The sequence below is a fragment of the Pecten maximus genome, chromosome 6 (assembly GCF_902652985.1).
Source record: "Pecten maximus chromosome 6, xPecMax1.1, whole genome shotgun sequence".
In the NCBI taxonomy this organism is placed as follows: Eukaryota; Metazoa; Mollusca; class Bivalvia; order Pectinida; family Pectinidae; genus Pecten; species Pecten maximus.
Window position 1 is genome coordinate 1,988,646 of NC_047020.1, and position 288,358 is coordinate 2,277,003.

A 288,358-nucleotide genomic window follows, 5' to 3' on the forward strand; every position below is an offset into this window, starting at 1 on the left:
ACTTGGTAACAGTATTACACACATCTTATTGTGTCAACATGAGAATTAAATGTTCCATCCTAACCTCAAAAGAGTTCACAGTTTGTTCTTTTTTGTTTTTTGTTTGTTTTGTATTTTGTTTTGTTTTGTTTTCTCTGAATAGACAACAGAAGATCAACGAGTCCTATTGCCATGGATGCTACAACTGCATGGGAGAGACCTCTATTACTCCCCTTATAATAGAGCATCAAATCAATAGTGCTGTCTATCTACTTTTTAACACTGAGAGCGGGACAACTAAATCTGTATTGGGAGTCTAGCTCATTAGCTGGTACCGAGTTGTCCTTGTAGTCGGGATTGTTTAACTAGGATACTTTGGTTATTGTTTGTTTAACGTCCTATTAACAGCCAGGGTCATTTAAGGACGTGCCAGGTTTTGGAGGTGGAGGAAAGCCGGAGTACCCGAAGAAAAACCACCGGCCTACGGTCAGTACCTGGCAACTGCCCCACGTAGGTTTCGAACTCGCAACCCAGTGGTGGAGGGCTAGTAATAAAGTGTCGGTACACCTTAACCACTCGGCCACCGCGGCCCCAACTAGGATACTCTTTGTGAAGTAGGGATTTCTTCTGTGTAATTCCCTAGTTAATTGGGATTCCCGCTCCAGTGGTAGTTCCCTTGTGAAGCCGATTTTCCCTGAGTAATGGGCTTCCCTAGTGTAGCTAGGATTCCTCTGAGTAGTTGGGATTCCCTCTGTGTGGTTGGGATTCCCTCTGTGTGGTTGGGATTCCCCTGAGTTGTTGGGATTTCCTTGTATATTTGGGATTCCCCAGAGTAGTTGGGATTTCCCTGTGTAGCTGGGATTCCTCTAAGTAGCCGGTATTCCCCTCAGTAGTTGGTATTCCCCTAAGAAGCCGGTATTCCCCTGAGTAGTTGGGATTCCCCCGAGTATTTGGGATTCCCCTCAGTTGTTGGGATTCCTTGTGTAGTTGGGATTCCCTCTGTGTAGCCGGTATTCCTCTGAGTAGTTGGGATTCCCGTGAGTAGCCGGTATTTCCCGGAGTAGTTGGGATTCCTCCGTGTATTTGGGATTCCCCTGAGTACTTGGGATTCCCCTAAGTCGCCGGTATTCCCCTTAGTAGTTGGGATTCCCCTTAGTAGTTGGGAATCCCTCCGTGTAGTCGGTATTCCCCTGAGTAGCCGGTATTCCCTTGAGTAGTTGGGATTCCCCTGTGTAGCTGGGATTCCCCTAAGTCGCCGGTATTCCACTGAGTATTTGGGATTCCCGTGAGTGGCCGGTATTTCCCGGAGTAGTTTGGATTCCCTCTGTGTAGCCGGTATATCCTTTGAGTAGTTGGGATTTCCCTGTGTAGTTGGGATTCCCTCTGTGTAGTTGGGATTCCCCCTGTGTAGTTGGGATTCCCCCTGTGTAGTTGGGATTCCCCCTGTGTAGTTGGGATTCCCTCTGTGTAGTTGGGATTCCCCCTGTGTAGTTGGGATTCCCTCTGTGTAGTTGGGATTCCCTCTGTGTATTTGGGATTCCCCCTGTGTAGTTGGGATTCCCCCTGTGTAGTTGGGATTCCCCCTGTGTAGTTGGGATTCCCTCTGTGTAGTTGGGATTCCCCCTGTGTAGTTTGGATTCCCCCTGTGTAGTTGGGATTCCCCCTGTGTAGTTGGGATTCCCTCTGTGTAGTTGGGATTCCCCCTGTGTAGTTGGGATTCCCCCTGTGTAGTTGGGATTCCCTCTGTGTAGTTGGGATTCCCCCTGTGTAGTTGGGATTCCCTCTGTGTAGTTGGGATTCCCTCTGTGTAGTTGGGATTCCCCCTGTGTAGTTGGGATTCCCCCTGTGTAGTTGGGATTCCCCCTGTGTAGTTGGGATTCCCCCTGTGTAGTTGGGATTCCCCCTGTGTAGTTGGGATTCCCTCTGTGTAGTTGGGATTCCCCCTGTGTAGTTGGGATTCCCTCTGTGTAGTTGGGATTCCCTCTGTGTAGTTGAGATTCCCTCTGTGTAGTTGGGATTCCCCCTGTGTAGTTGGGATTCCCCCTGTGTAGTTGGGATTCCCCCTGTGTAGTTGGGATTCCCTCTGTGTAGTTGGGATTCCCCCTGTGTAGTTGGGATTCCCCCTGTGTAGTTGGGATTCCCTCTGTGTAGTTGGGATTCCCTCTGTGTAGTTGGGATTCCCCCTGTGTAGTTGGGTAGTTGGGATTCCCTCTGTGTAGTTGGGATTCCCCCTGTGTAGTTGGGATTCCCCCTGTGTAGTTGGGATTCCCTCTGTGTAGTTGGGATTCCCTCTGTGTAGTTGGGATTCCCTCTGTGTAGCCGGTATTCCCTCTGTGTAGTTGGGATTCCCCCTGTGTAGCCGATATCCTCCCTGTGTAGTTGGGATTCCCTCTGTGTAGTTGGGATTCCCCCTGTGTAGTTGGGTTTCCCCCTGTGTAGTTTGGATTCCCTCTGTGTAGTTTGGATTCCCTCTGTGTAGTTGGGATTCCCCCTGTGTAGTTGGGATTCCCTCTGTGTAGCCGGTATTCCCTCTGTTTAGTTGGGATTCCCCCTGTGTAGCCGGTATCCTCCCTGTGAAGTTGGGATTCCCCCTGTGTAGTTGGGATTCCCTCTGTGTAGTTGGGATTCCCCCTGTGTAGTTTGGATTCCCTCTGTGTAGTTGGGATTCCCTCTGTGTAGTCGGTATTCCCTTGAGTAGTTGGGATTCCCTTTGTGTAGTTGGGATTCCCCCTGTGTAGTTGGGATTCCCTCTGTGTAGTTGGGATTCCCCCTGTGTAGTTTGGATTCCCTCTGTGTAGTTGGGATTCCCTCTGTGTAGTCGGTATTCCCTTGAGTAGTTGGGATTCCCCCTGTGTAGTTGGGATTCCCCCTGTGTAGTTTGGATTCCCTCTGTGTAGTTGGGATTCCCTCTGTGTAGTTGGGATATGTATCATCCGCGTGTAGTTGATATCTCTGGGGCAGATGGACTTTACTGTAAAGTGGTTATATCATGCCAATAAAATCTAATAAGTCTTCACTCCTGGGCCATTGTTATCTTGGATTCACTGCCAACATCTCAAACATGACTGGAATTTTATCCACAAAACTTGATATAAATGTAGCAAGATGTTATTCTTACCACGTACACTTTACTGCATATACAATGAAACCGCATAGAATGCTTGTCTTGGAGGAAATGTCTTGGAGGGAAACTCTTTTTTTTTTATCTGGAAGAGGAAGAAGAACCCGAACTCAAACTAAATCAAAGTAATGAAAGTACTGTAATCCTGAAACTTTCCAAAGTTAAAGAACCTTTTTTTGTGTGATAAAGGTAAGGTTTTGATACAGAAATTGTAACTAAGGATGAGTTAATACTAACTAAGGGTAATTGTTTATAATGGGAATCTTCATATCTGATGATCAAATAGACATCAATATGTTAACTGTAATAAATCACATATGTTCATCAATACTTTTGACATGAGACATTCAGGAATCTTTCCTATGCTGTAGAATTGATACAATTCCTAAAAATAAATAATAATACAAATCGGAAGATACCCTCTTCTTAGCGTACATGTTTTGCTTGTCAATTACTAGAGGTCAAAAGGGGCATATAGTACAACGCTGTTTCCACTGAACCAATTTGCCAAGCAGTCAGTAAGCAAATTTTGAACAGAGTTTATGCCATCAACTAATTACATTATTTCAAATGAGACAACATCAATTATCAAATTTAGATAAAAACAAATTGGTTTTTATTAAACTAGTATTGCGATGGAGTACGAAGTCCAATAAATCGGATTCTGTTAATTTGTGAGGAGTTGGCCGTCTACAACTCCAATACTGATAAAGCTTGTCTGGGTTTCCAGAATCCTTCCCTAATAGCAATTCTTTCATTATCTTGATTTAGCATCTTGGTACTATTGACTGAAATATGTGACTTTGTTATATAACTGTGATTGTTATCGTTCTATGATTGGCCGAGACGTCTCCGACAGGTATAAACAAAAGGCCCCTGTCCCAAAATAAATATTGCAGTCGGTTACTCTGGCTATAGATATAGTAACAGGGAATCTGCTGATACCTCAGTAATTTTTTGACCAGTCACAAAAACTCAGTCTATAACCTTGCAGAGGAAACTACTGCCGAGCTTGATAAGCTGAAACGTTTTGGCTGTAATTCGGGCACGACCTACAAAATATAATGGTAAATATACACATAGGATAAAATCAGAACCACCAGGGAGACTCAGGTTAAGATATTCCCGGATTATTTATATTGCGGAAAAAGGCCACGATTTTAACTTTCAAAATCCATATGTCGTTTCTCTTTCAGTGAAGCTGATGGGTAATGTGAACCATTTCAGTGCCAACAGTCAGCTTAATGTTTTTCAATCTAATGTCAATACATGTTCAACTACAATATTTGCGCTGTTTTTGTTTATTAGGCTTTTTTTTTTTATAAATGATTGTTGATCCAGCAAACGTACCATCGTGGGGTTAGCAAGCCCAATACAGGTACCATCGTGGGGATAGCAAACCCCACAGACGTACCATCGGGGGCCCCGGTTAGCAAGCCCAATACACGTACCATCGTGGGTATAGCGAACCCCACAGACGTGCCATCGTGGGGATAGAAAACCCCACAGACGTACCACCGTGTGGATAGAAAACTCCACAGACGTACCATCGTGGGAATAGCAAACCCCGCAAACGTACCATCGTGGGGATAGCACACCCCAGTGACGTACCATCGTGGTGATAGGAAACCCCACAGACGTACCATCGTGGGGACAGCAAACCCCACAGACGTACCATCGTGGGGATAGCACACCCCAGTGACGTACCATCGTGGTGATAGGAAACCCCACAGACGTACCATCGTGGGGATAGAAAACCCAATACACGTACCATCGTGGGGATAGGAAACCCCATAGACGTACCATCGTGGGGATAGCAAACCTCACAGACGTACCATCGTGGGGATAGCAAACACCACAGACGTACCATCGTGGGGATAGCAAACCCCACAGACGTACCATCGTGGGGATAGCAAACCCCACAGACGTACCATCTTGGTGATAGCAAACCCCACAGACGTACCAACGTGGGGATAGCAAACTCCACAGACGTACCAACGTGGGTGTAGAAACCCCCCACAGACGTACCAACGTGGGGATAGCAAACCCCACAGACGTACCATCGTGGGTGTAGAAAACCCCCACAGACGTACCATCGTGGGGATAGCAAACTCCACAGACGTACCAACGTGGGGATAGCAAACTCCACAGACGTACCAACGTGGGGATTGCAAACCCCATAGACGTGCCATCGTGGGGATAGCAAACCCCACTGACGTACCAACGTGGGGATAGCAAACCCCACAGACGTACCATCGTGGAAATAGCAAACCCCATAGACGTACCAACGTGGGGATAGGAAACCCCACAGACGTACCATCGTGGGGATTGCAAAAACAATAGTCGTACAAATTGTACCGACGTGCCATCGTGGGGATAGCAAACCCCAGGGACGTACTATCGTGGGGTTAGCAAACACCATAGAATATCACTTTGGGGGAAAGCAAACTTGACAGATATACTGAAGTAAGAAATCTCATGTGAAGGGAGGTAACTAGAACACAAAATAAGCCGTGCGTAAAGTATGTGCTGTACATGTACATATACATGCATGCATATATTATATTGATACGGCACGTCCCTGGATAGGCTATATGAAAAGGCTTTTTAAATTAAATTGCAGAATTAAACAAGAGCTGTTGGAGAACAGCATAGCTCGTACCATCATGGGGATAGCACACCCCACAGACGTACCATCGTGGGGATAGCAAACCCCACAGACGTACCAACGTGGGGATAGCAAACCCCACAGACGTACCATCGTGGGGGATAGCAAACCCCACAGACGTACCATCGTGGGGATAGCAAACCCCACAGACGTACAACCGTGGGGATAGCAAACCCCACAGACGTATCATCGTGGGGATAGCAAACCCCACAGACGTACCAACGTGGGGATAGCAAACCCCACAGACGTACAACCGTGGGGATAGCAAACCCCACAGACGTACCATCGTGGGGATAGCAAACCCCACAGACGTACCAACGTGGGGATAGCAAACCCCACAGACGTACCATCGTGGGGATAGCAAACCCATTAAACGTACCATCGTGGGGATAGCAAACCCCACAGACGTACCAACGTGGGGATAGCAAACCCCACAGACATACCAACGTGGGGATAGCAAACCCCACAGACATACCAACGTGGGGATAGCAAACCCCACAGACGTACCATCGTGGGGATAGCAAACCCCACAGACGTACCATCATGGGGTAGAAAACCCCACAGACGTACCATCGTGGGGATAGCAAACCCCACAGACATACCAACGTGGGGATAGCAAACCCCACAGACGTACCATCGTGGGGATAGCAAACCCCACAGACATACCAACGTGGGGATAGCAAACCCCACAGACGTACCATCGTGGGGATAGCAAACCACACAGACGTACCATCGTGGGGATAGCAAACCACACAGACGTACCATCGTGGGGATAGCAAACCCCACAGACGTACCATCGTGGGGATAGCAAACCCCACAGACGTACCATCGTGGGGATAGCAAACCCCACAGACGTACAATCGTGGGGATAGCAAACCCCACAGACGTACCATCGTGGGGATAGCAAACCCCACAGACGTACCAACGTGGGGATAACAAACCCCACAGACGTACCAACGTGGGGATAGCAAACCCCACTGACTTACCATCGTGGGGATAACAAACCCCACAGACGTACCATCCTGGGGATAGCAAACCCCATAGACGTACCTACTCCAGGAAGGGATTGTCTTACTCCATAGGGACTCTATTGCCAAATATCAGCACCCTAGTACAATTATAAAGTGACGTATTAAAACCTTTTAACACTTGCACCAAAAACTTAACGCAGAAATATTAAGTCCAAAAATTTGAAAAATCTGTTTTCCCCCCCAAAAAATATTTTAGTTTAACTCTGGCGGGGATAGTTTAACTCCAGAGGGACTCTATTGCCAATTATCAGCACCCTAAGCCAATTATAAAGTGATGTATTAATACCTTTCAACACTTGCACCAAAAACTTAACGCAGAAATATTCTAAGCCCAAAAATTTAAAAATCTTGTTTTTTCTCAAAGAAATCTTTCAGTCTAACTCCGGCAGGTGATAATTTAACTAAAGAGAGACTCTATTGCCAATGATCAGCACCCTAGTACACTTATCCGGACCGAGTCCGTTTTCTATTTTACCATGTCGTTCAAATAAAGTCACATGACATGAAGATGGCCGCTGCCATGGATGTTTTGCTGTATCTAGTGGTATCCACGCTGTATTTATTTTTTGCGGTGTCTGCGGGTGTACCTATTGTTGTCAACACTTGGCCATTTACCAACGCGACAGTCGGAGGTGAGGCGATATGTATTATTATGTATTATTAAAAGAAGAGCTATATAACGTCACCTTACTAGCTCAGGCTTTGAAAGTTATTGTAGACTAGTATTTTTCTATTTTCTGTTATACCATCTTTGCTTTAGGAATTTTAATAGCCCGTCTATCTGTTGACCTTGGGGGGGGGGGGGGGGGGGGGGGGGGGCAATTGGTAATATGAAGAAGTATATATAGGCTTCACATTTGTTAAGAAAAAATAATTGGTTCCAGATTTTAAATTTTGGAATTTTCCGATTGTGTGTTTACACCGGAAATTTAGTTTTGCCTATAGCAGAAAGCGGTATGTATACCATGTTAAGTAATACAATATCAGGAATTTATTTTTAACATTTGAAAATTCATAATTGATTGAATCATATAATTTAGGATTTTTTGACACTTTGGCTTGACAATCTGATAAAATAGTATTGTATGTTGTTTGAAGCCTGGACTCGTCTGTACAATGAGAAGGGCAGCAGTGTGGATGCTGTTGTAGCTGGTTGTCGTGTGTGTCAGACGCAGCAGTGTGATGGCACAGTTGGCTATGGTGGAGATCCCGATGAAGAAGGGGAGGTCACTCTTGATGCTATGATTATGGATGGGTAAAATTGACAGATTTTATTAGTCAAAATAATTAAGTGTTTAACCATGCATATTTTTGTTAAAAATCAGAAAGAGTTTAAGAAAAAAACTTGTGAAAAGGTGTGTGAAAATTATGTAAAATAATTGTAATAGTTATTATGATATGTGTTGTAAATAGTCAACAGCTAATTTGTAGAACGAATATTCATACCCTGCCTACATTGCTCTGACGACGACCATCTGTCAGAAATTGTCCGTCCGTCGTCCAGAGCTTCGTTATCGCAGCTAGCTAATTTGTACTCCTTACCAACCATGTGTGAATTGTTTTGTTGCATGTTTAGGAAAACAATGGAAGTGGGAGCTGTTGGATGTATACGTCGTATAAAGGATGCTATTGGTGTGGCCAGGGCTGTGATGGACCACACTGGACATTCACTGCTGGTTGGAGAGTTAGGTAATTTTGCCCGAAATTTCATCTATATCATAAACATTGCATTATGGCTAAATGCATGTTTAACTAAACTGCTGTCATGCAAAAATTATATCATGATTGTCTTCCTTCTTGTCCAAGTCAAAATTCATTTGTCTATATATTTGATTACTATGACCGCAGCCGGAGATATTTCCAGGGGAGATTACTGTCATGTTTTTGTTTTGTTTAATAATGTGTTTGCAAATCAAGTTATTGTTGACAGAGTTATCCCCCCTTCAATGTTTGTATTTTCACAGAATGTTAAAATTTAGATTTTTATCTGTTTATCTTTAGCTACAAAGTTTGCTGTGGAAATGGGATTCAAAGAAGAAAACTTGTCTACATCTCGATCAGATAAAATCTACAAGGACTGGAAAAGTTACCATTGTCAACCAAACTTCAGAAAGGTACCAGATGTTGTATATAATATTGGTTTACACACTAGTGTATGGAATCAGTTAGAAAATCATCACTGATTATTGGTTAATGTGAATGTAAAGTCATTGATAATGTATATGTAACTGGTTGGTCAGTGTTGCATAATATTGTCATGATTTTCTCACCTTTTACGTATACCAGGATGTTGCATTGCTTTCGATATATTTTCATTGGCTTTATATCACACTTTTGTCATACTTAGTAGGCTTTTTAGTGAACGTGGCTGTTAATTCTACCGGTCAACTTTATATACTACAAATCACTCGCCTTACAAACACATGAGAAAGAAATTCACTATAAACAATAGTTGAATTTTATTTGGATTTACATTGTGATCTACCGATCAGTGATCTATTATATCGTATATCAACTATACACTATATAATACAAAAAAGTATTAGGTATTTTGTAAAATATGTTTTTATATATAATTTATATATTGAGGTAATGAGTGAAGGATATTTATTACACAAGTGTAGATGTAATGTTTTATCTAATCGATGAGTTTATTGATTTTATGGCGAGTTTCATATGAAACAGGGTTAAAGCATAGAATGCCAACATATGAAATTCAATAAAAAGATAGTTGTTATATGAGATTCATTGTAAGGTTTTTTTTACTTAGTGACCCTTTCACCCGAAATTTCGAAGCTGTTTATTTTTTTACGTGGATGTTAAATTTGACAAAATATCACTTGTACATACCTACATGTGTATACTGTAAAACCTGCTTAGCTTAAGTCTGGTTCAGAAATGTTTTGTAATATTTGAGTTGTAAACATCACATTTTTAAGCGTTTCTAGTAGTATACATACAAATGCACTACATTGTTTATGGTGAATTTGAAAACAAAAAATCAATAAAATCTCTGTAAATTATTTTCCTCAGAGTGTCACACCAGACCCCAAACACAACTGCGGGCCATATTCATCTTTGGGGCTAAAAGAGAGTTACACCAAGGGAGATAATTCACGTAAGAGATACAATGTGCAGAGGAGAAATCACGACACCATAGGAATGGTAGCTATTGATGCTAATGGACATGTTGCCGCGGGAACAACCACAAACGGGCTAGATCATAAAATCCCAGGGTAAGTCATTAGTTATCTACATAATATAAATATTAGTGTTGATCCTTGGGAAATGAGTACATGTATCTATTTTGTAGGTTGTTTCGTGTTATCATCAATAGAAAAAGTTTGTGTATTCAATCTTTCTCCGGGCTCTATCTCCTACACTACTTGTCACTAGACAGTCATACCTGGTATCAGTTCACCTAGGCAAGCTAGTGTATCATTTACCAAAAGTTAGTCCCTTTGATTTTTTATTTTAACAAAAAAAGGACATATTTTATTCCCATGCATGTTAACATTGGAAAGCTGCAAAGGATGGGGCCTTGGGGTGAGTCTTCAATATAATTTATGTCCCCATACAGGGGGAGGGGATGTCTCACTCACGAAACAAATACCATATATCTCAGATATAAACATTCTGCTGTCACGTCCTCAAATATAAAGTCCTCAAATATAAAGCACCGGTAAAGAAATCAAATATTGATTTGACCTATATTTTGACCAAGTTGTTAGGGCTCTACTGTGATCTCTTGGCACATCATTTCACATTTATTAGGGACTGTAGAATTCCTAAATTGTCATGTTATCTATAGATATGTATAATATCTATGTTAACACATTATTCCTGTCTACAGTAAGTAACTGAGCGGTATACAGTTGTTTGAGCTGTCTACGTTAACTGAGCGGTATACAGTTGTCTGTCTCTATTGTTGTAGGAGCTGTCTACCTTAACTGAGGGGTATACAGTTGTTTGTCTCTATTGTTGTTTGAGCTGTCTACAGTAACTGAGCGGTATACAGTTGTCTGTCTCTATTGTTGTAGGAGCTGTCTACATTAACTGAGCGGTATACAGTTGTTTGTCTCTATTGTTGTAGGAGCTGTCTACGTTAACTGAGGGGTATACAGTTGTTTGTCTCTATTGTTGTTTGAGCTGTCTACGTTAACTGAGCGGTATACAGTTGTCTGTCTCTATTGTTGTAGGAGCTGTCTACATTAACTGAGGGGTATACAGTTGTCTGTCTCTATTGTTGTAGGAGCTGTCTACGTTAACTGAGCGGTATACAGTTGTTTGTCTCTACTGTTGTAGGAGCTGTCTACGTTAACTGAGGGGTATACAGTTGTTTGTCTCTATTGTTGTTTGAGCTGTCTACAGTAACTGAGGGGTATACAGTTGTTTGTCTCTATTGTCGTAGGGGCTGTCTACCTTAACTGAGCGGTATACAGTTGTTTGTCTCTATTGTTGTAGGAGCTGTCTACGTTAACTGAGGGGTATACAGTTGTTTGTCTCTATTGTTGTTTGAGCTGTCTACGTTAACTGAGCGGTATACAGTTGTCTGTCTCTATTGTTGTAGGAGCTGTCTACGTTAACTGAGGGGTATACAGTTGTTTGTCTCTATTGTTGTTTGAGCTGTCTACGTTAACTGAGCGGTATACAGTTGTCTGTCTCTATTGTTGTAGGAGCTGTCTACAGTAACTGAGCGGTATACAGTTGTTTGTCTCTATTGTTGTAGGGGCTGTCTACGTTAACTGAGCGGTATACAGTTGTTTGTCTCTATTGTTGTAGGGGCTGTCTACGTTAACTGAGCGGTATACAGTTGTTTGTCTCTATTGTTGTAGGAGCTGTCTACATTAACTGAGCGGTATACAGTTGTCTGTCTCTATTGTTGTAGGAGCTGTCTACGTTAACTGAGCGGTATACAGTTGTTTGTCTCTATTGTTGTAGGGGGCTGTCTACAGTAACTGAGCGGTATACAGTTGTCTGTCTCTATTGTTGTAGGAGCTGTCTACATTAACTGAGCGGTATACAGTTGTTTGTCTCTATTGTTGTAGGAGCTGTCTACGTTAACTGAAGGGTATACCGTTGTTTGTCTCTATTGTTGTAGGGGCTGTCTACATTAACTGAGCGGTATACAGTTGTCTGTCTCTATTGTTGTAGGGGCTGTCTACATTAACTGAGCGGTATACAGTTGTTTGTCTCTATTGTTGTAGGAGCTGTCTACGTTAACTGAGCGGTATACAGTTGTTTGTCTCTATTGTTGTAGGAGCTGTCTACGTTAACTGAGCGGTATACAGTTGTCTGTTTCTATTGTTGTAGGGGCTGTCTACATTAACTGAGCGGTATACAGTTGTTTGTCTCTACTGTTGTAGGGGCTGTCTACGTTAACTGAGGGGTATACAGTTGTCTGTCTCTATTGTTGTAGGAGCTGTCTACCTTAACTGAGGGGTATACAGTTGTTTGTCTCTATTGTTGTAGGAGCTGTCTACGTTAACTGAGGGGTATACAGTTGTTTGTTTCTATTGTTGTAGGAGCTGTCTACAGTAACTGAGCGGTATACCGTTGTCTGTCTCTATTGTTCTAGGAGCTGTCTACGTTAACTGAGGGGTATACAGTTGTCTGTCTCTATTGTTGTAGGAGCTGTCTACATTAACTGAGCGGTATACAGTTGTTTGTCTCTATTGTTGTAGGAGCTGTCTACGTTAACTGAGGGGTATACAGTTGTTTGTCTCTATTGTTGTAGGAGCTGTCTACGTTAACTGAGGGGTATACAGTTGTTTGTCTCTATTGTTGTAGGGGCTGTCTACATTAACTGAGCGGTATACAGTTGTCTGTCTCTATTGTTGTAGGAGCTGTCTACGTTAACTGAGGGGTATACAGTTGTTTGTCTCTACTGTTGTAGGGGCTGTCTACGTTAACTGAGGGGTATACAGTTGTCTGTCTCTATTGTTCTAGGAGCTGTCTACGTTAACTGAGGGGTATACAGTTGTTTGTCTCTATTGTTGTAGGAGCTGTCTACGTTAACTGAGGGGTATACAGTTGTTTGTCTCTATTGTTGTAGGGGCTGTCTACATTAACTGAGCGGTATACAGTTGTCTGTCTCTATTGTTGTAGGAGCTGTCTACGTTAACTGAGGGGTATACAGTTGTTTGTCTCTACTGTTGTAGGGGCTGTCTACGTTAACTGAGGGGTATACAGTTGTCTGTCTCTATTGTTGTAGGAGCTGTCTACATTAACTGAGCGGTATACAGTTGTTTGTCTCTATTGTTGTAGGAGCTGTCTACAGTAACTGAGCGGTATACAGTTGTCTGTCTCTATTGTTGTTTGAGCTGTCTACGTTAACTGAGGGGTATACAGTTGTTTGTCTCTATTGTTGTAGGAGCTGTCTACGTTAACTGAGGGGTATACAGTTGTCTGTCTCTATTGTTGTTTGAGCTGTCTACGTTAACTGAGCGGTATACAGTTGTTTGTCTCTATTGTTGTAGGGGCTGTCTACGTTAACTGAGGGGTATACAGTTGTCTGTCTCTATTGTTGTAGGAGCTGTCTACCTTAACTGAGGGGTATACAGTTGTCTGTCTCTATTGTTGTAGGAGCTGTCTACGTTAACTGAGCGGTATACAGTTTTTTGTCTCTATTGTTGTAGGAGCTGTCTACGTTAACTGAGCGGTATACAGTTGTCTGTCTCTATTGTTCTAGGAGCTGTCTAAGTTAACTGAGCGGTATACAGTTGTCTGTCTCTATTGTTGTAGGAGCTGTCTACATTAACTGAGCGGTATACAGTTGTTTGTCTCTACTGTTGTAGGAGCTGTCTACGTTAACTGAGCGGTATACAGTTGTTTGTCTCTATTGTTGTAGGGGCTGTCTACGTTAACTGAGGGGTATACAGTTGTTTGTCTCTATTGTTGTAGGGGCTGTCTACGTTAACTGAGCGGTATACAGTTGTTTGTCTCTACTGTTGTAGGGGCTGTCTACATTAACTGAGCGGTATACAGTTGTCTGTCTCTATTGTTGTAGGGGCTGTCTACAGTAACTGAGGGGTATACAGTTGTTTGTCTCTACTGTTGTAGGGGCTGTCTACATTAACTGAGCGGTATACAGTTGTTTGTCTCTATTGTTGTAGGAGCTGTCTACAGTAACTGAGGGGTATACAGTTGTTTGTCTCTATTGTTGTAGGGGCTGTCTACAGTAACTGAGGGGTATACAGTTGTTTGTCTCTATTGTCGTAGGGGCTGTCTACAGTAACTGAGCGGTATACAGTTGTTTGTCTCTATTGTTGTAGGGGCTGTCTACAGTAACTGAGGGGTATACAGTTGTTTGTCTCTATTGTTGTAGGGGCTGTCTACGTTAACTGAGCGGTATACAGTTGTTTGTCTCTATTGTCGTAGGGGCTGTCTACAGTAACTGAGGGGTATACAGTTGTTTGTCTCTATTGTTGTAGGAGCTGTCTACGTTAACTGAGGGGTATACAGTTGTTTGTCTCTATTGTTGTAGGGGCTGTCTACATTAACTGAGCGGTATACAGTTGTTTGTCTCTATTGTTGTAGGAGCTGTCTACATTAACTGAGCGGTATACAGTTGTTTGTCTCTATTGTTGTAGGAGCTGTCTACGTTAACTGAGCGGTATACAGTTGTCTGTCTCTATTGTTGTAGGAGCTGTCTACGTTAACTGAGCGGTATACAGTTGTTTGTCTATTGTCGTAGGGGCTGTCTACATTAACTGAGGGGTATACAGTTGTCTGTCTCTATTGTTGTAGGAGCTGTCTACATTAACTGAGGGGTATACAGTTGTTTGTCTCTATTGTTGTAGGAGCTGTCTACATTAACTGAGCGGTATACAGTTGTCTGTCTCTATTGTTGTTTGAGCTGTCTACGTTAACTGAGGGGTATACAGTTGTCTGTCTCTATTGTTGTTTGAGCTGTCTACGTTAACTGAGGGGTATACAGTTGTCTGTCTCTATTGTTCTAGGAGCTGTCTAAGTTAACTGAGCGGTATACAGTTGTCTGTCTCTATTGTTGTAGGGGCTGTCTACGTTAACTGAGGGGTATACAGTTGTCTGTCTCTATTGTTCTAGGAGCTGTCTAAGTTAACTGAGGGGTATACAGTTGTTTGTCTCTATTGTTGTAGGGGCTGTCTACGTTAACTGAGGGGTATACAGTTGTTTGTCTCTATTGTTGTTTGAGCTGTCTACGTTAACTGAGCGGTATACAGTTGTCTGTCTCTATTGTTGTTTGAGCTGTCTACATTAACTGAGCGGTATACAGTTGTCTGTCTCTATTGTTGTAGGAGCTGTCTACCTTAACTGAGGGGTATACAGTTGTTTGTCTCTATTGTTGTAGGAGCTGTCTACGTTAACTGAGGGGTATACAGTTGTCTGTCTCTATTGTTGTAGGAGCTGTCTACGTTAACTGAGGGGTATACAGTTGTTTGTTTCTATTGTTGTAGGAGCTGTCTACATTAACTGAGGGGTATACAGTTGTTTGTTTCTATTGTTGTAGGAGCTGTCTACATTAACTGAGGGGTATACAGTTGTCTGTCTCTATTGTTGTTTGAGCTGTCTTCGTTAACTGAGGGGTATACAGTTGTTTGTCTCTATTGTTGTAGGAGCTGTCTACGTTAACTGAGGGATATACAGTTGTTTGTCTCTATTGTTATAGGAGCTGTCTACGTTAACTGAGCGGTATACAGTTGTTTGTCTATTGTCGTAGGGGCTGTCTACGTTAACTGAGGGGTATACAGTTGTTTGTCTCTATTGTTGTAGGAGCTGTCTACGTTAACTGAGGGGTATACAGTTGTTTGTCTCTATTGTTGTAGGAGCTGTCTACGTTAACTGAGGGGTATACAGTTGTTTGTTTCTATTGTTGTAGGAGAGTGGGAGACTCACCAATCATGGGAGCAGGAGCATACGCTCGGAATGGAGTGGGAGGATCAGCGTCGACGGGAGATGGGGATGTCATGATGAGATTTCTACCGTCGTAAGTACAGAGAGGAGGGCAGAGAGGGAGATGTCATGATGAGATTTCTACCGTCGTAAGTACAGAGAGGAGAGGTGAGAGGGGTATGTCATGATGAGATTTCTACTGTCGTCAGTACAGAGAGGAGGGGTGAGAGGGGGATGTCATGATGAGATTTCTACTGTTGTAAGTACAGAGAGGAGGGGTGAGAGGGGTATGTCATGATGAGATTTCTACCGTCGTAAGTACAGAGAGGAGGGGTGAGAGGGGTGTATGTCATGATGAGATTTCTACCGTCGTAAGTACAGAGAGGAGGGGTGAGAGGGGTATGTCATGATGAGATTTCTACCGTCGTAAGTACAGAGAGGAGGGGTGAGAGGGGTATGTCATGATGAGATTTCTACCGTCGTAAGTACAGAGAGGAGGGGTGAGAGGGAGATGTCATGATAAGATTTCTACCATCGTAAGTACAGAGAGGAGGGGTGAGAGGGGTATGTCATGATGAGGTTACTACCGTCGTAAGTACAGAGAGGAGGGGAGAGAGGGGTATGTCATGATGAGATTTCTACCGTCGTAAGTACAGAGAGGAGGGGTGAGAGGGGTATGTCATGATGAGATTTCTACCGTCGTAAGTACAGAGAGGAGGGGAGAGAGGGGTATGTCATGATGAGATTTCTACTGTCGTAAGTACAGAGAGGAGGGGAGAGAGGGGTATGTCATGATGAGATTTCTACTGTCGTAAGTACAGAGAGGAGGGGTGAGAGGGGGATGTCATGATGAGATTTCTACTGTTGTAAGTACAGAGAGGAGGGGAGAGAGAGAGGTATGTCATGATGAGATTTCTACCGTCGTTAATACAGAGAGGAGGGGTGAGAGGGGTATGTCATGATGAGATTTCTACCGTCGTCAGTACAGAGAGGAGGGGGGAGAGGGGTATGTCATGATGAGATTTCTACCGTCGTAAGTAGAGAGAGGAGGGGTGAGGGGGGTATGTCATGATGAGATTTCTACTGTTGTAAGTACAGAGAGGAGGGGTGAGAGGGGTGTGTCATGATGAGATTTCTACCGTCGTAAGTACAGAGAGGAGGGGTGAGAGGGAGATGTCATGATGAGATTTCTACCGTCGTAAGTACAGAGAGGAGAGGTGAGAGGGGTATGTCATGATGAGATTTCTACTGTCGTCAGTACAGAGAGGAGGGGTGAGAGGGGGATGTCATGATGAGATTTCTACTGTTGTAAGTACAGAGAGGAGGGGTGAGAGGGGTATGTCATGATGAGATTTCTACCGTCGTAAGTACAGAGAGGAGGGGTGAGAGGGGTGTATGTCATGATGAGATTTCTACCGTCGTAAGTACAGAGAGGAGGGGTGAGAGGGGTATGTCATGATGAGATTTCTACCGTCGTAAGTACAGAGAGGAGGGGTGAGAGGGGTATGTCATGATGAGATTTCTACCGTCGTAAGTACAGAGAGGAGGGGTGAGAGGGAGATGTCATGATAAGATTTCTACCATCGTAAGTACAGAGAGGAGGGGTGAGAGGGGTATGTCATGATGAGGTTACTACCGTCGTAAGTACAGAGAGGGAGGGGAGAGAGGGGTATGTCATGATGAGATTTCTACCGTCGTAAGTACAGAGAGGAGGGGTGAGAGGGGTATGTCATGATGAGATTTCTACCGTCGTAAGTACAGAGAGGAGGGGAGAGAGGGGTATGTCATGATGAGATTTCTACTGTCGTAAGTACAGAGAGGAGGGGAGAGAGGGGTATGTCATGATGAGATTTCTACTGTCGTAAGTACAGAGAGGAGGGGTGAGAGGGGGATGTCATGATGAGATTTCTACTGTTGTAAGTACAGAGAGGAGGGGAGAGAGAGAGGTATGTCATGATGAGATTTCTACCGTCGTTAATACAGAGAGGAGGGGTGAGAGGGGTATGTCATGATGAGATTTCTACCGTTGAAGTACAGAGAGGAGGGTGTGAGAGGGGGGTATGTCATGATGAGATTTCTACCGTCGTAAGTACAGAGGAGGAGGGGTGAGAAGGGTATGTCATGATAGAATTTCTACCGTCGTAAGTACAGAGAGGACGGGTGAGAGGGGTATGTCATGATGAGATTTCTACCGTCGTAAGTACAGAGAGGAGGGGTGAGAGGGGGATGTCATGATGAGATTTCTACCGTCGTTAGTACAGAGAGGAGGGGAGAAGGGTATGTCATGATGAGATTTCTACCGTCGTAAGTACAGAGAGGAGGGGTGAGAGGGGGATGTCATGATGAGATTTCTACCGTCGTAAGTACAGAGAGGAGGGGTGAGAGGGGTATGTCATGATGAGGTTTCTACCGTCGTTAGTACAGAGAGGAGGGGAGAGGGGTATGTCATGATGAGATTTCTACCGTCGTAAGTACAGAGAGGAGGGGATAGGGGTATGTCATGATGAGATTTCTACCGTCGTAAGTACAGAGAGGAGGGGTGAGAGGGGTGTGTCATGATGAGATTTCTACCGTCGTAAGTACAGAGAGGAGGGGTGAGAGGGGGATGTCATGATGAGATTTCTACCGTCGTAAGTACAGAGAGGAGGGGTGAGAGGGGTGTGTCATGATGAGATTTCTACCGTCGTAAGTACAGAGAGGAGGGGTGAGAGGGGTATGTCATGATGAGATTTCTACCGTCGTAAGTACAGAGAGGAGGGGTGAGATGGGGATGTCATGATGAGATTTCTACCATCGTAAGTACAGAGAGGAGGGGTGAGAGGGGTATGTCATGATGAGATTTCTACTGTCTTCAGTACAGAGAGGAGGGGTGAGAGGGGAGATGTCATGATGAGATTTCTACTGTTGTAAGTACAGAGAGGAGGGTTGAGAGGGGTATGTCATGATGAGATTTCTACCTGCTGTAAGTACAGAGAGGAGGGTGAGAGGGGTATGTCATGATGAGATTTCTACCGTCGTAAGTACAGAGGAGGAGAGGTGAGGGGTATGTCATGATGAGATTTCTACCGTCGTAAGTACAGAGAGGAGGGGGTGAGGGGTATGTCATGATGAGATTTCTACCGTCGTAAGTACAGAGAGGAGGGAGAGGGGTATGTCATGATGAGGTTACTACCGTCGTAAGTACAGAGAGGAGGGGAGAGAGGGGTATGTCATGATGAGATTTCTACCGTCGTAAGTACAGAGAGGAGGGGTGAGAGGGGTATGTCATGATGAGATTTCTACCGTCGTAAGTACAGAGAGGAGGAGGTTAGAGGGGTATGTCATGATGAGATTTCTACCGTCGTAAGTACAGAGAGGAGGGGTGAGAGGGGTATGTCATGATGAGATTTCTACCGTCGTAAGTACATAGAGGAGGGGTGAGAGGGGTATGTCATGATGAGATTTCTACCATCGTAAGTACAGAGAGGAGGGGTGAGAGGGGTATGTCATGATGAGATTTCTACCGTCGTAAGTACAGAGAGGAGGGGTGAGAGGGAGATGTCATGATGCGATTTCTACCGTCGTAAGTACAGAGAGGAGGGCAGAGAGGGAGATGTCATGATGAGATTTCTACCGTCGTCAGTACAGAGAGGAGAGGTGAGAGGGGTATGTCATGATGAGATTTCTACTGTCGTCAGTACAGAGAGGAGGGGTGAGAGGGGGATGTCATGATGAGATTTCTACTGTTGTAAGTACAGAGAGGAGGGGTGAGAGGGGTATGTCATGATGAGATTTCTACCGTCGTAAGTACAGAGAGGAGGGGTGAGAGGGGTGTATGTCATGATGAGATTTCTACCGTCGTAAGTACAGAGAGGAGGGGTGAGAGGGGTATGTCATGATGAGATTTCTACCGTCGTAAGTACAGAGAGGAGGGGTGAGAGGGGTATGTCATGATGAGATTTCGTACCGTCGTAAGTACAGAGAGGGAGGGTGAGAGGGAGATGTCATGATAAGATTTCTACCATCGTAAGTACAGAGAGGAGGGGTGAGAGGGGTAGGTCATGATGAGATTTCCACCGTCGTAAGTACAGAGAGGAGGGAGAGGGGTATGTCATGAAGTACAGAGAGGAGGGGAGAGAGGGGGATGTCATGATGAGATTTCTAATGTCTTAAGTACAGAGAGGAGGGGTGAGAGGGGTATGTCATGATGAGATTTCTACCGTCGTAAGTACAGAGAGGAGGGGAGAGAGGGGTATGTCATGATGAGATTTCTACTGTCGTAAGTACAGAGAGGAGGGAGAGGGGTATGTCATGATGAGATTTCTAATGTCATAAGTACAGAGAGGACGGGTGAGAGGGGGATGTCATGATGAGATTTCTACTGTTGTAAGTACAGAGAGGAGGGGAGAGAGAGAGGTATGTCATGATGAGATTTCTACCGTCGTTAATACAGAGAGGAGGGGTGAGAGGGGTATGTCATGATGAGATTTCTACCGTCGTCAGTACAGAGAGGAGGGGGGAGAGGGGTATGTCATGATGAGATTTCTACCGTCGTAAGTAGAGAGAGGAGGGGTGAGGGGGGTATGTCATGATGAGATTTCTACTGTTGTAAGTACAGAGAGGAGGGGTGAGAGGGGTGTGTCATGATGAGATTTCTACCGTCGTAAGTACAGAGAGGAGGGGTGAGAGGGAGATGTCATGATGAGATTTCTACCGTCGTAAGTACAGAGAGGAGGGGATATGGGTATGTCATGATGAGATTTCTACCGTCGTAAGTACAGAGAGGAGGGGTGAGAGGGGTGTGTCATGATGAGATTTCTACCGTCGTAAGTACAGAGAGGAGGGGTGAGAGGGGGGATGTCATGATGAGATTTCTACCGTCGTAAGTACAGAGAGGAGGGGTGAGAGGGGTGTGTCATGATGAGATTTCTACCGTCGTAAGTACAGAGAGGAGGGGTGAGAGGGGTATGTCATGATGAGATTTCTACCGTCGTAAGTACAGAGAGGAGGGGTGAGATGGGGATGTCATGATGAGATTTCTACCATCGTAAGTACAGAGAGGAGGGGTGAGAGGGGTATGTCATGATGAGATTTCTACTGTCTTCAGTACAGAGAGGAGGGGTGAGAGGGAGATGTCATGATGAGATTTCTACTGTTGTAAGTACAGAGAGGAGGGTTGAGAGGGGTATGTCATGATGAGATTTCTACCGTCGTAAGTACAGAGAGGAGAGGTGAGGGGTATGTCGTGATGAGATTTCTACCGTCGTAAGTACAGAGAGGAGGGGTGTGAGGGGTATGTCATGATGAGATTTCTACCGTCGTAAGTACAGAGAGGAGGGGAGAGGGGTATGTCATGATGAGGTTACTACCGTCGTAAGTACAGAGAGGAGGGGAGAGAGGGGTATGTCATGATGAGATTTCTACCGTCGTAAGTACAGAGAGGAGGGGTGAGAGGGGTATGTCATGATGAGATTTCTACTGTCGTAAGTACAGAGAGGAGAGGTTAGAGGGGTATGTCATGATGAGATTTCTACTGTTGTAAGTACAGAGAGGAGGGGTGAGAGGGGTATGTCATGATGAGATTTCTACCGTCGTAAGTACATAGAGGAGGGGAGAGAGGGGTATGTCATGATGAGATTTCTACCATCGTAAGTACAGAGAGGAGGGGTGAGAGGGGTATGTCATGATGAGATTTCTACCGTCGTAAGTACAGAGAGGAGGGGTGAGAGGGAGATGTCATGATGAGATTTCTACTGTTGTAAGTACAGAGAGGAGGGGAGAGAGGGGGATGTCATGATGAGATTTCTACCGTCGTAAGTACAGAGAGGAGGGGTGAGAGGGGTATGTCATGATGAGATTTCTACCATCGTAAGTACAGAGAGGAGGGGGGGGGGGGGGGGGGAGAGGGAGATGTCATGATGAGATTTCGACCGTCGTAAGTACTGAGAGGAGGGGTGAGAGGGGTATGTCATGATGAGATTTCTACTGTCGTAAGTACAGAGAGGAGGGGTGGGGGGGGGGATGTCATGATGAGATTTCACGTCGTAGTGAGAGGAGGGGAGAGGGTCAATGTCATGATGAGATTTCGTCACCGTCGTAAGTACAGAGAGGAGGGGTGAGAGGGGTATGTCATGATGAGATTTCTACGGTCGTAAGTACAGAGAGGAGGGGGGGGGGGGGGGAGAGGGTAATGTCATGATGAGATTTCTAACCGTCGTAAGTACAGAGAGGGGGGTGAGGAGGGGTATGTCATGATGAGATTCGACCGTCGTAATACAGAGAGATGAGGGGGTATGTCATGATGAGATTTCTACCGTCGTAAGTACAGAGAGGAGGGGGAGGGGTATGTCATGATGAGATTTTACCGTCGTAAGTACAGATAGGAGGGTGAGAGGGTATGTCATGATGAGATTTCTACCGTCGTAAGTACAGAGAGGAGGGGTGAGAGGGGTATGTCATGATGAGATTTCTACCGTCGTAAGTACAGAGAGGAGGGGTGAGAGGGGTATGTCATGATGAGATTTCTACCGTCGTAAGTACAGAGAGGAGGGGTGAGAGGGGGATGTCATGATGAGATTTCTACCGTCGTAAGTACAGAGAGGAGGGGTGAGAGGGGTATGTCATGATGAGATTTCTACTGTCGTAAGTACAGAGAGGAGGGGTGAGAGGGGTATGTCATGATGAGATTTCTACCGTCGTAAGTACAGAGAGGAGGGGAGAGGGGTATGTCATGATGAGATTTCTACCGTCGTAAGTACAGAGAGGAGGGGGGAGGGGGGGTATGTCATGATGAAGATTTCTACCGTCGTAAGTACAGAGAGGAGGGGTGAGAGGGGTATGTCATGATGAGATTTCTACCGTCGTAAGTACAGAGAGGAGGGGTGAGAGGGAGATGTCATGATGAGATTTCTACCGTCGTAAGTACATGTAGGGACTCTTGAATTTGAGGACGAATTCTATACTTGAGGGGGATTATGTTACCCTGGTAAATACATTTTATATATGTACTAAAATGTAGTGGAAATATACTGCTCGGCTAGAGGGATCTTCTGTTTAGCTCAATCGGTTGAGCGTAAGACTAGTAGGTCCAGGGTTCCGTTGTGGAGGCAGTGATTTAAATTTAATTAATCATGCAGTGTTACATGTGTGAAAGGTTTGATTGCATGAATAAGAATGTTGCATGCTTTTCATTCCATACCAAGCACGTATCGTTCAATTACCTGCTCCATATTTATTCTAGTAATGCAATCATACAGACCACACAGAAATATAATGTAGTATGATGTATATAATACTCATGACAGGCCTGGAAAGTCAAGTATTTGTATAATTATGTTAAATATATTCACACCACACAAATGTAACATACGTTGCATGTGACTATTACGTTAAGGTACCAAACATCCCGTCAATGTGTTGTGTATTATATGTTGTTTCTACAATCTCAGTGTTGTGTTAAATCATATCCTAAGAAGCTATATCAAAATGAAAGAAACAGATGTTATTTTGGAAGAATGATAAAAATAATGATAAAATATTCTTTCCCCCATCCATCAATCACTCCCAATCATGTGTATGTTGGTTCAACTGTAATTTTTGTGTACGTGACAGATTCTCTGTTTGTATGTTTAAACTCTAGATTTTCTTTACATGACAGATTCAATGCCGTCAACCTGATGTCGATGGGCGTAGATCCAAACACAGCTGCGGAGAAAGCTCTGATTCCTATTAAAGAGTTCTACCCAACGTTTAGTGGGGCTGTAATAACTGTTAACAATGCAGGCATTGTTGGTGAGTTCTGAAGCACGAGTGAAATATATCAATATTCAATCGTACAAGTGAAATACATATGTACATGTAATATTCAACCATCCAATTTTCTTTTTATTGCATTTTAATGCTAAAAAACAAAATTAAAAACATAGAAAAATTAATAGTGTCAAAAAGTGTCGGAATCAGTAACAAGATTTATGACGCCATCTCTTTGTGACATAACTCCACGTCAACTTGACGGCGCCATTTGGAAAGGACTGATCAGCACAATTTAAGCGTTTTCTGCTGTAATAAGAACACATGAGAATGAAAAGCTAACGTCAATTGAGTATTTTATGAAAAATATATTCTGAATATTTCAGAAATGCAGCAAAATAACTTATTTATCTATCTTTACTTTGATTGGAAACAAAGGTTCGCTCTGATTGTCAAAAACAAAAAAACATATTTTCACTGCAAATCTTATATTTTCACTGCAAAATCTTATATTTTCACTGCTTGTTGCTGCAGTGAAAATATAAGCTTTATCAGTTGATAAGTTTCTTTATTTCCCTTGCAAAAATGCAATAAAATAAATTCTTTAATATGAGTTGGTATACTGATTTATAGGGGAAGCATGGCTGTTCAAGTTTAGCACCCGAGTTACACAAACGAGGGTGTTATAAATGGGTTTGTTTGTCGTTAAACACTATCATGGATATATACATCTTCACTATAGCCAAGGCTTCTGATTATGTTACACTCCATGAACCCTTGACAGATATAGTCGTCAGTTCTGGCTCTCTAGCAGTGAATGTTTCCCCAAAGATTGTACGTCTCTGTATTTAGGTAAAATGCCATGACATAGTCGACAAGGTAGCTCTGTACTGGGCGCCGCAATTTTTGTTTACTGCGAAACTAAGCCTGAATGTAAAATGTGATTTGACTGGGTGTCCTGGGATTCCAAGGCGTGACGTTTAAACATAACTATATCTGCCAAGGGTTCGTGGAGTGTAACGTAATCAGAAACCTTGACTAGCGAAGATGGGAGGTATAAGGCTAGCAGTAGAACAATTTCTGTAAGGTTTCTAAGTGATGAAGTATACATACACTGCTGTGGAGCTTATTATGACAAATAAGTATCATTATATAACTATTGTGATCATTGATTCTCTATTGATATGACCTTTGATATTCTCTTTTTTTCTCCCCTTTAGGAACTGCGTGTCACGGATTTGATATTACTTTTTTTTCTCCCCTTAAGGAGCTGCATGTCACGGATTTGATATTCCCCTTTTTTTTCTCCCCTTTAGGAGCTGCATGTCACGGATTTGATATTACTTTTTTTCTCCCCTTTAGGAGCTGCATGTCACGGATTTGATATCCCCTTTTTTTCTCCCCTTTAGGAGCTGCATGTCACGGATTTGATATTACTTTTTTTCTCCCCTTTAGGAGCTGCGTGTCACGGATTTGATATTACTTTTTTTCTCGCCTTTAGGAGCTGCGTGTCACAGATTTGATATTACTTTTTTTTCTCGCCTTTAGGAGCTGCGTGTCACGGATTTAATATTCCCCATTTTTTCTCGCCTTTAGGAGCTGCGTGTCACAGATTTAATATTCCCCTTTTTTTCTCGCCTTTAGGAGCTGCGTGCCACAGATTTAATATTCCCCTTTTTTTCTCCCCTTTAGGAGCTGCGTGTCACGGATTTGATATCCCCTTTTTTTCTCCCCTTTAGGAGCTGCGTGTCACGGATTTGCTGTTTTCCAGTTTTCTGTAGTGGACATAGCATCACAAGGAGTCCATATCCATTACAAGAACTGTTCCAACTGAATGGCTTTCTGATTAACTTCCATTAAAGTTCTGAACTGTTGAACTATAATGAAATATTTGAACGAAGCTATAACTGGAATTGTATATGATGTAAACATGATACATTTTCTGTGAGTTTTAGCTTGTGAACAACATGTTATTGTCACGTACAACACTCAAAGATTCTGTGATATAGTTATGGTGATTGTCTTTATTCAGTGGGCAGGGTAAGGGGAGCTCAGCATAATAGGAGGTACATGCATAATAAACACAACATTCCCTTATACAAATGTAGTAGGAGTGGGAAAATGCACGGCCAGATCATACAACTTACAAAACATTCCATAGGCCTATGCACACATGCACACACATGTAAAATACCCAACTTCCACACAACAAACACAACACAACATTCCCTTGTACAACATTCACATCATAACATTCCCACATACAACATCTCATCTAATGACTTTCCGTATATATTAATATATTGTAAAACTCTAATAACATAACACAACCTTCTCTCATACAACATTCACAACACAACATTCCCTCATACAACATTCGCTTCTAATCCTTCAACCAGACAAATATCTTTAAGTGCATTATAGTCTGGGAGGTAGCATTATGTATTTATTTTGTATATTTACTTTTAAATATTTTCTTTGTCAAACATTTTTGGGGTGTGTTGAAAAACCGCAAGGGTGCAGATGATGTACAAATTCCAATTAATCATTTTAATGGTCTGTGAAAGAAGTAAACTCATAAAATGTTCATTTATAGAAAATTTGTTACCTCTGTATGCGTCTTCTGTCAAATGATGTTTGACTATGAAGAAGAATATGGATATTTCTATGTCCACTTTTGAATGTTATCTATTTTTTTTTATAAAACACACATGTTACGGTGTATGTTTTTTTATCTTCACTGACCTATACGTAGGTGCCTTCGTCAGTTATGGGGTTTAACCATGCTTACAAACTCTCTAGATCTATTTACACAGTAAACGTTCCTAATTGTTGTGATGTTTAGGGTCCATAGGATATATAGGTAAATATTACAGGAGACTGGAGTCAGTAATATGACATATGTAAACAACAACCGTCCAGTGTGTTTTGTACAGATCTGTTAGTTTACATTAATTACTTTGTAAATAATTCCAGTGTGATTTCGTGTGTGGTTACAGCTGTTATGAGGTGTGATAGTTTACCTTTGGTTATTGGAATGGTCGATTTTTAAGTTGATTTTGAAAGTTATATCTAATCCCTGTGGTGAGTATGTCTGCCGATGTTTGATAAATCAATGATGATCGACGGGCGGTTGTCCGTAGACGTACCTTTGTTTATAGATCGTATCGATGGCATGATATATAGCAACGTTAAAGATTCATCTGAGACAAAGATGATGTGATAGGACAACTGTTAATAAACATGTCCAGAAATGTTTAAATGACTTTTAAAATATTTTCTATTTCATATATATTGATATATTGTAAAACTCTAATAAAATCTAATGTCTTTCTTGTTCTAAAGAAATAGTCTAATACTGTATTAAAAATTAACTATGCTGGATGTCCATGGATATTTTTCATTGAATTTTTAATTTAGTTAATATGCTATAGTGACATTAGATTAATTGACTATCATGTATGAACATTATTATAATGTCATTCTAGGTTACTAATCTCTTTAAGATTCTTTGTTTGGGTCTGATGTCATTGTCTTTTGTTTGGATGAGATGTCATTGTCTTTTGTTTGGATGAGATGACATTGTCTTTTGTTTGGATGAGATGTCATTGTCTTTTGTTTGGAGGAGATGACATTGTCTTTTGTTTGGATGAGATGACATTGTCTTTTGTTTGGAGGAGATGGCATTGTCTTTTATTTGGATCTGATGACATTGTCTTTTGTTAAGATCTGATGACATAGTCTTTCGTTTGGATGTGATGACATTGTCTTTTGTTTGGATCTGATGACATTGTCTTTTGTTTGGGTCTGATGACATTGTCTTTTGTTTGGATGAGATGACATTGTTTTTTGTTTGGATGAGATGACATTGTCTTTTGTTTGGATGTGATGACATTGTCTTTTGTTTGGATGTGATGACATTGTCTTTTGTTTGGGTCTGATGTCATTGTCTTTTGTTTGGATGAGATGTCATTGTCTTTTATTTGGATCTGATGACATTGTCTTTTGTTTGGATGAGATGACATTACATTGTCTTTTGTTTGGATGAGATGACATTGTCTTTTGTTTGGATGTGATGTCATTGTCTTTTGTTTGGATGAGATGACACTGTCTTTTGTTTGGATGAGACGTCATTGTCTTTTGTTTGGATGAGATGTCATTGTCTTTTGTTTGGATGAGATGACATTGTCTTTTGTTTGGATGAGATGTCATTGTGTTTTGTTTGGATGAGATGACATTGTCTTTTGTTTGGATCTCATGACATTGTCTTTTGTTTAGATCTGATAACATTGTCTTTTGTTTGGATGTGATGTCATTGTCTTTTTTTTGATGTGCAGACCAAACCTTCTTGTACATACATGTATATAATGTTGATGTGTGACTTTTCTCTAGGTTAGATGTGTAGACAATATCAATCATGATGGAAATGTTGAATCATTATTTTTTTACAATAAATTATTTTTTTCTAGTGTTTGTCTTTTCTCTTACTGAAATAGCTTCATTATGTAGGTGTCACTACTGGCGTTTAAGTGGAAATAAAACTTAATGTAAATTGGTAAGAAAGACTTTTTAGTGAGAAATGTAGGAGATATGGGTATAACACACAGTGGTGTAATGGATCTGAATACTAAACCATTGTAAGCTTTGATGACCAGAACATCCATGACAGAACTAAAGATACACAGGTTCGTTTTACATGATTTCTGAACAAACAAAACCAGAATGATTGATGTTTAACGGACATGTGGCTAAGGCCTCTATGTACATTTCAAATTGTATGTTGTTGAAGACTCGCACAAAAAGAAATACAGGTAAATTCAAATGAAGCTGAAACAAGGTTTAATGGTGATATTAAATCTTGGAAAAAAAAGAAAATACTCATTTCACACACATTTCAAACACACTGGTTATAAACAGGCTAAATATCTGGTGGCAAAGGTAAATAACATGTTAATGAAAAAACCTTTATCCAGCAAACTTGTCATTGATGTAAGCTCATGCATTCACATATCTACAACATGAGAGGACAACTCCCTCTCAGTCCACCTATCTCTACTGGAGGCTCATGTTACTACAACATGAGAGGACAACTCCCTCTCGTCCGCTATCTCTACTGGAGACTCATGTTACTACAACATGAGAGGACAACTCCCTCTCGTCGTCCTTCTCTACTGGAGACTCATGTTACTACAACATGAGAGGACAACTCCCTCTCGTCCGCTATCTCTACTGGAGACTCGTGTGACTACAACATGAGAGGACAACTCCCTCTCGTCCGCCATCTCTACTGGAGACTCATGTTACTACAACATGAGAGGACAACTCCCTCTCGTCCGCCATCTCTACTGGAGACTCATGTTACTACAACATGAGAGGACAACTCCCTCTCGTCCGCTATCTCTACTGGAGACTCATGTTACTACAACATGAGAGGACAACTCCCTCTCGTCCACTATCTTTACTGGAGACTCGTGTCACTACAACATGAGAGGACAACTCCCTCTCATCCGCATTCTCTACTGGAGACTGATGTTACTACAACATGAGAGGACAACTCCCTCTCGTCCGCCATCTCTACTGGAGGCTCATGTCACTACAACATGAGAGGACAACTCCCTCTCGTCCGCTATCTCTACTGGAGACTCATGTTACTACAACATGAGAGGACAACTCCCTCTCGTCCGCCATCTGTACTGGAGACTCGTGTTACTACAACATGAGAGGACAACTCCCTCTCGTCCGCCATCTCTACTGGAGACTCGTGTGACTACAACATGAGAGGACAACTCCCTCTCGTCCGCCATCTCTACTTGAGACTCGTGTTACTACAACATGAGAGGACATCTCCCTCTCGTCCGCTATCTCTACTGGAGACTGATGTTACTACAACATGAGAGGACAACTCCCTCTCGTCCTTCTCTACTGGAGACTCATGTTACTACAACATGAGGACAACTCCCTCTCGTCCGCTATCTCTACTGGCGACTCGTGTGACTACAACATGAGAGGACAACTCCCTCTCGTCCGCCATCTCTACTGGAGACTCATGTTACTACAACATGAGAGGACAACTCCCTCTCGTCCGCTATCTCTACTGGCGACTGATGTTACTACAACATGAGAGGACAACTCCCTCTCGTCCGCCATCTCTACTGGAGGCTCGTGTTACTACAACATGAGAAGACAACTCCCTCTCGTCCTTCTCTACTGGAGACTCATGTTATTACAACATGAAAGGGTAACTCCCTCTCGTCCGCTATCTCTACTGGAGACTCATGTTACTACAACATGAGAGGACAACTCCCTCTCGTCCGCCATCTCTACTGGAGACTCATGTTACTACAACATGAGAGGACAACTCCCTCTCGTCCGCTATCTCTACTGGAGACTCATGTTACTACAACATGAGAGGACAACTCCCTCTCGTCCGCTATCTCTACTGGAGACTCATGTTACTACAACATGAGAGGACAACTCCCTCTCGTCCGCCATCTCTACTGGAGACTCATGTTACTACAACATGAGAGGACAACTCCCTCTCGTCTACCTTCTCTACTGGAGACTCGTGTTACTACAACATTTGAGGACAACTCCCTCTCGTCCGCTATCTCTACTGGAGGCTCATGTTACTACAACATGAGAGGACAACTCCCTCTCGTCCGCTATCTCTACTGGAGACTCATGTTACTACAACATGAGAGGACAACTCCCTCTCGTCCACTATCTTTACTGGAGGCTCATGTTACTACAACATTTGAGGACAACTCCCTCTCGTCCGCTATCTCTACTGGAGACTCGTGTTACTACAACATTTGAGGACAACTCCCTCTCGTCCGCCATCTCTACTGGAGACTCATGTTGCTACAACATGAGAGGACAACTCCCTCTCGTCCGCTATCTCTACTGGAGACTCATGTTACTACAACATTTGAGGACAACTCCCTCTCGTCCGCTATCTCTACTGGAGACTCATGTTACTACAACATGAGAGGACAACTCCCTCTCGTCCGCCATCTCTACTAGAGACTCGTGTCACTACAACATGAGAGGACAACTCCCTCTCGTCCGCTATCTCTACTGGAGACTCATGTTACTACAACATTTGAGGACAACTCCCTCTCGTCCGCCATCTCTACTGGAGGCTCATGTTACTACAACATTTGAGGACAACTCCCTCTCGTCCGCTATCTCTACTGGAGACTCGTGTTACTACAACATTTGAGGACAACTCCCTCTCGTCCGCCATCTCTACTGGAGACTCATGTTGCTACAACATGAGAGGACAACTCCCTCTCGTCCGCTATCTCTACTGGAGACTCATGTTACTACAACATTTGAGGACAACTCCCTCTCGTCCGCTATCTCTACTGGAGACTCATGTTACTACAACATGAGAGGACAACTCCCTCTCGTCCGCCATCTCTACTAGAGACTCGTGTCACTACAACATGAGAGGACAACTCCCTCTCGTCCGCTATCTCTACTGGAGACTCATGTTACTACAACATGAGAGGACAACTCCCTCTCGTCCGCTATCTCTACTGGAGACTCATGTTACTACAACATTTGAGGACAACTCCCTCTCGTCCGCTATCTCTACTGGAGACTCATGTTACTACAACATGAGAGGACAACTCCCTCTCGTCCGCTATCTCTACTGGAGACTCATGTTACTACAACATTTGAGGACAACTCCCTCTCGTCCGCTATCTCTACTGGAGACTCATGTTACTACAACATGAGAGGACAACTCCCTCTCGTCCGCTATCTCTACTGGAGACTCATGTTACTACAACATTTGAGGACAACTCCCTCTCGTCCGCCATCTCTACTTGAGACTCGTGTTACTACAACATGAGGACAACTCCCTCTCGTCCGCCATCTCTACTGGAGGCTCATGTTACTACAACATTTGAGGACAACTCCCTCTCGTCCGCTATCTCTACTGGAGACTCATGTTACTACAACATTTGAGGACAACTCCCTCTCGTCCGCTATCTCTACTGGAGACTCATGTTACTACAACATGAGAGGACAACTCCCTCTCGTCCGCTATCTCTACTGGAGGCTCGTGTTACTACAACATGAGAGGACATCTCCCTCTCGTCCGCCATCTCTACTGGAGACTCATGTTACTACAACATGAGAGGACAACTCCCTCTCGTCCGCCATCTCTACTGGCGACTGATGTTACTACAACATGAGAGGACATCTCCCTCTCGTCCGCTATCTCTACTGGAGATTCATGTTACTACAACATGAGAGGACAACTCCCTCTCGTCCGCCATTCTACTGGCGACTGATGTTACTACAACATGAGAGGACATCTCCCTCTCGTCCGCTATCTCTACTGGAGGCTTATGTCACTACAACATGAGAGGACAACTCCCTCTGGTCCGCCAACTCTACTGGAGACTTATGCTACTACGACATGAGAGGACAACTCCCTCTCGTCTGTGTACTTGGTGATCATGTTCCCACATACACTGTGTCGAACTGCCAATGCTTTATTGCTTGTTTCTCGAAACGATTTATTTGTTGTTTTAATTCGTTTACAGAATTTTAAATTGATAGGTTTAAAATCAGAGTCAAGCAGTCGGAACTGTTTCTGCTGTGGCGTCAGTGCAGCAGTATTGACGTTCTAGTTTCCACTCAAACGAGTAGTATTGCATGATAACAGTACCAGTAACGTATTCATTAACAACACTGATCTACTTGTATAGACTCCACACTGATCTACTTGTAAAGACTCCACACTGATCTACTTGTATAGACTCCACACTGATCTACTTGTATAGACTCCACACTGATCTACTTGTAAAGACTCCACACTGATCTACTTGTATAGACTCCACACTGATCTACTTGTATAGACTCCACACTGATCTACTTGTAAAGACTCCACACTGATCTACTTGTAAAGACTCCACACTGATCTACTTGTAAAGACTCCACACTGATCTACTTGTATATACTCCACACTGATCTACTTGTATATACTCCACACTGATCTACTTGTAAAGACTCCACACTGATCTACTTGTAAAGACTCCACACTGAACTACTTAAAGAAATAACAATTTTACTCTGTTTCATAATCATAACAAAGGAGATATTGATTGTTTTACGCCATTTCATAATTATTGTACCGATGACAATTACCTACCGATTTACAACATTATTATTGTTATTATACTAATGACCCATCTACACTCAACAGGTCATTAGTGTCAATAAATGGTGAGCAAGAAAGTATCAAACGAAACAACAAAATATGTGAAAATACGTAAATACGATAAAAAGACCAATGTAACTTTGGTTGGTCATATCTAATGGTGAAACCCACCAGCTTTTAGGTAATAAAAGTTCCTAATTTTGTATATATTAATAGCTTCAAATAGAAGTACATAGGTTAAAACAATTAATAGTGTATCCCACCTAATCACCATGTCCTATCCCACCTAATCATCCTGTCCTATCCCAACTAATCACCATGTCCTATCCCACCTAATCACCGTGTGCTGTCCCACCTAATCACCGTGTCCTATCCCATCTAATCACCGTGTCCTATCCCACCTAATCACCATGTCCTATCCCATCTAATCACCATGTCCTATCCCATCTAATCACCGTGTCCTATATCACCTAATCACCGTGTCCTATCCCACCTAATCACCGTGTCCTATCCCATCTTATCATCGTGTCATATCCCACCTAATCACTGTGTCCTATCCCATCTAATCACCGTGTCCTATCCCACCTAATCACCATGTCCTATCCCATCTAATCACCATGTCCTATCCCATCTAATCACCGTGTCCTATCCCACCTAATCACTGTGTCATATCCCACCTAACCACCGTGTCCTATCCCATCTAATCACCATGTCCTATCCCACCTAATCACCGCGTCCTATCCCATCTAATCATCGTGTCCTATCCCATCTGCAGGTAGGGCGTAAGAATTGTACCTGCTGCCCCCATTGCATGATCGTAAGAGGCGACTAAATTTGGGATTTTATCTTTTCTCTTCTTTCTGAACAACTTTCTTCTTCCTTGATAATGCCTCACTTTTGGTCTTCAGTTGAGCGTTCGACCCTGTGAGGAAGGCTTTGGGTTCTGTCCCCTGGCCGAGAGATACCAGAGTCTTTAAAAATGGTAGTTGCTGCTCCTGCTTAGCGCTCAGCATACAAGGAGTGGGACGACTGGTTCGCCCGTTGCCAGTATAATGTGACCGGGTGGGGTGTCCTGCTGGGTGTCTTCGGCAGTATGCTTCAGTGAGGTAGCACTATCAATCGGCAAAAGTTCCGGCCTATCACAAGGAGACTTAACACGAACATACCGCAGCCTCCCAAAACACACATACGCACTCGCCACACGCATGCATGTCGCACGCACGGGAGGCCGTCCTTAAATGACCTTATCTGTTAATAGGACGTTAAACAAAATAAACCAAACCAAACCTATCCCATCTAACCACCGTGTCCTATCCCACTTATGACCGTGTCCTATCCCATCTAATCACCGTGTTCTATCCCACCTAATCACCATGTCCTATCCCACCTAATCACCCTGTCCTATCCCATCTGATAACCATGTCATATCCCACCTAATCACCGTGTCCTATCCCATCTAACCATCGTGTCCTGTCCCACCTAATCACCGTGTCCTATCCCACCTAATCACCGTGTCCTATCCCACCTAATCACCGTGTCCTATCCCATCTAATCACCGTGTCCTATCCCACCTAATCACCGTGTCCTCTCCCATCTAATCACCGTGTCCTGTCCCACCTAATCACCGTGTCCTATCCCACCTAATCACCGTGTCCTATCCCACCTAATCACCGTGTCCTATCCCACCTAATCACCGTGTCCTATCCCATCTAATCACCGTGTCCTATCCCACCTAATCACCGTGTCCTCTCCCATCTAATCACCGTGTCCTATCCCACCTAATCACCGTGTCCTATCCCACCTAACCACCATGTCCTATCCCACCTAATCACCGTGTCCTATCCCATCTAATCACCGTGTCCTATCCAATCTAATCACCGTGTCCTATCCCACCTAATCACCGTGTCCTATCCCACCTAATCACTGTGTCATATCCCTCCTAATCACCGTGTCCTATCCCACCTAATCACTGTGTCGTGCCCCACCTAATCACCGCGTCCTATCCCATCTAATCATCGTGTCCTGTCCCACCTAATCACCGTGTCCTATCCCACCTAATCACTGTGTCATATCCCTCCTAATCACCGTGTCCTATCCCACCTAATCACTGTGTCCTGCCCCACCTAATCACCGTGTCCTATCCCATCTAATCATCGTGTCCTGTCCCACCTAATCACCGTGTCCTATCCCACCTAATCACCATGTCCTATCCCACCTAATCACCGTGTCCTATCCCACCTAATCACTGTGTCATATCCCTCCTAATCACCGTGTCCTATCCCACCTAATCACTGTGTCATATCCCATCTAATCACCGTGTCCTATCTCACCTAATCACCGTGTCCTATCCTACCTAATCACCGTGTCCTATCCCACCTAATCACCGTGTCCTATCCCACCTAACCACAATGTCCTGTCCCACCTAACCACCGTGTCCTGTCCCACCTAATCATCGTGTCCTAACCCACCTAATCACCGTATCCTATTCCACCTAATCACCGTGTCCTATCACACCTAACCACCGTGTCCTATCCTCCATAATCCCCGTGTCCTATCCCATCTAATCACCGTGTGCTGTCCCACCTAATCACCGTGTCCTATCCCACCTAATCACCGTGTCCTATCCAATCTAATCACCGTGTCCTATCCCACCTAATAACCGTGTCCTATCCCACCTAATCACCGTGTCCTATCCCACCTAATCACTGTGTCATATCCCTCCTAATCACCGTGTCCTATCCCACCTAATCACTGTGTCATATCCCACCTAATCACCGTGTCCTATCTCACCTAATCACCGTGTCCTATCCTACCTAATCACCGTGTCCTATCCCATCTAATCACCGTGTCCTATCCCATCTTATCATCGTGTCATATCCCATCTAATCACCGTGTCCTATCCCACCTAATCACCCTGTCCTATCCCACCTAACCACCGTGTCCTGTCCAATCTAATCACCGTATCCTATCCCACCTAACTACCGTGTCCTGTCCAATCTAATCACCGTGTCCTATCCCACCTAATCACCCTGTCCTATCCCACCTAACCACCGTGTCCTGTCCAATCTAATCACCGTGTCCTATCCCACCTAATCACCCTGTCCTATCCCACCTAATCACCGTGTCCTATCCCACCTAATCACCGTGTTCTATCCCACCTAATCACCGTGTCCTATCCCACCTAATCACCGTGTCCTATCCCACCTACTCACCGTGTCCTATCCTACCTAATCACCGTGTCCTATCACACCTAACCACCGTGTCCTATCCTCTATAATCCCCGTGTCCTATCCCATCTAATCACCGTGTGCTGTCCCACCTAATCACCGTGTCCTATCCCACCTAATCACCGTGTCCTATCCCACCTAATCAACGTATCCTATCCCACCTAATCACCGTGTCCTATCCCACCTAACCACTGTGTCCTATCCCACCTAATCACCGTGTCCTATCCCATCTTATCATCGTGTCATATCCCATCTAATCACCGTGTCCTATCCCACCTAATCACCGTGTCCTATCCCACCTAATCACCGTGTCCTATCCCACCTAATCACCGTGTCCTATCCCATCTTATCATCGTGTCCTATCCAATCTAATCACCGTGTCCTATCCCACCTAATCACCGTGTCATATCCCACCTAATCACCGTGTCCTATCCCACCTAATCACTGTGTCATATCCCACCTAATCACCGTGTCCTATCTCACCTAATCACCGTGTCCTCTCCCACCTAATCACCGTGTCCTATCCTACCTAATCACCGTGTCCTATCCCATCTAATCACCATGTCCTATCCCATCTAATCACCATGTCCTACCCCATCTAATCACCGCGTCCTATCCCATCTAATCATCGTGTCCAATCCCATCTGCAGGTAGGGCGTAAGAATTGTACCTGCTGCCCCCATTGCATGATCGTAAAAGGCGACTAAATTTGGGATCTTATCTTTTCTCTTCTTTCTGAACAACTTTCTTCTTCCTAATGTCTCCCTTGATAATGCCTCACTTTTGGTCTTCAGTTGAGCGTTCGCCCCTGTGAGGAAGGCTTTGGGTTCTGTCCCCTGGCCGAGACATACCAGAGTCTTTAAAAATGGTAGTTGCTGCTCCTGCTTAGCGCTCAGCATACAAGGAGTGGGACGACTGGTTCGCCCGTTGCCAGTATAATGTGACCGGGTGGGGTTTCCTGCTGGGTGTCTTCGGCAGTATGCTTCAGTGAGGTAGCACTATAAATCGGCAAAAGTTCCGGCCTATCACAAGGAGACTTAACACGAACATACCGCAGCCTCCCAAAACACACATACGCACTCGCCACACGCATGCATGTTGCACGCACGGGAAGCCGTCCTTAAATGACCTTAGCTGTTAATAGGACGTTAAACAAAATAAACCAAACCAAACCTATCCCACCTAATCACCGTGTCCTATCCCACCTTATCACCGTGTCCTATCCCATCTAATCACTGTGTCCTGTGTCCTATATCACCTAATCACTGTGTCCTATCCCACCTAATCACCGTGTCCTATCCCACCTAATCACCGTGTCCTATCCAATCTAATCACCGTGTCCTATCCAATCTAATCACCGTGTCCTATCCAATCTAATCACCGTGTCCTATCCCACCTAACCACCGTGTGTTACAAACTGCTCGATATCGATGTTCCGGTTTACACGATATTATCTTCAGTATACCTTTTCTTCAGGTTTCGTTTAATGTCATTCCTTTGTGTTTTTAATGTGACAAAGGTAAACATACAAAAACATGATGGTGTTACACGGTCCATTAGTGTTTACAAAACATTAGTGACTGGCGGGGTGTGCAGGACTAATGCATTTTATGCGTCCTACCAATGTTCTCGACACAATGTATAAGTTATATATACAATGACAATGGCGTTGTACCTGGAGACAAACAACGTTCATACCGTGACGTTCTGTAAAGCGGATGTTTGTTACATATGAGTTAATGGTAGTTATCAGACTAGTCCATTTCTGTGTGACCGCTTCACCCAGACGATCATCACAATAAATTTACCTACGATTAGAGAACCCATCAATCCAATGTTAACAAATCAGACGGCCATACGTCACTAATTGTATGCTATTCAGGTGTTATTGATTCAACATTTATTTCGCAATAGAACCAAGTCGGAAGAAAAAATCCTTTGAACAGTGTAATACATACATTTCTATACAATTTAGCTAATTGTATGGGATTTAAGCTACACAACAAACAGTTAATGACATGTTATAACTTTTTTTTAGTATTTTCCATGGCTTGCCTCATGGTCATATATATACATACACCAATAACCAAGCCTGTCGATATGTCGGAAATCACTTCACCGACAATCCTATGTTTACGTACATCGTTTGTGCTGTCTCTTAATGGGACATGCAATGCGTATAAATTGTTATGTACATACACATAAACATTTAATGAAAACAGTCCTGTATTGATTGCATTTAATTCCACTTTAAACGGTTCCTTCGGGATTAAAATTGATCTTTCTCTTTAAAACTGACAGATATACAAAGTTGTTTTCATTCAATATATTGATCAATCGAATGGTCACATTTGTAAACAGGATTTCTGTGTAACTTTCTCCGTCCTTCCTGTTTACTTGTTTTTTTTTTGTGCTGCCTCCACGTCGTACCTTTGGACGTGGTTATAGATCAGTTAATACGGTTTGTGTTTGGTGCTGCCTCCACGTCGTACCTTAGGAGGTGGTTATAGATCGGTTAACACGGTTTGTGTTTGGTGCTGCCTTCACGTCGTACCTTTGGAGGTGGTTATATCTCGGTTAACACGGTTTGTGTTTGGTGCTGCCTCCACGGCTTACCTTTGGCGGTGGTTATAGATCAGTTAATACGGTTCGTGTTTTGGTGCTGCCTTCACGCCTTACCTTTGGAGGTGGTCATAGATCGGTTAATACGGGTTGTGTGTTGGTGCTGCCTTCACGTACCTTTGGAGGTGGTTATATATCGGTTAATACGGTTTGTGTTTTGGTGCTGCCCCCACGCCTTACCTTTGGAGGTGGTTATATATCGGTTAACACGGTTTGTATTTTGGTGCTGCCTCCACGGCTTACCTTTGGAGGTGGTTATAGATCGGTTAATACGGTTTGTGTTTTTGTGCTGCCTCCACGTCTGACCTTTGGAGGTGGTTATATATCGGTTAATACGGTGTGTGTTTTGGTGCTGCCTCCACGTCGTACCTTTGGAGGTGGTTATAGATCGGTTAATACGGTTTGTGTTTTGGTGCTGCCTTCACGTCTGTCTGACCTTTGGAGGTTGTTAAAGATCGGTTAATACGGTTTGTGTGTTTGTGCTGCCTTCACGTCTTACCTTTGGAGGTGGTTATATATCGGTTAATACGGTGTGTGTGTTTGGTGCTGCCTTCACGTCTGACCTTTGGAGGTGGTTATAGATCGGTTAATACGGTTTGTGTGTTTGTGCTGCCTTCACGTCTGACCTTTGGAGGTGGTTATAGATGGGTTAATACGGTTTGTGTTTTGGTGCTGCCTTCACGTCTGTCTGACCTTTGGAGGTTATTATAGATCGGTTAATACGGTTTGTGTGTTGGTGCTGCCTTCACGTCTTACCTTTGGAGGTGGTTATAGATCGGTTAATACGGTTTGTGTTTTGGTGCTGCCTCCACGTCTTACCTTTGGAGGTGGTTATATATCGGTTAATACGGTGTGTGTTGTGGTGCTGCCTTCACGTCTTACCTTTGGAGGTGGTTATAGATCGGTTAATACGGTTTGTGTTTTGGTGCTGCCTCCACGTCTTACCTTTGGAGGTGGTTATAGATCGGTTAATACGGTTTGTGTGTTGGTGCTGCCTTCACGTCTGTCTGACCTTTGGAGGTTGTTATAGATCGGTTAATACGGTTTGTGCTGCCTTCACGTCTTACCTTTGGAGGTGGTTATATATCGGTTAATACGGTTTGTGTTTGGGGCTGCCTTCACGTCTTACCTTTGGAGGTTGTTATAGATCGGTTAATACGGTTTGTGTGTTGGTGCTGCCTCCACGTCTGACCTTTGGAGGTGGTTATAGATGGGTTAATACGGTTTGTGTTTTGGTGCTGCCTTCACGTCTGTCTGACCTTTGGAGGTTGTTATAGATCGGTTAATACGGTTTGTGTTTTGGTGCTGCCTTCACGTCTTACCTTTGGAGGTTGTTATAGATCGGTTAATACGGTTTGTGCTGCCTTCACGTCTTACCTTTGGAGGTGGTTATATATCGGTTAATACGGTTTGTGTTTGGGGCTGCCTTCACGTCTTACCTTTGGAGGTTGTTATAGATCGGTTAATACGGTTTGTGTGTTGGTGCTGCCTCCACGTCTTACCTTTAGAGGTGGTTATAGATGGGTTAATACGGTTTGTGTTTTGGTGCTGCCTTCACGTCTTACCTTTGGAGGTGGTTATATATCGGTTAATACGGTTTGTGTGTTGGTGCTGCCTCCACGTCGTACCTTAGGAGGTGGTTATATATCGGTTAATACGGTTTGTGTTTTGGTGCTGCCTCCACGTCGTACCTTTGGAGGTGGTTATATATCGGTTAATACGGTTTGTGTTTTGGTGCTGCCTTCACGTCGTACCTTTGGAGGTAGTTATATATCGGTTAATACGGTGTGTGTGTTGGTGCTGCCTTCACGTCGTACCTTTGGGGGTGGTTATATATTGTATATCGGTTAATACGGTTTGTGTTTTGGTGCTGCCTTCACGTCTTACCTTTGGACGTGGTTATACATCGGTTAATACGGTTTGATTAAATTATCTAATACATATTTAAAATAATAGATGAATGTGTTACCAACAACCGACAGAAGTGAGTACAAATATTTGACCCAAGGTTTATGAACACGCAAAATCTCGACGAACCAAAATTAAAACAACACATCTTTCCAAAACGATCAATTCTGTACCGACATCAAAATCTGGGGTATTAGAATGAAACAATTGGAGACTACTGACGTCCAAACGAAACCATAACACGAACACCATTTTCGTTTTTGTTTTGTTTTAATCTTTAGTTTCTTATATGACGAGTCGCTAATATTTCTGTACCTTCTAAGATCTGGGAAGATCTTTCGGGAACTACTCTTCAAATTATTTTACCTTCATAAGACTTCTGTTAGAATATAGTGATGTTATATGGGCAATCTAACGATCAGCCAAATGGAAATGATAGAAAATATTCCAACTAGAAACAGTCACTGGAACCACTAAATTAATTAGTAATGCGATATCATAATTAGTAACCGGCTGGGACCCTGTTATTGAAAGAACATATAGTCAGTAGAGTTGGCATTTTACAGGAAAGAGTACACTCCATTCTGACCGAGGATCTTACAATGAGACAGCTTTCGGCCCGATGGGTACCAAGACCCCTTACAGTTGATCAGAAGCACACCAGGCGCACATTATCGCGTGCTAATCTTAACCTTTTTGAGGAAGATCCTGCCAACTTTCTTCAGAGATTTGTCACAATGGATGAAACATGGGTCCAACATTTTACCCCAGAGGCCAAAAAACAATCAAAAGAATGGAAGCACCCTGGATCTCCCCCGCCAAAGAAGGCAAAGACTGTTCCATCAGCTAGGATGGTTATGGCCTCGGTTTTCTGGGATGCAGATGGTATTCTGCTGATAGATTATCTCCAAAAGGGACAAACAATCAATGGCACATAATATGCTTCACTTCTGAGGCAGTTACGGGGAAATATTAAATTCAAGCGCAGCGGAAAGCTCACTAAAGGTGTGTTATTCCATCAGGACAATGCTCCTGTTTACAAGTCTGTCATTGTCATGGCTGCCATTAACGATTGTGATTTTAAACTGATTGAGCATCCGCCTTATTTACCTGATCTCGCTCCATCAGACTTTCATCTATTTCCAAAACCATTCATGCAGTTGATGACTTTCTGAACAGCCAAGAAAGGCGGCATTGAGGCCCTTAAATACCGCTGGCAAAAGTGTATAGATACTGAAGGGGATTATGTTGAAAAATAATACAATATGTCCGTCAAAATTGAAATCTTTCAATATGAGGCTCACAACATATCAATCAGCCCTCGTATGTGACAGGTGAGAAATCATGTTGATATTGTTCCCATAAGATATCATTCGTAGCAATTACAATTACCATGGAACCCAGGAATGTCTAAGGTATTTCTAAAGGTAATCAGATTAAATGTATGTTGCGCCGTTTTCTCGGGGACTTCCACAATATTTGCTAGATCGACAAAATTACCAAAGAGCATGGTGAAAATGGCATTTCCCGGATAACTGCATTGCTTTTAAACAGACATAATGCTTGAAGAAGTGTTTGAGAACGGTCAAAAATACATTTTTTTTAAGAGAAACCCTTAAATCGCACATTTACTATCACATTTTCTTTGTTGCCCATTAGGTCACGACTGTTTGTGGCGCAGGAAAACATGACTGTAAGCAATTTATAACAACGACTCTGTAATATTTACTTTACAGATAGCTTCATGAAATCTTTTTCTTGAAGATGCCACATCTGTACGAAGATGTACACATTGGAATCGTCGCTGGCACGACACGCCAGGAACAATGATGGTATCCAACACCTATGCTGTCACTGCAGGAAATCCTTCACACTAGAAGTTTACCTCCAGCAACATATCCAAAGACCACCAAAGGCTTTAGAAAAGTCGCACAAAATTATAGCAGTATATTCATGGTTTTCCAAGGCAAGACGTATGTTATGATAAAGTTCTGTTAGTTGGTGAGTAGTAGAGAGGTTAGGTAGGAATCCAGATTGGAGATTGTAGAGAAGTTTGTTCACAAACATATAGTTGTAAATATGTTTATGGATAATTCGTTCGAGGAGTTTGTCAAGACAGCTAAGAAGTGATATAGATCTATAGTTGTTAGCCAGATCAGGTTGTCCTTTAAAAAAAAGATGTGAAATGGGTAAGCTTCCATGAATAGAGAAATACAGAAGTACGGAGGGATTCGCTGATTATAAGGGTAAATGGTGTGGTTATTTCCGAGGTAAGTATTTTCATCATCCAATGATTAATAACATCAGGACCAGCGTATTAATGTCGAGGGTATTAATTATATCAGCAACCTCTTGTTCGCTTATGATAATTTCAGAAAGGGATGTGTCAGTCTGGTTTTCAAAGTAGGGTGTATCAACAGATAACAGTCCGGGTAGTAGGGAAATCAACTCGTTAAATAAAATAATAACAGTCCGGGTGGTAGGGAAATCAACTCGTTAAATACAATAATAACAGTCCGGGTGGTAGGGAAATCAACACATTAAATAAAATAATAACAGTCCGGGTGGTAGGGAAATCAACTCGTTAAATAAAATAATAACAGTCCAGGTGGTAGGGAAATCAACTCGTTAAATAAAATAATAACAGACCGGGTAGTAGGGAAATCAACTCGTTAAATAAAATAATAACAGTCCGGGTGGTAGGGAAATCAACTCGATAAATAAAATAATAACAGTCCGGGTAGTAGGGGAATCAACTCATTAAATAAAATAATAACAGTACGGGTGGTAGGGAAATCAACTCATTAAATAAAATAATAACAGTCCGGGTGGTAGGGAAATCAACTCATTAAATAAAATAATAACAGTCCGGGTGGTAGGGAAATCAACATATTAAATAAAATAATAACAGTCCAGGTGGTAGGGAAATCAACTCGTTAAATACAATAATAACAGTCCAGGTGGTAGGGAAATCAACTCATTAAATAAAATAATAACAGTCCGGGTGGTAGGGAAATCAACTCATTCAATAAAATAATAACAGTCCGGGTGGTAGGGAAATCAACTCGTTAAATAAAATAATAACGGTCCGGGTAGTAGGGAAAGCAATTCACTTAATAGAATAATAACAGTCCGGGTGGTAGGGAAATCAACTCATTCAATAAAATAATAACAGTCCGGGTGGTAGGGAAATCAACTCGTTAAATAAAATAATAACAGTCCGGGTGGTAGGGAAATCAACTCATTAAATAAAATAATAACAGTCCGGGTAGTAGGGAAATCAACTCGTTAAATAAAATAATAACAGTCCGGGTGGTAGGGAAATCATCTCGTTAAATAAAATAATAACAGTCCGGGTGGTAGGGAAATCATCTCGTTAAATAAAATAATAACAGTCCGGGTGGTAGGGAAATCAACTCATTAAATAAAATAATAACAGTCCGGGTAGTAGGGAAATCAACTCGTTAAATAAAATAATAACAGTCCGGGTGGTAGGGAAATCAATACATTAAATAAAATAATAACAGTCTGGGTGGTAAGGAAATCATCTCATTAAATAAAATAATAACAGTCTGGGTGGTAAGGAAATCATCTCATTAAATAAAATAATAACAGTCCGGGTGGTAGGGAAATCAACACATTAAATAAAATAATAACAGTCCGGGTGGTAGGGAAATCAACACATTAAATAAAATAATAACAGTCTGGGTGGTAAGGAAATCATCTCATTAAATAAAATAATAACAGTCCGGGTGGTAGGGAAATCAACTCGTTAAATAAAATAATAACAGTCCGGGTGGTAGGGAAATCAACTCGTTAAATAAAATAATAACAGTCCGGGTGGTAGGGAAATCATCTCGTTAAATAAAATAATAACGGCCCGGGTGGTAGGGAAATCAACTCATTAAATAAAATAATAACAGTCCGGGTGGTAGGGAAATCATCTCGTTAAATAAAATAATAACAGTCCGGGTGGTAGGGAAATCAACTCATTAAATAAAATAATAACAGTCCGGGTGGTAGGGAAATCAACTCGTTAATAAAATAATAACAGTCCGGGTGTAAGGGAAATCAACTCGTTAAATAAAATAATAACAGTCCGGGTGGTAGGGAAATCAACTCATTAAATAAAATAATAACAGTCCGGGTGGTAGGGAAATCAACTCGTTAAATAAAATAATAACAGTCCGGGTGGTAGGGAAATCAACTCGTTAAATAAAATAATAACAGTCCGGGTAGTAGGGAAATCAACTCGTTAAATAAAATAATAACAGTCCGGGTAGTAGGGAAATCAACTCATTAAATAAAATAATAACAGTCCGGGTGGTAGGGAAATCAACTCGTTAAATAAAATAATAACAGTCCGGGTAGTAGGGAAATCAACTCATTAAATAAAATAATAACAGTCCGGGTGGTAGGGAAATCAACTCGTTAAATAAAATAATAACAGTTCGGGTGGTAGGGAAATCAACTCGTTAGATAAAATAATAACAGTCTGGGTGGTAGGGAAATCAACACATTAAATAAAATAATAACAGTCCGGGTGGTAGGGAAATCAACACATTAAATAAAATAATAACAGTCCGGGTGGTAGGGAAATCAACACATTAAATAAAATAATAACAGTCCGGGTGGTAGGGAAATCAACACATTAAATAAAATAATAACAGTCCGGGTAGTAGGGAAATCAACTCGTTAAATAAAATAATAACAGTCCGGGTGGTAGGGAAATCAACTGATTAAATAAAATAATAACAGTCCGGGTGGTAGGGAAATCAACTGATTAAATAAAATAATAACAGTCCGGGTAGTAGGGAAATCAACTCATTAAATAAAATAATAACAGTCTGGGTGGTAGGGAAATCAACTCATTAAATAAAATAATAACAGTCCGGGTGGTAGGGAAATCAACTCACTTAATAAAATAATAACAGTCCGGGTGGTAGGGAAATCAACTGATTAAATAAAATAATAACAGTCCGGGTAGTAGGGAAATCAACTCGTTAAATAAAATAATAACAGTCCGTGTGGTAGGGAAATCAACTCGTTAAATAAAATAATAACAGTCCGGGTAGTAGGGAAATCAACTCATTAAATAAAATAATAACAGTCCGGGTGGTAGGGAAATCAACTGATTAAATAAAATAATAACAGTCCGGGTAGTAGGGAAATCAACTCGTTAAATAAAATAATAACAGTCCGTGTGGTAGGGAAATCAACTCGTTAAATAAAATAATAACAGTCCGGGTAGTAGGGAAATCAACTCATTAAATAAAATAATAACAGTCCGGGTAGTAGGGAAATCAACTCATTAAATAAAATAATAACAGTCCGGGTAGTAGGGAAATCAACTCATTAAATAAAATAATAACAGTCCGGGTGGTAGGGAAATCAACTCATTAAATAAAATAATAACAGTCCGGGTAGTAGGGAAATCAACTCGTTAAATAAAATAATAACAGTCCGGGTAGTAGGGAAATCAACACATTAAATAAAATAATAACAGTCCGGGTGGTAGGGAAATCAACTCGTTAAATAAAATAATAACAGTCCGGGTGGTAGGGAAATCATCTCGTTAAATAAAATAATAACAGTCCGGGTAGTAGGGAAATCAACTCGTTAAATAAAATAATAACAGTCCGGGTAGTAGGGAAATCAACTCGTTAAATAAAATAATAACAGTCCGGGTGGTAGGGAAATCAACACATTAAATAAAATAATAACAGCCCGGGTAGTAGGGAAATCAACTCGTTAAATAAAATAATAACAGTCCGGGTGGTAGGGAAATCAACTCGTTAAATAAAATAATAACAGTCCGGGTGGTAGGGAAATCATCTCGTTAAATAAAATAATAACAGTCCGGGTATTAGGGAAATCAACTCATTAAATAAAATAATAACAGTCCGGGTGGTAGGGAAATCAACTCGTTAAATAAAATAATAACAGTCCGGGTGGTAGGGAAATCAACTCATTAAATAAAATAATAACAGTCCGGGTGGTAGGGAAATCAACTCACTTAATAAAATAACAACAGTCCGGGTGGTAGGGAAATCAACTCACTTAATAAAATAATAACAGTCCGGGTGGTAGGGAAATCAACTCACTTAATAAAATAACAACAGTCCGGGTGGTAGGGAAATCAACTCACTTAATAAAATAACAACAGTCCGGGTGGTAAGGAAATCAACTCACTTAATAAAATAATAACAGTCCGGGTGGTAGGGAAATCAACTCACTTAATAAAATAACAACAGTCCGGGTGGTAGGGAAATCAACTCACTTAATAAAATAACAACAGTCCGGGTGGTAGGGAAATCAACTCACTTAATAAAATAATAACAGTCCGGGTAGTAGGGAAATCAACTCGTTAAATAAAATAATAACAGTCCGGGTGGTAGGGAAATCATCTCGTTAAATAAAATAATAACAGTCTGGGTGGTAGGGAAATCAACTCGTTAAATAAAATAATAACAGTCCGGGTAGTAGGGAAATCAACTCATTAAATAAAATAATAACAGTCCGGGTGGTAGGGAAATCAACTCGTTAAATAAAATAATAACAGTTCGGGTGGTAGGGAAATCAACTGATTAAATAAAATAATAACAATCCGGGTTGTAGGGAAATCAACTCGTTAAATAAAATAATAACAGTCCGGGTAGTAGGGAAATCAACTCGTTAAATAAAATAATAACAGTCCGGGTGGTAGGGAAATCAACTCATTAAATAAAATAATAACAATCCGGGCTGTAGGGAAATCAACTCGTTAAATAAAATAATAACAGTCCGGGTGGTAGGGAAATCAACTCACTTAATAAAATAACAACAGTCCGGGTGGTAGGGAAATCAACTCGTTAAATAAAATAATAACAGTCCGGGTGGTAGGGAAATCAACTCGTTAAATACAATAATAACAGTCTGGGTGGTAGGGAAATCAACTCGTTAAATAAAATAATAACCGTCTAAAATAATAACAGTCCGGGTGGTAGGGAAATCAACACATTAAATACAATAATAACAGTCCGGGTGGTAGGGAAATCAACTCGTTAAATAAAATAATAACAGTCCGGGTAGTAGGGAAATCAACTGATTAAATAAAATAATAACAGTCCGGGTGGTAGGGAAATCAACTCATTAAATAAAATAATAACAATCCGGGTGGTAGGGAAATCAACTCGTTAAATAAAATAATAACAGTCCGGGTAGTAGGGAAATCAACTCGTTAAATAAAATAATAACAGTCCGGGTGGTAGGGAAATCAACTCATTAAATAAAATAATAACAGTCTGGGTAGTAGGGAAATCAACTCGTTAAATAAAATAATAACAGTTCGGGTGGTAGGGAAATCAACTCGTTAAATAAAATAATAACAGTCTTGGTGGTAGGGAAATCAACTCATTAAATAAAATAATAACAGTCTGGGTGGTAGGGAAATCAACTCGTTAAATAAAATAATAACAGTCCGGTTGGTAGGGAAATCAACTCGTTGAATAAAATAATAACTGTCCGGGTAGTAGGGAAATCAACTCATTAAATAAAATAATAACAGTCCGGGTGTTAGGGAAATCAACTCATTAAATAAAATAATAACAGTCCGGGTGGTAGGGAAATCAACTCGTTGAATAAACTAATAACAGTCCGGGTGGTAGGGAAATCAACTCGTTGAATAAAATAATAACTGTCCGGGTAGTAGGGAAATCAACTCATTAAATAAAATAATAACAGTCCGGGTGTTAGGGAAATCAACTCATTAAATAAAATAATAACAGTCTGGGTGGTAGGGAAATCAACTCGTTAAATAAAATAATAACAGTCCGGGTGGTAGGGAAATCAACTCGTTAAATAAAATAATAACAGTCTTGGTGGTAGGGAAATCAACCCATTAAATAAAATGATAACAGTCTGGGTAGTAGGGAAATCAACTCGTTAAATAAAATAATAACAGTCTGGATAGTAGGGAAATCAACTCGTTAAATAAAATAATAACAGTCCGGGTTGTAGGGAAATAAACTCACTTAATAAAATAATAACAGTCTGGGTGGTAGGGAAATCAACTGATTAAATAAAATAATAACAGTCTGGGTAGTAGGGAAATAAACTCACTTAATAAAATAATAACAGTCTGGGTGGTAGGGAAATCAACTCACTTAATAAAATAACAACAGTCCGGGTGGTAGGGAAATCAACTCACTTAATAAAATAATAACAGTCCGGGTAGTAGGGAAATCAACTCGTTAAATAAAATAATAACAGTCCGGGTGGTAGGGAAATCATCTCGTTAAATAAAATAATAACAGTCTGGGTGGTAGGGAAATCAACTCGTTAAATAAAATAATAACAGTCCGGGTAGTAGGGAAATCAACTCATTAAATAAAATAATAACAGTCCGGGTGGTAGGGAAATCAACTCGTTAAATAAAATAATAACAGTTCGGGTGGTAGGGAAATCAACTCATTAAATAAAATAATAACAATCCGGGTTGTAGGGAAATCAACTCGTTAAATAAAATAATAACAGTCCGGGTGGTAGGGAAATCAACTCACTTAATAAAATAATAACAATCCGGGTTGTAGGGAAATCAACTCGTTAAATACAATAATAACAGTCCGGGTAGTAGGGAAATCAACTCGTTAAATAAAATAATAACAGTCCGGGTAGTAGGGAAATCAACTCGTTAAATAAAATAATAACAGTCTAAAATAATAACAGTCCGGGTGGTAGGGAAATCAACTCATTAAATAAAATAATAACAGTCCGGGTGGTAGGGAAATCAACTCGTTAAATAAAATAATAACAGTCCGGGTAGTAGGGAAATCAACTCGTTAAATAAAATAATAACAGTCCGGGTGGTAGGGAAATCAACTCATTAAATAAAATAATAACAATCCGGGTTGTAGGGAAATCAACTCGTTAAATAAAATAATAACAGTCCGGGTGGTAGGGAAATCAACTCACTTAATAAAATAACAACAGTCCGGGTGGTAGGGAAATCAACTCGTTAAATACAATAATAACAGTCTGGGTGGTAGGGAAATCAACTCGTTAAATAAAATAATAACAGTCTAAAATAATAACAGTCCGGGTGGTAGGGAAATCAACACATTAAATACAATAATAACAGTCCGGGTGGTAGGGAAATCAACTCGTTAAATAAAATAATAACAGTCCGGGTAGTAGGGAAATCAACTGATTAAATAAAATAATAACAATCCGGGTGGTAGGGAAATCAACTCGTTAAATAAAATAATAACAGTCCGGGTGGTAGGGAAATCAACTCATTAAATAAAATAATAACAGTCTGGGTAGTAGGGAAATCAACTCGTTAAATAAAATAATAACAGTTCGGGTGGTAGGGAAATCAACTCGTTAAATAAAATAATAACAGTCTTGGTGGTAGGGAAATCAACTCATTAAATAAAATAATAACAGTCTGGGTGGTAGGGAAATCAACTCGTTAAATAAAATAATAACAGTCCGGGTGGTAGGGAAATCAACTCGTTGAATAAAATAATAACTGTCCGGGTAGTAGGGAAATCAACTCATTAAATAAAATAATAACAGTCCGGGTGTTAGGGAAATCAACTCATTAAATAAAATAATAACAGTCTGGGTGGTAGGGAAATCAACTCGTTAAATAAACTAATAACAGTCCGGGTGGTAGGGAAATCAACTCGTTGAATAAAATAATAACTGTCCGGGTAGTAGGGAAATCAACTCATTAAATAAAATAATAACAGTCCGGGTGTTAGGGAAATCAACTCATTAAATAAAATAATAACAGTCTGGGTGGTAGGGAAATCAACTCGTTAAATAAAATAATAACAGTCCGGGTGGTAGGGAAATCAACTCGTTAAATAAAATAATAACAGTCTTGGTGGTAGGAAAATCAACCCATTAAATAAAATAATAACAGTCTGGGTAGTAGGGAAATCAACTCGTTAAATAAAATAATAACAGTCTGGGTAGTAGGGAAATCAACTCGTTAAATAAAATAATAACAGTCCGGGTTGTAGGGAAATAAACTCACTTAATAAAATAATAACAGTCTGGGTGGTAGGGAAATCAACTGATTAAATAAAATAATAACAGTCTGGGTAGTAGGGAAATAAACTCACTTAATAAAATAATAACAGTCCGGGTGGTAGGGAAATCAACTCGTTGAATAAAATAATAACTGTCCGGGTAGTAGGGAAATCAACTCATTAAATAAAATAATAACAGTCCGGGTGTTAGGGAAATCAACTCATTAAATAAAATAATAACAGTCTGGGTGGTAGGGAAATCAACTCGTTAAATAAACTAATAACAGTCCGGGTGGTAGGGAAATCAACTCGTTGAATAAAATAATAACTGTCCGGGTAGTAGGGAAATCAACTCATTAAATAAAATAATAACAGTCCGGGTGTTAGGGAAATCAACTCATTAAATAAAATAATAACAGTCTGGGTGGTAGGGAAATCAACTCGTTAAATAAAATAATAACAGTCCGGGTGGTAGGGAAATCAACTCGTTAAATAAAATAATAACAGTCTTGGTGGTAGGGAAATCAACCCATTAAATAAAATAATAACAGTCTGGGTAGTAGGGAAATCAACTCGTTAAATAAAATAATAACAGTCCGGGTGGTAGGGAAATCAACTCGTTAAATAAAATAATAACAGTCCGGGTGGTAGGGAAATCAACTCGTTAAATAAAATAATAACAGCCCAGGTAGTAGGGAAATCATCTCGTTAAATAAAATAATAACAGTCCAGGTGGTAGGGAAATCAACTCGTTAAATAAAATAATAACAGTCTAAAATAATAACAGTCCGGGTGGTAGGGAAATCAACTCATTAAATGAAATAATAACAGTCCGGGTGGTAGGGAAATCAACTCGTTAAATAAAATAATAACAGTCCGGGTGGTAGGGAAATCAACCCATTAAATGAAATAATAACAGTCCGGGTGGTAGGGAAATCAACTCATTCAATAAAATAATAACAGTCCGGGTGGTAGGGAAATCAACTCATTAAATAAAATAATAACAGTCCGGGTGGTAGGGAAATCAACTCGTAAAATAAAATAATAACAGTCCGGGTAGTAGGGAAATCAACTCGTTAAATAAAATAATAACAGTCCGGGTGGTAGGGAAATCAACTCATTAAATAAAATAATAACAGTCCGGGTGGTAGGGAAATCAACTCGTTAAATAAAATAATAACAGTCCGGGTTGTAGGGAAATCAACTCGTTAAATAAAATAATAACAGCCCGGGTGGTAGGGAAATCAACTCATTAAATAAAATAATAACAGTCCGGGTGGTAGGGAAATCAACTCATCAAATAAAATAATAACAGTCCGGGTGGTAGGGAAATCAACTCGTTAAATAAAATAATAACAGTCCGGTTGGTAGGGAAATCAACTCACTTAATAAAATAACAACAGTCCGGGTGGTAGGGAAATCATCTCGTTAAATAAAATAATAACAGTCCAGGTGGTAGGGAAATCAACTCGTTAAATAAAATAATAACAGTCTAAAATAATAACAGTCCGGGTGGTAGGGAAATCAACTCGTTAAATAAAATAATAACAGTCCGGGTGGTAGGGAAATCAACTCGTTAAATAAAATAATAACAGTCTAAAATAATAACAGTCCGGGTGGTAGGGAAATCAACTCGTTAAATAAAATAATAACAGTCCAGGTGGTAGGGAAATCAACTCGTTAAATAAAATAATAACAGTCTAAAATAATAACAGTCCGGGTGGTAGGGAAATCAACTCATTAAATAAAATAATAACAGTCCGGGTGGTAGGGAAATCAACTCGTTAAATAAAATAATAACAGTCCGGGTGGTAGGGAAATCAACTCGTTAAATAAAATAATAACAGTCCGGGTGGTAGGGAAATCAACTGGTTAAATAAAATAATAACAGTCCGGGTGGTAGGGAAATCAACTCGTTAAATAAAATAACAACAGTCCGGGTAGTAGGGAAATCAACTCGTTAAATAAAATAATAACAGTCCGGGTGGTAGGGAAATCAACTCGTTAAATAAAATAATAACAGTCCGGGTGGTAGGGAAATCAACTCGTTAAATAAAATAATACCAGTCCGGGTGGTAGGGAAATCAACTGGTTAAATAAAATAATAACAGTCCGGGTGGTAGGGAAATCAAATCGTTAAATACAATAATAACAGTCCGGGTGGTAGGGAAATCAACTCGTTAAATAAAATAATAACAGTCCGGGTGGTAGGGAAATCAACTCACTTAATAAAATAACAACAGTCCGGGTGGTAGGGAAATCAACTCACTTAATAAAATAATAACAGTCCGGGTGGTAGGGAAATCAACTCACTTAATAAAATAATAACAGTCCGGGTGGTAGGGAAATCAACTCGTTAAATAAAATAATAACAGTCCGGGTAGTAGGGAAATCAACTCGTTAAATAAAATAATAACTGTCCGGGTAGTAGGGAAATCAACTCGTTAAATAAAATAATAACAGTCCGGGTGGTAGGGAAATCAACTCGTTAAATAAAATAATAACAGTCCGGGTGGTAGGGAAATCAACACATTAAATAAAATAATAACAGTCCGGGTGGTAGGGAAATCAACTCACATAATAAAATAATAACTGTCCGGGTGGTAGGGAAATCAACTCATTAAATAAAATAATAACAGTCCGGGTGGTAGGGAAATCTACTCGTTAAATAAAATAATAACAGTCCGGGTGGTAGGGAAATCAACTCGTTAAATAAAATAATAACAGTCCGGGTAGTAGGGAAATCAACTCGTTAAATCAAATAATAACAGTCCGGGTGGTAGGGAAATCAACTCGTTAAATAAAATAATAACAGTCCGGGTGGTAGGGAAATCAACTCGTTAAATAAAATAATAACAGTCCGGGTGGTAGGGAAATCAACTCATTAAATAAAATAATAACAGTCCGGGTGGTAGGGAAATCAACTCACTTAATAAAATAATAACAGTCCGTGTGGTAGGGAAATCAACTCGTTAAATAAAATAATAACAGTCCGGGTGGTAGGGAAATCAACTCACTTAATAAAATAATAACAGTCCGGGTGGTAGGGAAATCAACTCGTTAAATAAAATAATAACAGTCCGGGTAGTAGGGAAATCAACTCGTTAAATACAATAATAACAGTCCGGGTGGTAGGGAAATCAACTCGTTAAATAAAATAATAACAGTCCGGGTGGTAGGGAAATCAACTCGTTAACTAAAATAATAACAGTCCGGGTGGTAGGGAAATCAACTCACTTAATAAAATAATAACAGTCCGGGTGGTAGGGAAATCAACTCGTTAAATAAAATAATAACAGTCCGGGTGGTAGGGAAATCAACTCGTTAAATAAAATAATAACAGTCCGGGTGGTAGGGAAATCAACTCGTTAAATAAAATAATAACAGTCCGGGTGGTAGGGAAATCAACTCACTTAATAAAATAATAACAGTCCGGGTGGTAGGGAAATCAACTCGTTAAATAAAATAATAACAGTCCGGGTGGTAGGGAAATCAACTCGTTAAATAAAATAATAACAGTCCGTGTGGTAGGGAAATCAACTGGTTAAATAAAATAATAACAGTCCGGGTGGTAGGGAAATCAACTGGTTAAATAAAATAATAACAGTCCGGGTGGTAGGGAAATCAACTCGTTAAATACAATAATAACAGTCCGGGTGGTAGGGAAATCAACTCATTAAATAAAATAATAACAGTCCGGGTAGTAGGGAAATCAACTCACTTAATAAAATAATAACAGTCCGGGTTGTAGGGAAATCAACTCGTTAAATAAAATAATAACAGTCCGGGTAGTAGGGAAATCAACTCACCTAATACAATAATAACAGTCCGGGTGGTAGGGAAATCAACTCACTTAATAAAATAATAACTGTCCGGGTAGTAGGGAAATCAAATCGTTAAATAAAATAATAACAGTCCGGGTGGTAGGGAAATCAACTCGTTAAATAAAATAATAACAGTCCGGGTGGTAGGGAAATCAACTCACTTAATAAAATAACAACAGTCCGGGTGGTAGGGAAATCAACTCACTTAATAAAATAATAACAGTCCGGGTGGTAGGGAAATCAACTCACTTAATAAAATAATAACAGTCCGGGTGGTAGGGAAATCAACTCGTTAAATAAAATAATAACAGTCCGGGTAGTAGGGAAATCAACTCGTTAAATAAAATAATAACAGTCCGGGTAGTAGGGAAATCAACTCGTTAAATAAAATAATAACAGTCCGGGTAGTAGGGAAATCAACTCGTTAAGTAAAATAATAACAGTCCGGGTAGTAGGGAAATCAACTCGTTAAATAAAATAATAACAGTCCGGGTGGTAGGGAAATCAACTCGTTAAATAAAATAATAACAGTCCGGGTAGTAGGGAAATCAACTCGTTAAATAAAATAATAACAGTCCGGGTGGTAGGTAAATCAACTCGTTAAATAAAATAATAACAGTCCGGGTGGTAGGTAAATCAACTCGTTAAATAAAATAATAACAGTCCGGGTGGTAGGGAAATCAACTCACTTAATAAAATAATAACAGTCCGGGTGGTAGGGAAATCAACTCGTTAAATAAAATAATAACAGTCCGGGCAGTAGGGAAATCAACTCGTTAAATAAAATAATAACAGTCCGGGTGGTAGGGAAATCAACTCGTTAAATAAAATAATAACAGTCCGGGTGGTAGGGAAATCAACTCATTAAATAAAATAATAACAGTCCGGGTGGTAGGGAAATCAACTCATTAAATAAAATAATAACAGTCCGGGTGGTATGGAAATCAACTCACTTAATAAAATAATAACAGTCCGGGTGGTAGGGAAATCAACTCACTTAATAAAATAATAACAGTCCGGGTTGTAGGGAAATCAACTCGTTAAATAAAATAATAACAGTTCGGGTGGTAGGGAAATCAACTCACTTAATAAAATAATAACAGTCCGGGTGGTAGGGAAATCAACTCATTAAATAAAATAATAACAGTCCGGGTGGTAGGGAAATCAACTCGTTAAATAAACTAATAACAGTCCGGGTGGTAGGGAAATCAACTCGTTAAATAAAATAATAACAGCCCGGGTGATAGGGAAATGGCCTGAGGAAACCTGTTTTTTTTCTCTCAGTCACAGGAAATACTTTAATGATCTAATCTCGAAATTTCTACCTGTCATCGGTTTTGTTTCCCCCAATTCATTAGTTCACACTGGGCACAAAAAGAGACCACGGGACTAGTTGACGTCAGTTAATTACGGTTTAACGCCTACATGACTCCTCCTCATTCTAGGTTTCGTTTCATGGATTACGTCAGTTATGAGAATTATCCTTTTGGAACTTCATAAGAAATAGCGATAAGGAGATTGTTTACAGACAGATAGGCGGACGACGGACGATCTGAACATTATCTAATGAAGGTGGACATAAGCCTACAACAAATCCTGTCTGTTTAACTGTTAAAAGTTCAAATTGTAGCAAATCATAGTTGACGTGTACTAGCTTCGTTTCGTAATGTAGATATAATTATGTAATCATATTTACAATGTATATTCCGAAATAACAATGGAAGCCACGTGGCTCTATATCGACAACATTTGGTTTTATTGTTCTATTGACATTATTCATATATCATCGTCAACGTATTAATCAATGTGCAATAATTAATGTTAATATTTGAACAATTTTGTACAATAGATCCCAATGAACGGTTAAGTGACTCCTCTATCAAAGTTGCTTGTTCAATTAACGGTAACGTGATATAGTATAATGGGCGTTGGTGATCACATAGATTATCCTTAAGTAAATCCTATGTCCGAATCAATATTTTTTCAAGGACCAATAATCACTCATCAGTCTCGATCTATACTCTAGACTATTAACATTCTCACCATTAGATCTGTAAACTCCAATGTACCTTTCTTATGTAAACAAAATATGTTTCGTAAGCTTTGTTGCTGATTTGGGTCGTAACCAAATATGTCATCAAAATGGTATTTTCAGCTTATACCTGTACTTTTACACGTAATACATATATTAAACTAAAGTAAAGTGTTTGTCTCTTGCCGGACATGGACTATCTACAAATGTACGAATATATTAAAATACCAACAACAATTAAATCAACTCAATAAACGTTTTAACTTGTGGAATTGAAATGTTTTAAAAAGGCACCATTACATCTCGGGAATTCCTTGATATGTTGTCTCAATCCATAATTCACGAGGTATATCTTGATAAATCGGATGATAAAGTAAAATGATACTGTCCAATCCCAAAATTCACTGGCGATGTCACATACATGTACGTGATTCGGTGGGTAAATGACGCCCATGAAAAAGAGCCGATGATTTACTATGATCGTCCTATACAATGATTTACTGGGTATGTGATTGTCCTATACAATGATTTACTGGGTATGTGACTGTCCTATACAATGATTTACTGGGTATGTGATTGTCCTATACAATGATTTACTGGGTATGTGATTGTCCTATACAATGATTTACTGGGTATGTGATTGTCCTATACAATGATTTACTGGGTATGTGATTTTCAATTTCAACAAATTTTATTGCAAAAAGCAAAAGGATTTGGCATCAGGCAAAGCCTATTTTAGCCATCTCCAAACAAATCCGGCATGGTACAATGGTAACAAAACATATAAACAGTAAACATATTATATTAGTGTATCTCCCCAACCCATCACACATAGTAGAAAAAATCTAGGCAAATCTCCCAGCTTTAGTTACGTATTCTGATATACATTTCAACAGATATAAGTTTGTTTCTTCGTTACAATCATGACAACCATGCAATAGGGTTTTAACGTTAAAATGTGAATGGTGAATAATAGGATTACTCACTTGGATTCTGAGTGTTGCTCTTGGTTAATTAAATAATGGACATATAAATAAATAATGTTCAATCACTACCGAGGTTGCAAGAACATACTGGAGAATCTCGTAGATGATCACAAAAGAGGTCAGAATTTAGATTGCTAGCAGAATTTCTGAGCTGGCACAAAATAATATTCATAATTCGCAATCCGTTATTCATAAAAGCTTGTGTTGCACCAGATTCCATTGTTTTGATTTGAGAAAGAAGTGTTTTGAATTGCGTAATAGAATGAACATTAGATAGATCAAAATTTAAAGCAAAGGAATTAAATTCCCTAAAGGTACTAGGGAAAAAGCTGCTGTAATAACTTGCTGTTCTACATATAGGAGTGTTAAAATTTCTGGTCATTCTTAGTGGATATCTTTCATTTTCAAGCCGATATAAAAATGGCTGTACAATCTCATTCCAATGTTGTGGGGACATGCCGTGGAGTATCTTAAACATAAGTATAAGTTTGTGTTTTTGACGCCGATCAGAGAGAGATTACCAGGCAAGTTCTTTGTATAGTATATTATGGGAGGTACCTCTGCGCAATCCCGTTATAACCCTGGCAGCTTCTAAGTGAACAGATTCTAGTAGATTTTTACATTGATGAGAGCAATTATCCCATAAAACATCTGCATATTCTAAAATAGGTAAAATATAAGTTTTGTATATGTTTAAAAGAGTTATACCATGATTCACTCGGTATGTGATTGTCCTATACAATGATTTACTGTGTATGTGATTGTCCTATACAATTATTTACTGGGTATGTGATTGTCCTATACATTGATTTACTGTGTATGTGATTGTCATATACAATGATTCACTGGGTATGAGATTGTACTATACAATGATTTACTGGGTATGTGGTTGTCCTATACAATGGGTCACTGGGTATGTGATTGTCCTATACAATGATTCACTGTGTATGTGATTGTTCTATACAATGATTCAATCGGTATGTGATTCTCCTATATAATGATTTACTGGGTATGTGATTGTCCTTTACAATGATTTACTGGTATGTGATTGTCCTATACAATGATTTACTGGGTATATGAGTGTCCTATATAATGATTTACTGGTATGTGATTGTCCTATACAATGATTTACTGGGTATGTGATTGTCCTATACAATGATTCACTATGTATGTGATTGTCCTATACAATGATTTACTGTGTATGTGATTGTCCTATACAATGATTTACTGTGTATGTGATTGTCCTATCCAATGATTAACTTGGTATGTGATTGTCCTATACAATGATTCACTATGTATGTGATCGTCCTATACAATGATTCACTGGGTATGTGATTGTCCTATACAATGATTTACTGTTATGTGATTGTCCTATACAATGATTTACTGTTATGTGATTGTCCTATACAATGATTTACTGGGTATGTGATTGTCCTATACAATGATTTACTGGGTATGTGATTGTCTTATATAATGATTTACTGGGTATGTGATTGTCCTATAAAATGATTTACTGGGTATGTGATTGTCTTATATAATGATTTACTGTGTATGTGATTGTCCTATACAATGATTTACTGGGTATGTGATTGTCCTATACAATGATTTACTGGGTATGTTATTGTCCTATACAATGATTCACTGGGTATGTGATTGTCCTATACGATGATTTACTGGGTATTCGATTGTCCTATACAATGATTCACTGGGTATGTGATTGTCCTATACGATGATTTACTGGGTATTCGATTGTCCTATACAATGATTTACTGGGTATGTGATTGTCCTATGCAATGATTTACTGGGTATGTGATTGTCCTATATAATGATTTACTGGGTATGTGATTGTCCTATATAATGATTTACTGGGTATGTGATTGTCCTATACAATGATTCACTGGGTATGTGATTGTCCTAAACAATGATTTACTGGGTATGTGATTGTCCTATACAATGATATACTGGGTATGTGATTGTCCTATATAATGATTTACTGGGTATGTGATTGTCCTATACAATGATTTACTGGGTATGTGATTGTCCTATACAATGATTCACTGGGTATGTGATTGTTCTATATAATGATTTACTGGGTATGTGATTGTCCTATACAATGATTTACTGGGTATGTGATTGTCCTATACAATGATTTACTGGTATGTGATTGTCCTATACAATGATTCACTGGGTATGTGATGGTGTCCTATACAATGATTTACTGTGGATGTGATTGTCCTATACAATGATTTACTGGGTATGTGATTGTCCTTTATAATGATTTACTGTGTATGTGATTGTCCTATACAATGATTCACTGTGTATGTCCTATACAATGATTCACTGGGTATGTGATTGTCCTATACAATGATTTACTGGGTATGTAATTGATTGTCCTATACAATGATTTACTGGGTATGTGATTGTCCTATACAATGATTCACTGGGTATGTGATTGTCCTATACAATGATTAACTGTTATGTGATTCTCCTATACAATGATTTACTGTTATGTGATTGTCCTATACAATGATTTACTGGGTATGTGATTGTCTTATATAATGATTTACTGTGTATGTGATTGTCCTATACAATGATTTACTGGGTATGTGATTGTCCTATACAATGATTTACTGGGTATGTGATTGTCCTATACAATGATTCACTGGGTATGTGATTGTCCTATACAATGATTCACTGTGTATGTGATTGTCCTATACAATGATTTACTGGGTATGTGATTGTCCTATACAATGATTTACTGGGTATGTGATTGTCCTATACAATGATTTACTGGGTATGTGATTGTCCTTTATAATGATTTACTGGGTATGTGATTGTCCTATACAATGATTTACTGGGTATGTGATTGTCCTTTATAATGATTTACTGTGTATGTGATTGTCCTATACAATGATTTACTGGGTATGTGATTGTCCTATTCAATGATTTACTGGGTATGTGATTGTCCTATACAATGATTTACTGGGTATATGATTTTCCTATACAATGATTTACTGGGTATGTGATTGTCCTATACAATGATTTACTGTGTGATTGTCTTATACAATGATTTACTGTGTATATGATTGTCCTATACAATGATTCACTGTGTATGTGATTGTCCTATACAATGATTTACTGTGTGATTGTCTTATACAATGATTTACTGGGTATGTGATTGTCCTATACAATGATTTACTGGGTATGTGATTGTCCTATACAATGATTTACTGGGTATGTGATTGTCCTATACAATGATTCACTGTGTATGTGATTGTCCTATACAATGATTCACTGTGTATGTGATTGTCTTATACAATGATTTACTGTGTGATTGTCTTATACAATGATTTACTGGGTATGTGATTGTCCTATACAATGATTTACTGGGTATGTGATTGTCCTTTACAATGATTTACTGGGTATGTGATTGTCCTTTACAATGATTTACTGTGTATGTGATTGTCCTATACAATGTTTGACTGGGTATGTGATTGTCCTATACAATGATTTACTGGGTATGTGATTGTCCTATACAATGATTTACTGGGTATGTGATTGTCCTTTATAATGATTTACTGGGTATGTGATTGTCCTATACAATGATTTACTGGGTATGTGATTGTCCTATACAATGATTTACTGGGTATGTGATTGTCCTATACAATGATTTACTGGGTATGTGATTGTCCTATACAATGATTCACTATGTATGTGATCGTCCTATACAATGATTCACTGGGTATGTGATTGTCCTATACAATGATTAACTGTTATGTGATTGTCCTATACAATGATTTGCTGTTATGTGATTGTCCTATACAATGATTTACTGGGTATGTGATTGTCCTATACAATGATTTACTGGGTATGTGATTGTCTTATATAATGATTTACTGTGTATGTGATTGTCCTATACAATGATTTACTGGGTATGTGATTGTCCTATACAATGATTTACTGGGTATGTGATTGTCCTATACAATGATTCACTGTGTATGTGATTGTCCTATACAATGATTTACTGGGTATGTGATTGTCCTATACAATGATTTACTGGGTATGTGATTGTCCTATACAATGATTTACTGGGTATGTGATTGTCCTTTATAATGATTTACTGGGTATGTGATTGTCCTATACAATGATTTACTGGGTATGTGATTGTCCTTTATAATGATTTACTGTGTATGTGATTGTCCTATACAATAATTTACTGGGTATGTGATTGTCCTATTCAATGATTTACTGGGTATGTGATTGTCCTATACAATGATTTACTGGGTATATGATTTTCCTATACAATGATTTACTGGGTATGTGATTGTCCTATACAATGATTTACTGTGTGATTGTCTTATACAATGATTTACTGTGTATATGATTGTCGTATACAATGATTCACTGTGTATGTGATTGTCCTATACAATGATTTACTGTGTGATTGTCTTATACAATGATTTACTGGGTATGTGATTGTCATATACAATGATTTACTGGGTATGTGATTGTCCTATACAATGATTTACTGGGTATGTGATTGTCCTATACAATGATTCACTGTGTATGTGATTGTCCTATACAATGATTCACTGTGTATGTGATTGTCCTATACAATGATTTACTGGGTATGTGATTGTCTTATATAATGATTTACTGTGTATGTGATTGTCCTATACAATGATTTACTGGGTATGTGATTGTCCTATACAATGATTTACTGGGTATGTGATTGTCTTATATAATGATTTACTGTGTATGTGATTGTCCTATACAATGATTTACTGGGTATGTGATTGTCCTATACAATGATTTACTGGGTATGTGATTGTCCTATACAATGATTCACTGGGTATGTGATTGTCCTATACAATGATTCACTGTGTATGTGATTGTCCTATACAATGATTTACTGGGTATGTGATTGTCCTATACAATGATTTACTGGGTATGTGATTGTCCTATACAATGATTTACTGGGTATGTGATTGTCCTTTATAATGATTTACTGTGTATGTGATTGTCCTATACAATAATTTACTGGGTATGTGATTGTCCTATTCAATGATTTACTGGGTATGTGATTGTCCTATACAATGATTTACTGGGTATATGATTTTCCTATACAATGATTTACTGGGTATGTGATTGTCCTATACAATGATTTACTGTGTGATTGTCTTATACAATGATTTACTGTGTATATGATTGTCGTATACAATGATTCACTGTGTATGTGATTGTCCTATACAATGATTTACTGTGTGATTGTCTTATACAATGATTTACTGGGTATGTGATTGTCCTATACAATGATTTACTGGGTATGTGATTGTCCTATACAATGATTTACTGGGTATGTGATTGTCCTATACAATGATTCACTGTGTATGTGATTGTCCTATACAATGATTCACTGTGTATGTGATTGTCTTATACAATGATTTACTGTGTGATTGTCTTATACAATGATTTACTGGGTATGTGATTGTCCTATACAATGATTTACTAGGTATGTGATTGTCCTATACAATGATTTACTGGGTATGTGATTGTCCTTTACAATGATTTACTGGGTATGTGATTGTCCTTTACAATGATTTACTGTGTATGTGATTGTCCTATACAATGTTTGACTGGGTATGTGATTGTCCTATACAATGATTTACTGGGTATGTGATTGTCCTATACAATGATTTACTGGGTATGTGATTGTCCTTTATAATGATTTACTGGGTATGTGATTGTCCTATACAATGATTTACTGGGTATGTGATTGTCCTATACAATGATTTACTGGGTATGTGATTGTCCTATACAATGATTTACTGGGTATGTGATTGTCCTATACAATGATTCACTATGTATGTGATCGTCCTATACAATGATTCACTGGGTATGTGATTGTCCTATACAATGATTAACTGTTATGTGATTGTCCTATACAATGATTTGCTGTTATGTGATTGTCCTATACAATGATTTACTGGGTATGTGATTGTCCTATACAATGATTTACTGGGTATGTGATTGTCTTATATAATGATTTACTGTGTATGTGATTGTCCTATACAATGATTTACTGGGTATGTGATTGTCCTATACAATGATTTACTGGGTATGTGATTGTCCTATACAATGATTCACTGGGTATGTGATTGTCCTATACAATGATTCACTGTGTATGTGATTGTCCTATACAATGATTTACTGGGTATGTGATTGTCCTATACAATGATTTACTGGGTATGTGATTGTCCTATACAATGATTTACTGGGTATGTGATTGTCCTTTATAATGATTTACTGGGTATGTGATTGTCCTATACAATGATTTACTGGGTATGTGATTGTCCTTTATAATGATTTACTGTGTATGTGATTGTCCTATACAATAATTTACTGGGTATGTGATTGTCCTATTCAATGATTTACTGGGTATGTGATTGTCCTATACAATGATTTACTGGGTATATGATTTTCCTATACAATGATTTACTGGGTATGTGATTGTCCTATACAATGATTTACTGTGTGATTGTCTTATACAATGATTTACTGTGTATATGATTGTCGTATACAATGATTCACTGTGTATGTGATTGTCCTATACAATGATTTACTGTGTGATTGTCTTATACAATGATTTACTGGGTATGTGATTGTCATATACAATGATTTACTGGGTATGTGATTGTCCTATACAATGATTTACTGGGTATGTGATTGTCCTATACAATGATTCACTGTGTATGTGATTGTCCTATACAATGATTCACTGTGTATGTGATTGTCCTATACAATGATTTACTGGGTATGTGATTGTCTTATATAATGATTTACTGTGTATGTGATTGTCCTATACAATGATTTACTGGGTATGTGATTGTCCTATACAATGATTTACTGGGTATGTGATTGTCTTATATAATGATTTACTGTGTATGTGATTGTCCTATACAATGATTTACTGGGTATGTGATTGTCCTATACAATGATTTACTGGGTATGTGATTGTCCTATACAATGATTCACTGGGTATGTGATTGTCCTATACAATGATTCACTGTGTATGTGATTGTCCTATACAATGATTTACTGGGTATGTGATTGTCCTATACAATGATTTACTGGGTATGTGATTGTCCTATACAATGATTTACTGGGTATGTGATTGTCCTTTATAATGATTTACTGTGTATGTGATTGTCCTATACAATAATTTACTGGGTATGTGATTGTCCTATTCAATGATTTACTGGGTATGTGATTGTCCTATACAATGATTTACTGGGTATATGATTTTCCTATACAATGATTTACTGGGTATGTGATTGTCCTATACAATGATTTACTGTGTGATTGTCTTATACAATGATTTACTGTGTATATGATTGTCGTATACAATGATTCACTGTGTATGTGATTGTCCTATACAATGATTTACTGTGTGATTGTCTTATACAATGATTTACTGGGTATGTGATTGTCCTATACAATGATTTACTGGGTATGTGATTGTCCTATACAATGATTTACTGGGTATGTGATTGTCCTATACAATGATTCACTGTGTATGTGATTGTCCTATACAATGATTCACTGTGTATGTGATTGTCCTATACAATGATTTACTGTGTGATTGTCTTATACAATGATTTACTGGGTATGTGATTGGCCTATACAATGATTTACTGGGTATGTGATTGTCCTATACAATGATTTACTGGGTATGTGATTGTCCTTTACAATGATTTACTGGGTATGTGATTGTCCTTTACAATGATTTACTGTGTATGTGATTGTCCTATACAATGTTTGACTGGGTATGTGATTGTCCTATACAATGATTTACTGGGTATGTGATTGTCCTATACAATGATTTACTGGGTATGTGATTGTCCTTGATAATGATTTACTGGGTATGTGATTGTCCTATACAATGATTCACTGGGTATGTGATTGTCCTATACAATGATTTACTGGGTATGTGATTGTCCTATACAATGATTTACTGGGTATGTGATTGTCCTATACAATGATTCACTATGTATGTGATCGTCCTATACAATGATTCACTGGGTATGTGATTGTCCTATACAATGATTTACTGTTATGTGATTGTCCTATACAATGATTTACTGTTATGTGATTGTCCTATACAATGATTTACTGGGTATGTGATTGTCCTATACAATGATTTACTTGGTATGTGATTGTCTTATATAATGATTTACTGGGTATGTGATTGTCCTATAAAATGATTTACTGGGTATGTGATTGTCTTATATAATGATTTACTGTGTATGTGATTGTCCTATACAATGATTTACTGGGTATGTGATTGTCCTATACAATGATTTACTGGGTATGTGATTGTCCTATACAATGATTTACTGGGTATGTGATTGTCCTATACAATGATTTACTGGGTATGTGATTGTCCTATACAATGATTTACTGGGTATGAGATTGTCCTATACAATGATTTACTGTGTATGTGATTGTCATATACAATGATTCACTGGGTATGAGATTGTCCTATACAATGATTTACTGGGTATGTGATTGTCCTATACAATGATTTACTGGGTATGAGATTGTCCTATACAATGATTTACTGGGTATGTGATTGTCATATACAATGATTCACTGGGTATGAGATTGTCCTATACAATGACTCACTGTGTATGTGATTGTCCTATACAATGATTTACTGGGTATGTGATTGTCCTATACAATGATTTACTGTGTATGTGATTGTCCTATACAATGATTTACTGTTATGTGATTGTCCTATACAATGATTTACTGTTATGTGATTGTCCTATACAATGATTTACTGGGTATGTGATTGTCCTATACAATGATTTACTTGGTATGTGATTGTCCTGTACAATGATTTACTGGGTATGTGATTGTCCTATACAATGATTTACTGGTATGTGATTGTCCTATATAATGATTCACTGGGTATGTGATTGTCCTATACAATGATTTACTGGGTATGTGATTGTCCTATATAATGATATATTTGATATGTGATTGTCCTATACAATGATTTACTGGGTATGTGATTGTCCTATATAATGATATATTTGATATGTGATTGTCCTATATAATGATTCACTGGGTATGTGATTGTCCTATATAATGATTCACTGGGTATGTGATTGTCCTATATAATGATTCACTAGTTATGTGATTGTCCTATACAATGATATATTTGATATGTGATTGTCCTATATAATGATTCACTGGGTATGTGATTGTCCTATACAATGATTTACTGTGTATGTGATTGTCCTTTATAATGATTTACTGGTTATGTGATTGTCCTTTATAATGATTTACTCGGTATGTGATTGTCCTATACAATGATACACGTGGTATGTGATTGTTCTATTCAATGATTTACTGGGTATATGACTGTCCTTTATAATGATTTACTGGGTATGTGATTGTCCTTTATAATGATTTACTGGGTATGTGATTGTCCTTTATAATGATTTACTGGGTATATGATTTTCCTATACAATGATTTACTGGGTATGTGATTGTCCTATACAATGATTTACTGTGTGATTGTCTTATACAATGATTTACTGGGTATGTGATTGTCCTATACAATGATTTACTGTGTGATTGTCTTATACAATGATTTACTGGGTATGTGATTGTCCTATACAATGATTTACTGGGTATGTGATTGTCCTATACAATGATTTACTGGGTATGTGATTGTCCTATACAATGATTCACTGTGTATGTGATTGTCCTATACAATGATTCACTGTGTATGTGATTGTCCTATACAATGATTTACTGTGTGATTGTCTTATACAATGATTTACTGGGTATGTGATTGGCCTATACAATGATTTACTAGGTATGTGATTGTCCTATACAATGATTTACTGGGTATGTGATTGTCCTATACAATGATTTACTTGGTATGTGATTGTCCTATACAATGATTTACTGGGTATGTGATTGTCCTATACAATGATTTACTGGGTATGTGATTGTCCTATACAATGATTTACTGGGTATGTGATTGTCCTATACAATGATTTACTGGGTATGTGATTGTCCTATACAATGATTTACTGGGTATGAGATTGTCCTATACAATGATTTACTGGGTATGTGATTGTCCTATACAATGATTTACTGGGTATGTAATTGATTGTCCTATACAATGATTTACTGTGTATGTGATTGTCATATACAATGATTCACTGGGTATGAGATTGTCCTATACAATGATTTACTGGGTATGTGATTGTCCTATACAATGATTTACTGGGTATGTGATTGTCCTATACAATGATTTACTGTGTGATTGTCTTATACAATGATTTACTGTGTATATGATTGTCGTATACAATGATTCACTGTGTATGTGATTGTCCTATACAATGATTTACTGTGTGATTGTCTTATACAATGATTTACTGGGTATGTGATTGTCCTATACAATGATTTACTGGGTATGTGATTGTCCTATACAATGATTTACTGGGTATGTGATTGTCCTATACAATGATTCACTGTGTATGTGATTGTCCTATACAATGATTCACTGTGTATGTGATTGTCCTATACAATGATTTACTGTGTGATTGTCTTATACAATGATTTACTGGGTATGTGATTGGCCTATACAATGATTTACTAGGTATGTGATTGTCCTATACAATGATTTACTGGGTATGTGATTGTCCTTTACAATGATTTACTGGGTATGTGATTGTCCTTTACAATGATTTACTGTGTATGTGATTGTCCTATACAATGTTTGACTGGGTATGTGATTGTCCTATACAATGATTTACTGGGTATGTGATTGTCCTATACAATGATTTACTGGGTATGTGATTGTCCTTGATAATGATTTACTGGGTATGTGATTGTCCTATACAATGATTTACTGGGTATGTGATTGTCCTATACAATGATTTACTGGGTATGTGATTGTCCTATACAATGATTTACTGGGTATGTGATTGTCCTATACAATGATTCACTATGTATGTGATCGTCCTATACAATGATTCACTGGGTATGTGATTGTCCTATACAATGATTTACTGTTATGTGATTGTCCTATACAATGATTTACTGTTATGTGATTGTCCTATACAATGATTTACTGGGTATGTGATTGTCCTATACAATGATTTACTTGGTATGTGATTGTCTTATATAATGATTTACTGGGTATGTGATTGTCCTATAAAATGATTTACTGGGTATGTGATTGTCTTATATAATGATTTACTGTGTATGTGATTGTCCTATACAATGATTTACTGGGTATGTGATTGTCCTATACAATGATTTACTTGGTATGTGATTGTCCTATACAATGATTTACTGGGTATGTGATTGTCCTATACAATGATTTACTGGGTATGTGATTGTCCTATACAATGATTTACTGGGTATGTGATTGTCCTATACAATGATTTACTGGGTATGTGATTGTCCTATACAATGATTTACTGGGTATGAGATTGTCCTATACAATGATTTACTGTGTATGTGATTGTCATATACAATGATTCACTGGGTATGAGATTGTCCTATACAATGATTTACTGGGTATGTGATTGTCCTATACAATGATTTACTGGGTATGAGATTGTCCTATACAATGATTTACTGGGTATGTGATTGTCATATACAATGATTCACTGGGTATGAGATTGTCCTATACAATGACTCACTGTGTATGTGATTGTCCTATACAATGATTTACTGGGTATGTGATTGTCCTATACAATGATTTACTGTGTATGTGATTGTCATATACAATGATTCACTGGGTATGAGATTGTCCTATACAATGACTCACCGTGTATGTGATTGTCCTATACAATGATTCACTGGGTATGTGATTGTCCTATACAATGATTTACTTGGTATGTGATTGTCCTGTACAATGATTTACTGGGTATGTGATTGTCCTATACAATGATTTACTGGTATGTGATTGTCCTATATAATGATTCACTGGGTATGTGATTGTCCTATACAATGATTTACTGGGTATGTGATTGTCCTATATAATGATATATTTGATATGTGATTGTCCTATACAATGATTTACTGGGTATGTGATTGTCCTATATAATGATATATTTGATATGTGATTGTCCTATATAATGATTCACTGGGTATGTGATTGTCCTATATAATGATTCACTGGGTATGTGATTGTCCTATATAATGATTCACTAGTTATGTGATTGTCCTATACAATGATATATTTGATATGTGATTGTCCTATATAATGATTCACTGGGTATGTGATTGTCCTATACAATGATTTACTGGGTATGTGATTGTCCTTTATAATGATTTACTGGTTATGTGATTGTCCTTTATAATGATTTACTGGGTATGTGATTGTCCTTTACAATGATTTACTGGGTATGTGATTGTCCTTTACAATGATTTACTGTGTATGTGATTGTCCTATACAATGTTTGACTGGGTATGTGATTGTCCTATACAATGATTTACTGGGTATGTGATTGTCCTATACAATGATTTACTGGGTATGTGATTGTCCTTGATAATGATTTACTGGGTATGTGATTGTCCTATACAATGATTTACTGGGTATGTGATTGTCCTATACAATGATTTACTGGGTATGTGATTGTCCTATACAATGATTTACTGGGTATGTGATTGTCCTATACAATGATTCACTATGTATGTGATCGTCCTATACAATGATTCACTGGGTATGTGATTGTCCTATACAATGATTTACTGTTATGTGATTGTCCTATACAATGATTTACTGTTATGTGATTGTCCTATACAATGATTTACTGGGTATGTGATTGTCCTATACAATGATTTACTTGGTATGTGATTGTCTTATATAATGATTTACTGGGTATGTGATTGTCCTATAAAATGATTTACTGGGTATGTGATTGTCTTATATAATGATTTACTGTGTATGTGATTGTCCTATACAATGATTTACTGGGTATGTGATTGTCCTATACAATGATTTACTTGGTATGTGATTGTCCTATACAATGATTTACTGGGTATGTGATTGTCCTATACAATGATTTACTGGGTATGTGATTGTCCTATACAATGATTTACTGGGTATGTGATTGTCCTATACAATGATTTACTGGGTATGAGATTGTCCTATACAATGATTTACTGTGTATGTGATTGTCATATACAATGATTCACTGGGTATGAGATTGTCCTATACAATGATTTACTGGGTATGTGATTGTCCTATACAATGATTTACTGGGTATGAGATTGTCCTATACAATGATTTACTGGGTATGTGATTGTCATATACAATGATTCACTGGGTATGAGATTGTCCTATACAATGACTCACTGTGTATGTGATTGTCCTATACAATGATTTACTGGGTATGTGATTGTCCTATACAATGATTTACTGTGTATGTGATTGTCATATACAATGATTCACTGGGTATGAGATTGTCCTATACAATGACTCACCGTGTATGTGATTGTCCTATACAATGATTCACTGGGTATGTGATTGTCCTATACAATGATTTACTTGGTATGTGATTGTCCTGTACAATGATTTACTGGGTATGTGATTGTCCTATACAATGATTTACTGGTATGTGATTGTCCTATATAATGATTCACTGGGTATGTGATTGTCCTATACAATGATTTACTGGGTATGTGATTGTCCTATATAATGATATATTTGATATGTGATTGTCCTATACAATGATTTACTGGGTATGTGATTGTCCTATATAATGATATATTTGATATGTGATTGTCCTATATAATGATTCACTGGGTATGTGATTGTCCTATATAATGATTCACTGGGTATGTGATTGTCCTATATAATGATTCACTAGTTATGTGATTGTCCTATACAATGATATATTTGATATGTGATTGTCCTATATAATGATTCACTGGGTATGTGATTGTCCTATACAATGATTTACTGGGTATGTGATTGTCCTTTATAATGATTTACTGGTTATGTGATTGTCCTTTATAATGATTTACTCGGTATGTGATTGTCCTATACAATGATACACGTGGTATGTGATTGTTCTATTCAATGATTTACTGGGTATATGACTGTCCTTTATAATGATTTACTGGGTATGTGATTGTCCTTTATAATGATTTACTGGGTATGTGATTGTCCTTTATAATGATTTACTGGGTATGTGATTGTCCTATACAATGATTTACTTGGTATGTGATTGTCCTATATAATGATTTACTGGGTATGTGATTGTCCTATACAATGATTTACTGGGTATGTGATTGTCCTATACAATGATATATTTGATATGTGATTGTCCTATACAATGATTTACTGGGTATGTGATTGTCCTATACAATGATTTACTGGTATGTGATTGTCCTATACAATGATTTTCTGGGTATGTGATTGTCCTATACAATGATTTACGGGGTATGTGATTGTCCTATACAATGATTTACTGTTATGTGATTGTCCTATACAATGATTTACTGGGTATGTGATTGTCCTATACAATGATTTACTAGGTATGTGATTGTCCTATACAATGATTTTCTGGGTATGTGATTGTCCTATACAATGATTTACTGTGTATGTGATTGTCCTATATAATGATTTACTGTGTATGTGATTGTCCTATACAATGATTTACTGGGTATGTGATTGTCCTATACATTGATTTACTGGGTATGTGATTGTCCTATACAATGATTTACTGTGTATGTGATTGTCCTATACAATGATTTACTGGGTATGTGATTGTCCTATACAATGATACATTTGATATGTGATTGTCTTATACAATGATTCAGTGGACGTATAATTGCTCTATCTCATGATCCACTGTATATTTAATTGCCCCATGACTTGTTATTAACTGTTCTATATCATGATCCACTGTATATTTAATTGCCCTATGACTTGTTATTAACTGTTCTATCCCACGGTAGTTCCTGTCAGGAACAGCAGGATTGACTTTGTACTGGAAATATTTCGATACATTATTAGTAAGCCATCAGTACGTAATTAATTAATACCTATATACCAACTACTCATTCTTAGATGATGTATGGTGCCTCTGCCAATCATACTAGGATGGTGGAGCCCTGATTTCACAATACCCGTCACATTTTCACTATCATATTAGTCAGACAGCTATTACCGTAATGTCAGTTTGATAATAGATAAGGGACTATAAACAAAGCACAGGTAATGTCGCGTGAAGTGATATTATCTTTGTTATTGATTTCAAAGAGCGGTACTATATGTTACGGACGGTAAGGTGTCACTTAAATTGATCAAGTGGGGAAAAAATCATTGAATTATGAAATTAAATGAACTGGACATGAAATTGTTCCGCACAATTTCGCAAAATAAACATTGCCAACACTAGACAATTTCTATCTATCTGTAACAGTTGGGGGGAGGTTCTTTCCCAATACAACTCGGCTAATGTTGTAAAATGGCTCTAATAAGATATTCTTTTCGGGATTTATTGAAGTATTATTCATTCAACATGTTACATTAAGAATGACTGGAGTGAAATAAATGAAATGATCCCAGTGAGATTATCGGATATATTTGATTTTGATATATCTAGAATTATTGATTGTGTGATGTCTAGAATGGTGATTTTGTGATGTCTAGAATGATTATATTGTGATGTCTAGAATGGTTATTTTGTGATGTCTAGAATGATTGATTGTGTGATGTCTAGACTGGTTATATTATGATGTCTAGAATGGTTATTTTGTGATGTCTGAATGGTTATTTTGTGATGTCTAGAATGGTTATTTTGTGATGTCTAGAATGGTTATTTTGTGATGTCTGAATGGTTATTTTGTGATGTCTAGAATGATTGATTTTGTGATGTCTAGAATGATTATATTGTGATGTCTAGAATGGTTATTTTGTGATGTCTAGAATGATTGATTGTGTGATGTCTAGACTGGTTATATTATGATGTCTAGAATGGTTATTTTGTGATGTCTGAATGGTTATTTTGTGATGTCTAGAATGGTTATTTTGTGATGTCTAGAATGGTTATTTTGTGATGTCTGAATGGTTATTTTGTGATGTCTAGAATGATTGATTTTGTGATGTATAGAATGGTTATTTTGTTATGTCTAGAATGGTTATTTTGTGATGTCTGAATGGTTATTTTGTGATGTCTAGAATGGTTATTTTGTGATGTCTAGAATGATTGACTGTGTGATGTCTAGAATTATATATTTTGTGATATCTAAATGGTTATTTTGCGATGTCTAGAATGATTGATTGTGTGTGTCTGAATGGTTATTTTGTGATGTCTAGAATGGTTATTTTGTGATGTCTAGAATGATTGATTGTGTGATGTCTAGAATGGTTATTTTGTGATGTCTAGAATGGTTATTTTGTGATGTCTAGAATGATTGATTGTGTGATGTCTAGAATGGTTGATTGTGTGATGTCTAAATGGTTATTTTGCGATGTCTAGAATGATTGTGTAATGTCTAGAAAGGTAATTTTGTGATGTCTAGAATGGTTGATTTTGTGATGTCTAGAATTATTCATTTTGTGATGTCTAAATGGTTATTTTGTGATGTTTAGAATTATTGATTGTGTGATGTCTAGAATAGTTGATTTTGTGATGTCTAAATGGTTGATTTTGTGATGTCTAGAATGGTAATTTTGTGATGTCTAGAATGGTTGATTTTGTGATGTCTAGAATTATTCATTTTGTGATGTCTAAATGGTTATTTTGTGATGTTTAGAATTATTGATTGTGTGATGTCTAGAATGGTTAATTTGCGATGTCTAGAATGATTGATTTTATGATGTCTGAATGGTTTTTTTGAGATGTCTAGAATGGTTATATTGTGATGTCTGAATGGTTATATTGTGATGTCTGAATGGTTATTTTGTGATGTCTAGAATGGTTATATTGTGATGTCTAGAATGGTTATTTTGTGATGTCTAGAATGGTTATTTTGTGATGTCTAGAATGGTTATTTTGTGATGTCTGAATGGTTATATTATGATGTCTAGAATGGTTATATTGTGATGTCTGAATGGTTATTTGTGATGTCTGAATGGTTATATTGTGATGTCTGAATGGTTATTTTGTGATATCTAGAATGGTTATATTGTGATGTCTAGAATGGTTATTTTGTGTTGTCTAGAATGGTTATTTTGTGATGTCTGAATGGTTATTTGTGATGTCTAGAATGGTTATATTGTGATGTCTGAATGGTTATTTTGTGATGTCTAGAATGGTTATTTTGTGATGTCTGAATGGTTATTTTGTGATGTCTGAATGGTTATATTATGATGTCTAGAATGGTTATATTGTGATGTCTAGAATGGTTATATTGTGATGTCTAGAATGGTTATTTTGTGATGTCTAGAATGGTTATATTGTGATGTCTAGAATGGTTATTTTGTGATGTCTAGAATGGTTATTTTGTGATGTCTGAATGGTTATTTTGTGATGTCTAGAATGATTGATTTTGTGATGTATAGAATGGTTATTTTGTTATGTCTAGAATGGTTATTTTGTGATGTCTGAATGGTTATTTTGTGATGTCTAGAATGGTTATTTTGTGATGTCTAGAATGATTGACTGTGTGATGTCTAGAATTATATATTTTGTGATATCTAAATGGTTATTTTGCGATGTCTAGAATGATTGATTGTGTGTGTCTGAATGGTTATTTTGTGATGTCTAGAATGGTTATTTTGTGATGTCTAGAATGATTGATTGTGTGATGTCTAGAATGGTTATTTTGTGATGTCTAGAATGGTTATTTTGTGATGTCTAGAATGATTGATTGTGTGATGTCTAGAATGGTTGATTGTGTGATGTCTAAATGGTTATTTTGCGATGTCTAGAATGATTGTGTAATGTCTAGAAAGGTAATTTTGTGATGTCTAGAATGGTTGATTTTGTGATGTCTAGAATTATTCATTTTGTGATGTCTAAATGGTTATTTTGTGATGTTTAGAATTATTGATTGTGTGATGTCTAGAATAGTTGATTTTGTGATGTCTAAATGGTTGATTTTGTGATGTCTAGAATGGTAATTTTGTGATGTCTAGAATGGTTGATTTTGTGATGTCTAGAATTATTCATTTTGTGATGTCTAAATGGTTATTTTGTGATGTTTAGAATTATTGATTGTGTGATGTCTAGAATGGTTAATTTGCGATGTCTAGAATGATTGATTTTATGATGTCTGAATGGTTTTTTTGAGATGTCTAGAATGGTTATATTGTGATGTCTGAATGGTTATATTGTGATGTCTGAATGGTTATTTTGTGATGTCTAGAATGGTTATATTGTGATGTCTAGAATGGTTATTTTGTGATGTCTAGAATGGTTATTTTGTGATGTCTAGAATGGTTATTTTGTGATGTCTGAATGGTTATATTATGATGTCTAGAATGGTTATATTGTGATGTCTGAATGGTTATTTGTGATGTCTGAATGGTTATATTGTGATGTCTGAATGGTTATTTTGTGATATCTAGAATGGTTATATTGTGATGTCTAGAATGGTTATTTTGTGTTGTCTAGAATGGTTATTTTGTGATGTCTGAATGGTTATTTGTGATGTCTAGAATGGTTATATTGTGATGTCTGAATGGTTATTTTGTGATGTCTAGAATGGTTATTTTGTGATGTCTGAATGGTTATTTTGTGATGTCTGAATGGTTATATTATGATGTCTAGAATGGTTATATTGTGATGTCTAGAATGGTTATATTGTGATGTCTAGAATGGTTATTTTGTGATGTCTAGAATGGTTATATTGTGATGTCTAGAATGGTTATTTTGTGATGTCTGAACGGTTATATTGTGATGTCTAGAATGGTTATTTTGTGATGTCTGGAACGGTTATTTTGTGATGTCTAGAATGGTTATTTTGTGATGTCTGAGTGGTTATTTGTGATGTCTAGAATGGTTATATTGTGATGTCTAGAATGGTTATTTTGTGATGTCTAGAATGGTTTTATTGTGATGTCTAGAATGGTTATATTGTGATGTCTAGAATGGTTATATTGTGATGTCTGAATGGTTATTTTGTGATGTCTAGAATGGTTATATTGTGATGTCTAGAATGGTTATTTTGTGATGTCTGAGTGGTTATTTGTGATGTCTAGAATGGTTCTATTGTGATGTCTAGAATGGTTATTTTGTGATGTCTAGAATGGTTATATTGTGATGTCTAGAATGGTTAAATTGTGATGTCTAGAATGATTGATTGTGTGATGTCTAGAATGGTTATTTTGTGATTTCTAGAATGATTGATTGTGTGATGTCTAGAATGGTTATTTTGTGATGTCTAGAATGATTGATTGTGTGATGTCTAGAATGGTTATATTATGATGTCTAGAATGGTTATATTATGATGTCTAGAATGGTTATATTGTGATGTCCGAATGATTTTTTGTGATGTCTAGAATGGTTATTTTGTGATGTCTAGAATGGTTATTTTGTGATGTCTGAGTGGTTATATTGTGATGTCTGAATGGTTATATTGTGATGTCTAGAATGGTTATTTTGTGATGTCTGAATGGTTATTTTGTGATGTCTAGAATGGTTATATTGTGATGTCTAGAATGGTTATTTTGTGATGTCTAGAATGGTTTTATTGTGATGTCTAGAATGGTTATATTGTGATGTCTAGAATGGTTATATTGTGATGTCTGAATGGTTATTTTGTGATGTCTAGAATGGTTATATTGTGATGTCTAGAATGGTTCTATTGTGATGTCTAGAATGGTTATTTTGTGATGTCTAGAATGATTGATTGTGTGATGTCTAGAATGGTTATATTATGATGTCTAGAATGGTTATATTATGATGTCTAGAATGGTTATATTGTGATGTCCGAATGATTTTTTGTGATGTCTAGAATGGTTATTTTGTGATGTCTAGAATGGTTATTTTGTGATGTCTGAGTGGTTATTTGTGATGTCTAGAATGGTTATATTGTGATGTCTGAATGGTTATTTTGTGATGTCTAGAATGGTCATATTGTGATGTCTAGAATGGTTATTTTGTGATGTCTAGATTGGTTATTTTGTGATGTCTGAATGGTTATATTGTGATGTCTGAATGGTTATATTGTGATGTCTAGAATGGTTATTTTGTGATGTCTGAATGGTTATTTTGTGATGTCTAGAATGGTTATATTGTGATGTCTAGAATGGTTATTTTGTGATGTCTAGAATGGTTTTATTGTGATGTCTAGAATGGTTATATTGTGATGTCTAGAATGGTTATATTGTGATGTCTAGAATGGTTATTTTGTGATGTCTGAGTGGTTATTTGTGATGTCTAGAATGGTTATATTGTGATGTCTGAATGGTTATTTTGTGATGTCTAGAATGGTTATATTGTGATGTCTAGAATGGTTATTTTGTGATGTCTGAATGGTTATTTTGTGATGTCTAGAATGGTTATTTTGTGATGTCTAGTATGGTTATTTTGTGATGTCTAGAATGGTTATATTGTGATGTTTGAATGGTTATTTTGTGATGTCTAGAATGGTTATTTTGTGATGTCTAGTATGGTTATTTTGTGAGGTGTAGAATGATTGATTGTGTGATGTCTAGAATGGTTATTTTGTGATTTCTTGAATGATCGATTGTGTGATGTCTAGAATGGTTATTTTGTGATGTCTAGAATGGTTATTTTGTGATGTCTGAGTGGTTATTTGTGATGTCTAGAATGGTTATATTGTGATGTCTAGAATGGTTATTTTGTGATGTCTAGAATGGTTATATTGTGATGTCTAGAATGGTTATATTGTGATGTCTAGAATGGTTATATTGTGATGTTTGAATGGTTATTTTGTGATGTCTAGAATGGTTATTTTGTGATGTCTAGTATGGTTATTTTGTGAGGTCTAGAATGATTGATTGTGTGATGTCTAGAATGGTTATTTTGTGATTTCTAGAATGATTGATTGTGTGATGTCTAGAATGGTAATTTTGCGATGTCTAGAATGATTGATTGTATGATGTCTAGAATGATTGATTGTGTGATGTCTAGAATGGTTGATTGTGTGATGTCTAGAATGGTTATTTTGTGATGTCTAGAATGGTTATTTGTGGAACGTTCGAAACCCTACCACTGTACGTTCTAACTACCCTTGGCTCGACTGTCTTTAATACTTTAGGGCTAGGCATACTGACATTCACATACTTCCCCGGGATGTCATCTACCATTTGTCTGGAACTATTTTTAACACAGGATTTTAGCACAGTTTGTTTATTTGGAAAATTCTGTGTTCCTTCTGGCTCATCAGGTTCCGGGTTTTCAAGTTCCGTTGTTGGTGGGGACGAGTCCTTCTAACTGTGCCGGAGGGGCCGTTTACAAGAAATGACCTGTACGGGTTCCCTGATGGTACCACTATATCCTACTCCTGGGCCAGAGACCAACACACCATCAGCAGAATGTAGCGTTTCGCGTTCCTTAGCCCTTCGGGACCTACTGTATTAAAGTTGTGCTCGTGTTTCTTGGCTCGAAAGTCTGTCAAATCAAGCCACTCAGGTCCCAGATTATTAGGATTTTCTGTAAGAGTCATTCTGATTTTACCCATTAACAGCTCAACTGGACTGTGTCCACATCAGTGGTGTCGCACGATACACCAACAGGGCGAGATACAGATTCTTAGAACCACCAAATAGACGTTTTACCGTTTGAACAGCGCTCTCTGCTTATTTAATTGCCCTGAGGGTGGTGAGGGCTGCTTGTCCTGTGGATGAATCCATATTTTGTTGCAAACTGTTGAAAAACAGCGCTCGCGTACTGCGGTCCGTTATCAGACACTGGTGTCTCCTGTATGCCATGTCTTGCGAGCAAGGACTGTTAGTGTAATACAATGTCCGGTGATGTTGTCGAACTCAATTTTACCAATTCGTTATACCACGAGAAATAATCAACTACTGGAGGTAGTTTGACCCTTTCCAATGAAGAAGGTCGGTGCCCAATTTTTGCCATTGGCGTTATGGGAATCCTGAGGGATGAGCGGTTCCGGAATGTCCGGCCTCTTCCTGAGTCACGTATTACAGTTCTGAACAAGGCCCGCGATTTCACGGTTCATTCCAGGCCATCTTGGCACGTTCCCTACACTTCACGATCTCTGATGACCGTCGTGTAGTTTCTGTAAGATTTCAGTGAGATGGGACGTAGGAATGACTAAACGATTGCCTCTGAGAAGTAGACCTCGACAGACCGATAACTCGTCCTTCACTTTCTAGCAGGGATCTTGTCGCCACCGAATTAGACGGCTTTTCGTATGCGGGCCAGCCGTCCCAACAGTAACTCAATAGGATTCCAAAGACGAAATTTTCGTGGAGTTTAAGTCTTATTTCCTCCAACCGTGCTTCGAAGCCGGTAGGAATACATCTACTTCCTGATGGAAAGTTTCTTCCTCTGGGGGTTTTGGTTGTCTTAAAGGAGCTCACGAAAGATCATCAGCAACGTACAAAAGCTTCCAAGGGACATAACTGATGTCATAATCATAGCGCATGAGACGATACGAAACAGATGGACCCTGGGTGGTAGTTCAGACAAAGGTTTCGATCCGAACAAAGAAACCAAAGGCTTGTGATCCGTTTCAATTTGGAAAACCATACCAACCAGTAGGCCAGCTCCTCATTTTCAACTTGCGCGTATCGGTGTTCTGTGGCATTAATAGCCTTACATTGTAGATACGTTAGCGACTGGTTTCCTGTCCTGGTCACGACTCGTCTGAATATACCTTGGTAGGAACAGTTGGATCATAGAGCGACAACACCGGAGTTAAACATCCTGTTTGATCTGTTGAAATGCTGAAGATTGTGGCTGTCCACATAACTAAGCACATTTATCGTCCTTTTGTAGAAGGTCTCCGACGGACTTAGATTTTCCCGCGATATTAGGCGAAAAATCACAAGAGTTGGTTGACAGTACCCATAAATTGACTTCAGACACGTTGTTGAGGGCCTCAAAGTTCAACATGGCTCGAACTTTCTTTGGGTCTGGTCGAATCCCAGTAGATTCGATGGTGTGCCCTACGAATGTTACACGTAGTTTGGAGAACTAGCATTTCTCCTCATTCAATGTGACACCAGCTGTCTCGAGTTTTTTCAACACCTTTCAAGTCTCTTGTCATGTCCCTCTTGATTTGTACCAAATGTGAGTACATCAACCATTTGACACACTACTCCGAACTCACTATCAAGTAACTGTGACATGCGTCTCTGGAGGTGTTCGGGGGATGATGATGGTAGACGGTTAAAGCAATACCGGCCAAATGATGTGATACATGTAAGGTTGGTTCCAGATTTGGAAGTTGCTGCACCAATTTTTCAGCTGAGTAAGGTCAACACATATGCGATCTCTTCCATTTTTCAAGTGCAACCTTTGGGCCTGAAAACAAATCTTTAGGTTCTACACCTGGATAAATAACGCCTGTTGTTCCATTTTCTGAAGTTCGTTCTTCACTTTGTCGAGTAACGGTAAGGCTACTTGCCTGTTTAACCAGATTAAGTTTCTCTAGAGCAGGTCTACCTAGTAATGCTCTGTTCAAAGACATACACTTCTGATGTTGCTTGTACTCCCTTCTCTGTAGTAAGAGGGCTCGTCGAACTTGTTGATGTCAATTTCGGTATGGTAGTGACGTCTGCTCCAGTGTCTATCTCAACTGGCAGACCATCCATACTTTGACTAACGGTCCATGCTTTACTGCTATCATCGATAGATCCTAGAAACTGATATCTATCACCCTAACTCTCCTCAATTTCACTGAGAGTTGTTCTACACTTCCTCTCTAAATGTTCTTTCTTGGAACATTTTCTGCACGCAGCATTAAAATCTGAACATTCGTCTTTCTGTGTTTGAAACCACATCTCTGACACTCCTGGTAAGCCTGACCTTGAATCTTACTAGTGTGTGACTTATCGTATTGTCTCTTACTGCGACGATGGTTATATCTTTTTTTTATAATTCTTTAACAGTGCATCAACACTAGACCTTGGAGTGGTGGTAGTAACTACAGATTCTCTTACCACTGTTTGCTGCTTTTTTACAGCTTCACTTTGTCTCACCTCGGCCACACTTTTTCTCCAATGTCAGAGTAATATCTAGTTTTCTGATAGATTACTATCGCGTATACTACGACCTATCTCATATCATCTCATTCCTGGATGGTCCATATTCGCAGTGCTCAAAGAGTCCGTATAATGACTTGATGAAACTATTTGCCGCCTCACCTTCATTTTTATTTCTAGGGTTAAATTTTGTGCGCTCAAATATGGTATTTCTCTTCGTGATAAAATACCCATTAAATCTACCTGCAACAGCTCTGTACATTTTTATATCGGCAGCGCTCAGTTCAAATGATTTCATGATATTTTCCGCCTTTCCTCCCATGGAATGAATTATTAACTTGAACTACTTCATCTTTAGCCAGTAGCTCAGACGCAGTTCTAAACGCTCAAAACGTTCAAATCAGGAAGTCCACTCTTCCGGCTTCGAAAATGTAAAGTTTTCAGGGGGTTGTACATGATATGAAGCCATGATTTGTAATATGCAAGTCAACACGTACCCAAATGGCGAACGTTCGTTCAGCTAGGCTCCTCCCTTCTAACACTTGGTTAAAATGTATTGACAGTTCAATCGAATCTAACCACACTCTATTAGATGGCGTTCGTCTCAATACTGCCTCTGTACCGTTGTATGTTCGTATATGACACCATGTTATGTGTGCATGAGGACAAGACTCAACAAAGATCAACAGATATACGTCAATGTTCACATGTCGCCATGCCAGTCGGAAGAGGCCCGAACGAGGCTATATCACACAAGGGAGCTACTATAAAACTTCATTTCACATTGCGACGCATGCGAACTATTAGTTTACCCAAATGTCAATCTTTTGAGCTGTATGCACGTGGTGAGTGTGTGTAGGTCTGTCATAAATAATACTTTCACCTAGGTGGCAGTAGTTCGAGTCCTCGATCGGACGTGAGAAGGGATGAGATCACTTACCTGACCATGGTTTTTTATTTTACGGGTACATGTATTCCAGTTTCCTTGCGCTCTATAATAGGTTGGTATACCTTGTTTCGTAATTGTTGTGAAATAGATAAAGGATATAATATATATTTATTGTAACAAGAATATCTGGAGTCAATACATTTTGATATTGATCATCTTCAAATATCGGTATCCTGGTTACATGTATATATGAGATAAAAGTACAGATCACTCTTTCTTGTGTATTATTTGATTTATTTTCTTCTGTAAACAAAGTATCAAACGTATTATGGTGATATTTATCGGAAATTCCATTACTAATTAATCTAGAATTGATTTCAACATCACGAATTTATGACTAAGTTATTGATGTCAACCAGTTAATGGAGTCAATAGTTCTTTGAAATGTTGATTGAAGTTATAATGGACGTGGGAACCATAGAATTAAACCCACCCAGCTGTAAATACCTGTCGAGTTGTCCGATTATGTTTCGCAAATGATCTGCACTTGTCGACCTATATCTACAACTGCGTTGTGTTTATTTATATCACCTAGGCCTATAGACGGCGTTTAACGCAATACCACTGACCTTACGATTGATATATGTTTACATCAGTACAGATGTGTGGGGCAATTATTACAAAAACGATGTATTACCTTCTTTAATGGAAAATACCTAATCTGTATACAACAAAGATATCATCTGGTTTGATTTGGTATTATTTTACGTCCTACTAACAGAAATAAGGACAATATCGACGGGTGATGAGGCTACTCACTTGTATAGTGTGATCGCAGTGAAATGCCGCACCTGGCATTCCATCTGTCCGCGTTATACTGACACCTGGACATTCCATCTGACCGCGTTATACTGACACCTGGGCGTTCCATCTGACCGCGTTATACTGACACCTGGACGTTTCATCTGTCCGTGTTATACTGACACCTGGACATTCCATCTGTCCGCGTTATACTGACACCTGGGCGTTCCATCTGTCCGCGTTATACTGACACCTGGGCGTTCCATCTGTCCGCGTTATACTGACACCTGGCATTCCATCTGTCCGCGTTATACTGACACCTGGGCGTTCCATCTGACCACGCTATACTGACACCTGGGCGCGCCATCTTACCACGTTATACTGACAATTAAGTAATCAATCTGTCCGCGTTATACTGACACCTGGGCGTTCCATCTGACCGCGTTATACTGACACCTGGGCGTTCCATCTGACCGCGTTATACTGACACCTGGGCATTCCATCTGACCGCGTTATACTGACACCTGGGCATTCCATCTGACCGCGTTATACTGACACCTGGGCATTCTATCTGACCGCGTTATACTGACACCTGGGCGTTCCATCTGTCCACGTTATACTGACACCTGGGCATTCTGTCTGTCCGCGTTATACTGACACCTGGGCATTCCATCTGACCGCGTTATACTGACACCTGGGATTATATCTGTCCCCTTTATACTGACACCTGGGCATTCTATCTGTCAGCGTTATACTGACACCTGGGCATTCTATCTACCCCCTTTATACTGACACCTAGGCATTTTTATGGCCGTGTTATACTGAACATTCTGAGCCCTTCCTCTTGAGCGATCACTCACCGAAAGACCAAAACATTTTACCTTAGAAAAATCTGTGCATTTATGAATTGTGGAAAAGGAATGAAATGTGAATTTAATTTGTGATTTATCTGAAAAAGGTCTGTATAGTTGGTAATGCGATTGAAAACAAGCCGGGAAGCTGGAATTTCTCAATTTGCTTTTAGCTTAAAATCAAACTGGAAATTGTTTTGCTCTTCGATACGCGAGTTGTGGTTCGCTTACTTTTATAAAAAAAAAGAGCTGGTTACTGGAAAAGTGGGAAAGGCATTCTGATACCAGACAGACTACCTGATGATAGTATGGTATGAAATGGAACCATGAGCAAGATTTGATCTTATAAGTGAGCCATGTAGAAGAAAAAACGCATCGCGACCTGTTCCTCAATCAGTATGTGATAAAGAACTATCTTTTAAATATTTCATACGAGGTATAAAGTAAAGAATAATATGGAACAAAATATTCAGCCAAGGAATTTTATGTCGCGCTTTTTGAACATTACTCTAATTGACAATACAACAAGGATGGTCATTTTCGGATTTGACAGAAGCATAAAAGCTGATTTATATTTGGAAATCTTCATAAGTTGAATCTGAAGCTTATGTACATTTGTATTTAGTGTCTTGAAATGGGTAAGACTGAAACATTAGGAGAAGACCAATGATACCATCCTCTACTTCATCTAAAAGTAAGTAAGTGTAATGACACGTCGTTATAAAAGTGTGAGGAAACGTCATTATATAAGTGTGATAACACGTCGTTATATAAGTGTAATGACATGTTATATAAGTGTAATGACACGTCGTTATATAAGTGTGAGGACACGTCGTTATATAAGTGTAATGATACGTCGTTATATAAGTGTTATAACACGTCGTTATATAAGTGTAATGACATGTCGTTATATAAGTGTAATGACATGTCGTTATATAAGTGTAATGACACGTCGTTATATAAGTGTAATAACACGTCGTTATATAAGTGTAATGATACGTCGTTATATAAGTGTAATGACACGTCGTTATATAAGTGTAATGACACGTCGTTATATAAGTGTAATGACATGTCGTTATATAAGTGTAATAACACGTCGTTATATAAGTGTAATAACACGTCGTTATATAAGTGTAATGACACGTCGTTATATAAGTGTAAGGACAGGTCGTTATATAAGTGTTATAACACGTCGTTATATAAGTGTAATAACACGTCGTTATATAAGTGTAATAACATGTCGTTATATAAGTGTTAGGACACGTCGTTATATAAGTGTAATAACACGTCGTTATATAAGTGTAATGATACGTCGTTATATCAGTGTGAGGACACGTCGTTATATAAGTGTAATAACACGTCGTTATATAAGTGTAATGACGTGTCGGTATATAAGTGTAATGACATGTCGTTATATAAGTTTAATGACACGTCGTTATATAAGTGTAATGACACGTCGTTATATAAGTGTAGTGACACGTCGTTATATAAGTGTAATGACACGTCGTTATATAAGTGTAATAACACGTCGTTATATAAGTGTAATAACATGTCGTTATATAAGTGTAATGACATGTCGTTATATAAGTGTAATGACACGTCGTTATATAAGTGTAATGACACGTCGTTATATAAGTGTTAGGACACGTCGTTATATAAGTTTAATGACACGTCGTTATATAAGTGTTAGGACACGTCGTTATATAAGTGTAATGACACGTCGTTATATAAGTGTAATGACACGTCGTTATATAAGTGTAATGACACGTCGTTATATAAGTGTAATGACATGTCGTTATATAAGTGTAATGACATGTCGTTATATAAGTGTAATGACACGTCGTTATATAAGTTTAATGACACGTCGTTATATAAGTGTTAGGACACGTCGTTATATAAGTGTAATGACACGTCGTTATATAAGTGTAATGACACGTCGTTATATAAGTGTAATGATACGTCGTTATATAAGTGTAATGACACGTCGTTATATAAGTGTAATAACATGTCGTTATATAAGTTTAATGACACGTCGTTATATAAGTGTAATGACATGTCGTTATATAAGTGTAATGACATGTCGTTATATAAGTGTAATGACACGTCGTTATATAAGTGTGATAACACGTCGTTATATAAGTGTAATAACACGTCGTTATATAAGTTTAATGACACGTCGTTATATAAGTGTAATAACATGTCGTTATATAAGTTTAATGACACGTCGTTATATAAGTGTAATAACATGTCGTTATATAAGTTTAATGACACGTCGTTATATAAGTGTAATGACACGTCGTTATATAAGTGTAATGACATGTCGTTATTTAAGTGTAATGACACGTCGTTATATAAGTGTGATAACACGTCGTTATATAAGTGTAATGACACGTCGTTATATAAGTGTAATGACACGTCGTTATATAAGTGTAATAACATGTCGTTATATAAGTTTAATGACACGTCGTTATATAAGTGTAATGACACGTCGTTATATAAGTGTAATGACATGTCGTTATATAAGTGTAATGACATGTCGTTATATAAGTGTAATGACATGTCGTTATATAAGTGTAATAACACGTCGTTATATAAGTGTAATGACACGTCGTTATATAAGTGTGAGGACACGTCGTTATATAAGTGTGAGGACACGTCGTTATATAAGTGTAATGACATGTCGTTATATAAGTGTAATGACACGTCGTTATATAAGTGTAATGACACGTCGTTATATAAGTGTAATGACACGTCGTTATATAAGTGTGAGGACACGTCGTTATATAAGTGTGAGGACACGTCGTTATATAAGTGTAATGACATGTCGTTATATAAGTGTAATGACACGTCGTTATATAAGTGTAATGACACGTCGTTATATAAGTGTAATGACACGTCGTTATATAAGTTTAATGACACGTCGTTATATAAGTGTAATAACACGTCGTTATATAAGTGTAATGACACGTCGTTATATAAGTGTAATGACACGTCGTTATATAAGTGTAATAACACGTCGTTATATAAGTGTAATGACACGTCGTTATATAAGTGTAATGACACGTCGTTATATAAGTGTAATGACACGTCGTTATATAAGTGTAATGACACGTCGTTATATAAGTGTAATGACATGTCGTTATATAAGTGTAATAACACGTCGTTATATAAGTGTAATGACACGTCGTTATATAAGTGTAATGATATGTCGTTATATAAGTGTTAGGACTTGTCGTTATATAAGTGTAATGACACGTCGTTATATAAGTGTAATAACACGTCGTTATATAAGTGTAATAACACGTCGTTATATAAGTGTAATGACACGTCGTTATATAAGTGTAAGAACACGTCGTTATATAAATGTAAGAACACGTATATAAGGAGAATGAAGACGGTAATTATGAAATCTTTAACGACCAGTGAAGGAAATACGACACATAAGACAGATTGTAATAAAGTGTTACCGCTCTCTATCGCGTGACTTTGAATGCGCATTCAAGCTGGTGTTTTTTTGTTTATACAAGTTTATATAATAACAGAGCTCAAATGCTCTTGGGAAATATAAGTGATGCCTGTGTTTGAAGTGAGACGCCACCCGTTTATACATTTACAATAATTAATTGTTGTATGACGCTCGGACCGGTGATGGAGCAGGCGCAGCACTGTCCCCACTATCGATCTGTACTCGGGTACTAGCTCGGTAGGCGCTGTATCTACCGGTCATAGTTATACAGGTGTTCTCACGGACTGAGGTGTCGGTGTTTTACATCTGATAGCACATGAAACACTCCTGTATATTTTCAATAGATTTATTCATCAACTTTACACATTGCGACATATTTTAAAGTGTACCATACCAGGTAGTAGCTTGGAATTTTCTCTTGATTTCTCGAACTTGAAGATAAAAACTGTGTTTGGAAAAAGTGACAAAGCAAACATGAAAAAGATCAAAGTGAAACCGGCGGTAAACAGCATCATGAGAAAGATGAGCACTCAAAAGAAAATGTCGACGAAACAGTCGTCTACTTTAGACGAGCCTCCTGTTTACTCCGTGACGGAACCTGCTCTTCCATCCCAACAAGTTGCTGTATCCATGGGTTATGGGACGGACACGATAGTTGCGCCAATGTCAGAGAAACCGCCGCTACAAGAAAAAGCGTCGAACGAGCGGCCTAGTCCTTTTCTTCCAGACACAAATGTCCAGACATTGTGGCATTCCTTCCGATCCAACACAACCATGCATGGACTGAAATACGCGAGTGATATACACAAGTACAAACTCCGAGGGTAAGTTCATATACATTGTATTGGTTTTTTTCGGGATTACAGCAATAGTCATATAGTTTAAATAACTCTAATTAATCTACTCTACTCTACATAAAAGTAACTGTTTAGATTGATTATATACCCCAATTCGCCTTGATTTCGGAGAACTGTTATTTAGTCGTGTGCTAGGCTGGAAACTATAACACCCATACTGAACTAAAGCACATCTGTGATCGGGTGTTTCCGCGGAGCCAATCAGGCGAGAAGTGGGCGGATCTACATTAACAGAATTCGCCGCCAATTTCCAAGCGATGCCATAGATCGGTGGAGCTTTTTATCGAACGTTTCTCCTATGTGCAGACGACAAAATTCAACTTTATATTGGATTATCAAGGTTTTCTGATTAAATGAAAGTGATCTAAAATTTTGCTGAAGTTCATACCAAAGGGCCAATTGGCCTGCATCACTCATCTGGCATTCACTACTTTAATGATTCATACAGGGTTACGGCAAATCTAGGGTACTAAAATTCATTGCAACAGGAAACGGCGCAGTACATGTCAAATATTTAGCTAGATTATGATATAAATTGTTATATAACACCCTAACCTATGGTATATGGATCAACATCCAACAGTGAGCTCCCCATATTAAAAGTTCTCGCGAAGCATACAGACGTATGTCGATCAAAAATTGACAAGTTGTGATAATTACAGGTTCACAAAACAAACTACCAGTATGCCTGTTTGTCTTTATTATCGCATGGAGAAACCTTTCTCTTGTGACTATGAAGATGATGTTGCTACCCGAGTTGACTTTATACTCCTTCAATCTAATTCCAGGGTCATCTGGATAGCGGCGCTGCTTTGTATGGGTAGTTTGCTGATATACACTTGCGTCGACCTCTTCAACAAGTACATACAACACACAACGATATCAAACATCAAGGTAGAACTCGTGGACGAGCTGTCCTTCCCTTCCATCACTTTCTGTAATCTGTCACCGTACAAGAAGTCTGCACTTAACTCCGACCCCGTTATGGACCACTACCTACTCACTTTGAGTAGAATGACAGCCTACGTGGAACCTATAGACTACGACCGTCCAGAATATAGTAACCTCTCGCGCCCTCTACCGGGGGATTGGATTTACAGTGTCTCCAATACAATAGAGGAGCTTTTCGGGGCATGTGTTGACATGCAAGACGTCATGAAGCATTGCGACGATGTGTTAACTCCAAAGTTGACCGACATGGGCCTGTGTTATACATTTAATAGTAGAGAATATATCAAGAAAAATGGAAGCCTGGTTAGCAACAACTACCGGAAGTACCAAGTCACTCGCGTTCTACATCATGGCTAACCAGGATGAATACGTATACAGTGATAACATGGGGGCAGGCATGAAGGTATTCTTTTATTCCTAATATGGTGTTCATCAACATTTCTTTACAAGAGAGAACAATCTAATAACAATACGTGAGTGATTTAGCAAAATAACCCGTTATTTACCTAGAGATGATTTAGCTATTTTCTGCAATAAAACCCATCTTGGGATATTGAAGTATATGTAGTTAGTTAGTTGAAAATGCTTACCGGCCCCTTGGCCGCGTTAAAGGTCATTAGGTCCAAACAATGACGAGTAAAAGCTTTGAGTAAAATGGGCAACAGATGAACCAACGAACCACGTACAATGTAAATATATATTGGTACATTCACGTCTAGTTTAAGATAAAAAATAAAACAGCTATGGTTTCTCAAATCATATAATGCACTCTCACAGCTTTCAGGGAGTTCGAAATTTTATATATGCTAACAGTTTTTTTTTTATATCCTAAAAATTGCTGTGCTGTTGTAAAAACTCTCTTGTAAGTTGTAGGTTAAAGCAACACAATAAAAAGTGTTAGCGTAAACCGGTCCATTGCACACAATGCACGGACGCTGGTCCTCATGCTTCAATAAGTAGGGTGCCTTACATATAGTCAAGCCGATAGGTCAACAACTGGTCATTGATTTGGCGATGTATCTGTGGGTGACTGGTCGAAAGGTAAAAAAAACTCTACCTGACTCCATCTGTATGTTCACCAGGCATTCTACAGACAATTCATTGGATTGTTTTAGATTGTTTAAACTACATTTATTTCAAAATTGCATTTTGCAATGAATATGTTTTGCTACATTTTCTAAAAAAAAACCCATATATATAAAAATTCGATTAAAAATAGAATGATGTTTTCTAATTCTTACACAAAAACAAATGCTGTCTAAGTTGTGTACTTTACCCCCCAGCTTAAGCTTCGTATTTTTTTTAATATTTAAAGCGGATATATAATTGAATCAAAAATGATAAAAAAACTCATCTGTCAGTGATTACCATAGACACGTCAGTACCACTGGTAATTAATTGTCATTGTTGTAAGTGTTTAAAGTCACACAATACTAGATTAGAAGGACATAAGAGAAGTACATCAAACTGAAACGTTAAATGGACATCAGGGTAAAAACAAATCAATTGCCGGTATGTGTTATATATACTTCCAATGATATGCCTATGCTATCCCGGTGGTTACAAGGCGGAGGAGACATAAGACGGTAGTATGTAATCACATGATTTTTATATAACGACATGTTTCCCTCGTGGTGCATTCGTGTAAAAAAATATCGATATTACGTCATACTCGTGCAGTTTATTGTTACATTCAACGGGAAACCATGACATGTCCTAGATTTACCTCTAAATGCTCACCTTCGGTGGTAATACATGATCGTATATCAAAGGATTTTGTCTATTTGTTACTATAAACATCCATTAGTATAAACAGCCCGGTAATTTCACATGTTTATTTGCATCAGATTGTTGTACACGATCCGGATGAGGAACCTGATACAGACAAAGGTTTCTTCGCCTCTCCTGGCTTCTCGTCCTACGCCTCTCTTCATCTCACCAAGGTATGAGTTACTGGTAAACAGCAAGGCTGTCAACAGATTAAAGTAAGATTAAACAGCTAAGCTGGTCACCAGTCTCCACAGTTTAACGCAAGATTAAACAGCTCAGCTGATCATCAGTCTCCACAGATTAACATAAGATTATATGAATATTATTATAAATGTAAAAAAAAACCTGTATCGGTAACTAATGCAAACAGATTAACATAACATATAGAAATTATCGATCGACAAATTAAAAGCTGTGTTAGTCACCAATGGAACAATACCAAAAACAAACTACTAGTGTTGTTTTAGCAGGTAAAAAGCTAAGCTAATAATGTACTTATTGGTATACTGACATTGCAGCTTATCTCTCCAGTAAATGAAATGCGAAAACAAGTTTATCGTTATTTTGGCACTGCATATTTGAACCAATGGATTCCATTAGAAGGCAAATGTAGAGCTGTAAAATGCTTTGGATTAAATATCGACAAGAAGCTGGCAATACCTTGGTGTTGAAACAATATGGCGGGCTTGATGACTAACGCCAACTTTGTTCAATACTGTCTTCTTTAGCAAGTAGGATATTAGAATTGTATCTGCTGCCCCGATGGAATGAATTGCTAGAGGCGAATAAAATTAGGATGTTATCTTCTGTCTTCTCTCTTCCCATAACTATGCCTCACTTTTGACCTTTAGTTGAGCCTTCGCCCCTTTGAGGTGGACTTTGAATTATCTCCCCTGGCCGAGACATACAAGAGTCTATAAAATGTTATCGTAGCTTGGGTGTTGATGTGTATTGGTCACTGACTGGCCTGTATGTTATACAAATGTTTTTAACGCCATGAATTGGTGGGTATTTATATATTGCAGCGAAGGAATCACCTTTATTACTGTACTAATAGCATTTGGTTTTAACGGCGTTATCCGGATAAGTCAATGTAAATGTTAAACGACTGAAAAGAGTCAATGAATTTAGAGAAAACATCGAATGCTGACATTTGTTGACAATAAAAACACACACTTAAGGAAAGGGTCTACGTTAGCTAAGTGTGGTTTTTGTTTAGTAGCCAGCCTTTTTGGGAGAGGGACGACTGGTTCACCGGTTTTTAGTATAATGTGACCGGGAAGGGGGTCGTGTTAGGTGTCGTCAGTATTTATGTGACTTTGAAGGGTGTCCTTCTGGGCGAGTATAATGTGACCGAGTAGGGAGTCATGTTGTGTGACGTCAGTTTTTATGTGACTTGGTAGGGTGTCCTGTTGGGTGTCTTCAGTATTTATGTGACTTGGAAGGGTGTCCTTCTGGGTGAGTATAATGTGACCTAGTAGGGTGTCCTGCTGGGTGTCTTCGGCAGTCCTTGAATATCGAATAAACTGGGACATGTAACAACGTAGGTAGGTGATGTGGAATGTTCCTATCCAGAAACAGAAAGTTGACAATTGGGGAATTTGAATCATCACGCTTATCATACAGCTTATTGTAAGCTGTCTCGGTTAGTATACTCCAGTTGGTATATATATTGTTACTTCCAAGACAATAGGTTTTATATAGGCGACGTATTTATAACTTACTTCCCATGTGATCTCGATCCTATTTTGTTACCAGTACAAGTACATGCCGTATCCATACCAGTCCATGGGAGGAGGCTACTGCCTTAACACCAAAGATGTCGACTTCAAGAACCAACTGGAATTTCACGAGACGTACAGTCGTAAAGCGTGTCTGAGGGAATGTAAATACCGTTTCTTAGTCAGCACATGTGGTTGCCAGGCAGCAACTGACTTCGGTAAGTACCTGTGGTTTCCAGGCGCCAACTGACTTCGGTAAGTACTTGCAATTGTGGTTGCCAGGCAGCAGCTGATTTGGTAAATACCTGTGGTTGCCAGGCGCCAACTGACTTCGGTAAGTACCTGTGGTTGCCAGGCAGCAACTTACTTCGGTTAGTACCTATGGTTGCCAGGCGCCAACTGACTTCAGTAAGTACCTGTGGTTGCCAGGCGCCAACTGACTTCGGTAAGTACCTGTGGTTGCCAGGCAGCAACTGACTTCGGTAAGTACCCAAGGTTGCCGGGCGCCAACTGACTTCAGTAAGTAGCTGTGGCTGCCAGGCGCTAAATTACTTTGGTAAGTACCTGTGGTTGCCAAGCGCTAAATTACTTCGGTAAGTACCTGTGGTTGCCGGGCGCCAACTGACTTCGGTAAGCAACTGTGGTTGCCAGGCACCAACTGACTTCGGTAAGTACCTGTGGTTGCCAGGCGCCAACTGACTTGGGTAAGTACCTGTGGTTGCCAGGCGCCAACTGACTTCGGTAAGTACCTGTGGTTGCCAGGCAGCAACTGACTTCGGTAAGTACCTATGGTTGCCGGGCGCCAACTGACTTCAGTAAGTAGCTGTGGCTGCCAGGCGCTAAATTACTTCGGTAAGTACCTGTGGTTGCCAGGCACTAAATTTGGTCGGTAAGTACCTGTGGTTGCCAGGCGCCAACTGACTTCGGTAAGTACCTGTGGGTGCCAGGCAGCAACTGACTTCGGTAAGTACCTGTGGTTGCCAGGCACTAAATTTGGTCGGTAAGTACCTGTGGTTGCCAGGCGCCAACTGACTTCGGTAAGTACCTGTGGTTGCCAGGCGCCAACTGACTTCGGTAAGTATACCTGTGGTTGCCAGGCGCCAACTGACTTCGGTAAGTAGCTGTGGTTACCAGGCGCCAACTGACTTCGGTAAGTACCTGTGGTTGCCAGGCAGCAACTTACTTCGGTAAGTACCTTTGGTTGCCAGGCGCTAACTGACTTCAGTAAGTAGCTGTGGCTGCCAGGCGCTAAATTACTTGTGTAAGTACCTGTGGTTGCCAGGCACTAAATTCGGTCGGTAAGTACCTGTGGTTGCCAGGCGCCAACTGACTTCGGTAAGTACCTGTGGTTGCTAGGCACCAACTGACTCATCGGTAAGTAGCTGTGGCTACACTCATCGATCGTAATGTTTTCATTCGTTCAACAGATTCATTAATACACGTTGTATTCATATTCCTTCATTTTTACTAGAAATTTGCGAATAGACCAGGACACGTCACTAGTTCCCATATATTTTACAAAAAAATACCGCACAAATCTATATAATAATCAGAAAAAAAGAAGTCGATAATTATAAGATTGGTGTTATTAACATGGTAAGTAAGAGTTGACCCAGTGGGAAACCGCTGATAGAAAGTCTCCTTAATATCGGAATACAACATTTGGAACTCTTTAAACGGAGCGGTTAAGAACAAGAAAACAATATAATGTCATCGTCCTCCGGACTAGGTGTGCTACAATGATATGTAATATAGTTCCCACACCAGAATTTGGAATGAGTTATCCAGGTATACTCGAAAAGTGCCGTGTGTAACGTTGAAAATGGAAACCCATGGAAAATGGAACAGGGTTCCATTTTCCACGGGGGTATCTTTTCAACGGTACACCTTGTACTTGATTTATGCAGGTATCGGGGACATTAATTTTGACCCATGTAGAGAAAAACCCAATATTAAAATACATTTGTCTGCGGTCAAACTTGTTATCGACTATAACGTAGGTTTGTTCAACGAAAGATAACTCCGTTTGTGTCAGCCATGTACCATTCATCAGCTCGATATATATTTCAATATACAAGTTTGATGAGCCCAGTATACATATATTATATACTTGATGCTGTTTCATCATTTGTGTATAAAAATGTAACCAGATTTATCTTTAAACTTATATGATATAATATTTTGTATATTTCTCTTACTTTCGTTCTCTGTTGAATTTTAATATGACCGCTATTGTTATCTGGTGCATATTTTGGTATTGTTATGCGTCCTACAATGTATTCATATGATAATATGATCTAATGAGGGTGTTTACGATTAATGTAGTCATTTAATCGCAATTTTTCTCGTGCTGTTTAGATTAGTTTAATACTAGCTTTATAATAATTCGTGATGGCAGGGGTACAATCTAATCCGTTCAACCGTGTTATCCAAATCGTTTATCTATAACAGGATCAGAAAGAATCTGTACACTGAGAGAATATGCCCAATGCTATGATGTATACGCAGGTAGGTTTTAAAGATGGTGAGTTAGTATTTCGATGTATTTTTTATTATTTAGTAGAACTTTGTTAGTGCGTATTTTCTTCTTCATTTTTTGTATGTGTGTATTTAGTAGAAGTTTGTTAGTGTGTATTTGTTGTATTAAGTAGAGGTTTGTTTGTGTGCATGTTTTGTATATAGTAGAACATTGTCAGTGTTTGTTTTATTTAGTAGAACGTTGTTAATGTGTATTTATTGTAGAACTTTGTTAGTGTGCATGCTTTGTATTTTGTAGAATTTTGTTAGTGTTTTTGTTTGTTTTTGTTTTGCATTTGTAAAACATTGTGAGTGTTTATTTTTGTATGTTGTAGAACGTTGTTATTGTGTATTTGTTGTATTTTTTAGATTTTTTTTTCATTAGTAGAACATTGTTAGTGTGTTTTTTTGTATTTAGTAGAATGTTGTTATTGTGTATTGTGCGTTTTTTTTTTTGCTTTAGTAGAACATCTTCAGTGTGTACTTTTGTTTTTGTATAACATTGTATTTGTTCATTGTTTTTTGTGTTTATTAGAACATTGTTAATGTTTATATATTTTTTTGTATTTAGTAGAAGTTTGTGAGTGTGTTTGTTGTCTTTAGTAAAACATTGTTTGTGTGTATTTTTGTATTTGTAGAACAATGTATGTGCGTTTTTTTTGTATTAGTTGAACATCTTTAGTGTGTACTTTTTTGTAGAACATTGTATTTGTTCATTGTTTTTTGTGTTTATTAGAACATTGTTAGTGTGTATTTTTTGTATTGAATAGAACTTTGCAAGTGTGTGTTTTCTGTATGTAGTTGAACATTTATAGTGTATATTTTTTTGTAGAACAATGTAAATGTATTTTTTCCTTTGTAGAACATTGTTAGTGTTGTTTTTTTGTATTTAGAAGAACATAGTGAGTGTGTATTTTTTTTTTTTTGTAGTCAAATTTTAGTGTGTATTTTTCGTATTTAGTAGAAGTTTGTTTGTGTGTATTTTTTTGCTTTTAGTAGAATATTTTTTAAGTGTGTATTTTTTTTTGTATTTAGTAGAATATTGTTAGTTTGTACCTTTTGTATTTAGTAGAACATTGATGTGTAGTTCTTTGTGTTTATGTCTTTTTGTGTCTTTTGTGTTATTTTCAGTACAGAGAGTATACATATGTATGAAATATATACTGTTTCAATAGTTATCGCTATACTGACGAAATAACATATCAATGTATTATATTTTTTTACGGTCCATCAGCAGCTTGAGTCATTTAGTTTCAAGCAACACCTTGACCGGAGTAGAAGGGCATTAAAAAAAGTCACCCTCAAAATGAATTAATAAAATGTAAAGATCTAAAAAAAATAGTTAAATAAAAAATAAATGCTTGCACTACCAATCTTTCTGAACAGTGTATTTCTTGTTACTCATGTTGGCGTTTGGTAGTGAATTCTCGGAAATCTAAAGTGGTGCATTCTACACAAATTAATATACCGATTACTAATGTCAATTAATCTGTAAAATAAACTGTTACGGTAAGCCTCAGGGACTGAAAATCATCCAGAAGTGTCTACCACCTGCAATCTCAAGGGATTGCATAAAAGACACACAAAACATACCTTTCAAAACAATGGAGAAATCCATTGAATGTGCTGTTCTACTGAAATAAACATCGACGTAAAGGTGGTACAGAAATGTTCATCAAACAGAACCTACCTGGATTGTGACCAAGTTACGATGTAGTGCCCTTTTTATATTACACAAATAATTCCTTTAGATGAACAGTTTTTTCCATTTTGCACAAACTCAATGGAGACGTTAACTCTGTAATTCTCCTATGTATAGCCACCTAGAACTAAGTTTCTTTCACAAAAGTAAAACTCATTTAATACTTTGAAAGAATGTGATAATCATAAGATGTTTTATTCTTTATCAGACAGCCAAGATACAAATGTACTCGGTATTAGTTACATAAGATTGTTATCAATTTCACATACATTGTAGCTAGCCGTTTTATTTACTGATATTCAGACAAAATATATCTTATTATTTGGTATATCTTTTCTACAACATTAGGTGGGTGTTATTCAACTCACAACTATTGTTTTTAATCACGTGGTTCAATGCATTTTGATTGGCTTACGCTTGAAGGCCGCTTCACGATGTCCTGGAAATGATAAGTAGTTCGCAGTTGTTTGTAATATTCTTGAAAATTTATATGCAGTAGATTTTTATCAATTAATTGATTTTAAAGAATAAACCTACTTACATGTATTATTTTGTGAGGGATTGTAATAAATTGTAATATTTTTATACATTTCCAAATTTGTCAGTTTTGCATATTAATTAGCGGCATTTGAAATTAGGTCATATCCTTACATCACCTGATATTGTGAAGAACACACGTTGACACAAAACAGGTCATTTCATTCTCAAAACAGTTTTTATATTGTGTTAGAAACAGGTTACACAAACTTATGGTTTCTGTATATTGTGTTTCTTTCACTCTCGTTAGTTATTTTCCAAAAGTTATAAAAAGCCAATGTAAACCTGTATTATTTTGATATATCTACACGTAGACGAAGGAACTGACCAAATCTAGAGTGTCATTAATGACCTGATGTTAATGATCGTATGACTCAAATATCCGGTTTTAATGTATAACACGTGACATTTGTTTTCACACCAGCGTACTATGGCCGGAACATGACCCTACAGAACGCCTGTCGGTGTTCGATTCCCTGCGAGTTTAACACTTACAGTGCCTCCGTTACCACAGCCTACTTCCCATCCAAGCCCAACGACTACTTCTTCCAACAAATGGGGTTCAAAGATATGAGGTGACGTAAATGTTTGTTGTCCTGTATTATAATCAGGTATACGAATTTGTTTGTACGTTATTACATTCTTTAATTACCCATTCAGGTATACCGATTAGTTATACTACAATACTACACTGCTACAGCATTGTACCACCTAATTACATATTACTCATTAAAATTATACTACATCACTACATTACTACAGAATTGTGCCACCTAACTACATAGTACGCTACTACGATACATGAATTTAAGTATGTATTGGCCTAGAAAGAACACCAAAAAATATCTGATAGCGTTCAAATTATCTAATACTCAAAACGTCTCGGATGGATTATGTATTTACTGTACTTCCCTTTTACAGTTCAACATTTTGAATGTCTAACCTCCCATCTCTGCCATAAGTACATGTACAAATCTGTCAAGCAACTCATATGATTTAATTACATAATAGAAGATACCATAATTCGCTGTCAACAGGGCAAACTTTATGGAGGTGAGGGTTTTCTTCGACACACTGAGCTACCTGAAGGTCGAGTACCAAGCAGAGTATGACCTTGAAAAAATCGTTGGTATGTAAAGAACTCTCCCCACTCTCCCCATTTGTTCGGCATTATTTGCCTTGTGATATCAATGAACACCTCAAAGTTCTGGCTCGCCGCGCCCGTTGGTAATCGGAATTATAGACTTCTTTGAAAACAGTTTTTTGTTAAACCCAGCGCAAGTGCGCATATCTTTGGTTCTAAAGTGAATGATGTTCGTGAGTCAAGTGTATGTATATATAAATGTTTATATTTACAGCGACTCTTGGAGGCCAGATGGGAATATTCCTTGGTGCCAGTCTGCTGACACTGTCGGAACTTATAGAATTCCTGTTGATGGCTGCCCTCGTGTGTTGTAAAAGAATCACCAAGAAAAAGCGATAAACATATAACACAAAGAGAGGTTTCTGCCGACAGTTTCACCTGATTAATCATCACCTTTGTCAGTTTTCTTGGAAATATTCTGTGATCTGTGATCAACGATAAGTTTGCGTTTAAGCAATATCGCCATCAGGTCTTTGTACCACGCCTTCTCGACGTCATTTCTTGCGGTGTAGTGATCCTGAAGCGTTTTCAAATCACAAACCCGTTAACCATGCATTGGAAAATTCCACGTGTTCAAACGGATCTTTATGTGCTCTTTTGAAAAATTTAAAAAGATCATTCGAGTTAACTGAAACTCATATTTCTTCAAGATATATTGTTTTCATTGGTCGATGTAGCTCGATTCATCAGAAATGTATTGGACCGTTTTCATTCACAAAGCCACTTCAATAGACAACAGAGCTTATATAAATAGCGTGTATGGTGCGAAACCCAAATCTCATTGACTTCTCAGAGTTTTGCGCGAGAGCAATGAACCTCAAATGAATCTCTTCTCGCAGTTTTTGTATGTTGTAATTCATGCGGATATTATTACACAAGGAACACGTGTAACAAATGAAAATATTTAAGACATTCATAACAGTGATTGGCCTTTTATTATATCTTTATATATAGATGATACTCCTGTCTATGTCTTTCCCAACGAAGAGGATATTTTGTATCGAACCCATAGTACTTTCTCTGCTGTATATCACATAATGTTTTGATGTCCCTACCAATTCGTGTATGAAATAAGACAATTACAGATCGTATTTGTAATATATATTAACATATTGATCAGTTTTATGATTTTCTATTGATGCAACGGATTGTGTTGTTTACTTAATATTCCATGTTACTAATTGTCCTATAATCTACATCAGCTTGTGACTGATTATCCTACAATCTACATCAGCCTGTGAGTCATTATCCTATAATCTACATCAGCTTGTGACTCATTATCCTATAATCTACATCAGCTTGTGACTGATTATCCTACAATCTACATTAGCCTGTGATTCATTATCCCATAATCTACATCAGCCTGTGATTCATTATCCTATAATCTACATCAGCTTGTGACTCATTATCCTATAATCTACATCAGCTTGTGACTCATTATCCTATAATCTACATCAGCCTGTGACTCATTATACTATAATCTACATCAATTTGTGACTCATTATCCTATAATCTACATCAGCCGTGACTCATTATACTATAATCTACATCAATATGTGACTCATTATCCTATAATCTACATCAGCCTGTGACTCATTATCCTATAATCTACATCAGCTTGTGACTCATTATCCTATAATCTACATCAGCTTGTGACTCATTATCCTATAATCTACATCAGCTTGTGACTCATTATCCTACAATCTACATCAGCCTGTGACTCATTATCCTATAATCTACATCAATTTGTGACTCATTATCCTATAATCTACATCAGCCTGTGACTCATTATCCTATAATCTACATCAGCCTGTGACTCATTATCCTATAATCTACATCAGTTTGTGACTCATTATCCTATAATTACCATCAGCTTGTGACTCATTATCCTATAATCTACATCAGCTTGTGACTCATTATCCTATAATCTACATCAGTTTGTGACTCATTATCCTATAATTACCATCAGCTTGTGACTCATTATCCTACAATCTACATCAGCTTGTGACTCATTATCCTATAATCTACATCAATTTTTGACTCATTATCCTATAATTTACATCAGCTTGTGACTCATTATCCTATAATCTACATCAGCCTGTGACTCATTATCCTATAATTACCATCAGTTTGTGACTCATTATACTATAATCTACATCAGCCCGTTACTAATTATCCTATAATCTACTTCAGATTTCGTGCATTTTGACAGCAAGGTATCGTTTCTTCCATATATCGAATGGTTTAAACAATATGCCTCCAGGCACTGTTTTTAATGTAACAATGTCCTGCACTGTAATTTCAATTTCAATTCGTTTATTAACCTTGAGCTTTACAGCTCATCAGTACAAACATGTATAACAATTCATAAAATGAACATTAAATCATACTTTTCCGTAGTTGTGTGGCATCATATATATATTCATTTTTAGATTTTATTAATTAATCTGTGAAATTCGTTGTATATATTAATTGGGTCAACTTGAATACGGATGCTTTTTTTCAGTAGTCCGTTTTAATACATCTTGATCTTAGGGATTGAAAGAATTTGCAAATTAACAGAAAGTGATACTCGTCTTCTATGTCGCCAGAGTTACAAATTCTACACAGACGTTCATTTCTTGCAATATATCCATAACGTCCTGTTTCAACATGAAGGGTATGTGCCGATAGACGAATTCTAGTCAAAGAAATTATATTACGTTTTTTTTTGTTTTTTTTTTACATAAATAATATTGTAGTGAGATGTTATCTACTAAATGTCAATACAAATTACATTTTGAGGAACTATCTAATAACTTATACATATCTTGTCTTGCAATATAAAAAATTCACATTTCACCGAAGCCAAGTGGAAAAAGTTTATCTTTGACAAAAGTTACCCAATTAGAGGCATTATTACTTTTTTGGCATATACATTAGTTCCTCGTACGCAGCTTTGAGATACAGTTAATTCTTAGTGTTGAATAGCTTAAACCAATACTTAATCAAATTATAATGCAGTGTATATACAATTGGGAAAATATATCCAGTTCAAAATATACCATAACAGTGCTTGTTGTTTTTTTAACATGTGATATCCTTTTGCAAAATTCAAAAGTTGTATCTTTTCAGTGTCAATAGCCTTGCAGGCACTCCATACTTCAGATGCATAGCATAGTATACATTTCACATATGTATCAAACAGGTTTACAAGTGTAACACAGCTCAATTACATAGAATTACATTTTGAAAACAGTGCAAATACAGCTTTTCGCCCTTGGTCAGATAATTGTTTTTGTATTGGGTTAAACTTGTTGGTGAATCTAAAAACAGCTCCTAAATATGCGACTTGGAGATGTTCACCATTATAAAACCACTTATCATCTTTATGTAATTTGCCACTTTTTCTAAAAACATTTTTTTTCGGTTTTTCCACATTTAGAGTTAGGCTCCGTGTTTGAGAATAGTTTCGAAGTTTATCCAACATATTCTGTAAGTCATCGAGTTTCAGCAAGCAAGACCAAATCATCAGCATACATCATTAGAAAAAGGCTTAACACTCCAAACTGGTAATCTTTCGCTTCAGATTCGATAAAATATTTTTCAAAATCATTTACCTATAGGGAAAACATAATAGGCGACATGATTTCGCCTTGGGCTAGGCCCATATTATTAACAAAAATATATGAACATCTTCCATTAAAGGTGACACATGATTTCACCTGACTATACATTGATTTGATTGTTTTAAGAAATTTTCCTCTGATACCAAATTGAGATAACTTATACCATAACTTATAGCATGTAGTGCGAAGATAGCATCCACAGTGCTTAAATCAGGGCCAAACCCAAACTGGGCATCTGAAATCACATCATTGGTTTCTGACCATTCTATGAGACGGGTATTTAAAATAGATGTGAAATGTTTTGCCATACAACTTAGAAGACTAATGCCTCTGTAGTTATTGGGGTCACTACGATCTCCTTTCTTAGGGACTGGTGTAATGATCGCATTTGACCAAACCTCAGGAAAAATACCCGAATTCAAGAATATTGAAGAATTCAAAAATAATCAACAAAAACAGGATTCAGATATCAACTGAATTCAATAAGATATTCGTTAAGAATACCATACATACCATGGGATTTGCCTCTTTTCAGACAATTAATAGCTTTTTGGATTTCCTCAATAGTAATAGGCCGGTCCAGTTCATCAGACACTGCCAGCCCATCGTCAAGCAAAACTCTAGGTTTGGCCTGTTTATTATCATTAACAGATTAATCCTTAAAATGACTATACAATTCCGACAGCTGTACTGTGGGATTAATACGTGTCTTTGATGAAATGTTTTTATAAAAATATCTAGGGTTTGTTTTTCTTAGATGCTCCAACACATCGCCTTCTACCTTCCTACACAATAATTTACGCTTCCTCTCGGCTAATAACTGTTCATGATTATCACGAGAATTGTCTCTGTTAAAAACACTTAGCTTTGACAAATAAGTACGCCTTAGGCGTATACCCAAACCATGGTTTGTTTTCATTGGATACACGTCACTGTGACCTGCTGACTACTGACCCTGTCGCACGTGCTGACCTGTCTGGACGCTCAGATTGCCCGGCTGTAGTAAATAGGGATAGTAATAGTAAATCCACCAACTCATGCGTGACATTGTATTCATAGACTCTAAAGGAATGTCCCCATCAATATTGGCAGCAGAATGAATCATATCAATATTATCCCAAATAACAATAAGACATTGGTTTTTCAAGGCATCATCCCATTTGAAAATAGGTCTCTTAGTGCCAGATATACAGTGTAGCTATATCAGGATTGTCAAGTGGTAAAGTTGACTGTAAATGTAGAGGGGCGTGGTCTGAAAATTCACTAAAGCTACAAACAATGAATTTCTCAATAATTGGAACAACCTTTGGTTGAACAATAAGATAGTCAATTACACTCGTACCGTTTCTATCAAAGAATGTAAAATCACTTGAAAAATTGTATTTATCTCTTCTGTTCATTATACAACGTAGGCTAGTAGCCTTATTAATTCAATACTGTATCAGGGTTAACTCGTATACCAATATCAACATTGGAATACATGTACAATCATAACCATAGACACCAAGAGAAAAATCATAAGGTATCCAACAATCTGTCAAAAAAATTATATCATATGTTTTAATAAAGTTAGCAAAGGATCTACCCTCAAGTTTATTACCGAGGCCACCATTAATGTTCCAAGACAATGCTAGTATTTGTTATGCATCTGGCCAGTCTCTACGAGTTCCTATTTTTCCCCCTTTACGTCCGTTTTTCGGATGGTTACTGGGTTCTGTCCCTGTGTAGAGGAATCCCTCGATGTACAGTTTGTCCATCATGATAACTGCCTTTCCCCCCACATCACGCGCGTGCTTACAGACAGGTCATAACTAGTACTGTTGTCGGGCTACCTGTACGTCCTTACAGACAGGTCATAACTGTTGTCGGGCTACCTGTACGTCCTTACAGACAGGTCATAACTATTGTCGGGCTACCTGTACGTCCTTACAGACGGGTCATAACTGTTGTCGGGCTACCCGTACGTCCTTACAGACAGGTCATAACTGTTGTCGGGCTACCCGTACGTCCTTACAGACAGGTCATAACTATTGTCGGGCGTACGTCCTTACAGACAGGTCATAACTGTTGTCGGGCTACCCGTACGTCCTTACAGACAGGTCATTACTGTTGTCGGTCTACCTGTACTTCCTTACAGACAGGTCATAACTGTTGTCGGGCTACCTGTACGTCCTTACAGACGGGTCATAACTGTTGTCGGGCTACCCGTACGTCCTTACAGACGGGTCATAACTGTTGTCGGGCTACCCGTACGTCCTTACAGATAGGTCATAACTGTTGTCGGACTACCCGTACGTCCTTACAGACGGGTCATAACTGTTGTCGGGCGTACGTCCTTACAGACATGTCATAACTGTTGTCGGGCTACCCGTACGTCCTTACAGACAGGTCATAACTGTTGTCGGGCTACCCGTACGTCCTTACAGACAGGTCATAACTGTTGTCGGGCGTACGTCCTTACAGACAGGTCATAACTGTTGTCGGGCGTACGTCCTTTCAGACGGGTCATAGCTGTTGTCGGGCTACCCGTACGTCCTTACAGACAGGTCATAACTGTTGTCGGGCTACCTGTACGTCCTTACAGACGGGTCATAACTGTTGTCGGGCTACCTGTACGTCCTTACAGACGGGTCATAACTGTTGTCGGGCTACCTGTACGTCCTTACAGACAGGTCATAACTATTGTCGGGCTACCTGTACGTCCTTACAGACGGGTCATAACTGTTGTCGGGCTACCCGTACGTCCTTACAGACAGGTCATAACTGTTGTCGGGTTACCCGTACGTCCTTACAGACAGGTCATAACTGTTGTCGGGCTACCCGTACGTCCTTACAGACGGGTCATAACTGTTGTCGGGCTACCCGTACTTCCTTACAGACAGGTCATAACTGTTGTCGGGCTACCTGTACGTCCTTACAGACAGGTCATAACTGTTGTCGGGCTACCTGTACGTCCTTACAGAGGGGTCATAACTGTTGTCGGGCTACCTGTACGTCCTTACAGACAGGTCATAACTATTGTCGGGCTACCTGTACGTCCTTACAGACGGGTCATAACTGTTGTCGGGCTACCCGTACGTCCTTACAGACAGGTCATAACTGTTGTCGGGTTACCCGTACTTCCTTACAGACAGGTCATAACTGTTGTCGGGCTACCCGTACGTCCTTACAGACGGGTCATAACTGTTGTCGGGCTACCCGTACTTCCTTACAGACAGGTCATAACTGTTGTCGGGCTACCTGTACGTCCTTACAGACAGGTCATAACTGTTGTCGGGCTACCTGTACGTCCTTACAGACGGGTCATAACTGTTGTCGGGCTACCTGTACGTCCTTACAGACAGGTCATAACTGTTGTCGGGCTACCTGTACGTCCTTACAGACAGGTCATAACTATTGTCGGGCTACCTGTACGTCCTTACAGACAGGTCATAACTGTTGTCGGGCGTACGTCCTTACAGACAGGTCATAACTGTTGTCGGGCGTACGTCCTTTCAGACGGGTCATAACTGTTGTCGGGCTACCCGTACGTCCTTACAGACAGGTCATAACTATTGTCGGGCTACCTGTACGTTCTTACAGACGGGTCATAACTGTTGTCGGGCTACCTGTACGTCCTTACAGACGGGTCATAACTGTTGTCGGGCTACCTGTACGTCCTTACAGACAGGTCATAACTATTGTCGGGCTACCTGTACGTCCTTACAGACGGGTCATAACTGTTGTCGGGCTACCCGTACGTCCTTACAGACAGGTCATAACTGTTGTCGGGTTACCCGTACTTCCTTACAGACAGGTCATAACTGTTGTCGGGCTACCCGTACGTCCTTACAGACGGGTCATAACTGTTGTCGGGCTACCTGTACGTCCTTACAGACAGGTCATAACTGTTGTCGGGCTACCCGTACTTCCTTACAGACGGGTCATAACTGTTGTCGGGTTACCCGTACTTCCTTACAGACAGGTCATAACTGTTGTCGGGCTACCTGTACGTCCTTACAGACAGGTCATAACTGTTGTCGGGCTACCTGTACGTCCTTACAGACGGGTCATAACTGTTGTCGGGCTACCTGTACGTCCTTACAGACAGGTCATAACTATTGTCGGGCTACCTGTACGTCCTTACAGACGGGTCATAACTGTTGTCGGGCTACCCGTACGTCCTTACAGACAGGTCATAACTGTTGTCGGGTTATCCGTACTTCCTTACAGACAAGTCATAACTGTTGTCGGGCTACCCGTACGTCCTTACAGACGGGTCATAACTGTTGTCGGGCTACCCGTACTTCCTTACAGACAGGTCATAACTGTTGTCGGGTTACCCGTACTTCCTTACAGACAGGTCATAACTGTTGTCGGGCTACCTGTACGTCCTTACAGACAGGTCATAACTGTTGTCGGGTTACCTGTACGTCCTTACAGACAGGTCATAACTGTTGTCGGGCTACCTGTACGTCCTTACAGACAGGTCATAACTGTTGTCGGGCTACCTGTACGTCCTTACAGACGGGTCATAACTGTTGTCGGGCTACCCGTACGTGCTTACAGACAGGTCATAACTGTTGTCGGGCTACCCGTACGTCCTTACAGACGGGTCATTACTGTTGTCGGGCTACCTGTACGTCCTTACAGACGGGTCATAACTGTTGTCGGGCTACCTGTACGTCCTTACAGACGGGTCATAACTGTTGTCGGGCTACCTGTACGTCCTTACAGACGGGTCATAACTGTTGTCGGGCTACCTGTACGTCCTTACAGACAGGTCATAACTGTTGTCGGGCTACCTGTACGTCCTTACAGACATGTCATAACTATTGTCGGTCTACCTGTACGTCCTTACAGACATGTCATAACTGTTGTCGGGCTACCCGTACGTCCTTACAGACGGGTCATAACTATTGTCGGTCTACCTGTACGTCCTTACAGACATGTCATAACTATTGTCGGTCTACCTGTACGTCCTTACAGACACGTCATAACTGTTGTCGGGCTACCTGTACGTCCTTACAGACATGTCATAACTATTGTCGGTCTACCTGTACGTCCTTACAGACATGTCATAACTGTTGTCGGGCTACCCGTACGTCCTTACAGACGGGTCATAACTGTTGTCGGTCTACCTGTTCGTCCTTACAGACATGTCATAACTATTGTCGGTCTACCTGTACGTCCTTACAGACGGGTCATAACTGTTGTCGGGCTACCTGTACGTCCTTACAGACAGGTCATAACTATTGTCGGGCTACCCGTACGTCCTTACAGACGGGTCATAACTGTTGTCGGACTACCTGTACGTCCTTACAGACGGGTCATAAATGTTGTCGGGCTACCTGTACGTCCTTACAGACAGGTCATAACTGTTGTCGGGCTACCTGTACGTCCTTACAGACGGGTCATAACTGTTGTCGGGCTACCTGTACGTCCTTACAGACAGGTCATAACTGTTGTCGGGCTACCCGTACGTCCTTACAGACAGGTCATAACTGTTGTCGGGTTACCTGTACGTCCTTACAGACATGTCATAACTATTGTCGGTCTACCTGTACGTCCTTACAGACAGGTCATAACTGTTGTCGGGCTACCTGTACGTCCTTAGAGACAGGTCATAACTATTGTCGGTCTACCTGTACGTCCTTACAGACAGGTCATAACTATTGTCGGGCTACCTGTACGTCCTTACAGACAGGTCATAACTATTGTCGGTCTACCTGTACGTCCTTACAGACAGGTCATAACTGTTGTCGGGCTACCTGTACGTCCTTACACACAGGTCATAACTGTTGTCGGTCTACCTGTACGTCCTTACAGACAGGTCATAACTATTGTCGGTCTACCTGTACGTCCTTACAGACAGGTCATAACTATTGTCGGTCTACCTGTACGTCCTTACAGACAGGTCATAACTATTGTCGGGCTACCTGTACGTCCTTACAGACGGGTCATAACTGTTGTCGGGCTACCCGTACGTCCTTACAGACAGGTCATAACTGTTGTCGGGTTACCCGTACTTCCTTACAGACAGGTCATAACTGTTGTCGGGCTACCCGTACGTCCTTACAGACGGGTCATAACTGTTGTCGGGCTACCCGTACTTCCTTACAGACAGGTCATAACTGTTGTCGGGCTACCTGTACGTCCTTACAGACAGGTCATAACTATTGTCGGGCTACCTGTACGTCCTTACAGACAGGTCATAACTGTTGTCGGGCGTACGTCCTTACAGACAGGTCATAACTGTTGTCGGGCGTACGTCCTTTCAGACGGGTCATAACTGTTGTCGGGCTACCCGTACGTCCTTACAGACAGGTCATAACTATTGTCGGGCTACCTGTACGTTCTTACAGACGGGTCATAACTGTTGTCGGGCTACCTGTACGTCCTTACAGACGGGTCATAACTGTTGTCGGGCTACCCGTACGTCCTTACAGACAGGTCATAACTATTGTCGGGCTACCTGTACGTCCTTACAGACGGGTCATAACTGTTGTCGGGCTACCCGTACGTCCTTACAGACAGGTCATAACTGTTGTCGGGTTACCCGTACGTCCTTACAGACAGGTCATAACTGTTGTCGGGCTACCCGTACGTCCTTACAGACGGGTCATAACTGTTGTCGGGCTACCCGTACTTCCTTACAGACAGGTCATAACTGTTGTCGGGTTACCCGTACTTCCTTACAGACAGGTCATAACTGTTGTCGGGCTACCTGTACGTCCTTACAGACAGGTCATAACTGTTGTCGGGCTACCTGTACGTCCTTACAGACGGGTCATAACTGTTGTCGGGCTACCTGTACGTCCTTACAGACAGGTCATAACTATTGTCGGGCTACCTGTACGTCCTTACAGACGGGTCATAACTGTTGTCGGGCTACCCGTACGTCCTTACAGACAGGTCATAACTGTTGTCGGGTTACCCGTACTTCCTTACAGACAGGTCATAACTGTTGTCGGGCTACCCGTACGTCCTTACAGACGGGTCATAACTGTTGTCGGGCTACCCGTACTTCCTTACAGACAGGTCAAAACTGTTGTCGGGTTACCCGTACTTCCTTACAGACAGGTCATAACTGTTGTCGGGTTACCTGTACGTCCTTACAGACAGGTCATAACTGTTGTCGGGCTACCTGTACGTCCTTACAGACAGGTCATAACTGTTGTCGGGCTACCTGTACGTCCTTACAGACGGGTCATAACTGTTGTCGGGCTACCCGTACGTGCTTACAGACAGGTCATAACTGTTGTCGGGCTACCCGTACGTCCTTACAGACGGGTCATAACTGTTGTCGGGCTACCTGTACGTCCTTACAGACGGGTCATAACTGTTGTCGGGCTACCTGTACGTCCTTACAGACGGGTCATAACTGTTGTCGGGCTACCTGTACGTCCTTACAGACGGGTCATAACTGTTGTCGGGCTACCTGTACGTCCTTACAGACGGGTCATAACTGTTGTCGGGCTACCTGTACGTCCTTACAGACATGTCATAACTATTGTCGGTCTACCTGTACGTCCTTACAGACATGTCATAACTATTGTCGGTCTACCTGTACGTCCTTACAGACACGTCATAACTGTTGTCGGGCTACCTGTACGTCCTTACAGACATGTCATAACTATTGTCGGTCTACCTGTACGTCCTTACAGACATGTCATAACTGTTGTCGGGCTACCCGTACGTCCTTACAGACGGGTCATAACTATTGTCGGTCTACCTGTACGTCCTTACAGACATGTCATAACTATTGTCGGTCTACCTGTACGTCCTTACAGACGGGTCATAACTGTTGTCGGGCTACCTGTACGTCCTTACAGACAGGTCATAACTATTGTCGGGCTACCTGTACGTCCTTACAGACGGGTCATAACTGTTGTCGGACTACCTGTACGTCCTTACAGACGGGTCATAACTGTTGTCGGGCTACCTGTACGTCCTTACAGACAGGTCATAACTGTTGTCGGGCTACCTGTACGTCCTTACAGACGGGTCATAACTGTTGTCGGGCTACCTGTACGTCCTTACAGACAGGTCATAACTGTTGTCGGGCTACCCGTACGTCCTTACAGACAGGTCATAACTGTTGTCGGGCTACCTGTACGTCCTTACAGACAGGTCATAACTATTGTCGGTCTACCTGTACGTCCTTACAGACAGGTCATAACTGTTGTCGGGCTACCTGTACGTCCTTACAGACAGGTCATAACTATTGTCGGTCTACCTGTACGTCCTTACAGACAGGTCATAACTATTGTCGGTCTACCTGTACGTCCTTACAGACAGGTCATAACTATTGTCGGGCTACCTGTACGTCCTTACAGACAGGTCATAACTATTGTCGGTCTACCTGTACGTCCTTACAGACAGGTCATAACTGTTGTCGGGCTACCTGTACGTCCTTACAGACAGGTCATAACTGTTGTCGGTCTACCTGTACGTCCTTACAGACAGGTCATAACTATTGTCGGTCTACCTGTACGTCCTTACAGACAGGTCATAACTATTGTCGGTCTACCTGTACGTCCTTACAGACAGGTCATAACTATTGTCGGGCTACCTGTACGTCCTTACAGACAGGTCATAACTATTGTCGGGCTACCTGTACGTCCTTACAGACAGGTCATAACTATTGTCGGTCTACCTGTACGTCCTTACAGACGGGTCATAACTATTGTCGGGCTACCTGTACGTCCTTACAGACAGGTCATAACTGTTGTCGGGCTACCTGTACGTCCTTACAGACAGGTCATAACTATTGTCGGTCTACCTGTACTTCCTTTGGGCATTGCTCCCTTATATAAATATCTGACCCGTTCAGTTTTTTTTTTAATTCTTCCGGACGTTTTCAAGTTGCTGGAAGGAGTTGAATTTCACAACGATAGGTCGTGGTTTACCTTCGCTTTTCTTTCCGAATCCCCACTGACTGAGTTGCTGATAGAAAGGTCATGCTAAGATTCTACATAACCCTTTTCCGATCAAAATTCGGCTAGAATATCGAACATGAAAAATATACGAAAGATGTAGGGATCAGTTTCAGGCTTAATTGTTTCATGAATCGACAGGTGATTTGCTAGATCTTACACATATATCGTTAACCTTTTCAAATCAATCGCCAAAATACCGTGACTTTCAATACTGGTACACTGATGGTTCTGACGACAACCATAAGGTGTCTGTAGCTATGGTAACGACAGATACAGCTCTGGGATGTCGGCCTCCAGATTATGGTTCTGACGACAACCATTATGTGTCTGTAGCTATGGTAACGACAGATACAGCTCTGGGATGTTGGCCTCCAGATGATGGTTCTGACGACAACCATAATGTGTCTGTAGCTATGGTAACGACAGATACAGCTCTGGGATGTTGGCCTCCAGATGATGGTTCTGACGACAACCATAAGGTGACTGTAGCTATGGTAACGACAGATACAGCTCTGGGATGTCGGCCTCCAGATTATGGTTCTGGCGACACCCATAAGGTGTCTGTAGCTATGGTAACGACAGATACAGCTCTGGGATGTCGGCCTCCAGATTATGGTTCTGGCGACAACCATAAGGTGTCTGTAGCTATGGTAACGACAGATACAGCTCTGGGATGTCGGCCTCCAGATGATGGTTCTGACGACAACTATAAGGTGTCTGTAGCTATGGTAACGACAGATACAGCTCTGGGATGACGGCCTCCAGATGATGGTTCTGACGACAACCATAAGATGTCTGTAGCTATGGTAACGACAGATACAGCTATGGGATGTCGGCCTCCTCCAGGTGATGGTTCTGACGACAAGCATAAGGTGTCTGTAGCTATGGTAACGACAGATACAGCTCTGGGATGTCGGCCTTCAGATGATGGTTCTGACGACAACCATAAGGTGTCTGTAGCTATGGTAACGACAGATACACCTCTGGGATGTCGGCCTCCAGATGATGGTTCTGACGACAACCATAAGGTGTCTGTAGCTATGGTAACGACAGGTACAGCTCTGGGATGTTGAGCACATAAAAACTAACGATGCATTTCTTTAGCAATAGAAATCTGGAATTATCGCTATCAGAAATATATTAAGTTTACTTAATAATCTTACCTTAATTTGCCATGTTATATTTTGTTGGGTTCCCTGACATACAAGGACTTTCTGGATTTCAACCAACAGATTCTAAACGATATTTTACTTACTTTAAGCCACTTGTCACTATTTTTCAGGATCCCAATGGTAAAATGAATTAAGTTTTCTTGTGTTTATCTTCATTGCAACTGCCATATAAGGACAGGAGTCCTGTGGAAGAAAACAAAGCACAGAAAAAAAAGGGCAGTGGAATTTCTATTATTACATTATGAATGGCAATCACACTTAAAACGTAATTAGGACCAATACATGGTAAGAAAATGGCGCATTAAACGGAACAACATAAACATATCTCTTGGTACACTCGTGTATATAGTGGGTTTTTCAATTACAAATTTGTTATTCACACTTTGTGGTACAGACCGGGGACTTCCCACTAGTAGATTGTAGATAAATAGTTCATTGCATACGATACACTAATGCTGGTCCTCATGCTTTAATAAGTAGGAATGCATTATACATGTATGACCCACTCTTAGGTGGGAAAAACAACCTCATCTTGGCAAATGCCTCTAACAAGGAAAGCGAAAGTATATCACTGTGCAAAAACAAAACGCAATTGAAATGATGCACTTGCAGTTATCCAAAGTTGTGGTATAGTTTGAAGCAAATGGAATTAATACTGAAATTGGTACTTTATATTTGATGTAATTGGTATTTTATATTTGATGTAATTGGTAAATTATATTTGTCGTAATTGGTACTTTATATTTGGTCGTAATTGGTACTTTATATTTGTCGTAATTGTAACTTTATATGTGTCGTAATTGGTAAATTATATTTGTCGTTATTGTTAAATTGTATTTGTCGTAATTGGTAAATTATATTTGTCGTAATTGTAACTTTATATGTGTCGTAATTGGTAAATTATATTTGTCGTAATTGTTACTTTATATTTGTCGTAATTGGTAAATTATATTTGTTGTAATTGTTACTTTATAATTGTTGTAATTGTTACTTTATATTTGTCGTAATTGGTAAATTACATTTGTTGTAATTGGTACTTTATATTTGTTGTAATTGGTACTTTATATTTGTCGTAATTGGTAAATTATATTTGTCGTAATTGTTACTTTATATTTGTCGTAATTGTTACTTTATATTTGATGTAATTGTTACTTTATATTTGTCGTAATTGTTACTTTATATTTGATGTAATTGTTACTTTATATTTGTCGTAATTGTTACTTTATATTTGTCGTAATTGTTACTTTATATTTGTCGTAATTGGTACTTTATATTTGTCGTAATTGGTACTTTATATTTGTCGTAATTGGTAAATTATATTTGTCGTAATTGTTACTTTATATTTGTCGTAATTGTTACTTTATATTTGATGTAATTGTTACTTTATATTTGTCGTAATTGTTACTTTATATTTGATGTAATTGTTACTTTATATTTGTCGTAATTGTTACTTTATATTTGTCGTAATTGTTACTTTATATTTGTCGTAATTGGTACTTTATATTTGTCGTAATTGGTACTTCATATTTGTCGTAATTGGTAAATTATATTTGATGTAATTGTTTCTTTATGTTTGTCGTAATTGGTACTTTATATTTGTCGTAACTGGTACTTCATATTTGTCGTAATTGTTAAATTGTATTTGTCGTAATTGGTAAATTATATTTGTCGTAATTGTAACTTTATATGTGTCGTAATTGGTAAATTATATTTGTCGTAATTGTTACTTTATATTTGTCGTAATTGGTAAATTATATTTGTTGTAATTGTTACTTTATAATTGTTGTAATTGTTACTTTATATTTGTCGTAATTGGTACTTTATATTTGTTGTAATTGGTACTTTATATTTGTTGTAATTGGTAAATTATATTTGTTGTAATTGGTACTTTATATTTGTCGTAATTGGTTCTTTATATTTGTCGTAATTGGTACTTTATATTTGTCGTAATTGGTACTTTATATTTGTTGTAATTGGTAAATTATATTTGTCGTAATTGGTACTTTATATTTGTCGTAATTGGTAAATTATATTTGTCGTAATTGGTACTTTATATTTGTCGTAATTGGTACTTTATATTTGTTGTAATTGGTACTTTATATTTGTTGTAATTGGTACTTTATATTTGTTGTAATTAGTACTTTATATTTGATGTAATTGGTACTTTATATTTGTCGTAATTGTTACTTTATATTTGTCGTAATTGTTACTTTATATTTGTCGTAATTGGTAAATTATTTTTGATGTAATTGGTACTTTATATTTGATGTAATTGGTACTTTAAATTTGATGTAATTGGTACTTTATATTTGATGAAATCGGTACTTGTATTTGTCATAGGTACATTGTACTTGTTATCATAGGTACATTGTACTTGTTGTCATAGGTACATTGTACTTGTTGTCATATGTACATTGTACTTGTTGTCATCGGTACTATGGTCTTGTAAATCATACATTATATGTGATGTCATTGGTACAATGTACTTTATATTTGATATAATTGGTACTATATAATTGTTGCCATTGGTACTATGTACTTGTTGTCATTGGTACTATGTACTTGTTGTAATTGGTACTTTGTACATGTTGTCATTGGTACTTTATAAACGATTGTTGATTAAATAGTTTTAATCACTGTAATATTGCCTTTTACAAAGACATTGTAAGAGTTATATCCCTTCCGTTATGTTTCGGTCCTATTTACATATATGTACTGTAGTATGCTCCATGATTGCGTTAATCTTTTCTTTCTACTAATCGAATACGTTTACACTTGGTTAAGATTAAATCGGGAAATCCTGGTTACTACATCAGATACTTTTACCTGTACATATATAGCGGTTGTTTGTATAATTAAGATATTTTTACCTGTACATGTATTGTGTTTGTCTGTACAATTAAGATACTTTTACCTGTACATGTATTGTGTTTGTCTGTACAATTAAGATACTTTTACCTGTACATATACATGTATATATAATTGTGTTTGTCTGTACAATTAAGATACTATTACCTGTACATGTATTGTGTTTGTCTGTACAATTAAGATACTTTTACCTGTACATGTATTGTGTTTGTCTGTACAATTAAGATACTTTTACCTGTACATATATTGTGTTTGTCTGTACAATTAAGATACTTTTACCTGTACATATATAGTGTTTGTCTGTATAATTAAGATACTATTACCTGTACATGTATTGTGTTTGTCTGTATAATTAAGATACTTTTACCTGTACATATATTGTGTTTGTCTGTACAATTAAGACACTTTTACCTGTACATGTATTGTGTTTGTCTGTATAATTAAGATACTATTACCTGTGCATATATAGTGTTTGTCTGTATAATTAAGATACTATTACCTGTACATGTATTGTGTTTGTCTGTACAATTAAGATACTTTTACCTGTACATATATAGTGTTTGTCTGTATAATTAAGATACTATTACCTGTACATGTATTGTGTTTGTCTGTACAATTAAGATACTTTTACCTGTACATATATTGTGTTTGTCTGTATAATTAAGATACTATTACCTGTACATGTATTGTGTTTGTCTGTACAATTAAGATACTTTTACCTGTACATATATTGTGTTTGTCTGTATAATTAAGATACTTTTACCTGTACATGTATTGTGTTTGTCTGTACAATTAAGATACTTTTACCTGTACATATATTGTGTTTGTCTGTACAATTAAGATACTTTTACCTGTACATGTATAGTGTTTGTCTGTATAATTAAGATACTATTACCAGTACATTTGATTTGGTTTGTTATTGTTTACGTCCTATCAACAGCTAAGGTAATTTAAGGACGGTTCTCGTGCGTGCAATATGCATGCATGTGGTGAGGGCGTATGGGTATTTCGGAAGGCTATGTTCTGTTATGTCTCCTTGTGGTAGTTCAGAACTTTTGCCGATTTATAGTGTTACCTCACTGAAGGATACTGCCGAAGACACCCAGCAGGACACACCAACAGTTCACATCATACTGACAACGGGCGAACCAGTCGTCTTTCTCCTGATATGCTGAGCGCGTAGCACTTCCATTTTTATAGGCTCCGGTATGTCTTAGCCAGGGGACAGAATCTAAAGTCTCCCTGACATGGGCGAACTCTCAACTAAAGGCCAAACGTGTCTTTGTATAATTGAGATACATGTACAATGAGCTGTACATATATATAGCGTTTGTTTGCAAAATTAACATTAATACGCAATGCATATGTATAACATTTGTTTGTATAATTAAGATGATATGAATGAATACGATGGTTTATCAACCAATCGAAAGTAATAATTACAAAAGGCTTTGACCTTCAGAGATATCACTTTCTCATGTTGCTAAACCATCGTATTCACCTGAAAACAGGTCAATACTAATATGATATGAAAGGGATTATCGATCTTCGGTAAAAAATGTAATAGAGAATTGTACTTTCCCGTCGAATTTCATGTTAGTTTGATAAGTATCTCAAATCTACTTCGAAATCAGAATTACATCAATCAGGATATACCGAAGTGTAAACAAAACTAAAAGGGCAACACAAGGGTTACACACAGGCAACACAAGGATAACACACGGGCACGCAAGGGCAACACACGGGCAACACACGGGCAACACACGGTCAACACACGATCAACACAAGGGTTACACAAGGAAAACACACGGGCAACACAAGGGTAACACAAGGGAAACACAGACAGCACAATGGAAACACACGGGCAACACAAGGGTAACACACGGGCAACACACAGGCAACACAAGGGTAACAAAAGGGTAACACAAGGGTAACACACAGGTAACACACAGGAAACACAAGAATAACACACGGGCAACACAAGGGTAACACATAGGCAACACAAGGATAACACAAGGATAACACACAGGCAACACAAGGGTAACACAAGGGTAACACAAGGGTAACACAAGGGTAACATAAGGGTAACACACAGGAAACACAAGGGTTACACAAGGCTAACACACGGGCAACACAAGGGCAACTCACAGGCAACACAAGGGTTACACAAGGCTAACACACGGGCAACACAAGGGTTACACAAGGATAACACACAGAAAACACAAGGGTAACACACGGGCAACACAAGGGTAACACTAGGGTAACACACAGGAAATACAAGGGTAACACAAGGATAACACACGGGCAAAACAAGGGTAACACAAGGATAACACATGGGCAATACAAGGGTTACACAAGAATAACACACGGGCAACACAAGGGTTACACAAGGATAACACACGCGCAACACAAGGGTAACACACGGGCAACACACAGGCAACACAAGGGTAACAAAAGGGTAACACAAGGGTAACACACGGGCAACACAAGGGTAACACATAGGCAACACAAGGAAAACACACAGACAACACAAGGGTAACACAAGGGTAACACACAGGCAACACACAGGCAACACAAGGGTAACACACAGGAAACACAAGGGAACACAGAGGCAACACAAGGGTTACACAAGGGTAACACACAGGCAACACAAGGGTAAACCAAGGCAACACAAGGATAACACAAGGGTAACACAGAAAACACAAGGGTAACACACAGGCAACACAAGGACAACACACAGGCAACACACGGACAATGTAAGGGCAACTCACAGGCAACACAATGACAACACACAGGCAACACACGGACAACACAAGGGCAACTCACAGGCAACACAAAGATAACACACGGGCACGCAAGGGTAACACACAGGCAACACAAGGATAACACAAAGGTAACACAGAAAACACAAGGGTAACAAACAGGTAACACACACGGACAACACACGGGTAACACACAGGAAACACAAGGTAACACAAGAGTAACACTTGGATAACACACGGGCAACACAAGGGCAACACAAGGGTAACACACAGGCAACACAAGGACAACACACAGGCAACACTCGGACAACACAAGGGTAACACAAGGGCAACACAAGGATAATACACAGGCAACACAAGGATAATACACAGGCATAACCAGGATAACACGGGCAACACAAGTGTAACACATTGGCAACACAAGGATAACACATGAGCAACATAAGTGTAACACAAGGGTAACAATAGGGTAACACACGGGCAACACAAGGGTAACACACAGGTTACACACACGGACAACACAAGGGTAACACACAGGAAACACAAGGTAACACAAGAGTAACACTTGGATAACACACGGGCAACACAAGGGCAACACAAGGACAACACACAGGCAACACTCGGACAACACAAGGGCAACACAAGGGTAACACACAGGCAACACACAGGCAACACAAGGGTAACACAAGGACAACACAAGGATAACACACAGGCAACACAAGGACAACACAAGGATAACACACGGGCAACACAAGGGCAACACAAGGGTAACACACAGGTTACACACACGGACAACACACGGGTAACACACAGGAAACACAAGGTAACACAAGAGTAACACACGGGCAACACAAGGGTAACACTAGGGTAATACAGAAAACACAAGGGTAACACAAGGGTAACACACAGGAAACACAAGGATAACACAAGGATAATACACGGCAACACAAGGGTACCACAAGGGTAACACACAGGAAACACAAGGGTAACATACGGGTAACACACAGGTAACACAAGGACAACACACAGGCAACACTCGGACAACACAAGGGTAACACAAGGGCAACACAAGGATAATACACAGGCAACACAAGGATAATACACAGGCATAACCAGGATAACACGGGCAACACAAGTGTAACACATTGGCAACACAAGGATAACACATGAGCAACATAAGTGTAACACAAGGGTAACAATAGGGTAACACACGGGCAACACAAGGGTAACACACAGGTTACACACACGGACAACACAAGGTAACACAAGAGTAACACTTGGATAACACACGGGCAACACAAGGGCAACACAAGGACAACACACAGGCAACACTCGGACAACACAAGGGCAACACAAGGGTAACACACAGGCAACACACAGGCAACACAAGGGTAACACAAGGACAACACAAGGATAACACACGGGCAACACAAGGGCAACACAAGGGCAACACAAGGACAACACAAGGATAACACACGGGCAACACAAGGGCAACACAAGGGTAACACACAGGTTACACACACGGACAACACACGGGTAACACACAGGAAACACAAGGTAACACAAGAGTAACACACGGGCAACACAAGGGTAACACAAGGATAATACACGGCAAAACAAGGGTAACACACGGGCAACACACGGGCAACACACAGGCAACACAAGGGTAACAAAAGGGTAACACAAGAATAACACACGGGCAACACAAGGGTAACACACGGGCAACACACGGGCAACACACAGGCAACACAAGGGTAACAAAAGGGTAACACAAGAATAACACACGGGCAACACAAGGGTAACACATAGGCAACACAAGGAAAACACACAGACAACACAAGGGTAACACAAGGGTAACACACAGGCAACACACAGGCAACACAAGGGTAACACACAGGAAACACAAGGGAACACAGAGGCAACACAAGGGTTACACAAGGGTAACACACAGGCAACACAAGGGTAAAACAAGGCAACACAAGGATAACACAAGGGTAACACAGAAAACACAAGGGTAACACACAGGCAACACAAGGACAACACACAGGCAACACACGGACAACGTAAGGGCAACTCACAGGCAACACAATGACAACACACAGGCAACACACGGACAACACAAGGGCAACTCACAGGCAACACAAAGATAACACACGGGCACGCAAGAGTAACACACAGGCAACACAAGGATAACACAAAGGTAACACAGAAAACACAAGGGTAACAAACAGGTAACACACACGGACAACACACGGGTAACACACAGGAAACACAAGGTAACACAAGAGTAACACTTGGATAACACACGGGCAACACAAGGGCAACACAAGGGTAACACACAGGCAACACAAGGACAACACACAGGCAACACTCGGACAACACAAGGGTAACACAAGGGCAACACAAGGATAATACACAGGCAACACAAGGATAATACACAGGCATAACCATGATAACACGGGCAACACAAGTGTAACACATTGGCAACACAAGGATAACACATGAGCAACATAAGTGTAACACAAGGGTAACAATAGGGTAACACACGGGCAACACAAGGGTAACACACAGGTTACACACACGGACAACACAAGGGTAACACACAGGAAACACAAGGTAACACAAGAGTAACACTTGGATAAAACACGGGCAACACAAGGGCAACACAAGGACAACACACAGGCAACACTCGGACAACACAAGGGCAACACAAGGGTAACACACAGGCAACACAAGGGCAACACAAGGGTAACACAAGGACAACACACGGGCAACACAAGGGCAACACAAGGGCAACACAAGGACAACACAAGGATAACACACGGGCAACACAAGGGCAACACAAGGGCAACACAATGACAACACAAGGATAACACACGGGCAACACAAGGGCAACACAAGGGTAACACACAGGTTACACACACGGACAACACACGGGTAACACACAGGAAACACAAGGTAACACAAGAGTAACACTTGGATAACACACGGGCAACACAAGGACAACACAAGGACAACACACAAGCAACACTCGGACAACACAAGGGCAACACAAGGGTAACACACAGGCAACACAAGGATAATACACAGGCATAACCAGGATAACACGGGCAACACAAGGGTAACACATTGGCAACCCAAAGATAACACATGGGCAACACCTGTGTAACACACGGGCAACACATGAGTAGCACAAGGATAACACACGGACACGCAAGGGTAACACACGGGCAACACAAGGGTTACACAAGAATAACACACGGGCACGCAAGGGTAACACACGGGCAACACAAGGGTTACACAAGGATAACACACGGGCACGCAAGGGTAACACACGGGCAATACAAGGGTTACACAAGAATAACACACGGGCAACACAAGGGTAACACATAGGCAACACAAGGGTTACACAAGGGTAACACACGGGCAACACAAGGGTAACACATAGGCAACACAAGGGTTACACAAGGGTTACACACAGGCAACACAATGGTAACACACAGACAACACAAGGGTATCACACAGGCAACACAAGGGTAACATATAGGCAACACAAGGGTTACACAAGGGTAACACACAGGCAACACAAGGGTAATACAAAGCAACACAAGGATAACACAAGAGTAACACAGAAAACACAAGGGTAACACACAGGCAACACACGGACAACACAAGGGCAACTCACAGGCAACACAAAGATAACACACGGGCACGCAAGGGTAACACACAGGTAACACAAGGGTAACACAGAAAACACAAGGGTAACAAACAGGTAACACACACGGACAACACACGGGTAACACACAGGAAACACAAGGTAACACAAGAGTAACACTTGGATAACACACGGGCAACACAAGAGTAACATTTGGATAACACTTGAGCAACACAAGGACAACACACAGGCAACACAAAGATAAAACACAGCCAACACAAGGATAATACACAGCCAACACAAGGATAATACACAGGCATAACCAGGATAACACGGGCAACACAAGGATAACACATGGGCAACACAAGGGTAACACATGGGCAACACGGGGCCAGCACACAGGCAACACAGGGGTAACACGCAGGCAATACAGGGAAGCACTCGGCCAACACAGGTGTAGCACACGGGCAACAGAAGGGTAATACTCTGGCAACACAAGGGTAACAAACAGGCAACACAAGGATAATACACAGGCATAACAATGATAGCACTCGGACAACACAAGTGTAGCACACGGGCAACACAATGTTAACACACAGGCAACACAAGCGTAACATACGGGCAACACATGGGCAACACAAGGATAAAACTCAGACAACACAAGAGTAGCACAAGGGCAACACAAGAAGAACAATCGCGCATCATAAGGGCAACAAACGGGAAACACAAGGGAGGGAAGAATACAGGCAACACAATGATAACACTCGGGAAACACAAAGAGAACACTCGGGGAACATAAGGGCAACAAACGGGCAACACAAGGATTAACAATCGGGAACACAAGGATAACACTAGGGCAACACAAGGATAACACTAGAACAACACTAGGGTAACACTTAGGCAACACTAGGGTACACAAGGGTACCACAACAGGCTAACACAAGGGTAACACACGGGCAACACAAGGATAATACACGGGCAACACACGGGCAACATACGGGAAACACACGAATAATAATGACCAAACGAAAGACAACACACAGTCAAACCATGACCAAATGTACGTTAAGAATTGTGGATTTGTTGGTTATCCTTAACTAACGTCCCAGGTCATTTGGAAAAGGTTCCACCTTAAGTGGGAAAATCTAGGTTTACTTCAGTCAATAACAGGTTCTCAAAACGCGTCGAGTTAGTGTTTTTCAATGTTTAGGTCTACTAAATAACAAATATTAGGAAATGATAACAATCGTTAATTGTAGAGTACCAACTTTCATATCCAATTACTGATCAATTAGCTTGTGTGCGTTAGTTTACACAAACGAATATGATACTCTTTTATATTTGGGAATTTCACAGCGTGTTCATTGGGTCGGATAGAGTTTCTATTTACTGTTCTAGAATTCGCCTATCGTTTTGTTGGTAAAAGTAATGAATCGCCTGATATAAAAATCAATGTGTTCGGTTAATTAATGACACAGTAAGGAGTTAAGAAAGACTAACGACTGGTAAAGAAAACAGAATTACAACAGTTGTTCCCGTGCTGTGCTTGCTTTGCTATCAAGAACGTTTCTGTGAGGGAAGAATAGTGTGGTCTTTAACGGTTTACTATATTATCAGCCTTCCTGGACGTGATTCATCAATGTGTAAGAAACAATGACCAGTTTCGTGTATTTCGTGTAATAACATATTCTTACAAAACATAACAAAGCATTTGGTGAAGTCATGCATGTTTAGTAGGAATAACTACAAAATATTGTTGGTATGATGACGTGATGATTTGACAGTGTGATAATCGTAATAAACTGTTACCATCAACGACCATAGGAATGTAATCTATACGTTTAAAAAAAAGATATATAATCCTGAAACAGAAAATGAAGACGATACAAGTTAAACCAGCCAAACGGGTTATCTCTCAAAACCTTTTAGCGACTAAGAACCAACAGAGGGGGAAACAGGATGGTATTATTTCAGACGCTGGTTTATTGTGTGCGGTAATTAGTCAGCCTCCTCTCGGTACAAACATAGAGAAGAGATTGAAGTCGGACACGAAGCTGGTCCCGATAATAGGGACACAAAAAGACGGAGAAAAAGGAGGGGACGAGGCCTCTAGTCCGATGTTACCCGACATCAACGTCCAAACATTGTGGCAATCTTTTCGGTCAAACACAACAATGCATGGCCTGAAATATGCAACCGGAAATAACAACTACAAACTGCAGGGGTAAGTATTGAAGCCACTTTGAAAGTATGCTGAAAGATATATTAAATAATCTAGATAAGTGTATAAAAAAGAATGTCCTCATTGACTTCTGCTCGACGTGAAGTGTATGTGTTATTCGGTTTGTATTTGAGTAAATAGCATAAAATTACATTTTATCACTGATTTTTCGCACAATTTCGCCAATGGTGAGGACGTTAACTCTTTCGAAACATCTGGTTTTATTATCCTACTGCTTTTACAAGGTTTTCCGTGTACGCTGATCTCGTTATGTACATTTCTAAACAAACGAATGTGGACTATAATACGCTGAACTACCGGAATCAAGCGTTGATATCTCAACCCAAGATACTCAGATCGTGTTTGGACTATAGGTTTCTTACACCAAATTACTAGAACCACTAGCACAAAACTATTCAACCATCTACTTTCATTCGTCTTGTCTTATAATTTGCAAATATAAATTGTTAGAACGAACAAGATAGAACATGCATGTTAGACATGAATACCAAGATCCTAGGAAATAGGTGTTATGATGGTATGGAGAGGTTCGCAAGAAAGTGTCCTTAATGGAGTGACCTTTTACCTTTAAATCCTGACCAATTATAACCAGAATATCACCAGTTTTATATTTTATTACATTTCTAACTGCCCATTAAAATTGCAATGGTCAATAGGGTTTGGTTTAAGAACGGTCCTCTTCGCGAGATGCATGTGGTGAATTTGTGTTCACTGAAGCATAATGTCGAAGACAGCTGGGTATTCAAATCGGTCACATTATACTGACAAGGAGCGAACCTGTCCTCCTACTCTCAAACATACCGAGCGCTTAGCAGGAAAAACAGCTACATTTGTAAAGGCTCTGGTATGTCTCGGCAAAGGGACAGAACCCAAAACCTTCTTCATCGGGACGAACGCTCAACTAAATGCTAAAATGAGATAGTGTCAAGGGAGACGTTTGGGGAAATCAATTTGTTAAAAAGAAAATAGAAATAAGATCCAAAATTCAGTCGCTTCAGATGATCATTCAATTGCTGAAGCAGGTAAAATTCTTACGCCTATTTGCATCGCTTTTTCCAATTCAAAATTGGTAAAATGAAGGTTACAATCAGTTGGTATATATCAACGCTTTTGCGGCGTGATCGGCTCTTTAGTACCAGGTACAGTAGTCTCGTATGTCCAGGAACCAAGCAAATTATAATATGGCAATTTGAGGAATGTGGGGCACGATTACCTAGTAAAATTATCATTGAATTAGTGACAATGTTTAGATTTCTGCTGATAATATTCTGCAAGAGAGATAACGAGCCAGATTAGAAACTGCTCTACTGATATTGTTCAATTATGATATATATAACATCCAAAGCTTGGATCACTGATATACATGTACTTTTGATCGTCTTTAAGAACCGTCAGTGTAGAATGATTGAAAGCCATGATATTCAGATTGTAGGTGTAAGACGGATGAACGAGATATGGATAGATCACTGTTAATTGCTTCATAAAGAGAAAGGTAAATTTCTGCTATCTTAGAAACCATAGCGATAAGGTGTAGAACTCGATGTTATGATACTAGGTGTAAATATAAGCTTAATATTTGGAAAAGGTACAAAGAATGATTGGGAAGTCTTATATTTCATCGAAACCTGCCATATACATCCAGGTAAATATACAAAGAAAAAGTCTCAATATAACAGCTACGATGGTGACAGTGGAGCATTTTTTTTTATCGAACACGTCGGATTTCATATCGCAGAAGGAAAGATAGATTAGATTTCCAGTTATTGACCACAAAACGTGTATTAAGCAATGTACATACACACATGCATCTTCCTTTAAGACGTCGTTACCGCACAACCATATTCAGGATTTGTAAATCTACAACACTTTGAAAAATAGAAAGATAAACAGACAATGATGTTAGGTTTTAATATTGTCTTGAATTGATACCTGTGGAATATTCAATTATAGGATCATCTGGATAATCGCATTGCTGTGTATGGGCGGGTTGTTAATATACACGTGTGCTGACCTATTCTATAAGTATACCCAGCATACAACCATGGCCAACATCAAGGTAGAGCTCGTCGACGAGATACCCTTCCCTGCCATCACTTTTTGTAATCTGTCACCGTTAAAGAGATCTGCTCTCAACCCAGACGCCATCATGGATCACTACCTGCTATCAATAAGTAGAATGACACATTTCGTACCTCCAGTCAACTACGATCATCCAGCATATAGTGACCTGTCTCGCCCCCTACCGGACGGCTGGCTAAATAATGTCTCGTTCTCTGTCATGGATTTGTTTTTTGCATGCGTTAACACGGAAAATATACAGATGAATTGCAGTGAAGTTCTCATCCCAACACTTACGGACATCGGCTTGTGTTTCACCTTCAATAGTGAACAGCAAATGGGGACTGATGATCTACTTGTGACGAGTATAATCGGCAGTGTAAAGTCCCTGGCGTTTTACATCAATGTTAACCAGAATGAGTACGTTTACAGTGATAATTTGGCAGCTGGAATGAAGGTATGTCCAATTCGACGTTTATAATTTATAACATGAATTGAATTCAAATGAAATAATATGCATAATGTAAAGATTATTTAGCATGTTAGTGAACTCTTTCGTCGCTCGAAAATAAAATTTCTCAAATGCTAATGGTAGCACAATTCTAATTTGATATTTGTAAAAGAAAAATTTAAACTGTTACAATGTAGTTATCACAGTCGTAATACATTATAATTTACTATATATAATAGTAACTTGATGGATCACTTCCAGTAAATTTAATTTACGTTTCATGTTCTGCCAGATAATTGTCCATGACCCTCGGGAAGCACCAGACACGAATCGAGGTTTCTTCGCCTCCCCAGGCTTCTCGGTGTACGCCTCTCTCTTCCTTACCAAGGTAGGCCCACATTTATGTGAATATCACAATATACCAACTTAGTATCCAGCCAAAGTCACTCGGCTAATCATCAAAGTAGTTTAGCGTTTTATTATGATAAGTTGCATATATTGCTTGAAAACCGCAACAGGTACAACAAGGCAAATGATATACACCAACACGGCAATGATCAATCTGGTGATTGGACATTGTTCTGCAATCATTCCACTCACATACAGCATTTAAACATGCATAAGCATTAGACGTAGCGCCTGTTTAGTCAGCATTGCGTGCGGATCGTGTTACAAATTTGAACGAATTGTTCACTTGTGTCGATTTTTGTAAACAAACTTTTGCCGATTCATAGTGCTACCTTACTGAGGCATACTGCCAAAGACACCCAACAGGACACCCCTATCGGTCACATTATACTGACAACGGGCAAACCAGTCGCCCACTCCCAAAATGCTGAGCGGTAAGCAGGAGTGGCAGTTAGCATTTTAAAGACTTTTAAAGACAAGGGTAAGAACCCAAAGCCTTCCTCACAGGGGCGAACGCTCAACTAAAGGCAAAAACTTAGAAGAACGTTGTTTAAGAAGAGAAAAGATAAGATCCCAAATTTAGCCATGCAGGTATAATTCTTACGCCCTATCTACAGTTCTGTAAACACAATAGTTCATTTTTAACAATTCGATATAAGTGGCATGCACTGGTTCTCCTCGGAGGTTTTATCAGGCTTGGTAATAAACGAATTATCAAAGTAAATAAAGGAGTATAAAATAACAAAAAGGTTGGTTTGGTACAAAACCCGCCTTACACACACTCTATCACCGAAAACATTCAGGTCCTACTGATGATTGTTTAAATCTAGTAGATTAAGTACTAAAGATATCGTAGAAAACTATTGGTTTGAAGAACTCCTTCGGTCGTTAGTTCATCATATTATCTTCATATACATAGAGAATACATGGCCAGTGTCTTAAAATATAAGCTGTATTTTGGCGAGGGTAAAGAAAGACAAAAGTGGCGAGCCTTGAATTTATCCTGCAACAGACATAAAAATAATCATCAGAAATAATCATTTTGAAGTGAAACGGTGTCAAAAATGACAGAAATATGTTCGCCTTTTAAACGTAGTTTCACTTTGAAGTAGGTCAGTCGAACTGACGCACGTGCTATGATTCCAAAATACAGCTGTTTTCCGTCACTGCCGTATACAGCAAAAATATATATGGTGGTTGTATTCCGACAATGCGGTGGCAGTTGCAGGATAAATATAGTTATACTAGTATTCGTTACCGTATACAACAACGTTCATGGTTTAAGAAGCGTAATAAATAACGTTTACCTGTTTGTAGTACAAGTATTTACCGTATCCATACCCATCGGCTGGAGGTGGCTATTGTCTGGACACTACAGCAGCAGGTTTCCGGAATCCACTGAGTTACCACGATAAGTACAGTTACTATGCCTGTATACGGGAGTGTAAATATCGATACCTGGTCAAGCTGTGTGGATGTCAGGCTCCCACGGACACTGGTAAAGATAATGTTCTTTCTCAACCAAAAATGTCAATCATGTACACTTATCGAAAATAGAATTATATGAATATGGGTGTGTGGCTAGTTTAACGGCTAATCGACAATTATTTTGTTTAATGTTTGGTTTAGGTCAAAATCGCGAGAAAATGGCCCACAAAAAGTAATTGTGCACACTTAAAAACAAAAGTTAAAGTTAGGATAAGCAAGTTAATAATATGTTGAAATGTATGTTTCGTAAATACATATTTTACAATTGACATAGGAGAGTTTGTTTTAAGTGTTTAACGTTCTCGCGCCATCCTGGCTAAAGTTGGAAAACATTAAAAAAATCGTCAATAGGAAAAGGCACAACTAGGGCACTAACGTAACATATACAGATTTTTTTGTTGAGTTGAGTTGAAAGGTTTTGCAGTTACAGCCCTAAACGCCCAATGTTATATCCCTCGCAAACGCGTTTCGCGGTGGACAAAAAAATGAATGTGTGGATTGGGTAATTCAGCCACAAAGTATACCCGATTCTTTATGCATGATAGCATCAATATCTTGGCCTTGGTGTCAATTTTATGTAATATCCGACTGATATGTTATATCTTTATACAGGACCAGCACGGACTTGCACATTTCGGGAATATGCCGAATGTTACCGTAATAACAGTCGAGGTATGTATCAAATAAGTGACGTCGATTTGGTTTTCGTTTTGTATTGCTAACGTCCTATTAATAGCTTTGATCATTTAAGGCCCCTGGTTCCTGCGTGCGAGACGCATGCGCAAGAGTGTTTTGAGAGGCTTCCGGTTGTATCTCTTTTCGATAGTGTTGAACTGATGGCGATTATAAAGTGCTACCTCAATAAAGGATAAAACCGGAAAATATCCCATTCGGTCGCATACTTACAGCGGGCGAACCATTCGATCCCATTCCCAAATGCTGAATGCCGAGTAGGAGTGGTTACTGTAAAGATCAAATGTGAAGTAATGTCAAGGAAGGAGAAAGTTGTTTAGGAGAAAAGGAAAGATCCCAAATTAAGGTTTCCTATCTGGAAGCATAAGAGTGGGACTGCAGGTATATTTGTATGACCTTCCCGCACATCAAACATAGTGTCAATGAATTATATTTATATCACACCCGAACTTAGATTTGGTTAAGTAATGCTTAATTTAAGTACAGCCTCCCATGTGTTCGAGGTGAATGAGGTGTATGCGTGTGTATTTTAGGAGGATTAATACTGATATTTAAGATAATGTTTTCTTTGTTTAGGTGAATACCTTCATAATATAACATTCCAACAGACATGCTTGTGTGATTCTCCATGTGAGTTTAATGTGTACGGTGCGTCAGCGACTTCAGCGTACTTTCCCTCCAAAATCAACGAGTTATTCCTGATGAATGCAGGTTATACGAATTTGAGGTATGTACTGGATTCTGAACAATATCATTATTAGCTCACCTGCTCTAAGGGCAAGTAAACGTATGGCGTGGCACAGCGTCCGTCGTCAACTTTTCAAATTAAGAGATATGTTAATAGCATATCCAGTGATATTCGTGATAGTTTAAATACATATAAATCCTTATTATAGTTGAGTTAAAACTTGGTAAATTTTAGTTTGAACCATGGCGAACCATGGGCCTTGCTGTTGACATGTCAGCAAAACGTTCGAAAAATTCATGTTTCAGGAAGACACAATTAGCTCATTGTACAAAACAATCAAGTTTCTACAGCATACCTTAGCAGCATTGGTTTGACCAGGTTTGACTTTATGATTTGCATGTAACAAATATACTCGTTGTTGAGTTTAAGGTTCATGTAAATAGTTAATCAAGTGATATTTATCCAGATTAAAAATCAATATTCTGTTGCAATTAAACAGAAGTATTTTGACCAATTGTTAATATGTGTCATGGCTTTCAATGGGTCTTGAATTTGGCATTTAATTTGTTAAGCTACCTGTTAATTTCGGCAAAACAAGCGTGAAATGCAAATTTCAGGAGAACTAGATGGGATGTCCTGCTGGGTGTCTTCGGCAGTACGTTTCTTTGAGATTGCACTATGAAGTCGATATCACGAGGAAACAACTAGTCCCCCAAACATTCATCACACCCATGCGTCTCGCACACAGCGGCGGCGTCTTTATATGACCAAATACCCAACCAATCGGACAATAGCAACATTCAGACAAATGAAAACTCCAGTTATGCGTTCATAATAACAGTTCTGGAAACGCCTGATTGTCTCGATTATTTGCGTACCTATCGGTTTCCGTAACCACGTAATCGTGCATTTTCGTAGGTTTCGTATGGCAATGACTGATTATTATTCTCTTCCCATCAATCGATTTGAGATCAATTTATCTGTAGTAATATATGTTTATGTAGGTCTTGGTCTCAGGCATTCATATCTAACATATGTTTTTCAGTAATGTATAATATATCTGTAAAAATCAATACAAAAATGTAATATATTTACTATCTATTTTACTGTGAAACAGATACGTACTAGTAGTATACTACGTTGCGTACGTTGCAAGTGCATATTTGATCAAGGTGGGTTCGGTTATGAGTTTTGTCATGTACCTGTATAGTAACAAGTGTTATTTACATATTTTAGGGACTTCGCCTCATTATGATTCGTTTCTGTGTGATGACATATTGACATATGAGATATTGAGCATTATTTCATCTATTTGATCGATTGTCTGTACAAAAAGAACCCAAACCTTCACCTATTCTACAATAGTCACACTACTTTACTAGGGGGAGGGGTCATCATTACATATCCGTTAGACAATATACCAATTTGTACACAAATGTTTTATCGAAGTTTTATTCATTGATCCACAGGACGGATTACATGGAGGTAAGGTTCTTCTTCGACACTCTAAGCTACCTGAACGTGGAATACTTACCTGAGTACAGCATCGAAAAAATCATAGGTATGTAGCTTTTCTTGCAGCTATGCGAACATGACCGGTCTTAGGGAATCATAATATTGTTATGGTATCCGATTTCCAAAGATAAACATGTATTTGATGTGTACTAGGTAATTTCATCATATGATATCATATTGAAATAACAGAAAAGATAGGGTGTTATAAGGGTCATTTATGAATTAAACATCGAGAATAATAAGAACAAAGAAATTGATGCAATGAAGTAATTTTCAAAGTTTGGTTTGACATTGATAAACATCCTATCTACAGCTATATATGATAATCTAACGACGACCTCCCCGGTGTATATGCGTGCGTGGAGCGAAAGTGTGCGTGTTTTGAGTAGTACCCATTACTTTTGTAGACTGTTATATATCGGACATTGGATAGAACCCAAAGCCTTCCTAATTGGCATGTTATATATCGGCCAACGGATAGAACCCAAAGCCTTTCTTAATGGCATGATATATATCGGCCAGTGGATAGAACTCAAAGCCTTCCTTAAACGCGTGATATATATCGGCCAGCGGATAGAACCCAAAGCCTTTCTTAATGGCGTGATATATATATCGGCCAGTGGATAGAACCCAAAGCCTTCCTTAAAGGCGGGATATATATCGGCCAGTGGATAGAACCCAAAGCCTTCCTTAAAGGCGTGATATATATCGGCCAGTGGATAGAACTCAAAGTCTTCCTTAAAGGTGTGATATATATCGGCCAGTGGAGAGAACCCAAAGCCTTCCTTAAAGGCGTGATATATATCGGACAGTGGATAGAACCCAAAGCCTTCCTTAAAGGTGTGATATATATCGGCCAGCGGATAGAACCCAAAGCCTTCCTTAAAGGTGTGATATATATCGGCCAGTGGATAGAACCAAAAGCCTTCCTTAATGGCGTGATATATATCGGCCAGTGGAGAGAACCCAAAGCCTTCCTTAAAGGCGGGATATATATCGGCCGGTGGATAGAACCCAAAGCCTTTCTTAAAGGCGTGATATATATCGGCCAGTGGATAGAACCCAAAGCCTTCCTTAAAGGCGTGATATATATCGGCCAGTGGATAGAACCCAAAGCCTTCATTAAAGGCGGGATATATATCGGCCAGTGGATAGAACCCAAAGCCTTCCTTAAAGGCGTGATATATATCGGCCAGTGGATAGAACTCAAAAACCTTCCTTAAAGGCGTGATAAATATCAGCCAGCGGGACTCCAAAAGGGGCCGCGGTGGCCGAGTGGTTAATGTGTCCCGATACTTTATCACTAGCCCTCCACCACTGAGTTACGAGTTCGAACCCTACGTGGGACAGTTGCCAGGTACAGACCGTAGGCCGGTGGTTTTTCTCCGGGTACTTCGGCTTTCCTCCACCTCCAAAACCTGGCACGTCCTTAAATGACCCTGGCTGTTAATAGGACGTTAAACAAAAACAAACCAAAACAAACAAACCAAGGACTCCCAAAAATGCCGAGAGCGAAGCAGGAGTAACTACCATTTTAAAAGACCTATAAGAACTAAAAGCCAAAAGTGAGGCAGCGTCACAGGTAATCCAAAGGTTTCATAAAGAAAATCAAGAAAACGGTGGAAAAGTCGACCCGCTATCAGGTTGGCACTTCAGGTTATGTTTTAATATATCCAATACCGTCGTGTGAATATATAACACCAATATATCGAAACATTGATCATTTTTCAAATACCTGACCTAGACATACATGTCAACGTGCATAAAAAGGAAATTCCACATATATCATCATCCAACTCCAAGTTTCCAAACATTTCGCAGCCATATTTTTGATGTGAATCACGTGATTAAAGGGGCATCCATTCGTAGGAACAGTAGATACGAGTTGGACAGTTATGTAAAAGATTGATAAATAAAAGAAGCTTGCACCCATATTTGTGACTAACTGAATAAGTTTGATATTTGTACAGAAAATTTAGATATCACGTGACACCATAGATAACCGTACACAGCTAACAGCATGACGAACGATGTAGGTGTATCGTGTTTGTTGTGATGGTAAATCCCAATTATTGCCCGTTTTTCTCGATTACTTATGTGATGGTAACATGCTAACCTAGTAACTGAGTTTAGAACAATGGACTTACACGAAGTCGTATAAACACAGTGAACAAACACGTCTGTACAGAATACACTAAAACTTCAACGTGTCCTCTCATTACTGAGGAGACAATTCCTCTGAACTCACACACTGGTGTACACAGGTAAATGATAAGGTGGTTTTAAACAACAAACGGACAAAATAACATGTTCTCACCTTTAAGGATTGTACCTAATTTTGACTGAGTATACGGTAGTATGCCCGAAGTTGACAACTAACATTTCCTATTGTTAGCGCGTTAGCGTTGGCAGGTAAGGATTGTACCTAATTTTGACTGAGTATACGGTAGTATGCCCGAAGTTGGCAACGAACATTTCCTATTGTTAGCACGTTGGCAGGTACGGCAGCTGTGGTTGAGAGATTAAATAGTTCCAGTGAATATACGTAAAGACACCAGTATTGTTAACAAAATTGAAATAAACAATTCAATACTTTGTTTAATATCTTTTACGTTTTTAATTATCCGTCTCTGATTAACTTTGATTGTCAAACAAAGCGTGTATGGACACAGATTTAGTAGTGACGTGGTCAAATGTTCTCTATGAACTGTACGATTCAGCTGAAGAAAAGAGAGATGTTAATATTTTGATATATTTTTCTTCTTTCTTTCCTTTGGTCACCTCCTATCATCCTTACTTTAGGCCCTGACCCTGATCGTAGAAGTCGATCAAAATTGCCCCCCCCCCCCCCCCCCCTTCTCCACCAAGGTAATCTAGGATTTGCAGTCTTTTGTGTGATTAGGGAACATATTTGTGCGCGATATGTGTATGGTGAATGCGTATGTGTGTTTTGGAAGTCTGCGTTATGTTCGTATCAAGTCTCCTGGTTGAAGACCGGAACTTTTGCCGATTTAAGAGTGCTACATTACTAAATGCATTCCGACATAGGATAATTGGACACTTGGGATTTTTAATCTTTCCTTTCATTCCTCACTGCTGTTTTTCTGCGCTTTTTTTTCTTCCTCTAGGCGTCTTCTCGACACCGGCCATCATACGCCCCTTGCTTAATAAGAACGTTTAACCAATTAAACCTAAAAACAAAACAAAAAGACGAAACAGCTCTATGGTGCGGTAGAATTAATTTTTAGTTTCCTGTGATCAACTCACGTTGTTTCGAAATTTGAAAGGTTTTGATATATTGTGTGTCTTTTTGCACCGATAGATGATATAATACTTGTTCATATTATGCCTCCATTTTATCAATATCGAGTTAGAATTAAGGTTTTTCGTGGCTTTAATGTCGTGTAATTATTGATAGTGGCGAAGTCAATTTTGTCTCGAGATTGGTGAGATTCGTGTGTATAATATTTTATTGACTCAATGCAAGTATCACCATGCGTTGAAAGTTAATATTCCACCTAACATGTAAAAATTAACAAAAAAGTCAACGATATATATGTTTTAATGAAGTATCATCCATTTTTCTTGTTTTCAATACAGGGATTGGAACAGAAGATTCATTTTCCATTTAATATTATCTGTATTCTTCAGCGACTCTTGGAGGCCAGATGGGGATATTCCTGGGCGCAAGTTTACTGACACTATCGGAGCTGGTGGAGTTTTTGTTGATGGCTGGTCTTGTAGCGTGCAGGAGAATCATGAAAAGACGGCAACATTGACGCATTTATCGTTCTTCTAGCATGCAAGAGTCATGAAACAACGTTGGATGTTTCCTATTAATAATTGAAATTGAAGGAATTTGTAAGGTGTATATATTACCTGTATTGATAAGCTGTTTGATATAAACAGCTTCGTATGAAAACAGAAACAAGTTTATTTTCGAGTGTCAGAATTTGTTCCCATGGGTATGCCTACAGTATGCTAGAAGATCTGGTAACCAAACTTAACGAAGATGGTGTCGATCAAGGGTTCAATCATTCTTACGATAGCATCTTCACTCTCTTTTCTATGAACCCAAGTCTTATGTTTTACGAAATGCTTACCAGTGTAGTTCACAATTCTTTGTACTTATATTGCCGTTCCTTTTTTGGAAAAGAGAAAGCTGTCATTACAAGAGAACGAAGATGGCCCTTCAGTTTGGAATGGAGAATGGTAGTGTAAAAAGTAGAAAAATCAAACGTTTTGATGGAAGAAACCATTTAGAGATGTTCAACACCCGTTTTCCATAAAATCCACTTTTGGAGTAACCAGTATCCCAATAGGCCTGTAGCCCCGATTTAGTTGTTTTAGGATTATGGTATTTAAGAGGCTTAGTTGGACTCGAGCTAGCAATAAAATGTCGTTTGTGAAAATTCTTATGCAGTTTAGGAATCCAATGTTTCCTCCCACTATCGAGGATTTGCAAAATTTTTCGATATTGAATAATGATTTGACATTATTTCGTCAAGCTCAGTGTAGGCAGTATTACCCTGGTTATAAAGTAATCGTGGTTCTTTTTGTAAGTAGGGACTGTGATAATGTTCACCGACGACGATCAACTTTGATCTAAGGCAGATGCCTTATCTGCAGACACAGCCACAAACCTGTCATAATAACAATATTACAGTGTTGTTTTGACATCGGGGTCAAGAAATACAAAGAGACTTGGATTTTAAACTACTTATTCTTTTAAGAATTATGGACCTAGTGTTTTTTTTTTATTCCACTCCAATAGTAACTACATATTTTCAAGCTGCATAATTAAACACCCATGCACACAATTTCCAAGCTCTACAAGTATAACAATTGCAAAATATTAAGTTCATATTTGACGAAAGTTGGAATACTAGCAGATATTTTTGCCTAACATAACCAGATGGTTGGCTATTCAAATCACGCTGCGTCCTTGGGCCGTCCGTTCGAAAAACAATCCTTATTATCGCTTTTTCTTGAAAAGTACACTTAATATGTAAGTTCGACTTGGTCCCTTGTTGTGCGAATCAAATTTTGTTTTTTGTCAGGTGGCCATCTTAAATTCTGAGAATTGAAGTTTGTTATTATTTGCTATTTCTGAAGAAGTACTGGAGGGATGTTCCTCAAACTTCACAGGTAGGTTCCACTTGTTTATGTTATCACATTATTATGAGAAGGAAAGAAGGGGAAATAAAGAGAATATCGGTCTGATATAGAACGAATAAAGATCATTCAATGGTGGGCGACAAGATCCCTTTGGGACACAAATGGTAGGCGCCGACATGAAAGAGAGGACACGACATAGACCCCGCCACGTGGTGCAGTAGATTTCACACTTGCAGAACTTCCCCGATTGAGGGTGCCTAGTATATACACATGTGTAGTCGTGAATTATACTAGTGTATCTATGGAAAAAATTATTCAACGACATGCAGAAATTGTTCCCCGTGAAAATTCATGATTTTATATTTGTGATGAGAGCTCATTTTTAAATGTTATTTCATATTGTCAATGTGCAAACTAAGTTCCCTCCACAAAACATTTGCAGGATACGTTCATTATTCAAATCAAATTGTAATAAACTGTTGATGAAATGCAAAAATCGTCATTTGTCCATATACTCGATTGATTAATCTGAAGACATCAGCAGCCATAGCTAGAACAAAATTTCATTACAATACATTAAACATTTTTTGCATGATTTGTTATTTTTTCAATTGTGCTTAGGGTATAATTATTATGAAGTACTTGGATAAACCAAGGCTGTTTCTTTACTTTTTCTCTTACTTTATTTCTTTCAAGATTGGTCTACATGTAGGACATTATGATCGTAAGAGACGACTAAATATGGGATATGATATTTTCTCTTCTTTCTAGATACTTTGTTCTTCCTAATCTCTCCGTTGACGCTGCCTCACTTTTGGTATTTGTTGAGCGTTTTCACCTGTTAGGAAGGCTGGCTTTGTGTTCTGTCCCCTGGACGAGACATACCTGAGGTTGTAAAAATGGCAGTTGTTAATACGAGTGGGAACACTGCTTTCCCCGTTGTCAGTATACCGGGCTGGAATGTCCTGTTGGGTGTCCTTGGCAATATGCTTCAATAATGAAGCACTATAAAGTCGGCATATTTTCTTCGCTATTAAAAGGAGACGATCATAAACTACAGCCTCCCAAACCACACACATATATTACAAGCATGTATCTAGCACACAGTCCTCTCTTGTATCAGATGAATCCGTGTGGCGAGTCTGTGTGTGTATCGTAAGGCTACAGTATACTGCCGAAGGTACCCAGCAGAACGCCATATCCGGACACATTATACCGACAACGGGCTAGCCAGTTGTCCTATTCCCAACCTACTTTGTGTCTCGGCAAGGGGATAGAACCCAAAGCCGTCCGGACAAGGACGATTGCTCAACTAAAGGCGAAAAAATAGGCATGCAGTGTCCAGGGAGACATTAGAAAGAAATTTGTAAATAAAGAAGAGAAAGACACTACTTACAATTCTTGCAATGGGCAGCAGGAACAATTCTTAAGCCCTGCCTGTAGAACAAAGTTCATGTACAAAATGTATGTATTTATATTTGAGATAAGTTTATATTTCATGACTCAGTTTGTTTGTTATACTAATTTTTGCTGCTCAGTTAAATAAACGCTAACAATTAGGCCTGTGTGTTAGTCAGAAAAACTACAAAGAATACCGTCATGAAAACCTAACCATAATTTAAACTCGAAATCGATAACACTAAGGCAGAATATGAAAAGAAATATAGATTTGTATGTAGACTCCTGATAAATCGTTAACTGTAAGTCTATATTAGGCTAATTATTGTCATTACCAACAAGACACATTCAAATCAAATACACACAAACTTATTAGAACCTCCAATGAATCGCCAAAGCTCCCTTTATGGGACAGTTGTACAAATAGAAATTGTAAGAATGCCCACGTCCTATCTGGAGAATGTTTCACCAACGTTTACGTCAGGATACGACGTTGCGTTAAGGTTGTAGTAATTAATGTTGCAAATGAGTTTCGAGAAGGTTTATATACAACGTGTCCACAACGTTACTGTGTTAGGAAATTACATCTTTTTATTTACATTCTTCGACGTTGTCACAGTATCTTACATATTTTATTTTCTACTTTTCTGGTACATATTCAACCATCGTGGGATTTAAGTTGGACGGCAACTAGAAAGAACTGGGAAAACATATTTCTGCTGAGTAGCCCGACAGGACTCTAACCTCGGTTTCCGGTGTGAGAAGCTATGGCTCTACCTTTGTACGTCATGAGCCAAAGAAGTATACTCTGTCCGCAGAGTGGCAGAGACCATATTTAACAATATCGACAAGCTACACCGGTCCGTTCCTTTTTTTCAAATCTTTAAAAACAAGGTTTAAAACAAAAATTATTAATACCCTATAACTGTTCAGCAAGAGGCCATTACATGTTCTGTAAACAAATACTAATGTAAACAGATTCATTATCGATGATATTTCAATGTATCGTAAAATTTGACGTTTTCGCTTGGTATGTCTTAAGAATTGATGCACACTTGCAATCCTTTTAAAACTAACAATTAATACACACGGTTTGCATAAGACCTAGTTACAACGTCAAAAGCTAACGTTTATGCTTGACATAAAATTTTCTCACGACGTTGTAGGAAAGTCCCGGACATTCTCCGAACGTTTTGTATCCGCTGGGTAGCGTTCAGTGATTAGTGTCATATATCAAGGATTCAGCGTAGTACAGAAGCCCAATGGAGTCCCAGTTATTGTCCAAACGATTAAATGAGTCACGTTGAACAACAGAAATGTACCAATGGTAGAAAAACTTAAGCGGTAACACTAGAAAAATTATAAACACAGTTTTATCCCGAAATGGCAGGGTTTATTTATCTATTTATTTTGTTATTGTTTGATCTTCTTTTTAATAATACTTTTATCTAAACGAAATGATAACCTCTATCTTATAATATCATGAATTACAGATTACTTATTATCAGTGGGGCGATGAGGTCATTGGAAATAATCATCGGGCCTCAAGACTGCCATAGAGGGGCAAATCCCCCATTTCACCAACAGTTCCTCAACAGTTAACTAAATTGTGTCTTTCATTTGTTTTAATGCAGACGATGGAGGTAGTATATTTTTAAACTTCTTTCCTTTGGAATTAGAAGAGCTCGATTTTGAATCATTTACACTGGACTTATAAGTGTGTACTTAGGCTATTTTGGCAATGGTGCCTATTAGTGGCAAGAACATATGATAACTGTCAATTATATCGCCAATGGGAAAATGGTTTGGGTTGTTTGGTTAAAGCAGTGATTGATTATTTTCAAGACTAAATTTACAGGCTCTATATTTCGCGGGTTGTCAGTATGATGTGACCGGGTGGACTGTCCTGTTGGATGTATTTGGCAGTTGGCCAACGTTTCAGTGAGATAATCCTATCAAATCGACATCAGTTTCGCAAACATCAATATACCGCAGCGTCCCAACAAGCACACACTCACCACACGCATGCATCTAGCGCACAAGGGAGGCCGTCCTTAAATGAACAATACAAAAACCAACCAAACCATGTTGACAGAAGCAGATTAAGGTTGTATCCTTGTAACGCTGCTCTTTCCGTTACGACCACTATAATTTTTTATGAAGGGTTATCTCCTGTATGCGGCATAGAATGACTTAAAACATGACTTCCATATGTCCTTAAGTACGGCCTTCCCTCTGTATGATACCGGGGTTACATGTGTTGTAATTGTGTACATAATTGGGCGTCTGCGATATGATCGAGTTTGTAGCCCTCACTGCGAATTATATAATGTGTACATCAGTCATGCAATTAGCGTTTCCTTCATCTAAGTTTTCATGACGCTTTCTTTGCCAGAAAAATTCTAATAAGTAGTTCATCGTTCCAAATAGGCGATGGAAATTTAAAAAGTTATTTGCTATCATAACCATGGACGTTTGGTGTAGAAGTTTCTGTATGTAGGAAGTAAGAAGTGTGCGTGCTGTCCAGTAGGACTGGGTGTGGTATCCGTCTGGGTGTCTCCAGCAGTATATTTCAGTGAAGTGGCACTATAAAGTTGTCATTTGTTCCGCACTATCACAAGGAGGAAAACCACACCACAGCCTCCCAAAACACGCGCACACATGTTTCGCACACCCCAAACACGCGCATACATGTATCGCACACCCAAAACACGCGCGCACATGCATCTCGTACACAGGAGGGGGCGTCCTTAATGGCTCTAACTGTTAATAAGACGTTAAACATTACTTGCCTAAACGAAGATTGGCTAAGAATAGTTCACTTGCGTTACTACAGTACATGTACTCTGAATTTAGGGATCGATATCAATACACAATGAATAATATGATGATGTCTTGAGAAATTCTGTTAAATCAATGGTGTTGAAACAGCTCATGTTTTTCTTGAGACAAGAAATCAATTCGTCATTGTTAGATCAAACAGATAGTATTTCCTATTAATACACAATCTGTGGACTTCTCAGGCATTCATTTACCCGGGAGTATGTCCGTATTTACAAGCTTACTGACACCATTTCAGAGACAGATTAAAACGTATAGTGTATTTGTTTACAATTCGGGGAACTGCTATGTCTATCAAGATCCCAAGGTGAACTTTAGTGGCGAGAAACCATCCCGTGTATAAGGATTTGAACATAGCATACAGGTAACGGTAAACTTTGGGAACTGGTTTAATTTGGTTTTATATACGGTTAACATCCTATCATCAGCCATGGTGAATTAAGGACGGCCTCTCCTGTGTTCTACAAAGGATTCTACATCACAATATGATAGCACATATAAATATGACGTAAAAAGACGAGGGCAGAATACGAACCACTAAAAAGTACCCGAAGAATATTACCAGGTGTTCCGAAAAGTAAGCGTCCTCGGCTTATTAACAACACCGGCCATAGTTCAAATCCAAATAAAGCCACATTCTCAAAAAAAAAAAAAAAAAAAAAAAACTGTGGTGTTGAAAAAAAAATTAAAACTGGTTGATCTGATTGACAGTACGAAATCCCACAGAGATACAGCACATTTCGGAATATATGAATTTCGTGAAGTGTTGGTTACTTTAATCGTTTCTCTCTCTCTTCTAGACAGACAATTCTCTTCTCTATAATGCCCCTCTTGGCACTGTCTTACTTTTGGTCATAAGTTGAGCGTTCGCTCCTGTGAGGTAGGCTTAGCATTCTATCCCGTGGTACATCACAAGAAGGCAAACACAAATATACCGTAGCCTTCAACACACGGACGCACGGACGCAGGGGAGTCCGTCCTTAAATGACAATGGCTGTAGATTGGACGTTAAACAATACACCCAAAGAAAACCCCCGTGAACTTCGCAATTTACATGACCACACCTGGAAAAAGATGGACAACAAAGTTTATATCATTTAATTTTTTTCTGTTTACGATCAATTGACGTCATATCGTTTCGCTCCAATACCAAATAATATAAAATTTAACATATCATTTACCCAACCCTATTGTTTAGAAAGTACTCCATTTATCATAGTACACTAGAAAATGAGGTTGTAAAAATATGAAAACTCGATTTTATTTGTGTACATCCATGATTTTCTTATTTCTAACAAATAATTCTCATTGAAAAATAATCTTTGTTCTAAGATGGGTAGGGGCAATTACTATGTTTTGGCCACTTTTGAAATCTCCCTGAAGCACAACATTTCACGTATACATTTTGTGCGTCAATATTTGTCCAGAGCTCTACTAAATAGTCATCATCCGTAATACTTCCATTATTATGATGATGATGCAGAGTCTGGTTCCTCCGGAAAATGGTTGTCTCCGGTGACTTTTCCTGATTGTAACTGAACGCGCTGGGTTTAGCTTCCCACTGACTTAGTTATCTGATAAGTATCCCATTAGGAACTAGACTGGGTAATCATTGACCAAAACGTTGGTCACTCTGACCTACATTTTTACAGTTTGTCCGGACTTTATCTCCTACACAACATGTCATTGGAAGTTCCTACTTGAGTCGTGGGTTCACCAAAGTGACCCGGCTGTCATGTACCAAAAAGTAGGTCACTGAACTACATTTTCATCTTTTACCTACATATAAATAAAAAAAAAAAAAAAGACAAAAAAAAAAAAAAAAACGGGCTGTATCCATCTTAGAAGTTAAGATAAAGTAACAGCAAGTTATATATTGTTTTATTGCTGTTACCGTTAAAATAATTCTGATACCAAATTTTAATTTGTAAAAGAGCATTCATTGGGTTAATCATGTTGTTAATTCATGTTATGTAGATGTATTGGAGATGGCCGTTTAAGTTTCTCGCATTCAATGTCTTTGGCACTTTTAATTCATTTTAAGTAACTTGTTATATTCATACATTGCCTTTTTACAAACGTACTTAAATGAGGATGTTACGTGAACAAATTATTTATTAGTTCGATGTGTTCAATACCTAGATATAGATTACTACTCTCTATTGTATGTGTGTCATACCGAAATATAGATCACGAGTGTCTACTATTTGTGTGTCATACCTAAATATAGATTACTAGTCTCTACTATATGTGTGTCATACCTAAATATAGATTACTAGTCTCTACTATATGTGTGTCATACCTAAATATAGATTACTAGAGTCTCTACTATTTGTGTGTCATACCTAAATATAGATTACTAGTCTCTACTATGTGTGTGTCATACCTAAATATAGATTACTAGAGTCTCTACTATTTGTGTGTCATACCTAAATATAGATTACTAGTCTCTACTATATGTGTGTCATACCTAAATATAGATTACTAGTCTCTACTATATGTGTGTCATACCTAAATATAGATTACTAGTCTCTACTATATGTGTGTCATACCTAAATATAGATTACTAGTCTCTATCATATGTGTGTCATACCTAAATATAGATTACTAGTCTCTACTATATGTGTGTCATACCTAAATATAGATTACTAGAGTATCTACTACTTGTGTGTCATACCTAAATATAGATTACTAGTCTCTACTATATGTGTGTCATACCTAAATATAGATTACTATAGTCTCTACTATTTGTGTGTCATACCTGAATATAGATTACTAGTCTCTACTATATGTGTGTCATACCTAAATATAGATTACTATAGTCTCTACTATTTGTGTGTCATACCTGAATATAGATTACTAGTATCTACTATTTGTGTGTCATACCTAAATATAGATTACTATAGTCTCTACTATTTGTGTGTCATACCTGAATATAGATTACTAGTATCTACTATTTGTGTGTCATACCTAAATATAGATTACTATAGTCTCTACTATTTGTGTGTCATACCTAAATATAGATTACTATAGTCTCCACTATTTGTGTGTCATACCTAAATATAGATTACTAGTATCTACTATTTGTGTGTCATATACCTAAATATAGATCGCTAGTCTCTACTATTTGTGTGTCATACCTAAATATAGATTACTAGTCTCTGCTATATGTGTGTCATACCTAAATATAGATTACTAGTCTCTACTATATGTGTGTCATACCTAAATATAGATTACTAGTCTCTACTATATGTGTGTCATACTTAAATATAGATTACTAGTCTCTACTATTTGTGTGTCATACCTAAATATAGATTACTAGTCTCTACTATATGTGTGTCATACCTAAATATAGATTACTAGTCTCTACTATATGTGTGTCATACCTAAATATAGATTACTAGTCTCTACTATATGTGTGTCATACCTAAATATAGATTACTAGTATCTACTATATGTGTGTCATACCTAAATATAGATTACTAGTCTCTACTATTTGTGTGTCATACCTAAATATAGATTAATAGGTTCTATATGCCATGACACACTATTTTTATATCCTTCGATGAGATATTTACGGCTTAATATTTCATCATTGATCCTAAATGATCCTAAATAAAGTTAATTCCATCTAAAGGTTCCGAACCAATGATAAAAGAAATAGCAGGTTTCGATCCACGAACAATAGACCTGGTACGTCACCCGTAATAATATTTACAGGCCCGTCATTTAAAAACTGACGAACCGGTTTGTCCGCATATTTTTTATTTTTAAAATCCCAAGACCCTACTCTTTATTCTCGTATATATATAGAAAGTACCCATTCCATGCGTTATTTACTCGGGAAATAGCCACAAACCTAAGAATCACATTTTCTTCAGGGACTTGGTTCGGGAGGAAACACTAGCTGATTGGCTGAATTGTTGTGCAAGACCTAAAGAAATAATGTTCACAGAGTTATCGTCCCTGGGGCACCTTGTAATTAGAGGTGGCGCTACTGTTAGTTTACATCCGGCGAGGTACACGTTGAACGGAAACCAGTGACATGTCACGTCAAAACAACATCGAATTAAGTAAAAACATGTCGCCGTCCGAGTAAAGTTAATTTAAGACCTCCAAACGACGGTGGTGAAGTCGAAACAAAGATGACAGCTGGAGGGGATATGGGGGTCGGTACTCGACACCCAGTGAAAATCTTCGCTAACATTTTCATTTCGTTCATTGGCGCTGGTGTTCTTGGACTTCCTTTCGCTTTTAAGGAGGTTGGTAAATCTTACCTACTCGTTATTATGGATATCTAATTTTAGTAAAAGATTTTCTGGTGAGTTAATGTACAATGTGAAATATATCTAAGCCCTTCTAGCAGACTAGATAGTCATACTCTTTATTAGGAACAGGCTCACGGACCCAACAACTTCATGAAAACATTTGCTGTTAAATGTTAACTTGGAATATATATTGTACTACAGTAGAGGTTACTTTTTTTTAGCGTAAAGGCACTCGACATTTTTAACATCTTTAGCTAAAAGTTGTTTGAAATTGAAGTTTATGTTCATAAAAAAATCCATCCTTCGGGAATGTTTTAATATCTTGGATCTTGATAATGTTTTAAGTATACACTGTACATGTATGTGAAACTTATTTTTTGTTCCAGGCTGGAATCCTGGAAGGAATCTTTGTGATGACTGCGGTGGGAACGCTGAGGTATATTAATACGTTTGCAGCATTACGATCTATTTAAAAGTGGTTAAAAACCTGGGATTATTTTGAGTTACCAAGTGGATGGGTCATTTTCAAGAAAAAGAACTATCTGTAATATAATTATGGGCCATTTATAGAAATTTTAAAGGATTTTTCTGAATCATAAAACATAAGAATGTAATAGAATGGGTCAGTGTGGTGTAAAATAGTCTCTGTAACCCAGCTGACAGATACTATTTCTTTGGTTTAGGAGGTAGAGCATTGAAATATCATCCCAGGTTCAATTCCTGTTGGGGCACTCTAGCTCTGCAGGAATGTGTTTTTCCCGGTTGTTTTCAAAATGGCGACCAAATAAAATCCTGTGGAAGTAGTTTATGGATTACCTTGGGTTGAGATTCGGGTAAATCTATTCTTGAGAAAAACAAGGTGATCAGTGTAAAAGGAATGGGTGAATGTGGCTTGTGTATATAGAGTCTCTGTTACTCAGCTGACGAAGCATGCTTTTTTCAGCTCAGGTGGTAGGGTCATAGATTATCACACTAAGACCTTGGTTCGATTCCTTTACAGACATTCCACAGGGATGTGGTTTTCTCTTTGTCACACATAGAATGTGATTGCTCTTCATGTTATTGTTATAGTGTAAAAGTTATTGTAATGGTGGTGAACATGTGTTTGTTTTAATTCTAGTGTAAAGGCTATGATGCTGATTGTGGACTGTAAATACAAGCTTCTTCAGGACAAGAAAGTAGAGGAACATCGTGACAGCAAGCATAGAAAATATAAAGAAAAAGAAATGAATGATGACGGACTGGCAGAACAAGTAGAAATTGTCAACCTGTTAAGTGGGGACCACGAGATACTACCTCAGGTACTTACAGTAGAACATGCTTAATACCACAGGTACAAGGTATCCAGGATCAAGTTAAAATACTGTATAACGTGGGATGAGAAACGTGGTAAAGAAATTAATTGAATTACACATTACGTTGTCATAATCTTAGTGGCTGTTTATAAGTCTGTTAAAATCAATCATGACCATCTTAAAAATTATCAAATAAAAACAACATCTGTACATGTATAGCAATTAAAATGTGATTGAAGTTTAATTATGCTTTACCACAGGTACTTGGAGTAAGAAATTATATATTGTATATATATACTGTTTAGCCTCGTATTACTATATATATAAAATGGAGTTTTATATTATAATAGTAATACAAGGCTATATAATATAAATATACAATATATAATTTCTTACCCCATGTACCTGTGTGCTTTACAGGCATTTTTGATATAATCAATTAATTAAATGACCTTCAATTACAAATTACAATTGATAACTTGAAATATTGCAATGCATTGCAATAAATTACCATTACATTTTCAACTACCACATGTCTAGCCAGGATGAAAAGTAGAACTCCAATCTGAGTTACTACAATGTACTTGATTTTCTAAAAATGTTTCACCAAGAATTGGAGTTGTGAGATGACGAGAAAAGTTAGACAACACATGAAAGAAATCAATAACTTACAATAATGGACAATGTACAATTTTTTTATGTACTCTGTTGTAAAACTCAATTAGTTAATGATACTGTTATCATTTAGTTGAATTTATTTCTGAACCTGTATTTCAGTTTAGGATTTCTATTCTGTAAGGAAATCAAAATACTGCTACCGATGTATTCTATGTATGTTATTTATAGTTACACAGTAATAATTGACCCTGAATGTGACCTTGTGTTGCAGACTGATGAATATAAGCCTGAAATGTCTTATGGTGACGTTGGTAAGTATTTATTGTCCTGTCTTATGGTGACGTTGGTAAGTATTTATTGTCCTGTCTTATGGTGATGTTGGTAAGTATTTATTGTCCTGTCTTATGGTGATGTTGGTAAGTATTTATTGTCCATTGTGGAGATTGACATATAAATCTCTGAATGGGTAAAGCAACAGATAAGCAGGCTTCTAGCTTCAGGCTAGGTGGTTTATCCCTGGTGAATTGTCAAGCCAAGGGTGGATTATCCCTGGTGAATTGTCAAGCCAAGGGTGGATTATCCCTGGTGAATTGTCAAGCCAAGGGTTGCGAGTTCAATGACTGGTGGAGGCTCATATACACTACCAGCTTTACTATAACTACATTTATAATAAAATTAAGTGGCTCTAACATTTTTTGCTTGTAAAATTAATTTTGCAATATACAGAATGTATCGGCTTGCTGGGCACATGTATGTTATAAAAAGTTGAGGATTATAGGATAACTGGAAATGAAAATGCTTTAAAGGCCGAAATATATTCAATATTTCTCAGGATGTGAACAGATCTTTACAGTGTCTGTTTAATATGTGATTAATTTCTGAAGAAACAATTACCCATGCTGCTTCTTGTTTCTCCGTTTTAAAGTAAGATATGACACAAGTTACAGAGTGATGTTTTATATATTGGTGTTACAGGATATTATGCCCTCGGCCACAAGAGTTATGTTTTATGTATTGGTGTTACAGGATATTATGCCCTCGGCCACACGGGAAGGGTTCTTGTTGATGTAGCTATTCTAGTATCACAGACAGGTAAGCTCAGTAATTTAAAGGTAACAGACAGGTAAGCTCAGTAATTTTAAGGTAACAGACAGGTAAGCTCAGTAATTTTAAATGAAACAAGAATATACTAGTCCCTCCTAAAAATAGTAACAGTGTACTCGACTTTGACCCAAAAGCCGAGAAACTCGAACTTTTCCGAGATAGTATAATGATCCTTTATCATTGTGTAATTAGTTTGATCAAAATCCCTCTAGGAATGAAGTCGCTAAAGCACTTACAAGCTTGTAACAATGTACGTTCATGATGAACAGAGAGGAAACGTGTTTAGGGGATTAAAGCACCCCCCCAACCCACCCACCCACCCCAAGTTTTACCAGTAGGGGACTAATAATACAATCAATAATACAACTGAAATTTTGAATAATATTGATGACTTGTTATGAGGAATTGCAATCAATTTATGTAATAAATCTGACATCATGCCTATCGGGCTATGACATAGTTAAAGTGTCCTTTGAATGTTCCATTAGTACAGCTCAAGCATTAGTGGACACCTGAACCTTTGTGAGTGCTTTTATAAAAAAATGTTTTCGCCTGATTTCAGGATTTTGCTGTGCCTATTTGATCTTCATCACAGAAAATTTATCTGACTACATGCGCCATATGAGACTGTAAGTTGTATGAATTGACATTGAATGATAATTGATTATTGACTAAACATTCAGAATCAATATGCTGTCAGTGAATTGAGCAGTCAAAGTGATTTGTCTTATTCAAATTGTAAAATTTGTGACACTTCACTTTTGTTACAATATTTTGATCTGATAAATTGCCCACTCACCCTGATAATGATATGTGGAAGTTCCCTTCACTTAATATTACAGTCATGATGATGTTCATGACTGCTCTAGAGCAGTCTGTTTCATCTAGTTTATTCTAGGATGATACAGTCAAACTTCGATGTTTCGAAGTTCAAGGGACTAATAGAAAAACTTCGAAACAGCGGGACTTCGAATTATTCATGGTTGACAATAGATCAATGTTTTCTTGATAATGACCATATATGTTAACGTTACATGTCCTCGGTGTCTTCGTGATGATCGTCGCCTGTCAGGCTCAAAAGTTAATTTATACCTCAAACACAACAAAATAAAAATACTTTTCATCAATTATATTTCTAAGCATTTTATTAATTAAACAAACTATGTATCGTTTACAAAACACTTATATCGCGTTTAACAGATAAAGCAAAAGAAGTACAATGCACACTTACGTAAGTCGTTAGGCTTTTCTGCTAAAGACACATGCGGTTACGTTATGTGCATATAAAATACGGAATGCCGATCGGTTGGAGAATGCATGATTGAATGACAAATAATCGATTTACTTGGATGTTTATGTATAAGTTTGCAATGTGACACTTATGAGTGAAGACATCGCTAATATTGGTCCGCTTGTTTTATAGTTCCGTAAAATTTACTCACCGACCGCTGATTTCAATGGCGGCGAAGATTATCAGAGACGACTACCGAAATGTTTTACCGGAGTGATTAAATGTCATGGCTTCTAAATACACCTTTTATCTATCAATTTGGTCTGATTATTAATTAACCCCATGATCGGGAGTGACAACACACGCTATCGTTATCCCTATTGTCAGTCAGGGCATCTAGGGGAGAAGTGGGAAATCTTACCGCGGGGGTCACGACCAACACCTGTCCAGTGGTCAGTACAGGTAAACTTTTGTTCGAATCATGAGATGTCAATTACCTATGATATCATACAAATGTAGCTAACGGGCCATGAAAAAAGTTCGATACATCGAAAACTTCGATTTATAATAATTCGAATCATGCATAGGTTCGTTAGTAGCGTTATATAGTAAGGAAATTTGGGACCAAGCAAAAAGTTCGATACAGCGAGAAATTCGAATCAACGAAGTTCGAATCATCGAGGTTTGACTGTATATATATTATGTGTATAGGTTCACATCTTAAATTGTTACAGTAAAGCTCTCGTAATGAATACCAGGTTCATGCGTAGAAAATCTCTTTTATGAAAATGTGAATATTTGTAGTAATTATGTTTATTTATTTTGTAGTATCCACTGGCTCCTACTGTTGTTACCGCCTCTGTGCCTTATGACATTCATCAGGCACTTGGGTAGTCTAGCCATCACCAGGTAAGTTACCATTGTACTCGGTACATTAGCCATCACCAGGTAAGTTATCATTGTACTTGGTACATTTGGGTAGTCTAGCCATCACCAGGTAAGTTATCATTGTACTCGGGACATTAGCCATCACCAGGTAAGTTATCATTGTACTTGGTACATTTGGGTAGTCTAGCCATCACCAGGTAAGTTATCATTGTACTCGGGACATTTGGGTAGTCTAGTCATTAATAGGTAAGTTATCATTGTACTCGGTACATTTGGGTAGTCTAGCCATCACCAGGTAAGTTATCATTGTACTCGGTACATTAGCCATCACCAGGTAAGTTATCATTGTACTCGGGACATTTGGGTAGTCTAGCCATCACCAGGTAAGTTATCATTGTACTCGGTACATTAGCCATCACCAGGTAAGTTATCATTGTACTCGGGACATTTGGGTAGTCTAGTCATTAATAGGTAAGTTATCATTGTACTCGGTACATTTGGGTAGTCTAGCCATCACCAGGTAAGTTATCCTAGTACTCGGGACATTTGGGTAGTCTAGTCATTAATAGGTAAGTTACCATTGTACTTGGTACATTTGGATAGTCTAGTCATTACCAGGTAAGTTATCATTGTACTTGGTACATTTGGATAGTCTAGTCATTACCAGGTAAGTTATCATTGTACTTGGTACATTTGGGTAGTCTAGTCATTACCAGGTAAGTTATCATTGTACTCGGTACATTTGGGTAGTCTAGCCATCACCAGGTAAGTTATCATTGTACTCGGTACATTTGGGTAGTCTAGTCATCACCAGGTAAGTTATCATTGTACTCTGTACATTTGGGTAGTCTAGTCATTACCAGGTAAGTTATCATTGTACTTGGTACATTTGGGTAGTCTAGCCATCACCAGGTAAGTTATCCTAGTACTCGGTACATTAGCCATCACCAGGTAAGTTATCATTGTACTTGGTACATTTGAGTAGTCTAGTCATTAATAGGTAAGTTATCATTGTACTCGGTACATTTGGGTAGTCTAGCCATCACCAGGTAAGTTATCATTGTACTCGGTACATTTGGGTAATCTAGTCATCACCAGGTAAGTTATCATTGTACTCGGTACATTTGGGTAGTCTAGTCATTAATAGGTAAGTTATCATTGTACTCGGTACATTTGGGTAGTCTAGCCATCACCAGGTAAGTTATCATTGTACTCTGTACATTTGGATAGTCTAGTCATTAATAGGTAAGTTATCATTGCACTCGGTACATTTGGGTAGTCTAGTCATTACCAGGTAAGTTATCATTGTACTTGGTACATTTGGGTAGTCTAGTCATTACCAGGTAAGTTATCATTGTACTCGGTACATTAGCCATCACCAGGTAAGGTATCATTGTACTCAGGACATTTGGGTAGTCTAGCCATCACCAGGTAAGTTATCATTGTACTCTGTACATTTGGGTAGTCTAGTCATTACCAGGTAAGTTATCATTATACTCAGTACATTTGGGTAGTCTAGTCATTACCAGGTAAGTTATCATTGTACTCTGTACATTTGGGTAGTCTAGTCATCACCAGGTAAGTTATCATTGTACTTAGTACATTTGGGTAGTCTAGCCATTAATAGGTATGTTATCATTGTACTCGGTACATTTGGGTAGTCTAGTCATTAATAGGTATGTTATCATTGTACTCGGTACATTTGGGTAGTCTAGTCATCACCAGGTAAGTTATCATTGTACTTGGTACATTTGGGTAGTCTAGTCATCACCAGGTAAGTTACCATTGTACTCGGGACATTTGGGTAGTCTAGCCATCACCAGGTAAGTTATCATTGTACTCGGGACATTTGGGTAGTCTAGTCATCACCAGGTAAGTTATCATTGTAGTTGGTACATTTGGGTAGTCTAGTCATTACCAGGTAAGTTATCATTGTACTTGGTACATTTGGGTAGTCTAGCCATTAATAGGTATGTTATCATTGTACTCGGTACATTTGGGTAGTCTAGTCATCACCAGGTAAGTTATCATTGTACTCGGTACATTTGGGTAGTCTAGCCATTAATAGGTATGTTATCATTGTACTTGGTACATTTGGGTAGTCTAGTCATCACCAGGTAAGTTACCATTGTACTCGGTACATTTGGCAGGGGTAATATTATTTTGTACTGTTGACAGATTTAAGCCAAACATCTGTTGATGGTTGGTTGTTTGAATCATCTTTCATTAGTACTGTATCGCCTTCTGCCCATTCCTCTTCAAGCAGTTTTTTATCACTATTTCCTGAGAGATACTTGATGTATCTTTTCCAGATAGGTTCCCGGGTGTATGTTTGATTTTGAGAATGATCAAAAAATCAATATAGCCTAATGGTTGCCATTTTAGATTTTGATAGTTATTGTAGAATATGGTAATCGCTGTTTCTCCAGAGGTAATGTTATAAATGTAAACTATGTTTATTTTACAACATTTGCTAAAAAAGTTATATCAACTTATATTGGAAGTACAGTACTTGAAGGGTCTTACTGTGGGAGAAAAACATAATTACCCAGGTAAAGCCCATGTGGTGGGACAGGTGACCCCATACCTTATCATGTCCAATTGGGGAATCAAACCCCAGCCAGCTAAGTTAAAGGCAAGTGTGTTACCACTGTGCCACCAAACAACCAATCACTTGGTTTTCAAATGTCAGACAGTATGTAGGTTCCTAGATATATATAGTTTTACATGTTCAGTATTGAGACTGAAGTAACAGATGTGTGTTGGGTAACACACCATGCATCAAATTTTGATTTGGTCATCTGACCAAAAGTCACAAGGTCAATTATGGACATTTGTGGTCTCTAGCTATGTAGGTCCAGTTTTGAGACTGTCAGAGTATAAACGATAAAGCAACAAAAAAAACAAATTGAATGATAATCCAAACTCTTTATGAATACTTAACTCTAAACTGTGATGTTTCCAGCTTGATGGCCCTGTGTTCCAACCTCCTTGTGAATACTAACTGTAAACTTTATTTTTTCCAGCTTGATGGCCCTGTGTTCCAACCTCCTTGTGAATACTAACTGTAAACTCTATTTTTTCCAGCTTGATGGCCCTGTGTTCCAACCTCCTTGTGAATACTAACTGTAAACTCTATTTTTTCCAGCTTGATGGCCCTGTGTTCCAACCTCCTTGTGAATACTAACTGTAAACTCTATTTTTTCCAGCTTGATGGCCCTGTGTTCCAACCTCCTTGTGAATACTAACTGTAAACTCTATTTTTTCCTGCTTGATGGCCCTGTGTTCCAACCTCCTTGTGAATACTAACTGTAAACTCTATTTTTTCCAGCTTGATGGCCCTGTGTTCCAACCTCCTTGTGAATACTAACTGTAAACTCTATTTTTTCCAGCTTGATGGCCCTATGTTCCAACCTCCTTGTGAATACTTACTCACTGTCTGTAAACTCTATTTTTTCCAGCTTGATGGCCCTGTGTTCCAACCTCCTTGTGAATACTTACTGTCTGTAAACTTTATTTTTTCCAGCTTGATGGCCCTATGTTCCAACCTCCTTGTGAATACTTACTCACTGTCTATAAACTCTATTTTTTCCAGCTTGATGGCCCTATGTTCCAACCTCCTTGTGAATACTTACTCACTGTCTGTAAACTCTATTTTTTCCAGCTTGATGGCCCTGTGTTCCAACCTCCTTGTGAATACTTACTCACTGTCTGTAAACTTTATTTTTTCCAGCTTGATGGCCCAGTGCTCCAACCTCCTTGTGACTACTAACTTTAAACTTTATTTTTTCCAGCTTGATGGCCCAGTGCTCCAACCTCCTTGCCTTTGCCGTTGTTATCTGGTTTGACTTTGATCATATCCACAAAATAGAGTGAGTATAATTGGTGCTGTGATGATAGAGTGGGTTGCTATGATAGAGTGGGTTGCTATGATAGAGTGGGTTGCTATGATAGAGTGGGTTGCTATGACAGAATGAGTTGCTATGATAGAGTGGGTTGCTATGATAGAGTGGGTTGCTATGACAGAATGAGTTGCTATGATAGAGTGGGTTGCTATGATAGAGTGGGTTGCTATGATAGAGAGGGTTGCTATGACAGAATGAGTTGCTATGATAGAGTGGGTTGCTATGATAGAGAGGGTTGCTATGACAGAATGAGTTGCTATGACAGAATGAGTTGCTATGAAGAGGACCGAGATGTGATTGGCACATATCTGGGCTTCTTTTGATTGTTGGCTTGGTACTTCATACATCAGAACTAATGAAATTAAGTCATTTCTCATTGAAACTTGTGTAGTGAAACTTTGTGAAACAGTTTGAATTGTGCTACATTCAGTCTGATTAGCTGTAGATACTTATCTTCTTAATGACCTGAATGTTGTGTTGTTATTGTTTCTTATTTAGAATTCTGTGTGATCTGGTGTTGTATTTCATCATTGTCAATGTTATTCAGTTTTAATTTGGATTCAGAGATGTTTCTTTCTGGTTTGAAGACAAAAGCAAATTTTTTGAAAAGGAACTAATAGTATGTAGTGTTCCTATTATATTGCCAATGTGTCCATTAACATTTAGTGTAATTCATATCCTCCTTGACAAGCCTATATTGATGATATAATCCTCGATGATGTAATAAAACATTTGACTAAATTAGATCACTGAGACCAACTGAAAACACTCTGTTCGTAGACTTGTGCACATCTTATAGTCATTTAAGAGTGCTGCGTTGCTGTTTTATTGTATTAATATTATTTATTGTTTTTTTATTACCTTAACTGTGATCACAAAAACTAACATGTGCGAGACTTTTAGTAGACTTTTGAGCTACCTGGGTATATTTCCTATTGTTGTAGGTCCATGATTTTACCAGAAACTAATATCCTGTAGATATGATCGCACTTATAGGTAGATCATTATGGTGTTGTGATGTCCATAATGGCAGAATTATCCAGTTAATTCAAGCATGTACCTGTACACTACCTGTTTAAATGTGGCCCATACAGTAAACTATGTTACTATATACCATCATATAGAACAGCTCAAACATTGAGTAGGTCAATATATATTGAAAAGGAATAGATCGAGTAACATTACATTTTCATTATCAATCATTTATCATGGCCAACTTTTGATCACATCTTGGAAACTAATCTTCAATTCGCTCAATATAATGTTTTAATTATTTTCAGAAACCGCTTTTGCTTTTGTTTCTAACAATACATATTGTGCTTTTTCATTTCTTTAGGCGTGGGTAAGTTACATCAGAAATTCTGTTACTTGCTTTTGGTAAAGTGGTTGAACCAGGGAATAGGGTATTCATTGGTTCAACCTGGGGTATTTTTGTAGTGTACATCAATATAAGGTTCATATCAGTAATTAAAATTTGTTGTATCGGAATGGGTATAATGTCTGGTAATACAATTATAAGATAGAATCATTGTTGGATGATTTTCATCATAAATATAAGAGATTAAGAAATATTTACAATTGAATTACACCTGTATTCTACACACAAATACAGAGACCGATTTGTGACAGTGAAATGTAATGGGATTCTCTGATGTACAGAAAATCATTTGATGTTAAGAGAAAAAATCATACCAATCAACTCCATCTACCATCATTATTGGCAAACTCTCTCTACATGTAATGGTATTCGAGTTATGCAAGCCTTCTGCCAGTCTAGCTAGATGTAAGTGAGCTCTCTGCAGCTGTATTGCAAGTCTTCATCTAATGTAAACAAGCTCTTTGCTACTGAACACACCTCCTACTGCTGTCAACAAGCCTCCTGCTACTGTCAACAAGCCTCCTGCTACTGTAGGCAAGTCCTGCTCTACTGTAGGCATGCCTTCAGCTACTGTAAAGTCCTGATCTACTGTAGACAAGTCCTGATCTACTGTAGGCAAGTCCTGCTCTACTGTAGACAAGTCCTGCTCTACTGTAGGCAAGTCCTGATCTACTGTAGGCAAGTCCTGATCTACTGTAGACAAGTCCTGCTCTACTGTAGGCAAGTCCTGCTCTACTGTAGACAAGTCCTGCTCTACTGTAGGCAAGTCCTGATCTACTGAAGGCAAGTCCTGATCTACTGTAGGCAAGTCCTGATCTACTGTAGACAAGTCCTGCTACTGTAGACAAGTCCTGCTCTACTGTAGGCAAGTCCTGATCTACTGTAGGTAAGTCCTGCTCTACTGTAGGTAAGTCCTGATCTACTGTAGGTAAGTCCTGCTCTACTGTAGACAAGTCCTGATCTACTGTAGGTAAGTCCTGCTCTACTGTAGGTAAGTCCTGATCTACTGTAGGTAAGTCCTGCTCTACTGTAGACAAGTCCTGCTCTACTGTTGACAAGTCCTGATCTACTGTAGGCAAGTCCTGATCTACTGTAGACAAGTCCTGCTACTGTAGACAAGTCCTGCTCTACTGTAGACAAGTCCTGATCTACTGTAGACAAGTCCTGCTCTACTGTAGGCAAGTCCTGATCTACTGTAGACAAGTCCTGATCTACTGTAGGCAAGTCCTGATCTACTGTAGACAAGTCCTGCTCTACTGTAGACAAGTCCTGATCTACTGTAGGCAAGTCCTGCTCTACTGTAGGCATGCCTTCAGCTTCTGTAAATGAAACTTCTGCTAATGTATGTGAGGTTTAAGCTCTCAAATGCTGCTGATGAGCTCTTCAGCTACTGCAGGTGCTACTGTAATTGAGCCTTCTGCTACTTAAGGTGAAGCTCTCTGCTACTGTAAACGAGCCTTCTGCTACTGTAGGTGAAGCTCTCTGCTACTGTAAATGAGCCTTCTGCTACTTAAGGTGAAGCTCTCTACTACTGTAATTGAGCCTTCTGCTACTTAAGGTGAAGCTCTCTGCTACTGTAACTGAGCCTTCTGCTACTGTAGGTGAAGCTCTCTGCTACTGTAAATGAGCCTTCTACTGCTGTAGAAGAGTCCTGCTACAGCATGCTACTGTAGAGGATCATGTCCTCCTACTATAGAGGATCGTGTCCTCCTACTATAGAGGAGCGTGTCCTCCTACTGTAGAGGATCGTGTCCTGCTACTGTAGAGGATCGTGTCCTCCTACTATAAAGGATTGTGTCCTCCTACTGTAGAGGATCGTGTCCTGCTACTGTAGAGGATCGTGTCCTCCTACTATAGAGGATCGTGTCCTCCTACTATAGAGGATCGTGTCCTCCTACTGTAGAGGATCATGTTCTCCTACTATAGAAGAGCGTCCTACTACTGTAGACAAGGGTCCTGCTACTATAGAGGATCGTGTCCTCCTACTATAGAAGAGCGTCCTACTACTGTAGACCAGCGTTCTGCTACTGTAGTCGAGAGTCCTCCTACTATAGACGAGCGTCCTGCTACTGTAGTCGAGAGTCCTCCTACTATAGACGAGCGTCCTGCTACTGTAGTCGAGAGTCCTCCTACTGTAGACGAGCGTCCTGCTACTGTAGTTGAGAGTCCTCCTACTGTAGACGAGCGTCCTGCTACTGTAGTTGAGAGTCCTCCTACTGTAGACGAGGACCCTGCTACTGTAGTCGAGAGTCCTCCTACTGTAGACGAGCGTCCTGCTACTGTAGTCGAGAGTCCTCCTACTATAGACGAGCGTCCTGCTACTGTAGTCGAGAGTCCTACTGTAGACGAGCGTCCTGCTACTGTAGTCGAGAGTCCTCCTACTGTAGACGAGGACCCTGCTACTGTAGTCGAGATTCCTCCTACTGTAGACGAGGACCCTGCTACTGTAGAGGAGCGTCCTGCTGCTGAAGTGGAGTGTCCTGCTACTGTAGACGAGAGTCCTCCTACTATAGACCAGCGTCCTGCTATTGTAGACCTATTGTAGATGAGCACCCTCCCTCTCTGTTTAAAAAAAAATATCTCTCTTTCTAAAACTGGCTTATAATAGTTAACCTGCTAGTAATTATTGTTTATTGCCTTCAAAATGACATGTATGTATGAAAAGAAACTACCCTCAATTGTAATACATCTAAGCTACTTTCAATGTTATATAATATACTGCTTGTCCCAACTTCTTCTTCCAAATTCTGCAATGTATTTTTCCTGGTTGTTTTCTTTTCAGGTTTTATTTCAGGATACTGTACATAACATGTAACCCATTGATTCTGACACATAACTTAATGTTACTTCAGCTTCTTAAAGAGACTGGGTCTTTGGAATTACTTAGTGAACAGTAGACATATCAAAAAAAATCAACAAAACTATTATTTTTTTTAGCATTTCAGTATTAAAGTATTTACTATTTTTGACATTCAACTTATCTAGCAGGCTGGATCTTTTAAACACAACCAAAAGTTTCCATACTGATATTAAGTTTTTAATAACCTGTACATGTTGATTCAGCAAATTGTGTAGTATAATAATTATAGTTTCTATAAATGTTGTGAATATTGAAATGTTGCCTATTCTTTATCTGTCGGAGGAGACCCAGCCGTCATCAGTCGGTATAGACATATGGTATATATCACACCAGTACAAGTCTGGAGCACTTTTGGTTCAATTCTCTCTCTTGCATGTTGATTTTAGAGTATACAGGTGGATTAACACTACAATGAAACAGAATCAGTCACACATTTATCACAGCATCATAAATCATGGTGTGTGGGATAGATCAGTTTTAAACAGATGAATTACGTACTTTGATCCACAAGATTCAAATTAAAGTTAAATAAAAAACACCACAGTATATAGTGAACAGGCCTGTACTGATGGATCATTGTTTACTAAGTAATGTTAAAACAGTTGGGGTGGGGGGGGGGAGGTCATTTGGGATGGGTGGGTGGGGTACAGCTCTCTAAGGGGGCTACCTTATGGGGGGGGGGACACATGTCTCGGGGAGGGGGATCACCCTGTTGGGGAATCCGAAGGGGGAGGGGGGGGGTCACCCTTTGCAGGGGGGGGGGGCTGTCTAGTGGGGCTCACCCTATCTGGGGTTGGTGGGAAGACACCTATCTAAGGGGGGTAGGGGTCACCCTGTCTGGGGGATGGGGGTAGAGTCACCCCTGTATGGATGTCTGTCATCATCGGAACAACTCACAAACTTTTGAATGATCAATTTTGATTAAACTACCCAGGAGTGTGAGGGACCATGTGTAGTCTGAAGTGCATGCAGGATTACTTTTCAGAAATTTTGATTGTTACGTTAATTAGGTCACTATACACAAATTGTTTTGTGTAAGGGCCAATAGCATATGGTCAAGTGGTGTAAGTTATTGGTGCCTTTAATTTGAGACTTGTTTCCAGAACCATTACTATGGAAACATACCAGGTTATGGTTTTGATTGGTTAAATGTCAAGTGATTGTCCAATTAGGCTATTGGTCAAAATTAAGTGACACAATAGATGCCATTATGATGGTAAGTGGGGATTTATTTCGCCATTGGTTTACAGTTTTAGTGTGTTATAATATACATGTGAGTGATATTACATTACTGCTTTTGATGTTGATGACAATTTGGTTTACAGCAGGTTGATTATACTTGCACACATCATTTCATTGTTTTTAGGTATTGGTACAGATTCATTAATATTTACTTATCAAAACATGATATCTCCTTAATAAATCAAATTCCTGTTAAATTAATTCTTTTTATATTTTTAAAAATAAATGGTAATAACTACGCAATTTTCTACTTTGAGTTATAATGAATTTTGTGTTTTTTTGTTTTTGTTTTTTTATTGTTATTTTTTTACATCAGTTTGTAAGGAAAATTTATATTATAAGAAAAAAAAAATTGAAGCAATATGCTCTTGACAACATTCTAGAAAAGTATATACATGTATATATATAATCCCACTTATAATGAGACTAATACTGTTAGTAGTACACTAATACTGTTAGTAGTTCACTAATACTGTTAGTAGTACACTAATACTGTTAGTAGTACACTAATACTGTTAGTAGATCACTAATACTGTTAGTAGTACACTAATACTGTTAGTAGTTCACAATACATGTAAATGTGCTACATTCTCAACATTGAAATGCTAACATTAGACTTTTGGATTTTTTTTCAGGATACATCCAAAGAAAATGTCCATCAATGGGTTGCCTTTTTTCCTGGCCATTTCAATATATTGTTATGAAGTAAGTTTTACTTTTAAGACAAAATGTTTGTCTCTGGATGGATGTCATTACAACAGAAAACCTTTCCTAGATTTGACCTAACTCTCAAACTGGAAATTTAGAAAGTGATTTGTTATTGTCTCCATCCTTCATCAGTTTCTGAAATTTCCTGCTTGCAGGCATAAATGTTTTTCAAACATCTGGTTAGGATGTTAAACAATACCAAACCAAGTTACAAGTCAAGGTCACTGTATCTCAGAAAATTGATTTCCACACATTTTATTTATTTAGTTAACCTAACCAAATACATCAGGCTAACTTGAATTTCAAAATCCCCCCCCCCCCCCCCCCCCCCCCCCCCAGTTTTTCATTGATCATGAGTACACTTTTGTATGAACATCATATAGGTCAAGGTCACACTTGCCTTAAATAAGAAATCCATTGCTGTAGAGTACATAGTAACCTGTTCACACTGCAATTTTTTATATTTTTTTTCTAAGTACAGAAAAATTCATAAAATGGTCACAGCAAGTGTTTACTGATCACAAGATGGTGCCTAATTGAAGGTCTGAAGCTAATATCAGGCAAAACGTCAAGAATATTACTACAAGTCTAGTGGCCTTTACCAGTTGTTACAATAGCTCCAATCTGTTTCAGGGGGCTGGTATGATTTTATCATTAGAAAGTTCTTTAGCAGCAGAAGTAAGACATCAATTTAAAAAGTAAGTATATTATGTTAATTTTACTAATTGTTAAAAATGTAAATAAAGTCAAGCTATGTTCGTATTTAATGACAGATCATAGTCCATCATTTCATATGAGAACCCCTCATTCAGTATAATTAGTATGTGATTATAAACGATAATTATATCATTAATTTTTCAAGGTTTTATTATTCATTTCCTATTTAGCTGTCATAAACATCTAGTTTTATCTACTTGTACAAGTAATAAGTCAGCTCTCACTGGAAAAATGCCTTTTAATTACAGGTATTGTATTAGTATCTCGTTAGTACAGTGAGATTTATGTACAGGTACTTTATTAGTATCTCGTTAGTACAGTGAGATTTATGTACAGGTATTTTATTAGTATCTCGTTAGTACAGTGAGATTTATGTACAGGTATTTTATTAGTATCTCGTTAGTACAGTGAGATTTATGTACAGGTATTTTATTAGTATCTCGTTAGTACAGTGAGATTTATTTACAGGTATTTTATTAGTATCTCGTTAGTACAGTGAGATTTATTTACAGGTATTTTATTAGTATCTCGTTAGTACAGTGAGATTTATGTACAGGTATTTTATTAGTATCTCGTTAGTACAGTGAGATTTATGTACAGGTATTTTATTAGTATCTCGTTAGTACAGTGAGATTTATGTACAGGTATTTTATTAGTATCTCGTTAGTACAGTGAGATTTATGTACAGGTATTTTATTAGTATCTCGTTAGTACAGTGAGATTTATGTACAGGTATTTTAATAGTATCTCGTTAGTACAGTAAGATTTATATACAGGTATTTTATTAGTATCTCGTTAGTACAGTGAGATTTATGTACGGATATTTTATTAGTATCTCATAAGTACAGTGAGATATATGTACAGGTATTTTATTAGTATCTCGTTAGTACAGTGAGATTTATGTACAGGTATTTTATTAGTATCTCGTTAGTACAGTGAGATTTATGTACAGGTATTTTATTAGTATCTCGTTAGTACAGTAAGATTTATATACAGGTATTTTATTAGTATCTCGTTAGTACAGTGAGATTTATGTACGGATATTTTATTAGTATCTCATAAGTACAGTGAGATATATGTACAGGTATTTTATTAGTATCTCGTTAGTACAGTGAGATTTATGTACAGATATTTTATTAGTATCTCGTTAGTACAGTGAGATTTATTTACAGGTATTTTATTAGTATCTCGTTAGTACAGTGAGATTTATGTACAGGTATTTTATTAGTATCTCGTTAGTACAGTAAGATCTATTTACAGGTATTTTATTAGTACCATGGTTATTGTGACAAGCATGTATATATCATTTGGAGCCTGCGGGTATCTGGTGAGTACTGTCTTATCAAAGTAGCCAGCAATTCTAACTACAATAAGTGCTAAACTTATCAAAATCGATAAAAAAACAAAACTAAATAATGAAGATAACTTTAAGTAAAGCACTTACAGAAAAAATTGTCAAAGATACACTATTATACTGATCATGACTGACTTCATTGATGTCATACACAGTCAGGTACAATTGTATAAAGGCCTGTACAAAAATTGAAGAAATGGCGTTGATAACATTTTGTCGTAATTATGGACTTCATTTTTTGATCTGATTAATTTTTCAACAAGTGTCTGATATAAATTCTTAATCTTCAGACCCTGTCCATAATGCAGATGTTATCATTTTATATTGTGTCTTTTTCAGTCTTTTGGTAAAGAAACCAATGAAATAATAACACTGAATCTTCCAAAAGGTAGGTAACCTATATACCATATAGATACATAGGTGTCAATGATCTCGTAAACACCACCTCAAATTAATGTACCCTGTATACCATCTAGATACAATTAGGTGTCCATGATCTTAAACACGACCTCAAATTAATGTACCCTATATACCATCTAGATACATAGGTGTCCATGATCCTTAACACGACCTCAAATTAATGTGACCTATATACCATCTAGATACATAGGTGTCCATGATCCTTAACACGACCTCAAATTAATGTGACCTATATACCATCTAGATACATATAGTTGTCCCATAACCCTTATAGGTGTCCATGATCCTTAACACGACCTCAAATTAATGTGACCTATATACCATCTAGATACATAGTTGTCCCATAACCCTTATAGGTGTCCATGATCCTTAACACGACCTCAAATTAATGTGACCTATATACCATCTAGATACACAGGTGTCCATGATCCTAAACACGACCTCAAATTAATGTACCCTATATACCATCTAGATACACAGGTGTCCATGATCCTAAACACAATCTCAAATTAATGTAACATATATACCATCTAGATACATAGGTGTCCATGATCTCATAAACCCCACCTCAAATTAGTGTAACATATATACCATCTAGATACATATTAGGTGTCCATGGTCCTAAACACGACCTCAAATTAATGTAACCTATATACCATCTAGATACACAGGTGTCCATGATCTCATAAACCCCACCTCAAATTAATGTAACATATATACTATCTAGATACATATTAGGTGTCCATGGTCCTAAACACGACCTCAAATTAATGTAACCTATATACCATCTAGATACACAGGTGTCCATGATCTCATAAACCCCACCTCAAATTAATGTAACATATATACTATCTAGATACATATTAGGTGTCCATGGTCCTAAACACCACCTCAAATTAATGTAACATATATACTATCTAGATACACAGGTGTCCATGATCTCATAAACCCCACCTCAAATTAATGTACCCTATATACTATCTAGATACACAGGTGTCCGTGATCCTAAACACCACCTCAAATTAATGTAACATATATACTATCTAGATACACAGGTGTCCATGATCTCGTTAACACAACCTCAAATTAATGTAACCTATATACCATCTAGATACACAGGTGTCCATGATCCTAAACACCACCTCAAATTAATGTAACATATATACTATCTAGATACATAGGTGTCCGTGATCCCCTACACAGTTAATGTAGTCTATATTTATCTATATACCATCTAGATACAAAGGTGTCCGTGATCCCCTACACAGTTAATGTACCCTATATTTATCTATATACTTTGTTTTTTTGTAGGAGATTCTATAGACTTTGCTATGATTGTCAAGTCGTGTCTGTGATCCCCTACACAGTTAATGTAGTCTATATTTATCTATATACCATCTAGATACATAGGTGTCTGTGATCCCCTACACAGTTAATGTAGTCTATATTTACCTATATACCATCTAGATACAAAGGTGTCCGTGATCCCCTACACAGTTAATGTACCCTATATTTACCTATATACTTTGATTTTTGTAGGAGATTCTATAGACTTTGCTATGATTGTCAAGTCGTGTCCGTGATCCCCTACACAGTTAATGTAGTCTATATTTATCTATATACTTTGATTTTTGTAGGAGATTCTATAGACTTTGCTATGATTGTCAAGTCGTGTCCGTGATCCCCTACACAGTTAATGTAGTCTATATTTATCTATATACTTTGTATTTTTGTAGGAGATTCTATAGACTTTGCTATGATTGTCAAGTCGTGTCTGTGATCCCCTACACAGTTAATGTAGTCTATATTTATCTATATACTTTGATTTTTGTAGGAGATTCTATAGACTTTGCTATGATTGTCAAGTCGTGTCTGTGATCCCCTACACAGTTAATGTAGTCTATATTTATCTATATACTTTGATTTTTTGTAGGAGATTCTATAGACTTTGCTATGATTGTCAAGTCGTGTCCGTGATCCCCTACACAGTTAATGTAGTCTATATTTATCTATATACTTTGTATTTTTGTAGGAGATTCTATAGACTTTGCTATGATTGTCAAGTCGTGTCTGTGCCTTGCTTTATTCTTTACCTATCCAGGTAAGTCTTACAATACAACGTTTATCTCCCTTTTATCAATAGTTCCGTAATTGAAGACATATTTGACATTTTATCAAAATCAAACACTGATCTGTTAAACTTTTAAAAAGTAGTAATATAGGTCGTCATATTAACTTTAATTAACAGATCTGGTAGTATTACATATATGTACATTATCAGATATGGTAGTACATGTATTACTTTATCAGATATGGTAGTATTACATTATCAGATATGGTAGTATTACATTAACAGATATGGTAGTACATGTATTACATTATCAGATATGGTAATATTACATTATCAGATATGGTAGTATTACATTATCAGATATGGTAGTATTATATTATCAGATATGGCAGTATTACATTATCAGATATGGTAGTATTACATTAACAGATATGGTAGTATTACATTATCAGATATGGTAGTATTACATTAACAGATATTGTAGTACATGTATTACATTATCAGATATGGTAGTATTACATTATCAGATATGGTAGTATTACATTAACAGATATGGTAGTATTACATTATCAGATATGGTAGTATTACATTATCAGATATGGTAGTATTACATTAACAGATATTGTAGTACATGTATTACATTATCAGATATGGTAGTATTACATTAACAGATATGGTAGTATTACATTATCAGATATGGTTGTATTATATTATCAGATATGGTTGTATTACTTTAACAGATATGGTAGTATTACATTAACAGATATGGTAGTATTACATTATCAGATATGGTAATATTACATTATCAGATATGGTAGTATTACATTAACAGATATGGTAGTATTACGTATGAGATATGGTAGTATTACATTAACAGATATGGTTGTATTACATTATCAGATATGGTAGTATTACATTAACAGATATGGTAGTATTACATTAACAGATATGGTAGTATTACATTATCAGATATGGTAGTATTACATTAACAGATATGGTTGTATTACATAAACAGATATGGTAGTATTACATTATCAGATATGGTAGTATTACATTATCAGATATGGTAGTATTACATTATCAGATATGGTTGTATTACATTAACAGATATGGCAGTATTACATTATCAGATATGGTAGTATTACATTAACAGATATGGCAGTACAATGTATTACATTATCAGATATGGTAGTATTACATTATCAGATATGGTAGTATTACATTATCAGATATGGTTGTATTACATTAACAGATATGGCAGTATTACATTATCAGATATGGTAGTATTACATTAACAGATATGGCAGTACAATGTATTACATTATCAGATATGGTAGTATTACATTAACAGATATGGCAGTATTACATTATCAGATATGGTAGTATTATATTATCAGATATGGTAATATTACGTATCAGATATGGTAGTATTACATTAACAGATATGGCAGTATTACATTATCAGATATGGTAGTATTATATTATCAGATATGGTAATATTACGTATCAGATATGGTTGTATTTCATTAACAGATATGGTTGTATTACATTAACAGATATGGTAGTACATGTATTACATTATCAGATATGGTAGTATTACATTAACAGATATGGTTGTATTACATTAACAGATATGGTAGTATTACATTATCAGATATGGCAGTACATGTATTACATTATCAGATATGGTTGTATTACATTATCAGATATGGCAGTACATGTATTACATTATCAGATATGGTAGTATTACGTTATCAGATATGGTAATATTACATAATCAGATATGGTAGTATTACATTATCAGATATGGTAGTATTACATTAACAGATATGGTAGTATTACATTATCAGATATGGTAGTATTAAATTATCAGATATGGTAGTATTATATTATCAGATATGGTAGTATTACATTAACAGATATGGTAGTATTACATTAACAGATATTGTAGTATTACATTATCAGATATGGTAGTATTACATTATCATATATGGTTGTATTACATTAACAGATATGGTTGTATTACATTATCAGATATGGTAGTATTACATTATCAGATATGGTAGTATTACATTATCAGATATGGTAGTATTACATTAACAGATATGGTAGTATTATATTATCAGATATGGTAGTATTACATTATCAGATATGGTTGTATTACATAAACAGATATGGTAGTATTACATTAACAGATATGGTAGTATTACATTAACAGATATGGCAGTATTACATTAACAGATATGGTTGTATTACATTAACAGATATGGTTGTATTGCATTATCAGATATGGTAATATTACATTATCAGATATGGTAGTATTACATTAACAGATATGGTAGTATTACATTGTCAGATATGGTAGTATTACATTATCATATATGGTTGTATTACATTATCAGATATGGTAATATTACATTATCAGATATAGTAGTACATGTATTACATTAACAGATATGGTAGTATTACATTAACAGATATGGTAGTATTACATTAACAGATATGGTTGTATTACATTAACAGATATGGTTGTATTATATTATCAGATATGGTAGTATTACATTAACAGATATGGTAGTATTACATTAACAGATATGGCAGTATTACATTAACAGATATTGTAGTATTACATTAACATAGTAGTATTACATTAACAGATATGGCAGTATTACATTAACAGATATGGTTGTATTACATTATCAGATATGGTTGTATTACATTATCAGATATAGTAGTATTACATTATCAGATATGTTTAGCTGCTTATTTTTGATACTTTGTGATATTATAATTAATCATCATTCAGTACTTAATTTAAATGTTTATTTCAGTGATGATGTTCCCAGTGATGAAGATATTGGAAGGATATTTATTTGCTGATATAGAAAAACAGATATGGAAGGGGGTAGGTATTACCTTCAACAATAAAGTATTTTATACTAGATTTCGGTTATTCAGCCGAGTACATGTATTTATAAATTGTAAGTAAAATGTATGAACTTGTATGGGACTTTGCTCTCTTTGACTTATTACTTAATAAATCGTTTATAATGTTGAAGATTAAAAAATTGTAAACATGAAGTTGATATACAAGAGTGTTTTAATAATTGCCTTTTGTGTTTGACAGAATGTTATGTTTTAATGGTTGCCTTTTGACAGAATGCCCTTCGTATGTTCATGGTACTGGTAACTGGCTTGACGGTGGTAATTATCCCTAACTTTGCTAACTTGATGGCCTTAGTGGGAGCCACGTGCTGCACCCTACTAGCCTTCATCCTTCCTGGCCTGTTCCATATGTCTATATACAAAGGGTAGGTAGTCCCACACACTCACTAGGGATCTCTAGGTCAAGGCAATTGTTAAGTATTAGAAGGAAAAGTGTTAACTGTTTTTAGACATATATCAGATTCGGTTTTTTTCTCAAACGCAACCACCAAATGTTAAATGACACGGGTTATAGCCTTAGTTTGATAAATATCTGATAAACCTTGTTTTTCACAGTAAAAATAACATTCATGTATTTCATCGTCATTGCATATTCAGGTGCACGTGTAGATTTCTTAATTGAACATTTATATGCATACCTGTACATTAATTTGAATTCACAAATTAGAAATTGATGCACAAATCAAAATTAATCTATTGGCAAGATGCATGATTGCACACATACCATCAGATTTTGATATTGAAAACTGTGTGATTTAATAAGTTTAAAATGTGAAATTTAACACTTCAGAGTTTTGATTAAAAAGCTGTTATATTGTGTTGTTTCAGGTCTCTATCAGTAGGTCAGGTAGTGATGGACTGGACCCTCGTATTCATTGGTGTTGTTGGGTAAGTTCACTTAAATATGTATACATTATAAACAATTACAGGTACACTGCTCTGAAAGCCATCTATTAGAAAAACCTGTCAAAAAAAGCCAACTGTATGTAAGAAAAACCTGTTTATAACAACGACTCGTTTATAAGAAAAACCTGTCTATAGCAACGACTCATTTATACGAAAATCCTGTCTATAAAAGCAAACTGTATGTAAGAAGAACCTGCCTATAAAAACCACCTCTTTCAGTTTCCAATGCAACAGAATTAATTTCATAAAATCTTCATCATATAAAGTTAATGTACCATCTCACTAAGGCTCCTTTGAATGACTTTTATAGACAGGTTCGTTCTACTCCTAATGAGTGACCTTTATGGACAGGTTCATTCTACTCCTAATGAGCGACCTTTATAGACAGGTTCCAATGTGTCTACTCCTTTAAGTGACCTTTATAGACAGGTTCCACTGTCTACTCCTAATGAGTGACCTTCATAGACAGGTTCCACTGTGTCTACTCCTAATGAATGACCTTTATTGGCAGGTTCCACTGTCTTCTCCTAATGAGTGACCTTTATAGACAGGTTTGGCTGTCTTCTCCTAATGAATGACCTTTATTGGCAGGTTTGGCTGTCTTCTCCTAATGAGTGACGTTTATAGACAGGTTTGGCTGTCTTCTCCTAATGAGTGACCTTTATAGACAGGTTTGGCTGTCTTCTCCTAATGAGTGACCTTTATAGACAGGTTTGGCTGTCTTCTCCTAATGAGTGACCTTTATAGACAGGTTTCACTGTCTTCTCCTAATGAGTGACCTTTATTGGCAGGTTCCACTGTGTCTACTCCTAATGAGTGACCTTTATAGACAGACGTCTCTGTGTCTTTCTATTTGGAAGGAATGTAACTCTGTAAACGATGATACACTAAATGTTCTGTTTAATTCTTCGTGTATTGTAGACTCGTTAGGATCTTTACGGTTTGTGTTAACAATGTTATTATCTTTGTAGAACTATTGTGTGTACAGTTGATGCACTGAAGCGACTACAGGAGTCACACCAGTTGGAAGTGGAGGACTTTTCAGCATCCAATATGACAAGTACTACACTCCAATCTGTGCTAAATCCAACATCTACACCCACACCATAGACTAGCACATATGGTTGTTTAAATTATATGGATTTTGATGTTTAAAACTGATCGTGTACAGGGACAACTACAGTAACACCTGTTTATTGATGTGGACCTATATAACAGGTTCGCTATAGACTGAATCAGTTACCGTGAAGCTATTGCTGTAAATGTCACAGTGATGCGCTTGTGATCAGCACCTGTTGCCAGTAGGGGTATCATATTGACATTTAATTATAATTGATCATTATGGTGATAAGCTTTTCTGAGGTAGACTTATTTCAATTAGTCGATAATTTCGTACATGACATATGTTGCGCAGAGTATATGTTAATGAATGCTCTACAGGGTTTGTTATATACATCAAGTATATTGTGATTTGATATGAGTGTTTCAATTCATCGACATTGCTTAACGATATATTTAACATATAATGAGTTGTAATGCAGCGCTCTGAGATAATTACATTTTGATATGATAATTATTATGTGTAAATACTTAGTGTGATGTCTCAAAAACATTACAGTGCTATCACAGCTATACAGGGATTTTTGTAAAATATCTGGTATGGTTTGGACCAAACAGTATTTGATAAAAAATGCCAACCTAATTTTAGCTATATTTATTTAATGAATCTCTATAAGGCTGTCAAAGGAAGATACTTGTTTAATTGATACACATTGTAATGACGCCATGTTTGAGATCCTCACTCAGGTGTTAATCTGTCCTCATTGTTATACCTGATTCTGACTACTGACAGGACTGGACAGAATCACGTGAAATAAGCCTGGTGTAATCCTATATATAGCATTGTTATACCTGATTCTGACTACTGACAGGACTGGACAGAATCACGTGAAATAAGCCAGGTGTAATCCTATGTATAGCATTGTTATACCTGATTCTGACTACTGGCAGGACTGGACAGAATCACGTGAAATAAGCCTGGTGTAATCCTATGTATAGTATCGTACTGATGGTGCATCATGCAGTGTAAACATAGATTAGTAATAGGTTGTATCAGGCTATACATCTAACATATAAGGTTAATAGCAAGAAGAGTTATTTTTTATAATGTCACATAGACAGTTCACTTGATTTTGTATTCCAACATGTTGTATGTAGGAATGAAACAAACAGGCTTCAAGGATTAATACTTTGAGCCTAGGTATTGATGAAAGATTACATTTTATCAGAATGGTATTTTTTGTAGAATCACATGAGATGTTTCTGAGTTATATTTTACAAAATATTTGTATTGATTGGCTCAATCGGTTTGCTATTTGACCTTTATCGTATCACAAAATAGTTTAGTGAATGGTGCTTTGTTGATGTTTCAATTATAATTCATGAATTTGTTCTGGGGTATCATTTTTTTCCTGAAAATTCAGAATGAAATATTTTACCCCAATGTAATATTTTGGGATCATCTGTGTAGATACCTACCTTGTCTTTGTCCTGTTGTTAACTTGTAACTGGTAATAGTCTTTTTACCATCCATTTCAAAGAAATGTGTTTTAGTAATTACATATAACATTTTGCTAACAATTTAAGTTAGAATCAACATGTTTACTTGTCACACTAATAAGCCAGTACACACAGTGTATTTATATTTATTTTCATGAAGAATTGAGATTTTGTCTCAAATACTTTAATATAATATTATATACATATACATATTGTTTTATATTATCAATATTGAAATATCTTCTGGTAAGGTATTTTATAAAACATTACAACGTTGTTATATAGATGATCTAGGGACCACATTTTTAAATGACTGTGTGATTATATTTTATCAAAATGATAAAGAACAGTACTTATGAATATATTTTTATTCTGGACAATATTGGTGGTGAACATTAAGCAACCTCAAAATTCATAATTAGCCTATGTACGTATATGAAATATTTAATTCATAATAAATCATTCAGTTAAGTTAATTATATGAAGTGAACTGAGGTTTGTATATATGAAGAAGATTATATAAGGTCAGCTTGATATTAGTTTTGGATATAAATCAAGATTAAAAGACAGAGTACTTACTACTGATTTGTATTGTTATCAGATTGAGTCTCGTGTCCTACTGGGTGTTATATAACAGGATTAATTTATACCTTTAATTGTGATTATGTACGTGCTTCCTTAACAGACGATTATCCTGGGTACATGTTTAGTGATGGCCTATAAGCCTACCTAACACATTTCATAATGACAAGATAGGCTTCAGTGTTCTGGAATCCTGTTAACTATTGAGACTAAGTACCAACTAGAAAATTTTATTATTTCTGATAAATCATGATAGGACCTGTAATAAAAACGGCCAACATTACTCCAGGGTATCTGTATGTGTTTTGTATTAGATATAGTGTACACGGTAGTGTGTTCTGTGTCAGGAGTGTACAAGGTAGTGTGTTCTGTGTCACGAGTGTACAAGGTAGTGTGTTCTGTGTCACGAGTGTACAAGGTAGTGTGTTCTGTGTCTTCTGTGTCACGAGTGTACAAGGTAGTGTGTTCTGTGTCACGAGTGTACAAGGTAGTGTGTTCTGTGTCACGAGTGTACAAGGTAGTGTGTTCTGTGTCACAAGTCTTCAAGGTAGTGTGTTCTATGTCACAAGTGTTCAAGGTAGTGTGTTCTGTGTCAGGAGTGTACAAGGTAGTGTGTTCTGTGTCAGGAGTGTACAAGGTAGTGTGTTCTGTATCACGAATGCACAAGGTAGTGTGTTCTGTGTCACGAATGCACAAGGTAGTGTGTTCTATGTCACAAGTGTACAAGGTAGTGTGTTCTGTGTCACGAGTGTACAAGGTAGTGTGTACAAGGTAGTGTGTTCTATGTCACGAGTGTACAAGGTAGTGTGTTCTGTGTCACGAGTGTACAAGGTAGTGTGTTCTGTGTCACGAGTGTACACGGTAGTGTATTCTGTGTCACGAGTGTACAAGGTAGTGTGTACTGTGTCACGAGTGTACAAGGTAGTGTATTCTGTGTCACGAGTGTACAAGGTAGTGTGTTCTGTGTCACGAATGTACAAGGTAGTGTGTTCTGTGTCACGAGTGTACACGGTAGTGTGTTCTATGTCACGAGTGTACAAGGTAGTGTGTTCTGTGTCACGAGTGTACAAGATAGTGTGTTCTATGTCACAAGTGTTCAAGGTAGTGTGTTCTATGTCACAAGTGTTCAAGGTAGTGTGTTCTGTGTAACGAGTGTACAAGGTAGTGTGTTCTGTATCACGAATGCACAAGGTAGTGTGTTCTGTGTCAGGAGTGTACAAGGTAGTGTGTTCTGTGTCAGGAGTGTACAAGGTAGTGTGTTCTGTATCACGAATGCACAAGGTAGTGTGTTCTGTGTCACGAATGCACAAGGTAGTGTGTTCTATGTCACAAGTGTACAAGGTAGTGTGTTCTGTGTCACGAGTGTACAAGGTAGTGTGTACAAGGTAGTGTGTTCTATGTCACGAGTGTACAAGGTAGTGTGTTCTGTGTCACGAGTGACAAGGTAGTGTGTTCTGTGTCACGAGTGTACACGGTAGTGTATTCTGTGTCACGAGTGTACAAGGTAGTGTGTACTGTGTCACGAGTGTACAAGGTAGTGTATTCTGTGTCACGAGTGTACAAGGTAGTGTGTTCTGTGTCACGAATGTACAAGGTAGTGTGTTCTGTGTCACGAGTGTACACGGTAGTGTGTTCTATGTCACGAGTGTACAAGGTAGTGTGTTCTGTGTCACGAGTGTACAAGATAGTGTGTTCTATGTCACAAGTGTTCAAGGTAGTGTGTTCTATGTCACAAGTGTTCAAGGTAGTGTGTTCTGTGTCACGAGTGTACAAGGTAGTGTGTTCTGTATCACGAATGCACAAGGTAGTGTGTTCTGTGTCACGAATGCACAAGGTAGTGTGTTCTATGTCACAAGTGTTCAAGGTAGTGTGTTCTGTGTCAGGAGTGTACAAGGTAGTGTGTTCTGTGTCAGGAGTGTACAAGGTAGTGTGTTCTGTGTCACGAGTGTACAAGGTAGTGTGTTCTGTGTCAGGAATACACAAAGTAGTGTGTTCTGTGTCACGAGTGTACAAGGTAGTGTGTTCTGTGTCACGAGTGTACAAGGTAGTGTGTTCTGTGTCACGAGTGTACAAGGTAGTGTGTACTGTGTCACGAGTGTACAAGGTAGTGTGTTCTATGTCACGAGTGTACAAGGTAGTGTGTTCTGTGTCACGAGTGTACAAGGTAGTGTGTTCTGTGTCACGAGTGTACACGGTAGTGTATTCTGTGTCACGAGTGTACAAGGTAGTGTGTACTGTGTCACGAGTGTACAAGGTAGTGTGTTCTGTGTCATTGTGTTCTGTGTCACGAATGTACAAGGTAGTGTGTTCTGTGTCACGAGTGTACAAGGTAGTGTGTTCTGTGTCAGGAGTGTACAAGGTAGTGTGTACTGTGTCACGAGTGTACAAGGTAGTGTGTACTGTGTCACGAGTGTACACGGTAGTGTATTCTGTGTCACGAGTGTACAAGGTAGTGTGTACTGTGTCATGAGTGTACAAGGTAGTGTGTTCTGTGTCATTGTGTTCTGTGTCACGAATGTACAAGGTAGTGTGTTCTGTGTCACGAGTGTACAAGGTAGTGTGTTCTGTGTCAGGAGTGTACAAGGTAGTGTGTTCTGTGTCACGAGTGTACAAGGTAGTGTGTTCTGTGTCACGAGTGTACAAGGTAGTGTGTTCTGTGTCACGAGTGTACAAGGTAGTGTGTTCTATGTCACGAGTGTACAAGGTAGTGTGTTCTGTGTCACGAGTGTACAAGGTAGTGTGTTCTGTGTCAGGAGTGTACAAGGTAGTGTGTTCTGTGTCACGAGTGTACAAGGTAGTGTGTTCTGTGTCAGGAGTGTACAAGGTAGTATGTTCTGTGTCACGAGTGTACACGGTAGTGTGTTCTGTGTCACGAGTGTACACGGTAGTGTGTTCTGTGTCACGAGTGTACACGGTAGTGTGTTCTGTGTCACGAGTGTACAAGGTAGTGTGTTCTATGTCACGAGTGTACAAGGTAGTGTGTTCTGTGTCACGAGTGTACAAGGTAGTGTGTTCTGTGTCACGAGTGTACACGGTAGTGTGTTCTGTGTCACGAGTGTACACGGTAGTGTGTTTTGTGTCACGAGTGTACACGGTAGTGTGTTCTATGTCACGAGTGTACACGGTAGTGTGTTCTGTGTCACGAGTGTACACGGTAGTGTGTTCTGTGTCACGAGTGTACAAGGTAGTGTGTTCTGTGTCACGAGTGTATAAGGTAGTGTGTTCTGTGTCAGGAGTGTACAAGTTAGTGTGTTCTGTGTCACGAGTGTACAAGGTAGTGTGTTCTGTGTCACACGAGTGTATAAGGTAGTGTGTTCTGTGTCACGAGTGTACAAGGTAGTGTGTTCTGTGTCACGAGGGTACAAGGTAGTGTGTTCTGTGTCACGAGTGTACAAGGTAGTGTGTTCTGTGTCACGAGTGTACAAGGTAGTGTGTTCTGTGTCACGAGTGTACAAGGTAGTGTGTTCTGTGTCACGAGTGTACAAGGTAGTGTGTTCTGTGTCACGAGTGTACAAGGTAGTGTGTTCTGTGTCACGAGTGTACAAGGTAGTGTGTTCTGTGTCACGGGTGCTCAAGGTAGTGTGTTCTGTGTCACGAGTGTACAAGGTAGTGTGTTCTGTGTCACGAGTGTACAAGGTAGTGTGTTCTGTGTCACGAGTGTACAAGGTAGTGTGTTCTGTGTCACACGAGTGTATAAGGTAATGTGTTCTCTGTCAGGAGTGTACAAGGTAGTGTGTTCTGTGTCAGGAGTGTACAAGGTAGTGTGTTCTGTGTCACGAGTGTACAAGGTAGTGTGTTCTGTGTCACACGAGTGTATAAGGTAGTGTGTTCTGTGTCAGGAGTGTACAAGGTAGTGTGTTCTGTGTCACGAGTGTACAAGGTAGTGTGTTCTGTGTCACGAGTGTACAAGGTAGTGTGTTCTGTGTCACACGAGTGTATAAGGTAGTGTGTCCTGTGTCACGAGTGTACAAGGTAGTGTGTTCTGTATCACGAGTGTACAAGGTAGTGTGTTCTGTGTCACGAGTGTACAAGGTAGTGTGTTCTATGTCACGAGTGTACAAGGTAGTGTGTTCTGTGTCACAAGTGTACAAGGTAGTGTGTTCTGTGTCAGGAGTGTACAAGGTAGTGTGTTCTGTGTCACGAGTGTACAAGGTAGTGTGTTCTGTGTCACGAGTGTACAAGGTAGTGTGTTCTGTGTCACGAGTGTACAAGGTAGTGTGTACTGTGTCACGAGTGTACAAGGTAGTGTGTTCTGTGTCACGAGTGTACAAGGTAGTGTGTTCTGTGTCACGAATGCTCAAGGTAGTGTGTTCTGTGTCAGGAGTGTACAAGGTAGTGTGTTCTGTGTCACGAATGCTCAAGGTAGTGTGTTCTATGTCATTGTGTTCTGTGTCACGAGTGTACAAGGTAGTGTTCTGTGTCACGAATGCTCAAGGTAGTGTGTTCTGTGTCACGAATGTACAAGGTAGTGTGTTCTGTGTCACGAGTGTACAAGGTAGTGTGTTCTGTGTCACGAATGCTCAAGGTAGTGTGTTCTGTGTCACGAGTGTACAAGGTAGTGTGTTCTGTGTCACGAATGCTCAAGGTAGTGTGTTCTGTGTCATTGTGTTCTGTGTCACGAGTGTACAAGGCAGTGTGTTCTGTGTCACGAATGCTCAAGGTAGCGTGTTCTGTGTCACGAATGCTCAAGGTAGCGTGTTCTGTGTCAGGATTGTACAAGGTAATGTGTTCTGTGTCACGAATGCACAAGGTAGTGTGTTCTATGTCACAAGTGTTCAAGGTAGTGTGTTCTGTGTCACGAATGCACAAGGTAGTGTGTTCTATGTCACAAGTGTTCAAGGTAGTGTGTTCTGTATCACGAAGCACATGCATGTAACATGTGAAATTTATATAAAAACAAAAAGCAGAGGAAATGATTTGATACTTAAATGTAGTTTTCACTTCGAATAGACGATGTTTGAAAGCCAGGCCTTCTTTCATCAATGTTCTCTAACTCAAGGAAACTCAAAGGAAATCGTTATTGGAGTTAACTGATAAATATCTTAGTCCAACTTAACAGAATTAAGGGATTGGTATATATATAATTCATTATATACCTCGGGTATGTAACTTATCTGTTGGACATCAAAGCTATTTTAACAAGTTATAATCTGTAGTTAGCTAGTAGACGGTGAGGGTAATTATATATTTAATTACATTTATTTTTTAAAGAAAATTGTGGACCATCTGAAACTATCTCTGCAACTGCTCTTTTTTTTTTTTTTTTTTTTTATGTTGCTAATTTAATGTAGGAAGTGATCTGATGGAGAAGTGGTCGAATAGAATCATTGATATGCATATATGCTTGGTAGAAAAACCATAAAGGACACGTGTACATCAGGGCATTTTCTAAACCTGAAATAGTGAAGCTTTGTTAGGACAATCAAATGACTATAGGGACATAAAGTAAATAAAACGTATATTCAGTCATGATCCGAGCAGGTCTATGTATAACCATAAAGGTCCATATTCAGTAGTTGTTTTTCTTTTATTGATGATATTTATTATTCTAAACCTTGGGACTCTTCATAACTTGTATGGAATTACCGCAATGAAAAATAAAACGAAGCTTTATTTTGCCGAATGCCTTGATGTACTCACTATATATATTTGTGAATGTGACAGTGGCGAATTTACTTATTACGTTTTACTAGCAGGTGTAAATTTGTTCAAATTTTCGTGAATTTGTAATTTATATGTATATGGCATATAAACTTGCAAATTGTCGAATAATTAGATTTATTTGGAAAAAAGTATAGTATATATAAATCGAAGTTGATAAAAACTATTGTTTGTGTTATTTATTTGGGAGAAGGGTACATATATGGACATGATCTCTATAATTAATGGAACACACGTTCACCCTAAACATACGTGGTGGTTGCATATGGAAAACAAGATTCGTGTAGGAACAGTAATATAAATATGAAGACTAATATAGACTTTCCCTGTATCTGATTCTTTTGACAATGCTGTATCTACATGCATAAACATATGTTATATATACATTGTTAATAAAATATTTTGACATGACACCAGGATGGACTGGCACCGCTATACCGGTGTTGTTAATAATAATGACATGTTTTCTGAGATTTTCCCAACGTATTAGACCATCGGCATGTCTGGCCGCATGACCTTGATGTGAATTAAACGTATGTCTGACCACATGACCTTGATGTGAATTAAACGTATTTCTGATCACATGACCTTGAGTGAAAATTAATCGTATTTCTGATCACATGACCTTGATTGTGAATAAAAAGTACACGGGCAATATTCCTTCACGTGAAAAGGGCAAAAAAGTTTAATTCACATGAAAAAGTTCATGTGAAATTCACATGAAATCCATGTGAAATTCATGTGAATAAATTCACGTGAACTTCACATGGATTTCATGTGAATTTCACATGAATTTCACGTGAAATTAACGTGAAGGAATATTGCCTGTGTAGGTTGAAGGTTATCAGACGTTTTGCATTGTCTGCATGACATGGACTTGTTGATATTAATTAGATGCTGGTGAAAGGGATAAAACACTGTCTGCTCTCAAGTTGGAAACTTTCATCATTTTTCAAAGCGGGAGTGAGGCGTAGACATTTCCAAACCATATTTCTAGTTGTAACAGACGTTTGTTCTCGACTCCGTGACCTATTGTTGACATCACCTGGCCTTGGGCCGTGTGCTAACTAGGTCACGGAATGATCGATTTGTTGACAGGGTCACAATGCATTAACTATCAATATGTACCATTACCGTTTGGGGGCAAATATTTATAAAGGATACTGTTATATCAAATCGAAATGTACTTAAATACCACTTAATGTTAGCGTTATATGTATGACATACATACATATGAGATTAAATGATATATATACATTGTATCCTCTATCAAAGAAATTTTCATTTCAAGATAGTTTACCAAAATGACTATGCAAGCCACTCTGATATTTTGCAGTGTTTTATTTTCTTCATCAATCGGTTCCTTTTTACCAGTATGTAAACAAGGTGAAAACTGCCACCTGCCGGACTGTTTTTGCAGCACCTTCCATCACCCGCTCGACCCTAAGTAGATTCCCCAGATAGTATACTTTGCATTCGATGACGGAGTCAAGGCTGGAGCCGAAGCTTACTACAACAGGTTATTTGGACATGAACGTAAAAATCCAAATGACTGCCCAATCAGCATGACCCTTTATGTTTCTGGAGACAACAACGATTATTCCTTGGTGAATGAATATTCCAACAGAGGATTTGAAATTGCGATTAAAGATATGCGTCACTCTAGTCACAATAGCGAAACTCTCTTAGTAGATGCAAAAAGACGGAAAGAAAACATAATAAACTTTTCGAATGTGACGTCGGACAAGATCCATGGATGGCGAAGTCCCTATTTGAAGACAGCGAGGGACGAGCAGATAGACGTTTTACAGAATCAAAACTTTACCTACGACGTGTCTTTCGTTTATACGAGAAAGAAGATGGAAGATTTAAATCCATGGCCGTTTACGCTGGATTATGGATGGACGTTACCTTGTGACATACAACCATGTCCTACAGAAAAACATCCTGGGTTTTGGGTTGTGCCTGTCAACGCCATGAGGGATTACGGAGACTGGGGAGCGTGCGAGTTCCTTGAGTCATGTGCAAACAAACCTTTAACTGTAAATAAAACGCGCACGTACATTATGGACAACTTCCGTAGTCATTACCATGGTAACAGGGCTCCATTTGGAATCCACATGCACGCCTCGTTGTTCACGGAACGGACCGAATTTCTAGATGGGTTGGATCAGGCCATCCATGACATGCTGGAATATGATGACGTCTTTATCGTCAGTATCCATCAGGCAGTAGAATGGATGAAAAGGCCAACAGAACTGGAATTTATCAATCGTTTTAAACCTTGGAGATGTTCTTCACAAACTGACAGTGCTATAACACTACCCGGTATACTGATATTCCTCCTGGTCGTTGTGGGTATAAGTATTTACATTAGAATTATGACAAAACTGTTTGGATGAATTTTTACGAAGGTGGGTAATTAAGAATGAAAAAAATGAAATATGTACAGTTGTTTTGTCATCAATAGAGTTGTTCTGCCATCAATAGAGTTTTTCTGTCATCAATAGAGTTTTTCTGTCATCAATAGAGTTGTTCTGTCATCAAAAGAGTGTTTCTGTCATCAATACAGTTGTTCTGTCATCAATAAAGTTGTTCTGTCATCAGTGGTTAACTCAGATAGTTGTTAATTTAATATTAACATTGGTAGTTAATTTCATTTCTGAATTAAGTTTAATTAAGTTTCGCTTTGATATACACTTGATGTTAGTACAGAAACATATCAAGGCGCCCTATCTTATTTGTATGTCACCCAGTACAATCTAACAAGCATTTAATTGTTAAGAACAAGCATGATACCGATATCTAATGTTAGAACTGCGACGTATTGTATGTCCGAGAAACTGATCGGTGTTTTAGTCTGTCTGCGTGAACACCATAAAGACACGGAATTTAGACAAGTAATTGATCGGAACATAAACTGTCCAATCCCAAATCAATAAATCTTAAATCACTGACCGCGAAACTGACTGAATGAGAGATAAGCTAACTAGATTGGTAGACATTCATTATTTCAACTGATCTTGCATTCAGAATCATTTCTTTCGATCGAAGGCACTTTTACCCGGCTTAGATTCGTTTATTGGGGGAAATCCTTCTTAATTATAATATGCATTGACATGTTGGAAATATAACCAATTGAAAAAATAATCCATACTCAAAAATGTCACACTGACCCAAATTTATAAATGCCAATTGCCAATATTATGACCAGTATATATATTCTGTTTTGTAATGTTTTTATGAAACTTTTTTTTTACTTTATCAAAGTAGACTTTTCATTAGTTTCCTTTTCATTTCCACCATTTTAGTAATTCCCATTAAGAATATTTTAACTGTAACAGTTATATATACTATCTATAAAGGAGTAGAGAGGTCACAACTAACAAGAACCGAGTACATGACACAGGGGCAGTAACTGCTACGAATCTTTAGCTTTATCAATAATTCATTAATTTGTCGGTGTAACGTAGTGATTGACCTATCGTCTACCAAGGATACTTGTCACTAACGGCCAAAGTCACTAGCGTTGTCCCTTCTCCCAGGCAGTCTTTGGACCATGAAACACTAACTATAACATTCACGTTTTCTTACATATGATATACTTGTAATCTACATTACCAAGCCATCAATGACTACCCGGCGATATAAACAGACAAGATATGTTAATTGTGCGTCGTACATGACACGGAGGATTTATAAATAGACAGGTGGTTATCAATCATTTCAACTGTTTTAAGTAAGCCTTCTATGCCTAAAAAGAAAAAAAGTAACACAGTTAGAAATTGCCCTGTTTACAGAAAATAAAAAGATGTTATAGATTGTAATAATGATATGATGTAATTGAATGATAGGGATCCACTCTTTCGTTTGTGAAAATTACATCATGTACCTTTAGTAGTAGTACTCTCATCAAATTTCTTTTTAGTATAGCAAAAACAATTAAGTATAATTTTAATTACTGTACGTAGTATGTAAATAATATCTGGCGTAAACAATGTTAGGTACAAGCATTCATCCTTGTTTTTTTTTTTTTTTTTTTTTACATTATTCGAAAAAGTACCGTAGATCTGACGTGGTCTGATCGAAGAACAACTGCGAAATCTTCGGAAACTGTTACAACTTTATCATAGGTCATAGGTTCAGTTAATTCTGATGTATTTTCACAGGTAAGAGTAATATTTTTCTAGCTAAGTACCAGCGCTTCGTAAAAAATTAACAAAATAACGCACTGATAATATTGACGCACCTGTGGTATACATAAAAACCCAGGTACGAACCCAATTAAGCTATCATGATTCCATCGGGCTAATAGTGCCACCCGTTCAATTATAACGTAAGTGATATTACATACAAATGTACGTAGATATATGAAAATTCAAAATCTAACTAGAAATGAGATTTAGTGTTATCAAAATCCTTTCAAGAAATGAAAGAAACGCGCATATAAATGTGTATTTCAAAGAATACGTATTGATAAACACAAAAATACCTAAACACGCAGAGAAAGAAATGGGTATGTTGGAGGATTTAATTGTATCGAGTCGTTAGTCTCACAGTATAAAGACACACAACTGGTGTACGAAAGTCAGTAGCTTAAATACAACCGAAAACTGTTTTTATAAATGTATCAAAAGGCCATAAGAGAGATAATTTTCCAACAATTGTTTTGGGTTTTCCCCTAAAGTGGTGATCCCTTCCTGATGTGACTAATTTATCGTATGCTTTATTCTCTGGAGAGAAGGATTGGCTGTCTTAATGCCACGGAAGGATCGGATACTAAATTGATTTGAATTATTGTACTAATTGATTTTCTACCATAAAAACGATATACCGAGTACTGGTCTAAAAGCTATAATTATTGTACTAATTGATTTTCTATCATAAAAACGATATACCGAGTACTGGTATAAAGAATGCATACAATTATTGTACGTATTTGATTTTCTACCATTAAAATGCTATACTGAGTACCGGTCTAAAAGCTATAATTAATGAACCAATTTGATTTTCTACCATTAAAATGCTATACTGAGTACCGGCCTAAAAGCTATAATTATTGTACTAATTGATTTTCTACCATAAAAACGATATACCGAGTACTGGTATAAAGAATGCATACAATTATTGTACGTATTGATTTTCTACCATTAAAATGCTATACTGAGTACCGGTCCCAAAGCTATAATTAATGAACTAATTTGATTTTCTGCCATTAAAATGCTATACATGTACTGAGTACCGGTCTAAAAGCTATAATTATTGTACTTATTTGATTTTCTACCATTAAAATGCTATACTGAGTACCGGTCTAAAAGCTATAATTATTGTACTAATTGATTTTCTACCATTAAAATGCTATACTGAGTACCGGCCTAAAAGCTATAATTATTGTACTAATTTGATTTTCTACCATTAAAATGCTATACTGAGTACCGGCCTAAAAGCTATAATTATTGTACGTATTTGATTTTCTACCATTAAAATGCTATACTGAGTACCGGTCTAAAAGCTATAATTATTGTACTAATTGATTTTCTACCATTAAAATGCTATACTGAGTACCGGCCTAAAAGCTATAATTATTGTACTAATTTGATTTTCTACCATTAAAATGCTATACTGAGTACCGGCCTAAAAGCTATAATTATTGTACTAATTTGATTTTCTACCATTAAAATGCTATACTGAGTACCGGCCTAAAAGCTATAATTATTGTACTAATTTGATTTTCTACCATTAAAACGCTATACTGAGTACCGGTCTAAAAGCTATAATTATTGTACTAATTGATTTTCTACCATTAAAATGCTATACTGAGTACCGGCCTAAAAGCTTTAATTATTGTACTAATTTGATTTTCTACCATTAAAATGCTATACTGAGTACCGGTCTCAAAGCTATAATTATTGAACTAATTTGATTTTCTACCATTAAAATGCTATACTGAGTACCGGTCTCAAAGCTATAATTATTGAACTAATTTGATTTTCTACCAATAAAATGCTATACTGAGTACCGGTCTAAAAGCTATAATTATTGTACTTATTGATTCTCTACCATTAAAATGCTATACTGAGTACCGGCCTAAAAGCTATAATTATTGTACTAATTGATTTTCTACCATTAAAATGCTATACTGAGTACCGGTCTAAAAGCTATAATTAATGAACTAATTTGATTTTCTACCATTAAAATGCTGTACTGAGTACCGGTCTCAAAGCTATAATTATTGTACAAATTTGATTCTCTACCATTAAAATGCTATACTGAGTACCGGTCTAAAAGCTATAATTATTGAACTTATTTGATTTTCTACCATTAAAATGCTATACGGAGTACCGGTCTAAAAGCTATAATTATTGTACTAATTGATTTTCTACCATTAAAATGCTATACTGAGTACCGGTCTAAAAGCTATAATTATTGAACTTATTTGATTTTCTACCATTAAAATGCTATACTGAGTACCGGTCTAAAAGCTATAATTATTGTACTAATTGATTTTCTACCATTTAAATGCTATACTGAGTACCGGTCTCAAAGCTATAATTAATGAACTAATTTGATTTTCTACCATTAAAATGCTATACTGAGTACCGGTCTAAAAGCTATAATTATTGTACTAATTGATTTTCTACCATTAAAATGCTATACTGAGTACCGGTCTAAAAGCTATAATTATTGAACTTATTTGATTTTCTACCATTAAAATGCTATACTGAGTACCGGTCTAAAAGCTATAATTATTGTATTTATTGATTTTCTACCATTAAAATGCTATACTGAGTACCGGCCTCAAAGCTATAATTATTGTACTAATTTGATTTTCTACCATTAAAATGCTATACTAAGTACCGGTCTAAAAGCTATAATTATTGTACTAATTGATTTTCTACCATTAAAATGCTATACTGAGTACCGGCCTCAAAGCTATAATTATTGTACTAAATTGATTTTCTACCATTAAAATGCTATACTGAGTACCGTCTCAAAGCTATAATTATTGTACTAATTGATTCTCTACCATTAAAATGCTATACTGAGTACCGGTCTAAAAGCTATAATTATTGTACTAATTGATTCTCTACCATTAACATGCTATACTGAGTACCGGTCTAAAAGCTATAATTAATGAACCCATTTGATTTTCTACCATTAATATGATATACCAAGTACCGGTATAAAGACAACATACAATTAGTGTTGTACATTATCTAAAGAAGATTAAATGTTCACAATAATATTGCGTAATTGTTCAAGGGTATACTATCGTAGTACTTTGATGGAAATGCTTTTATGTTCTCGTCGTCCGATGTCTTATTGCCTTAAGGTACATCACGTGAACTATACAGTCCAAGAAGAAGAACTACCATACATGAGATATTTATAACAGTATATAACAATACACGTCTCCAATAAGAACTATGCAAGTGACTCTGATATTTTGCAGTGCTCTTTTTTCTTTCGCAATCAGTTCCTTTTTACCAGTATGTAAACAAGGTGAAAACTGCCACCTGCCGGACTGTTTCTGTAGCACCTTCCATCACCCGCTCGACCCTAAGGAGATCCCCCAGATAGTATACTTTGCATTCGATGATGGTGTTAAAACAGAATCGGAAGCTTACTACAACAGGTTGTTCGGAGAAGAACGTAACAATCCCAATGACTGCCCGATCAGCATGACTCTGTACGTTTCCGGAGACGACACTGATTATCCCATGTTGAGTAAGTTTTCCGACAGAGGGTTTGAAATTGTCGTCCATAGTATGAGTCATGGTGTCATTGACACTGGCGAAAGGGTCCGAGCAGAAGCCAGTGGACAGAGGGACAACATAATCAACTTTTCGAATGTGACGGCGGACAAGATCCATGGATGGCGCAGTCCCTATCTGAAGACAGCGGGGGACGAGCAGATAGACGTTTTACAAAACCTCAGCTTTGCTTACGACGTGTCTTTTGCTTATACCAGAAAGAAGATGGAAGATTTAAATCCATGGCCGTTTACGCTGGATTATGGATGGACGTTACCTTGTGACATACAACCATGTCCAACAGACAAACATCCGGGGTTTTGGGTTGTACCTGTCAACGCTATGAGGGATTACGGAGACTGGGGCTCTTGTGGATTCCTCGATTCGTGTGCAAACAAACCTCTAACTAAGAATCAAACTTACAATTACATTATGGACAACTTCCGTAGTCATTACCATGGTAACAGGGCTCCATTTGGAATCCACATGCACGCGAAATGGTTCACAAAAGCAGAACATATAGATGCGATGGACCAGGCCATACATGACCTGCTGGAGTATGACGATGTGTATATCGTTAGTATCAATCAGACCGTGGAGTGGATGAAAAGGCCAACAGAACTGCAGTTTATCAATCGTTTTAAACCTTGGAGATGTACTTCACAATCTGACAGTATCATTACATTCCGTGCCATATTGATATTTGTACTGGCGGTTGCTGGTACTGGTATTTACGTCAAAGTGATGTCTACAATATTCGGTTAGATCGTTACTGGTATTTACGTTAAAGTGATGTCTGCAATGTTTGGTTAGATCGTTACTGGTATTTACGTTAAAATGATGTGTACAATATTCGGTTAGGTCGTTACTATTATTTACGTTAAAATGATGTCAAGATCGTTACTGGTATTTACGTTAAAGTGTTGTCTACAATATTCGGTTAGATCGTTACTATTATTTACGTTAAAGTGATGTCGTCTATACGTTTAAACTGCAGTTTGCAATACGATATTCTGTTTGGTTTGCGAATAGTAATGTAGATTTATGTCACAATGTCCAAATAAAACATTTTAATTCTGTTACGTTCTTTGTTTTATTTATTAATATTGCAGTATCAAGTGGTATACTAGATTATAATTGCTAATTTGCTCAATGTTTTCTATTCGTGCATATGTCACCAGGAAAAACATGTTGGGAGCTCATGATTGTACATATAGAATTTGATTTTGTTTCAAAAGCAGTATGAAATAGGTTAATTCCTGAATCAATATTAGTATTTATGAAGCCCGCAAGACTAAGTGCACAAGACAAGCCCGAATACTTTAGCTTGCCTTTCGATTGAACAGGTAAAATCAGGTATGTGCAGTTCCTGGTTTACCTTCAATCACTTATGTATTATATAATCATATCTAACGGAAATATTCGTCGTATGTCTGGACATTTTAGTTACTTCTTTACACGCGTTTCGACAATGCACTAAATTGGTCATTGGCTGGACATATTGAGGATAAAAGGACAAGGGGGGGAAATTTTACATTATTATGTCGTCTAAGTTAATGGTTTATTTCAATTCACGTGAACATATTCAGTATAATATATAGATGGATTCATAAACAAACTTGAACAATAAAAGTGTTTGTAATGCCGCCACTGAAATGAAACCCATTTCTGATACAAAAGACGGATGTATGTACATGTATATATAGTTGTTAATCTGCAGTCTATGTTCGTTTCTTAAATTAGTTTATTGTAAGCAGGAAAACGTTTACTTTATTAAGGTTGTTTTGTATATTTTTGTTTTCTTCACGAATAAACCGTGAAAATGTGATTACAGTGTTGGGTTAAAGGCCAAAAGTGTGAAAATCTTAAAAAGAATTTGAACATCCTAACAGGCCTTAAGCAAATATGACAATACAGACATCTACCATAACCCGATACTGTACTCAAGTTTTCAATGTTTATTCGTGAGGAAACAGAAGCTAGTAAAAACCCATTATCAAAACCGAGGAAAGTTGAAAGAGGCAAAACAATTTTCCAAATTAATCAAAAATGTACAAAATTGGGTTCAACGTCTCAAATGACCCTAGCTGTGCACGGGGCGATAAACCCAGCAGCACAGAAACATTGTTTAATCAGAATTTCATTCTTCATTGAATAAATGATATTAAAATATGTTATTCACGAGTGTGTGTGTGGTTTTTTTTTTTTAAATGCAAAAACGTTGGTAATACGAATAGCACATACATGAATATTAACATGGTTAAACTTTAAAAAGGGAGATTAGGACCAGGTGTCCGAACAGGCAAATGTCTTATGCTTCATTAACAACAGCGCTAGTGTTTCATTTGGTAAGACAATATAACCTACCATTATCTTTCTTGTTTTCTTCTACCGCATGTTAATCTGTTTATGTCTGTAGTATGCCCTCGTATTGTCGTATTTGAGATATAAGTACGATGAGAGGACAGACAATTGTGTATGCAGCACAGGCACCTGTCCTGATAAATGTAATATTGTACCATGACCACATGGATGACAAGGGCTGTTGGAGAGCAAACCGAGGCGTACTAGGCATTATAACTGTCCTTTCGGGACCAGACGATTTCGTGTGGAATGCATCTTACATTGCTTTTATTAGCTGTCCGTCTGTCTGAAAGAAATATATCTATGCTAGTCTTTGTACGAGAGAATCAAATCTCAAAACAATGTTTAAAAATAGTAGAAATATTTCACATCTTCGATACGAAAATTTCTATCTCATAATGAATGGCTTATGGCGTACGGCTGATAAGGAAAACTACATTCATTCTAATAAAGGCATGAAGAAGAGTGTGTGTAACATGCATGAGATCATGGTCTGAAGGGGATAATTGTCTGGTTTGTCTCTGTCAGGACGTGTCCGTGTTTTGCTGCATTGTTGGACAATAGCCGCTAATGTATCAATCAAACCCTACCGCCAACGGGCAGTTTGTTTAATTAGGATTACTGCTGAATAATAGGTACACGTATATCACAACAACCGGGCACTGTTATATATGTAATACCCTGGGGGACTCTCTGCTTTCTGATTCAAGCTCAATTTTAAATGAACGTCAACTTCTCGTGACCTCATCTAATCAAGTAAATACAAAAACAAGTAAATACAAAAACAAGTAAATACAAAAACAAGTAAATACAAAAACAAGAAAAGCACTATCTGTCTGAATATAAACAAGTATCTTGTGCGTCATCGTTGTGTTGTCTTAAACTTTAAGTTCAAGATATTTGTTTTACTTTTCACATTTTTATTCAGATTGTTCACATAAAGTAATTACATGATACAGAAAGAAACAAAGATAACTTTCACACACACTTCTGTATTCAAGTTCAAGATATTTAAATAATTTATCTAATCGTCATATACATGTACATGTACTTTACTTTATCTGAATATGCTTATATAATACATTGAGTTTAACTATGTATACTAGTTTGTAAAATATTAAGCTTATCCAAATATAATCATTTTTGATATATTTAGTTTATCTAAATATACTAAGTTATAATGTATTAGAATTATCCAAATATACCGTTGATAGTACATTTAGTTTATCCCGATACATTTACAAAGTTTTATCTAAATATACCGATTGATAGTACATTTAGTTTTTCCAAATACACTTACAAAGTTTTGTCTAAATAGTACGTTTAGTTTATCCCAATACACTTACAAAGTTTTGTCTAAATATACTCAGTTGTGATATGTTTAGGTTATAATTTATAATTTTCAATATCACAAGAAATATGCCATAGCGGTGTTATTGTTTAATATGCCATGACAAAATTAAACCGTATTCGACATAAACATGGCTACAACTGTTATACGTGTACAAGTTGATGTGACAGTCACACTACATTAATAATAACCTAGTAAGCATTGAGTAAGATAACCTCTTATGTTCCTAAGAGTCAATGGGAATTCGATTCAAACGGTATTCCTTTTCACTTGATTTCAGACTGATGATTTAATGTTACTCCAGGAAAACGATTATAGAATTGATTTCATTATTATATCAAATTTATTATATAAAAATGATATATGTATCTTAACACATGTGTTGTCTGTTTATATTCTGTTCAATTACAAATGCTTTAAGATGATTTAGAATTTCTATCAGGTCCATATCTGTCTACCATCATACATTATATACAATTTTATATTCGGGGAGATAGAATAACATAAGGCGGTAGGTTCACACTGGCTTACACCATATGTGTACATGGCAATCTCATATTAAATTGTTTTTGATATTATATGTGTACATTACAATCGCGTATTAAATTATTTTTGATATTATATACAAGGATCTGCAAATAATTTATGTTGAGTTTCCGATATTTCTGTAATAGGTGTCGGCTGAAAACAAAAAGTTTAAGAGGTGAAGGTGGGTGAAGACCATAACAATGTTTTGAAACAAAGTATGACATATTACTGCACACATTAGTTGGACAATTGGGGTGGGGTTCACTTAATTGAATAAACGCGTTTGTCTAATGGGACAGTCATCAGGTAAGTGACGTCACTGATATGCCGAAAGGCACAAACCATTAATGTAAACGCATACTACAAGACACCACTACACGATTGTACCGGTGTAAGTTCAACAGACATTTTCGAAATATTGATCAGTTGAAATGACAATGATGAGACGAAGTGTTTTGTGCATACTTCTTACAATACTACCTACTACAACATCTTTTTGTCATCAGGGTGTCAACTGCCACCTTCCAGACTGCTTTTGCCAAACCTTCTTTCACCCACTAGATCGACATACGATTCCTCAGATGGTGTATTTTGGATTCGATGATGGCGTTCGTGAATACATCATTCCATACCTTGATCAACTTTTTGGGGAAACTCGAAAAAATCCGAATGGCTGTCCTGTCAGCGTGAGTTTCTACGTTTCTGGAGACAATACGAATTACGATGTATTGAGGGATTTCTACCATCGCGGTTACGAGCTCGCCTCCCATAGTGTTACTCACGGACACATCACTAATCCCAAACGCCTCTTAGAGGAGGCAGAAACACAGAGAGACAATATAGTGACAAACGTTCGCGGCGTGACCAAGAACGCGGTGATTGGATGGCGAAGTCCATACTTACTGACGGCTGGTGATGCTCAGATGGAGGTGTTAAAAGATCTAGGATATACTTACGATATCTCACTGACTTATGCTAAGGCGAGTTTAGACAACCTGAACCCATGGCCATTGACTCTCGACTACGGCTGGCCTTTCAAGTGCCTGATTCCGCCATGTGTGCACAATCGACACCCGGGTTTCTGGGAGGTACCCGTAAATGCCATGAGAGACTACAGCAATGAGGACAGCTGTGTGTATTTTGACACATGTAAAAACGAGACAGATACTTCAGAAGAAACATATGAGTATATTATGAATAACTTCCTGAGTCATTACAACGGTAACAAGGCTCCTTTTGGAATTCATATGCACGTGGGCTGGTTTAAAAACCCGGAAAATCTAGAAGCCATGGATAAAGCAATAGGACAGATGATGTCGTACAAAGCCGTGTATATCGTCAACGTTAAACAGATCATCGAATGGATGAAGGATCCACAGAACATAACGCAGGTAGAGGATTTCTATCCCTGGAGTTGTAACAAACAACGAGAGGAATCAAACATGATGACGTTGTCAGAAGTGCTTCTACTATTGTTTGTTATCGCAGCTCTGGTCCTTTACGTATACATAATGGCAAAGTGGTTAAAATTCCGTAAGAAGTAATCAACATATTCTAGTAATTAAGAGTTTTATACAAATGTTAACAGCAATGTTTTGGTATGTATTATATACATATATATTTATAAGAATATCACGTATAATAAGTTTGTTCATTGTGTTCGGAAATTAGTTAAAATGGTATAGAGTGGACTTTGGTCTGAGGAAATATCTTTGCAGGCAATGATAGAAGACAAAATTCACGAAATATGACATATCATCTATCACTTGATTTAAATAAATGTAATAATAGTTCTTGTTGAATGTTCAGTTATATGTGGTAGACATCCAATTCCTTAAAACAGTGTTGTTGTGCTGTAATGCCTGCATACTAAATAAACCGAAACACATTTTGAATGACTGTAACTCACTTATATTTCGGGTGGATTTACGCTTGGAGTGTCAATCGCGAATGCGAATCCGTCGCAATTATTTTCACGAAAATAACAACTCTGTTAATTATGTACGAGTCTTGCGGGGTCCATGACTCTAATACCTCATCATTCGGAAACTTATTGGTATTTCTATATCAGCGTTCGCGAAATCATGTACTCGCGAATATATCTGAAGGGGTCAGTTCGCGAAATAAAGTATTCGCGAAATCTAAGTGATATACGGTGGCAGAGCGTTTTATCATGGGGTTTGGTATTGTACATTTTATCCAGAAATAAGGTGTACGTCTAATGTCGATGTCCTTATTCAGATATCATCAGTTCATTTACTCCGTCCCTTTCACCTTTGTTTGATATTCACATCACAACTTACATATGTGTAAACATGTACATAATACACACTCATCCTCATCCTCACACTAATCCTCACACTAATCATCACACTCATTCTCACACTCATCCACACACTCGTCATCACACTCATCCTCACTCTTATCCTCACACTCATCCTCACACTCATCCTCCCTGTTTTATTTTCCAATGACAAAAATGTATTTTTGTGTTAATAAAATCAAGATTCAATATTCAAGAAGCTTTATTTAACGTCGCATATTACAAAAACATGAAAACCTTAGCACTGTTGAGTTATTCTTGCGACAAACATAAGTATAAAAACAGGAAATGATCAACAAATATCACAGAAATTATCAGTAATACAGAAAATAATTGATAAGAGTTATTTATATACATGATCATATAACAACTTTGTATCAAAGTGTAAATCAAATATGGAGAAAAACAAGCAGTTTAAGGAAAACATGGTAATGTTGCATACCACAGTGTCAAAGTCGCTGGACGAGATACATGTACACAGGTGATTGGGCATCCCCTTCCTACAGGGCACACACATCTCGTCCCACGGCCCTGACACAAGGTGCCATACATGTTTAACACTTACAGCATATAATATACATAAATATAAGTTTACAATAATGAAACTTCAAAGGGGGACAACTCGCACTTACTGGTGTGTTCATATATATGGTACATGAGCAGATCTGACCATCCCAGGAGTGGATCAGCCCGCGAAACGAACCATAATTTGCTGCCAACCTTAATTCGTTTGGCAGACCATTCCACACCCGGGACGCCTCAAATCTAAAAGATTTTTACCATATGTCGAGGTGTTCACCTCTGGAATTTCTCAATAAGATTATGTAAAAGAGAGGGAGAAATATTGTTTAAGACATTAAAAACTTCTGAGGCCACACATTTCATCCTATTTGATAAAGTGCAAAAATGCCAGGCTAAAGGACAGTAATTAAAATTTGGCAGGATAAAACTTTTAAAAATGTTATGTTTTCCTATTTTTGTCCGGTTCTTTCCCAGTCTTTTTAAGAGGCATTTCTACATAAACGAGATATATGCGAGTCAAATGTGAGTAAAAAGTCAATATCTACACCTATAAGTTTAACACAATCTTCATATCTAATTTCTAAATTGCCAATGGGAAAAGATTTTATACTATTTGTTTTTTTGCCAATACTTATTGCCTGGAATTGTTCTGGATTGGCCTTCATGCCATTAAACCAATTTATTGAAATTTTACTCTCTTCTTCTAAACATTTTTTTAAAGCTTCAAAATTATCACAAATTTTTGAGAAAGTATTGTCGTCTGAATAATAATAGAGATCACATTTCTTTACTAAGGTAAAACTATCATTAATACAAATATCAAAAATCAGTGGTCCGACAATAAAACCCTAGGGAACACCTTTCTTTATTTTGGCCCATTTGCTGGTCTCGGGCCCCAGCCTGACCCACTGCTGCCTTTCGCCTAGGTAGCTACAGATGAAGTCTATTGCCGACTCACCTAGCGCATAGACTAGCAGCTTCCCAAGCAGCAGATTGTGAGGAATACAGTCAAAGGCCTTGGACAGGTCCATCAGAATAGCTCAAATATATTGACGGTTGTCGAAGGCCCTCCTCCAGTCTTCAAGAGCTCGCAGCAGGACAGCCTGGTACCTTTAACCGCTCCTGAACGCAGCTAAAAAGGATTAAACAATGGTTTTAAAAAATTCACTGAGCTGGTCATGCATAAGACGTTCAAAGATTTTTGACATCTTTCACTGTCACATGTTTGAAGGTAAAATTCTCATTTTCCTCATCACGAGGGCAGATGGATGTTTTAATATTGACTACACTGGGGTGTTCTGTAAATGAGGATACCCCCTCATGATCATTTTCTTTATTATTCGCATCATTTGAAAAAACATTACATTTTGATTTGACACAGCTATATTATCTTATATATATATTATTGATATAATATTCTGGTCATTTTTACACTTGTTAGATAAGAATGGTTTGACTGTGGGTCAAAAATCTTCAGAGGCTGGGCCACCATCACAGCGTTCCTGAAGTTACAGTCTGACAGATTGTCTACAAAGTCTTTTAACATAATTACGTTGTTTTCGATAGGTTTCCCAGTTTGAGAGTGTTTTCATACGGCTATACTTGTTTCTAAGCATAGCCATCTTGAAAGCAGCCCTCCTGAGATTACCATTGATACAAGGTGGTTTATTAATTCTGGGTTTACGTTCTTCGATCGGTATGTGTTCATCGATCAACCCCCTCATCAGTTTTCCATGTGCCCAATAAACATCGTCTGTGTCATCGAAAACATAGGCAGAATGGAAAGGCACATTTGATAAATCAGCAATAAATGTATCTTGTTCAAAGTTTTTAAAGCTGCGAAATTTTCATTTACCTTTTGGGTAATAAATATAGATTGTGATACAGGAATCCACGTCCTCGCCTCTACCCCCACATAATTACATGGCTTTATGTTAATGCCATAAATAATTGAGAACGATTTAATAAACATTCATAGATGAAGGGTTAGACGATCCTCAAGATAGTGTTTTGAAATATAGCACACTGCAAAGATTGATGCTTAAGTTTCAATACAATAAAATCTTACATCATCACTCCCATTACAATATAATCTTATATCATCGCTCCCATTACAATATAATCTTATATCATAACTATGATTATAATAAAATCTTATATCATAACTATGATTATAATATAATCTTATATCACCACTCTGATTACAATATAATATTATATCATAACTATGATTATAATATAATCTTATATCACCACTCACATTACAATATAATATTATGTCATAACTCCCATTACAATATAATCTTCTATCATCACTCTGATTACAATATAATCTTTTATCATAACTATGATTATAATATAATATTATATCATCACTCCCATTACAATATAATATTATATCATCCCTCCCATTACAATATAATATTATATCATCACTCCCATTACAATATAATATTATATCATCACTCTGATTATAATATAATCTTATATCATCACTCCCATTACAATATAATCTTATATCATCACTCACATTACAATATAATATTATATCATCACTCACATTACAATATAATATTATATCATCACTCACATTACAATATAATATTATATCATCCCTCCCATTACAATATAATATTATATCATCACTCCCATTACAATATGCTCTTATATCATCACTCTGATTATAATATAATCTTATATCATCACTCCCATTACAATATAATCTTATATCATCACTCACATTACAATATAATATTATATCATCACTCCCATTACAATATAATATTATATCATCACTCACATTACAATAGAATCTTTTATCATCACTCTTATTATAATATAAACTTATATCATCATTCTGATTATCTAGCATTTTTGCCGTTTTTGTTTTGAAGCGTTACATCATATGGATACAATGTCACATATTATTATCCAGATCCGCGCGCTTTTTGGACGCCTAGTTTTTTCCCTTTTTTCGTCTTTGAAAATTAAATCAGTAAGAAATTGAATGTTTCCTCTTGAAAATAACATATCTCACTTGTATGACAGAATATGCCGATGTTCTATCATACTCATGATACGTGTTATGTAATCCTTTCAATATCTTCACATTTAATTGTGCATTAAAGGATCTTTTAACCATTTTTTTGTATTTTAGAACGAAATACAGATTAAACCAACGACTGTTTTAAACTATATTTCATATAATAAAACAGTTGATTATTAATTGTATGAATATTAACCCCTTGTTTTTCAAAATAGTACATTCGTATTGAATATTTATACATTTTGTTAAATTAATATATTACAATTATATCCATTAAGTTTATTACAGAATTTATATAACTGATACATATGATTAGAAAAATAAAACAAAAACAAAAACAGAATGTCAATGAGTGAACATCTGCACATCACATGTGTTGTGTTTTACAATGAACTTCTTGCTAAAAAAATAACCTTATCGATATTGTATTACGTAAAAAGTGCAAATCATCAATATTATATTACATAAAAAAAAAAATCATAAATATTGTAATACATAAACACTACACATCATCAATATTGTATTACGTAAAAAGTGCAAATCATCAATATTATATTACATAAAAAATACACATCATAAATATTGTAATACATAAACACTACACATCATTAATTTGTACTGCATAAACACTACACATCATCAATATTGTATTACATAAACACTACACATCATCAATATTGTATTACATAAACACTACATATCATCAATATTGTAATACATAAAAACTACAGATCATCAATATTGTATTACATAAACACTACACATCATCGATATTGTAATACATAAACACTACACATCATCAATATTGTATTACATACACACTACACATCATCAATATTGTATTACATAAACACTACACATCATCAATATTGTATTACATAAAAACTACACATCATCAATATTGTATTACATAAACACTACACATCATCAATATTGTATTACATAAACACTACACATCATCAATATTGTATTACATAAACACTACACATCCTCGATATTGTATTACATAAACACTACACATCATCGATATTGTATTACATAAACACCACACATCATCAGTATTGTATTACATAAACACTACACATCATCAATATTGTATTACATAAACACTTCACATCATCAATATTGTATTACATGAAAATTCTATCACCATATCTACTATAACAATTGATTACAAACCGAACGTTAACAAACGGACGACGTCCGTACTTAACTGTGATACGTTGATACTTCCAGTAACCTTTAACCCGTAACAGTGAACTGTCTGGGGGCGGTGAGTGGTGTCGAAAGGTTTGCAGTATCTACTTAATGGGTTTCTAACATTAGCAATAATTCGTTTTTTGTTTAAGCTTCAGGACAATTTGTTTCGTGAACACTGACCTTTTGAGCTACATTATGTAATAATCACCCCTACATTATCATTGCCCAATTACCTACTAATTCCTGATAATAAAGGAGGAGATTATTAAACTTATCTATTATACACATTACCCAGCATGCCACGGAAAATTCATAAAAACAACAGTGCTGGTTCAAAATGTGCACATGATTTTACGTTTTTTTTTTTTAAAGATCCAATATCCAGGAACTTCGAAAATAACGAAAATGTTTACATTGCCGTATCAATACAGCTCCTTCCTTTTTAACATTTCTTTAAGTCCATTTCTTGACTTCACTGGAGACTTTTTACAGAGACCATTAGAACTACTGACGACGTTAAACGATTTTATATTTGTTTTGACATATACCTATCCATTACTAAATTCACAGGAGCTAGCTTGGTGTGACTCTAAAGGTGGTGCAAACATACTCCATGACATGAAGACAAAGCAAAAGATCGGGTAATATATAGATTTCGGCAATGAGGTGACGTTAACATTTATAACGAGTAACATTTAATACTAAGCATACTTAGTTGTTAACATAAGAATTTAAAGTGTCGGAAACACACAAGGGAATACTGGATATCATTGATACTGACAAATATTTTAACGAAAAGGAAAACAAGACAATTACAAAAATTGCATCTTCAATTTCGATTAACGATTTCATTGTTCTCCACTTCTGCTATTTAGGGTCATCTACCTCACCACATGAGTTTTCTCGGGGTATTCCGGTTTTATTCAACAGTAAGACCCCTTCTCATGCTTCCATCCGGGCAACAAGGAGTGATTAATATAAGTTGCTGTAACTTGTTCTGTAGTTGTAAAATAAACTTTTACTTGCTTTACTACCTTATTGATTTTGAAATAGAATTGGTCGCTCTTTTACGTTGTTTAGTTGGAAATCTCATATCAATATTCTTAATAAACTAACAAAATCATTCAAGCTGTTACATACGTGTGGTTGGCTATTAACATTCAGTACCATCTGGAAGCTGGAGTTATGAAGTTTGGTGGTCAATAACATATCAAAAATATGAACTCTAACGCTAATGGATTTGCCTCCTTAAACTATAGACGTCACAATTTCATATTTTATATAATGTAATTGAATTCAAATGGACGGCACTTATAAGAAGTGTATTCACTTTTCGATTGCTAACAAATGGCCTGAAGTAATAGCATAACAGATACTTACCCATGCTTATATCTTGAGTAGGCACATATTTATTGAATGCAGGACATAGTTCTATATGTACCTATATATCAGACGTCTCAAAATACAATACACATTCACATCGACAATGGTTGACCAACTGACTGTCATCAACAACCGGATCATCATCGGCCTCGTGGTTCTTGCTGTAGAAATTATCCTTGTGATTTTTGTTTCGCTAGCGCCAGATTCATTTGAGTTATCTAAGGCAGCTAAGTTGGATGAACCTGACTTGGTTGGTCCGTGTGAGCAAGAAGTTAACTGTGAACTGCCAGAATGTTATTGCAGTACATTTGAACACAAAATGAACAGGCGAGATATTCCCCAGATTGTGTATTTCGGGTTCGATGACGGTCAGACGGCCGATGCTGCCCGACATTATCGAAGATTGTTCAGACCTGAACGCAGAAACCCAAACGGTTGTCCAATCGCTGCCAGCTTGTTTGTGACGGACAAATACACCGACTACAGTGTTCTAGCGGATATGTATAGACGGGGGTTTGAGGTGGCTGTACACAGCATAACGCATAACGACCTTCTTACTGGTGCGGACGTAAAAAGAGAAGCAGAAGGGGAGCGTGATAAGATTGTTACACTTGCCGGTATTCCGAAAAAAGAAGTAGTTGGCTGGCGAAGTCCCAGTCTCGTCCCTGCTGGCGACGCACAGGACAGTATCCTAAAGGAACTTGGATTCGAGTATGATATTTCATTGACCTACGTCAGATCCTATATGAATGAGAGTGAACCGTGGCCCTTTACGCTGGATTATTCCTGGCCGTTTCGTTGCCATATCCCTACCTGTCCTAATCACACACACAAGGGTTTGTGGGAAGTTCCTGTTAATTCTATGAGAGACTTCAAAGATGAATTTGCGTGCGTTTATGTGGACGGGTGTTTAAACAGACCAGAAACAGTAGAAGAAGCATACAAGTATATCATGTACAACTTCCGGGACAATTACTATGGAAACCGAGCTCCGTTTGGATTCAACATGCATTACGCATGGTTGTTGGTGCCTTCAAATATGAAAGCTATGGATATGGCTATTCGCGAATTTTTGAAACATGACGATGTTTATATTGTTACTGTGAAAAATGTTATCGAATGGATGAAGAATCCGACACCACTTGTAAACATTTCTAGTTTTGAACCATGGAGTTGTTGATGTGATCGAATGGACGAGGAATCCGACACCAATTGTAAATATTTCTAGTTTTGAACCATGGAGTTGTTGATGTGATCGAATGGACGAAGAATCCGACACCAATTGTAAACATTTCTAGTTTTGAACCATGGAGTTGTTGATGTGATATAATGGATGAAGAATCCGACACCAATTGTAAACATTTCTAGTTTTGAACCATGGAGTTGTTGAATGGTGTTAGTTTGATTCCTGACACATTGACTTCCAGAAAGTTGCGATGCATCCCCACCCCATCCGTCGATTTGTTCACGAAAAGCTCTTTTCTGTTTTGGTTAGTTAAATTACCTCAGAAGAACCATTATTTCTCTTACTTTAGCTATTTATCTTGGCCCCACAAATGATAGATTTAACTCTATATATTGGTCGTTCAAATTCTAAACCTTTTAACTCACCTATGTACCTCACCTGTCCGGTACAACAGAAAGCATCAACTGCACGTGATAACTATCGCCTGTCAAACTTTGCATTATCTTTACATCTTGTAATTTATATGCCAAAAGAATGTGTATAATTAAATTCTTAGTATATTAAAGTTGCATAGAATCGATTCATGTTTGTGATATGTATTGTATGAATTAACTTCTATCATATTTTCTTTACCAACCTGAAGAAAAATGTTCCAGTTTAGGTTCACTTTCGTTCAAATAACTAGTCGTGTGCTTTCGATGTTTTCCAATTATATATCCCGAGGATGCAGAACGCGATAATGAACTATAACCCCCTGGGTAGAGTATCTAGGATGACAAGTCACTTTATTTTACATGGTACTCTCTCCATCCTGGAGTAAACGGGTGCCTGGCATTGACGTGGGATGAATTTGTACGAGCGTTCGATTCGGCAGCATACATCCTCTCTAGGGATAGTTGTTATTCGACTCCTTAGAATTTTTATCCTTGAAAAATTGATCTTTGACCTCTTGGTCACCAAACCCTGAACTTCAAAATTATTGAATTATTTCAAATCTTAACGGTCATTATGTTCTTATTCGACCATCTTAAACTAACATAAATAATTTATCATCAAAACACCAACACGTGTATGGGAGGAAGGCTGTGTACTAAGTAACAGCAGCATAAATTGGTGTCAAGTTACAATGATATCGACAGGCACAGAATCCAAGCTTGTAGGCGATAGTAAGATGACGTCCCTGCCCCGTGTGGTTCCGAGTTCCGAGTTCCGTTTAAGAAAAACTGATTATGTATTAGCTTTATTGGTTTTGGTCCCAGTTCCGAGTTCCGTTTAAGAAAAACTGAAATACTATGTATTAGCTTTATTGGTTTTGGTGTCAGTTCCGAGCTCCGTTTAAGATAAACGGAACTGCAATGTATTAGCTTTACGAGTTTTGGTCCCAGTTCCGAGTTCCGTTTAAGAAAAACTGAAATACTATGTATTAGCTTTATTTGTTTATACCTTTACGTTTTTTTCTCAATATAAAAGTAATGTGATAATTTGACTATCAGCCTCGAGAGGATTGCGCATGTGTTTCCAGGACTATCACACCGTGTGACAGTTCGAAAAAAACTGTCACACGGCAAACTGTCACACGGCGAACTGTCACACCCCTGCTGTAACGTCGTCAGAACGTTTGAAAGACACAACGACATGCAAGCGCTTAATTGACACAGATTGTTGTTGCAGACGGTAGCCTAACATTTTGTTTTCTCTCACGAAACTGTCAAACATGGATCCTGTTTTCAAAACGCTACAGACGTAGAGATCGAGTCATTATTAACGGACAGAGATAGCCAAAATACTAAGAGGGTCATGCAAACGTCTGTCATGTTAATGGAGGACTATCAAGCAGATTCTCATACCAGCACAAACATCTGTATAGAGAACAAAACGTAAAGGTATAATAAAACAGTTATCAAATGGGGTAATTCGGGCAATAGTAATTTTGTCAGCCCCTCATCAACAACGGTTGCCCTCGGGCTAAAGCTCTCGTGCAACAGTTGTTGCTTTGGGGCTGACAAAATTACTATCGCCCCTCATACCAATTTGATAACTGTAAACTGTCACACGGCAAGCTGTCACACGGCGAACTGTCACACCTCTGCTGTAACGTCGTCAGAACGTTTGAAAGACACAACTACATGCAAGCGTTTAATTGACACATATTGTTTGTTGTTGCAGACAGTAGCCTAACATTTTGTTTTCTCTCACGAAACTGTCAAACATGGATGAACAAACGCGTTTTCAAAACACCACAGACAAAGAGATCGAGTCATTATTAACGGAGAGAGAGAGAGCCAAAACACTAAAAGGGTCATACAAACGTCTGTCAAGTTAATGGAGGACTATCCAGCAGATTCTCATACCAGCACAAACATCTATATATATCAAAAAAAATTAAGGTATAATAAAACAGTTATCAAATGGGGGTAATTCGGGCAATAGTCATTTTGTTAGCCCCTCATCAACAACGGTTGCCCTCGGGCTAAAGCCCTCGTGCAACAGTTATTGCTTCGGGGCTGACTATTGCCCTCATACCCATTTGATAACTGTATACTATTGCACGGCTAAAATGACTATTGCACGGTCACGTGCGAACTATTGAACACCTGTGACGTTTCGGAATTTGGTCACGTGCGAACTATTGAACACCTGTCACATTTAGGAGTTTATTCCTATTCTTCCAAGCGTCTAAGTCACTCAGATGTCAACACTGCCAGACGATTCTAAGTGTGATTTAGTGATTATGTAATAAAACAAGTGTATCACGGGTGTCTATGCAAAAGTCCAGAATATTTAACCCTCGATACTAATAGTGCATTAGGTTTAGGCTACAGGTAGACTAGTAGTGCAATAGGTTTAGACTACAGGTAGACTAGTAGTGCACTACGTTTAGACTACACGTCATGTTTTATGGAAATGTCCATAAACAGTTTGATAGTAAACAACATAAAAACAGAAATTTGCTATTTAATTGAATTCCACTTGTATGAAAAGTTAAAAAGATTTCATTAGAATTCAAATACCTCAAGGTTGTAAAAACAGTGGAAAAAAAACTTTGTTTCTGATGCTTAAGACATACATGTACCTAGAAACTGGTTCTTTGTCACTCCTCCCAAAGGATACATCGATGCAGATCTATTTCAAAGATTGTTTGAGCATGTCTTCATTGTGTATGCCCATAAAGCTCGTCCTCTAAGTCTTACCATGGACAACCACGAGTCCAATCTGTCAGTTGAGACAATAAAACTGGCAAGGGAAAACCACATTGAGCTATTGTGTTTGCTCCCTCACCCCACGCATATTTTGCAACCTCTTAATGTTGTCATCTTTCGTCCCATCAAGAGGGCTGTCTGTGAATTTTCTGTCAGTCTAGAATATATGCAAACGCATTGGTGATTGGAAAAAAATAGGTAAAAATAGCTTGTACAAAAACAGGCCAATACAAAAAAAAAACAACCAAAAGATTAGATGTTATATTTGACTTTTTAACAATGACTTTTTAAAATGGTAAAATATAAATCATAACGTAATCACATTTATTTTAAAGCAGTTCTTGACAATTTAATATATGTACCTGAAAAATCACAGCCTTCCTTGTTTGAGATTTCATTGAACAGTTCACCTACTCCTTCAGATTCTCCAATAAAGATTTAGACTCGGAAACATTAATTGTTATATCTGAACAAAGTTTATTTAAAAGCAGAACTTGCTCAACTCTTAAAGACTGATCGATAAAGTGTGCTATGTGCTTTAGAAAATGTGGAATGATAACGTTCAACCCTGATGCAATTGACAAATCAAATCTTGCTCCATACAAGCCTGTATTTCAGGTACTTCATTTCGTTCATTGTTATTGATTCAGCAATGAAAAAAAACGTCAAGCAAAACATAGCCTGAATATGCATCATTATAATTAAAGTACACTGTATACATAATTTCATAACTATCAAATATCAAAAAGTGCATTAAAAATGTAAATTTGGAATTTAATCTAACCAGTGATATTTAAAAACACTATGAAAATATATATACCTATATATGATAGGTATCCGGTCCAGGAGGAGACAACTGTGGAAATACTGATCCGGTTGACCCATTTTGTAAGGACTGGTCAATTTGTCTATGGTCATCCCCTCGTCACTGAAGGACTAATTCCCTCTGATCTTGCCAGCATATTGGTCCCGATTGCTACAACCCGCCAAAAGAAAGAAAAAAGGAAGAGAAAAAAACAAGGATTGTAACAAAATCAAGAGTGATATAAGGTTAAAGAGCAGGTTTTTTTTTTCTTATCTGTACTCCGAGCCGATAGATATTATTCATAAAATCATGCTTACAAACATTCGTCTGTCAACACATTTCCCTCACACTCCTCACACATGCACACGGTGTGGAAAAAAAGACAAGGTCATTCGAACTGCACACAGATATACATGTCCTTTGGTAAGTGCACACACACACGCACGCGCACATGCACGTCAAAACAATCATATAGACACCAAGACCGACAAATAACTAACACACATACTACAGCTAAACAATCACTACTTATACAAACAGAATCACTACATAGCTCACAGACATACAGATACAAAAATGACCAATTTGCTTACACTGGCAAAGGACAGAGACTTACATAGACATGTAAGTAAAAAGTACAATGACAATCCAAGACAACTACACAGCAGTCACTCCCTCAACTACGATTATACACACACTGATAGACTTATAACACATGCAATTAGATATACACATATCTGTTTTGTACCTTGATTTCATGTAATGTTTTTGATGATGCCATCATTGTGCTTGATATGTTTATTCTATTTCTTCTTATATTTACACACATGCTTATCTTATAGAAAAGTATGTTACAAAGACAGCCTTTGGTATGTTTTGAAATACAATGTCCTTCTCCATTCATGTTTAGATGATTTGACACTATCCACATATGTGGTTCTTGATTTACTAAGATGGTACCATTTATATATAACAAAACCAATAAAAGACAGTTAATATCATGATAATAAGGGGTATAATCAATGTTGTACCCAAGGAATATAAACTTCCGTTAATCAATATAATTAATATAGTGTATCCAAGTTTATCCAGTGACTACTAGTATATCTTACATAATGCAAAGTGGATCAATACAACGACATTTAATAATAGTGATTACAATCATCCTTAGTTTTACAAACATGAAATCTTATATGTGAGTTGTTCTATCTCGTAAAGTTACAAAATATCATGGTTACTTATATTTTCTACCAGCGTCTTTGTCTTGTCTTCGTCTTCGCTATTTCTCTCCCCATCTTCCCCTTCTTCGTTGGTGTCTGTCGATTCGTTTCCTGCAAAGCATGCAAATTATATTCACAGGTTAAAATCTGTAAATAATAATTCATGATAAAATATATGTTTATGTGTTTAAACCTATGAACATCAAAATAATTTTGTTCAACCATTAATTGTATAATATTTGTTCATTGACTTGCTAAATAGCTAGGTACATGTATGCCAGCGTTATTTTCATTTCTTATTGTGCCATTTTGAACGAGTTTAATAAATTTCATATGACATAGGCACGAGTGTAAGATTCTATTTATCACTTACTACTGTTTACGAGAATTTAAGCAAAAAAAATCGTTTCGATAAAAGGCAGTCGAAATCCAGCTCGTATGCGACGTTTCCGTCTATCTAGACAATCATACGACGTCACATATATTTATTTAAGCATTGATGTCATTTTCTAAAAGTTTCATTGAGGTATGAACAATTTTTTTTCGCGTCATTTTCGGATTCCCCCCACCCCAACCCCCATAGAGGTATATTTACCATTGTATGGCACTGCCACTATATAACCCTACCAATTCAGTTGCGAGTTCGCCAGCTTATGAACTGCCAACTGAAATTTGAATTTGAAAATTTCAAAAAAAAAATCGCACGACAAATAAAAAATCGCAGATGGTAAATATAAGCATTGAACGGCTTTCAGTTGGCATTCATAGTCAATATGAATGCCAACTGGACAGAGGCAAATTCAACATGAAGCGCGCTAGAAAGCCGTTCAATGCTTAAATGAATCAAAATCTCAACCAATCAGGAAGCCGCATTCTGCGTACAAGCAATGGAAAATCAATTATTATGACGTAACAAATTTATCATGACGTCAAAAAGTGTTGTTACACATGTGTCTTACGATGTTTATGACCGTATGACCTGTCAGCACGGGCCAGTTATGGGATAAATATATGTTTACCAATAATTACATACATGCTTTTACCTAATGTTAAAAAAAGAAGTTATATATCATCTTCTAAAATCAAACTAGTACTTCCACCAAAAATCATTCAATGGATCCTTTTTCTCCTGATTTTTAATTTTAGGATCAAATTTGATTATTAGCAAAATTCATTTTACAGACTAATAGCAATGAAAATGAGGAAAATGATGAGCCCCTGCCAACTATCAAACCTCCTCGGAAAAGAAGACCGAAGGTATAATCCATATAACTACGAATCAATATCTAATATTGAAGTTCATTTTCTGTATTGTTTTGATTTGGTTAGTTGCAGATGGTAAATAAATAAATAAATAAATAGAATAACTAAAAGGTTCAACAAAATAACATCACGAGTTGAAATCGTTGTGTGTTTTTGTTTTTGTTTTCTACGGGGTAGGTTCATTTCGTCCCGCAAAGCTCGGTCTAAACAGCGGGTAGCAGTGACAATATCGGGTGGAAAATCTCATATTACTGACTAAAATTGGTTTGTTTTAACGTACATTGAATAGATATCTAAATAATGAAAACGTGTTTATATAGAAATGCATTGTTTAAACATTAAAAATCAATTACAATGGTGGTCGAAAAATCTTATTTGGGTACGGTTATATCAGGACGACTCGTCAAAAACCGATACTTGTACTCACACAATAGAAATCTTATACATCCCATAAAAATAATATATCTTACATTATTTATAATTTATCTTAGAAAGTATATAAATTATCTGATATCTAGGATATATATCTAAAACAATTTGGTTGATTATTTGATCAACATTACCCCATGAATAAATAGGAACCTAGCTTGACCTAAAAGTTAATAAGAATTAGATAAAAACAAAATAAAATGCATCTTTACTCTACTATCATAAGTGATTCACTAGCTAGGCCTATACATTGTATATACCATAATGGCAAAAGTGAACCGCGGTTCACTACTGCAATATATACATGTACTGTAGAATATATAAAACAAAAGTAAATATCTCGTTCAAGTCAATAATTTTCTGTCATTCTAGATATTATATATATGTACATATACTAACGTATTTACGTATATAACTTATTTTTATGGTGAACGGTTGCGTCGTACATGTACATGTATCTTTTTGTATGTTGATAAAATTCCGTAATATTCATATTGAATCCGGATTTTGGTTTTATTATTACAAAAAACCATCATGGCCGCCGAGTTGTTGAGGTAAGCGATCACTGGTGCAATTTTGCTTTTTTGAAGTTTCTAAATATTTCCAGCATCTTGATATGTTAAACAGATTGTTCTTTTATCATTTTCAGTCGAGGAAATGATGAATTTGTCAACGAAAATTACCAAAAAGCACTGGAGGTAAGAGTATATGTTCTGGATCCGGAGGTTCTAGCAAATTCCAAACAAGAAACTGCATGTCTACTGTAACTATGTCCTGATTATTGTAGCCAGAAGTCTTAGAAACTTATCGAATATATCTACACTGTAATTTCTCATAAGATGTTACGACATTCTCTCACAACATCGTTGCAATGAAATGTATAGGCAATTTTATAAAATCAGTCACAAACATGTAGCAATAGACAGATAGAATGATGATAGATCTAAAGACTATACAGCAAATCCTCCACTCAGCTGACTCCAGAACAAGACACACGCACATGTACACACGTTCACATTCAAACATATCTGCTACTAAAGACACAAAACATCTTCTTCCCACACACGCTTACACAATAGTAGAACCCCCGGTAGCAGCAGTTCAATACACCACAATACACATACAGTCCTTCAAGTCCTTATAAACAAACACAATGACATACACATGTACACCCCTTTTATCTTTTTAACCATACTGATAAAAAAAACCCACTTTCTACTAGCGCTTTAAATGCCAATAGAAATATCGCTTAAAAAAATGGTATTTTGGGAAATTTCTGACTGAATTTTTTGGAAAATTTTCACTCTTAACTGTCTTTTTTTCTGATTTATTTTGAGCAATATTTAACATTATGATTTTCTGTGTTTTTTTAAAAGTTTTTATCTATAGACGCAGCTGGGAAAATAAAGCTATAATGCATTAGGAATAAGGTTGTTTTGCGCAGTCAGTTATGGAAAAACACTGCACAAAGAGGGATTCTTTATATTTATGATACAATAAACTTTATACCAAGTCATATACATGTATATTGTAAACAACATTAGCAAAACCCTTTTTATATTTAAAAAAAAGTAACACATACCGTAGATAAACTGTACCTACAGTAGAGTATTTAGGGAAAATATATACAAATTTCAGTGAAGTTTGCTTAAAATTCACCACACTGGAAAAGAGGAAAAGGCTTAACATAATTGTGCATGATTCTTGTTTTTAAAGATAAGATTTGGATTACAAAAGTGGATAGAATTAAGGGGAATGGAGTGCTATGGCCAAATATCAGTACCATAATTTGGATACAACAAGCAATACCATCATAATAATAGTAAACAAAGATTTTACTGGGTTGTGTTGTGATTTAATCAAACCTGCCATGCATCTTCTCCACCTATGTAAGGACTTAACTCCTCATTGTTATATATTTGCAGCTTTACACAGAGGCGCTCACTAAAGAACCTGACAAGGAGGAAGCATACTCTCACAGAGCACAAGTCTACATCAAGTTAGAACAATTTAAGGGTAAGTAATTGATGAATTGTGGGATCTGTTAGTGGATTGGGTAAGGACAATCATTGCCAAGTCACCACCCTTTCATATGCTATCTTGCTTGCCAAGGGAAAGCTTCAGCATGATTATGAAATTCATAGCCAAGTGATTTACCCCAATATCTTGTCTGCATAAATGTTTATCTGTCATACATGTACAATGTATCTTTGTATTTTTGCAGGATTTTTTTCAGAAGAATCTTGAACACCCATTTCCAAAATTTTGATCAGTCTCAATATATATGGATATGTGGATTTAATGGGTTCTCAAAATTTTAGCAATTCAGACAGGAAAAACATGCATGAGTTTTGGACATCTGGAATGTCGGATCTACATATAAGTATAGTTTGTCAGATTTATCTCCCCTATTTTGATGCTCTAAATTTGAAACAAATTGTACCCATAATGGATGTTATCAGTGCCAAATATTGTTGGACAGATATTGATTAGGGTCCTTGATACATATTAGTCAGGAGACATGTTAGGCTACAGCAACATGATAAAATCTATACAGAGGATAATTCCCCATGTTGGTGATAAAAGTTAAACCTGTGTTGTTGTAGTCCTATGGGAAGGTCATGTTATTATTCTTCCATATTAATATGTTAACAAAATACACATGTATGCACATGTCATATTCTATCATCATCTATCACTTCATAAAACGTTTCTCATTCATGACAATATTTTTTTTTATCTTGCGTAAATAAAACTGACCCCAAATATAAAATTATTAGTTACTTGCAGTGGATTTTTTTGAAAGAATCTCCTTGTAACCACTTAGCATTCACAAAGAATTGTTATTTATTGATCCTACTTATTATTTTTTTTATTTAAAAAAAAACAAATGCATTCTTGGTTTGTAAAATACCTTCCACAGCCTTTGATTCTTATTTGGTAGCATTTTGATGTACATGTACCTGTATTTTAGTTTTTAGCTGAAGTATGATTTTAAATTGTTTACAAAGACTTAAACATAATTGAAATGCCTAGGGATCTTTAGATTAAAAACAATTATGAACACATAACATACAACTACATGACTTGATATAACTCTATAATAAAAATCTTGGCTTGATTTATCTTCTATGAATCTCCTGATATATTTTTTCATTGTCCTAAACCTTATTCATCTTTTGCAGAGGCAGAACAAGATTCTGAAAAGGCCATTGAACTTAATCCAAAGAACAGCAAAGCTTATTTCAGGAAAGGGTAAGCTAAATAATTTCTAACTTGTCAAATTTCTGGAAGCATAGTTGATAGTATACAGTTGTTGTATGGGGTTGATAAGGGAATTAGATGGAAGGGGAGAGTTTGTGGAACTTTATTACAACTTTGTGTTAAAACTGTCATAATAAAAGATTTAATACATGAGCAACACGTTCCATAGTTTATGTACCACAAGTCTTTATTATAAACATGTCCAGGTATGTTTTAAGATGGAAATTTGTACATGTTCCAGTGTATTGGTAAACATTAATTACTTCCCTGATATTTGTTTACCTGGTCCAATACTTACTGTACATGTTCCAGTGTATTGGTAAACATTAATTACTTCCCTGATATTTGTTTACCTGGTCAAATACTTGATGTACATGTTCCAGTGTATTGGTTAACATTAATTACTTCCCTGATATTTGTTTACCTGGTCCAATACTTACTGTACATGTTCCAGTGTATTGCTAAACATTAATTACTTCCCTGATATTTGTTTACCTGGTCCAATACTTACTGTACATATTCCAGTGTATTGCTAAACATTAATTACTTCCCTGATATTTGTTTACCTGGTCCAATACTTACTGTACATGTTCCAGTGTATTGGTTAACATTAATTACTTCCCTGGTATTCGTTAACCTGGTCCAATACGTACTGTACATGTTCCAGTGTATTGGTAAACATTAATTACTTCCCTGATATTTGTTTACCTGGTCCAATACTAACTGTACATGTTCCAGTGTATTGGTTAACATTAATTACTTCCCTGGTATTTGTTTACCTGGTCCAATACTAACTGTACATGTTCCAGTGTATTTGTAAACATTAATTACTTCCCTGGTATTTGTTTACCTGGTCCAATACTTACTGTACATGTTCCAGTGTATTGGTAAATATAAACATTAATTACTTCCCTGGTATTTGTTTACCTGGTCCAATACGTACTGTACATGTTCCAGTGTATTGGTAAACATTAATTACTTCCCTGATATTTGTTTACCTGGTCCAATACTAACTGTACATGTTCCAGTGTATTGGTTAACATTAATTACTTCCCTGGTATTTGTTTACCTGGTCCAATACGTACTGTACATGTTCCAGTGTATTGGTTAACATTAATTACTTCCCTGATATTTGTTTACCTGGTCCAATACGTACTGTACATGTTCCAGTGTATTGGTTAACATTAATTACTTCCCTGATATTTGTTTACCTGGTCCAATATGTACTGTACATGTTCCAGTGTATTGGTAAACATTAATTACTTCCCTGGTATTTGTTTACCTGGTCCAATACTTACTGTACATGTTCCAGTGTATTGGTAAACATTAATTACTTCCCTGATATTTGTTTACCTGGTCCAATACGTACTGTACATGTTCCAGTGTATTGGTTAACATTAATTACTTCCCTGATATTTGTTTACCTGGTCCAATACGTACTGTACATGTTCCAGTGTATTGGTAAACATTAATTACTTCCCTGGTATTTGTTTACCTGGTCCAATACTTACTGTACATGTTCCAGTGTATTGGTAAACATTAATTACTTCCCTGATATTTGTTTACCTGGTCCAATACTTACTGTACATGTTGCAGTGTATTGGTAAACATTCATTACTTCCCTGATATTTGTTTACCTGGTCCAATACTTACTATACATGTTCCAGTGTATTGGTAAACATTGATTACTTCCCTGGTATTCGTTTACCTGGTCCAATACTTACTGTACATGTTCCAGTGTATTGGTAAACATTGATTACTTCCCTGGTATTCGTTTACCTGGTCCAATACTTACTGTACATGTTCCAGTGTATTGGTAAACATTAATTACTTCCCTGGTATTTGTTTACCTGGTCCAATACTTACTGTACATGTTCCAGTGTATTGGTAAACATTAATTACTTCCCTGGTATTTGTTTACCTGGTCCAATACTTACTGTACATGTTCCAGTGTATTGGTAAACATTCATTACTTCCCTGATATTTGTTTACCTGGTCCAATACTTACTATACATGTTCCAGTGTATTGGTAAACATTGATTACTTCCCTGGTATTCGTTTACCTGGTCCAATACTTACTGTACATGTTCCAGTGTATTGGTAAACATTAATTACTTCCCTGATATTTGTTTACCTGGTCCAATACTTAATTACTGTACATGTTCCAGTGTATTGGTAAATATAAACATTAATTACTTCCCTGATATTCGTTTACCTGGTCCAATACTTACTGTACATGTTCCAGTGTATTGGTAAACATTAATTACTTCCCTGATATTTGTTTACCTGGTCCAATACTTACTGTACATGTTCCAGTGTATTGGTAAACATTAATCACTTCCCTGATATTCGTTTACCTGGTCCAATACTTACTGTACATGTACTACTATAAAAAACTTCTGCTTTGTTAGATAAATCAATGATTTAATATTGAACGATAAAAAGTTTGATTAGCTTATTATTTATCTGATTAAAGAATACTTTGATATTTTTATGTTTATTAATTTACTTGTACATGTGTTGATCTATTCACATCGTTGTAGCTTTTATTACGTACTAGCTCTGTTGACAAAGAAATGCTGTTTTATAACTTATGTTGTAGCATTATTACGTACTAGCTCTGTTGATAAAGAAATGCTGTTTTATAACTTATGTTGTAGCTTTTATTACGTACTAGCTCTGCTGATAAAGAAATGCTGTTTTATAACTTATATATGTTGTAGCTTTTATTACGTACTAGCTCTGCTGATAAAGAACATCTTCGCTAGCCAAGGCTTCTGATTACGTTACACTCCACGAACCCTTGGCAGATATAGGCGTCAGTTCTGGCCCTCTAGAGGTGATTCGAAATTACCACCCTTCACGCATGAAATTTTCGACCAATCAAAACAAGCGTTACCAATTTACTTCATCGGTGATGTTTACAAACACACATCGAGGTTTGGTGTCATTTCGATGAGATATGTGATCAATGACTTATATGAATTGATCAAACACTGCGAATGTTCCCCCAAAGATTGCGATTTTTGTATTTAGGTAAAATGCCATGACATAGTCGGCAATGTAGCTCTGTACTGGGTGCCGCATTTTTTGTTTACTGCGAAACCAAGCCAGAATGTAAAACGCGATTTGATTGGGTGCCCTGGGATTCCAGGGCGCGACGGTTTGAACACGACTATATCCGCCATGGGTTCGTGGAGTGTAACGTAATCAGAGGCCTTGGCTAGCGAAGATGATAAAGAAATGCTGTTTTATAACTTATATTTATGTTGTAGCTTTTATTACGTACTAGCTCTGTTGACAAAGAAATGCTGTTTTATAACTTATATATGTTGTAGCTTTTAGTACGTACTAGCTCTGTTGACAAAGAAATGCTGTTTTATAACTTATGTTGTAGCTTTTATTACGTACTAGCTCTGTTGACAAAGAAATGCTGTTTTATAACTTATGTTGTAGCTTTTATTACTAGCTCTGTTGACAAAGAAATGCTGTTTTATAACTTATGTTGTAGCTTTTATTACTTACTAGCTCTGTTGACAAAGAAATGCTGTTTTATAACTTATGTATGACAAAGAAATGCTGTTTTATAACTTATGTTGTAGCTTTTATTACTAGCTCTGTTGACAAAGAAATGCTGTTTTATAACTTATGTTGTAGCATTATTACGTACTAGCTCTGTTGACAAAGAAATGCTGTTTTATAACTTATGTTGTAGCATTATTACGTACTAGCTCTGTTGACAAAGAAATGCTGTTTTATAACTTATGTTGTAGCATTATTACGTACTAGCTCTGTTGACAAAGAAATGCTGTTTTATAACTTATGTTGTAGCTTTTATTACGTACTAGCTCTGTTGACAAAGAAATGCTGTTTTATAACTTTGATTATTGTAAATTGTACAGGACTGCTTTATTCCACCAGGAGAAGTATGCTGCTGCAAAAGAATGTCTTGAAATTGGTTTATCATTAAACAGTGAGTAGATTTGGATGTAAATTAAAGGTAACTTGATCATATGCCCTGTGAGGTACATATACATCATTGTGTAAGATTGTGAGTGCCTTTTTGTCTGTATGTACAGTGTACCCTCGACCTATCGCCACCCGAATCTACCGCCACCCTCACATACCGCCACCTACACCCCTAGAACGGATTTCCCTTCTATATAATTCCCTCGTTAAGTTCGCCACCCTCGCATACCGCCATCTGCCACGTTCATAACTATTACCCTCGACGATATCGCCATCTTGGTCCGTTTTTTCTGCAAACGAGGAACTCTTTAGTGTTCTATTTATAGAATTAGGCTATTTCCTTTTTCACAGGTAACTTAGTTATATGCTTGAATGAGCTTTCTATCTCTCAGGTAGATATATGTATCTATGTGACATCTACACACATGTATGGTTTGATTGTAATAAAGCATGACTGATTTCTGCTCAATAAGTGTTCTTATTTATGGTATGAACGATTTGGCTTTGTCAGTCGAGATGGAAACTCCGATACGAAAGCGTGTTCTTCTTGAGCAAATTAATGACTTTTTTCAGAAATTACATATGTAAATGTGTATTTGTAAGCTACAAAATATACGGTCAATACCATGGTGTCTTATATGTTAACTCATTGTGTATTTATTAAAACGTTGGTACAACATTATCTTTTACTGTTGTAATTTTCATGATTCGATACTAACGCCACCCTCGTTATACCGCCATAATTGACACGGACGAAATGTGGTGATATAACGAGGGTAGACTGTATATATATGTGTATGCCTGAAGATTTCATTAGGGTACTACAAGATATCATGTCATAACTACAAAATGTATGGTGTAACAGTACAGGTGAAGGTCAAAAGGTTTACACTCTCGGACTACACTCTAAATGTCAAGGTCACATGTTAATGTCAAGGTCATGTGGTGTAACAACCTTAGACTGCACTCTAAATGTCAAGGTCACATGTTAATGTCAAGGTCATGTGCACATGGTGTAACAACCTTAGACTGCACGCTAATGGTCAATACCAGAGACTCTGTGTAGTTTTAATGTTTATCTATGTTTCACTATCAGTGTAAACTAATGAGAATCTATCCTTGTTTCAGCTGAAGACAATAGTATGAAAACACTTCTATGGAAATGTGAGGCAGAAATTGACTGTGAGTTTCATTCTTAAACAATTATCCTCCTGATAGACCAGTTTTATATTGTGTATAATACCTTGGTGTGTTGTCTGTCTGTCATCCGTCGTCCATTCATTGTCCATCTAGTGTCAACATTTTCCTTTAAATGACTTCTCACAAAACAATGGGCCTATATTAATGATTGCTGACTGGAAGATTCAAGAGATGAAGTGTCAAAATAACTTTCGAAAATAAATAACCTCGACTTACATTCAAGGTTACAGGGTCAAATATATCAAAAACATTCAAACTTCTTTTCACAAACCTAAAGGCCTATAATATGATATTTGGCTGGAAGGTTACTGGGATGAAGCCCCACAAAAATTACCTTGATCCATATTTTAGGTCACAGAGATAAAATATTTTAAAACATTCAAGCAACTTGTCACAAACCAAAAAATAATTGTGATCTGTGGGTGGAAGAATCTGACATAATCAGGGTCACAGAGGTCAAACAGCTCTTTTGATTAACTGAAGGGCAGTGACTGTGTATCATCAATGAAGAAAACACCAGATGAAGGTTACAGGCCCATTACGCCTCCAGTTTTTATATACAATATGTACATTGTATGTAATTTTTCCTCAAAGCTAATATATTTGCCTCAGTCTTTGAGTTTTATGATATTTTGAGAATTTGTTTCTGTTTATAGGTGATAATAATATAAGGTTTTATTTTATAACAGTATAACATACCAGTGACTTAACACGACAATTAAGGATATTATACTACTGTTTCAGTAATACTTCTCTCTTTAACATTTTCCAGTGTGCAGGTCAGAACAGTCCCAGGGACAATCACAGGTAAATATACAAAAGTCAATTTTACTCATGAATTTCCAACTTGTCTGCTTCTCCTTTTGATGAAAATCTTACAGATGTATTTGTTTGAAATATTGGTAAAAAATCACACAACTCAGTAAGAAAGTCACACAGCTTAGTAAAAAGTCACACAGCTAACTATAAGTAATTAATGATGTTGTGAAATGACACTGGATTAGGGTTGGGGTTCTGGGTAATTATCCCCAGGAAGACGTGGTACCTATACATTTGCCATATGTTACCTCAGTTATATTGCGAGACCTTGGTGTAGTAGAGACATCCCTGTAAGATTCTGCTATATATCAAACAATATATTGTCATCTTGGGGCTGAGTGGCAGGGCCAAAAAGGGTCAGTTTGGCTTAATTGATATAAAAGACTTCTCTGGAACTAAGCAATGTATATCACTCATATTTGTCTGGTAGCATCATTATGGGATAGGGATTAAAAATTGTACAAATGATGGGGCTGATCATGACCCCCTAATGGCCTAAGGGGTGGGGCCAAAAGGAGTCAATTTGGCAATATTGATACTAAGCAATGCATATATGTATTACATTGATATTTCAGTGGTAACATCCCCAGGAGGCTGGGATTAAAATTTATAGAAATAATGGGGCTAAATCTTTAATTTGAATCCGGGTTATGTATTTGAAGCAGTTTAGATCCCCACAACATAATTGTACATCAACAAATAAATTCAGCTATTAGCAAATGGAACATAAACATTATTTTGATGTTTGCTCAAATAACCCAGGTGAGCAATACAGGCCCTCTGGGCCGCCTTTTGTATTCTGGACATATTGCATTCGAGGAGATTGAATTAAAGTGGGTGTGTTGGATTCTTGTTACACATCGTGACATCTCTACTTTTTGTATGTTTTTTTATGTAGTGTTTGGTTTTTATATAATAGTTTGGACAAATTCACTGCAAATTTGGTGCTTTATGGTTTGTACTTGAACATATATTTTACTGATTATTTACAATGTCCATAAATCTTCTTGATTTTTTATTTCATTTTTTCAGATTTCCATAGGTACTTCCTCAATAAGCCCTTCCACCAAAGCTGGTGTTCCTAACATAACCTCTCAGGATATCACCGATCCTACTGTTACACCGTCCTCCAATAGTACATCTCAAGACGTCACCATGCCAACAGGGCCACGTACCAGGTAGTATTTTTGTCGAATAGGGATATAAAGTTTCTTGAAGTTAAGATGCCTGTTGAAATTAGTCTTAGCTTTGATAGCTTAATGAGTAACCCTGCATTTAATTTTGGCTTTGTGTCTATCCATTGGAGTTTTTTCGGAATACTATCTTATATTTATTACTAGGAAAACTGTTACATAACTTGAAGAAAATCGTTGGCCATTCCAGACAGAGTAGCAAAGTGTTTCCTTATAAGACCACTCATTTCATTGGCTAAGAAGGGTCAAAAAGGAAAATAATCTTTTTGAACAGTTCAGTATGAATGTTGAACAGGTGTTTGTAACTATAATTGTGCCTTTTGTTTTGTAGGTATGACTGGTATCAGACGGAGACCATGGTGATAATCACAGTCATGATAAAGAAAGTTCAGAAGGAAGATTGTCACATAGACATCAACGAACAATCTGTAAGTAGCTATGGCTACCCTGTCATAGACATCCACCAATAGTCTATAACTATATGGTTACCCTACCATAGACATCCACCAACAATCTGTAACCATGGTTACCCTGCCATAGACATCCAACAACAATCTGTAACTATGGTAACCCTATCATAGACATCCACCAATAGTCTGTAACTATGGCTACCCTGTCATAGACATCCACCAATAGTCTGTAACTATATGGTTACCCTACCATAGACATCCACCAACAATCTGTAACTATGGTTACCCTGCCATAGACATCCAACAACAATATGTAACTATGGTTACCCTATCATAGACATCCACCAATAGTCTGTAACTATGGTTACCCTAACATAGACAGCCACCAACAATCTGTAACTATGGTTACCCTAACATAGACATCCACCAACAATCTGTAACTGTGGTTACCCTGCCATAGACATCCACCAACAATCTGTAACTATGGTTACCCTAACATAGACATCCACCAACAATTTGTAACTATGGTTACCCTACCATAGACATCCACCAACAATCTGTAACTATGGTTACCCTAACATAGACATCCACCAACAATCTGTAACTATGGTTACCCTGCCATAGACATCCAACAACAATCTGTAACTATGGTTACCCTATCATAGACATCCACCAATAGTCTGTAACTATGGTTACCCTGCCATAGACATCCACCAACAAATCTGTTAACTATAGGTTACCCTGCCATAGACAGCCACCAACAATCTGTAAACTATGGTACCCTGCCATAGACAAATCCCCAACAATCTGTAACTATGGAGACTTTTACAATAGACATCCACCATCAATCTGAACTATGGTTACCCTGCTATAGACATCCACCAACATCTTGTAACTATGGTTACCTTGCTATAGACAGCCACCAACAATCTGTAACTATGGTTCCCTAACATAGGACATCCACCCAACAATCTGTAACTATGGTTACCCTAACATATACATCCCCCACAATCTGTAACTATGGTTACCCTAACATAGACATCCAAATCCACCAACAATCTGTAACATTGTTACCCTGCCATGACTCCACCAACATCTGTAACTATGGTTACCCTGCCATAGACATCCACCAACAATCTGTAACTATGGTTACTCTGCCATAGACATCCACCAACAATCTGTAACTATGGAGACTTTACCATAGACATCCACCATCAATCTGTAACTATGGTTACCCTGCTATAGACATCCACCAACAATCTGTAACTATGGATACCCTGCTATAGACAGCCACCAACAATCTGTAACTATGGTTACCCTAACATAGACATCCACCAACAATCTGTAACTATGGTTACCCTAACATAGACATCCACCAACAATCTGTAACTATGGTTACCCTAACATAGACATCCACCAACAATCTGTAACTATGGTTACCCTAACATAGACATCCACCAACAATCTGTAACTATGGTTACCCTGCCATAGACATCCACCAACAATCTGTAACTATGGTTACCCTGCCATAGACATCCACCAACAATCTGTAACTATGGTTACCCTGCCATAGACATCCACCAACAATCTGTAACTATGGTTACCCTGCCATAGACATCCACCAACAATCTGTAACTATGGTTACCCTGCCATAGACATCCACCAACAATCTGTAACTATGGTTACCCTGCCATAGACATCCACCAACAATCTGTAACTATGGTTACCCTAACATAGACATCCAACATGTTTCATTACCATAATAGGTAAATTGTTGTTTTTACAGGTGAGTGTATGTATTAAACTACCCACAGGCAGCGACTACACCCTGGAACTTGATCTAGCTCACAAAATCCTACCAGAAAAATCCCTGTACAAAATCATGTCTACGAAGGTAAGGTATTACACTAGTGGACAAGATATGCTGTTCTACAACAGCTCTTGTTGTATTAAACTTCTAATACTCTGGTTAGAAGGGGTTAAACCATTACTCTGGTACTACTTCATGGTAATGTGAAGTTAACATGTTTTGAATTTACATAGAAATTTCATAGCTGTTCAAACAGTGCCAACCAGCAATCAGAATATTTAAAAGTTTTAGTTGATAAGTTAAAAGCAATCTTTAAAAAAAGACATTCATGTTAAATACACAGCAGAATAAGTCTGATCAAAAGCTACCCATTATATAATATATATATAATATACTGATGACATGACTGTACTGTCAGCCCAACAGATACACATCAAACTAGTACAGGAAAAGTGAAGATTACTATAAGGTGCATGCTGAAGTATTTCTTACATTTTTGTTTTATAATTGTATATATTGCTGGCTGTAAATGCAAGGAGCATTGGAATGGTTTAAGTTGGCTATACTTAGTAGATAGTGAATTCTTCTATAGAGACAGATTTTTATAATGTTATGGTGGTGCCATTATTGATGCACGATTTGTTGTAATCTGTTGTGTTTGTCTATTAGGTTGAGATAAAACTAAAGAAGATAGAAGGAGTGCGCTGGAGCAGGCTAGAAGATGATGGCTCATCTACTCAAAACATCAAACAACCTTCATTACCAATGGACACACGTAAGTCTCTATTTCATGACATTACAATGACTCCACACAAAACAAGCTCTGCAAATTTCAGTATCGTTTGTTTATACATCAAAAATACATTTCAATGTAATTTGAAGACATTGTTGTTTTTATGTCTGTATTTTGTAAACACTTCAAAATATATACATCTTGAAACTATTACTTACTCGCAGATTCCGAGGGTGACCATGCTAACAAATACCCGTCCTCCAGCCATTACACGAAAGATTGGGACAAACTGGTGACGGACATCGCTAAAGAGGAGAAAGAGGAAAAGCCGGAGGGCGATGCAGCACTTAACAACCTGTTTCAGAAAATCTACGGGGATGGTTCTGACGAAACAAAGAAAGCAATGATGAAATCCTTTGTGAGTTGATATTTTAAAAGATGTGTCTTTAAGTTGCAAGTCTGTTTCTTTTTGTCATAATTAAATCAATATTGACCTCGTCACGAGAGAAAATAAGCCATAAATATATTTCACAGACACCGAAGTTGGCCTGGATTAGTGAGAGAGTATTAAATTGGAAATTATACTCGTTTGTCCTAATGTTTTCGGAATACAACAGGAATCCTTTGCCTAGTTCAGAATTTATTCTAGTTGAAGACAGTGAATTCATGTGTTTATGTGAATGTATCAGTCGAGTTGAAAAGACTTTAGTATGAATGGTGAGTACCATGTAATCCAAAGTCTGAAAGCTTGGATCACGTACCTATGATGGACAATAAATGATATATTTTTAGGGACATCTGCCCCGAAAGGGTCAGGATGACCTATAGTCATCGTGCTTTGTCCGTCGTCTTGTGTTGTCCACCATGCATAAACTTTTCAGATTTCAAACTTCTTCTCAAGTTCATCTGGTGGGATTCAGCTCTAACTTACCTGAAATGATCCTGAGATTGTCCTGACCAAGTGTTATTTTTTCGATTCGGTCCGAGATCCAAGTTGGCCGCCACGCCAGCCATCTTGAAAAACACTTTTTTTAACTTCTTCTCCAGTTGCACTGGTGTCATTAAGCTGGAAATTAGTGAGGATGTTAAGGAAGGGGAGCAAAGAAAGTATTGTTATTTTTCAGTCTCCTAAAAACTTTGACATGGCAGCCAAGGCGACCATTTTGTAATATGATAGCACAATCATGGTTTTCCTGAACCTATTTCAAACTTCTTCTCAAGTTCTACCAGTGGGATTCAGCTCTGTCTTTTCTGGATTGATCCTGAGACGGTCTAGACCAAGTGTTGTTATTTTTCGTGTCGGTTCAAAAGTCCAAGATGGCTGCCATAGCCAAGAGTGTCATTTTATTTACTACTGAGTATGTATATTACATTAGTACATGAGTCTTTTAGAGTCAGTCCATGGGATTCTTGTTATATGTATCTTGGAGGCATACACCTTTATATAGGTATGTATATATACACCTGTAATATAAATGTTTGATTAGTTGATTGGTACCTTGTTGGAGATGTGGACTATATACTGAATAAGCATCCTCTAACAAGTTAGCCTTTCTTTATGACCCCGAAAACTTAATATCACGGTCATCATACATATATCTATAGTAAACTTGATATCACGGTCATCATACATATATCTATAGTAAACTTAACGGTCATCATACATATATCTATAGTAAACTTAATATCAGGGTCATCATACATATATCTATGGTAAAATTAATATCACGGTCATCATACATATATCTATAGTAAACTTAATATCACGGTCATCATACATATATCTATAGTAAACTTAATATCACGGTCATCATACATATATCTATAGTAAACTTAACGGTCATCATACATATATCTATAGTAAACTTAATATCACGGTCATCATACATATATCTATAGTAAACTTAATATCACGGTCATCATACATATATCTATTGTAAACTAAACGGTCATCATACATATATCTATAGTAAACTTAACATCACGGTCATCATACATATATCTATAGTAAACTTAACGGTCATCATACATATATCTATTGTAAACTTAACGGTCATCATACATATATCTATAGTAAACTTAATATCACGGTCATCATACATATATCTATAGTAAACTTAACGGTCATCATACATATTTCTATCGTTACAGTACGAGTCTGGAGGAACTGTGTTGAGTACAAACTGGAATGAGGTTGGTAAAGACAAGGTGGATGTTAAACCCCCCGACGGTATGGAATACAAAAAGTGGGACACGTAATGCTACATCCACAGACATCATCTGAAGGCTGCTGTTATCTAGACTTGTTTCCAACGACAGATATGTTATTCAAACTGTTTTCGATACAATGTCTATTGGTTGTTGTTTGATCATCTTACACGGAGTTAATCACTGATGTGTTGTAAGCTCCTGAATATAAAGTTTCAATTTACTTTCCTGGTCCTGAATGTAAATCTTCTCTTCACCTCTTCTCCAAAGGTGTAGTTAACGTACATGGAGTTTATTTAAGTATACATATACTTACATGTTGCCAAACGGCTGGCGCCATGGAAATACCTGTCATTTCTTGGGATATATCGAGGGTATCCATTGATGAAATATTTGATTTGGATTAAGAAAGTATTAAATTTATTGTTTAAATTATGCGATTCCTTTTCGAGTCATGTCGTTTTTACGATAGGATTTCTGTGTGTATTTTATTCATCTGACCAACTTCGTTTTCATTTCCACCAATGAATTGTAATAGAATCTTCCCTCGTAATTATCTTGCATTTAGTCACCACAAGTCATGTTGTCCCTTTGTGTAGCGACTAGAAGGGTAACTCCGTTCTGTGTAACGTTTGCCCACTATATCCCAACAGTTGCCAGGTACTGACCGTAGGCCGGTGGTTTTTCTCCGGGTACTCCGGCTTTCCTCCACCTCCAAAACCTGGCACGTCCTTAAATGACCCTGGCTGTTAATAGGACGTTAAACAAAAAAAAAAAAAAAAACAAACAAACAAACCAAACCAAACCCAACAGTCTAACGACCTAATTCATTTTAGCCCAGGGCTACTTTATAGTGCCAAGTCTTCGCTGGCGGTGTGGTAAATTTACAATATCGGACAGTATTACCAGTTTGTGGTGTCAGTGAGATAAGAAACACCACATCATCGAGGTTTAGTATTTTCTATCCGAGTATTTCAATGTTTACTTCTCGATAAAATGTATTATTTATGACTGAATAACATTAAATAAAGTATGCTCAAACATTATTGTCTCTCTTCGCTTCGTGACTATACTCCACCACGATCCACTAGAAAGGCTGATTAACGAGTGATTCACGCTATCAGGATGGAATAGCCGTATTGTTGATCGATATCGACCTCTTTAACATGAATTAAAAATACCAAAACATTTCAAAGACTTAGATACCAGAAAGGTCTAGGACGACTTTATTTGGCCAGTCAAATGTTTGGATGAGGCGGTTTAAATTGTTCAAACCTTTCCCAGTTTCAAGGTCATGAACGGTAAGCATTAAAACGGAACAGAAAGCAAGAGCTAGGCTGTCATTATTGTACACCTACTTGGACGCAAATCATGAAACAATTTTACAAAGCATGCATAAGATACACCGCGCACACGATAGATCTATACACGTATACCGCAAATTCAACACCAACAGACTTGAACTGGAGTTACTTCTGGAGTGTGTGGCAGTGTATATCAATGCTTGTACTTCTTATAATTGTCGTATGCCATGATGTAATCCACTTTCTCTGGAACTCGCTTACATCCTGTTGTAGAAAACAGTTCCTCCTCGTCCGGATAGTATGATAGTTGGGCCGTAATGTCTCGCACGTCTCGCTCATCAATAACATCACGTCGAGGATAATACCGTTTTGCGACTAGACTGTCTTTTACACACTCGCGTACATGCTTACGCTCCAAAGGTAAAAATGGCACGTGAGCGGAGACCATGTGATGGAGGAGGATGCTGCTATGCCATAATCCGCCTGGAAAATAGGTATTTTAATAACATTTTTCATTAAAATCAGCGTGAAAGTAACAGTGTGTATTAGTAAAAATGTTTGTAACATATTGGGGACAGTAACATCATACATCTGTAATTGATTCTGCAGTCATCTACAGATCAGTTTGTTTACGAAAACCTCCGTCATATCGGTTGTTTCCAAATCCTCTTTCAAGGAAATAATTTGATTTCTTATTTTGACTATTAATCGGCATGTTTTCATATTGGCTAATTGGATGCCATTTTCAACTGGTGCCCGAGATGTCCATTGAACTCGATGATATAGGCCTAATATTTCGACATTTGGATAAGATTAGCAGATCTCGGCCCAAGGAGGGCGAGGATTTTGAAGTTGCCGATCATTTTGCGACTCCAAACTACTTGTCGTTTTGTCCTGCGACTATATATAATATTCTCATTGGACGCCCAGATGTGGGATTCCCTTCGTTAGTCCATTCAACTGATGCGATAGTAGAATAATACGCCGAGTTTCTAAACCCGAGACGACTCGTGGAATGTTTAGAAATTTGTTCATCTTTTTTTTTATTTATTTTTTATTAATCTTATTTTTTTTACAAGACGTACGATAACATACATATAAACATATGGGGAAGCATTACATACAAACTATCAACATTACATTCTCCCTGGTGGTATAAAAATATATTACGATATACAAAATGTATCGGATTAACTAAATGAGGTAGTTGGATTTATTATTAAAGTATACTGATTTTATCTTTGATTGAAACATTGTAGAATAACAAAGAATGTAATAGACTGGAGATTTGGAGGGATGGGGTACAACAACAACAAAGACAAAATGAGCAAAAAACAAAAACAAAAAAAGTTTTCTGTATACACACAAAGACATGGACATATGGACAAGGACATTGTAGACTGGTCTAACAAATATCAGTGATTTAGTAATTCGGTTAAAAGTTATTTGTTTATAATTTGCTCACTCTACTGACTTATATGGTTTGTTGCACCTTGCTCAACTGAAAGATTCAGAAATATTGATGTGTTCGAACAAAGCTTAAATTTGTAACCAATCGTTTATTTGAGTAATGTGTTCATCTTACTTTGAAGTCCATTTGAACACTTACTTTTTTTTTCGTTTAACGCTTCTGTAATAATCAGTTGTTCCATGTCGACAAGCCCGAGTGATTCCCTTTGAAGCCCCTCCCTCCAGTGGTCTATCACCTTCTTCTGTATGGCACTACCCGCCGTGTTACTGAAAAAATGGCGTGATGATAACACTTCATTTATGTCTGATGGATATTCCTTGCCTATAGCAGTGTTTTTAACATCAAGGTTCGACGTGATATTAAATTAACAGGGTATCAACGAAAGAAATACTGCAAAACATCGGATACTAATAGAGACATATATAACAGGGTATCAACGAAAGAAATACTGCAACACATCGGATAATAATAGAGACATATATGAATCAACTGTGACATGTAAACTCCTCATACTTAGAACAGACTCTGGAGTAGTGAATCAACTGTGACATGTAAACTCCTCATACTTAGAACACTGGAGTAGTGAATCAAGTGTGACATGTAAACTCCTCATACTTAGAACAGACTCTGGAGTAGTGAATCAACTGTGACATGTAAACTCCTCATACTTAGAACAGACTCTGGAGTAGTGAATCAACTGTGACATGTAAACTCCTCATACTTAGAACAGACTCTGGAGTAGTGAATCAACTGTGACATGTAAACTCCTCATACTTAGAACAGACTTTGGAGTAGTGAATCAACTGTGACATGTAAACTCCCGATACTTAGAACAGACTCTGGAGTAGTGAATCAACTGTGACATGTAAACTCCTCATACTTAGAACAGACTCTGGAGTAGTGAACCAACTGTGACATGTAAACTCCCGATACTTAGAACAGACTCTGAAGTAGTGAATCAACTGTGACATGTAAACTCCCGATACTTAGAACAGACTCTGGAGTAGTGAATCAACTGTGACATGTAAACTCCCGATACTTAGAACAGACTCTGGAGTAGTGAATCAACTGTGACATGTAAACTCCTCATACTTAGAACACTGGAGTAGTGAATCAAGTGTGACATGTAAACTCCTCATACTTAGAACAGACTCTGGAGTAGTGAATCAACTGTGACATGTAAACTCCTCATACTTAGAACAGACTCTGGAGTAGTGAACCAACTGTGACATGTAAACTCCCGATACTTAGAACAGAATCTGAAGTAGTGAATCAACTGTGACATGTAAACTCCCGATACTTAGAACAGACTCTGGAGTAGTGAATCAACTGTGACATGTAAACTCCTCATACTTAGAACAGACTCTGGAGTAGTGAATCAACTGTGACATGTAAACTCCTCATACTTAGAACAGACACTGGAGTAGTGAATCAACTGTGACATGTAAACTCCCGATACTTAGAACAGACTCTGGAGTAGTGAATCAACTGTGACATGTAAACTCCTCATACTTAGAACAGACTCTGGAGTAGTGAATCAACCGTGACATGTAAACTCCTCATACTTAGAACAGACTCTGGAGTAGTGAACCAACTGTGACATGTAAACTCCTCATACTTAGAACACTGGAGTAGTGAATCAAGTGTGACATGTAAACTCCTCATACTTAGAACAGACTCTGGAGTAGTGAATCAACTGTGACATGTAAACTCCTCATACTTAGAACAGACTCTGGAGTAGTGAATCAACTGTGACATGTAAACTCCTCATACTTAGAACACTGGAGTAGTGAATCAAGTGTGACATGTAAACTCCTCATACTTAGAACAGACTCTGGAGTAGTGAATCAACTGTGACATGTAAACTCCTCATACTTAGAACAGACTCTGGAGTAGTGAATCAACTGTGACATGTAAACTCCTCATACTTAGAACAGACACTGGAGTAGTGAATCAACTGTGACATGTAAACTCCCGATACTTAGAACAGACTCTGGAGTAGTGAATCAACTGTGACATGTAAACTCCTCATACTTAGAACAGACTCTGGAGTAGTGAATCAACCGTGACATGTAAACTCCTCATACTTAGAACAGACTCTGGAGTAGTGAACCAACTGTGACATGTAAACTCCCGATACTTAGAACAGACTCTGAAGTAGTGAATCAACTGTGACATGTAAACTCCCGATACTTAGAACAGACTCTGGAGTAGTGAATCAACTGTGACATGTAAACTCCTCATACTTAGAACACTGGAGTAGTGAATCAACTGTGACATGTAAACTCCTCATACTTAGAACAGACTCTGGAGTAGTGAATCAACCGTGACATGTAAACTCCTCATACTTAGAACAGACTCTGGAGTAGTGAACCAACTGTGACATGTAAACTCCCGATACTTAGAACAGAATCTGAAGTAGTGAATCAACTGTGACATGTAAACTCCCGATACTTAGAACAGACTCTGGAGTAGTGAATCAACTGTGACATGTAAACTCCTCATACTTAGAACAGACTCTGGAGTAGTGAATCAACTGTGACATGTAAACTCCTCATACTTAGAACAGACTCTGGAGTAGTGAATCAACTGTGACATGTAAACTCCCGATACTTAGAACAGACTCTGGAGTAGTGAATCAACTGTGACATGTAAACTCCCGATACTTAGAACAGACTTTGGAGTAGTGAATCAACTGTGACATGTAAACTCCTCATACTTAGAACAGACTTTGGATTAGTGAATCAAGTGTGACATGTAAACTCCTCATACTTAGAACAGACTCTGGAGTAGTGAATCAACTGTGACATGTAAACTACTGATACTTAGAACAGACTCTGGAGTAGTGAATCAACTGTGACATGTAAACTCCCGATACTTAGAACAGACTCTGGAGTAGTGAATCGACCGTGACATGTAAACTCCTCATACTTAGAACAGACTCTGGAGTAGTGAATCAACTGTGACATGTAAACTCCTCATACTTAGAACAGACTCTGGAGTAGTGAATCAACTGTGACATGTAAACTCCTCATACTTAGAACAGACTCTGGAGAAGTGAATCAACTGTGACATGTAAACTCCCGATACTTAGAACAGACTCTGGAGTAGTGAATCAACTGTGACATGTAAACTCCCGATACTTAGAACAGACTCTGGAGTAGTGAATCAACTGTGACATGTAAACTCCTCATACTTAGAACAGACTCTGGAGTAGTGAATCAACTGTGACATGTAAACTCCTCATACTTAGAACAGACTCTGGAGTAGTGAATCAACTGTGACATGTAAACTCCTCATACTTAGAACAGACTTTGGAGTAGTGAATCAACTGTGACATGTAAACTCCCGATACTTAGAACAGACTCTGGAGTAGTGAATCAACTGTGACATGTAAACTCCCGATACTTAGAACAGACTCTGGAGTAGTGAACCAACTGTGACATGTAAACTCCCGATACTTAGAACAGACTCTGGAGTAGTGAATCAACTGTGACATGTAAACTCCCGATACTTAAAACAGACTCTGGAGTAGTGAATCAACTGTGACATGTAAACTCCCGATACTTAGAACAGACTTTGGAGTAGTGAATCAACTGTGACATGTAAACTCCTCATACTTAGAACAGACTCTGGAGTAGTGAATCAACTGTGACATGTAAACTCCTCATACTTAGAACAGACTCTGGAGTAGTGAATCAACTGTGACATGTAAACTCCCGATACTTAGAACAGACTCTGGAGTAGTGAATCAACTGTGACATGTAAACTCCCGATACTTAGAACAGACTCTGGAGTAGTGAATCAACTGTGACATGTAAACTCCTCATACTTAGAACAGACTCTGGAGTAGTGAATCAACTGTGACATGTAAACTCCCGATACTTAGAACAGACTTTGGAGTAGTGAATCAACTGTGACATGTAAACTCCTCATACTTAGAACAGACTCTGGAGTAGTGAATCAACTGTGACATGTAAAATCCTCATACTTAGAACAGACTCTGGAGTAGTGAATCAACTGTGACATGTAAACTCCCGATACTTAGAACAGACTTTGGAGTAGTGAATCAACTGTGGCATGTAAACTCCTCATACTTAGAACAGACTCTGGAGTAGTGAATCAACTGTGACATGTAAACTCCCGATACTTAGAACAGACTCTGGAGTAGTGAATCAAGTGTGACATGTAAACTCCCGATACTTAGAACAGACTCTGGAGTAGTGAATCAACTGTGACATGTAAACTCCTCATACTTAGAACAGACTCTGGAGTAGTGAATCAACTGTGACATGTAAACTCCTCATACTTAGAACAGACTCTGGAGTAGTGAATCAACTGTGACATGTAAACTCCCGATACTTAGAACAGACTCTGGAGTAGTGAATCAACTGTGACATGTAAACTCCTCATACTTAGAACTGACTTTGGATTTGTGAATTAGTTTTGAAATTTTGAAGTTCCTGGTACCTAGAATAGAGCTGAAGTAATGAATACTATTCGGGAGTAGTGAATCAACTGTGACATGTGATACGCTTTATCATCATCATTCATCATATGTATAGTAGTGCTTCTCTGAATGACACTTTGATTCGATCTTTTATTCCTTTTCTTTACATAAGTTATTCCCCTTTGTTCATTTTGTTTGTCCGGAGATTTTCTTAAAATTATCGGCTTCTCTTTGGAACTCGGTCTGCTTTTTAATCGTGATACAAAGTTGTGTTTCCCTGAAAGACATTGTGATTGGACTATTTTTGTAAAGGGTACTGCCCTTGCATGTGTGTCTGTAGATTTCTTCAAATTTTGTAACCTAAAAACAATTCATTTGAAACAACAATGCATTCCCTTTTGGCATGAGAGGGGCTTATATTGTTTCGTCCCGCGGTTTTGTTTTATTTTAATTTTGTTGATAAAGAAATACCCTTTTATGCAGAGAAACTAAAATTATTTATAGTAGATACGCTGTATCTACTATACATAAAACAAACACATGTATACATTGTACTATATACTATAGCCAATCCGGACTTACCTAAGGAAAAGGAATGTGCTTTTCCTGTAGTTCACGCCGTTTAAGTTTTTGTAAAAGTCGAGGTATGGCTTCACGATGTCCAGGACACCGACAGGCATTTTGTCTACCTCGTCAAAAATGAACATCGAACGCTCACACTTAGATACACTTGTCTCTATTCTTTTCTTTAAATTAACCTGAAGTAAAATTGAAAGAATGCACAATTAATTTATGTATATACAAACACGTCCCTGCGTACAGAATTGGTGTGCACCCTGACATATAGTAGTCAATATAGACAATAAATAAACTTGAATCCATGACGCTCACAAGATCGTAACTCACCTGTATTACTAAGTATTCCCTACCCATTGTGTAATTACAAATTTGTATTACTGTATGTCATGACATTGATTACATGTAGTAATGTACTGACCTGATAATTTATCTTACTGTGCTAACGTCGCTGATTAACAACTGATATAATGTTGTTGGCCCTTGATAATAAAATATGCTTTCTAGAATGTTTCACACAATCATACAGAGAAAACGATTATATTGAATATTGAATCTATACAGACTGATCGGCAGAAACAATTTGAATCATAATTATATCTTTATTGTTGATAATGTTTTAATAATACAAAGGACGTTTTTGATTTAGAGCAGTGTAATCATTTGAAATATCTCTGATTTTCATTAGTTCGCGTACGTTTCTATACAATTAACACTCGTATAATGTTTTACCTTATATTCGTGCACCTTCCCCGGATGAAGGAACTCGTTTGTTGCTGCTATGAGATGGACATATTTACTGTCCATTCCCTTCCTGTATATACTCTCAGCAATGATTCTGCTAACAAGGTTTTTACCCGTCCCTGTTCCGCCATGGAAGGAGAGGGACAAAGCTTTTGTTTGATGCACAGGTCTCGCATGGGCATGAACGTGATTTAGTATTGCGGCCTGAGCCAAGTGTTGACCGTACAGACGCGTTTCTAGAGATTTCATCAGGGCTGCAAAAACAATAATATTCAGTTAATATATAATAATAATATTATAGTAATATTATGATATTAATCTAAATTTTTAATTCAAATAATAATATTATTTTAAAGAATGACTAGATTGACTTTGTTCAGTGCAGGAGCAATACAGTTACTATATACCACCTGTTATATACCACCTGTTATATATCGCCTGTAATATATCACCTGTTATATATCACCTGTAATATACCACCTGTAATATACCACCTGTTATATACTACCTGTTTATACCACCTGTAATATATCATCTGTAATATACTACCTGTTTATACCACCTGTAATATACCACCTGTAATATATCACCTGTAATATACTACCTGTTATATATTACCTGTAATATACCACCTGTTATATACCACCTGTTATATATCACCTGTAATATATCACCTGTTATATACCACCTGTTATATATCACCTGTTATATATCACCTGATATATATCACCTGTAATATACCATCTGTAATATACCACCTGTTATATACCACCTGTTATATACCACCTGTAATATATCACCTGTAATATACTACCTGTTTATACCACCTGTTTATACCACCTGTAATATATCACCTGTAATATATCACCTGTAATATACCACCTGTTATATATCACCTGTAATATACCACCTGTTTATACCACCTGTTTATACCACCTGTAATATATCACCTGTAATATATCACCTGTAATATACTACCTGTTTATACCACCTGTAATATACTACCTGTTATATATCACCTGTAATATACCACCTGTTATATACCACCTGTTATATATCACCTGTAATATACCACCTGTAATATACCACCTGTTATATACCACCTGTAATATACCACCTGTAATATACTACTTGTTTATACCACCTGTAATATACTACTTGTTTATACCACCTGTAATATATCACCTGTTTATACCACCTGTAATATACCACCTGTTTATACCACCGGTAATATACTACCTGTTAAATATCACCTGTAATATACCACCTGTTTATACCACCTGTAATATACCACCTGTAATATACTACCTATTTATACCACCTGTAATATATCACCTTTAATATACTACCTGTTTATACCACCTGTAATATATCACCTTTAACATACTACCTGTTATATACCACCTGTAATATACCACCTGTAATATACTACCTGTTATATACCACCTGTAATATACTACCTGTTTATACCACCTGTAATATATCACCTTAAATATACTGCCTGTTTATATCACCTGTAATATACCACCTGTAATATACCACCTGTAATATACTACCTGTTATATACCACCTGTAATATACCACCTGTAATATACTACCTGTTTATACCACCTGTAATATACTACCTGTTATATATCACCTGTAATATACCACCTGTTATATACCACCTGTTATATATCACCTGTAATATACCACCTGTAATATACCACCTGTTATATACCACCTGTAATATACCACCTGTAATATACTACTTGTTTATACCACCTGTAATATACTACTTGTTTATACCACCTGTAATATATCACCTGTTTATACCACCTGTAATATACCACCTGTTTATACCACCTGTAATATACTACCTGTTATATATCACCTGTAATATACCACCTGTTTATACCAACTGTAATATACCACCTGTAATATACTACCTGTTTATACAACCTGTAATATATCACCTTTAATATACTACCTGTGTATACCACCTGTAATATATCACCTTTAACATACTACCTGTTATATACCACCTGTAATATACCACCTGTAATATACTACCTGTTATATACCACCTGTAATATACTACCTGTTTATACCACCTGTAATATATCACCTTAAAAATACTGCCTGTTTATATCACCTGTAATATACCACCTGTAATATACCACCTGTAATATACTACCTGTTATATACCACCTGTAATATACCACCTGTAATATACTACCTGTTATATACCACATCTGCATGTTAGTCAGTGCATCCGGTCCTACGTTCAAAATGTCTTAGTGTCAATTCAGGTCAAATTTAAAAGAAAAAGATCAATTAAAAAATGTCAAGACATTGGCCTGAAATTGACACGAATGAAAAAAAATTTTCCACATGTAATTGTTTGAAATAAAATACAATCTGATCTTGAAAAGAAATAAACATTGAAGCAATTGCGATGTTTTGTTGTTAGTTTTGTATTGTCGACATCTTACCTCGCTCGTCTAGTTTAATGTAGTTATCTGTACAACACTCCCCACCAAACCTACACGTGACAGGTTCAAAAAAGGATGAAATGGAAGAGAAACCGTCCCAGCAAGTTCCAATTTTTATCAATGCCAAAAACAGCGCCCAAATAAGGACCACACTTCTTTGTCTGGTCATGGAATACTACAATGGCAAAACAACTAAATAAACACTACTTACAAAGTTTTTACGTAGGTTGTTGTGTTGGAGATGACGGATTCTACAAGTCTATATATCGTAACACTGGCGATTACGGTGTAATTTAATAACATTAATTACATAGACGTTTACATAGGTTTATTTTTGTAAATGCCCTTTACATCGTAAGAATGGTGTTTGTAAAGGATTGGATAATGTTATTGTGATAACTAAATTGGAGGCGATTCCTGAAAAAAAGTACCGCTAAGGAAAGAACATAGCTATTTAAAGAGGGAGTAAAGTTGCCAAATGGAAGGAAATTGTAATTCAAACTAATCGATAACGTCAGCCACGATAGCGTAACCATGTTTGTTTACCTGTAGATTATTTCTTAATTCTGACTGTTGCCTCATTTGTGTTTCGTTTACAGATAATTCGCCTGTTGTCATTGATATTGTTTCAAGGTTTTCAAGGTTTTATTGATATCACTCTGACACACTAGCGTGTGTAACAAGAGGTCACATATACATAATAACAATGATACATGGCGTACAGTTATACAATCTTACTATATTCTATACAATATAAATTTGTGATAATTACAAAGAACATTAAATAATTTTAAAGAATGGAGGAGCACTGCTTGATACAAAAATCACTTTAGAATCAATTTACTTAGTTTTTCTATAAATCTACTTTCTTTTAACCAGACTCTTTATTTCATCTCTTGAAAAAGAACAAATTGATTGGTAAATCCAGACATAGTTTGTATTAGTATCTCCAGGACTGCCTAATAATGTCTCATATGTGTTTATTTAATAACAACCGACTTAAGACCTACCTATTTTTATCACGGATGACCTATGCTTATGTACTTAACACGGTTGATGATTTAATTTATCACTGATGACTTTCCTGTGAATGCTTACTTAAGACCAATTAATGACTTACCGGAGATTGTTTATTTAAGACCAACTGATGTCTTACCTGTGATTGTTTACTTAAGACAAATTGATGACTTACCAGTGATGGTTTACTAAAACCAATTGTTGACTTACCTGTGATTGTTTACTAAAACCAACTGATACCTTACATGTGATTGTTTACTTCAGACCAACTGACGACTTACCTGTGATTGTTTACTTAACATCTACTGATGACTTACCTGTGATTGTTTATTTAACTGTTTACTTAACATCAACTGATGACTTACCTGTGATTGTTTATATCAGGCCAATTGATGACTTACCTGTGATTGCTTACTTAAGACCAACTGATGACTAACCTGTGATTGTTTACTTAAGACCAACTGATGACTTACATGTGATTGTTTACTTAAGACCAACTGATGACTTACTTGTGATTGTTTACTTAATACCAACTGATGACTTACCTGTGATTGTTTATTTATGACCAACAATGACAATGACAATATTTTATTCTCATAAACATATAAAGTGTAGAGAATTATATACATACAAAATTTGTACAGGACATATGATATAATACATCGATACATTTGTTAAGCAAGAGATTATCTTAAATATTGTTGAGTCGTATACTTATTTCTTTAATTAATTTCACAAGTGATTTCAATTCATCGTCTACTACAAAATTAAAAAGTGTATTAAATTTGAATGTACTTGGTCTTTCATAATAGTATCTATATAGATATATATTTTTTCTGTTTAATGCTATTTGATGATCGCTACAATTAAATAGATAATGGAATTCGTCTCCTATTTCATTCAGGTTACACAGACTACAGATTCTATTTTCTCTTGGGATGTTATTCCATCTTCCGTATTCGACTGGTAATTTAATGTTACAAGTTCGAAATTTACAATAGGAATTAGCTAGCTTAGGAGGGAGGTCAAGTAGATATTTTTCTAAACTTAAATCATGTTTATAAATTCTGTAATTGGTCCCTTTCGGAGAATTGAAAAGGTCATTTTTCCAATTACATATGAACAAATTTCTTAGGGTATGAAAAACAGTATTTTTTAAGCAGCGCATACTAGTAAATTCATGGTTTTCAAAAACATCTAATAAATTACATTCTTCAAAAATATTTTTAATATAGTTAGACCATTGAGCATTATAATGTCTTAAAATTTGGAAAAAATTGTTGCTCAATTTATTATGAGTTGAAACCATCATTTTGGCCCAAAATCCATTCATACGAACTTTTATATTTATATTTAATGGAAACCTTCCCAATTCTCCATATATCATAAAGTTTGAAGGATATGTTTACAGAATTTCATATGTAGACGTTCTAAGAGTTTGGTGTCACAAAACCCCCAAACCTCACAGCCATATAGTATAGTCGGTTTGATTGCTTTATCAAAAATATCCATTTTACAATCGATGGACAGATTATGATTTCTGCATTTTGAAATAGCACCATACATGGCCCCAAGGCCTTTTTCATATAATTGTTTGATATTCAAATGTGTAAAACAATTTCTAGTAAAACAAACCCCGAGATATTTAAAAAATTTCACAATTTCTAAATTATTGCCATTATAGGTGAACTGTATATTTCGTGACACCGTTCCTCTCCCAAAAACCATTATCTTAGTCTTGTCAATGTTAACTTTAAGATGCCACACTTTTGAGTAGGTGTGAAATACGTTAAGTTGTGTTTGTAAATCTTCTACTGACTCTGCAAGTAGAATGGTATCATCGGCATACAACATTACATACAACTTGAGATACACTTGTAGCTCTGTCTCTAGTTTTCCCGCCAAATTAGATAAACCTCTACAGTCATGTGATATTAAGAAATGTTCTAGATCATTTAAAAAGATTGAAAACAAAAATGGGGACAAATTTTCCCCTTGTCTTACACCGGAATTACAATTAAAAATATTAGAGACAGAACCGCCTTTAATTACTTTGGTCTTAATTCCATTGTACACATTAATTATGACTTAAACATTTCCCTCCTATATTACTTGTAATTAATTTGTTCCACAGTCCTAATCTCCAGACACTGTCGAATGCGTTCTCAAAATCTATAAATGCACAGTACATTTTACTTTTGAATTGTTTTGATAGTTCAATTAAAGAATAGAGTGAAAAAATATGATCAGTTGTGGAATGATGTTTTCTAAATCCCGCTTGGTTTTCTAGTATAAGTTCAATGCTATCTGCATAATTGGTGAGTCGTTCATTGATAATGGTTGTAAATAACTTACCCAGACAGCTTACCAGTGTAATTGGTCTGTAATTATTAGCATCATGGATATCTCCTTTATTTTTAAAAAAACTGGTATAATATTGCCCATCAACCACACATCTGGGATATTACCAGTGTCGAATATATAATTAAAGATTTTGACGTATAATGGTAGCATGATATCTGCAGTAGATTTTATATATTCATTACATACTAGATCTTCACCAAAAGCCTTATTGTTTTTTTTAATCTAAACATACATTTTGATATTTCTGATGAAGATATAGGTATATTTAAACAAGTATTGGCTCCCAGGTTCGATAACTCTTGGAGCTGTTCACTGGAAAATATATGATTATAAGTTCCCTCAATATTATGGTTAAAATATTTACTAAAATAATTGTAGAGATCCTCGATATCTGCCTTACATGTTTTTTTCTTACTAGGACTACCCTTGTTTAATATTTTCCAATATTCGTTTGGGTTTCTAGATCTTAAATTGTTTAATTTCGTTTTAATCTGAATTTTATGTGCAGTAACTGCTGACTTCAGCGTTTTACGATATTTGCGTTCCTTGTCGTATAAATCTTCTTTAAATATTTGGTCACCACATCTTTTATATAATCTTTTGGCTTTTCTGTAATTCTGTCTTGCTGATTTACAATCTTTGGTGAACCATGGCTTTTTGAAATTGGAATGTTTGGTCATAGGTTGGGTAGTACCAAAAGCATGTTTAGCGGCATCGACGAAAATTTCACTCAAAGTACATGTATTTACAGTTTCATTGATAAAAGTTACATTTTCAATTTCATTATTGCACATGTTATTTACAATATTCTCTATATACGAGTATCTTTCAGATACTGACTGCACAAACTTATCCTTTTCAATATCATTCCATTTTTTTTGGTTTGGAAATAAAACAATCATCTTCGGAAACCTCATTATCACAATCGTTTGTAATATTACATCTTTTAAGTAGATTTAGGTGCATTGGAAAGTGTACATCTGACAAAAGAGAAGAAAATTCATTAATAGAAAAATCATCTACTTATTTAAACAGTTCAAAATTCCCTATACAATAATCTACAACACTTCTTACATGTAAGTTTACCGACATCTCGGTCTTCGCCCATTCTACCATTTAAATTAAAGATATTACAGTGTTTACACATGTCTAATAAACACCCGCCATAATTATTTCGTACTTGATCTTGGGAAAATCTTGTCTTTGGTACATGTATTTCTTCAAATTTATTTACATCCTAGTCATCAAGATCATCATCTATATCATCTATAAAATCAGGAGCGTTTGCTGTTCTACTATTAAAACCGTCCAAAAGACAAATACATTTAACATCATTCCTGGAGTTTAGTAATTCGTTTTCGATTTCTTCAAAAAAAGAAGACTCTGTGATACAGATCATATCATGTTTTGTAATAAATTCTATAAATTCTGGGCATTTAAGTTTGCTACTGAGACCATTTACATTAATACTTGTTATTTTGAATGTAGTATCTTGCAGACATTTTGATGATTCTCCCTCCGCGTGTCCCTACACTATTTTAACAAAAGTTTCCTCGTCGGATCGGTCCTGGCTAGCGTCGGCCGAGAAGTTGGATCGACCAGATGTGCGCACGCGTTTTGCCGGTGGTGTCACTGTGGGTGGATAGCCTTTAGTCGTTTGTGGTTCCTTGAAGTTCTGTGTTGTATTCATATTGTTATTGTTATTTCACTCGGAACACTTATCGCCTGTCCCTCTCCCGTAGTGATACCGATGTCACCCGTGTATAGACGTCCGTCTACGATCAATTTATCCCGAACTAATTTGGCTCGTCAACCATTGCGTCGCAGTTCTTTGAGTTTGGGATACAACAATTTCCTCTTATCTTCGATTTCAGATGGGAACTGTTCATTTATGTAAAATGTGGTTCCTTTGAGTTTTTTTTTTTTTTTGCGTTTTTTTTTTGCGTTTTTTGAGCATTGGACCTGTCTTGATTAAACAAGAACCTCGCAAATATTCTTCCCGCGCACAAACTTTCCGAACCTATGAACATTACCTAGTTCCACCGCGTTGATTCCGAGTTCAATACTGAGGAAATCCCGAAGTTTGGATTCAGTGTCCTCACCATTATCCTCTCGTAGACCACTAAACACTAGATTGTTTTTCATTGAGCGCCACTTAAGCTCTGGAACACTGTTTTTCATGTCTTCTTTTTCAGCCTTTAGCTCTTTAACGGATTGTTCTAACTCGTTCACTTTAGTGTCTGTTTGTGAGGGTGTTGATATCGTGCGTTGAATTGTTTTTATTTGTTTAGTTTGTTTTTCTGTTGTGATTTTCATTTCATCAAACAAGTTTTGGACAAGTTCAATAATTTTATTCAACTGTGTTACTGATTCATCACTTTTAACTTCACCAAACAAAGTCACGTTCAGCATAACAAGATTGGCTAAAAGACAGCTAGTGATAAATTATGAATCCATTATGCGTATGTTTGTCCTTGTAGATGTGTGTGTCACTATGTAAAGTTTGTGAATATATACTTTTTCTTTCATTTAGTTGTTGCAAATGAATTGGAAACGACTTCAAGGAATTTATAATAGGACGGCGTAATAATGTCTTATCTGTTTGTTTACTTAGGACCGACTGGACTGAAGCCTTATGTGTGTTTATTTGCATCAAACGGACTGCTAACTTACCTGTAAATGTTTACGTAGGACCGACAAACTTACCTGCGTATACTTGATAGTTTATCGATAGTAATTTCTGTAGTTGTAGGATCGCCTGATAACGTCCTACCCGTGTTGACTGCCTGATTACGACTTTGCTGAAAGAAATATTTGGCTCTAGTTTTACTTTCGGTATTGAATACGTAAAGATTGATCGTACCTGGAACTACACCAGTAATTAATCAATATCAGGTCGTATAGTATAAACTAAAAGGCTCAACAACTGTGCATGTACAGGTCCATACAGGTAACAGGTTTTATATGTGCACAGAAGTTTCAGGTATGACAAATCGCGGAAAAAACCCAGTTTTATACACGTAAGCAGTAATTAGCACTGCCTCTTATACTCTGTCACACAACAAGCCGGGTTTAGGAAAGGGTATGCTACCACATACAATATTTTTTCTAATGCAAACACAAGTATCAATGTATTTATCATAAAATAAGAAATTGTACTATTCATTCGTCGACTTTAAAAAACCCACTTTGATACTGTATGGAGAGTCAGACTTTAAGGGGGGGGGGGGGGGGGGGGGGGGGGGGGGGGGGGGGGTAATATCAAAGGTAGAATGTAATTTATAGCTTATATACTGATACTAAGTCAAGTTGTGTTAAAGGAAATGTACAAACTCAATTTATATCAGTTGATTTAGGGGAGTTCCTTACAAATAACGAGGTCAAATGTCGACAATATCTCTGATTCATATAGCAATACAGGCGATATTGTTGTATAATCATGCAACAATATCGCCTGTAATGCTATATGCATCAGAGATTTAAAAAATTACGTGCCTAGAGGCATTATTTGAGGTTTATAAAAGAGCTCTTAATTTAAAAAGGTACCCCTTATTATATAGTATACGGTGAATCAGGACGCTTCCAATTAAAAAATGTAATCAAAAGCAGAACTATTTGATATCTGCACATGCACACCTCCTAGCGGTGATCTTGGGAATACTCCTAGTAGCTGAATGGAAGTGACGTAAGTCGTGTCACCAGAGCCTCTAAATATGTGGAATCCGTGGCTAAGAGTCACTCCTTCAGAAAACCACCGGCCCTCCAGGTCCAGGAGGTCGTGCTTTGGGCTAGCAACCATACCAAGTAAAACACCCAAACCGCTACATAAACTTTTACCAGAGAATCGAGACATGGAAGAAGGATGGATATCGTCCAGGAAACTTGAAGGACAGATGTCGGTCAAAACCGAGAGAAAGTTGCCAGAGGACAGATAACATCCTTTAACCAAACATAATTCGTAGAGTGGGATGCTGGTTTGTGCGAACCCTCTACCATACTGGGGAATTGTCGTGAGAAAGATGGACCGCTATAAGATTGAACTGATAGGTGTCAAGTAAGCCAGATGGACAGGACATGGGCAAATACAGTAAGCATAAGGTATGGCAAGCCAAGTTGTCATTTATGCAAGGAGCAACGTTGATCCAGGATTTAGCCAAATTATATAAGATATAATATAAGATATCTCATATACTTTATGAGATATCCTATATATTAAATGAGATACAAGATATCTTATAAAGAAAATTAAATAAGATATCTTATATATTATATGAGATATCTTGTATATTATATAAGGAAATTGTATAAGATATCTTCGAGATTTGAATTTGAGATAATGAACTCTCCCCCACTCGATGAAAGAGCCGAGATGAAGCTGAAACTGCATAAAATGGTTTGAAACAGATTTATAATTGCCATATCTGCACCGTGCCTAGCCGATCGTGGTCGCGACAGAGGGTTGGTTGTGAATGATCCACGTGCCTTCAAACAAAACGGAAGTTACCTTACAGAGGGAGCAATCATTCTTGAACATTTATGTTTTCGCGGTCTCACGAGAGTCTCGTTCTTTATAAGATATCTTATAAACTTTTCTTTATAAGATATCTTATATCTTTTATGATATATCTTATATACTCTATAAGATATCTCATAAATAAAAGTTAATGAGATATCTTATAAAAGATATAAGATATCTTATATATTATATAAGAAATCTTATAAAGAAAAGTTTATAAGATATCTTATAAAATATATAAAATATCTTATATATTTTATGAGATATCTTATATATTATAAATAAAAGATATCTTATAAACTTTTAATAAGATATCTCAAACATATAATATATCTTATAAACATATAAGATATCTCATAAACATATAAGATATCTTATATAATTTGGTAAAATACTGGATCAACATTGCTCCGCGAATAAATGACAACTTGGCTTGCCTTGATAAGGGCACAACATACTATCTATACTCAGGGCAATCAGATGACCATCATAGTAGCAGAGTGGTAATCATAACATCTAAGGAAGTCGGTGGGTGAAAGGATCATCAACGCAAGATACTCATCTTGTGCAAAACTCGCCACCGTGGTATGCGACACCACAGCTGAAGGTGCAGAGGAAGATTAGAAAGATGCCTTCTACGACAGCCTACAGAGAACAGATGACGAAACACCATCACATGATATTTTACTACTCATGGAAGATCTAAACGACAAGGTAGGACAAGACAATCAAGGGAAAGAGAGCATAAAGGGCCAGGAAGGTCTTTTGGATCAACTGAGATCACCACAGTAACCTTTGCCAAGAGAACAACTTGGTGAATGGTGGGACCATCTTCATGCACAAGGATCTCCGAAAATCAACCAGGACCTCTCCAGACGGTCATGCAAAGAACCAAAGTCGCCAAACATAGTGCAGATGTGAAGAGTGATCAATCAACGTGCTGGCAAAACGGAGACTGAAGCTTTGAAACGGTAAGAGTTAAGATCAACGACCATCTCCTATGAACATCAGAAGCTGAAAGACCTACAAGTTAAGAAAGCCTTCCAAGCTGAAATTATTTGTTGTCCTCGTAGAATATCCAGGGGAAACTGACATGCAACAATTTTATAAAGTATTGGCAAAGCTGGAAAGGAATTGTTTGGGCCAAAAAAGGGAAGAAGGAAGAATGGATTTCTTTTTTCAACATAGAAGATATCATAAAACAGGAAACAAAAGAAGGAGAAAATCCTTTCAACTCTAAGAAGAGAACTAGGGCAGAAAAGATAGCATACAAAGAGAGACTGGAAGAGCGAGCAGGAACACCAGCTTCAAAAAATTTTAAGTCTACCAACCAACCCACTCATCAAAGACCAACAGGGCAATCTAATATCTAAAGAGGAAGACGTTTTAAAGCGTTGGAAAGATTGATTTGAGAAAGTCTTATATGGTGGAGCGAGAGTCAGAGGCAAGTACACAATGTATTACGCCAGCAGAGAATGTTCTGCATGTCAACATAGAGTCACCTAGTATTGACGAGGTTAGGGGAGGCTTCAGGTATTGGCCAGGTCACAACCGAGATGTACGCTAAATATACTGACAGATATCCTTGGGAAGATCTGGGTGTCTTAGGTAATACCACTTTGCTTGAAAACGGGGCTATCCATGAAGCTGCCTAAGGGGGGGGGGGGGGGGGGGGGGGGGGGGGGGGGGGGCTATCAAATTACAACAACTGGAGAGATATCATGTTACTATCAGTAACCAGCAAAGTCCTCAGTATAGTTTGCCTGAATAGAAGACACAATTTGACAGATCGGCTACATCGTGAAGAACAAGAAGGATTGAGGAAGGAGAGATCATGTAGTGACCAGAGGTTTAGAATACGTCAAGTAATAGAGCAGAGCAATGAGATGAATTCGTCCGTTTATGTCCATTTCATCGATTTTATAAAAGCGTTCGATATTGCAAAGTACGGTATATCGTCCGGCCTTGTGGAAAATCACTATGGTTAACCAGATAAAGTCATTTCATTTCAACAAATTTTATTGACATGATGTTAATATCAATTGGATCGAATAACAGGCAAGCCTATATAAATTCTTTCCATGGTGGATTGAGTGATCGAATATAATTATAATCTTTTAAATTAATTGGTCTAAATATTTTGAAATGAAATACATAATATAAACAAAGGAATTAAGGGAAGTAACTATTTTTCAACACAAGATAAACACAGAATATGTTACATAAAGCACTTGCACACACACATACACACTCTAATATCAATATAAACAAATATAACAGTGATTCAGTTCCGAAGGAAATAAATAAACAATTGTAGACATCAAAGTTAATTAATATAGAGACAGTAACAGGTGGCTAGACCAAAAGTCCATGTGCCTATATTGCACAGGTCATCACCACCTGAGCTGTATAGGAATTTTCTATGCATATAATTTATGTAATTTTAATAATACTGTAGTTAATGACTTTATTCACACACTGATTTAATATATAGAAAACAGGAACTAAAATCAATGCAAGTATATTTTAATACATAAATAAATATCAGCTATGTTCAACTGGGTTCATATATATATATATATATATATATGATATTTAACTTACATTAAAAATTATTAATTTCATTAAGAAGTAGTATTTTTCAAGATGAACAGTATGATGGCTTTCTAGATCTTATATAAGTTAAAACGATGAGATTTTCCTATAAAATTTTGGACATCATTAAGTATTACTCTGTTAATATTTCCATCACAACTAGGACATCCATTTAAAATAATGTTAATACAAATATGGTTATGGTCAATATTAAAATTATTGAGGGAAGTAAACAAATTTATCCGCAAGTCATTATGTAGAGGACAATCTAGAAAAAAATGAGAAACTGTTTCATGGTCATCTGAACAATTACATAAAGGATTGTCTGTTAAATGGTCCTGGTTTAAATCAAAATTTAGATCACTGCAATAATTTCTAAGCTGAGTTAAAATTATGTTCGCCCTTCTGTTTCCTTCAGTTTTAAAGATTTTAACAGATTCAATTTCCAATGTGTTATTATTATTTAGTTTATGCTTAAAGCTTGCAAGTGAGGGATAATCAGAGTAGTTAGTATCTGTGTTGTTAGCTGTGCGGCACATAGACGGGAAGAAACTATCAAAGTAGCTATTAGTTCTGCATAAAGGTGGGTTAAAAAGTCTGATGTGTCGGAGAGGATAAGTATTATCGTTAGGATTGTTAGTAAATGGAATCAATATATCTTGTAAATATTGCGGTGCGAGTCCATGCATAAGTTTATACATCATAATATGTCTATGTTTCATTCTTCTGGCAGCCAGAGTTTCCCAACCAAGTTCCGTATACAGTTTAATATGTGAAGTGCCAGAGCGAAGGCCTGTGATGATTCTTGCTGCTTCTAATTGTATTGATTCCAGAAGATCGGCAGATTGTTGTGTGCAGTTATCCCAAACAATGTCAGCGTATTCTAATATTGGCCTAATAAAAGCAGTGTAAATTTTAATTAATGTTTTTCGATTGACTTTTGTTTTTATGTATCGAAGAATGTTAAGTCTGCTGTATGCTTTTTCATATATGTTCTGAATATGTAGTCTCCATGATGCATCATCTTTAAGGGTAAGCCCTAGGTGTGTATGTGATGTAGTGTCAGTAATCTGGCTGTTTTGATTTGTGTCTTGTTTCCTTGAAAATATGACTGATTTAGTTTTATTGGGGTTAAATTTGATGTCCCATATGTTTGCCCATTCACTAATATTAGTAAGGTCAGAGGTTAGTGCTTGTGCAGCTTGAGCGGGGTTTTCATCAATAATTATGTAAAGGGAAGTGTCATCTGCAAAAAGCTTAATATTAGTATTAACATTTTCTGTGATATCATTTATGTAAAGAAGAAAGAGAAGTGGGCCAAGAACAGATCCCTGAGGAACCCCTGCATTAATAACCTTGAATTGAGAGAAATAACCTTCAGTGCTAACTCTTTGTAATCTATCTGTAAGATAACTTTGAATCCAGTCAAGTAAATTACCATCAATTCCATAATTTTTCAGTTTTTGAAGAAGACCTTGGTGCCAAACTCGGTCAAAGGCTTTACTGATGTCACAAAATACAAACCTTAACTCCTTTCCCTGATCCATATTACTAACAATTTCATTATATATGAATAATAACTGATTGACTGTAGAGTCGCCTGGTGTAAATCCAGACTGATGCTTAGTTATAATAGAGTTTTCAACAAGGTAATTATGAAGATATTTAAAAACAACTTTTTCCATCAATTTACTAGAACAAGAAGTTATTGATATAGGTCTGTAATTTAGGACATCATTAGTAGAACCATTTCCTTTGTAAATAGCATTAATATTTGCTTGTTTCCAACTGTTAGGTACAATCCCTGATTCTAAAGATTTATTAAATAATAGTGTAAGTGGTAGTTTTAGAGAAGAGTTCAGTTTTTTAACAATTTTTGGAATAACGCCATCAGGGCCTGGTGGCTTATTAGCATTAAGAATGTTAATTTGATCAGAGACATCTTGTTCAGTGACTTGAATATGTGTTAGTAAAATTGGGATAAAGTTTTGTGCAGTTTGGGGGAGTTCAAGGTTAGGTGTTGAAGTAGAGATATTAGTGAAGTGATTGTTCAGGACTTCAGCTTTATCAATTGGGTGATGAATGACCTGGTTATTTAATTCAAGAGGGGGGATAGAGGAGGATTTATTAGAGAAGTTAGTGATAGATTTTGCTATCTTCCACCATTTGTCTGGGGAGACCAAGTTATCGTTCAGAGGGTTTTCAATTTTTTTTATGTAATTTGCCTTTGCTTCACGGATCAGGTCAACAGTTTCATTTCTAAGAGTGCGAAATCTTTGCCAATAGTGAGGATTATTATTTATTTTAGCCTTTTTGTGTATTCTGTTTCTCTGCCTCATCTTAAGCCTAATGTTGTTATTTATCCATGGTTTATCATTCGGTCGTACTGTTATCTCTTTGGTTGGGATAAAATTATTGACCTGTTCCGTTAAACAATTTATTATGGTGGCATTAAATGACTCAGTATCCTGAATTATTGATAAATTTAACCAGTCATAATTAGAAATGGCATTATTCATACTATCAAAATCAGCTTCATCATATATCAGAATAGTTTTTTTATAGCTCATATGTTTAAATGTGTTAAAGGAAATTTGGGCATGGACGGATGAATGGTCACTACAGAATGGTGGAGATACATGGGTGCTTCTAATTATGTTACTGTTATTGGTAAATATAATATCAATGGATGTTGCACTGACAGGCGTTACTCGTGTAGGTTCAAGAATAAGACTAGATAGATTATGTTTAATAAGGAGTCTTGATAAATGATCATTTAGTGGCACATTTAGCATATTAACATTAATATCACCTGTAAGTACAACATCCAGATAAAGTCATCATCATCAGGATGCTGTATGTAGACACAGTTAGAATCATTTGTGGACCCAGCGTGACAGATGATATCAAACTTGAGTCAGGAGGGAAACAGGCATGTTTGCTTTCTTCTCTCCTCTTCACCCTTTGCATAGACTTGGTTAAGAGGAAAACAACTAAGAACAATAAGAGAGGGAGTGTAACAGAGATGTCAGAGGACTAGAATTTTGCTGACCATATACAATGTAGCACTGATGTCGTGACATCCAAGACAACAAAACCAAGATAATGAAGGTCAACCCAAAGTCGCACAAATACATCAAACCTGATAACACCGGCATAGAGGAAGTGAAAGTCTACCATGGAAGCAAGATGGCTTCAGACAGTAACTCAAGTACTGTACTCAAGAGGTAGAGGTGAAAGCCCGCATTGCAACGCCCAGAAGAGCATCTGCATATGAACAGCATCTGGAAATCGACCAAGATTAGCACAACCCACATACTGAAGTTATTTAAAATCAAGGGGCCCTTCAATATTGTGCAGTCATAGAAGATAACCAATCGCATCATTAACAAGCCGGATGTCTTTCGGACTACAACTGTAGATGTCTTGCGGATATTCTGGCCTTGTACCAGCACAAATGCAGACTTATACAGGAGAATGAAAACTATACTCCTGTCACAGGACATATAGCTAAGGTGGCGGTGGATTGGATCTGTCTGCAGGATGAACCTAGAGTCCATCACAAGGGTGGCAATGAGATGGACACCACAAGGGAAGAGAAAGCGAGAAAGTCCAAAGAAAACTCGAGACGGTCGACCGAATAGGAATTGAAAGTAGCAAGATTGACGCGGGGACAAGTACAGTAGAAGTATAGCATTATAAATTGCATTATTGGCGATGTCGCACAATGAGTATAAAGTAAAAATAAATCACCAATTACACATTCAATGCACGAAATGGATGTATTTCATTCAAAATGGGTACAATTTGTAAAAATAACATTTAATAACTTAGATTTGACATATATAAGGTCATTCAAAAAGTAGAGAAGATTTTTGAAATTTCAGTCAATTTGACCCTTTTTAGCCCCGCCCATCAGCCCCTGGGGTTCAGTCAGGGCCAACATATTCATACCATCAAACTGTTATCCCATGCTGATAATGTTATCCAGGTGAGAATGAATTCCAATACAAATCCAACAAATAATAGTCAAAAATGTGATTTCCCTATATAAACACCATATCTGAGAGTAGAGAAGAAGATTTTTGAAGTTTTAGTCAATTTGACCCATTTTGGCCCCACCCCTCAGGCCCCTGGGGGGTGGGGTCCATATAATTCACAATTTTGGTTGACCCTCAGCCATAGTAACTTTCTGCAAAAGGGCCTGTTTCCAAAATGGCCCCTTCTCTGATTCAAATTTCCTATTGGTGGTGCATTGCCCATGCCGTTGTGGTCACAAATCTATAAAGTATAATGATTTAGGTCACTTGGTTTGTTTTTTATGGCTCCTCAAAGTTGTACCTTTCAGAAGCTGTCTAAGTGTTGATAAAATGTGCATGTTATGTAAAATATTAATGAAAATCTAATCAAATGATGGTCACCGTAAAGAATACATTCATGGCATGATTGTGACAAAAAAATCATGTTTCCATCGCGCCATTTGGCTGTTTTATGGAAGAAACAATCTCAAAAATGCCATTTTCGATGATAACATTTTAGACACAAAAACTGTGTTTTTTAGAGAATACACCCTTTTATGGGCGTTGGATGCAAACCAATTTTTATCCTATTAAACAGTACGTAATATGCTATTGATGAGAGGAAAAATCATCAACATGTAAGTGGTGGAACATTTTCAAATCTTGGGTTGAATTAGCCTATGGTTGAATTGCCGATTTTCGACTTTCTTTAGATAATTAACAAAAACACGAGAGTATTTGCTCGGTATGTTGAGAATATGTACACAGATATGAAAAGAAGTGAGAGAAACACTTTTTCATAAAAAAAATCCAAGATGGCTACTTCACAAGTCCCCGTGGTTGAAGATATTAGCTGACAAATAGACAGAACAACAAACAAAACTAGATTTGATCAAGATCAAAACACGGGATTTCCAACTAGAAAATGATTGCAGACATGTTCTCGTTCTGACGAACGCTTTTGTACGTTTTACCTACGATTTCTCTTCGTTTTCTCTTCGCTTCCCTTCTTTAACCGATCAATTGACTTTCAACCCTCTCTGTGACCTTGAACTTCGAAGGTCAAGGTCAAATATGTGCATACCTTTTGTAGCCAGTCATTAATGCTTTATATGTGCCAATTATCAAGTCTGTTGGTGTCAGAGTATTGGAGGAAAACATTTCAAGTGTAATTGTAGGATAATATTTAATTTTGGCAGTTAAATGTTTTCCTATGTATTTATTCTGAGATGAAGTTGACGTTTTGACCTGGAAACGTTGCAAACATCTTCAAACAAACTTTTTCTTTAATATACAATAAAAATTAACCGTTTGAAAGAGAATTTGAAATTTTCGATTTTTGATCATTTGACCTCTGTGACCTTGAACGAAGGTCAAGGTCATTGAAAAGCAATCAAGTTTGTAGGCATCCGTACATGCTATCACTGTGCCAAATATAATATCTGTGTATGTAAAGATTTTGGAGCAGAGGGTAATTAAGTGCATTTTTGGGAAAATTTGAATTTTGGCGGGAAAACAAACATTTTTCAAAGTGCCATTTCTACGTCATTTTTTATCGCACGACCATAAAACTTGAACCGTTCGTCTTCATTATTCATGCACTTTGCAATGCAGTCAAAAAATTAACTCATTTTGAATTTAGAATTTTTGACCTTGATTTGATCTCGCGCTTAGACCTTGACCTTGACATATTTTCTGATAACATATCGCGGAGAAAAGTGAGCCCCGCCAATGAACTACAAGATGCATTGATTGTTTAAGGAAAATAACGAACGAACAAAGAATCTGATTCAAAAGAATTTTTGTTTAATTTTTTTTTATTATTGACCTTGAATGAAGTTCAAGGTCAGTGAAAAATAACTTCTTTTGTAGCCACTCTTATGTTCTATGGTTGTGCCAAATATCAAGTCTGTATGTGTTTAAATGAAGGAGCTGAACAAAATTTAGGCATTTTTGCTCGATTTTTTAATTTTGGCGGGGAAAACTTTGAAATTTTCAAAGTGCCATATCTCCGTCATTTTTTATCCGATGATCAAAAAATTTTCAAATTCCGTCTCAGTGCATCATACTCTTTTATTTACGGTGAAGAAAATTCTCAGATCGAGAATTTTTTTTTCGACATTTTCTTTATCCCATAGCGAGGTCATGACCTTGACATATTCTCTGATAAGATGGCATGGAGAAAAGTTAGCTCTGTCCCTGATCTATCTGGCACACTGAACCTGAACGCAATAGAACGATGGCGTGGTCGGCAGGCACAAAGAAAGTGAGACAAGTCAGGGTCCCAACCCTGACAGAGTCACAACGCTTTGGAGATGGGACAATAAAACAAGGAAAAGTGAGACAAGAATAGCTAGCGTCGAGTCAATGATTCCGTATACGTATAGACAAAGACAAGAAGATACGGATAAATGTACAAGGCCACACGATCAGAAAATTCAAAAGAGGACAACTTGAGATAGAACAGTATTCATGTATCAGGGTGTCCTCAGTGTAAATCTTTATATCGATACTCTTTATTTAATCGTTAGATATCATAAAACTGTCAGGAAAATATCCGCTCTGATATTCAATATAAATTTTTGTATATACACTTGTAATAAGCTATATAAAAGGGTTTCAGACAAGGTTGTTACTCATTTTCCCTTTTCTTTCAATTTACAACCACATTCAGGCGGCGATATGAGAACGTTCCACCACATGGAATTAGCTGATTTTTGGTACACATATGAAACAAGTAAAGCTCTATCCGATTTTGTGATGGAAATTTGCATCCAAAACTATATAACGGGAGAAAATTGCAATTTTATGGCATTTTTCTTCATAATTGTGTCTCTGCAAGTGCATTTTCATCCGAGAAAATTTTTGTTTTATGTTTTATGAATAAACACGATGTTTTGGAAATATTTATCAAAAGAAATTTATACTATGTTGCGAATTACAATTTCGAGATAACCTTCTTTTATTTACGACCTTATGTCTTTGATGCTCAAAATGACAACTTTATAAAAATACATTTTCACTGACATTATGAAATCTGGGTGTCGGAAAGGTGTAAAATTATTCTTCGGAAAAGAAAAAACTGTAGTTGAGCTAGATAAGAAATTATACGGGGGCAGGCTCCTATGGAGAATTAACATTACTGGAAACAGGCCCTTTCATTGAATTTGGTTAAGTGGTTTTGGAGAAGAAGTCGAAAATGTAAAAAGTTTACGGACGCACGACGGACGACGCACGACGACGGACAAAAGGCGATTAGAATAGGTCACTTGAGACTTCGTCTCAGGTGACCTAAAAAGCACCTACCGATAACCAAGGATTGCCAATCGAATGCGAGATAGTGGGATGAAAATACAGTGGCATCACTCTTAGTGACGTTATATGCTTGAACCAGTGGTGCTATCTAAAACTTCCAAGTTTTTGTTTGGTTTTTTCATCCTCCGGTGGCTAAATTTCCTAGGAGCTGAGGTTGTGCACTTTTGAACAGCTTGGCAGAGTAATTACCTTAATGGCCTTATGTTCATGATTAGTCGAATCAATCGTGATAATATGTTACCTAGTTCTTCAAAATGCGTGCTAGAGTTATTGTATTTTTAGAACGATATGCCATTCTCCGACAGAATATCACCTATAGGAAATCGTCGAAGCTAATTGTGTCCTAACGTGATTCTTGTTACCCAATTACATCTGTTACCATCCTGAAGATTCTCTTTATTCGCTGCAAAGGCTTCTGATTGCGTTACACTCTATGCGTGAAGTATGACGCAATCTGGAGCCTTGGGTAGCAAAGGTAGATCTGCTGTTATCTAAAGGCTTTTTTTTCAACGGTTTGCTTTCAGGCTTCTTACTCCTAGGCTAGGCTACTCCTAATGCTTAAGGGGCATCTAAACAGCAAATCCAGTCAAAACATTGATATTTTACAGGCCTATAAATCCCTATTATAGTGCAATGTCACAGAAGTAACATGATGAACTTTTAGTATGTAGCATGGCAAACCGTGGGACTTGCTGTTGACATGTAATTTGTTAAGCTGTTTGTAAATTTTAACAAAACGTAAGAAAAATGCATGTTTCAGGGGGACATAATTAACTCATTTGTATCCCATATATTACACAAACTTGCCATGTCGTTTTGCTCACAAGTGTCTAAAGCACAAAATAGGAGCATTGGTTTTACCAGCTTTGACGTTATTATATGTATAAACGCTGTTTTTATTTTGACCTTGAATTGCAAATGGCGGTCGTGAATGATATCACACAAATACGGCATATAAGGAGGTATTTAAAACATCAAAAATGCTCTTATTAGACAATATAAAGTATTCTTGAAGTGGCAAGAAGACTACCTTTATGAAAAAATGTTCAACCGTTGAGTTTGGGGTAAAATATGCCTATTTCTGAAAAAGGCTGCAAACTCAACAGTTTAACAAATTGGCTCTAAAATGTTCTTCTTACTATGTTGAGATGTCTTAAATGTATGATATAGGAGTATTGTTATTAACTGAAATGCCCCCCTTTAAGCCATATTTGTGTAAAATTATTCACAGCCGCCATTTGCATTCCAATGTCAAAACAAAATAAGTGTTTATACGTGCATACAGTAAAATCCGGTCAAACAAATGCTCCTACCCTGTGCTATAGACACTTGTGAACATAACAGCTTGGCTATTTTTCAGGTTTGGTCATTTGCGTGACTTAGAATTATTCCATGCTACATCTTACCACAAAGTTACTCTATAGAAGAAACTGGTAGCATCTATAGCAACTTATTGGTGATTGTAAGAAGCTACATGTCCAAACAAACATTTTGGTATATTACATGACATTTTTTGTGCAAATCTTTAGTTATTTTTTCTTGTTTGGAATTTAACATTATTCTGCTATATAGATGACCCTTAAGGGATATACATATATTTCTGATTTCAGGTTTCTGTGTGTTGTTTGCGTTTTTTTGGAAGGCCACGGTATGTTTGTCTCATTGCGATAGCGCGAATCTAATGACGACTTAATAGTACTCCCTCACTGAACCGCCGTACATGTACAGTATATCAATCAGGACATTTCACCCGGTCACGTTGCAATGTCAATGGTCGAACCAGCTGTCCCACAGCCTCAAATGATAAGCGCCATGCAGGAATAGCAACTACAAATTTTAGGTCATCTGACCCGAAAAAGGATGACATAGAGTCAATTCATACTTCGTCCATCGTCGTTCGTCATGTGTTGTGCATAAACATTTCATTCAAACGACTTCTCCTCAATAACACGAAGTCCCAGGGTACTGATATTGGGCATTTAGCATGTTTGGATAAAACAAGTTTGTTCAACTGGATGATCTTGACCTACTTTTAAGGTCACGAGGGTCAAACAGGCTAAAATCTTCAAACGACTTCTCAATAACCAAGAGGCCCATGGACTTGATATTAGGCCTGCAGTATGCTGGGATGAAGGGTTACCAAATGTGTTCAAATGAATGCAATTGACCTTCATTCAAGGTCACAGGGGTCAAATAGGCTGAAATATTAAAACAACTTCTTCTCAATAAGAAAGAGGCCGAGAGACCTAATATTGGACCTTTAAACTGCTGGGATGAACGGCTACCAATCGTGTTCAAATGGATGAACTTGACCAATTTTCAAGGTCACGGGGGTCAAATAGGCTAAAATCTTCAAACGACTTCTTCTCAATAACCAATAGGACCATGGACTTGATATTAGGCCTGTAGCATGCTAGGGTGAAGGGCTTTCAAGTTTGGTCAAATGAATGACCTTGGCCTACATTAAAGGTCACATGGGTAAAATAGGCTAAATTATTTTTAACAACTTATCCATAACCAAGAGGCCAAAGGATTTGATATTGGTCCTGTAGTATGCTAGGGTGAATGACCTTGACCTACATTCAAGGTGACAGGGGTCGAATAGGGCGACATTTTAAAATGACTTCTCAATAAAAAAGAGGCCAAGGGACTTGATATTAGGCATGTAGCATGCTAGGGTAAAGGGCTACCAAATTTGTTAAAATGGATGACCTTGACCTACTTTCAAGGTCACGGGGGTCAAATAGGCTAAAATCTTTAAACAACTTCTCAATAACCAAGCGGCACAGGGACTTCATATTGGTCCTGTAGCATGCTTGGGCAAACAAAGGGCTACCAAGTTTGTTGAAATGAATAACCTCCTTTTGATAGTACAGGATTACAAATTCTCAACCAAAAACTCCATGCCAATCAACGATTTACGCCCATAGGGCCTCTTTCTATTTGATATTCAATGAAGTACACAATCACTAACAGTTTATTCAGATGACCGTTAAGGCTCATGGGCCTCTTGTTATATAAGGTTTCTCTCAGGAACAGATTTGAAACTCAGCTAAAGGCCAAAAGTCAGACAGTGTCAAGCGAGTAAGGAAGAACAAAGTTGATTAGAAAAACAGGACAACAGACAAATCACCTCTTATAATCATGATTACTTAAGTAGTAGGTGCAATTCCTGTCCCCTGATTAACATAGTGACTTTGTGAATATGCAGAAGACATACTTCCTTCTAGGAAACTCTTGTTTTCTTTCTTTGCTAGCAATCAATGTTGGATCGCCATGTCAATAGAGTCAAGTACCAGGAATTTGAATTTTCATCCAGTGACTTTGACCTTTGATATCAGACATTCCAACTGGGTTGATTCATACATTTGTGAGGCATGGTGGTCATTTGTAGGACAGAGGGCATAAAGGATCCAGACTGAATGGTTCCTACTCCAGCTCTGAAACGGTGGTCTTGTGGTAGGACAGAATTGCATAAGGGATCTGGACCGAATGGTCACTAGTTCCAGTTTCGGAACGGTGGTCTAGTGGTAGGACAGAGGTCATACAAAGAGTCACTAGTTCCAGTTCAGGAACAGTAGCTGTGTTGTATTCTTGAACAAATACTTCACTCCATTGTGTTACAGTTGACTCGGTGTAAATGAGTACATCTAATAAATGTACATAACAGGGTAGTACAAAAAAAGTTGTGTGCGAGTTGTCAGAGCCAAAATGGTAAATCCTGCTGTATGCTTCCCAGCTGCAGGTAGACCAGGAAATAGTTTGCTGGTTGCTAAAGGCCAATAACCAAAAATAACAATTTGTGAAAAACTTTCAGACGGCTATATATTACTGTGACATATTTTTATATACAATATAGAATCCATTTTTTTAAATTTTTTTAAGCGGATGATAAGAGAAATGGATTTGGTGTTCTATCATAATTGTCATGTGAGGAGACAACAACAATGGTTTATGTTATACACATGTTTAGAGCAGATATAGATAAATCACAAGCCTAAATTATAAAGCAGTGGAATTTAATATTGGTAACAGCACCTGAACAGTTTGCTACATACACTGAACACAGAATTAAATTCATTCCACGAGTAAACTTATACTGTACATATCACAAAAACCTGTGACATATCAGATCAACTACAGGTAGTCATTATATTGTGTCTAGGAAACTGAACACCATAGGAAAGGTAGAGATAAATATCACGCCATACCTTGATAGACAGGTGGGAGAAATATTCCACCACACCTTGATAGACAGGTGAGGAAAAATATCCCACCACACCTTGATAGACAGGTGAGGAGAAATGTCCCACCATATCTTGATAGACAGGTGGGAGAAATATCCCGTCATACCTTGATAGACAGGTGGGAGAAATATCCCGTCATACCTTAATAGACAGGTGAGGAAAAATATCCCACCATACCTTGATCCACAGGTGGGAGAAATATTCAACCATACCTTGATAGACAGGTGGGGGAAATATTCCACCATACCTTGATAGACAGGTGGGGGAAATATTCCACCATACCTTGATAGACAGATGGGAGAAATATCCCGTCATACCTTGATAGGAAAGGTGAGGAGAAATATCCCACCATACCTTGATAGACAGGTGGGAGAAATATCCCGTCATACCTTGATAGACAAGTGGGAGAAATATCCCGCCATACCTTGATAGACAGGTGAGGAGAAATATCCCACCATACCTTGATAGACAGGTGGGAGAAATATCCCACCATACCTTGATAGACAGGTGGAATAAATATCCCACCATACCTTGATAGACAGGTGAGGAGAAATATCCCACCATACCTTGATAGACAGGTGGGAGAAATATTCCACAATACCTTGATAGGATAGGTGAAGAGAAATATCCCACCATACCTTGATAGACAGGTGGGAGAAATATCCCACCATACCTTGATAGACAGGTGGAATAAATATCCCACCATACCTTGATAGACAGGTGAGGAGAAATATCCCACCATACCTTGATAGACAGGTGGGAGAAATATTCCACAATACCTTGATAGGATAGGTGAAGAGAAATATCCCACCATACCTTGATAGACAGGTGGGAGAAATATCCCACCATACCTTGATAGACAAGTGGGAGAAATATCCCATCATACCTTGATAGACAGGTGAGGAGAAATATCCCACCATACCTTGATAGACAGGTGGGAGAAATATCCCACCATACCTTGATAGACAGGTGGAATAAATATCCCACCATACCTTGATAGACAGGTGAGGAGAAATATCCCGCCATACCTTGATAGACAGGTGAGGAGAAATATCCCACCATACCTTGATAGACAGGTGGGAGAAATATTCCACAATACCTTGATAGGATAGGTGAAGAGAAATATCCCACCATACCTTGATAGACAGGTGGGAGAAATATCCCACCATACCTTGATAGACAGGTGGAATAAATATCCCACCATACCTTGATAGACAGGTGAGGAGAAATATCCCACCATACCTTGATAGACAGGTGGGAGAAATATTCCACAATACCTTGATAGGATAGGTGAAGAGAAATATCCCACCATACCTTGATAGACAGGTGGGAGAAATATCCCACCATACCTTGATAGACAAGTGGGAGAAATATCCCATCATACCTTGATAGACAGGTGAGGAGAAATATCCCACCATACCTTGATAGACAGGTGGGAGAAATATCCCACCATACCTTGATAGACAGGTGGAATAAATATCCCACCATACCTTGATAGACAGGTGAGGAGAAATATCCCACCATACCTTGATAGACAGGTGGGAGAAATATCCCGTCATACCTTGATAGACAGGTGGGAGAAATATCCCACCATACCTTGATAGACAGGTGAGGAGAAATGTCCCACCATACCTTGATAGACAGGTGGGAGAAATATCCCATCATACCTTGATAGACAGGTGGGAGAAATATCCCACCATACCTTGATAGACAGATGAGGGAAAATATCCCATCATACCTTGATAGACAGGTGGGAGAAATATCCCGTCATACATTGATAGACAGGTGGGAGAAATATCCCACCATACCTTGATAGGAAAGGTGAGGGAAATATCCCACCATACCTTGATCCACAGGTGGGAGAAATATTCCACCATACCTTGAAAGACAGGTGGGAGAAATATCCCACCATACCTTGATAGACAGGTGAGGAGAAATGTCCCACCATACCTTGATAGACAGGTGGGAGAAATATTCCACCATACCTTGATAGGAAAGGTGAGGGAAAATATCCCACCATACCTTGATAGACAGGTGGGAGAAATATTCCACCATACCTTGATAGACAGGTGGGAGAAATATCCCGTCATACCTTGATAGACAGGTGGGAGAAATATTCCACCATACCTTGATAGGATAGGTGAAGAGAAATATCCCACCATACCTTGATAGACAGGTGGGAGAAATATCCCACCATACCTTGATAGACAGGTGCGAGAAATATCCCATCATACCTTGATAGACAGGTGGGAGAAATATCCCATCATACCTTGATAGACAGGTGGGAGAAATATCCCACCATACCTTGATAGACAGGTGGGAGAAATATTCCACCATACCTTGATAGACAGGTGGGAGAAATATCCCACCATACCTTGATAGACAGGTGAGGAGAAATATCCCCTCCATACCTTGATAGACAGGTGGGAGAAATATCCCACCATACCTTGATAGACAGGTGGAATAAATATCCCACCATACCTTGATAGACAGGTGAGGAGAAATATCCCACCATACCTTGATAGACAGATGAGGGAAAATATCCCACCATACCTTGATAGACAGGTGAGGAGAAATATCCCACCATACCTTGATAGACAGGTGGAATAAATATCCCACCATACCTTGATAGACAGGTGAGGAGAAATATCCCACCATACCTTGATAGACAGATGAGGGAAAATATCCCATCATACCTTGATAGACAGGTGGGAGAAATATCCCACCATACCTTGATAGACAGGTGAGGAGAACTATCCCACCATACCTTGATAGACAGGTGGGAGAAATATCCCACCATACCTTGATAGACAGGTGAAGAGAAATATCCCACCATACCTTGATAGACAGGTGAGGAGAAATTTCCCACCATATCTTGATAGACAGGAAAGAGAAATATCCCACCATACCTTGATAGACAGGTGGGAGAAATATCCCACCATACCTTGATAGACAGGTGGGAGAATTATCCCGCCATACCTTGATAGACAGGTGGGAGAAATATCCCACCACACCTTGATAGACAGGTGAGGAGAAATATCCCATCATACTTTGATAGACAGGTGTGGAGAAATATCCCACCATACCTTGATAGACAGGAAAGAGAAATATCCCGCCATACCTTGATAGACAGGTGGGAGAAATATCCCACCATACCTTGATAGACAGGTGAGGAGAAATATCCCATCATACCTTGATAGACAGGAAAGAGAAATATCCCGCCATACCTTGATAGACAGGTGGGAGAAATATCCCCCCATACCTTTATAGGACAGATTAGAAAAATATTCTGCCATACGTGAAGAGAAACGTCCTGCCATACTTCATAAATTAACACCTCATGCAGATAGTCAGTTAACCACACATATCAAAGCCTTCCATTCAAAATCGTCCGAACAGCACCAGTCACATAAACATTCCATTCAAATTCATTCAAACAGAACTTGCTGTGCGAATCTTCAAACTTTATTATACAATTATAGTAATTTACATACAATATCCATACATTGAAGGACTTTAAGCCTTAATTATCAAACACCCACTGAACTGCTATATAAAGTTACATCTTACATCCTCTGGAGCACTAAATCAATTTTTATTTAAACAACATCATAGCCAGCCATAACATAGTCCACCTTCTCTGGCACTCGCTTACAGCCCGTCACAGAAAAAATCTTCTCATCTTCAGGGAAGTACGGTAATTGATCTGCAATTTCCCTCACAATTCTGTCATCTATATTGTCATGGTTACGGTAGTATTTCTTGGTAACAAGACTGTCTTTTATACATTGTCTTACATGTTTACGCTCCATCGGTAGAAAAGGCAGGTGAGCCGAGATCATGTGGGAAAGTAACAGATCACTGTGCCATAATCCACCTAGCAGGGCAAAAAAAAGGTACTATCAAATTCAGACTTCAATATAAATTTCATGCATTGTTCCATCACAGATTATAACAAAAACTAATTTTAGACTTACAATAAACAGTGTAAAATTTGATTGTCTTTTGTATCATAATATATTTATCTAATAAAAGAGAATATTGATGGTTTTGGAAAATTTATCGTTTTATGAACATTTCAGTCTGGTAAATTGATGTTCTTGTTTAGATATCCTATAACTGATTCCGTTATTTACAAAATGTAGTTAACACTCCATAAAACATCATAATCATGATTGTTTATTTTTTTGTATGTACATATTTTGTAAAAGGAACACACTTCAATAATTAAGTAACAATGAGAACTAGGTACTAAAACTAAGAGACTTTAGTGAATTACAGTCCCCACTGTGGTCCAGTGATCTTGACTGAGACCTACTGTTTTTAGTGTTGACTGCTGCCTTAGTAACCAATTTCTCCATGTCCACCAGGGTCAGGTCTTCTCTTGACCGACCCTCCCTCCAGTGGTCAAGTGTCAAAGTCAGTATAGCTTGACCAGCTGTGTTACTGTGAAACAAACAAGTCTGAATCACTGTAATGTTAGAATCAAATTGTCTACTGTAACCAATTTCACCCAAAAATCTTTTGCCAAGATGACCCCTACACATTTGTAAGACTGTTGGAATATCCGAGTTTCTAATAAATGTAGAATCCTTGATTTATGTGGATAATGCTAAGTTTAACAACAGAATGACTAAAATAACCGAAGTCTACAGACTGACTATGACCTCAAGGTTTCCTACCTGAGGAAGATGAAGATACTCTTCCTGTAGTCTACTCCACCTACTTCCTCATAGAAGTCGAGATATGGCTTTACAATGTCTAGAAGTCCAACTGGCATTTTGTCGACCTCGTCAAATATGAACATTGATCGCTCACATTTAGTCACACTTGATTCAATCAACTCCTTTAACTTGTCCTGGTAAGAAGAATATAAAATTTTACTAACAAACTCAATTTTACTCTAAAGTTACAATTTCGTTAGAGATGTCCAGCAATGTTCCAGCTATCTGAACGAACAACACAATCACTAACCTTATAAAGAGGCACCATCTCTTTGTGTGGAAACTCTTTGGTAGCAGATATGAGGTGGACAAATTTACTTTTCATGCCTTTCCTGTACAGGCTCTCAGCTATGATCTTACTGACAAAGTTTTTGCCTGTGCCAGTGCCTCCGTGGAAGGACATTGCCAGAGCTTTACTGGGTTCGTTGGTGCGGGTGTAGGCACGCAGGTGATTAATCACTGCTGATTTACAAAGGTGCTGACCATATACATGTTTGTCCAAGGAGAGCTTCAGGGCTACAATACAAATGATAGTATGTATATTGGTATAGGTCTGATATTAAAAAATATAACATATTTAACAAGAGGCCCATAGGGCCTGTATCGCTCACCTGGTTGGATTGGACCAAATGTCAAAATAATGTTCATATTGAATTTGTTTTATTTGTAAATCTCTAACAATGCTATATATCGTTATAGTGTGGGAATCCGAACTGCTTTAAAGATTAATGAAGTCCAGACTCTCTAAAGGTCTGAAAGACCTCAAGAATTGTTTTTAGAACATGCATGCATTCATCACTTTATAACTAGTAGCGATTTAAAGGAATTAAAACTATTTCCCCTATTGAGCCCCACCCTTTTGGCCCCTCGGGGGGTCAGAGTCACCATTTATGCAAAATGTGTTCCCCTTTCCCCAAGGATGTTTCTGACCAAATTGGGTTCAAATCCATTTATAACTTTATGACTAGTAGCGATTTAAAGGAATAACCTCTATTTCCCCTATTGGGCCCCGCCCCTTTGGTCCCTTTGGGGTCAGAGCCACCATTTATGCAAAATCTGTTCCCCTTCTGCCAAGGATGTTTCTGACCAAGTTGGGTTAAAATCCATTCATAACTTTATGAATAGTAGCGATTTAAAGGAATTACCTCTATTTCCCCTATTGGGCCCCGCCCCTTTGGCCCCTTTGGGGTCAGAGCCACCATTTATGCAAAATCTGTTCCCCTTCCCCCAAGGATGTTTCTGACCAAATTGGATTAAAATCCATTCATAACTTTATGACTAGTAGCGATTTAAAGGAATTACCTCTATTTCCCCTATTGGGCCTGCCCCTTTGGCCCCTTTGGGGTCAGAGTCACCATTTATGCAAAATCTGTTTCCCTTCCCCCAAGGATGTTTCTGACCAAATTGGGTTCAAATCCATTCATAACTTTATGACTAGTAGCGATTTAAAGGAATTACCTCTATTTCCCCTATTGGGCCCCGCCCCTTTGGCCCCTCGGGGGTCAGAGTCACCATTTATGCAAAATTTGTTCCCCTTCCCCCAAGGATGTCTCTGACCAAATTGGGTTAAAATCCATTCATAACTTTATGACAAGCAGCGATTTAAAGGAATTACCTCTATTTCCCCTATTGGGCCCCGCCCCTTTGGGTTCTCGGGGGTCAGAGCCACCATTTATGCAAAATCTGTTCCCCTTCCCTCAAGGATGTCTCTGACCAAGTTGGGTTCAAATCCATTCATAACTTTATGACTAGTAGCGATTTAAAGGAATTACCTCTATTTCCCCTATTGGGCCCCGCCCCTTTGGCCCCTCGGGGGTCAGAGTCACCATTTATGCAAAATCTGTTCCCCTTCCCCCAAGGATGTCTCTGACCAAATTGGGTTAAAATCCATTCATAACTTTATGACAAGCAGCGATTTAAAGGAATTACCTCTATTTCCCCTATTGGGCCCCGCCCCTTTGGGTTCTCGGGGGTCAGAGCCACCATTTATGCAAAATCTGTTCCCCTTCCCTCAAGGATGTCTCTGACCAAGTTGGGTTCAAATCCATTCATAACTTTATGACTAGTAGCGATTTAAAGGAATTACCTCTATTTCCCCTATTGGGGCCCTGTCCATTTGGCCCCTCAGGGGTCAGAGCCACCATTTATGCAAAATCTGTTCCCTTTCCCCCAAGGATGTTTCTGACCAAGTTGGGTTCAAATCCATTCATAACTTTATCACTAGTAGCGATTTAAAGGAATTACCTCTATTTCCCCTATTGGGCCCCACCCCTTTGGCCCCTCGGGGGTCAGAGTCACCATTTATGCAAAATCTGTTCCCCTTCTGCCAAGGTTGTTTCTGGCCAAATTTGGTCAAAATCCAATAAGAACTTCTTGACTAGTAGCGATTTAAAAGAATTACCTCTATTTCCCCTATTGGGCCCCGCCCCTTTGGCCCCTCTGGGGTCAGAGTCACCATTTATGCAAAATCTGTTCCCCTTCCCCCAAGGATGTCACTGAACAAGTTGGGTTCAAATCCATTCATAACTTTATGACTAGTAGCGATTTAAAAGAATTACCTCTATTTCCCCTATTGGGCCCCGCCCCTTTGGCCCCTCGGGGGTCAGAGTCAGCATTTATGCAAAATCTGTTCCCCTTCTGCCAAGGATGTTTCTGGCCAAATTTGGTCAAAATCCAATAAGAACTTCTTGACTAGTAGCGATTTGAAGTAAATGTTGACGGACGACGGACGGACGGACGACGGACGGACGGACGGAGGGACGGACAGACGACGGACGCTGCGCCATGACATAAGCTCACCGGACCTTCGGTCCAGGTGAGCTAAAAAGTGTGAAAAAACAACACAGGAATTACAAACTTCATCTTTTGAGCACAAATATTTTATCCTTGCTATAAAACTTTACATTAATATAAGACAACAACAATCAGAGAGAGTATCTAAATATATATAATGTGCAAATGTGTACCCAAAATCTTATATGTACCAACAAAGGAATATTTGTTGTCTATCCAAGAATATATGGCCAATGGGGCCTGTATCACTCACAGTGATATTTCAATGATTATGTCAAAATGCTCTAAGACTAACACTTTTCACTTTTTCTGATCAGATTGTCTGTACAATATATTGCAGTTAACACTTGCTTTCTGGGTCCAAAGAAGATTCAAATCAAATTAAACTGAAAAACAATCAATATTGTAATTTATAATCAACTGACTTCCTTTACTCAGCCCCCAACTGCCTCTGGAGAGAATGGATTCTGCAGACCAATTTGATCAAATCATTTAAAAGAAATTCTCCTTTCCCTTTTTTGGGTTCCATCCCTCCACCTCAAGGGGACAAAGACTCTCCATTTACACTAAGTTGTGTCTCCTTCACCCAATAATAATCTACACTAAATTTGATCTAATTTCATCAGCCCATTCAGAAGTACATTACAGTACTTTAAAAGATTTATGTCTAACGTCATACCCTTTTTGGGCCTCAAACCTAAGGCTTTTGGGGGATCAGATCTACTACACTACAGCTTACGTGGACTTTGCGGTTTCCACGCGCCCACGGTGGACTGCCCACGCAATGTCCACTAGTGGACATGCGTGGGCAAAGTGTCCACGTGATTCCGCGATTCGTGATGGATCGGCAGATACCGTGGGTGTCCACGCAACAGCGCGGCCCGTCGAGGAACACTGGATATCGTGGCCCGCCGGATGCCGTGTATGTCCACGGAACAGCGAGATCCGTCGTGGAACGCTAGATAGCGTGGCTAGCTTATGTTTTGAAGTTATGCTTACTTTACCGCGTCTTCTAATCACGGCCGAAGGCAGGATGTACTCCCGATATATAAGAGTTACTTCCCTTCGTTTCACTGGTAATGTAATATTTGAATAATGCTCTATTATAACGGGCCGTATACAACATGTAACATCTCATTAATTTTCTTTAGTAACGGGCCGTATATAACATGTAATATTTGAATAATGCTCTATTATAACGGGCCGTATACAACATGTAACCTCTCATTAATTTTCTTTAGTAACGGGCCGTATATAACATGTAATATTTGAATAATGCTCTATTATAACGGGCCGTATACAACATGTAACATCTCATTAATTTTCTTTAGTAACGGGCCGTATGTAACATGTAATATTTGAATAATGCTCTATTATAACGGGCCGTATACAACATGTAACATCTCATTAATATTCTTTAGTAACGGGCCGTATATAACATGTAATATTTCAATAATGCTCTATTATAACGGGCCGTATACAACATGTAACATCTCATTAATTTTCTTTAGTAACGGGCCGTATATAACATGTAATATTTGAATAATGCTCTATTATAACGGGCCGTATACAACATGTAACATCTCACTAATTTCCTTTAGTAACGGGCCGTATATAACATAATAATTTTAATTGTAAATAATCTAATAATCTCAGATTAACACTAGTAAATATCTTTTATGTAATTTGCGTGTACACCATTGTTTTAATGTATTTTATGTTACAGAAGTTAAAACGCAAAGTAAACGATGTGCTTATATCAGGTGATACTGTGTTATATGATAAATTATTTTAATGCGTCATCTTTACGAGCCCATGTCTGTGTGAAGCACCTTCTATTTAAAAAATATATATATCTAAATTTCATTAAGTGTGAGCTTTATTACAGATATTCTTTCCGTTTATTACTTATGATCTGATCAATAATAATCATATTTTGGTTACGCACATTATGTATGTTGGTTTATGGGTTCTCACGTACTAACTACGGAATAAAATTTGTTGATATCATAGTTATCATCTGCTTTAAGTTTGAAACAAAAGCAAGACCAGTCTATAATCATTAATGAATTCGCTGTATAGGAAAGCAAAATACCGTTACAAAAACTTAGTTGAACGGGTAAATGCCTGGGGCTAAGACCTCGCAGCGGTTGCTATGACGACTTGGTGTGACAAACGAGCTAGAGCTGTGAATCTGTCGACACGGGTGACTGACCCACAAGGTAAGAAAAATCGTCTGGATTACCGCGGCGGGGGGGGGGGTCTCCTTTCTCCCACTTCTTACAAATAAGTTACGGGCAGGTATGTTGTGACAGTCATTATAGTCTTCACCTATACCTTACCTGGATTTTACCTGTGTTCTCCAAAGTTCTCCAAAATTACCTGTATCTTATCTGTATTCTCCGACATTACATGATCTTTACCTCTATTTTACACGAACTTTGAATTCATCTTATTTCATTCCTTATTAATAATTTTGCATACCATTTTCATAAACCAAATTTGCAGAAGACAGCTATAGTACAACAACGTAGATATTTTACTGTTTTAAATGATTGAAAATGCGAAACAAAATCACATCAGACCATTTACTACTATCCGATAACCCTTATCAACATGGCGAACTATCACTGATATTTTTCTTGATATTATTTAACTTAACTGATTACAAATCATATAGACATAAAAGTGTACTCGACTGTGAGTGGGTTAGTATACCATTTAACAATAATCAGGTGTGAAATTACGGTCGACACGGTCGTCACGCCTGTCACAGCACCACAGGTATCTGTTCTGTCGGGTGTTCTAATCGGAACCCGCCTATAACTGCTGGTGAGTTGACACGTATGGTTTCCGTGCACGTCAAAAATGTTCCGAATATATGCTTTTACAGGTTGTACGTATATTTAGCTTGAGTTTTGTTAAAAATTTCTTTTTACTGTAGGATTTCATTTTTAAATTAAACACATTATTTACATTTAAATTCCGTTGAGTTAAAACAATAAACATTCGTATCACAAATAAAATAATTAGCCTAAGTTTGAACATTCACATACCCACGATGTTGAAACTTTACTTTAATCATTTATTTCATGTACGAATTTCATTTTAAACTTATATTATTAGAAGTGTTGTAATCGAAATCGTTATTGGTATGCAACGAAACCCGTGTCCTCGTAATAAAGGCTATGAACAGGGTAATGTAAGTCGTTACACGTTATATATGTTGTATACGGCCCGTAATAAAAGAAAAGTAGTAAGTTATATGTTATATAGGCCCGTTGAAATAGAACATAATTCAAATGTTACATGTTGTATACGGCCCATTACACCAGTGGGGTCTTCCCCGAACACCAACTCTGGTTAGGGTGGGGTGTTTACATAGGGTTTAAGGTGTGCTGATAGGGAGTTATAGTCTGTTACAGAAATATCCTCAGTGTAAGAACACAGGTAAATCAGCTCAGGTAAATCAACTCACCTGTTAGGTGATCAGAAAATCATTAACTGTTAATGATTGCCAAACTGTTTCAGAAGTAGTATATAAAACTGAAGCACACTGGAAAATCATCATATTTTGCTGATCATCATCTTGACATATATATTTGCTGGAATTGTAAAACAATTGTATCATTGAATACTTTTGAATATTTTATTAAAGGATGTGTCATTGATTTAATTTGTAGTGTAGATATCTAAAAAATACTTAAATACGATTGTTTAATTTACATTCTTTTATATTAGTTCAACAAATTCAGCCTTGTATCATTTTTCATTTATAGTGTAAATATATATCTGATAATCAACATTTAAATTTGAATAATTACGGAATCGTAAATCCATACTTTTTCACTGTAAATCAATTGTATATTAATTAGACTTTGTATTTTTTATATTGATTAACTTTGTACGTTTTTTCAGATTTGTAAAGATAATTCAATTATTGTAGAATTGTAATAATTAACAAAAGTTGTATCTGTTCCAGTTGTAGTAGTAAGAGTTTTTGTTTATATTTCATCTTACTTAGAATAGCTATGCATATATTGTATTGGATTTTTTTTTATAATTGTTATTATACAACACTATATAGATACGTTACTGCAGAACTATTGTAATATTCTTATAAAATTGTACATTGTATCTAGCGAACGCCCATGTCAACGTTAAGTTCATCAGCAATAGATATTGTCATTATTAATAGTAATATCTATAATCAGTGCTTTGAATTTAGAAAACAATATATAATTTTATTTACTTTTTATCTATTTATTATAATCTGATATTGTCATTATTTATAGTAAAATATAAAGTTAGATATATTGCTTTGAAAATAAGATATTTTATTTATTTTATATATATTCATATACATGTACCTGAGTTGACCCTATTTTTTACCTGAGTTGGTATTCCATATTGAAACAGACCATAACTTAACTTCAAAGAACTTCCTACATAAACATTTTCCTTTGTCTTTACCGGAGTTGGTGTTCGGGGAATGAGCCACACCAGTATAGTAGAAAATTAGTAAGAAGTTAAATGTTATATGCGACTCGTTACAATAGAAAATCAGTGAGATGTATCATGGTGTATACGGCCCGTTACAATAGCAAATTAGCATGTTATAACGGTCCGTTCAAGCAGAAAAATAGAACATTATATAAATGTTACATGTTATATATGGCCCGTTATAATAGACATTCAGTGAGATGTTACATGTTGCATACGGCCCGTTATAAAAGAAAATTACAGTGAAACCTCACTATTAAGAACACCTGGGGGTCCGGGTCAAAGTGCCGAGGTGGACCAATTTGAGCTAGACCATCAGGAACCGTAACTCTTAATTGACTGAACTCAGGTGCAAGTTGTATAGATTTGGCTAAATACATGCCATAGTCTTAACTTTAAGTAAAAAACAAAGACAATTGTTTTTGTCTATCATTTCCTTTATTTCCTTCATAACCTTCTAAAATTTCTGTCTTTCTTTTCAAGATGCTCTGACCTGTGTTTTGCCGACCCCAAACTGTTCAGCAAGTCGTCGTTGGCTACGACCATTGCTACATTGAATCAGTTCAATTTTCTTTTTTAGTGTAACTCGTTACGTTTACGTGATGTGGCCATCATGAGCGAAAAAAGAAATGAAGTTAGAAAGAATAGCATAATTCTAGCGAAATATTTGAAACCAAACATGTTTTTTTCAAATTATAATAACACCTATCTACAGACCCTATTCGGCATTGATACAAAAACATCGAGATCGCTGAAAAAACTTGCGCTTGACCAGAAAAAAATTCAAACGTTACTATGTTTATTTTACTCGCTTGTATGTAATCGGGTCTTAAAACGACCAACAGCCACAAATCAATTATTTAAATACCATAATTAATAATCAAATGTACGGTTATTACAATTTTCAAGGCAGATTGATAATCTGATCACTTGTGTATTTAATCCGTCACAGCGCCACCAAGGAAGGGCGATCACCCGTAACGGTAAACAAAGGACTACAAACTCAAACCCGGCACATGTTGGCTTGTTACGAACAATGAAAGACTGGATGTTTATTTTACCTTCCGGTCAGTGCGATGATTTCAAAGAGATTAGTAGCCATTCTACTCACCTGTCGATACACTGGTCAGTAAACAAAAGATCGATAATTACGTATACACACGTCAATGGCCAGTTTGACACGCATTACCGTAAGCTGTTCACGGTTCGCTACACACCAGTGAATTTTTTAGAGAAGACCAACTGGTCGTAATTGTGTGGGTAATAAGCGTTAATTAGTATTCGTTGGGACTGCCCAAGGTGGTCGTAATACGGAATAACAAAGTGGTCGTAATAGTGAAGCGACCAATACAAAGATATATAGAGAAAAAAATCGGGACTGAAAAAAGTGCCCGTAATAGCGGGGTGGTCGTAATTTTGAGGTGGTCGTAAGGTGAGGTTCGTAGTAAGAAGTTACATGTTATAAACGGCCCGTTGAAATAGAACATTATATAATTGTGACATGTTATATAGGGCCCGTTTTAATAGAAAATCAGTGAGATGTTACATGTGGTATACGGCCCGTTATGATAGAACATTATTTAAATGTTACATGCTGTATACTGCCCGATATAATAGAAAATTAGTAAGAGGTTACATCAGCATCACATGTTATATACGGCCCGTTAAAACAGAATATTTTATATTGTGACATGTTATATACGGCCCGTTATAATAGAAAATTAGTGAAATGTTACAAGTTGTTTACGGCCCGTTATATTAGAAATTTAGTGAGATGTTACATATTGTATACGGCCCGTTATAATAGAATATTGCTCAAATTTTACATGTTATATACAGGCTGTTAAAACAGAACATAATATAATTGTGACATGTTGTATATGGCCCGTTAAAATTGAACATTATTCAAGTGTCATATGTCATATACGGCCCATTATGAAAGAAAATTAGTAAGAATATGTATGTTATATACGGCCCGTTAAAACAGAACATAATATATAATTGTGACATGTTGTATACGGCCCGTATAATAGAAAATTAGTAAGAAGTTACATGTTATATATCGCCCGTTAAAATAGAACATTATTCAAATGCCATATGCGGTCATTATAAAAGAAAATTAGTAAGAAGTTACATGTTATATACAGCCCGTTAACACAGAACATTATATAATTGTGACATGTTATATACGTGCTGTTATAACACTAAATAGAACGTTATATAAATGTTACATGTTATATATGGTCCGTTTCAATAGACATTTAGTGAGGCGTTACATGTTTTATACGGCCCGTTATAATAGAATATTGCTCAAATGTTACATATGATTTACGGCCCGTTATAATACATATTTAGTGGGAGGTTACATGTTATATACGGTCCGTTAAAACAGAACATTATATAATTGTGACATGTTGTATACGGCCCGTTATAATAGAGCGTTATATAAATGTTACATGTTATATATGGTCCGTTTTAATAGACATTTAGTGAGATGTTACATGTTTTATACGGCCCGTTATAATAGAATATTGCTCAAATGTTACATATGACTTACGGCCCGTTATAATACATATTTAGTGGGAAGTTACATGTTATATACGGTCCGTTAAAACAGAACATTATATAATTGTGACATGTTGTATACGGCCCGTTATAATAGAGCGTTACATAAATGTTCCATGTTATATATGGTCCGTTTCAATAGACATTTAGTGAGATGTTACATGTTTTATACGGCCCGTTATAATAGAATATTGCTCAAATGTTACATATGATTTACGGCCCGTTAATACACATTTAGTGGGAGGTTACATGTTATATACGGTCCGTTAAAACAGAACATTATATAATTGTGACATGTTGTATACGGCCCGTTATAATAGAACATTATACCAAATGTTACATTTGCATTATCGTCGTCTTATTCGCATTAATTGCAGGCACGTGTTTACATTTGTTTATATATATTTCCTAAATAGCGGTCTGATTCCGTTGAACCTGTGATATCACGATCTTGTATTGCTAATGTATATGTCTTTGTATATGTTGTAAAATCAGATTGGCTGAAACGCCAAAGGAATAAATGAATTAAATTTACCTACAGTTAAGGATCCACTTCTTGCCATTGGGAGTCCTTTTATATAATCATTATCAAAACAAACTACCCTACAGGTAAATTCAACATGTTCGAGTTTAGAGATACACCTGTTAATTAAGATGTGGTATTTACCGGGCTATTATCTTAACACGCCTCTGTGACCGCGGCTTGCCGGTCCCTGGCCTTTGTGGTGTTGGCCACTCGTCGGTTATAAAGCGGACTCGGATGTATCTCAGTTCGTGTTTCTACGTGTAGATATTCATATAACATTATCATGACCAGTCCTAGGACAGGACTTTTTTATTGTTTATTCCACAGATCAACCGATTCCCGTCTCTGATATCGAAGGTGCATTGAGACTTTCCTATCTCCAATAATTTAGCTCGAGCTCTCCAACAAATGAAATGTAACCCAAAACCGATGAGTGGATGAGTCGGAACAGAATATCACAAATCGTGCAACATCGTTGCCTAAAATATTAGCATCTCTAGAATAAACTTTTAATAGACTATTAATGCAATGACTCAAATACGGTCTCTGGGCGAACCTCACACGTGAGGTCACTGTGCGGAACATATCCCTATATAGGCTATTAGAACCGGTAGATAATCAGTTTTGACGGTATGTATCGATACAGTTTTTTTTGATAATGTTTCTCAATATTTATTTAACGGGTTTTACGTCTGCTATTACAGCTGACGACAAAACATGTGCACGTACGCTGACTTGTCGATCATTCTCACCAACCAATCGAATTAACGGACGCCTTTCTACAGTGTTTGATTGACAGAGTCAGAGATCACTGGAGTGTAACAAGCTTTAGTGTCTTGTCAATCATTCTCACTAACCAATGAAACTCACGGATGCCGTCAGATACCCTGTTTGATTGACAGACAGCTAAAATAGAATCATCTGCGTGTGACGAGCTGCCGAGAAAATCAGCGGTTATAGCTGCCATGTTTATGCAAAACACCGCATAAAAAGTGTTGCATTCAATGAGTAATTTATGACTTAAAATATGATTAAATACAAATCATTGAAATCACAGTGGTGATAGAAACAGAAACCATTATTGGACCTGAATGCAAAGCACTCAATATACATGATAAATATAAAGACATTAAATGGTTATCATAAATCGGTACATTTAGGGAATGTATATAAACATTGTACATGTAAATTATATTGCAGAAAGGGCCGTAGTAATGATTTAATTACATTCTGAATCCATTCTGCTTTTGATGCAATAATGTAATGTTTAATTCATTTTTGTGTTTTCCGTTTAGATACCACATTAACGATATTACATGTATACAAGATACCCAGATAGGCAGTTATTTACAGCTCTTTTGTGTGTACACTTTAGAATAGATATACGACTAGTTGTCACAACATTCGATATTCCGCATATTTTAATATGGTCGGAGTCTGATAACATGATAACACCGATGTTTAAAAGATAACGGAATAAGGATTCAAATGCCGAAGTTTAGATATTTTGATGAGATTTGGTAAAGCTGTTCGCAGTGGTATTTTCTATTTTCCCAATTCAATGTCGTGTAATGAATGCAATATTTCTAAAATAAATGAATATTTTTTAAAAACGTGAATACGTCAATGGAGAATGCTGGATGGATGAAACAGCTTATGTTAAGTTACATTAAATATTAACAGTGCTTAATATATTGCGATTGTTTTTTAATGTTTATAATATGGCCATAATAACGCTATTGATGGACCAAGGGTCTAAAGCTTTAAATAAAACTTGAAATGTTCTTCAATTTCATCCGAATCATAAAGGCTTATCTACACCGCCAACATGGAACCATGCATAATTCTGATAAACGATACCGATACCACTACCGCTACCGAAAGACGAAGGGATATAACTCGTGTAGATCAGAAATGAACAGCAAACAACTTGTACCCACTGTATATCGCGGATCGACATGGACCACGGACTTTAAAATGAAATGCGTGTCCACCACGTATCGTGGATCGTCGTGGAACACGGGGTCTCGAGTTGAACTATGCCCACCACTAATCGCGGATCGTCACATACCGTGATGCCGAGTGGATACCGTATCAGTCAGCTGATGTCCACGATATATGACGGAACGTTGCGGAATGCCATATCCGGTGGGCGAGTGGGGTCCGCGCTGCCCACGTCCGTGACGGACGCGTGGAAACCGCAAAGTCCACGTAAGCTGTAGTGTACTTATTCATAACTGTCGCTCTTCAATTAAGGGTGCTTTTGACCAAAATTGAACCAAATCCAATCCACTTCTGCAGAAGAAAAATTTTAAAGACTTTGCTATGTTCCCAGTGCCATTATTGGGCCCTGGCCCCTCTTGCCCTAGGGGAGCCACACAGTCAACAATTGACCTTTAATTTGCCCAGTAATGCCACACCCTCTGTTTTTGGACCAGTCCATCAGCCCAGGGGGTCGGTCAGGGCCAACAAATACATACAATCAAACTGTCATCCCATGCTGATAATGTTGACCAAGTTAGAATGAATCCCAACAGAAATAAATCAAATCATAGTAAAAATGTGATTTCCTTATATAAACTATAGTAAAGTTTACCCCCTCACTGGGGCAAACGTATGACCCAAGGGTCATAAAATTCACAATTTTGGTAAAGCACCTTAAGACCCTTCTTTCTAAGAAGAGTATTTGATTCTAAGAAGTTGAAAATGTACATAGGTAAATTGTTTAAGAATGGACGACGCATGACGGGCAATGCACTATGGACAATGCAAGACAGACGAGGACGGACAAAAGGAGATAAGAATAGATCACTTGAGACGTTGTGTCAGGTGACCTAACAATCTGGTGTAGTTATAGGGGAACACTGTAAAATAGTAAAGGAGACAGTAGAACAGGCAAGGGCTGATTGTAAAGGATCAAGAGCCCCAATTTTACAACCTTTACTCTGGTAAGACTCAGTGTTCCCCATACCAACAAAAATCAGCTCATAGTACTCCCCATTCTTTACTGTCAATCAAATCTTCACTAAATAAATGATTGCAATGTAATGACTGAATCCTTCCTATGTTTCTAAGGTTTAAAGAATCAATAATATCACACTTTTAATGTATTTCCACAATGGAACCATTAAGTTCATGAAGAAATCTTTGACAGAATTATGGAATCTTTACCTGTCTCATTCAGCATTATGTGGCGATCTGCATATATGCAACATTCAGCAAAGAACCGGCACTTGACAGGATTGTAAGCAGCCAAGAATGTGGCGGAAATGCCTGCTCCTACAGCTGTAAGGAGGGAGACTGGTTCCAGGCAGGTAGTGCTACCCACAAGCAGGATCTGGAGCAGCCACCAAAGTACTCCATTGCTTCTGTATGGCATCATTGCAATCTTCATCACTAAAACCATTAACATTATTCAAATTCAACAAAATTGTATTTTTACGACTTTTTAATTTTTCAATGACATCCATCTTCTGTTCATTTATCTTTGGTTTGTGTTAGGTTTAAAATAATAATACCTGTGTTTCTGCTACCAGCCTAACATGCCAGAAAACATTGTTGGTAGGTGAGGAAATCTTTCTAATAATTTGGTAGGTGAGGAAATCTTCTGAATAATTTTTACAAACTTAAGGGACTTTAACAGGTTTTCCTTGAAAAAAGGCAAAAACAACAAGACGAAAAAAACTTCAGAATACTTGATAGGCCAAAAACAAAACCAGCACAGACATTTTTAAGGCCCAAATAATCCTCTTGTAGCTATTATTATCCTTGCCTAATTCCACAAGCTAGGAATCTGTTTCAGCCAATCTTAAAAGTGGCCCTTAAGAGTATCCTGAATGCAGATCTATACAAATGTTATAGAGAAGTGACTAATGTGCCTTCACATGGAATCAAACCAGCGACTCACATTTTCCTAGCTCTACATGTTTTCTAACCCAAGGAATTTCCTCCTTTGTGTGAACTTGAAGGCAATATCTCTTAGTATGTCCCCCCATTGAAATGTGCTCACCAAAAACACCACATCAGTTAAGGTATAATGTCAACAAGTCTTCTCCTCTCCTTCACCCGCTAACTTACCTGGTACAATGTACTTCTAACTTCTACCTGTCTGTGTATTAACAAAGTCTTCAAATCTCCTACTTCCTCTAACTTTCCTGGTCTATACAGAGTATTACGGAAGGAAGAACACAGGTATAGGACTAAATGGGTGTTTTGGGGTAAATATAGATATCTCATTTACCCATAGATGTAAGATAGGTGTTGTCATGCCCAATTTTATTGTGTTTGCACCAAAATCTTAGTAACACCAAACTTAGCCCGAGTTTCCTCTGGCTCTGACACCATGTCTGGTGTAGGGCCAGAGCGAACTACTATATGAAAATGTGGAATTCTCCGACACCGTTTGGTGTCGCTAACATTTTGGTGCAAACACAATAAAATCGGTCGTGACATAACACCTAGCTACCTTACATATCTGGATAAGTGAGATATTACCGCTTATAATGTACATGTATGTGTATAAGTAATGAACTTTTGAATTAAATATAACAGGTTTTGGGAAATATTAAGCTTAGTTTTCTTTATTTAAACTATGTAAGAAGAAAAACACAATAAATGATATGTGGTCTTTTTGGTCCATTGCATAGGAGAAATCAATGTAGCAAAACTGAATTGGGCTGAATGCAGCTGGAGCTCAATTACATGTGTACAGTATACTTTAAAGATCTTGAGCTCAGATCAGGTTCTGGATTCGAATCTCAGTACTTGTTCCATTTGCCCTCTCCTACCTTGTACAATGGTACAAAGGGTTGGACAACGTGCCTTTTCGGCATACAGAAGATGTAGCCGTTTAATTTTCTTTTGGCCCCGGATATGACACGACAGGTGGCGTTACTGGTCAAGATGAAGTATGTGATTGGTCAAGGTAGCGGTAAATGCAAAATGCAGCAATGCAGTTAAAAACGAAACAAAGTTAAGATTAAATGCAAGCTGAATAATTATAAGTGCATGGATGTATAATTTGAAATGACACATTAATAAAATCATATTCCTGATTCAAATACTGTCTTGTTATCACCAAAAATGATTCAAACTTATATAATTTTGTGTGGTATGAGTGCTGAAACGCATTAGTTCGTTCATTTATAACTATGCCGATTATCTTTTTAAAGATATTTCTTGTTTATACTTATAGAAACAAATATAAGGTAAATATTAGCCGAGATAACGTAGCTCTGGACGACGGACGGACAATTTCTGACAGATGCCGGAGAGCAGTGTAGGCAGGGTATGAATATTCGTTCTACAAGTGTAAGTATATAAAATCACTAGGGTCCCCAGACCACACAGGCCAGTGCATGTGTTAGTCCTACGGTAGGATGGTTTGGAGTACATGGTCAACCTGAGGTATTAGACTCGTCTGCCAATACACTCAATATCATCATTATTTATTGAGTGTATTGATCGACAGACGAGTCGAATAGATACCTAACAGTTATGGCTATGGGCAGAGACATTTAAGCATTGAACGGCTTTCAGTTGGCATTCAGTCAATATGAATGCCAACTGGACAGAGGCAAATTCAACATGAAGCGCGATATTGACTATGAATGCCAACTGAAAGCCGTTCAATGCTTATATTTACCATCTGCGATTTTTTATTTGTCGTGCGATTTTTTTTTTGAAATTCATACGCAGTTACCAGTTCATACGCAGTTGGCAGTTCATAAGCTGGTGAACTCGCAACTGAATTGGTAGGGTTATATCGTGGCAGTGCCATACAATGGTAAATATATCTATATGGGTCTCTGCTATGGGTCAACGGCATCAAATGTAACATAAATCAAAATGTAAGCTGTAAGCATATCTCATAGGCATATTTCATACCTATAATGCCATACAGTCTCCCAATGCCGATGTTTCTGCTGCAACAAATCAGACTGTTCTTCTGTCATATAGCCAATCTCTCCCGCGCTTAGACGGAATGTAAAATGAAAGTAGACAAAACTGGGCCGTTTTTCGTTTTTGCGGTCCGAACGGTTGATCCAGTTAGACCGGTGTTGTTCGTTTATGAAATAAAGATGGATCTGGCGATTTTATATTGTTTTCAGACGAGCCTTCACAAATACTCCCAAGATCTGTATTAACATTTGCTAGTCCATCAAGATTTATGTTTGAAATATTAATTTAAAAACTGATGAATCGATTTGTCCGCATAAACGAACAGGTCCTAATTCGTCAATCTCTGTCACTCAGACGCTTTAATTTGAAATGTCATGTGACGCGGATTAGTCAGTTCGTCATGATCAGCGTATAAACAACATTATCAGACAGGTAAAATCTTTGTTCTAAGTTACAGATAATGCTGATAACGATCGATATCATCAAATTTATATACCGACAAACATAGCGGCCCTGATCGGTACCTGAATCACAGGTATACTTGGGGTCATAATTTTCATTTGTAACATAATTTCTTGTCAAATTACTGTATGTTATGTACAGAACCGATAGATTTCTACAACATTGGAATTAATTATAAACCTTTTTAAAAAACAAAAAGAACATCCGTTTCTGGTTGTTCTGTGACCTGAATGGGATCGAGTGGACCTGAACGGGAATTTAGCTGTATTATCAGACTCTAAGTTTAGCTAAACTATTTGTATTTATTTATGGTACAGTAATAACATCCCTTCATGCATAAAACACTATGAAATAACACATTAATAAGCGATATACACAATTAAAATCCATTCAAATCCAGGTGGGTGGCTTGTACATATAGTGTTAAATGCAGTCTCTATCACTCAGCTGATGGAGCTTGCTCAGAAGTATAATGCTTTCCTGGACAGCTGTTCATTTTGACACTTTTTCCCTGAAGTTTTTTCCTTTCACAATTTTTTAAAAAGGTTTTTTCATTTTGTATTTTCAAGTTGATTTTAGCCTGGTTTTAGTAGAACTTACTCCTGTCTGTGTGTGTGTGTCCAAATTTTATTAATTTGTACATGTATTTATGTCTGTTTTCACTGTATATATTTAATGCACTAGTATGGTACTGTATTTGTACTGATAAACTGCAAGGTTTAAAGTAATAAATGAATTGAAAAAACTCCAACAATGTTGGAGGATTAAATGTCAAGAAACTTATGAGGGGCACCATGTAAGCTCTAACTTCCCAAGGCGGATTTACACTGCTCAGAATGACAGATTTTCTGTTAGGATTTTGATTATAATTAACAGCTAAATTACATTTAAACTACTGTAAACGTGGACATTTATGCGAGGGGGAAGTTTACCCTAATTACACAGAGTCCTTTTGACTGGAAATGGCATTCCGCTAAATACGAAAAATAGAATATAAGCAAAAACAAACAAAAAGCTATTTGCTTCTTACTTTGTATTTATTCCACTTGGTACACACATTCCGTATTAAAATAACAACCAGCTGCAATGCCATCATGTTCGAAATAAGTTACTTCATGCAAGCATGCAGTGGAATGATGTAGCAAAGTATTTTGTGGCAAATAATTATTAAGTAGGCATGATTTAGTGATCTGATTGTTTAAATGGGGCATATAATACACAAACTGCAAGTACACACTGTTGCCATGAAGTTTAGAGTTGTAAATACTGATATATTTTTTTTCTTTCTGTGCTGAAATCAGTGTCAAATAATTATAAGGTTCATTGCTAAAGTAAAGGTTGGTTGGCGTCAGAAACAAAAAATAGCCAGAGAAATTTAGCTAGCTAAAGTGAGTAGAACTGGGCATTTATTGTTCCCCGAGTCCATTAACATACATTTACATACTCTGTGTTTTTAAATTCTATAGTTTCAAATTGCCACAATAAATGATAGGAAATTTAATTGACTTTTCATACAAATTCAATCAAATATACACAATCCTGATTTTATCATTTTTTTTTCAGAATTTCCTGATTTCATAATGGAAGTTGTTTGGAATGATGTTGGAAATGGCTCCACAGTATTCCCTAATGTAACAACCATTTCTCCAAATGTGACGACCATATCTCCAGATTGTGACACGTCTCCAGCCTTTGTGGGATATATAGCTGCTGCTGTCGCTGTCCTTTGTTATGGAACAAACTTTGCTCCTGTGAAAAAGTTTGAAACTGGAGATGGTATTTAGATATAATACAGTTGATGTGTTCTAGTTACTATATCATTAAAATAATAATAAAACAGATGAATGTCAAGCTTTCAGTGCAGATTTTGCTCAATGTAAAACAATCTCAGTATTCACCTCTAAGTTTAAAAGTTAATTACAGAGAAATATTAAGCCATTTTTTTAAGCTTAATGTATCCTTGTGAATATTGGAGGTATCTGTATAGAAGTGATGGAAAATATATTACTAATTGATTGATTGATTGATTGATGGGGCTTAACATCCTTGTTCTGGTTATAACTGAGCCTAGGATACATATATATATATATATTACTGAATTAGTTAAATTTGTTAAAAAACAGTTTTCTTATTGCAGGGATGTTTTTCCAGTGGATTGTTTGCAGTGCTATTCTGCTGTCTGGCATGGTTTTACAGATAGTTCGACAAAGTACATTCTACCCAATAGTAATGGTTGGTGGTGTCCTGTGGGAAACAGGTAAGTTTGTAATGGTTGGTGGTGTCCTGTGGGAAACAGGTAAGTTAATAATGGTTGGTGGTGTCCTGTGGGAAACAGGTGAGTTAGTAATGGTTGGTGGTGTCCTGTGGGAAACAGGTGAGTTAGTAATAGTTGGTGGTGTCCTGTGGGAAACAGGTGAGTTAGTAATTGTTGGTGGTGTCCTGTGGGTAACAGGTAAGTTAGTAATGGTTGGTGGTGTCCTGTGGGAAACAGGTAAGTTAGTTATGGTTGGTGGTGTCCTGTGGGAAACAGGTAAGTTAGTAATGGTTGGTGGTGTCCTGTGGGAAACAGGTAAGTTAGTAATGGTTGGTGGTGTCCTGTGGGAAACAGGTAAGTTAATAATGGCGGGTGGTGCCCTGTGGGAAACAGGTAATTTAGTAATGGTTGGTGGTGTCCTGTGGGAAACAGGTAAGTTAGTAATGGTTGGTGGTGTCCTGTGGGAAACAGGTGAGTTAGTAATGGCGGGTGGTGTCCTGTGGGTAACAGGTAAGTTAGTAATGGTTGGTGGTGTCCTGTGGAAAACAGGTAAGTTAGTAATGGTTGGTGGTGTCCTGTGGGAAACAGGTAAGTTAGTAATGGTTGGTGGTGTCCTGTAGGAAACAGGTGAGTTAATTATGGTTGGTGGTGTCCTGTGGGAAACAGGTAAGTTAGTAATGGTTGGTGGTGTCCTGTGGGAAACAGGTAAGTTAGTAATGGTTGGTGGTGTCCTGTGGGAAACAGGTAAGTTAGTAATGGTTGGTGGTGTCCTGTAGGAAACAGGTACATGTAAGTTAGTAATGGTTGGTGGTGTCCTGTGGGAAACAGGTAAGTTAATAATGGTTGGTGGTGTCCTGTGGGAAACAGGTAAGTTAGTAATGGTTGGTGGTGTCCTGTGGGTAACAGGTAAGTTATGAATGGTTGGTGGTGTCCTGTGGGAAACAGGTAAGTTAGTAATGGTTGTTGGTGTCCTGTGGGAAACAGGTAAGTTATTAATGGTTGGTGGTGTCCTGTGGGAAACAGGTAAGTTATTAATGGTTGTTGGTGTCCTGTGGAAACAGGTAAGTTAGTAATGGTTGTTGGTGTCCTGTGGGAAACAGGTAAGTTAGTAATGGTTGGTGGTGTCCTGTGGAAACAGGTAAGTTAATAATTTTGGGTGGTGTCCTGTGGGAAACAGGTGAGTTAGTAATGGTTGGTGGTGTCCTGTGGGAAACAGGTAAGTTAGTAATGGTTGGTGGTGTCCTGTGGGAAACAGGTGAGTTAGTAATGGTTGGTGGTGTCCTGTGGGAAACAGGTGGTAAGTTAGTAATGGTTGGTGGTGTCCTGTGGGAAACAGGTAAGTTAATAATGGTTGGTGGTGTCCTGTGGGAAACAGGTAAGTTAGTAATGGTTGGTGGTGTCCTGTGGGTAACAGGTAAGTTATTAATGGTTGGTGGTGTCCTGTGGGAAACAGGTAAGTTAGTAATGGTTGTTGGTGTCCTGTGGGAAACAGGTAAGTTATTAATGGTTGGTGGTGTCCTGTGGGAAACAGGTAAGTTATTAATGGTTGTTGGTGTCCTGTGGAAACAGGTAAGTTAGTAATGGTTGTTGGTGTCCTGTGGGAAACAGGTAAGTTAGTAATGGTTGGTGGTGTCCTGTGGAAACAGGTAAGTTAATAATTGTGGGTGGTGTCCTGTGGGAAACAGGTAAGTTAGTAATGGTTGGTGGTGTCCTGTGGGAAACAGGTGAGTTAGTAATGGTTGGTGGTGTCCTGTGGGAAACAGGTGGTAAGTTAGTAATGGTTGGTGGTGTCCTGTGGGAAACAGGTAAGTTAATAATGGTTGGTGGTGTCCTGTGGGAAACAGGTAAGTTAGTAATGGTTGGTGGTGTCCTGTGGGAAACAGGTAAGTTAGTAATGGTTGGTGGTGTCCTGTGGGAAACAGGTAAGTTAATAATGGCGGGTGGTGTCCTGTGGGAAACAGGTAATTTAGTAATGGTTGGTGGTGTCCTGTGGGAAACAGGTAAGTTAGTAATGGTTGGTGGTGTCCTGTGGGAAACAGGTGAGTTAGTAATGGCGGGTGGTGTCCTGTGGGTAACAGGTAAGTTAGTAATGGTTGGTGGTGTCCTGTGGAAAACAGGTAAGTTAGTAATGGTTGGTGGTGTCCTGTGGGAAACAGGTAAGTTAGTAATGGTTGGTGGTGTCCTGTAGGAAACAGGTGAGTTAATTATGGTTGGTGGTGTCCTGTGGGAAACAGGTAAGTTAGTAATGGTTGGTGGTGTCCTGTGGGAAACAGGTAAGTTAGTAATGGTTGGTGGTGTCCTGTGGGAAACAGGTAAGTTAGTAATGGTTGGTGGTGTCCTGTAGGAAACAGGTACATGTAAGTTAGTAATGGTTGGTGGTGTCCTGTGGGAAACAGGTAAGTTAATAATGGTTGGTGGTGTCCTGTGGGAAACAGGTAAGTTAGTAATGGTTGGTGGTGTCCTGTGGGTAACAGGTAAGTTAATAATGGTTGGTGGTGTCCTGTGGGAAACAGGTAAGTTAGTAATGGTTGGTGGTGTCCTGTGGGTAACAGGTAAGTTATTAATGGTTGGTGGTGTCCTGTGGGAAACAGGTAAGTTAGTAATGGTTGTTGGTGTCCTGTGGGAAACAGGTAAGTTATTAATGGTTGGTGGTGTCCTGTGGGAAACAGGTAAGTTATTAATGGTTGTTGGTGTCCTGTGGAAACAGGTAAGTTAGTAATGGTTGTTGGTGTCCTGTGGGAAACAGGTAAGTTAGTAATGGTTGGTGGTGTCCTGTGGAAACAGGTAAGTTAATAATTGTGGGTGGTGTCCTGTGGGAAACAGGTAAGTTAGTAATGGTTGGTGGTGTCCTGTGGGAAACAGGTGAGTTAGTAATGGTTGGTGGTGTCCTGTGGGAAACAGGTGGTAAGTTAGTAATGGTTGGTGGTGTCCTGTGGGAAACAGGTAAGTTAATAATGGTTGGTGGTGTCCTGTGGGAAACAGGTAAGTTAGTAATGGTTGGTGGTGTCCTGTGGGAAACAGGTAAGTTAGTAATGGTTGGTGGTGTCCTGTGGGAAACAGGTAAGTTAATAATGGCGGGTGGTGTCCTGTGGGAAACAGGTAATTTAGTAATGGTTGGTGGTGTCCTGTGGGAAACAGGTAAGTTAGTAATGGTTGGTGGTGTCCTGTGGGAAACAGGTGAGTTAGTAATGGCGGGTGGTGTCCTGTGGGTAACAGGTAAGTTAGTAATGGTTGGTGGTGTCCTGTGGAAAACAGGTAAGTTAGTAATGGTTGGTGGTGTCCTGTGGGAAACAGGTAAGTTAGTAATGGTTGGTGGTGTCCTGTAGGAAACAGGTGAGTTAATTATGGTTGGTGGTGTCCTGTGGGAAACAGGTAAGTTAGTAATGGTTGGTGGTGTCCTGTGGGAAACAGGTAAGTTAGTAATGGTTGGTGGTGTCCTGTGGGAAACAGGTAAGTTAGTAATGGTTGGTGGTGTCCTGTAGGAAACAGGTACATGTAAGTTAGTAATGGTTGGTGGTGTCCTGTGGGAAACAGGTAAGTTAATAATGGTTGGTGGTGTCCTGTGGGAAACAGGTAAGTTAGTAATGGTTGGTGGTGTCCTGTGGGTAACAGGTAAGTTATTAATGGTTGGTGGTGTCCTGTGGGAAACAGGTAAGTTAGTAATGGTTGTTGGTGTCCTGTGGGAAACAGGTGAGTTAGTAATGGTTGGTGGTGTCCTGTGGGAAACAGGTAAGTTAGTAATGGTGGGTGGTGTCCTGTGGGAAACAGGTAATTTAGTAATGGTTGGTGGTGTCCTGTGGGTAACAGGTAATTTAGTAATGGTTGGTGGTGTCCTGTGGAAAACAGGTGAGTTAGTAATGGTTGGTGGTGTCCTGTGGGAAACAGGTAAGTTAGTAATGGTTGGTGGTGTCCTGTGGGTAACAGGTAATTTAGTAAAGGTTGGTGGTGTCCTGTGGGTAACAGGTAAGACAGAAATATATTACCTTCCTTGCATACGCTACACAGAGGACTGGTAACGAGTAAACATCCTGAGTAGTAGGAATTCCTACTCCAGCGTTTACTCATCTTTATTGTGCAAGTTATGTCATCATAGAGAAGGTTACTTCTACTGAAGCAACAAGTGTCTATAGTGTCGTTGTCATTAGCACGCACATTGGACACTTTGCCTAAAATCATTTTTAAAAAGCAAAACTTAAGATCTTCTTTTGTTCATTGATCAAAGTATGTATTTGCTCTTGATGCTGAAATCAATCTCTTTTATTAATGTATAAGGGTTTTCCACATCTGAAATTAGCAATACATACTGTACATGTACATTACCAATAGAGGATATATATCTAGCAGTGTCTTCAGTAATAACAAGTTTATTTCATGATTGGGGCAAATATTTTGACACTTTTCACGAGTGAGTAGCGAGTAAAAAATATCAAAATATTAGCCATACGTTGTGAAATATATTGGGTATTAAACCATCTATTGTAGAATAATTTTAGATATTTCACTGGTAAAAATGTAATAAAAATGGTTACCCATTACTTGTCCTTTGTGACCAGAGTGCAGCTCTGATTGAGAGTAGAAAAAAAGGAGGGAATCATTATAACTGTAATAGTGATATAGGGTCCTATATGGGAAACAGATAAGCAGTAATGATGGGAGGGGTCATGTGGGAGATAGGTAAGCAGTAATGATGGGAAGGGTCATGTGGGAAATAGGTAAGCAGTAATGATGGGAAGGGTCATGTGGGAAATAGGTAAGCAGTAATGATGGGAAGGGTCATGTGGGAAATAGGTAAGCAGTAACAATGGGAAGGGTCCTATTGGAAATAGGTAAGCAGTAATGATGGGAGGGGTTATGTGGGGAACTGGTAAGACAGGGCTCAAAGTGGCACCTATTTTATTGGCCATGGCGCCTTTATTTCACCATTAACGACCAGTTATTGACTTATAAGGCGCCTGGATGGCCCCTAAAAAATTGTGTAAATTTGCAATTATTATGTTAATCTTTCAAAGGTCAATGCTAAAATGAAGTTCACAATCAAAAAATTTACAGAGAGATGTTATACTGTACTAAAAAATTATAAGATTTTTTAAAAAGTTAAGACAACTTGGCTGGGGACTAACTTTTCTAATTGGCGCCTGGATTTTATGACTTGGTAGCCAAATAGCTATATAGGCCACCTGGTAAAATATTCACTTTGAGCCCTGTAAGATATAGCAATGTAAAAACATTGGATTTCAATTATCCATTATATACATGCACATGCAAGTACATTGTATATGTATAGATTATATTGAGCTTATAGTGTAAAATTGTTTTGATTGAATGACCATACTGTAGATATGAAATGTTGATGAGTATGAAATTTCTTAAAAACAAGCTTATTAAAAGTATATCAGACTCTATGGTAAAATACTGTCTGTACAGTAGGAGTGAACAAAACATTTATGTTACAGGTAACATCATGGTTGTCCCCATCATCAAAACGATAGGTCTGGGCCTGGGACTGTGTATCTGGGGCATGGTCAATCTGCTCAGTGGCTGGGCCACAGGAAGGTCAGTGAAATATGTCTACTATTTGGTCTTCTAGCTTGTTCTTGGGAGACTAGTCTACTGTGAGAGGCCAGCCCTGTTACAATTAGAACACTTGTAATATTTTCAGTAACTGATACTTCTAGACAGTGCAACTACAATGTATACAGGTATGAGGCCTGTTAGATGTATTGGAGTACTGACCAATGAGCTACTGTTCATCAATCACTATAGTTGTCAGTAATGTGTTAGATCCAAAGGAGAAAGACCAATGAGCCATTTCAATAATAGTCTCAAATCTGAGTAATGGATTATTGTTCCTTACACAAACTACATCAGCCCTTTGACAAATATTATTTTGCAGGTTTGGTTTATTTGGTATTACAAAGGAGATCCCTGATAATCCTACCATGAACTATGTTGGAGTGGCAGTGGCAGTATCCAGGTAAGTTGGTGGCATACAGAGGAGTGGCAGTATCGCGGTAAGTTGGTGGCATACAGAGGAGTGGTAGTATCCAGGTACGTTGGTGGCATACAGAGGAGTGGCAGTATCCAGGTAAGTTGGTGGCATACAGAGGAGTGGCAGTATCCAGGTAAGTTGGTGGCATACAGAGGAGTGGCAGTATCCAGGTAAGTTGGTGGCATACAGAGGAGTGGCAGTATCCAGGTTAGTTGGTGGCATACAGAGGAGTGGTAGTATCCAGGTAAGTTGTGGCATACACAGGAGTGGCAGTATCCAGGTAAGTTGGTGGCATACAGAGGAGTGGCAGTATCCAGGTAAGTTGGTGGCATACAGAGGAGTGGCAGTATCCAGGTAAGTTGGTGGCATACAGAGGAGTGGCAGTATCCAGGTAAGTTGGTGGCATACAGAGGAGTGGCAGTATCCAGGTAAGTTGGTGGCACACAGAGGAGTGGCAGTATCCAGGTTAGTTGGTGGCATACAGAGGAGTGGTAGTATCCAGGTAAGTTGTGGCATACAGAGGAGTGGCAGTATCCAGGTAAGTTGGTGGCATACAGAGGAGTGGCAGTATCCAGGTAAGTTGGTGGCATACAAAGGAGTGGCAGTATCCAGGTAAGTTGGTGGCATACAGAGGAGTGGCAGTATCCAGGTAAGTTGGTGGCATACAGAGGAGTGGCAGTATCCAGGTAAGTTGGTGGCATACAGAGGAGTGGCAGTATCCAGGTAAGTTGGTGGCATACAGAGGAGTGGCAGTATCCAGGTAAGTTGGTGGCATACAGAGGAGTGGCAGTATCCAGGTAAGTTGGTGGCATACAGAGGAGTGGTAGTTTCCAGGTAAGTTGGTGGCATACAGAGGAGTGGCAGTATCTAGGTAAGTTGGTGGCATACAGAGGAGTGGCAGTATACAAGTAATTTCGCCGGCATTCAGAAAGGTGGCAGTATCCACAGAAGAGTGTCTGTCTTGGTGTCTGAGTAATTAAGTAGGTGGCATACAGACAGAATCCTTACTCAACAACACCAGCTATGATTTAATGTTAGCATAAAGGAATTAATAGTTGTGGTTTATATTTGTTTTACTTTTCCAACATTGATAATGAAGTGTGTCATTCTGACAGTCAGTTTTCAGTGTAGATAATACATCACAATATTTTGTATATTTTTAACAATAGTTAGTAAAAGATATCACTGGCCAATTTACTTCATAGAAACTAAAAATTTGTCCTTATTTAGAATAATACTTTTCTGTCATTTAATATACAATGTACTTATGATATTACGTTACAGTGCTGTGGTGTTTTCCTTCGTGAAGAGTACTATCCAGCCCCCGTCTGACAGTGATACAACAGAGCAGGATGAGGACTCAGATGCCTTAGTATCAAGTGTGAGAATCCATGTATAGAATTACACTTTAAAACAAGCTATGACAAATAAGACTAAAGTTTGATAAGTATTTTTCATTCCTGTTTTGATAATATGTACATGTTATCATGTAAGTAGCTAATGCTGCTGTTTGTAATCAGGTTTTGTCAGTTAACGGTAATATCAGTGACACATAAAATATATCTTTCAGTTTGTAGAAACAGTAATAAAGGCAAATTCTTTCATTAATTTCAGACATTTGGTAACCCGAACGATTCCTTGTACTCTACGACCAGTGGACAGGAGGACTTGTTGTTTAACAGACCAGCAGTATGTACACTTAATATATATACTACAGGGTTATATATACTACAGGGTTATATATACTACAGGGTTATATATACTACAGGGTTATATATACTACAGGGTTATATCTACTACAGGGTTAAATATACTACAGGGTTATATATACTACAGGGTTATATCTACTACAGGGTTAAATATACTACAGGGTTATATATACTACAGGGTTATATCTACTACAGGGTTAAATATACTACAGGGTTATATATACTACAGGGTTATATATACTACAGAGTTATATATACTACAGAGTTATATATACTACAGGGTTATATATACTACAGAGTTATATATACTACAGGGTTATATATACTACAGGGTTATATATACTACAGAGTTATATATACTACAGGGTTATATATACTACAGGGTTATATACACTACAGGGTTATATATACTACAGGGTTATATATACTACAGGGTTATATATACTACAGGGTTATATATACTACAGGGTTATATACACTACAGGGTTATATATACTACAGGGTTATATATACTACAGGGTTATATATACTACAGGGTTATATACACTACAGGGTTATATACACTACAGGGTTATATACACTACAGGGTTATATACACTACAGGGTTATATATACTACAGGGTTATATATATACCACAGGGTTATATATACTACAGGGTTATATATACTACAGGGTTACATATACTACAGGGTTATATATACTACAGGGTTATATATACTACAGGGTTATGTATACTACAGGGTTATATATACTCCAGGGTTATATATACTACAGGGTTATATATACTACAGGGTTATATATACTTCAGGGTTATATATACTACAGGGTTATGTATACTACAGGGTTATATATACTTCAGGGTTATATATACTACAGGGTTATGTATACTACAGGGTTATGTATACTACAGGGTTATGTATACTACAGGGTTATGTATACTACAGGGTTATATACACTACAGGGTTATATATATTACAGGGTTATATGTACTACAGGGTTATATATACTACAGGGTTATATATACTACAGGGTTATATATATTACAGGGTTATGTATATTACAGGGTTATGTATACTATAGGGTTATATATACTACAGGGTTATACTACAGGGTTATATATACTACAGGGTTATGTATACTACAGGGTTATATATACTACAGGGTTATGTATACAACAGGGTTACAGGGTTACATATACTACAGGGTTATATATGCTACAGGGTTATATATACTACAGGGTTATATATACTACAGGGTTATATATACTACAGGGTTATATATACTACAGGGTTATGTATACTACAGGGTTATATATACTACAGGGTTATATATACTACAGGGTATACTACAGGGTTATATATACTACAGGGTATACTACAGGGTTATATATATTACAGGGTTACATATACTACAGGGTTACATATACTACAGGGTTATATATACTACAGGGTTATATGTACATGTACTACAGGGTTATGTATACTACAGGGTTATGTATACTACAGGGTTATATATATTACAGGGTTATATACACTACAGGGTTATGTATACTACAGGGTTATGTATACTACAGGGTTATATATATTACAGGGTTATATACACTACAGGGTTATATATACTACAGGGTTATATATACTTCAGGGTTATATATACTACAGGGTTATATATATTACAGGGTTATATATACTACAGGGTTATATATACTACAGGGTTATATATATTACAAGGTTATGTATACTACAGGGTTATGTATACTACAGGGTTATATACACTACAGGGTTATATATACTACAGGGTTATATATACTACAGGGTTATATATATTACAAGGTTATGTATACTTCAGGGTGATATATATTACAGGGTTATGTATACTACAGGGTTATATATACTACATGGTTATATATACTACAGGGCTATATATACTACAGGGTTATATATACTACAGGGTTATACTACAGGGTTAAATATATTACAGGGTTATATATATTACAGTGTTATATATACTACAGGGTATACTACAGGGTTATATATACTACAGGGTTATATATTTTACAAGGTTATATATATTACAGGGTTATATATACTACAGGGTTATATATACTACAGGGTTATATAGGGTTATATATACTACAGGGTTAGATATACTTCAGGGTTATGTATACTTCAGGGTTATATATATTACAGGGTTATATATACTACAGGGTTATATATATTACAGGGTTATGTATACTACAGGGTTATATATACTACAAGGTTATATATACTACAGGATTATATATACTACAGGGTTATATATACTACAGGGTTATATATATTACAGGGTTACATTTTATTCATACTATAGGGTGAAGGTTCTGATAGGAATTAAGAATGAGTCCCTCTAAAATCTAAGATGGCTGCCATGGCCAACATCGTTTATAACCACATTTTTAACTTTTTCTCAAGTTCCACATGTGAGATTCAGCTCTAACCTTTCTGAAATGATCCCGAGATGGTCTAGGCCATGTGGCCATGTGGTGTTGTTA

The 288,358-nt window shown here is 37.6% G+C and overlaps 15 protein-coding genes across 33 annotated transcripts in view; 11 read left to right on the top strand and 4 right to left on the bottom strand.

Annotated features, from left to right (window-relative positions):
• Window positions 1-1,226: 1,226 nt before the first annotated feature.
• LOC117329939 (filaggrin-2-like) lies at window positions 1,227-2,912 on the bottom strand. Its single transcript, XM_033888171.1, has one exon. It carries the CDS (start codon window positions 2,910-2,912, stop codon window positions 1,227-1,229), a length of 1,686 nt encoding a protein of 561 aa, XP_033744062.1.
• A 4,388-nt stretch (window positions 2,913-7,300) lies between these two features.
• LOC117328699 (N(4)-(Beta-N-acetylglucosaminyl)-L-asparaginase-like) lies at window positions 7,301-27,870 on the top strand. Of its 2 annotated transcripts, none has more exons than XM_033886191.1 (8): window positions 7,301-7,431; window positions 7,898-8,054; window positions 8,376-8,488; window positions 8,801-8,913; window positions 9,833-10,035; window positions 15,660-15,767; window positions 23,310-23,443; window positions 25,141-27,870. In XM_033886191.1, exons 1-8 carry the CDS (start codon window positions 7,302-7,304, stop codon window positions 25,233-25,235), a joined length of 1,053 nt encoding a protein of 350 aa, XP_033742082.1. In that variant the 5' UTR covers window position 7,301; the 3' UTR covers window positions 25,236-27,870. The 2 variants fall into 2 exon arrangements, with proteins under 2 accessions (XP_033742082.1, XP_033742083.1); XM_033886192.1 differs by lacking the exon at window positions 25,141-27,870 and adding an exon at window positions 24,857-25,119.
• Window positions 27,871-87,624: 59,754 nt separating this feature from the next.
• LOC117328700 (acid-sensing ion channel 1B-like) lies at window positions 87,625-101,576 on the top strand. Its single transcript, XM_033886193.1, has 7 exons — window positions 87,625-88,158; window positions 88,980-89,545; window positions 90,990-91,085; window positions 92,671-92,851; window positions 97,814-97,964; window positions 98,427-98,518; window positions 98,748-101,576. Exons 2-7 carry the CDS (start codon window positions 89,435-89,437, stop codon window positions 98,870-98,872), a joined length of 756 nt encoding a protein of 251 aa, XP_033742084.1. The 5' UTR covers window positions 87,625-88,158; window positions 88,980-89,434; the 3' UTR covers window positions 98,873-101,576.
• Window positions 101,577-125,734: 24,158 nt separating this feature from the next.
• LOC117329998 (acid-sensing ion channel 4-A-like) lies at window positions 125,735-136,290 on the top strand. The gene is made up of 7 exons (XM_033888228.1): window positions 125,735-126,276; window positions 126,563-126,658; window positions 127,996-128,176; window positions 128,779-128,838; window positions 129,436-129,586; window positions 131,017-131,108; window positions 134,714-136,290. Exons 1-7 carry the CDS (start codon window positions 125,740-125,742, stop codon window positions 134,839-134,841), a joined length of 1,245 nt encoding a protein of 414 aa, XP_033744119.1. The 5' UTR covers window positions 125,735-125,739; the 3' UTR covers window positions 134,842-136,290.
• An 8,131-nt stretch (window positions 136,291-144,421) lies between these two features.
• Window positions 144,422-177,712, top strand: LOC117328701 (amino acid transporter AVT3B-like). Of its 18 annotated transcripts, none has more exons than XM_033886195.1 (23): window positions 144,422-144,681; window positions 145,074-145,123; window positions 145,808-145,988; window positions 146,872-146,911; window positions 147,627-147,692; window positions 148,267-148,333; window positions 149,764-149,844; window positions 153,618-153,695; window positions 155,065-155,070; window positions 159,844-159,913; window positions 160,550-160,614; window positions 161,894-161,960; window positions 162,327-162,375; window positions 164,440-164,508; window positions 167,310-167,383; window positions 167,638-167,789; window positions 168,253-168,312; window positions 169,302-171,889; window positions 172,139-172,228; window positions 172,573-172,722; window positions 173,771-173,830; window positions 173,951-174,205; window positions 175,907-177,712. In XM_033886195.1, exons 1-18 carry the CDS (start codon window positions 144,565-144,567, stop codon window positions 169,438-169,440), a joined length of 1,431 nt encoding a protein of 476 aa, XP_033742086.1. In that variant the 5' UTR covers window positions 144,422-144,564; the 3' UTR covers window positions 169,441-171,889; window positions 172,139-172,228; window positions 172,573-172,722; window positions 173,771-173,830; window positions 173,951-174,205; window positions 175,907-177,712. The 18 variants fall into 18 exon arrangements, 5 of the variants coding, with proteins under 5 accessions (XP_033742086.1, XP_033742087.1, XP_033742088.1 ...); XM_033886196.1 differs by having other exon boundaries at window positions 172,663-172,722; XM_033886197.1 differs by lacking the exons at window positions 172,139-172,228; window positions 172,573-172,722 and adding an exon at window positions 172,243-172,302.
• Window positions 156,127-158,564, top strand: LOC117328703 (MAGE-like protein 2). The gene has a single exon (XM_033886199.1). It carries the CDS (start codon window positions 157,016-157,018, stop codon window positions 157,649-157,651), a length of 636 nt encoding a protein of 211 aa, XP_033742090.1. The 5' UTR covers window positions 156,127-157,015; the 3' UTR covers window positions 157,652-158,564.
• Window positions 177,713-178,485: 773 nt separating the features above from the next.
• On the top strand, window positions 178,486-179,735 carry LOC117330007. The gene has a single exon (XM_033888233.1). The coding sequence runs from the start codon at window positions 178,698-178,700 to the stop codon at window positions 179,532-179,534; it is 837 nt and encodes a 278-aa protein (XP_033744124.1). The 5' UTR covers window positions 178,486-178,697; the 3' UTR covers window positions 179,535-179,735.
• Window positions 179,736-184,481: 4,746 nt separating this feature from the next.
• LOC117328704 lies at window positions 184,482-185,968 on the top strand. The gene is made up of 2 exons (XM_033886200.1): window positions 184,482-185,747; window positions 185,783-185,968. The coding sequence occupies exon 1, from the start codon at window positions 184,560-184,562 to the stop codon at window positions 185,649-185,651; it is 1,092 nt and encodes a 363-aa protein (XP_033742091.1). The 5' UTR covers window positions 184,482-184,559; the 3' UTR covers window positions 185,652-185,747; window positions 185,783-185,968.
• A 3,516-nt stretch (window positions 185,969-189,484) lies between these two features.
• LOC117328705 lies at window positions 189,485-191,693 on the top strand. Its single transcript, XM_033886201.1, has one exon. The coding sequence runs from the start codon at window positions 189,561-189,563 to the stop codon at window positions 190,671-190,673; it is 1,113 nt and encodes a 370-aa protein (XP_033742092.1). The 5' UTR covers window positions 189,485-189,560; the 3' UTR covers window positions 190,674-191,693.
• A 6,013-nt stretch (window positions 191,694-197,706) lies between these two features.
• On the top strand, window positions 197,707-198,783 carry LOC117329940. Its single transcript, XM_033888172.1, has one exon. It carries the CDS (start codon window positions 197,707-197,709, stop codon window positions 198,781-198,783), a length of 1,077 nt encoding a protein of 358 aa, XP_033744063.1.
• A 7,444-nt stretch (window positions 198,784-206,227) lies between these two features.
• Window positions 206,228-222,358, top strand: LOC117328706 (protein SGT1 homolog). The gene is made up of 13 exons (XM_033886202.1): window positions 206,228-206,260; window positions 206,356-206,404; window positions 207,632-207,722; window positions 208,892-208,961; window positions 212,873-212,943; window positions 214,068-214,121; window positions 214,912-214,946; window positions 215,991-216,136; window positions 216,483-216,579; window positions 218,348-218,455; window positions 219,041-219,146; window positions 219,329-219,522; window positions 221,256-222,358. Exons 1-13 carry the CDS (start codon window positions 206,241-206,243, stop codon window positions 221,361-221,363), a joined length of 1,149 nt encoding a protein of 382 aa, XP_033742093.1. The 5' UTR covers window positions 206,228-206,240; the 3' UTR covers window positions 221,364-222,358.
• A 151-nt stretch (window positions 222,359-222,509) lies between these two features.
• Window positions 222,510-238,534, bottom strand: LOC117328708 (torsin-1A-like). Its single transcript, XM_033886203.1, has 6 exons — window positions 238,419-238,534; window positions 232,332-232,506; window positions 229,846-230,111; window positions 229,120-229,295; window positions 224,226-224,353; window positions 222,510-223,099 (listed from the first exon to the last, which is right to left on the bottom strand). Exons 2-6 carry the CDS (start codon window positions 232,498-232,500, stop codon window positions 222,810-222,812), a joined length of 1,029 nt encoding a protein of 342 aa, XP_033742094.1. The 5' UTR covers window positions 232,501-232,506; window positions 238,419-238,534; the 3' UTR covers window positions 222,510-222,809.
• Window positions 238,535-254,159: 15,625 nt separating this feature from the next.
• Window positions 254,160-257,586, bottom strand: LOC117328710. The gene is made up of 3 exons (XM_033886205.1): window positions 256,989-257,586; window positions 256,072-256,598; window positions 254,160-256,000 (listed from the first exon to the last, which is right to left on the bottom strand). Exons 1-2 carry the CDS (start codon window positions 257,486-257,488, stop codon window positions 256,172-256,174), a joined length of 927 nt encoding a protein of 308 aa, XP_033742096.1. The 5' UTR covers window positions 257,489-257,586; the 3' UTR covers window positions 254,160-256,000; window positions 256,072-256,171.
• A 267-nt stretch (window positions 257,587-257,853) lies between these two features.
• On the bottom strand, window positions 257,854-275,612 carry LOC117328709 (torsin-1A-like). The gene is made up of 6 exons (XM_033886204.1): window positions 275,402-275,612; window positions 272,687-272,911; window positions 259,379-259,644; window positions 259,087-259,262; window positions 258,723-258,850; window positions 257,854-258,281 (listed from the first exon to the last, which is right to left on the bottom strand). Exons 2-6 carry the CDS (start codon window positions 272,907-272,909, stop codon window positions 258,004-258,006), a joined length of 1,071 nt encoding a protein of 356 aa, XP_033742095.1. The 5' UTR covers window positions 272,910-272,911; window positions 275,402-275,612; the 3' UTR covers window positions 257,854-258,003.
• A 179-nt stretch (window positions 275,613-275,791) lies between these two features.
• LOC117328711 (transmembrane protein 144-like) overlaps window positions 275,792-288,358 on the top strand; it is a 108,037-nt gene continuing 95,470 nt past the window's right edge. Inside the window, exons 1-7 of the mRNA XM_033886206.1 lie at window positions 275,792-275,848; window positions 277,442-277,654; window positions 278,016-278,135; window positions 283,586-283,685; window positions 284,026-284,106; window positions 285,406-285,502; window positions 285,736-285,810. Coding sequence (XP_033742097.1) covers window positions 277,459-277,654; window positions 278,016-278,135; window positions 283,586-283,685; window positions 284,026-284,106; window positions 285,406-285,502; window positions 285,736-285,810 — 669 coding nt within the window. The 5' untranslated portion in view covers window positions 275,792-275,848; window positions 277,442-277,458. The remainder of the gene's footprint in view (window positions 275,849-277,441; window positions 277,655-278,015; window positions 278,136-283,585; window positions 283,686-284,025; window positions 284,107-285,405; window positions 285,503-285,735; window positions 285,811-288,358) is intronic.

Bases quoted from the DNA above. Each gene is read 5' to 3' on its own strand.
- LOC117329939 (XM_033888171.1), bottom strand. From the start codon at position 2,912: ATGATACATATCCCAACTACACAGAGGGAATCCCAACTACACAGAGGG.
- LOC117328699 (XM_033886191.1), top strand. From the start codon at position 7,302: ATGAAGATGGCCGCTGCCATGGATGTTTTGCTGTATCTAGTGGTATCC. The intron at 8,914-9,832 runs GTACCAGATGTT...TATTTTCCTCAG, and splicing joins GTCAACCAAACTTCAGAAAG to AGTGTCACACCAGACCCCAA. The intron at 23,444-25,140 runs GTGAGTTCTGAA...TCTCCCCTTTAG, and splicing joins TAACAATGCAGGCATTGTTG to GAGCTGCGTGTCACGGATTT.
- LOC117328700 (XM_033886193.1), top strand. From the start codon at position 89,435: ATGGAAGCCTGGTTAGCAACAACTACCGGAAGTACCAAGTCACTCGCG. The intron at 92,852-97,813 runs GTAAGTACCTGT...TTTTCACACCAG, and splicing joins CCAGGCAGCAACTGACTTCG to CGTACTATGGCCGGAACATG. The intron at 98,519-98,747 runs GTATGTAAAGAA...TTATATTTACAG, and splicing joins TGACCTTGAAAAAATCGTTG to CGACTCTTGGAGGCCAGATG.
- LOC117329998 (XM_033888228.1), top strand. From the start codon at position 125,740: ATGGGCGGGTTGTTAATATACACGTGTGCTGACCTATTCTATAAGTAT. The intron at 126,277-126,562 runs GTATGTCCAATT...ATGTTCTGCCAG, and splicing joins ATTTGGCAGCTGGAATGAAG to ATAATTGTCCATGACCCTCG. The intron at 128,177-128,778 runs GTAAAGATAATG...ATCTTTATACAG, and splicing joins TCAGGCTCCCACGGACACTG to GACCAGCACGGACTTGCACA.
- LOC117328701 (XM_033886195.1), top strand. From the start codon at position 144,565: ATGACAGCTGGAGGGGATATGGGGGTCGGTACTCGACACCCAGTGAAA. The intron at 147,693-148,266 runs GTAAGCTCAGTA...GCCTGATTTCAG, and splicing joins TATTCTAGTATCACAGACAG to GATTTTGCTGTGCCTATTTG. The intron at 164,509-167,309 runs GTAAGTCTTACA...TGTTTATTTCAG, and splicing joins TTTATTCTTTACCTATCCAG to TGATGATGTTCCCAGTGATG.
- LOC117328703 (XM_033886199.1), top strand. From the start codon at position 157,016: ATGTTCTCCTACTATAGAAGAGCGTCCTACTACTGTAGACAAGGGTCC.
- LOC117330007 (XM_033888233.1), top strand. From the start codon at position 178,698: ATGACCCTTTATGTTTCTGGAGACAACAACGATTATTCCTTGGTGAAT.
- LOC117328704 (XM_033886200.1), top strand. From the start codon at position 184,560: ATGCAAGTGACTCTGATATTTTGCAGTGCTCTTTTTTCTTTCGCAATC.
- LOC117328705 (XM_033886201.1), top strand. From the start codon at position 189,561: ATGACAATGATGAGACGAAGTGTTTTGTGCATACTTCTTACAATACTA.
- LOC117329940 (XM_033888172.1), top strand. From the start codon at position 197,707: ATGGTTGACCAACTGACTGTCATCAACAACCGGATCATCATCGGCCTC.
- LOC117328706 (XM_033886202.1), top strand. From the start codon at position 206,241: ATGGCCGCCGAGTTGTTGAG. The intron at 212,944-214,067 runs GTGAGTAGATTT...TCCTTGTTTCAG, and splicing joins AATTGGTTTATCATTAAACA to CTGAAGACAATAGTATGAAA. The intron at 219,523-221,255 runs GTGAGTTGATAT...CTATCGTTACAG, and splicing joins AAGCAATGATGAAATCCTTT to TACGAGTCTGGAGGAACTGT.
- LOC117328708 (XM_033886203.1), bottom strand. From the start codon at position 232,500: ATGACCAGACAAAGAAGTGTGGTCCTTATTTGGGCGCTGTTTTTGGCA. The intron at 224,354-229,119 runs GTAAGTCCGGAT...CCATTTTTTCAG, and splicing joins AGCACATTCCTTTTCCTTAG to TAACACGGCGGGTAGTGCCA. The intron at 223,100-224,225 runs GTAAGTGTTCAA...CCTATTTTCCAG, and splicing joins AGCGTTAAACGAAAAAAAAA to GCGGATTATGGCATAGCAGC.
- LOC117328710 (XM_033886205.1), bottom strand. From the start codon at position 257,488: ATGGTGGGATATTTCTCCACACCTGTCTATCAAAGTATGATGGGATAT. The intron at 256,599-256,988 runs GTGGGATATTTC...TATCAAGGTATG, and splicing joins CACCTGTCTATCAAGGTATG to GTGGGATATTTCTCCCACCT.
- LOC117328709 (XM_033886204.1), bottom strand. From the start codon at position 272,909: ATGAAGATTGCAATGATGCCATACAGAAGCAATGGAGTACTTTGGTGG. The intron at 259,263-259,378 runs GTTAGTGATTGT...TCTTCTTACCAG, and splicing joins AGATGGTGCCTCTTTATAAG to GACAAGTTAAAGGAGTTGAT. The intron at 258,282-258,722 runs GTAGGTCTCAGT...TTGCCCTGCTAG, and splicing joins AGCAGTCAACACTAAAAACA to GTGGATTATGGCACAGTGAT.